We start from the raw sequence: 288,358 nt of genomic DNA, 5'->3' as shown, positions 1-288,358 counted from the left end.
CAACCTCATACTATCCACCAATCCTGCAACCACCAGGGACCCTGGATTGGCACTGAGGAACCAAGCAACGGGTTTAATTATTTTAACAGGTATAGACGATCTTCAGAGTCAGTGGAGGGCCCTGAAAAGCTATCAAACTGGTGATCCAGTGGTACTGGTCAGAGCAACTAGACCTATTCCTGGTGCCAGACCCTTCTCTCACGCTGACCAAAGTCTCCTGGAACTGGCTATAGGTTTTGCAGCCTGTGTTCAACAGGTGAGGATTAGATGAGGACTCCTGTGTGCGCGATGTCCCTGATCTGGGAAGTGTTATGACACATAAAAGGACATGGTATTTCCCAAGTTGCAACTCCCCACCCACAAATAACCACTTGAGAAGGGCCCGAATTCCTGCTCTGGAGGTAAAGTAACTACTAGACTCCCAAACAGCTGCAGAGCAGTGGGCCTTGGAGTCTAACATATGGCACATCATCACTCTGGCTCAGCCACAGACTCTCCTTCAGGAGCCACCTTTCACCGTTCCACAGGCAATAGCAGGCTGGGTTATATGGTGTTCATGGAGTGCTTGTGCAAGGGCTGTGCAACAGGGAACTAACTTTGCACAGTTGTGTTGCCTAGCTGCAAGAAGTGGCAAGTACACCAGCAGCTGCCAGACAAGAAATACAAAGAAATTGTGTTTATCCCTGTGAAGGATCAAAACCTAAATGAACAAAATTATCCTTAAATGTGAAATTTGTCACCTCATTCTCCAAATGACACATTCAAAGTAGCAAATGAGCCTATAGGCTCCATTATCTTGTAGCAAATTTGGCACGGGCTTTTCTTTCCCCCCCTGAAATAAGTGCACTGTCTGTGTACCAGCTGTACCATCCCAAGAAATAAAAATCTAAATATGCATCCGCATGGGATTCTGTGAGCCCTAATTTCAATATGGCCAGAGGGACTCTCCTTCTTTGGATATGCATGGCAACTGTGTGAGCCTGCACTTGGCTAGCAAATACAGAATCGGCCTTAAATCACTTCCCATAACAGGAACTATTGCGCATACGGCCACTATGGCACAGTAGATGCACTCTGATGCCAACCCGAAGAACTTCTGGGACTAAACTCTACCCTTTGTTGGACCTGGCAATTTATGGTAGGCTGCACCGATGAAATATTTATGGACCAGTTAGTCTGTGAATGAAGGAATGAGTAGTCAAACAGCAACTGATATGACAAATCTGCTCTTAGCTAATGTTACCTTAAATTAATGTTTCCATATATACTTTTAATAGAAAAAGAGAGACCACTGACAATGCTCAAAGACTGACCATCATGCCTTTGAGATGTTCTAAAGCTGCTCTCTTTTCTGTACCTGTCACAGAGTAATGGTATTTGTTATTTCCACTGTATGCATGGAAAAAAACGAGGGCCCATGCTAGGTTTCAATCAGGAATGTTTCTACCCTGACAGTTATGAGATGAGGATTGAAATAATAGTAACAATAGGTGGCCAGGAAATGGAACTTCCACTCTGCTGGCATTTCCCACATTTCAAATTTTCCTTTCACCCCGAATTGGAATGAAAAGTCAAACTTTAGAAATTAACTACAAAATAAAAAGTCAGAAATATTTCATTTTGGAAACATCAGAACAACCCTATTGAAATGTTTAATTTCAGGAAGGTCAAAACATATCATTTGGGCTTTACTGTTATTTATAAGACAAGTCAAAATGAAACACTAATTCTCATTTCTCCATCTGTAAAACAGAGAAAATATTTCCAGGCTTCCACTCTTAACCTGTTCTGTCCATTTAAACTCTCAACTCTCTGGAACAGGGAGTTAGGACTGTCTGATGCTAGAGGGTTCCTTAATCTAGCAGGCAAAAACACAGCAAGATCTAACAGCTGGAAGCTGAAATTATACACATTCAAACAGGAAATAAGATGATTTTTTTTTTAACAGAGTGGGCAACTAACCATTGGAAGAGCTTAGCAAGGGCTATGGCAGATTCTCCATCACTTAAAGTCTTTAAATCAAGACTGGATAACTTTTTGATATGTGCTTTAGCCCACCAGGAATTACTGGGTGAAATGCTCTGGCCTGGGTTATGCGGGAGGTCAGACTAGATGACAAGAATGGTACCTTTTTGGATTTAAAACTTCTGAACCTATGGCCACTAGCAAAGTGGGGTCCCAAACTTGATTGGGGCTTCAATGTGTGACTAATACAAAGAATATAATAATCATTAATAAATAGCGGCCAGTAACAAGTCTCCAGAATGAACCATTACTGATAGTAGGAGATGTGGATGGTACAACTCTTCATACTGATACACCCTGCTTCACACTCAGCAACTCCATTAGCAAATGGATTTAAAAATAAAAAGACAAATTTCCTTTCTGAGAGCCTATGAACACTCCTCTCCCATCAGTACCTTGATGTTACAAGTTTCCTCAGTAATTCATTTTGCGTGGTTAACTTGACACTTTGTAACCTCCATTCTTGTGACTCCACAGACTCAGGCAGTAAGCATCAAATGACTTGAGAGTCATCTGATTTACAGCAGCTTCAATTATAGGAGCTTTCTAACCTGCCAGCAAAATATCTCTGAGCTGGCCAAAGGAGGGCAAATTTGAGAGTCAGAAATATACTTATGAAAGCAGACTTTAGTAAAGACGCCTCCATTAAAACCTGTGTGAAAGGAACTGCTAACGTCTGATAAGTAAAACTATTCCATTTTATTTTTTGTTTTTTTCTTTTGCATTTGATTATCCAACTCTGAGCCAGGCTGTTCAGGAACCTGTGCTGCAGCAATTAAGAACAGCACTGTATGGTTTAAAAATTAGAGAGAGAGGAGAAGAAAATTGGCTGGTAGTTAGGAATTAGGAGTAACATTTTCCACAAAAACAGTGTAAGAACAGAGAAACATCCCATGTCTTATGGCTCTGTTAAAGGCAGAATTTTTATGCAGTATCTCTTTTCCTTTTTTTTTTTTTTTTTTTTTTCCGCTTTGCATGTAATACAAACAATTGCCACTCACCCTTGCAATGAAACAATACCATTTACTGAAATAATTGGACAGATTCAGATTCTTGCATCAAGTTTGTGGTATATTGTGTACTTGCAGGATTTATTTATTCATTTTATTTTGTAATGACAGATAGGGACCTTAACGTTTTCTGCTAACAACCCAACATATTTTAGATTTCACTGTCTTAAAGGAAACATATTCAGTTTCAAGCTAAGGATTCTGGGTACGTAAATCCAGCAGGCATTTCCTGTAACTTACTGAGAAGAATTATAATTAGAATGCCCATTGGGGGATATTCAAAGCACTAAGTGCTCATATTACTAGATTACAAAGCATTTATTAGCTAGCATCCATCTTTTGGATGAGACTCAGAAACAAGGCTTTTGCTACCTGTGGTCATAAGGAGATTTATCTTTCAAGGCACTGAGCACCCAGAACCCATCCAGCAAAGCATTTCAGTACAATGCTTTACTTTAAGCACATGAATAGGTGCTCAGATATCACAGTGGTGGACATGGTCTAAGAACCCAAAGGGAAGAATCCCATTTATTTAAAGTTAAGAGTGTGCTGAAGTGTTTTGCTAGATCAGGGCTAGAGAGCTTACAGGATCAAGCCCTAAAGATCTAGACAACTTTTCACAAATGAAATGGCGTTAGCTCTGCTGGCTTGGGTAAATCCCAGTTATTACAACTACATTCTGCCTGCTGACATCCCTCACTTCCTATATGAAAGTCATGTGGAGTGGCCATGTGATGTTAAAGAGTTGCCAGTTTTCATTCAGATGTGGAAAGTGATTCCTATAAATATGGGGCCCAGACCTGTAAGCCTGACTCACAGGATTCATTCCACTGCATTAAATGGGACGACTCATGTGCTTCATTTCTTTAAGAACAGGCATTATAAGGCACCATGAGACCTTTTGGGATCAAAGAAGCTACTTAAATGTTAGATATTATTTCTTCAGCTGGTTTATTTTTCCTGTGGGAGGTGAAATATTCTGAATACAGTTTATGTCTGGAGGCAGTACATATGCTATAGCAATGCCATTTATTATTGTATTTAATTTCATCTGCAGAGGGAAAAATGGTGTGAAAATGCCTGGAGAAAATGAAATGTGGCAATATGACTCCCGAAGTGCATAGAAGAGTCTCACACAGATAGCAGCTTGATCAAAGAAAGTTGGCACTGAATTAAAATTCCTTAATGGGGCGGTATCAAAAGCAATACTTATGTAGAGAAATTAACTGACTATCACCCCTCCTCACAGAAGCCTGTACCAGTGTGAACTTGTTTTTGTTATCATGCTCTCTATCTCCTTCTGTCCTGGAGTAATGGAGTTCTTTCCAGCCACCTGTATATGGCTACCAACAGTTTGAAATCCAAAATCAGGGTCTGGATCTTGCATCTGGAGTACATTAATGCAACTGCAGCATAGTTCTGAAGTGTTAGATCATGGTAAAGGCGAGCTGCAAATTAAAGACACTCTATTTACATCAGCAATATGCCCAGAATATCCCCATGACCAAGTCAAGAGGGGTTTCCAACACACACACAGACAAGGCCAGTGTTTTCAGTATGGTAGCCTAAATTTAGGCACACAAATCCCATTGACTCAGATACCCAGCAATGATGAAAAACAGCACTTATTTAGGATATGGATTCATCAGCACCAAAGTTTGCGAGTGACCTAAGGAGGGCTAAAGTGACCAGACAGCAAGTGTGAAAAATTGGGATGAGGGTGGGGGGTAATAGGTGCCTATATAAGAAAAAATCTGAAATATCAGGACTGTTCCTATAAAATCGGGACATCTGGTCACCCTAAGGAGGGTATTAAAGGCACGCTGCATCTCCCAGGGGTCAATTAGCATCTGGATCAGAGACTCCTTTTTTTTCTTTTGAAGGCCTGCAAAGTCAGAGGTTACTAGTTCTTATTCTGCTGTGATGTCCCCACGTTTCTCTGATGTCTCGGCTACCATAGAGTGCTAACAAATAAAGGCGATGGGTAACTGTTGATAGTTTGGGGTGGGAAGGAGGGCGCATATATTGAATCCATTTCCCGCAAAAAAAGAAATAAAAATAAAAATATAAACCCTGGCAGAAATTGTGGGAGAGGGGACACACGACCCCACATGCCTCCCCTCCCCTGTCAAGGCTTCGCTTCCCCTAACAGAGCATGGTTCTCTGACTTATAAAGGTTGAGATAAGATCATCTGCTGAATATATTTGGCGTTTCAGATATGAGACTTTGGGGCTGATCCCAGCAGCATTTGTGCTGTGATGTCACAGCATGCTGGGTCATCACATGAGGGCAGAAACCAATGACCTGAAAATGTGTAGGATACAAAAAAATTAAATTATGGGTCATTTTTTTTAGTAGCCTGTGCCGTGGAAACCCTGCTTAGCCCAGTTACTGGAACCGTTCAACCTGCTGCAGTACATGGAGTGTTGCTTTTTATTTGCAGTTCATTTCTGACATTTGCCCATTTTCATACTTGAGTGTTTATTTTATGCTGGGCTAACCCTCCTGGGGCCAGTGATGTTGGCTATTGGGTCATTTGCATTGGTGCAAGGCAGCTGCAGAGCAAGGATTGGGCCACTATCTTCAAATACAGACCAGAGGCTGCAGGTCTTTCTTGCAGTTGTCTCGCTTGTAGAAATCCTCTGTATATGAGACACAGCAATGCTTGGTCTGTCCCTGCATTTGGGTTTTATTTAAATAAAAGGAGTGTCTGTCTTCCTCTCTCTTACTAAGTCATCAGCATAACACCTACAACTCTTCAGTACCAAAGTGAAGCCCTTAAACCATTGCAACTACATGTGTAAGCAAGGTCTGAGTGGCACTCTCCCTGCTCAGCAGCTGAAAGGGAGGTACGTTATTTGCATGGGCTTTGTATTTGCATGAGTACAATTAAGTACTCAGCATATTGCATAAGCACACTACGTGTTGAGCATGATGGTCCATGTGTCTGGTATTGTGTTACAAGTCACTTTTGTGTTAACTGCAGGGGTAATGAAATGTTGTCCTTTGACTGTATGAACAAATGGCAGCAGATCTGTGTTTAGCCTGGTCTGATAAAAAATTCACTCTCACCCAGAGCCCAAAAAGGGTGGCAGACGGATGTTTCAGCATTGCAAGGAGAGAGAGAGAGTGAGAAATCTCCTGCGGAGACTGCATAGTCCTGGTAAAAAGCTATGCTCAGGCATGGATTGACAATCTTCTCCCACTCTTAAAAGGTAGAATTAATGGTTCTTCTTGGAGCCTTTTGTTTGTTACAAGCAGGGACGTTGCTTCTGTGTCAGCAGAAGGTTTTCCCATGAGCTGAAATTCACTAAGAGCTGAATCACTAGAGAGACTGGGAAACCTTGACTGGCAACCACATGAGAGGTGCCAGCAGTGGGCAGCACCTGCAGATGGCAGGAGCTGTCAGTGGCAGGAGCAACAGCGGTCAATGCCAGCAGCTGGTGGGAGCCAGGAGCGGTCAGCGCCTGCAGATGCCAGGATCGGTTAGCATCTGTAGACAGAGGGGCGCCAGCAGATGGCGGGAGCCAGGAGTGGTTGGCGCCAGTAGATGGCGGGAGCCAGCAGCGGGGATTCAGTGAGGCCGGGGGTGGCAGGAGGCAGCAGCAGAGGAGGCCTGGTCAAGCCTGCATCCGGCAGAAGCCTGCAGAGGGAGACTGGCTGAGCCCCAACTGAGAGGTGGACACTGTAACTATGATGGTCAGTACAGGGGAAAGCAAGATGGGAGAGGCGAAGGACACGCCCCAGTGCTGTAGGATGGGTTTGGCTCATTGAGTTCATGAATTGTGTTTGCACTGTTTCCCAAACCAGTGCTGTGTTACTTCCCTTCTGTTATTAAAAGGTTTACTTTCTACACTCAGACTCTGTGCTTGTGGGAGGGGAAGTATTGCCCTTTGGGGTGCTCAGGGGATAGTGTGTGATTTCTCAGGTGACTGGGTGGGGGCTTGAGCCAGTTTGGTGTGGTATCATTGACAGGGACCCCTAGGTATAGAACCCGGCCCTTGCTGCTGCCGACTCTGTCTGGCAGAAGGGTTACACATGCATGAATCAACAGGGAGGGAATCCCTCCTTTCAATCTCCTGCAGAGCTGCCTGTCTGCAGAACTAATCTCCAAGCACAGCAAAATACAATAGAAAAAGTCACGTTTTTATAGGGCCTGGTGGTGCAACCCTTCTTCATGGAAGCAGTCCCACATTCTGGACCTGTGTAATTAGTATTTATTTAACTGGAATCCATCTCCATTGTTGCCTTTTTGCTATATTTAGGTCTGTGGAGATGGGGGGGGGGTCCTTCATTCATAGCAGAGGCCATATTTTCACTTTTCAACCTCCTTACTCTTGAATTCATTCTTGCAGCACACACTGGCTAGCTGTTTTCCTATTCGCTCTGGTTTTTCCCTGCTGTTCGATTTTCATGAGTTAAAGCACAAAAGCCTTTTGGCATACACTGCTCTCCTCCACCGCTTGTGCAGGACACGTTGTGAGCCACAACAGGCTGTGGTTTCGTATTGTCTGCCCTGCCCCCAGAACCCAGCCCCAGCTTTCTTTGTGCAGCAAATATTTTCATGGCCAAAGAACTGTGAGCAGCCGGACAGTCTGGAATTTTTGCTTACCAATAAATTCCTGGGGCCAGAGTCAGTGAAGCTGATTCAGGGAGGGAATCCCCCCAGGACCTGAAAGGCCAGTTCTGGTTCCAGTGGGTTTCATGCTGATAACATGGCCACTTGCCCTTGACTTTGCCACCAACCTGAAGCAGCTTTAACTAGTTCTAGAGCAACTCAGTTGGCAGGAACCTGGGATTGGAAGGGCTGAATCAACACACTCCTTGCTTGTTCCAGCCACACCCGATCCCACCTGCCAGCCGTTTAGGCTGGTGCCCAGTCCTAAGCCAACAGTCTGTGTTGCTGATACGTGCACACACACCCCTCTCCTCCTCCCGTGGACTTTCTGCTGCCAGCAACCCAAAGCAGGGATTTCACCATAGCATAAACCCTACTTGAATCTAGCTCAGGAGGTGTGGAGCAGCTGAAAACATAACTAGCAAACTGGTTCAGCACAACATGTGTTTGGGCTTGTGTGTGGTAGAAGTTTTGGAAGGCTTTTCTGTTGAGTTGCTTGAGCTGTTCAACTGCAAAAACCCAAGCTATTACACAGCTGGCTCAGACATTGGATCGGATAAAAGATCTCTTTTGTTGCTGCAGGATTCTGAATCCTTTTTCACCAGCTGACGTTCGAGCTAATCATTTTTACATATCAGAGGAGAGAAAGCTTCAAAGCCTGTCTTTGCAAAGGCGTGCTCAGAACCCAGTATTGGCTGAAGAGATTTTGTATGGTATATGCAGCTACTGTCCACCACTGGAAAAGGTGACCATGGCTATATCAGTGTCTTAACATGTAAATGTCAGGGATAATTGAGGTTAGGTTTATAAATTAGGCTAATGGTTCCAAGAAGTTAAGGGTGGGGGGGAGAGAGAATTACAGCTATGCCTTTTCACACTACAAAATCCATTATTGTTGACCTTCATTTTCCCACTGGAAGGTCAGGAATAATTTCTGAATACATACAAATAAAATTAGCTTTTTATATTTCAAACATAGGAGACAATGGGCGTGATCTGGAGTTTTGCCATTGATTTCAAAGAGAGCAGGACTGAGCCCTAGGAAAGAAAGAGACAGGTTGGACAAGTTTATTATTTATCTGTATTCCAGTAGTTCTTAAAGACTCCATCTGAGACAGGGGGTCCCACTATGCTAGGGCCTGTCCAAACACAGATAAAGAGACACTCCCTATCCCAAAGGATGTGCAGTCTACATAGACAAGGGTAAAAACAGAAGCACAAAGGGGACATGATTTGCCCAAGATCACAGAGCAGGTCAGAACCAGGAATAGAAGTCAAGTCTTCTGATGCCCCATGCAGTGCCCTAGCCACTAGACAACACTGCCTCCCTAGTGTAAAATGAGCATAAGGTGTGGTGCACTCGGCAGAAGTAAATGCTCTAAGACCCCAGGACTTGAAATGAAGATACAAATACCATGGTGGCTGTATTTTCCCAGGGTTATAATGTAGCACAGAATGATTCAGCACACGCAGCTGGGAGAATTTAGAGCCTGCACCTTAAGCAAACAGAGTATTACATCCTGTCAGTGTTAAGGTACACATGCAAATACAACAATAAGGCAGGACCAAGAATGAAGTGTTGTACAGTAATGACACTCGTTGTTTTCAAATGCTTCTACGAACCCAACCCAGTTAGCTTTTTGTGTGCTCACAGAATGTATTGCTCCTATTTCTCCCTTCTCTTATACACCTTTCTCACCAGTGTAACTCCATTGACTCTGACTGAACTACTTCTGACTTACCCCCAGCATAAGACAGAGAAGAATCTGATCCCAGGGTCTTAGGTTTTTTGATCATTGCTTATTGACCTAGCCTGAATGGTTACATATATTCTAGTGCCACAGTTTCTATTCATGAGCTATTAAATGTGTTTGTTTAGAAATCACACATTCACTAATGGGAAAAAAAATTATATTTTCCCTTTCCCTTGGATTCTATCACCTGGTTTGCTCCCCTTCGTAACTGTAAGGTGATAAGGACTAATATAAACCACAAGTTTTTCTAGCAACATCCCTGAGTTCTTTGATTTGCATATCAACTCACATGCTCATTTCAGTTTACCATTCTCATTAAATGCATACTTTGCACTTCCACAGAGCCTTCCATCCAAAGATCTTAAAGCACGTTACACGTAAAGTAAGTAAAACCATTTATTCATGTCTGAATAGCAGAATTTTGAAAAGCCTTTACGATCCATTGCTAACATCGAGCACTCAGCAGCTGACCTTCCTGTGATCTGGTGCAGACCCTCCATCCATCTCATCGCAGGTCATCCCCTACTATAATGACCCTCCACCATTCCAGCCATAATAACTTTCTCAAGATAGTTCCTTCTGTACACTTAATGTAACTAAAGTACAAGAGTTTGCATCTGTTGATTTCTGAAATCAGGGTTAACTTCTCTCCAATAATATTTCTAATATATGCATTCATCTTTTTTCCCATCTAGGACAAATGCAAATGCTTCGCTAGTATCACATTTCAAAAGCTTCAATTTTCTTCTCATCAGCAGCATTAACATTCCATAATTCACTTCCATAAATCACTATGGAAAAATTAGGCTTTTCACCTGTCACACCTTTGTACATTTCAAAATGCCACAGGTTTTCCACACTTTCTTAAAGGAGGCCATGGATAAGCGAGCTATCCCAAGTCTTCTTCCAATTTCTTTGGAACAGTCTCCTTCATTACAGATATATGACCCCAGATAATTAAGTTCATCTACTACCTCTATAGCTCCTCCATTAATCATGATATCCGCCTGCATCCAGTTTTTGTTAGTCATGTCAACGTACATACATTTTATTTTCATAGAAGATTCATTCATTTCATAGAAGATTAGGGTTGGAAAGGACCACAGGATGTCATCTAGTCCAATCCCCTGCTCAAAGCAGGACCAACCCCAACGAAATCATCCCAGCCAGGGATTTTGTCAGGACTTTGTCAAACCGGGCCTTAAAAACCTCTGAGGATGGAGATTCAACCACCTCCCTAGGTAACCCATTCCAGTGCTTTGCCACCCTCCTAGTGAAAAATATTTTTCTAATATCCAATCTACACCTCCCCCACTGCAACTTGAGACCATTGCTCCTAGTTCTGTTATCTACTACCACTGTAAACAGCCTAGTTCCATCCTCCCTGGAACTGCCTTTCAGGTAGTTAAAGGCTGCTATCAAATCTCTCCTCATTCTTCTCTTCCAAGACTAAACAAGCCTAGTTCCCCCACCCTCTCCTCATAAGCCCCAGCCCCCTAATCATATTTGAAGCCCTCCACTGGACTCTCCAATTTGTCCACATCCTTTCTGTAGTGCGAGGCCAAACTGGACACAGTCCTCCAAATGAGCCCTCATCCGTACCAAATAGAGGGGAATAACCACTTCCCTTGATAGAATCATAGAATATTAGAGTTGGAAGGGACCTCAAGAGGTCATCTAGTCCAACCCCCTGCTCAAAGCAGGACTAACCTCAGCTAAATCATCCTAGCCAGGGCTTTGTCAAGCAGCAGCATAAAAACCACTAAAGATGGAGATTCCACCACCTCCCTAGGTAACCCTTTCCAGTGCTTCACACCCTCCTAGTGTAAAACTTTTTCCTAATATCCAACCTAGACCTCCCCCACTGCAACTTGAGACCATTGCTCCTTGTTCTGTCATCTGCCACCACTGAGAACAGCCTAGCTCCATCCTCCCTGAAACCCCCTTTCAGGTAGCTAAAGGCTGCTATCAAATCCCCCCTTTTTCTTCTTTTTTGCAGAGTAAACAAGCCTAGTTTCTTGTGCTCCAGCCCCCTAATCATTTTTGTTGCCTTCCACTGGACTCTCTCCAACTTGTCCACATCCTTTTGTAGTGGGGGGCCCCAAACTGGCACAATACTCCAAATGCGGCCTCACCAATGCCAAATAGAGGGGAATAATCATTTCCCTCGATCTGCTGGCAATGCTCCTACTAATGCAGCCCAATATGCTATTAGCCTTCTTGGCAACCAGGACACACTGCTGACTCATATCCAGCTTCTTATCCACTGTAACCCACAGGTCCTTTTCTGCAGAACTGCTGCCTATCCCATCGGTCCCCAGTCTGTAGCTGTGCATGGGATTCTTCTGTCCTAAGTGCAGGACTCTGCATTTCTCCTTTTTGAACCTCACCAGATTTCTTTTGGCCCAATCCTCCAATTTGTCTAGGTCACTCTGTATGCCATCCCTACCTTCCAGGGTATCTACCATTCCCCCTAGCTTAGTGTCATCTGCAAATTTGCTGAGGGTGCAATCTACCCCATCCTCCAGATCATTAATGAAGATGTTGAACAAAACCAGCCCCAGGACCGACCCCAGGGGCACTCTGCTTGTGAACAGCTGCCAGCTAGACATCGAGCCACTGATCACATTGAGCCTGATGATCTAGCCAGCTCTCTATCCATTTTATAGTCCATTCATCCAACCCATACTTCTTTAACTTGCTGATAAGAATACTGTGGGAGACGGTATCAAACGTTTTGCTAAAGTCAAGGTATATCACGTCCACCACTTTCCCCACATCCACAGAGTCAGTCACCTCTTCATAGAAGGCAATCAGGTTGGTCAGGCATAACTTGCCCTTGGTGAATCCATGCTGACTGCTCCTGATCACCTTCCTCTCTTCCAAGTGCTTCAAAATGGATTCCTTGAGGACCTGCTTCATGATTTTTCTGGGGTCTGAGGCAAGGCTGACTGCTCTGTAGTTTCCCAGATCCTTCTTCTTCCCTTTTTTGAACATGGGCACTATATTTGCCTTTTTCCAATTATCCGGGACCTCCCCCAATTGCCACAAGCTTTCAAAGATAATGGTCAATAGCTCTGAAATCACATCAGCCAACTCCCTCAGCACCCTCGGATGCATTGCATCTGGCCCCATGGACTTGTGTATGTCCAATCTTTCTAAATAGTTCTGAACCTGTTTCTTCAGCAATGAGGGATGTTCACCTCCTCCCCATTCTGTGCTGCCCAGTGCAGTAGTCTGGGAGCTGATCTTGTCTGTGAAGACAGAGGCAAAAAAGGCATTGAATACCTCAGCTTTCTCCACATCCTCTGTCACTAGGTTGCCTCCCCCATTCTGTAAGGGGTCCACACTTTCCCTAATCTTCCTCTTGTTGGTAACATACCTGTAGAAACCATTGTTCCCTTTCACGTCCCTTGCTAGCTGCAACTCCAATTGCACTTTGGCCTTCCTGATTTCATTCCTGCATGTTTGAACAGTATGTTTATACTCCTAGTCATCTGACCAAGCTTCCACTTCTTGTAAGCTTCTTTTTTGTGTTTAAGCTCACCAAAGACTTCTTTGTTAAGCCAAGCTGAGTGCCTACAATATTTGCTATTCTTTCTGCACATCGGGATGGTTTATTCGTACACCCTCAATAAGGTTTCTTTAAAATACAGCCAGCTGTCTTGGATTTCTTTCCCCCTCATATTAGCCTCCCAGGGGATCCTGCCCATCAGCTCCCTGAGGGAGTCAAAGTCTGCTTTTCTGAAGTCCAGGGTCCATATCCTGCTGTTCTCCTTTCTTCCTTTTGTCAGGATCCTGAACTTGACCATCTCATGGTCACTGCTGCCTAGGTTGCCACGTCTACTTCCCCTACCAAATCTTCCCTGTTTGTGAGCAGCAGCTCAAGAGGGGCACAGCCCCTAGTTGGTTGCTCCAGCACTTGCACCAAGAAGTTGTCCGCAATATTCTCCAAAAACTTCCTGGATTGTCTGTGCTTTGCTGTAGTGCTCTTCCAGAAGATGTCAGGGTGATTGAAGTCCCCCATGAGAACCAGGTTCTGTGAACTGCTGGCAATGCTCCTACTAATGCAGCCCAGTATCCCATTAGCCTTCTTGGCAATAAGGGCACACTGTTGACTCATTTTCATCCCATTCACGAATATTTCATATTCCTCACTAACAGTTTTTACAAACTCCAACATTTGTTGCATTGGCTCGGTGGTTGTAGCAAAGAGCATTTGTATCATCAGCATATCGTAGAATCGTAGGACTGAAAGGGACCTCATGAGGTCATTTAGACCAAGTCCCCTGTACATATGGTAGAACCAAGTATTATCTAAACCATTCCTGACAGGTGTGTGTCTAACCTGCTCTTAAAAATCTCCAATGATGGAGATTCCACAACCTCTCTATGCAATTTATTCCAGTGCTTAACTACCCTGGCAGTTAGGAAGGTTTTCCTGATGTCCAACCTAAACCTCCCTTCTTGCAATTTAAGCCCATTACCTCTTGTCCTATCCTCAGAAGCTCAGAGGTTAAGCAGGACAATTTTTCTCCCTCCTCTTTGTAACAACCTTTTATGTCCTTCAAAGCAGTTATCATGTCCCCCCTTATTCTTCTCTTCTCCAGACTAAACAAACCCAGTTTTTTCAATCTTCCCTCATAGGTCATGTTTTTTAGACCTTTAATTATTTTTGTTGCTCTCCTCTGGATTGTCTCCAATTTGTCCACATCTTTCTTGCAATATGGTGCCCAGAACTGGACTCAGTACTCCAGCTGAGGCCTAATCAATGCAGAGTACAGCAGAATAATTACTTCTTGTGTCTTGCTTACAACACTCCTATTAATACATCGCAGAATGATGTTTGCTATTTTTGCAATGGTGTTACACTGTTCACTCATATTAAGCTTGTGATCCACTATGATCCCCAGATCCCTTTCCTCAGAACTTTTTCCTAGGGAGTCATTTCTCATTTTGTAAGTGTGCAACTGATTGTTCCTTCCTAAATGGAATATTTTGCATTTATCCTTATTAAATTTCATCCTATTTACTTCAGACAATTTCTCCAGTTAGTCCAGATAATTTTGAATTTTAATCCTATCCTCCGAAGCACTGTCCCAGCTTGGTATTGTCCGCAAACTTTATAAGTGTACTCTCTATGCCATTATCTAAATCATTGATGAAGATATTGAACAAAACTGGACCTAGAATTGATCCTTGCAGGACCCCACTCGATATGCCCTTCCAACCTGACTGTGAATCACTGATAACTATTCTCTGGGAATGGTTTTCCAACCAGTTATGCACCCATCTTATATTAGCTCCATCTAGATAGTATTTCCCTAGTTTATTTATGAGAAGGTCATGCGAGACAGTATCAAAAGCCTTACTAAAGTCGAGATATACCACATCTACCACTTCTCCATTATCCACAGGCTTGTTACCCTGTTAAAGAAAGCTATCAGGTTGGTTTGACATGATTTGTTCTTGACAAATCCATGCTGACTGTTACTTATCATCTTATTATCTTATAGGTGTTTGCAAATTGATTGCTTAATTATTTGCTCCATTATCTTTCTGGGTATTGAAGTTAACCTGACTGGTCTGTAATTCCCTGGGTTGTCCTTATTTCCCCTTTTATAGATTGGCTCTATATTTGCCTTTTTCCAGTCCTCTGGAATCTCTCCCATCTTCCATGACTTTTTTAACATAATCGCTAATACCACGGATATCTCCTCAGTCAGCTTCTTGAGTATTTTAGTTTGTATTTCATCAGGCACTGGTGACTTGAAGACATCTAATTTGTCTAAGTAATTTTTAACTTGTTCTTTCCCTATTTTACCTCATTTTTACTGGCATTCTCTATGTTAGACATCCAATCATACTAACCTTTACGGTGAAAACTGAAACAAAAAAGTCATTTAGCACTTCTGCCATTTCCACATTATTGTTTTTCCCCCTCATTGAATAACAGGCCTACTCTGTCCTTGGTCTTCCTCTTGCTTCTAATATATTTGTAGACGGTCTTCTTGTTACCCCTTATTTGTCCCTAGCTAGTTTAATCTTGTTTTGTGCCTTGGCCTTTCTAATTTTTTCTCTACATACTGGTATTATTTGTTTATATTAATCCTTTGTAATTTGGCCTAGTTTTTACTTTTTGTAGGACTCTTTTTTGAGTTTCAGATCATTGAAGAGTTCCTGGTTAAGCCAGGGTGATCTCTTGCCATACTTCCTATCTTTCCGATGCAGTGAGATAATTTGCTCTTGTGCCCTTAATAATGTATCTTTGAAAAACTGCTAATTCTCTTGAACTGTTTCTCCCCTTAGATTAGTGAGATTAACTACACAACCATCTTTTCTCTCAGGCTTGGGCTACACTGCCGGTGAAATTTGAAATTGCGTATCTCCTATTGCCTTCCTAACTCCTACGTGGCATGGTGTTCCCACTACTCTATGCTGACAGCAAATGCCCTCCCGCCAATGCAGCATTAATCTTTTTGCAGGAATGGATTAACACCGTCAGTTTCCGGATCAATTGAGCGAGTCTCCACTGCCCCTCAATCAATCCCGCAGAATCGATCCAGCCGCACCAACCCTCATTTTAGTTAGAAACATTTCTCTGCCTTCTTTGGGATGATTTCCTTTTTAATATCACAGCCCTGGCACCAATTTCCTACAGAAATGTCGGACAATTCCAGGTTTTGAACATGCTGGTCATGTCCCTTCTCTCATACACACATGCAATGCTGGTTGAAATGCTACAACCTGTTCTTTGTTTTCATTCGTTTTTCTAAGTCAGCTCAACAGCGTCTGTATCCCTCGGGGAAGTTACAAAGGCTGACTGCTGCACCATAATGATACTGTTGGCCAGGAAAATGTGCAAAGCAAATCAGCAAGGGCTCTGGCAACCATTTGAAGACCTTTGAAATAGGTCTTGGCATGCTCATGCAGCCAGCGCATGGCATGTTTTCTAGCTGTGATACGTATATATGCTTACGAGTTGGCTTTCTGTAACACAGAGTGCCTCTGCACTAAACTGAATTCCCTATCCTTACTCCGTAGTATGATAAAGCGGTTTGCAACACTCCATTGTGTTTCCTATCAGACTTTAATTTCTATGGCAACTTAACGATTTACAATATAGACATAATTTGTACTTTCTGAAATAAAGAGGGTGACGATCTGCGTTTTGTCACCCTTCTTGTACAGATTCTTTATAACATGACTGTTTGGTTTTTTTTGTAAATAAAGGCCTTGAAGTGGCCCTGTCAAAGGTACAGGATATAATCACAGTGAAAACCAACCCCAGGACTTTCAAATATGGGAGTCTGATTTTATGTTAATTTGTAAGTCAGGTGGATATTTTGGAATGGGTGCCATAACTCAGGGCACTAATAATATCTATTACAGTATTTATCCTCATTGACCTCAGACAAATCACTCAACTTCTGTATGTCTTCGTTTCCCCCTCTAAGATAGTGATAGCAAGATTTATTTACATCACAGGTATGCTTAGCTAATGTATGACTAATGCTTCTAAGCTGCAAAGTGTATATGCTGTAAGTAAATGATTAATATTATTAATGTGTGACAGTGTTTCCCAGACTGTGATCTATGGACCACCAGTGGTCTACAGAGTGCTTTCTGAGACACTGTATAGTGGAATATGTTGACAATCACTGGGTAAATTGGGGGCTGGGCAGCAGGTTTGTTCATGGTGGGAGCAAAGGAGGGAAATCTCTCTCAGGTGGAGATGCACTGTCACACCTTTTAAAAAGAGGAACAGTAGTAATGATACAGGGTTAAAGAATGACAGTATTTTCAGCTTGATCATTCTCTATTTATTCCACAAATTAGAGTTAATCTATGATCTTAACTGCATATTTTCCAAATTAATGATGTTGGTATATTAGTCCATCTATGCCGCTTCAGTTATCTTAGAGGCTTATTTATAGCTGAATAGCTACCCATGATATTCAGATAGATAGCACCAATCCTAGTATCTCAGTGCTGATTGCCAGATTTCATTTACAGCTGAGAAACTTTGTAGTCTAACAATGTACCCAGTAAAATACATGCGGAACTAAAATGAAAAAAACGTCCCCCTAAAAACCAGCTAACTTGAGCAGTCATTTCTATAAAAACTGAAACCTGGTTTAAAAAACCCAGACATGAATATTTCAATGTCTGACTCAAATGGCGTTTTTTTCTACTGTGATTTTAAAATGGATGATTTTTGCTTTAAGCATCCTGTAATAAATGCATTTTGTCCTTGGGATTATGTTATCAGGTCAGAGGCCATCATGGCTGTAATTGAATAACAGCACAGGCCTTTACCACAGACATTTACTATGGAAACTGAGAAATTAAGGGCAGCTATGATACTTTTCAGACAACATTCTACAGGGAAATAAAGGTCTGATACATTTATAAAAGTAGATTATAGAAAAAAATAGATGCCCAGATGAAACGCAGATTGGTGACTCACTTCAGAATACTGTAGAAGTTAAAGGCGAATAATCCCCTGGGCAGGAATGCAGTGACAATGTAAATGCTTTTTTTCATTCTTTTGCATTAGAGAGAGGCTGGGTAATATATTTTCAGTTCACAAGGATTATGTGGGGAGCCCATGGTTTTTCTGTATTAATCAGTGTAATATGTCTTCATTTTAATGATATTTGGGATCTTAAAAAGGCTGTACAAATATAAGTCATAAGGAATTTGCACGTAGAGTTTTAGATGATGGTGAACAGAATGGTTATTATTTATATTATAGTAGTCCCTAGCAACTCTGCTGCAATTGAGGCACTATCATGCTAGATGCTGTACACAAATTATGTAGGAGACAGTCCTCGCCATCTAAATTGATAAGGCAGGGAAGAAGCATTACTATTCTTATTTTACAGACGGGGAACTGAAGCAAAGAGAAGTTAAGTGACTTGTCCAAGGCCACACAGGACATCTCTAGCAGACGCAGGAGTTGAAGCCAGGTCTCTCAAGCTCCACTACAATGCCCTGCCCACAATGCCATCCTTCCACTCTATAAGATGCAAACTCATTCAGGGATGAGTAAAAATTAACCAGAAGCAATCAGCTACCATATGGTAGTGGTTCTCTGATTCATTCATTTGCATTCCACCTCTTGGATTTTTGCATGAAAGCGTGCTCCTCTCATGGATCATTCCCCACTCCCATCACCCAGATAGATTAGCTCCAATGTTCTTCACTTTGTGGTCCACCAGTAGATGTTCTGCAGAGCATCAGTGGTCCATGGACACAGGCTGAGCACTACCAAGCAGAGCTATGGCAATACAGCCATACATAAGGCCTGACCCAAATCCTCTGGCTGTGTCACAGCTGTCACTACAGCACAAAAGGCCAACAACTAAGTCAGCTGGCCTCAGCTGATACTGTTAAAAAGAATTATAGAGTTCAGTTGCAGAGTTTGACCATTAACAGTCATGCAACTGCTAAGTAGATGTTATAAAAAGCCAGTGTTCAAGACTCAATCCTTGATGGAATACTTCCTTAATGTTTATGCATCTTCATTAAAGCTACAAAAAGTTAGAATCGTAGAATTCATGGTTTACAATATTAGGTATATATGATCCATTTAGAAGCTGGCACAGTAGAAAGCCAATGCTTAAGACAAGTCTATCACTCTTTAATAGGGTTAGATGGGGGTGGATTGTTAAATTCTCCATTACTGGATTGTCTTTAATGTCTCCTCTCTGTAATGTGCATATAATCCATAAGTACAGTAGTTTCCCCCTTTGTCTCAATTGTTAAATCGTCTGGTCCTTGTTTCAAAGCCAATCTCTCTGAAGTCATATTCAAATCACTTCTACTTTAAGTTTAATCAATAACACACAATTGTTTGTCTCAATTAACCTAGGAGAACTATCGAAGGAGGATTTAGAACTAGTCAAAGGAACAAACTGATGCCAACTTCTGGGGAGGTGGTTAGTTGTACTGGGGTGTCAAGTAGCTTTCAGTACTTTCCATTTCTATTGAGCATTGCCTAATGCTTGTTACTGTAGTGTGACTTGATTCAAACAGTAAGAAAAAGCAGCACGTGCAACCAAACTCCAAATTACTAATGAGAGGCTGTAGATAGGAGAGGCCACTGGATGAGAGACTTATATCTCCATCTCTCTCTCTTTCACTAAGCAAGGTGAAATCAGCTGCTCCGAAATCAGTTTCCTTTGACTGATGTTTCCTAGCTTCTCTTTAAAATTCTATAAAACACAGTGAATGGTCTCTCAGGCCCCCTCTAGTCTCTCCCTTCTCCTGGCCAGACTATCTGATAGCTCCCACTACCTTTGAGGCTGTTCACCCCTAAACCCAAAGTTATCCAATGACCACCACTGCCGCACTTTTAAAGCTGCCTCACACTAGCCTGAAGCTCCTTGACAGACCTGACTATCTCCATGAGCCTAGTGAGACCATCACCCCAAGCTCGTTACCATCACCTCTGTCAGCTCATTACCTCCCCACAATCTCTGAGGCCGTTTCTCCCTGGTTTGGTGTATCTGAATGGCTCCTGCTAGCCCTCCATCCCATGGAGAACATCCTCTCTGCTTTCTCTTCAACAGTTCCATTTTATACCCTTCCAGATCTGGTGTGAACTCTGACAGTTCTCCTGTTCCAAAGTGGCCAAAACCTCACTGACAGCTCTCATTACTGGCCTACTCCACCACGACCATCCTCCCTTGGCCTGAACCCCCTCCACAGCACTTGCTGCTTCCAGACAACTGACACTAATGACCAAAAAATAATAATTACCTATCGTTATATAAATGGCACCGTAAATGCCCTGCCTCGGCCTTATTAGCTGCCAAGATGCCCATAGCAGTTAGAAGAAGAAGCAGCTTTACAAGGCTCAAAAGGCAAGACCTGACAGAGCCAAACTGACATACAGGAAAACAGGACCATGTTAGGTCGATCTATCTACTGATGTGATCTCGGTACCGCTGTAGTAATTAAAAAACATAAAATTATTGATGTCTGGAAGAGTTGCTTGTGGTTAAGACACTGAGCATGACTTGGGAGATCTGTCTCCAACTCCTGACTCTGCCACAGACTCCCTATGTGATCATGGGCAAATCACTTGATCACCTTTTCTCAGATTCCCATCTATAAAATGGGGATAGTTTTTCCTTTTTCACCCTGTTTTTCTCCTCTATTGAGACTGTAATTTTTCAGCGGCCAGGACTGCCTCTAAAACAGTACCACCTAGGTTTGAGCCTGTGACCTGTCCCGTGCCCAGGGTAGTCAACTGATAATGCCAAGGTCAGGGCAGGCTGCAAACAGAAAGCAGATTCTCCCAGCACTGGTGCGTGGCATTGAAGCCAGACTTCCCAACTAGCCACAAACTGCACTTCTGAATCTCCACAGAAGCCAGTATACAAATGCACACAGCCCCCTTTACTCCATTTCAGCCTCTGGCTCCCAGTCAGCCACAAGGTTCAGTAAAGAGGGGGGGAGGGGCATTTAGTATATTGTTTGACATCAGTATGTCAAAATCATCATAGTTCATGTAAGATATGCCATGTCTGGTACTAGCAGAAAGTACCATGTCTGGTACTACTAAGTAAGATGATAATACTTTTGTTCATGTGTTATATATGTAATGGAAGTTATGGATATATTTAATATATCTGTATTTCAAATTGTGCTGTATGAGACACACCCTAGACAGGGTGGCGGCAGAACAATAGCCTGCTTAATGGCTCATCAAGACATCCACAGATGCAAGGGGCCCAGAGGGAAAAGCCGGAGTTATACCTAATGAGTCACCAGGACTTCCTCACGTGACTCTGAACTCTGTTTTAGTTCCTATAAAATTCCACAAGCAGCGTGGCAAGGACAGAGGGTATATAAGGCAGAAGCCTTGGGAATCCATTTTGTTCTTTCAGTCGGGATTCAGCTTCAGCTACCAACCTACCTCTAGATCAGCTTATCTACAACTGAACTGAAGCTGTGAAACAAAGGGCTGAAACCCATCCAAGTAGCGGATGTACACCAGAGGGACTATATAAGCCTGCAAACTTCACAATTCTTCTAGAAACCTGATATATATGGACTTTTTAATCATTTGTATGTATCTGATTACTTTAATCCTTTAACATTTCTCTTATGGTTTGTTTCTTTCCTTTTATAATAAAACTTTAGTTTTAGTTACTAAAGGATTGGCTGGTAGCGTGGTATTTTGGGTAGGATCCAAACTTATATTGATCTGATACTGTGGCTGACCCTTTGGAGTCAGAGGGAACCTTTTTAGTAAAGAGCATAGAGTTTAAATAACTGGTCTCTTTACTAGACCTAGTGGCGGATTGGGAGCCGGAGACTGGAATGCAGTAAAGGGGGCTGTGTGTATTTGTATACTGGCTTCTTGATAACCAGTGTGGGGAATCAAAAGCACAGTTTGTGGCTGGTTGAGAAGTCTGGCTTCAGTGCCACCCACCAGTGCTGGGAGAATCTGCTCTCCATTTACAGCCTGCCCTGACCTTGGCATTCTCAGTTAGCTGCCCTAGGCACGGAAGGGTCACACCCCCCACTACAGAAAGGATGTGGACAAATTGGAAAGAGTCCAGAGGAGGGCAACAAAAATTATTAGGGGGCTGGAGCACATGACTTATGAGTGAAGGCTGAGGGAACCAGGCTTGTTTGGTCTTCGGAAGAGAAGAATGAGGTGGGATTTGATAGCAGCCTTTAACTACCTGAAGGGGGGTTCCAGAGAGGATGGACCTAAGCTGTTCTCAGTGGTAATAGATGACAGAACTAGGAGCAATGGTCTCCAAGTTGCAGTGGGGGAGGTGTAGGTTGGATATTAGGAAAACCTTTTTCACTAGGTGGGTGATGAAGCACTGGAATGGCTTACTGAGGGAGGTGGTGGAATCTCCATCCTTAGAGTTTTGAAGGTTCAGCTTGACAAAGCCCTATCTGGGATGATTTAGTTGGGGTTGGTCCTGCTTTGAGCAGGGGGTTGGACTAGATGACCTCCTCAGGTCCCTTCCTTCTAATATTCTATGATTCTATGCAGGAGCCATAAATTAAAAATGATAAAAATCTCATGACTGAAGCAATAAGGGCATATCTTTACAGTTAATAATCTAAGTTAAACAGTTACTATGCAGATTTTCCTTTGATTTTGAACTAGAAGACTGCACCATTGTGACAGAGGCCCATTTGTGATTCAGTGCTAGGCATGACATACTTACTGCACCTCACAGACTGGTGCCATGATGTTTCTTTAAACATTGGTTGTTAGAGTCACTGTGAAATGTTTGTAACACGGTAGCTGAAATTATGAATGCTCTGATATTACGTCCTGGAGACTATAAACAGACAAAGGTGACCAAACAGGTTTCTTCTGTATGAAGGGGAAAGAAAATATGGTGGCAGATGCCCTATACAGGAGAGATGGCTCTGACCTGCTGCCTCTGGGTCAGCCAGTGGCTAACCCTCCTGAAACTTTGTAAGGGGGAGCTGTGACCCTAAGAGCATCCCAGTGCCAGAGGGCAAAGAGCTCACGAGATCAGGTAGTGAGCTTCCGCTGGCCTGACCAACTCAGTGTACCCCAACTCACTATGGTTATCATGTGTATCTAAAAGGTGTCATGTAACATAATTGGAAAACCAATCACTCACTAATCATTAATATTCTTGTGTGGTGTATGTATGTGGTGTGTATTAAGAGCTCTGGATATATGCTGGAATGATGACTAACGTATGTTTAAGCCAGGCACGTCAGGGGGAGTTGATAAATGGGGTCTGCCCTAGACAAAGGAATGTGTATTTTCTTCTGAGACCAGCCCGATCATCAGGGAGAGATACCAAAGACCCATTTACATATTAGGGAAACAAAACTATCAAGCAAAAACAAGGAGAATCCTGTAGCACTTTAAAGACTAACAAATTTAATTTCTGCAGGCTTAAGCTTTCGTGGGCTGTAACCCACTTCATCAGATGTAAGGAATAGAAATCAGAGAGGAGGTATATATACATATCTAAGGGTAAGTAACAACAATGGGGAAGTTAGGTATGAGACAAGTCCATTCAGTTAGAGTAGTTGAGGCCTATTCACAACCATTGATTAGGAGGGGAGAATGTGTGAACAGTGACAATTACTTCTTGTAATGAGATAACCATTCCAAGTCCCAATTCAGACCCAGTCTGATTGTTTCAAGTTTGCATATGAGTTCCAGCTCTGCAGTTTCTCTTTCAAGTCTGTTTTAGAAGTTTTTTTGTAGAAGTATAGCAACTTTCAAGTCAGCTATAGAGTGTCCTGGGAGATTGAAGTGCTCTCCGACTGGTTTATGGATGTTAGCATTTTTTATGTCTGCTTTGTGTCCATTTATTCTTTTGCGTAATGACAGTCTGATTTGGCCAATATACATGACAGAGGAGCATTGCTGGCACATGATGGCATATATTACATTAGTAGATGTGCAGGTGAATGAGCTCCTTATGGTGTGGCTGATGTGGTTAGGACCTATGATGGTGTCACTAGAGTCGATGTGTGGAAAAGAAACTTTATCTGGGCTATAAAGACAGCAAGACTGAACCTCAAGTGAAAGCAATTGAATCAACTGATTGTCTACAATATTACTGTATTCTAAAAGGATATAGAGTGAGGTTTTTTTTCTGAAAGCCTACACTACACTGGTGATTAATATCAATAAAATGTATGTATTAACACTATATAAGGAATTATGGATATTCATTGATATTAGCCTCTACCGTCCATGTCCAAACAAAGGGAGAACAGGTCCCTCCCTGAAAGAAGGGAATGTAACAGCTACTTACCTGTCTCCTATGTAAATTAAGAATGGTGGAATCAAAACAACGGAAGCCTCATTTACATCCAGGGGGATGGAAGGGAAGAACAGATTGAGGTCATCCTGCCTCATGAAACAAGGTCACTGAACTTTGGAAGACATAAACAAGGGCAGAAGCCATCTTTGGCATCCATCACTAGACAGACACCAGAGGGGCCGAGTTCTTGCAAACTGAGAAAGATAGGTCCTTCAACCAAGGGGACTGGAGGGAGGGCTGGGGGGTTGAAGACTCTGGAAAATGAATATAGGTCAGGAACCTGCTTAGGCAAACATTTTTCACCTAGGAAGGCAAGAGAAGCCAGCCCCTTGTGCTTCTGTGGAAGGTCCTGACTGAGGGAAAGTCAGCCATGGCTGGGAAGAAGAAAGACTGGTGAGGAAAAGCATCTTGAACAAAGCCTGCATCTTGCTAGATTAAGTTTTAGACTCGTGTTTTCACTTGTGTTTGCTTGTAACCATCTCTACTTTTAGTTCTTTTACTTGGTATTACTTACCCTATGTCCTGTTATTAATACATTTGTTTTATTTTTACTATAAACCAACTCAGTGCTGTGTTTAAAGGGAAGAGTGTATTTCCCCCCCAGATAAGTTAATAAGCTGTGCTGTGTTTTTGTCTCTTTAAAGGGGCAATAAAAATTATTTCTTTGAGAGATTCAGGTGGGGGCTGGACACTTCAGGGCATATGTTTTGGGGAAATTTGGGACTGGGAATGTGCTGGGGTCACCTTGCTGGTTGTAACCATGGCTGGTAGAAGCCAGAGTGGGGCTGTAGACAGGCTGCTGGGATCAAAGTTGTTGACCCAGGGCTGTCTAGCACACAGACACTCAGGGTATGACCTGCATGCTTGTAGGTTGGCTGTGATGGTCCCAGGCTGGGAACTACAGCAGCAAAGCATTGTAAGGCATCCAGAGTTGCAGGGCAAGTGGTGACACAACCCCTCATTGGTCTGGATTGCACCCCACGATGTGACAACCATGCATAGTTCTGATAAAACAGGATAATTTATCAGCTCCCGGAACTGTACAGTGAGCCCATCCTGATAACTGGCTCAGCTACAAAGAGACAGACATGTCGAGAGTCTCTGTTGAAGTATGAATGATTGGCATTGGTATGGGTGAATTATAAAAACCATATTCCCATCATCAAGAATTCAGAACGACCCGTGTGGTTTGATAGTATTTATGTATGCTCTGTCAGAAGGCAGACAACCTGAAGGCATGAATCTAACCATGCTGCAACTACCTTCCAAGGGCTGGAGTGAACGCTTGTTGAAGTATTTCCATTGACTGTAATGGGAACTGCATTGGGCCATAACTCACTTCTTTTTCCATACAGCTCTATTGGTGACTGGACAACAGAGAGGACAAAATTCAGCTCTCATTTCTGATGGGTGGACCCCAGTTCCTGTCTTCCTTTCTCCCTGTGGCATGTACCCCAAGATTTCACCAATGTCAATGGCACATCTGCATGTGTGTAGGAAATAATGAGTCAGATACTCTGCTGGATGCAGTAGGACTGACAGGAAGCCAGTTACAGACTGTGATTCTCTGCCCGGACACAGCCCTAGATGCAGGATAGAACAGCCTGGAGGTGGCTTTAAATTGTGCCTGCTGCCTATGCTTCGCAAAGGATCATCTGCCAACTGGTGATTCCCAACGTTCATTGCACTCTTCAGTCACTCTGTCCCTGCCCTGCTGTGCAGAGGGAAGCATAGGAGCCAGCACTATGCCTGCTGGGTATATGCACATTCTGAGGCAAGATATTACAGGCAATCTCTGCTCCAGTACCTTTCTACCTGCATATTATGAGAAGTAAAACTAGATCAAGATGTTCATAGTCTCAAGATGCAAAATTTGGATAAATCTACAATGCCTCTAGTCCAGTGGTTCTTAACCTTTCCAAACTACTGTACCCCTGAAGCCTCAGTCCCACCCCCATGGGGCTGAGGCATGTAACTTAGTTTCATGGCGCCCCTGTGGCTCCAGGCAATTACCTTTCTTGCCACCCCCAATACCAGCTCTGCACTTGCGACCCCTCTAAAACTGTCACAACCCCCAGGTTGAGAAACACTGCTCTAGTCCCTCATTAAAGAGAAACCTTCATTAGATTAAACAAAACCTCCCAGATTAACACGACTGATATACTAGTAAATTGGAAACACATTTCATTCTATCTTAGGTACACAATCCTGTTCTTCTACTGATCATTGGCTAGATTATATTAACATGTTCTATTTTTGTAGACCTTGCACAGAACTACTTCGGAATTTGAGCAATGTATAAATCATGTTGATTCACATTTTACATTTATATTAAATTGAACATCTACTGGAAATCAGTTTTTTTAGACAAAAGCTTTCACACTAATGAGAAGGTTGAGTTACCCTTTTACTGCACACCAAAGGACAGGAATAAATTATTATTGAATCGCAGCCAACAACCACTTAAATTAAGGAAGAATCTAACCATTAGTCAACTTCCAAAAAGTCAGCACATCTGTCTGGATTATGAATTAGAATCTTCTGCCATAAATCTGATCTCAACGAAGAGAAAACAGACTTGAATCTTGACTTCTGGGGCAGACGACTGGGGTTGGATTGACTTTTTTCTATATGTATTGGGGCAATGGCAGAAAGCTTTGCTGCTTAAGGATTAACAATAGCTTTAATGTTCATTGTAACAATAACATTTCTGGAATTCTAAAATGCCTTTTAAAAAAAAAAGGCTATCAGAAGTCATGTTTATGTTAAGGGCCTGATCCCGTCCCACTGAAGTTAATGGCAGTTTTGCCACCAACTTAAAGTAGCTTGAAAGACATTGTTATTTTCTATAATCTTTTGAATTGTTGTTCATGTCTCAATTCATGCAAAACCCTAACAGTTTAACTGGCATTTTTAAGTAATAATAATACTTAGCTCTTATACGGAGCTTTTCATCCATAGATCTCAAAGTACTTTTCAAAGGAGGTCAGCAGTATTATCTCTGGGGAAACTGAGGCACCGACTTGCTCAAGGGCACACAGCTGGCCAGTGGCAGAGCCAGGAATAGAAGCCAGGTCTCCTGAGTCTCTGTACAGTGCTTTTTCCATTAGGCCACGCTGCCTTGAAGTTATTAGACTGGAGTATTCATGACCTTTTTAGACGGTTTAGCATCTTTCTGTAATAAGTAAACAAAGCTGTATATTTGGGAACTACAGTTTTGTCTTGTTTGTTTTCCACACAGTAAGCCCAGTGCAGATCTCTTCCCTGGATTCCCTACTTTTTCCTCCTTTGCAAAGTGCTAAAATGTCATCCAACCTAGGGATGAATTTGTAACACATTCTAATTGTTATTTTGATTAAGTTTGTCCACCCACCTCTACTTTTGGCAGTCAGTCACGGGACACACCCTATTCCCCAGGCTTACTAGCCACTTTGGGCTAGATCCTCAGCTGCAAATTGGTCCATTGACTTCAACTGAACTACAATTTCCATCAGTAGAGAACCCGGCTCCTTCACGTGTACAGAGCAAAGCACACACTTGTACATCATGTCAGTGCTGTGCTCGCTCATGTCAACCTTCACACTCATTCCTGATACGGCACAGCCTGCTCATTAGTATCAATGCAGCTGAGAAAAAACATCTTTCTGGCCGAGCCTCCATGGTTCAGCTTCCAGAACTGTACTAGCTCTAACACAGCACTGCTGCTCTGAGTATGTAGGTGAAGAGCATTTACTTGCTTAATTTACTAATAACATCCCACTAAATGTGACATCATCCCTTCAGTGGGACAATATAATACATTAGATTGTTACAATTATGCCAGATGATTATGAAAAGGGCAACCATGCAATTAAAATGTGACAGATTATAAAATGATTTTTAAAAAGCATTTCCACAGAGACAATCCAACAATAGAGGACGTGGCCTATAGCAAAAAGCTGACCTGTTTGACTATTATTATTATTATTTATAGAGCTGGTTAAAATTTTACAGAAGTTCAAAGTTTTGCAGAAGTTTTTTTCCACAAGAAAATTGAGACTCTTCAACCAGCTCTAATTCTTTATCCCACACTGGTGGGATGATTGGTGCATTCCTGACAACTAAAACAAGGTCCTAACCTGGCGATCTTATACTCTAAGGGACTGAAAAGCAGTGAAAAAAAGCACCAACTAGCGATACATTTGAATGAGTCTCACACATGTTGCAGAGGGATGGATTTGAACAGAAAAATGTGACGTTTTCAAAACTACCTGTCCAAACTGTGCCAGCAAAATATGCACATACCTGTTGCACATATAAAAACCTTAATCTGCATGTGCAAATAGGCCCGTGTGCAATGTACATGTACAAATGTTCATCAACATGCATATGTTTTAGAGGGGAATGTGGGAGGAAGGAAGAGGGCAGTTATAATGGCCAATTTTTAAAATTTGACCCAAGACTTTTAAGTCAAGTTATATATGTGTAGAATAGAGATTTTTGTCCTTGTGATTTGGTTATATAGCACTATATGTATATGGAAATATGCAATAAGTGGCCAAAGAGACAACAGGGTCCCAGCTAAGGGGACTACAGATGTAGGCATGAGTGCGTGCAATATAATACAATACACAATGGGGAAAAAAATCCAAAACTAAATAATGGGGTTAATGTTCTGAAAAGAAGTGAGGTGGTTGCAGATGAGTTATGGGGGATGGGACATGGAGTCTTTGAAAGGTGTTGTTCCAAGTGGATGGCACAAAGGAAGGTGTGGGTGAAGCAGACAAAGGGAGCAGCCAGAAGAGCACAGAGCTTTGGCGGGTGGGGCTGAGTATAGGAAGGGCTGATGCAAAGACATAGGCAGGATTCGAACTGTGGATTGCTTTGTAAGTAAGAAGACGTTTGAGCTTTAGACAAAAGAGGGGGAGCCACAGAGCGATTGAGGGCCCCATGAGACTGCCTTTGAAGCCAAAGGGCTAGATTCTCAGCGGGTGTAAATCAGCAAAGTGCCATTCAAGTCAATAGAGCTATACTGATTTACCCCTCCTCAGGGTCTGGCCCAGAGTGAGGCATGATTTTCACCTGGTTTTAAGCCACACAGTCCTGTTTGTTCAAGGTTTGGCCCCTGGCCAGTACAGGTATAAAACTGGATTTCGTTTTTGTCCAGTATCACGCTGCATGGGATGGAGCAGCCCATTTTGAAGATCATCCCAGAATCGCATGCACAGTGCATGCGGGGTCACAATGGAGGTGGCAGGGTGCCATGGTCCTCAAAATGGCGTCTTCTGTGGCGCATGGCCTCACATGCACTGTGCGTGTAAGGTCAAAACCTATCTTATGAGAGGAGACTCAAAGAGCTTGGCTTGGTTAGCCTAACAAAAGAAGGGCTGAGGGGAGATATGATTGCTCTCTATAAATACATCAGAGGGATAAATACCAGAGAGGGAGAGGAGTTATTTAAATTCAGCACCAATGCGGATACAAGAACAAATGGATATAAACTGGCCATCAGGGGACTTGAAATTAGATGAAGGTTTCTAACCATCTAAGGAATGAAGTTCTGGAACAACCTTCCAAGGGAAGCAGTGGGGGCAAGAAACCTAATTGGCTTCAAGACTGAGCTTGATAAGTTTATGGAGGGGATGGTATGATGGGACAGCCTAATTTGACAATTGACTAAACTTTGACTCCAGGTGGTAAATACGCCCAATGGCCTGTGATGGGACGTTAGATGGGGTGGGTTCTGAGTTACTACAGATAATTCTTTCTTGGTGTCTGGCCAGTGAGTCTTGCCCACATGCTCAGGGTTTAGCTGATCGCCATATTTGGGGTTGGAAAGGAATTTTCCCCCAGGGCAGATTGGCAGAGGCCTGTGGGTTTTTCACCTCCCTCTGCAGCATGGGGCACGAGTCACTGGCTGGTGAATTCTCTGTACCTTGAAGTCTTGAAACCATGATTTGAGGACTTCAATAACTCAGTCATAGGTTAGAGGTCTATTACAGGAGTGGATGGGTGAGGTTCTGTGGCCTATGTTATGCAGGAAGTCAGACCAGGTGATCAGAACGGTCCCTTCTGACCTTATAGTCTATGAATTTATGAGTCACCCTGGCTTGAGCAGGGCCATGCAGGTGGGCCCACGCCATTCCTGGAAGTATTAGAATGTCCAGCATTCTGGAGATATGTCAATGGCCATCCTGCCCAGAGTCCTTCCATTGACTTTAATAGGAGATGGGTTGTGCCCTTAAGATGGGGATGGACTTAGTCAGCACTAAAGGTCTGAGACTCAGCCCACTGATCTAAAATATTGTAACTGAAGCAACACTTTGCAACTTCTTTGCCTTCCATGAGTTATTCAGGATTTGGGACCAAACACATCACTGGTCCTTTCAGACGGTCTGATCCAAAGCCCAGAGCAGTCAATGGAAAGATTCCCTTGGGTTTCACTGGGCTTTGGACCAGGCTCATACCCACTATGGGTCCCAATTTAAAATACGGGAAGCTGAAAATCCTATTAGATTCTGAAGTGACATTCATCTTTCTTTGTAAAAAATCACTGTCTCCAACTTAGCCAAAGCTTTCAGAGGGGATTAAACCCTTTCCCACAGCTCATCTCTTGCCTCTGACCTTTGGAAGGGTGATGGTCTAGCAGGATTTTCCTTGCTGACTGCAGTTTTTCCACCGATTAGCAAAATTTCGTTTCACTCATTTTTGCACCTCATCCTCACATCCCCAAATTCCATAGGTCAGATCCATTGATATTGTTTTCACTCCTCAACTGGAATAAATCAGTGTAACTCCATTGACTAGATATTGTACTTTGTTGTAATATTGGATATTCCATTTCTAGCTAGTAACCTCTGAGATGTCTCCATGCTGTTCTTTGCTAAAGGGAAAGCTCTCTCTCTCACTCAGAGGGTATTAATTCCAACTAAATATACATATTAGTTTCCACTACTTTTTCACCTACTGTTCTCATATAAAAATGATTCAATGTACTGAAAAAAATCCCTGAAGTGTCTATTTCCTGGAACAATTATTGACATTACATTTACCATCTTAAATTGATCATCCATCAGAGACTTTCTCCACTGCAACCACTCAATATTTCACAGCTAGGTCAAGAACTCATACTAAATCTAGATGCTTGGCATACGGCAACTCTGTTGGGGTCTGCTTTGTATCTCTTCAACACAGGCTGGGTTTTTTGGGTAAAAATGGAAAGCGCAGTTCTGTAGTTGCTTACTGCAGGCCAGTCTGTTTCACTATTCTGGAACTGTGCAACTCACAGCTAGAACTTGTCACAAATAGCAAGAATTTTCTGTGGAAATTTTTTAAGGATGCTAAATAATTTTTGTTTCATTCAATTTTTTTTTCATTGAAATTTCAGAATTTTTGTCAAGATGAAAAAATTCATTTTCAGTTTATTGTTTTGGGGTTCCCCCCCTTCTTCTCCCTTTCCTCTTCCCTCCCCACCCCCACTGGAAAAGGGGTATAATAAGGGGGAGAAGGAATGGAAAAAGATTAAGGAGAAAAAACAACAAAAATTGAGTCAAACGCTGACATTTTTCATTCTGACTAAAAAATCAGGAGATTGTGAATAAAAAAAGTCGTGCAAGTTTTGGGATTGTCCAACAAAATTTCAACCTGCTCTGCTCTGCCTATTATCATCATCACTGATATTGCAGTGGCAACCAGTCATGGACAAGGTTCCCATACAACTTTATGAGGGTCCCAAAGTCAGAGAGGCCCTGGGGTGCCTGGATGTCTTTTCGAATGTTACTATATTTGAAAACCCCAAATGTTCACTTACTAGGGATTGATGAAGGAATGGAGAGTGGGGGGTACAGGCCTGGTCAAAGTGGGTGACTCCTTGTTGCCATCCGTACCTGACGGTCTACCTCATGTTGCATACAGAGTTGTTGTAGCTGTGTCAGTTCCAGGATATTAGAGAGACAAGGTGGGTCAGGTAATACCTTGGTTTACCTCACCCACCTTGTCAGTCTGCAACATGGCATGCTTAGGAATATAAATCAAAAGAAACAACAAATCCTTTTGACTTGTGTATATAGAAGATGAAATTGCATTCAGAAGGTATGGCATTCAGCTGCTAAGATTTGAATTCAGAGAGCCAGGAAGGTCTCCATGAAGCAGGCTATCCTCAGCAACACAGGTTAGTTAAAGCAACAGGAACTGTGTCGAGTCAATCTGAAGTAGAAACATGACAACCAGCAGCAAATTAGCTTTACAGTCACATTGGAAAGATGTTGGTAAGCAACAGGACGTCTAGAATTGTCAGATTTTGGATTTGTCTGGAAAGTTCTTTGTTTCCAGCTTAAATAGTAACAAGGTTAGCTACAGGGTGGTATCTTGTAAAAGCAAAGTTCTTGATTTTCTATCACTCAGAGAAGGAGAGTTTTATTAAGTCACTTTTGAAAATGGACAACCATCTAAGTTCCTTAGATCATCCAAAACTGAACAGAGCAACATCTAACTACGACAGCTAGTCAGGAATTTCACATTGGAATGATTTTCTGATAGAAAATGCACATTTCCTAAAATCAGAATTTTCTGTGGGAAATGGTTTTCTATTTTGACAAGATGACAGCTCCCGGCCTGGAAAGCTTTATCCCTGTGGGCTGAAAGTGAAATTGAAAAGAAGCTTCCAGGAAGGTTGCCAGAAGCAGAGCGCCCATTCCTCCCCATTGCCTGACTGCCTCTCCAGCTACTAGGTGCCAGGAGGCAGAGAGCTGGGGTACTCACCCTCCAGCAGCCTGCCTGGAAGACTCATATCAATTTCACTTTCCACCTGACAGGAGACAGTGAAATTGACAAGAGCTGGGCAGCCATGAAATTGACAAAAGCCTTCCTGATGAACATCCAGCAAGAGGAAAAATTCCATTTTGGTTCTCCCAAAACGGAATATTGGGGGAAATCCCATCCCCAAGAAAATGTTTGCATTTTTGATTTTTTGCCCCGATTTGAGACTTCTTCAAAAACATCAATTTTCTGTGAGAGGGTCCCTCAGCTTTAGGTACCTTTAAAAATCAAGGCCTCTAAAAATCTGTTTCAGTTCCCCACCTAGGGCTAAGAGCACTTCCTTACCTCACAGGGGTGTTGTGATGAAAAGTACATTAAAAGATTATGTTGTGCTCAGATACTACAGAGGTGGAGGTCATACAATTTTTTTAAAGGGGGCCGAAATCAGTTTGGGTCTTGTCCTACAGCTGAGCTGTTTTCAGCAGACACCTTTTGTCAACACAAGGTACAATCCCTTGTGTGGATAAGGCCCATGTCTAACATTCACTATACACAATGGTGCAGTTAAGATGTGTTCAGCACTCATTTAGCATGACCCATCGATCATCAGCAATGGGTCAATCTGTAAGAGTGTAGGTGGAACTCAAGTACTACTTTTCTGAGACAGGTCCATAAAAATCTCACTCCCCCTCCTTCGTGCTCACTGTTTGTGAGCTGCACTGTGGTACAATACATCCTGCTGCAAAATGTGGACCTTTGACCGCCAACATCTCATTTCCTTCCTCTCATAACAGTGAAATAAAATGGCAGAATAGCCCATCTTAATCTCATGGGCATTTCTGGTCAGAGCATCACATGGGATCCTCATCTCTGCCCCCCACTACTGGGCTCTCCCCCTCAGCCCTGCAATGGCCTTTCCCAGCCTTCATCTCCTCCCAACTCACCCTGTGGGTGTTCTGTGGCTTGGCCCGCCAGCCAAGCCACATGAAAGTTTATATCCCTTCTAGGGTAACACAAACAAGCCCAAAGAAAGTCCAAAACAAATCTTCAGACTAATATCCTTTCCACCCCACTCAAGTTCCCCTGTAGTTCCCTTCCTGGCCCTACCGCAGGGCTTCGCTTAACCTGACTCTGTAGCTTTCTGCCTCCATTGTTTCCTGTTTGTTAATCCCATGGCTTCTCTCCACCAGAAAGACCTGTATCCTCTACTGTCTCCCACAACTGAGTTCCCTCAGTCTACTTATAAAGCCTCGCTTGCTCCTCTAGCCAAGAGCCGATTAGCTCCACACCTGGGTGGTGAGTAACATGACCAATTGGGGTTAGTTTTGCCACTGACTTCAAGTGGAGCAGAATCAGGCCATTCTTCTCCCAATCTATCAGATTATCTCAGCCTTTTTAATCATCACACAGCAAAGCACTTTAATGTAAACCTCCCCTTCCCTCCCCGAGCTTCTGATCATCTGATTTTAGCATAATGCAGTCTTCAAAATAAAAGCAGACAGCGCATGGTTTACTGGAAGAAGTCCGTTGTGCTGATTTATAATTTATAGCACAATGTTATGATTAAACCTGAAGCAGTGAGAATGGTAACGGCAATGACTTGGACAATGTCAAACTGCTTAGAAACGTATGTGCATGGCTTGTCCAGAATAAACACATACCTGCTATATATTATATGCACAGAGGCTTAATAGAGGCTAGGCAAAAGAATACCACAGTGCAAGACTGAGAGTCTGATTTTGATCTCCATGTAAAAGGAATAAACAATTGGAAAGCAGATGTACCTCTGCCCACTGGAAGGCAGCACAGTTTATATTGTAAACTGCTCAGTCTGTCGCAGCAGATCTGTCTGCATGGATCTGGCTGTAGATGGTCTTTTGTTTTTTTTCATGCGTCAGCCAAATTGTACTCAGCTGCTCTGTGGGTGCAGCGGGCAAAGGAGGTACAAGGACCACTCCTTTCTGTCATTTCAAGGCACAGTTGCAGTTCCTACAGTCCCAAAACCCACACGGGGAAGTTTCATAAATCCACATAACCTTGACATCCCTGCGAGCCAGAAGCTATGCAGAATCCTAATGATTTATCATTCTGTTGACGATGCGGCTGGCAAAAAGCTCCTTATCTAATGCACGTCTGAGAAGCCACACACGCACTGTTTGTGCCAGCCAGTACATGGAGCACACTTCCCTAATGGAAGGTCAGTTGTGCAGCCGCTGACTCCACAAGAACCCCAAACTTGTTTCCGATAGGTTAATTTCCCATAGGAGTACGCGAATGGCTGTTGCACAGACCTGAAATCTCCCTCCTGCAGGGAGATCATGCCACCTTCTTAGGAACTTTGAGTGCAGCATACGCAATGTGGGTCCGAGATCTGAACTGAACCCTGTACTGTAGTCTTTACTGATCATTTAGGGCCAGATGGTTAGACTCATTCTCCCACTGGTGAGCAGTGAGTTGCACCTGTAGTCCCTTTGCAGTCAATGGGATTACTCATGGGAGATGCTGCTCCCCTCCAGCAGACAGAGATTCTCAGCCTGGCCTTGTGGGAATTCTACCTCCCCACCTAATGTAGGGTTTCAGATCCCAGGTGAGCGTGACCCTGAGTCAGCATCAGCTGTATTTAGATTAAATAAGTGACACTGTCAGAGAAGATTTAAAAATAAATGCCTCAGCTGAACATGAGCTCCCAGTGCGATGCGGTGGCCAAGAGCTAATGTGATCCTAGGCTGCGTAAGCAGGGGAATCTCGAGTAGGAGTAGAGAGTTTATTGTACCTCCATGCTTGGCACTGGGGCAACCGCTGCTGGCATACTGTGTCCAGTTACATTGCCCACAATTCAAGGAGGATGTTGGTAAATTAGAGAGGGTTCAGAGAAGAGCTGTGAGAATGCCTTATAGTGATAGACTCCAGGAGCTCGGTCTATTAAACTGAACAAAGGAAAGTTAAGGGGGGATTTAATTACAGTCTGGAAGTATCTACATGGGGAACAAATATTCCATAAAGGGCTCTTCAGTCTAACAGAGAAAGGTATAATATGATCCAATAGCTGGAAGTTGAAGCTAGACAAACTCGCACTGGAAATAAGGCATAATTACTCTCACTGTTAAAAAAAAATAACCATTGGAGCAGCTTACCAAGGCTCATGGTGCATTCACCATCACTGACAATCTTTAAATCAGGATTGGATGTTTTTCCGGCAGATCTGCTTTAGGAATTATTCTGGGGAAGTTCTCTGGCTTGTGCTGTGCAGAAAGTCAGACTAGATGATCACAATGGTCCCTCTAGCCTTGGGATCTATGAACTATTCCACTGCCGCAGCTGAGCTCTGAGACAGCAATGCACCTTCTCCTTTAGCCCTCAGACAATTGAAGAAGGGCCCTTTACAGAGCAGTGAGTTAGATGCAGGGTAACCTTCAGCATGATTTGTGAGAGGGGTTAGGGTAGGGAGGGGTTGGGTGTGTGAGGATGCATCCCCCCCTCTCCCTCGCAAGATACTGCTGCTTAGTGGATGCGATGGGGCTGCCAAAGAGAGCAAAAAGAAGGGGGAAAGCTCTTGTTTTGTGTGAAAACTCCAGGCCTTGTGAACTATGCTGGCTGCATCTTGTTCTAGCCTCTAGCCCAGCCCAGCAGAGTTAGCTGATCCCTCTCTGCGGTCTGCCTGTGCTCTGAGCAGGGAGAGAGGTTTCATTTATAGCTGTTGTGATGGCGACACACAAGCAGCAGCAGCAATTTTTCTGCCTCTGCGGAAATCCAGGCAGGAGCATTGCTCCATAGCATCCCTCCCAAGCCTCACTTCCCTTCCACATCCATCATCTCACGGACCTCTTCCGTGTCACTATCTAACATTGAAAAGTCAGCAGAAAAGAGATCAGTTTTATCACAGATACTGTAGAAAACCAAAAATCAGAAGACTGCCAGAATAGCTGAAATAAAGCACCTCCCACCTCTTGCAAGCTAGTTATCATGACAGCAAACTGCAGGTGCCAGTCTAAGCTACTGGTCAGCGTGTATGTGTCCCTCCCTCACACATGCCATGCACAATCCATGGAGGGTGTGAGTCTGCTACAGCTCTCAGCTGGTGAAGCTGGCTCTTTAGCTCTCTTTAGCTCCGGAGGTCTGGGTTTCAATCTCTGGTGTCAGCCAGGCTGGCAGCCTTTACACACGCTTCTCATTTCACTTGTTCACACTTTCTCTGGCTGTGTTTTGTTTGAATGTGGCCTGGTTCTGCTCCAGCTACAGTCGGAGGCAAAACTCTAATTGACTTCAATGGGAGTAAGGTCAGAGCCAGCTGTGCTTGATTCTCAGCACCGGATAGAGACTAGTCTCACTGCTGGGGTGAGCTACAAAAGTCCTCTCTCCTCTATCCATTGCCACAGGCTAATAGTCTGTAACAACACTCACAAAGAAAGACAACTGGAGGGACTAAAGTCCACCAATAATTGAAAGGAATATTCCCACCATGATGTGAGCTATGTCCACCTGAGACCTGACCCCAGCAAATTAGTCCCCGGGTGGTACTTCAGAAGCAGGAGGCAACCACTGTGGCCCTGGCCCTCAAAAATCAATGAAGTCAGTGGGCCCGTGTTCTATTCTGTTATGTTCTTTTTTATTCAGATGCATATACAGCCCTTATCATTGCAGTCAGTTATGGAACAGGATTGTTGTGTGTGACTAGTGCTTGCCAATACGGACAACTCTCTGGATGAGAGAAGTGAAGATAAATTCATGCCCGCCCCCGTTCAATCTCTTATTGAACTTGGCTATCTGTTAGACAGTAGATACCATCCTAAAAAGCATGGGAGCACCTTATGCGTACAGCTGTATCTGTGAGCCTAGTACCACTCATCAGTGGTTTGAGCTACAGCCAGGAACTCAGGGGACCTGAATTCTATTCTCAGGTTGGCCACTGCCCTGATGGATGACTTTGGGCAAGTCACCTCACCTGTCTGCGGCTTGGTTTCCCCATCTGTGAAATGGGGATAATGATGCTGACCTTCTTTGGGAAGTGCTTTGAGATTGACCCATGAAAAGTGCTCTGTAACAGTTAGGTGTCGTTACTGAGTGTTGCACAGATCTTGTGCTATCCTCTGAGCAGGGCCAATTTCACCTCTATGTAATTAAACCAAAGTAAGCTGAATGCTCTGTGAGCCGACCATTAGAACCAAAAGAAAATCAGCCCATAAGAAGGTCTGGTGCAAAACACTATACTATCCCGTCATCGTATATCAGAATGGAGAGGACTGCACTAACTCTTGTACATTAGCCACATTTTAATGTCAGTCTTGACTTTGACACTCCTGATCATTCAGCCATAGGTAAATTCCACTCCAATCGCTTGGAGCTACTTTAGAGGGATGATACATTGGGTTCCACTGACTTATCCGAGCACTAATGTGTGCAATTCATCCCTGTGCAAAGGATCAACAGGAGTATGTCTACACTGCCCGGGTCAGCGAGCCTCCCAGCCTGGGTCGATAGCCTTGGGCTAGTGGGGCTTGCGCTAGTGCTCTAAAAATAGCTGTGAGAAAGTACTTGGAAATGGCAACTCAGGCTGAATTTGGGCTCTGAAGCCAGGGGGGAGGTGAGCCGCAGCTTAAGTGCCATCTATGCAGCTGTTTTTAGAGTGCTAGTGCGAGCCCACTAGCCCGCATCTGTTGACCCAGGTGGGAGGCTCATTCCTGTGAGCTGTGTAGACATAGCTCAAAAGGCCTATTCCCCACTCAAATCTCTTTAAACCTTAAAATAAGGACTTAAGTAGAACCGAAGAGGTGGCGAAACCTTGTGCCCCACCCTAGTGGGATGGAAGCTTCCCTGGGTATGAAATGGTGTTACACACAGAGCTCTCTGTCCTGTTAATGGGAGCACAGATAATTTTCTCTGTTGCACTTGGCTCAGATCCCTTCAGTATAACCCCATCTCCTAATCACAAAACATTCCAGAACGGCCAGTCCCATGACTCTCGCTTATTAGCAGTTGTCTTGTCAAACTGAAAAATTAGTGTCATCGCTCAGAAAGCCAGTCATGAGATCACGGCATGTATTTACTTGTTCTTGTGAGGAAGTTCTCTTTTTGGGTAAGATAATTAGCTAATTCCATTTAGCACTAAACAACTTCTGGCTCTGTTTGAGCGTTACTCTTATTTCAATGTAAACATCCAGTTGCAGGATACTTCTATAATATCCTGGGACTAACACGCCTACAACAACACAGAAAATACCCACTTGTTGCTCACTGCAGTTAATAAACAGATATCGCGCCTCATTCCAATCAAACTTCTACTAGTCTTACACTAGTGTAACCCAAAGGAGTGGTTCCTGGCTATATGTGTCAATTGGATCAGGATCCTTTGACTTCTGGGATCTTTTGAATTCTGTTAAACTGGACATCAAGAGTAACTGATGCAAAAGGTCAATACTGAACAAAGCAAAGCCAAGGCAGCTGTTGTTTTTAACTTGGAAACTTACACGGATTGTAAGTTTTCTGGGTGTGGAAGCTGTCTTTTTGTTCTGTGTCTGTACAGTGCCTAACACAGTGGGGTGCTGGCCCATCACTGAGGCTCCTATGTAAACAGGATATTTCCCCCGAGTATGAAATATCTTGGACAGATCCCCAGCTACGTCAGGCCACCTCTTCTCTGCTCCAGACAGTGGCACAAAGCTGCCATACCAGGCCTAGATGATCTCCCCTATCTAACGGGATCCTCAACTGACATAGACCTGCCATGTCGAGTGTACCTCAGCTCCCTCACTAGGTGGGTGGTGAAGCGCTAGAGTGGGTTACCTAAGGAGGTGGTGGAATCTCCATCCTTAGAGGTTTTTAAGCTGCGGCTTGACAAAGCCCTGGCTGGGATGATTTAGTTGGGGTTGGTCCTACTTTGAGCAGGGGGTTGGACTAGATGATCTTCTATGATTCTATGTCTTGGGGAACACACGTCTCTCATCGATTTACTTCTGATACCATGCCACGAGACTGCAAGTGGACATATCATTTCCTCTCCCCGTAAATGGCCAGGAGCCAAAGATGGCTTCATAAAGTGGAGAGAGGGGAATCTAATTGAGGTTGTGAGTTTTAGCATGGAGGAGCCCTCAGTGGAAACCATGCCGCACACATCCCTCAGCCATGCTTGGGCACTCTCTCTGAACAACCGGCATATCTTGGCTAGCCACGTCCCAAAACACATAGGACTGGTTTTTTCAGCACCCGCAGTTGTCATTGACATCAGCTGGAATTTCAGGTGCTCGGCCCATCTGCAAATCAGGCCCATAGTACTTTATAGGTTAAACGCAGTTCCTCAAACCCCACCCAGAAATTAACATGCAGCCAGTGCAAGTCACTGAGCAGATCAAACCTTGCCTGTTTTTGCAGAAAAAGTGGGTGCGGCCCTCTAAATTAGAGGCATGACCAGAGCCAAATAAATCCCTTATTCAACATGCTTCCCCCAAAAAGCCAGCACTAAAAGGGAGAGAGATTTAATTTGTACTTCTTGCACTAGTTATCTAACCTAGCTACCCAGATACCAGCACCTTGGTAAGTGCTGATGCAAGACCAGGCTATCCAGGTGAGACCACAACAGATATTGGTGCCAGGCTGAGGTCACTGGTCTTGGGGGATTCTAAGCACATGGTGACATGTAACGTGAGGACTTTTTACAGATATTGATCTCAAGTTGTGGTCACACTGATGGTGTGCGTATAACCAACTGTTTCTGGGGAGGGGTGGGTCATTTGTGCAGGAGTGCACTGTGTTGCTGAATAAATAAATACCTCAGCTGTATGTCACTGAGGTGCACTATGTCCATTTATTTGTTTGTTTTATTATTATGCCATCTAAGAGGTCAAATGTCTTTATGGATATAAGAATAGCAACACTGGATCAGACCAATGGTCCAGCTAACCCAGTATCCAATCAGCAGTGCTACATGCTTCAGAAGGAATGAAGAGAACAGGGCAATTATTGAGTGATCCATCCCCTGTTGTCCAGTCCCAGCTTCTGGCAGTCAGAGGTTTAGGGGCACCCAGAGAGTGTGGGTTTGCATCCCTGACCATCTTGGCTAATAGCTATTGATGGACCCATGCTCCAGGAATTTACTTAACCCACTTTTTTTAACCCACTTATACTTTTGGCCTTCACAATGTCCCCTAGCAATGAGTTCCACGGGTTGCATGTGCTTTGTGTGAAGTACTTCCTTGTGTTTGTTTGCTGCTTATTCATTTCTTTCGGTGACCCCTAGTTATTGTGTTATGTGAAGGGACAAATAACAGTTCCTCCAGACCATACATAATTTTATAGACCTCAATCATATTGCCCCCTTAGTCATCTTTCCTAGGCTGAAAAGTCCAAGTCTTTTCAATCTTGCTGCATATGGAAACTGTTCCATACCCTTAAAAATTTTTGCTGCCCTTCTCTGTACCTTTCTCAATTCTAATGTCTTTTTTTTTCTTTTTTTTCGGGGGGGGGGGGGGGGGGGAAGGGGACTGTAAAAGATCAGACAACCAGAACTCCATTCGAGGTGTGGGCGTACCATGGATTTATATAGTGATATTATGTTATTTTCTGTCTTATTATCTATCCCTTTCCTAACATACTTTTAGCTTTTGACTACCACAGCACTTTGAGCAGATGTTTTCAGAGAACTATCCATGATGACTCCAAGATCTTTCTTGAGTGGTGTAGTATGGCCGTCTTATCCGGCCGGCTTGCTGCGGCCCTTCCTTGGGTCCAGACTCTGGGGGAGGCCGCAGCGCCTACCTAAATGGGGAATAATTAGCTCTGGTGCACGGGTCTTAGCCCTGGCCCTCAGGCAGGGTGGGCAAACCCATGGTCTCTAGCCTTCCAAGCCCCTGGCGGGGTGAGGCACGTTGGCAATCTATTGCCTCGGGCCCAGAGGCCGGTTGAGGCCAGCAAGCAGTTTAGTGCCCTGACCCTTTGGCAGGGTGGGCAAACAAGTAGTCTGTGGCCCCGCCTTTAGGCAGGGCAGGCCAGCAAGTAGTCTATCGCCTTGGCCCTTAGGCAGGGCAAGCAAACCAGCAGTCTAGTGTCCCAGCCCTTAGACAGGGCAGGCGAGAAAACAGTCTAATGCCCCAGCCCTTAGGCAGGGCGAGGCAGGCAGTGGATTTGTTACCGGTAGTGGCTGGGAAAGGTATGCTCTCCCAGGGAAGGGGGGAGGGGGACGCAGGCCCACCCATCTCCACTGCTTCCCAGCCCAGGACCCTAGCAGTGGCAAAGGCGTTGCCACTGAGTCGGCAGGGCACCCGCCACAACACACTGATGGGGTCTGGCCCCTGTCTCAGCCACTGACTCTGGCTGTCCCTGGGCCACTTCCTCCCCATATCCCCAGGTACCTGTAACCTCCAGGTCCTCGGAGTCACAGGGGTCCTCAGCCCACAGCAGGCCCATCAGTCCCTCCTCGTCCACTGGTGGCAAGGCAGGGAGCTCCTCAGCAGGGGGCAGCTCCTCTAGGTCACAGGGGTCCTGGGGTGCTTCAGCTTCAGGCAGCTCTTCCAGGTCCTGTCTGGCCTCCGGGGGCTGGGCATCAGGCAGCTCCTCCAGGTCCCATCTGGCCTCAGAAGGTATTTCCCATCCAGGTTGCTCAGGGCACTCGGTCCAGTCACTGGGATCAGGTAGCCTGGTCCAGCCACCGGGCCCCAGAAGCCCTATCCAGTCTCTGGGCCCTGAGGTAGGATCGGGGGATGGTTAGAATCTCTGCTCTGGGAGGCAAGCTTCCCTAGTATTGACTCGGCTCCAAACTAGCCTAGGCCTCAGCCAGCAGAGCAGCACATCTGCCTCCAACAGCAGTCTCCTCTCTACTGAGCTCCAGGGCCTGTCTTTTATATTGCCACTTCCTGTAGAGACTCCGCCCCACTGTTGCTGATTGGACTGGCCTGCCGGCCCTATCACTGCCTGGCCTTTCGGTTGCCGGGCAGACTGGCCTGCCGGCCCTATCACAGCCCGGCCCTTCTGTTGTTGGGCGGACTTGCCTGCTGGGTCTGTTTTGGTCCAGCCGAGTCGCTGCGGCCCTTCCTTGGGTCCAGACTCTGGGGAAGGCCACAGCGCCTTCCTACATGTGGTAACAGCTAATTTACACCCCATCATTTTGTATGTATAGTTGGGATTATATTTTCCCATGTGCATTACATTGTACATATAAACATTGAATTTCATCTGCTATTTTGATGCCCAGTCACCTAATTTTTTGAGATTCCTTGGTAACTTTGCAGTCTGCTTTGGATTCAGCTATTTTGAGTTGCTTTGTATCATCTGCAAACTTTGCCACCTACTGTTTACCCCTTTTTCCACATAATTTATGAATATGTTGAACAGCACTAGTCCCAGTACAGATCCTATTTACCTCTCTCCACTGTGAAAACTGATTCCTACCTTTTGTTTCCTATCTTCTAACCAGTGACTGACCCATGAGGGGACTTTCCCTCTTATCCCGTGACTGCTTACTTTGCTTAAGAGCCTTTGGTGAGGGAACCTGTCAAAGGTTTTCTGAAAGTCCAAGTACACTATCTTCACTGGATCACCCTTGTCCACATGATTGTTGACCACTCCCAGAATTCTAGTAGATTGATGAGACATGATTTCCCTTTACAAAAGCCATATTGAGTCATATCATATTCATCTATGTGTCTGGTAATTCTGTTCTTTACTATAGTTTCAACCAGTTTGTCTGGTACTGATGTTAGGTTTACCAGCCTGTAATTGCCAGGATCACCTCTTGAGCCTTTTTAAAAAAATAGCATTACATTAGCTGACTTCCAGACATCTGGCACAGAAGCTGATTTAAGCAATAGGATACACAGTTAGTAGTTCTGCAATTTCATATTTGAGTTCCTTCAGAACTCTTGGGTGAATACCATATGGTTCTGGTAACTAACTACTGTTTAATTTACCAATTTGTTCCAAAACCTCCTCTACTGACACTTCAACCTCAGATTTGTCCCCTAAAAAGAATGGCTCAGATGTAGGGATCTCCTGCGCAGTGAAGACTGATGCAAAGAATTAATTTAGCTTCTCTGCAACAGCCTTGTCTTTCTTGAGTGCTTCTTTAGCACTTCTCTTGTCCAGTGGCCCCCCTAATAGTTTGTGAGGTTTCCTGCTTCTGATGTGGTTAAAAAAACATTTGCTGTTAGTTTTTGTGTCTTTTACTAGTTGCTCTTCAAATTATTTTTTGGCCTGCCTAATTACACTTTTATACTTGATGTGCCAGAGTTTATGTTTCAAATCCAGTAGGATTTGACTTCCAATTTTTAAAGGATACCTTTTTGCTTCTATCCGCCTCTTTTACTCTGCTGTTTAGCCATGGTGTCACCTTTTGGCCCTCTTTAGTTTTTTTTATCTGAAGTATATTTTTAGTTTAAGCCTCTATTATGGTTCTTTTAAATACTTTTCACATAATCCAGCCTCATCCAAATCAAACCTGATGAGTGCTGCTCTTATCACACATGAGAACAATATTATCTACAGGTCCTCCATTTGGAAAGTTATTATCTAGAAGACCTTGTCTGCTCCAGTTGGATAATCTATGTGTGGCCGGCTGGGAGTGGGGTGGGGTGAGATGGCGTGGGGTGGAGTGGGTGGGGGTCAGGATGAATGGGAGAGAGTACAAGGAATATGTCTATTGTAGGGAAGATAGGCAAATATTCTGTACACCCATAGGGAGATAGGTATATTCATGCTCAGGAGCACTCAGAATTACATGGCCATTGTTCAGACATTTGGTAATCCATAATACAGCTCTTTCTCACTTATCTTTTGCTTTGCCTAGGGGATTAACAGCCTCCCCTTCCATCTTTGTCCTTACAGACATGGAGGGTCCTTGTTTTCTCCCATAAGCCTCCCCCTTCCAGCCCTGTTTCTAGCAGCAGGGTGCTGTACACATAACAAATGGTCAGACTGTGCTGCTGGTGCTGTTTATGATGCCCTGATCTGATGACCTAAAAAAACACACACACACAAAAACAAAACCTGAGAAAGTTCTATCACTCAGCCTCAAGCATTAATAGCTATCCGCTGCTAGATACTTGACATGCTGGCCCATAACATTACCAATCACACTGAACAATTCAGTCATTTCCTCTCTACAAGGCTAATAGAAAAAGTGAACATTGATCAAATAAAAGAATTGCCAGAAGTTATCTTCTTCCTGCACAGACTGTGCTTTCCTCAGGATGGCACGTGTAACTCGTGACTGTTTACACGTGCAGTTCTATGGAACGATAGCTCATCCTCCTGCTACCTCTGAGAAAGTAATTAATTTCACGGTATTTTTCTGGATGGGAGAAGCGTCTGGGGCCTAGCTACAGAGGCAACATTCAGTCTTGTTGGGCTGTGTTTCTGATCAGAAACCCAAAGTTAAACTAAGTGACCTGTTCAGTTCTAATGCAATTCCTCAGCCTTGAACAACATGGATTTTGCCATGAGAAGAGAAAGGGGAAAAGAGTGCAAAAGGCCATCAATGTTGTACTTTTTCGATCCAGTAAGAGCTCAACTCCGCTTTGCCTAGCAGGAGTTGCACCACGCTTTGCCTAGCAGGCGTTGCAGGCACTCAGGTTTTCTGGGAACTGATCAGTGGCTTGGAGGATTAGGTCCTGCATTTTGTCTTTGTGGATGCACAAATCATTCAAAGAGAAACTAAGTCAACAAAAATAAGAGGTATTCTATAAACTTGCCCATCGGCCAAATCCATCCAAAAGAGAGCGGAGGCTAGATCTACAAAGAGATGTAGGCATCTAACTGCTTAATCTCAGCACTTCCTATTGGCCAGTTTAGGCGGCTCCATGCTCAGCATGCTGGCTTTTTGAATTCCATTCTGAGGCAGACTAACTCACCCCAGGAACTGTACCGGGAGCCTGGGCACCTAATTCAGGACTGAGGATTCCACAAGACAGCAGGGGTCCTGAAGTGGGGTGTTACAACTCTGAGCTATAATCCTCTTTGTGGATCTAGCATCTAGCCCCAGGTGACTTTGGGGTTGGCTGCCGTTCTGGGTTTTCTTCAGTTTTTAAGGCCAGATGGGACTGTTATCATCTAATCTGACCTCCTGCATAACACAGATATAAAGGTAAGAGAATATTACCTGTGTAACCTGAATGTCACTTCTTAGCTGCCTTCCCCATTTGCAGAGATTGGTAATTTAGAGCCCTACTTCTTCACCCTAGCGTCTGTCAAACACTCACCCAGTCTGGCAGGGTTTCCGGTTAGCCATCCAAGGGGATGAGATTGGGAAAACCAGAGTTAGTGAAAACACAAATCTCTTCCAACTTTACCCCCATCTCCTATCCAAGAGGAAAAATCATTCTAAAACACCAGTCTTATGAGCTTTCTTTTCATCCTGGTCCAATCGGGGGAATGGAAATCCCCAAAAAGACCATGGTAATGACATGCCTTAAATGCAGGGGAACGAACTAGATGACCTATTGAGGTCCCTTCCAGTCCTACACTTCTATGATTTTCACACTCCCTAGCAGTTATGTTTAAACAGGTGTTAGCTTGGCAGAGATTTCATTAGAGGTTTAATTCTTTATCCCATGACCACCTGGATGAATCGTTTTGGGGAGTACAACTATGACCAGTTGAAATACATGGGTGATGAAAATCTCTGTTCACCAGAATACCCATTCATGTTGCTGTCTTGGTTAAGCTCCCATCTCCTTTAGATTTAATGGTAGTTTCCTTCACAAAGAAAATAGATGTCCTACTGTTTTGTGGCATTGGCTGCCACGCTGACTGAAACTATAGTACCAGGAGGCATGAACCTCCTCCATCCCCCCATACAGCTTGCTAACTTCAAAGCATGTTCACTTACATGCTGTTAACACTAATGAGCAGGTAGTCAAAGCACAAACACCCAATTTAAATTATTGGACTGTTATGAGTTTGAATCTGAGGACTAGACAAAAATTCAAAACACACATCTACAAGCAAGCCCTACCTTGGGCCCAACTGTCTTGTCGTGACAGTTTAGTGGTTTTCTGTTTTCTGAATGTCTACTTTATAAAGATATTTCTACACTGACGGCGGCAAAGATCGACTTATCTGGATCAATTGAGTGGTCTGTGTAGATCCGCTCAATCGATCAGGAAGCCAACGTACTAAAACCACCTTCTCAAGTGGCGTAGCGCTGCGTCGATGGGAACACAGTTCCCATCGGCACAGTGCAGTGAAGATGGCATGCAGAACAGAAGCACAGCAGTCAACAGGAGTTACCCAAGCTACACAGAGTACTGTTGACTGCTGTCGAATCGCCGGCTAAGTGTAGACTAAGCCTAAGTGCTGTCACTTGTGGTACATGTAGTTACTGTAAGAGACTCAGATGCTTTTTTTTCTGAGTAATGCACCTTTAAATTTCTAAGAACTCTTTTTATATGCAGAGACAGAAGCCATTTTGTTTTCTGAATCACTGCAGCCTATACAGAGTGTATCAAACACACTATGCTCTCCCATGAAAACTTTATATTCGTTCTTTCTTTGGTTGCTGTTTCCTTTCATTTAAAATAGCAACAACAATCCAGACTGAAAGTACGTCTACTCTTTCTTTACAGAAGAAAATAACACTTTTATTAACCTTTTCTCTAAGTTCATATGATGTATTATTGAACTGATATACCACAGAAGTTTCACCATCCTGATGTTGATGGATTATTTCTCCGATTGATCACTGTTTCATTCACGGAAAAATACATTTTACACAGATCTGGAGCACAAGAACTAAACTGAACCTTTTTTTTTTTTAAATAATCTCATTGTTTTGGAAGGTATTAACTGACTTCTAACTGCAATTAACTGTAATATTAAACACATGCTATCATAAAGCAGGAAAAATAGAGACACTTATACCGATTCATTTTAAAGTGTCTTTGGCTATTTTCCATATGCATAACTTTATACATAAAATAAGGTTTATTTCCTCCTTACCTAACCCATATATATATAATATCTTCTCTATAAAGAGCTTCCCAAAATACTTTCAAGAAGCTTCTTCCTTTCTTGAGAACTTTTCCCTCCTCCTCCATTATACTAAGAAGAGTTTGTGCAGCTTCTCATCAGATAAGGCATGTGTTGGTGAGAACAGTAATCCCTATGACTTTCAATCTTTCAGCTCTCTACCTGGACATCTGCCTAGCCCACACCCACTCATGTGGTATCTGAAACAGAAAGTTTCCAGCCGAAAATTGTAAAGCTAGTACGGTTCCTCCTTTAGTAACAATCATACAATTGCAAAGAATAGAAATTTAGAAATACTATTCACAGGAACTGAAGCTCGACCACTTCTGTTCCAAATCCAAGTGTCCTGGTGTACTTAAAATTACTGTTTTAAAACACATTGGACCAAATGGAGCCTCATTGCAAGCAGGCACAATTCATCGCCGTTACCCACAGTTATGGTAAGACAAGATAGAAGCCAGTAAGTCACAATGTCCTCGAGTTCCCATATAATCCCACTCATGTCTATGGCATTATGTGGGAGAAAAAGAGGATAGGATTGAATCTGCTGCTTAGATTTCTTATTTGTTCATTCTTTATGGGCTGGCTGCTAGGCATGATAATTGCTGTTCATTTTCTCTGAAACCTGCATTAGACAGAGGAATGTTGGCAGGTGCAAATTTGGGGCACTAAGCAATAAACATTTTGGTTCTTGATTGTTCCTTGAGGGATGGTTATTCTTTCACCTTCACAGGTATGCCTCCTCATTTATGAGTTAAGGGGACCTTGTCTCATTGGCCTTCCAGTCTTCTGTGAGACTTACTGAATGGTGCATATCAGACACATAGATGAATATGATAGCATATTAAGGTTGGAAGGGACCTCAGGAGGTCATCTAGTCCAACCCCCTGCTCAAAGCAGGGCCAACCCCTACTAAATCATCCCAACCAGGGCTTTGTCAAGCTGCACTTTAAAAACCTCTAAGGATGGAGATTCTGCCACTTCCCTAGGTAACCCATTCCAGTGCTTCACCACCCTCCAGCTCTGTGGTCAGCTCTGTGGTGTTCCATCTCCCTTCTTCTCCCCTTGGGAAAATCTACATGCAGGTTGTCTAATTTTGAATATTTACACCTGTAATTAAAAAAATATAGGCACAGTCATTTGACAGCACAAAATGTCACCCCCAAAAATGAAGGCCATTTATATCAGACTAAGAAGGTCTTTGAAGTCCAATTAATAGCACGTATTAAAATAGTTGAGGGTAGGAAGGTACCCTATATTCAGGCCAGTCTAAGCCATCTCCAGCCAGGTGTTTTATCTCATACCCCGCCTCTTAAATTAAGTATTGCTTAGGAATTCCTTCACGTTTATCTCAGTCTTGGTTCTGCTTGTGTTGCCAAAATGTGGGTGGTTTCCACAAATCCTAGTTATTTGAAATCCTGCTGGAACATGTCTGGCAAAAAAGCAGACTAAGCCAATACAGCTGCTAGTAAAGACAGTTAATAGCAATTCTTCTATAGAACTTTGGGTAGGAAATACACCTTTAAAACAACTCTGTGTTATTAAGGGGATGAGTGTCTCTGAGAAAGACATTTAAGTTTAATGCCCAGAGCTAGCTCAGATATTTCACTGTCTATATTGGAATATTGTATGTTATCAGTTTACATCTAAGCATTTCATTCATGAAATCAATTGTACTATTTCTCTCCCAATTTTACAGTGGCATATTTTGAGAAATAACAGTCCACCTCTTTACCCTGTGTCCTTCTCCCTCCCCTCCTCCCCCTGTCCCCCCACTTCAGTCATGCAAGATTTCGACACTGAAATTTTGGGCTTTGATTCTGCAATGAGTGCTGGGGGGGGGATCCTTCTGACTCTCCCCTGCTTTTAATGGGGTGACATCTGGGCACAAGAGCATAGGCGTGTGCAGCACATTTCTTTAGGGTGTGCACCCAGGATCTTTGTCAAACCGAATTCCACCAGCGGGCCAGATTTGAATTTCCCACCGTGTCCTAGTCTCCGCAAATGAACGGGATTTCGGCGGCAGATCGCAACTTGCTCCTATGCACAAGAGTCTGCCCGTGCTTTGTTCACTGCAAGATCAGGGCCTAGATCAGTATATTTTTGAAGGATAAATTGTGACTGGGAATTGATAATGCCTAGAAATCCTGCAATGGTTTTATAAACATTATGGAGAATAACTAATGGATCAGATGTAAGGACTTAGCTATAGAAACACTTTCCAAGTTGATTAGGGTTGGCCCTGCTTTGAGCAGGGGATTGGACTAGATGACCTCCTGAGGTTCCTTTGAGCCCTAATGTTCTATGATTTTGTCAAAAGGAAATGTTCAGCCTATTTTAGCAGAATAAAGCCAAGATGGCAGGGAGGTATATTTTCATGGAGTATGTTCCTGTATTCCACATACGATCCATATTTCCCAGTAGTTTCAATGGAAGTTTTGGGGATGCTGAGAATGCAGGATCAGGTCTAAGGATCTGCAAAGACAGCCACCAGACTTGGAACCATCCTGCTTTTTACTGCTTTCCCCAAGGGGCTAAGCTTTTTAAAGCCCCGGACAATAGGTGAGTCACGAAAATGCACACACCATCCCTGCAAGCAAAACCTCACACACTAGCATGTGCACATGCACAAATGAAGAGTTTTGCCTAAGCAACGGGTATATTTGTACTGATCACATGGAGCTTTGAACCTCTGGCACAATAAGAGAGCAGGTTAAACGTGGTAGATATTTTTCATTAACATTTTCAGACTAGGTTGAGAAAAGGAACATTGATTTGTTCATTCCAATTTTTTCCTGAAAATTTGTATCAAACGTGTTTCATTTTGAGGGGCTTGGTTTTCTCCCCCTTTCTCTCTTTTTCCCCTACTTACCCTTTTTTCATGCCCTGCCACCTTCTGTAAATGCTTCTGTATCTTTTTATACACCACTCCAGTTTGTGTCCATGGGAAATGCCTTTCAGAATTACTTCAGATCATTAGGAAATAACTGTTAAAGGTTATTCAGGCAAGCATTTCCCAGCGGACAAATATTTTGCAACTTTGTGCATGCATGATGAATCATTACATCCTAGTATTAAGGCTGCTTTTCAAACACCTAATCTCCAGGAACTATAGAGCAACCAAAGAAATGAAATGAGCATTTAAAGCATTGATAAATTAGTTCAAAAGTTCAGTTTGTAGGTCTGCAAAAACTACCCAGAAACTGTATTAACAGAGGAGTGTCCTATCTATCTATCTATACAGTTTATACAGTATATATATCCTATATATATATATATATATATATATATATATATATAGATATATATAGTATATAAACGGGATAGATAGATAGATTAGATTAGATTAGATTAGATAGGATCCTAATTTCAGGCGCTCATTTTTTTAACTCTTAGCCAATGCGTTGAGCTCCTGTCAGTATATATGCAACAATTCAGAGGGTAAGAAATAGAATACAGTGCTGTAATTTACCCCAATATTCATATTAAAAAATGTCTGCAGTGGCCAGGGAATGACTGAGTGAGGCAGTTGCTGGCCACACTTGCCTTCAAGCACGTGCTTTATCAGCCCAGCTGCTGTTCCTCATGCAAAGTCCCAAACAATTAGCTCAAGCTGCATGGAATATTTAACAATACAGTCAGAGAGAGGCTGTGAGATACAGGTCAGACCGCAGAGTCCATGGGCAATACAAAGAGGATGCCTGGGACAGACGAAGAGCAGCTAGTCGTGAGGTAGTGAAGATGTGACCCCCGGATCTTATCCATGTGAATGTACTGCATTTTACCACACTCGGTTGTACCGAGGCTCTAACACAGGTCCTCTGGTGTGTGGCTGAGGCTGCCTCTGTCTTTATAAATGGGGTTAGCTGGTCCTACCTGCAGACTTCTGTGCATGGAGACCTCTCAATGTGCATCGCACTATACAAAGTGCACACACAGATTCTGCCCCAACCATCAGCAGCTGAGGCACTATGGGACAGAGCACCCGATACGAACACAGTGTGACTGGTATACACAGACCAATGGAGTTAACACACAGTTGTTCCAAGGAATACACTGCATTGCGAGCATGCTGAAGCATTAGGTGTAACCATTTTCAGTGAGCTGGTCTCTTTGTAGTGGGTCTTTGGCAAATGGAAGCTACCTGGCCACAATAAATCCTGCCTGGAAATAGTCAGATGTGACAATCTGTTGCGAGGTTGTTAACTAAAGAGAAATGCATATTCGTATAACTTGTTATATACCATTGTGTGTTCCAGTACAAGACACTATTTAATACAGGGTCACAACCCCAAAGATCAGCTAGCTGGTTTAATAAACCAGCAATTTTTGAATGTAGAAACAACCTGATTTCTGAAATAGTGCAAGGATTGTATCGTCATTCAATCACACACCCTGCATGTTACTGAGAGAGTCTTTTAAGTTACTGGGAAATACACAGAAGGAGATATTACTTCGGTGTCAACCAGCTCATCTGCACACAAAGCAGTGCTGCTAACCATAAGCATCTGATTCTTGGTTTCATCCATGCTATAGATCTAACTTTTAAAATAAGTCGTTTAATCTGGGTGACTTGTAGGGTTGTATTTTTGCAATAAATTATGCCAAGCTTATTAACTAGAGCTGGGCAGACTTTTTGGGGGAGGGCAAAGGGGAGAAAAGGAGCAAGCTCACTTATGTGAAGCCCAAATTGAGAAGCAGCTGGCATGGCTGAACCATGGAATACAGGAGCATAAGACAGACTACCCACACCATGGGTAGCTGTGCAGGGGGTGAAAAGAGCAGCCCCTGAATGGCTACTGTACTCTCCCCTTCTCACATGTGAGTTGGAAGGGACAGAAATTTGACTCTACACCCTCCCTCACCACCACCACCCCTACCTGGCCAGAGAAGACAAAAGCCAGGCACGTGCAAAGCTGAAAGGGCCCTGGCTAGACGCATGGGTGGGCTAGGAACATTTTCACACCGGGGCTTGGGAACGATTGACAAGTTGTCCCCCAATATGCTGCATACCCACCCTTCCTTTAATACTCTGTACAGTACTGCTAACTTGTTTTTCCCAGTAGTATCAGAAGCTTAGTCCAGCTGTGAGTAGAGGTGTGCAGCTAACCCCTTTCTGGTTTTTACCATAAATAGAAGTGAGCTGAAATGAACATCCTGAATCCAAATACCCTGGCATTTTGGGAAAGTTGGGATCTAGAGCCAAACTCTGAGGCTGTGCGCCAGCTCCAGTCGTAGCTATTGGTTCGCTGATCTTTCTGACTGATGTTTTCCTCTCAGAAACATAACATCAGCAACGCAGCAAATAGACTTTTGATCAGGTACATGCTGCCCTCTTTTGGCTGTAGATGTGAGAGTTCTTAGCCCAGGAGTAGTTGCTTTTGTTCTCTACTGCCCTCTTCTGATCTCCATTGTCAGTGATACTTTATAGCTCTGAAAATGAAGATGCTAGGGATTATGAAACGGCAGATGAGTGCACTGATGTTTCTTGTCCACCGGCCTACTAGCTCTTGTTTTGCTGCCATTTAGGTTTAAAGATTTACATTTAAAATGGGATGGTGTATTTAACTTCCGTAACTATGCCATTTGCGAGAGAGCCTCTGTGGAACAGCCAATATTAACTGGAGACACAAGGAGGGTGAGGTAATATCTTTTGTTGGACCAGCTTGTGTTGGTGAGAGAGACAAGCTTTCAAGCTATACGGAGCTCTTTTTCAGGTCTGGGAAAGGTACTCAAGAGTGTCACAGCTAAACACAAGGTGGAATAAATTGTTCAGCATAAGCACGTAACACATTCTAAGAGATAATTCAAGGTGAAGTGGCCCATTAACACCTCTGCAGTCATGGGACAAAAAAAGGGGGAGTTATCACTACCTGGAGCTCCAAATATGCTGAACAGCTCTGCAGAAAGACTTCAAGAAAATGTGAGGAACCATCTTCTGCACCTAACATACTCCAGAAGGGACCACTTAGAACAGGAACACACGGGAAGGAAAAAATAAGGAAACCTACCTGGAGATCATGCAAGAAACCCAAAACAGCTAACAAAAAACCTGATGACAGCTATCCAACACAAAAACAAAAAGTGGAAACAACTGCAACAACTCCACAACCCACAGGACATCACAACAACCCACCACAAGGATACTACGCAACACTCCAACATCATCAATTTATCAAGACTATCCCCAACCAGAGCTGAATTATCTGTACTCTCCAAGAAACTGAATTTCTTCCACACTGCAGAATCTGAAACCATACTCATGTGGAGAACTAGAAGAAGAGCTGTGTGTAGCTCAAAAGCATATCTTTTTTACCAACAGAAATTGGTCCAATAAAAACTATCACCTCATCCACCTTGTCTCGCTAATATCCTGGAACCAACACAGCTACAACAACCCTGCAAACACCATATTAATTGTTATGCTGCAAAGAATGTATGGAAATACAGACTGATGAGATAGTTGAATTACTATGTTTACCCTAAGGGAGAGTCATTTATACATATCATGTGTTTGCAGCTCTGGGAAAAGTTCTCTGTCTCTCCTTTCTGAATGCAGAATATACTGCATCTTTGTCTTTGCTGGAAAAGGGGAGGACAGAGAGCTCATCCAAGAAACTATTTACTTTTCCTTAGCATGGACTAGAACACAGGTACAATATAGAGTTTGGTAGGGAAGGGCCTAGTCCTCCATGTCCTAGCAAACACTCCACGTTTGATTCTGGGTGGTAGTCTTTTCTACACTAGAAAGTTGTATGGCATCACCTACACTAGTGCAGTTAAAGCAGTACAACTCCCCTAGTGTGGATGCAGTTATATCAGCATGTAAAGGTGCTTTCAGCTGATAGAGATATTCCCGTGAGGAAAGGGGAGTAAGCTATGCACCGTGGCATCTTTACACCAGTATAACTGCATCCACTGATTGTACCAGTATAACTATATCACTTTTTAACCCCTAACCAAAATGGTTATACTGGTACAGCTTTCAAGTGTAGATCAGGTTTCAGAGATGGAGCAAAAGAAACTCACAAACCTGGGGGAGAAAGGAGCTAAGTAGGTGTGAAGTCACCTTTGTGCCCTTCCAGTCTTCAGATGCTTCAGGGGATGACAGGCCAGTGGCCCTACTTATACATAACTGGGAGCTTGCCTAAGTTGCAGCAGCTTCCCTGAGCTGTCCTATGGGCCAGAGCACTGTCTGAAATCTTTCCAATACTGTGTGCTGTGGCCCTGCCCCTGGCACATCCCCTATGCTAGGGCTTTCAAGGGGATCCTCAGAAGGTAGCCTTATATCTGTAATCCACAGCGCCTGTGCCAAGGGAATCCTCCCACAGTCAAAAACAAAACTGTGAGAGCTCTTTTGTGCCACTCTGGCCCCTCTCCCTGGCATAACAGGGCTGGAGCAGGAGGGATCATGTCAGCCTGCACGCACAGAACCCCTTTGGCTGTAGCGGCAATGCTGCATATGCTGGACTTGCAGGATCAGTCCAAAGTAGTGCAAGTGATCATGTGTGGAAGCCCTTTTTGGGTTTGGCCCTGTACCCGCCAGGTCTGACTGTAGCTGTGTGAACAGCTGAAACACAAAAGTATGATGAAGTCTCTTTGCCAACTAATTCCACACTCTCTTTTTAAGAGCTGGCAAATACTTTTCATTCATGCCAGGCTACTACAGGGTAAATAATCTGATCATTTTTACTGCTGATTGGTTGAGTTTACTTTGGGGACACAGCATGGTCTTCATGTTAGAACAAAAGACTGGGAAGCATGAGACGCGGGTTCCGATAATGACTCGCTGTCTTCCTTTGGGCAAGTAACTTAACCTCTCTGTGCTCCACTTGTAAAACAGAGATCATGATCATTACCGCACCTATCTCAGAGACGTTGTGAAGCTTAATTAATGAATATTTGAAATCTTTGAAAGGCTACAAAAGCGCTAATTATTACTATACGCTTTTTCTGTCAAACACTCCTTGGAATGTGGACAAGGGATAGCTGGTAGCATAGCAGTTAATTATCACCTCATGACTTTCTTTATATAGTGTTACTACTTCAGTACAGCCATTTACTGAGTTTCATAAGTAGCAAGTGCCGAGGCTTAACATGGTGGTGTATAACCAGTACTAATCAAGGCTCAAACCCTTCTACAACAGTATTGAACAATGCTGGTCAAATTTCAGGGCAAGTTATTTAATACTCAGTGTATCACACCAAGCTCAGCACAGATCACGAAGCTTAGCTCCAAGTCCTTGTGAAGAAATCTCCTCTTCCATTCCCTGCCCCCACAGTCTCATTAGCAATAATAGATTTTGGCCTAATCAAGCGGTAAAACAGAGGATTAGCAAATTGCAAACAGCAGATATCTCAACTCATTTCACTGTGCATGCCTGGAATTCCTTGAAGCTACAAGGTTAAATGTTTCAACAAGTAAATGCCCACAGGTCAGAAAAAATCCATGTGGCAGCCAGTGTCTTTGGACTCCCAGACCTACTACATATGTTGGCCCAATCCTGTTTTCATGAAATACATGAAAGAACAGAGCCAAACACGCTCCTCTCTCTTCCTACCAAGAGGCACTTCAGCCTGACACATTGTAACTTTAATCAAAAGTTAAAACCTCAATTGACTCTTATTGTTCTACACTTTTAAATGTTCACTTCAGCCTTTTTAAAATATCCATTTACTGCATAATAATTCAAGTCTGTCTGTACTTTGTATAAGTCTATTTGCTTTAAGATTGTTTGTAAAACCACTCCACTGACCATTTTATCTGTTAATTTTACCCACTTTCAATATATTTGTAAAAACCCTATTTTAAGTATAAAAAGCCACACTGTGAAATGTAATATACCTACCTAATTGTGAAAGACACTGGCAAAAATGAAATAATGTTTGCTTTAAAAGACATGTGAATTCTTCAGCTAGGAGTTGGCACTGAGTGATTGAAGTGTGAATGGCTGAGCAATTGAGGTGGGTGTAGACAGGGAGAGTGATTGAACAATTGGTCTGAGTAAGGGATGTTGAAACAGATGAGGAAAACACCAGTCTCACCTAAAACATTTGAGGGAGGAAGAAAGGAGCGAAGATAATAACTTTTACCATTCAACTGGCCAAAGAGGAGCCCACCCTGATAACTTTGGAGTCAGCCCATTTCAAAGAACAAAATCTGATCAGGCTTGCAACAATGTGGGTGATTAAGGATCACACCAAATGCAGATGCAGCATGACAGAGCAAAAACCCATAGACTTTCATGGGTCTTTTCCCTATAAAATGGGACAGAAAGATGAAGGTTGGAGGTTCGGATCTACATCACCACACCAGCCAGGAGTACCGGTGCGAATCGGTAGAACTTTGCTCCTCACCCTCGTGCTACAGTCACCTGGACAGTGACTACCAAGAGGCTGGTAACTATAACATCTGTGAGACCCCTATGTATGGTTGTCTGTCTCCCTGTCTGCATATGCCTTTGAGTGTGAATGAAAGTACCAATTGAAATGTGTCAACGAAGTATATTTTATTAACAAGAATCTCTGTAATTGTAGTATTGATACAATGTTGATACTGTTTTCCTAATATTTACATTATTGATTCTATTTCACTAAGTAAAGAACAATATTGATTTTGTTAGTGTTGATTTTTTTTTATTGATACTATTTACCAAATTTCTGTATTCACAATAAACGTGGCTTGTTGCCTTATCCCCTGAAAAAGATCCTGTGATATTTGTTATTTGAATAACACATGCAATATGCAAAGTATTGACAAATACCGATGAAGGAGAGGGAATGCACTCTAATCTATGCTGGAAGGCCCATTTTAGTGGACTCTAGGAGACTAAATACCTTTGAGGATAGGGGCTGATGTTCTTTGGGGCAGGGAGTATTTCTATTCAAGTGCTTCTACAACAGCTGTCGCAATCCTGATTGGAGTATAATTAATAATTCTATGGACATTAAAAAGTCAAGGCTGAGCTTCCACCTGCTGTTTAAAAGATTCTTGTCACTGACACATTGAAACCTAATACACTTGCTGAAGCATTTGCCTGTATCTCAGATAAACACAGATTGTAATACTTTGGCTAAAGTTTTAGCACAGAGACTAAAAACCGCTCTGCCTAATGTAATTTACTCTGACGAAATCAGTTTTATAAGTCTGACATATAGGATCAATAACTTACATCAGCTGCTGGACATAAAGGCAGGTCATCAAGACTGCATCCTCCACCAGCCATACTCTCACTCAGAATGAATAATCCTTCTCATATCCTACACTGACTCAACATTATACCCTTATCAGTATCCAATGCATGTTTCACGCAGAGATAAAATGCTTACAGCTTTTCTCTGAGGAGGAGGGGTATGAGCAAGAATGCCATGAGACAAAGTTTACCTCCCTCTAATGCCAGGTAGGGTCAGATTTCCCAGCCCCAGTATGTAAGATTGCTCATTTCTGCTGAAACTCTGTGGTCTGAGTACCTGGCATTTATACAACTCCTTTCAAGGACTTCAGAGTTACATGTTATCCCCATTCTACAGATTGGGAACAGAAGTACAGAGTGGTGAAATGTCATGAGTGTAAACTCTTGGGAGCAGAGAGCATCTGTGCATGTATCGGACTTACCATAAGGGGCCCCTGAGCCACAACTGAGGCATCTAGGTGCTACCACAACATAAATAACAACAACTTTCCTAAAGTGCATGGCAGAAATAGCAACAGAATCCAAGTCTTCCTGCTCCTAGTCCCCTGTTCCAGACAGCAGAGAACACTGACTCAGCACTGCTATATTCGCTGTTATTCCAGAGAGGTGAAAGAAGCTGTTCTTAACTGTGAGCCTGTCTGTGGTCAATTAGACTTGTCTTGCACAGCGGATGCCATTAAAACTTTGACATTTCCCCCTTAAGTTTCCCTTTATTCTCCAAGCTACAGACAGAGAGGAGGACAAATTCTGGGGCACAATGTCAAAATTTTAATGGCATCCACTCTGTATATTACAGTCCTAATTTTCAAACTGGGAAGCCTAAAGTTGGGCACCTAAAGTCCATATTTAGGTCCCTAAATATGTGGCCTGGTTTTCAAAAGTGCCAAGCACACACTGCACCCATTGAAATGAATGGATGGCGGGTGCTCTGCACTGCTGGAAATCAGGCTGTTTATTTAGTGGTCTAAATCTGGATTTATGAGTCTACATTTAGGGACCCAGGTTTGCAACTTTTGGCTATTAAGCCTTTAAATGAAGACTGGCTATCTTTCTAAAAGATACGGTGCAGCTCAAACACAAGTTATGGGCTTGGTTCAGGAATTACTGGAGGAGGGTCTATAGCCTGTATCACCCATTGTCTTCCCTGCAGAGTGTTATAACTTGAAGGTTGCCTCTAACTTGAATCCTGGATCAGTGGCGTCCTGAGGGGGCCATGCCTCCTGGCCCCTCCGACCCCACACTGGGCACAAGGAGAGAGCTATAGGGATCCCCATGGTGCAGAGGCCAGGTAGGTCCTGCACCGCCACTGGGCAGCCCGGAGAAATCTGCCCAGCCCCTGGCACTCCCGCTCCCCACCAGAGGGGCCGGGTCGGCGTGGTCGCCGAGGATGTCAGCCAGGGGTGGTTCCTCCTCCAAGGGCCTGGTTGGCGCTCCCCCAAGGCCAGTGCACAGGGGCATGGCCCCCTAGGTACACCACTGCCATCACACCCGCCACCCCTATAGCGGAGGGAGATTGGGGGAGAGCAGGAAACGCACATGGAGACACTCCACAGGGGCACTGCCGCTGCCATTGATTTGGGGGAGGGGGGGGCGGCGCAAATGCCAGTATTGTCCCCCAGGCACCAGAGACCCAAGTTACGCCATTGTCCTGGCTACACACAAAATTTGAGTGTAGTGGGGCTTTTAATTTGAGCTGGCAGGTCTTGGAGGAAGGGGTACAGCCTAAAGCTCAAGTTAGCACAACTCATCAAATGCGACCACCGTGCTCTGCGCTGCATTACGCTCCGCGCAGCTCGTGTTACTCACAAGAGTAGCTGCTCTCACTTGAACTAGGCTAACTCAGGAGGAGTTAACGGGAGTGTAGGTGACTCAGCAGTGAAGACACAGCCCAGAACGGTCCTAAAATTTGCCCAAGCAGCAATTATTACACAGATAATTCTTTCAGTGGTTTGTTCAGGGCTTTGAGACACGTTACGTTGTCTGAGAGGTTTTATTAGTTACTTCCACTAGATGGCACAGTTTGTTAGGCCTCTTTGCTTCTGCGGGTCAGAATATGGGGCGCCTGTGTGAATCTGCTGCCTCTCTTGTGACTCAGGAGCCCAGAGCCAGCAGCTGCTGTTCTCACAGTGGGCTATTATATGCTCTGAAGAGATAAATAAAGAACATTGTTACCTCTCCGTTCTGGAGTCTTCTTAGTGAAGCTGCTAATGTTACAGTAAGAGGACAGACAATATGACTTCCAAGGGTTTGGGCCAAATTCTGGCATTCCTCAGTTCTCCCACCCCCAGTCTTAATCATGCAGCAGATTCCAGCTGACCACCGCCAGGTCTTTGAGCACTGCAAAGGCCATGGCTGGAGTGTGGGGCCCCTCTGACTCAGGGGGGCTGGAATGTAAAGGTGACGATGCTCAGCCTTCAGTTAGTAAGCTCCTCGCCCTTTGACTTGGGAAGGCAGCCTTGAAAATGTAAAGCAGTGCAAAACAATCTCAACAGCTAGAAGCTGAGCTCCATTGTGGGAAGGGGGTTGGAAACAAGCATGTGTGTGATGGCTGCTGCACCATAAAAGGAGTCAGCTACATTTGGGGTGTATCTCAAAGAATGATCTGATTGACCTTCCCCCAAATCCTCAGGCTGGCATAATGGGATGATGCTGGACAGAAAATGGTTTGGTGTGTTGGTTTACAGACCCTCCTATAAAATGCTATTCGGGTTATGCAGTCAAGCATTTCCCCACATTAGGCCTGTCACCTCAAGTATAGCATCCCTGCTTGGAACAGGAGTAAGATGTGTGGGATACATACTTGTGAAATGGATGGATGGTTCTCCGTAGTCCCCTGCTCCAGAAAACCTCTCTCCTCCCATTTACAACTGTCCCAGGTTGGCTGGGACTGCCAGAGAATTTTAAACCAAGCCCAGTGGGCAGTGAGTTACACCCAGAGGCCTAAGGAAAGGGTAACTGAGCAGGGATTTGTTTGTGTGCTTGTTTTAAATCTGTGTTCCTGCCAATAGAGTGTGAGAGCAGAGCCAGCCAGCAGCAGCCTTAGGCTGAGTGCCTCTGTCCAGCCCCCTGCTTCAGCTGTTGTGCATTCAAATGTTAATGCCACTATGCCAGAGAGAAAGTAAGTAAGAGATGGGATTTTCAGTCCCAAGCGGCTCCAGCTCCGCCCAGCAGCAGCTCCCAGCCCAGACTAGCACAGTGGGAGACTTAGCTCTCCAGACCCAACAATACAATAAGAAATGGAGGAGACAAAGAGAGTGGGATAAACAAAAAAGGGGGAATGGGGACAAAACTGGGGGGCTAATGGGAAGCCACACAGTAAGGGCCAGCAGCATTGCAAACTATTTGGATTTTATCATTAGACTCACAATGTTGATGTTTTTCTTAAAACTCCAGCTCCTGGAATCTTGTGATTATGTGAGAAGCTCATCTGTCTTTTAAAAAAAAAAATCTCTAGCCCTCTTGGTTGTGGAGAAAAGCTGGAAAAACTTGAATAAGAAGAACCCAACATTTACTATTTTTTGAAATGATGTTATTTTTAAGTCAATCTCATGATATTTGTGGCCTGACTCATGATTGTGGTTCACGATTATGTGCCTTTATCTTTCTGGCTCACTAAGGCCCAGGGGATCAAAATGGAGGGGATCCAGGAAGGGAGAGAGAGAGAATAATATTTTAAAAGCAAGAGAAAATGGGTGCTGTCAGTTGGAGAAACCCAAATCTCTTCCTGAGAAAAGCCAGAAGAGGGAGATACTAGGATCTATGATCATCCTCAAAAAGTGGGAGAGGAAACACACCTGTCATCTTCCTATTAAGATAATTCCCACTCCAAGACATTCAGAAGTAGGGAGAAGCCAGTTGGAAGAAGGGTTTGTGCAGCTGGATGGTTGTTGGGACCTTTATGGGGATTAGCTATGGATGCCCTATCCACCCCCAAACCTGCCAAATTGAGATATTCATATGAAAACCATCCTAAAATTCATCAGCATGCCCACAACCATCTAGTAGTCTAGCATCCCCCAGGCCTCCAACTTGTCAGAATTGTCCCTGGCAACATTTTGACAATATTGACTATGCCTGCTAGACCTCCACTTGTGTGGGCAGTTGGTGTGGGCATGAGAAGCAACTTCTGTGCTCTTTGTGGTGGGGAGTCACAATCAGGACAGGTGACATTGACGTGGCAACATTTGCTGCAGTTCAACGGGCCTGATGGCGTGTGAAATCAGGCAAGACTTTCAGATGGCTTCAGTGTAGAAATGATACCAGTTCACACCAATCCAGCAGTGATTTCTCCTGGGGTTTGACCCCTGCCTATGCACCAGGAAAGCCATGGCTGGAGAAGAGAGGAGGGTGCTGGCACCTGTCCCAGTAGATCAACGGTCCCCAAACCTTTTACATCACGCACCCTTTACCTCAGCCTGTGTCCCCCTCCCAGCTCCCAGGCCCTGCCACATCCTCCAAATGTTCCTCCACGCCGCCTAGGGGCGTGCGCCCCACCATTTGGGGATCTCTGCAGTAGATGGTGCAAGCTGGCTACCTGGGAGAGCTATGGCTGCCCCCCCATGTCCCTACCAGCCTTTCCCTGTTAGGAGCAGGTTGAGGCTGCAGTGCTGGCAAAGCCTGTCCCCTGCCTGGGCAGTAAAGGGGTGCCGGGGTGGTCCCAAAGCAGGGGGATGGGGACACTCCACCCTTGCTGAGCAGGGCCAGCCCGCACAGCCTGTGGGAGTTGGACACCCTCTCCCTCACCCCCAAGCGTTTCCATAGCGAGGCTGAGCGCTAGTGTGCGCACAGCACAGCGAGGCAGCCAAGTTGGCCCCGCCCCCGCCATGTAGCCCCGCCCCTAGATCCCCCGGTCCCGCCCCTGGCGTGTGGCCTCGCCCCTAGAGACGGTAGGTGCCACCCCCTGACGGTGACCTCACTGGTACCGGGCTGTGCTGCTCCCCTGCCCCCCTCGGCCCCGCCCCCAGGCCGGCCGGTGCTGGCTGCAGCCGGGAGGGATTCTCTCTCTGTCTCTCTCTCGCCTCAGCCGCGGTGCTTGTGGCCGAGGCGGCGGGGGCGGCGGTCGCTGCCAGGGCTCGGCCGTGCGCGGCGATGCGGGTAAGGCTGCCCCTCCCCCGCGGCGATGACAGGCGGGGCCCGGCCCGTTCCCCCCCCTCCGACCCCTGCGTTCCCTCCGGGGCGGGGCCAGCGACCGGCTTCGCCCCGGCCTCTCCTGGGGGGTCTGTCCCCCTCCCCCATCCCTGTCCAGCGCTCTCGGGCGGGGGGCAGAGACCCGGCCGCCCATGGGAGGGGGGCCTGGCCCGACCTAGGGGAGTCCCTGAGCTGCCCCCATCCAGCCCCTGCGGCGGTAACTGCGGCTGCCCGGAGCGCGCCGGGCCCGGGGACAGCTGGGGAAACTGAGGCACGGGCAGGCGTGTAGCCGTTCCCGGTGACACGGTTCTGGTTTCCTGCTCTTGAACACACGGGGAATAGAGGAGGACGCTGGCCTGCCCTTTTACAGGGCACCTTCTGCCGGCGTGGGAGAGGCTGGCCGGAGCAGAGGATTATTCCTGCTGCCGGTAATAAAGAGCAGGTGAGCAGCACTGGGATGCAGTGGGCCGAGTGCTGATACTGTGCTGTTACACACACGACGACTGACAGGCACGGGGGGCGGGGGGAGGACTACAGTCCTGAATGTCACCAGGTAACTTATTTCTCTGCATTTTGATTATCACTTTAAATATACCTGACTTGCCCTAGTGCCATGCAGCTTGCAAGACAACTTACCTTTCTCGTGGATCACCGCTATCTAGTCTCACTGTCAGGTCCTCGGTAAGCTTTAATATCAAGACTAGTTGTATAGGCTGAGCACCAACAAACTCTTCACTTGGAAACAATCTTGCAATTATTTCACTTTAAAGTTCATCATTTGAATTTGCAGGTTTTAAGCATTTGAAGATTAAATCACAGCTTACCAACATTAATACCCAAGATGAGAAATTCAACCTTACACTTACAAGTGCTCTTTTAGAAGAGAAAGTGACCGCTAATCAATTAAAAATAGTAATTACAAGTACTATACCTCCAGAGAGACCCACTGCCAATTTTTGTGGTTTAAAAACATATCACCTCCCCCACTCTTTAAAAAAATTATCTTTCAAACTGTTCCTATATGAAAGACTCATACAAATGGCGAAACAGACTCCAAGTGACATGGTAAAACTGACTAGGCACAAAGTGCTGTCAAATGTGAACAAACAAACCTTGGATGGATCATTTTTAAGTTAGTGTTCCTTTAAGTTGCTGTTTTCAACAATATAATATTGGAATGTATTTTTTTAAACGTGAACATTTTTTCTTGCTTTATCAGTTCTCTCTTCTTAGCTTTACATAGCCATTATCACAGATGTCTTTATTTACAATCCTTCCTTTGCAGACTGAAATCCTGGGTGGAAGGAAAGTCAGACAAAATAACACACACAATGTTGAAGACTTGGGGAGAGAGTGAAGGACATACCGTTCTTGATTAGCATAATTATTACAGACTATTTAAGACAAAATGAAGATCTTTACTGTTCTTTGGAAACATTAAAATTTAAGCATCTAAACTACATTTTCTGATTTCTATATTGTAAGTTTTACTAGTGATCCCATATTATTGCAGTAACATGGAAATGCAGAACCAGCAATTGGGGAAAAGTCCCAGCAACATGGAAGCATTAAACTGGACATCTTTGATAGATCTTACAGCCAACGTTAGTGGTATGTGTCTCAGTCAAAATAATGAAGGAACTAATGAAGGTAATATAAATGAAAGCAGAAAGAAGGAAGATATAATGGAAGTTGAAGTGATGCAGCAGAGCCTCCCCCGAGGGAATGGTACAGGAAGAAATTATGAAGAGTTTTCTGAGAGCATTCATTATACATCAGAACCCAACAGTTGCTGGGGTGATTTTGAAAGTTTCAGTGAATCCTTAGTCAAATCTGAGTGTTTCAATCGCACTATTGAAGTTTCGGTGCATTCAGCAGAAACAAAAACTTCTAAAACTGACCGGGAGCTAAATGAACATCGCAATGGTTCTCACTGCTCCAAACCATCTGTACACAATGCGAGGGAAGCTAGTGCCAGTTCTCTGGATGAGGTATGTATTGCTAGTACATCAGAGACTTTGCTGAATGTTTAATGTTTAGTACCTTTGGGGTACTAGACAGCACTTTTTGCAAACTGTACATTAGGAGGATACAGTTTTAGGAGGAGGAAATAGAATTAAATGCAAAGTTGAAGACTCTGAAATGTGATTCTTTTTCCTGAAATATTGTAGATTAATAGTTAAGATTTTTAATTGCTGTAATTCTTAGAGGCCTTAATCAGTTGTGCTGTGCACACACAAAGTAAGCTGCTGTATATGCTTTGGGACAGGGATTTATAAAAAAGACATGACAACTGGTGGTATATGTGGGAGAGGAGGACAAATATTTTAAATATTTAAAAGCAGAGATTAGCAATATGCACAGTTCTTAGCCAATCCTAGCTGTAATTACAACTCACCACCTACCTGCCTGTTTTCAGATGGCAGTTTTCTGTATGTGCTATGCCAGAAGTGAGTTTTGAGAGGGTACTGAGGGGTGGTGACTCTATGGATATTGACTGAGCGCTTTATCCATGAGCAAGGGGTAGCTTGGGAAAAAGCACAAAGGTGCTTGTGGGAGAAGTGGTGTTCGAAGCTGGAATTGTTGGCAGAGAAAGATAGGAGTTGCCTTGTGATAAGATACTGTGGGTATGTCTACACTGCTGGTGGGATTGTTGGCAGTGCAGGATCGATTCTGCGGGATTGACTAAGTGGCAGTGAAGACCCGCTCAATCGATCCCGGAAGTGCCCTCCGATTGATGCTGTTAATCCACCCCCGCAAGAAGAGTAACACTGCATCGACAGGAGGGCATTTCCCTTCAGCGCAACACAGTGGTGTAAGTGTGGTAAGTAGAAGTTAGTAAATTGACGGGAGATACGCAAACTACTCTATGTAGCTTGCGTATCTCCTGTTGACTGTCGCCGAAATCCTCTGGCAGTGTAGACCAGGCCTGGGATGTATAAAGAGGGAGGCTCTAAATTGGGGAGGGTTTTGAAGATTAGGCTGTGGTGGGACATAAGATGGGGGAGCATATGGAGTAATAAAGACACATTAATAGTTACTCCTGACCATAACAGACCATACCAAGTAATTGGATTTCTCTTTAAAAGCATAATTTTTAATCTCTTTTCTGATACCAACATCCTACTTTAATCTATATGGTTAACCAATTCAGAGAGAGATTTCTGATACCTCGTGGTTCAGTGGCACACCACACTTTGAGTTGTGTGTTTAGTTTCAGGGCAGAGAGACAGTGATGGGCTTTTGGGAATTTCCCTTGTATATATAATGTACACCTAAACAGTATAATTTATCCCTCAGTCCCCTCCCCCCTTTGTATATTGCTTGCCTTCAACTGTAAGCTCTTTGGGGCAGTCACTATGTCTTGTATGTGGAGAATACCTAGCACATTGTCACTGCTACCAATAATAAATAGTAATAGTTTGAGACAGAGCCCTCAGGCTTCAGGATAAGTCAAACACCAGATTCCTGGGGCTGGGAAGACACTTCCTACCTACCCTTCCCCCATGTTACTACATAATTGTCAGTTATGACTTTTTTTTATATCTTCTTCTGAAACATTTCCTATTAGCCACTGTCAGACAGGATACTGGTGTAAAAGACCATTGGGCTAGTCTGATATGGTAATTCCTCTGTACCTAGCCCTAACAAAGTAACTGATCTGAACTCTGACGTGCATTAAGGCGTTTGTTAGAATTATGACAAAACCACAAGATGAGAGAAAATAGGCTGGAGTTAAGTGTTGGAAATAATCTAACTAAGCAGATAAGAAGACTTCACATACTTATTGTATAAAGAGCTTCACGTTCCAGGAAAAAACACAATTACACTTTTTGTCAAACTTACCTCTAATTATACCAGTGGTTCTCAACTTATTTACCACTGTGGGCCACATATGCAGCTCTCTGTGTGTTATGTGGGCTGCATCCACCCAATATATATACTACCTGTATGCCCTGAAGATGTCACATGGGTTGCAGCTGTGTGCTGACTGGGCCACAAGTGGGCTACAGGTTGAGAACCACTGGACTATACTGTAAACTGGTAGGCCAACTCACCAGCCAGTATGTTGAATAAAGCTCCCAACAGTGGCAAAATGTCAGCATTTTCTTTAACAAAATAGTTCAATATGAAAGTACCTTTCATAGACTATCATTTCTTTGTGAAAGTCAGGACCTGCTACCTGGCCTTTCCTAAAGCCTCTCCCCAGCAAAGCCTCTAATCCCTGCTCCCACCAGCCCATCCATTTGATTGATACAGGGTCCTTCCCCAGTCTTTCCTGGCACTCTGCCTCTCCCTCTCTGACTGAGCAGGTTCCCTCTTATAGGAGGTGCTGCTTCTGGCCTATCAAATGGCTCTTGGTAAGCCATAGCCTTGAAATAGCATTCTGGGACCAGTAAGATTTACACATGCACAACGGCATGAACACACAATTTCTCCAGTCACATGTGTCTATATAAATGGCTTGGACACCCCAACAATCACCCTTCAGGAAGGTTAGCTCATCTGGGTCTGTACTTTAGGAATAAATCTCCCTTTTGACTATCAGAGGAGTGTTTGGGCAACCTAGGACTCAACACCATTCCTTGAGACTTTCTAGGAAGTCCAGGCTCATCCCCTAAAGAAACCTTCCATCTTCCCCACTGAAAGGGATTGAGCATGTCCTTTCTGACCAAAACCAATCTCTTCCTCTATAGCTGTAAAATAATGTAGAAAAAAGCCTACAGAGCTTACGTTCTTGGTTTTGAAGTATCCTACAATCCGTGGTTAAGATGCCAACTCTGCCACACCCCATCACGGAATGCAATGTATATAAGGTACTCCTCTGTCCTATCTTCTGCAAACAGAGGTAGTTTAAGAGGACACAACTAAATAGTTTAGTCTCAAAATTAGACCAGTTGGAGATTGTTATAATTGGTAGCGAACCAGCTGTAGGTTAAGCAATTTGAATTAAAAAATAACATATTAAATGGACAGTGTCAAGTAAAATTCATATTTTTAAAAGTCCCTGGACTAGCATTTACTTACACTTAAAACTGAAAAGAATTTCCAAAGTGTACTTTTCTCCATGTTTGCTGCATTTTTAAAAATGTTTTCTTTTTTATACTTTACTTATCTTAGACAATGAAAACAGAATAAAGAGTATCACTTTCTGGTTCTCATACAAATGCAGGGTTTGGGTTGCAAACCCTAAAGGAATATTGCAATCCAAACAAACATTGTATTTTTTAAAAAATCATTAAAATAATTCTATCATTCTGGGCAAAAATGGAATCAAAAGGTCAAAATCGAAATTTTGGAGCAGATGGACTGAGCATTTCTAGAGCAGGGCTTGATTCTGCATATCCTTACTCACGTGAACAATCTGTATCCCTGCAAGTAATCTTATTAATTACACTGGAACTAATTGCATGAGGAAGAGTCGTTCATGTGAATGACCTGATCCTCCAAATCCTCAGTCATCTTTGTCATAGGAGGAACAAATGTTCCTTCTGGTTCTACACCAGCAATTAAAGGAAAGCACTATTGTATGGTGCACACAAGGAAGTGAACAGAGACGTTCATTCAGCTTTATTGGACATCCTGTAAACTGTGTTCATAGTTAACTGTTGACTACTTATATAGTGTGAATATACATAGTTTAATAGAATGTATAAATGTGACATAGGCATATCTATATCCTTCACATACTCTGGGCCTGATCCTTCATTCAGGCAAAACACTCACTGATTTCAGTGTGTGTTGTACCACTGTTTATGGGTTTTGCATCAAACCTAAAGTCAATGGATGAAACTTCCACTGACTTCAGTAAGTTTTGAATCAGGTTCTGTATGAACTGCAGGATTGGCTTTATGAGGTATGTAATAAAACTCTGCTTTTTCTAGGCCAACCTCAGCTATGAGGATATTTTTAAGTTGGGTTTTCCAGAAGTCACTGTACCACAGTCCACAGAGAGCGTAAGAAGCTTAGATCAAGTTCTTGACACAAATAATGAAGACATTGGGATTCCTGAATTTATGAAGAGGCAGGTTTGGTAATGAGTTTAAGTAAACATTCAAACATCTGGCAATAATACTGTTAATTTTTCTGAAAGAGAAAATTGGTGGGATATGTGTGAATTTACTTGTTTCAAATTAAAATAACCTACTTCAGATCTTTGGTTGTTTAATCAGTACATTAATTTTATCAACTTATTATTGGGTTCAAAAAGAAAATGGGTTGCTTTTCTAGTCCCTGAAAAGCATAAAGGTCCATCTATCAAAGGTATTCATTCTTTTTGAGGAGTTCTTACTTCTTACTGCTTTTGGTAGCACTTCTGATGACAAAGGCTATGGCTACACTGACGGCGGCAAAGTCACCGCCGTCAGATCGACTTCTCTGGATCGATTGAGCGGTCAGTGAAGACCCATTCAGTCGATCCAGAAATTGGTGTATTAAGACCACCTTCTCAAGTGGCACAGTGCAGTGAAGACGGCGCGCAGAACAGAAGTAGAGAAGTCGACGGGAGTTACACAAGTTTTTTGTGTAGCTTGCGTAACTCCGGTCAACTGCTGCCGAATCTCGGAGGTAAGTGTAGACAAGCCCTACGTGCCTAGAATCCTGGCCACCAACAGGCGGTGTGTTCTTTTTGTTGTCTGCATTACTTCCCTTTCCTGCATGTCTGTTTCTCTTTCATCAGGAGAGGTCCTTCTTTCCCAATCACTGGTACTTCTCTCATCATCCTCCCAATTCCCCCATTAATTATTTCTCCTCATGTTAGGCTACATTCTCTCCCTAATCAGTGGTGCATCTGCTTTCCTTCCTGGGAATTATAAAGTTGACAGCAGTTGAAATGGGTGACTTGGCTGTTTGTTAAGTCTACTGGAATGCTGATTGACTTGTTACCTGGTTTTGAAGGAGTAGTAGCTTCCGCAATAGTAGCTGTGCTTGTTTCTCATACATCTGGAACATTGTAACTAAAAAGTAGGCTTGGTTATTTGTAGTATATATTAGTGAAGCTCCAAGAATTATAACATGCAATAAAATAAATGTTTCTACTTAGTTTTCCCTCAGTAAGTCCTCACACACACACCAATCTGATCAGGTAACTTACTTTTGGGAAAGAAGAGAGAGAGATTATTATTTTTAATTTTTGGAAGGCACACCAAGAATTTAGATATTCTAGGTGACAGCCCATCTGTGACAGATATTAGTCACATCACTTAATGCACTACTGGAAAGCACACAGGTACTGTGGTGACGAACATGGTATAAGAACCTGAATAGAATAGGTATTTAGGCATCTGCAATTGTACATCCAGATTTAGATGCCTAATTCTTTTCCTCTTTGTTTCTTTGGAGCTGTGCCTTTGCTTTAAATACTGTTTGAGCATCACAGAGCAGGAAATTACACCTACCCAGATGAGACCAAATATGAAAGGTAACCCATGCAGCCTGAAAGCTGAAGTAAGACTAACCAAACTGTAGGGTTAACTGCCTTTGAAGAGAAATAAAGCTCTGCTTTGTACTTGCTTGCTCTCCACAACATGAATTGGACATTACCACTTCTGTTACTAATGCATATTTCATATCTATTTGTGCTTCATTCTGAAGATACAGGGGCATATAAAAATCTATTTATTTGATGAGCAAAGCATGCACAAAATTTTTGCCATTGCTTATGTCAATGAGCATCATATATCCTTGTTAGCAAGTTGGATTGTTGGCTTGGCCAAATCTGCAAATAATTCTAAAATAGTCCAATTCCATAATAGGTGGTTCACAGTGTACCCCTGGGAGGTTGCATTTGAATTGAAAATTAGATAATGGCTTTATATGAGGTATTTGTTCAAGGTCATTGGATTTTGTTTGGAAACTTGCTATGAACTACAATATCAAGTTGCATTTCTTTTCTAGCATTGACTCTGGAAACCTGTGGAGAAATCTTAGAGACTCTGATAGCACCACTGGTTTAAGATGTCCCTGGAATAAATCCCATTGCCAGGAAAACTTCTTATCTGTTCTTGGAATAGATGTAAACCAAAAGGTAATTTTAAAAAATATGTTTAGCTAGAACACTAGTGTAAATATTTTATTTAAACTTGTATTCAAGTCATCTAGGCAGAAAACAATCATGTCTCAGTCACACAGCTAAACTAGGAACAGTATTTTGGTGGGTTGCAAATGCAAGTGTCTTCATCTAGAGCCTTTTTGATGTTGTAAGGGCTTGTCTACACAAGGATTTATTCCTGATTAATTCCTTGTGTGGACACTGTTTTTCCAGACTAATGGAATAAATCAGGAATAGTTAATCCACTTTAAATTCACACACTACTTTATTCCAGATGAATTGCAACGTGAATATAAGCTCTTAGTTTAAAACATTCTCTGCTAAGGTGTTATAACTATTATAAGGGTGCAAAGACCAAATTCTGGCTGTCTTTGCCGATTCATAATAGAAAATGTTTTGAAGCCTTCATTGTAATGAGAGTATGTCACATTGTTTGGATTATAGAGTCAATTTCAGATTTAGTTGGCAGAGTTCCACAAATGTACAGTAGGTAGGTTTTTTTTTTTTTTTTGCCTAGTTTGAAGTGGAGGAGCTAATCGGAATTTATACAAGATATCATGGGTTCAGTCCTGTGCTCACTGAAGTCAGTTGACTTAAGTGGAAATTGGACTGGCCCTTGTGAAAAGTGGAATCAGTTGGTACGATTAAGTACTGTACGCTTGAATATCTGGCTTAACTGTACAGGTTGGAACACACTATTCAGTTTGCCTTCACTCTAATCATTTTACCCATTTCAGGGGGAAAATTAGAGAAAACATATTCTAAATAAATTCAAAGATCAAAAAAATCAAGCCAGCAAAGTTTTAAACTCTCAGAGCGGAATTGTTACTATTCAGTCTTTTTATGTTGGAAGGATTAATTGGAGATAGCTGTTTTATTATAATCATTTGTTTAGTTAGCACAAATTTAATCTTCTTGCTCTGTTTTTCAGAGGTAACAATGTCTTAATTGATAGTTGCTGTTAGCTTTTCTGATGGTTGCCTATTTTACTCCTGCTGGAATTCTGCACCACTGCGCAATGCAGAATTTGCAGAGAATTAATGTTACCCACAGCATTTTTTTCCATGCAGAATTTGTGACTTCACCCAGCACTCCCGCCTGTGCCTAGCACAGGCAGCTGGGGCTTCCACTGTCAGCCCTGGGCGGCTCGGATTGACAGCAGGAGCCCCACCGCTGTCAGCCTCAGGCAGCTGGTAGTTTGATTAATTTGAAGAGCTGGATAACAGAGGCTTAGTTAAACAGGGTTTCTACTGTACTTTTGTATAATTAACTTTTGTGCCATTACTTTGGTTAAATGCAATATTTAATTTAACTGAAACAGAACTTGACGTATTTTGTTGAGTTAAGTTCTGTGTTAATGTGCCTAGTAAGGAATCTATTTGTCAAAAAAACATTTCCTGAATCTTGTTTGAATCTGTATTGTTACAAACATACTTGCCAACAGGTATTTTGAAACAAATTGCCAAAATAATTGAAACTGGCTTGATTATATTATGTTATTTTGACAAATAAAATATGCAATCCAGGACCGGGCAAGCCATGGATGACTGCCTCCTGGCGCCCAGCTGCAAGTCTGAGACTCGGGCAGCTGCCGCCTGTCTGCGAACTGGGACGCGGGCAGCTGCTGCCCATTCCAAGCCTGGGACGTGGGCAAGCCGTGGGCAGCTGCCTCCCGGCACCCATCTGCAAGCCCAGGATGTGGGCGGCTGCCACCTGGCTGCAAACCAGGGCATAGATGGCTGCTGTCTGGCTCCCAGCTGCAGGACCGGGCAGGATATGAGGGGCTGCAGCTGGCTCCCGGCTGGGACCGGGCGTGGCAGGGGCAACCCACAGGGAGGCTGTGGCTCCTGGGCAAGGAACTGAGAGAGAGGTCTCTCGGCTCCCCCCACACTGCCTCTTAGGTCAGTGGAAGTGTTCCTAGTGAGGATGCATTCCACCAACCCAAGTAGAGCAGTGTGGACATCAGCCACCACAATAAACACGTTGACTTATTTTTCTAGTGTAGACACAGCCTTAGTGTGAATTCAATTATATCAGTTTAATGGCACATTAAGCTGGTAGTTAGCCCTATTTCTGTGCAGGAATAGCTATACTGATATAAGATGTATTTATGCTGATATTAAAGCTAGTCTACACTACAGTTTTGATGACAAAACAGTGGAGGTGTACACACTGAAATGCTCCTCCCACCGATGTAACTCCCCTGCTATACAGACATAATAAAGCCACCTCAACAAGAGGTGTACGTCTTATTTCGGTGTAGTTAGGATGACACAGCATCAGTGTAGACACTGCGTTCCTTACATAGGCTGTTGCCTGTCATTCTCCTCAATTTCAGGGCTCAGCTGGAGCCGTGAAATTGACAAGAAACTAAGCCAGGTAGCTAGAGCCCAGCTGCTCCCCTGGAGAGCTGAGTGGCTGGACCTCACTCTCAGATGAGAAGCCCCAGGCGACTGGACCTTGCTCCCAGCTGGGGTCCTCAAGAGAAGTCCTGGGCCACTTCTCCCAGCAGGGAATGGGGAGGGGAGTGGGGAAAGGACAGCCCTCAGGAGCCTGGGATCCTGTGGGGAAGCAGGGCTCCAGCCAAGGAGCTACCAGCGGAGCTGAGAAGACTGGGCTCTCAGCTCCCCACACTTCCTCTCTCAGGTCGGTGGAAGTGCTCCTGGTGAGGACGCACAGCACTGATCCAAAGAGGGTAGTGTGGATATCAGCCACTGCTGTAATTAATGCAATGACTTAAGTCGACTTATCTTTGTAGTGTAGACAAGGCCTTAGAGAGACAAGGTGGGTGAGGTAATATCTTTTATTGGACTGACTTCTGTCAGTAAGAGAGACCAGCTTTCTAGCTACACAGAGCTCTTCCTCAGGTCTGGGAAAGGTACTAGTGTCACACTTAAATACAAGGTGGAACAGATTGTTTAGCATAAGCAGTTAATGTATGTTCTAAGGCAGTGGTTCTCAACATGTACCCCTTAGGATACTCAGAGGTCTTTCAGGGGGTACATCAACTCATCTAGATCAGTATTTTTCAACCTTGGGGTTGCAGCCCCCAGTGGGGTCACGGGACTGATTTTGGGGGGGGGGAGTGGGGAGTCGCAAGTGCAGAGCCAGCATTAGGGGATGGTAAGCAGGGCAACTGCCCAGGGCCCCATACCACAGGGGACCCCCCGAAACTAAGGTAAGTGCTTCAGCCCCACTGCCAGGGGCTCAGGCTTCAGATACGGCTCACAAGTAAAAAACAGGCTCAAGTATCACACTGAAATGTAAATACAATATTTATATTCCAATCGATGTATTTTATAATTATATGGTAAAAATGAGAAAGTAAGCAATTTCTCAGTACTAGTCTGCTGTGACACTTTTGTATTTTTATGTCTGATTTTGTCAGCAAGTAGTTTTTAAGTGAGGTGAAACTTGAGGTACACAAGACAAATCAGACTCCTCCTGACAGGGTACAGTAGTCTAAGAAGGTTGAGAACCACTGTTCTAAGGGACCATTCAAGGTGAAGTGGCCCGTTAACACCTATGCAGTCACAGGACAGAAAAGGGGGGTTAGTGGGTTGCAGGATGTTGTAAGAAGCCATAAATCTCTTGTCTTTTTAAAACCATGATTTATAGCAAAGTTATGAATTTAAGCTGCAAGGCTCATCTGTTGAAGGTGGTGTTGTGCAGGTTTCCTTTGAGGACGAGGATTGAGAGATGGAGCGATCATTTTATGAAAAGTGGTCGGTCCCAGGTGATATAGTGGTTTTCTCTTATTTTTCTGTGGGAGTTCACTCAAGAGTGCAATGATTGTCTCATTTCACCCACACAGTTGTTATTGGAGCATTTAGTGTACTGCGTGAGGTATACCACATGTTGTGATAGGCATAAGTAGGACCCGTGGATCTTGAAAGGTGTGTCGTGGGGGGTATTGATCGCTGTACAGTGAAGCTATCTGCAGGTTTTGCATCTGTTGTTCTGGCAGGGTCAGGTGTGCTGTGAGTCCTGGTCTGTAAGAAAGCTTGCTTCTGATGATGAGTTTGGCAAAGTTGGGGTTTGATTGAAGACCATAAGAGGGGGATGTGGTCTCCATTCAGTATGGTTTTCATTGTTTAATAATACCATGTGGGATGGTAGGTGACAATTAAGGATGTGTGGTTGGAGGGTTTTTTCCCTGTATTCAAGCAGGTTCCCTCACATTATAACTGCATCCACAGTAGGGGCTTGTACTGCTTTAATGATACTGGTACAGGTAAAATGAACAACTTTCTCATATACACAGGCCTAACAACCAAACAAAAAATCCAGTAAGAGTATTTTCCAAGTGATCTTTTAGGCAACAATCCAGCCCTGTGATCCACACAGGCACAATTTTTCCCTAGCACAGACCTACACTGAAGTCAATGGGAAGTATGTGGAGGAGAGGCTCCACATTAAAGATCTGATTACAGGACAGAGGTTCAGATTCCAAAAATAAATTTAAATGTGTATTTGTTAGTTCTGAGAGGGGGACCTGTTTGTTTCGTAGGGCAAAACCAAATTCCTGAATAAAGCATTTCTGACATTGATGGACACTTATTATAAAAAGTATTTTAAATTATGCTCTCTGTTTATTAGGACTTTTCAGGAAACAGCCAGGATGGTTTGGAGAAGACAAATGTTAAAGTAAATGAAGATGGAGAAGTTGATGGATTCAATATTAGTCGTTGTAAAGCACTAATTCAAACCAAGGTAGGAGTTGTTCTGAGGCAAGTACATTAAAAGTGATACAGGTCTCATATTTTACATGGCTGTGTGTGTACAGCACAGAGTAGTCATGATTTCTCTGCCCCAACTGGTGTTTTCTAGTGGGACCTGACAGTTTTTCGGCCAAATTTTGCTTTTTCAAATGTTCCTGGAAATGTACCAACTGCAAAGCAATGTAAGACTGGGAGAGTTAGAACTTCATGTAATTTGTTATTTAAGGAACTTGAGTTGCAGAATTAGTATGGACTCTACATTAAGATAGCTGCACACGTGTAAGATTGATTGATTACACTTTGATGACTGTGGAGATCCAGTCACCATAACACAGGATTAATGTGATGAAGGCACAAATAAAAAGATAGCAATACTGACTCACTCTTACAAAACACAGTGAGGGAGGAAGTGAAGGCAGTTGTGTCCAACTGGTATTTCAGGTGATCCGAGTGACTCAGAGGTTAGGCTTCTTCAGATGAGGGAAAGAATAGAAAAGATGTGAAACAAACAAAAACTACTCAAAATAGAAGACTCAGTATCACACTGTTTGAAATAAAGAAAAATGGAACTGCCATAAAAGTTGGGGGTTTCAGGAGCAAAGGATAAAAGATATTACTGGGATTTAGCTCATTTGTGTTGTGTGCTGAGAGAGATGTAACTGGAAATACTTTCATCTGAAGTGTTAAAGCTAGTTTAATCAGATCATTATTTACCAGTTGAAAATAACGTTTTCTGGCGTCTGTGTTTGCCCTTGAATTTAGTCTCTATTTCAAGTCCACATTTCCACACACGAGGGGGCAATTGTTAGTGAGTCTTGCTAATTTCATCAGTTTCTTGCTATAGAAATTTAATTCATTTTGAAGAAAAACTTCTCATAGAGAAATAAATGTTGCAAAACTGCATTCTTGTTCACTACTCTAAAAAAAAAAGGCCTCATTTTGTTTTTTTCATAAAACATAGTAACGTTTTAGATGAGTACCTCAAAAGTTCCCTTCTCTTTAGCAGAGAATGAACTGTCTTGTTGCTATGGTAATGCAGCGTGCACACACACACATGCATGCTAGGTTTTAGTCCACTTACAACAGGAGTGGGCAAACTATGGCCCATCCAAGCTTTTCCTCAGGCCGTCCAGCTCAACCAGTGGTCTGCAAGATCCATTCAGGTGGTCCACGGAAAGGTTGCGGAACAAGCTGTGCGGCATGGCAGCAGCCACTTCCCTTCCCAGCCCCACATCTTTCTCCCGCCCTTTTCCCACCACGTGGGCCCAGGGGTGCCCTGACTGGCGCTGCTCCTGAGCATTAAGGGCCTGCCATACAATTTCTATACCCAGATGTGACCCTCAGGCCAAAACGTTTGCCCACCCCTGACTTACAAGCTGAACATTGAACTGTGTTCAGATTTGGGCACCTCAGTACCTGAAAGATACAGATAAACAGGATGGAATTCAGAGAAGAAAAACAGGTGGGATAGAGACTGGTAGGATTCATTTATGAAAGAATAAACTGCAGAAATTTTGTTATTTGATAAGGGTGGGGAGATCTTTGCTGGCTATGCACTTTGAACATTTGTAAGAGGCAGATTTTTTTTGTGGGAGGAGTGAATCAAGAGGAAAAATCAATGTGATGGGATGAAATTAAAGAGGAAAATTTAGCCTGAACAGAAAAATCTTATTTTTAACAGGATCTAATGGACTCTGGAATAGCTTCTCATGAGAAACAGGAAGTCTCATAGCTAGATATTGCAAACTAAAATATATGTTAGGTAGTGTCATGTAGTGAACAATCCTGTACTCATTTAGGCTTGGGCTAAATCGACTAATAGGATCTTTTTTCCACTTATGTTCCTGATTGTAAACATTTCAATTTGGTAACCCTATTTTTGTCAGTAAGACTCATAATTTCATAATCTGTGTGAAACTTTAATTGTTTTAATTGCAAAAAAACCCAAAAACTGTTCAACCTCTTTTTCCTCCTTTGACTCAGCTGTCTGTGTCACCTGATTCCAGACATGGTCATCTCTTTAGTTATAACCTGTTTTTGAAGAGGACACCCTCAAATGGAAATATGCAATTTAAAACAGTCCCAAGAAAGAAGAAGATTTTCACTACACACAATCTAAAAATGAAAATTTTCAATAGTGATGTTTGCTAAAGCAAAAAACACTTTCCTTCACTTAAAGTGCGGTTTACCTTCATTTTGTTACTGGGTTGATACCGAAGACTAGAGATGCTGCTATTATAAATGTCGCACCTAAAGCAATTCTCTTACTAAAAAAGGAACTTATTCTATTTCGTTTTAGAGTCAAGGATGTTTACTAGTTTTGTCCTAGTAAATTTTGGTGGCACTCATGGTAAATTATGAATTCATGTCTTTTATGGTAATCCAACTAGAACCAACCGTTATATGTAAAGGCATTTGGTCGTCGCTGTGTGACCTTTTTACTACTACCCCTTTTGGGTCTAAATGGATATTTTTAATTCAAACTCCCTCCTCCGCCCAAAAAATCTAAACACCTCTTAGGTGTGTTGTCAGGTGTGCCTTGGTGTCACCCTCTCTTTTCCTTTACTTGGTTTGTTTTGGACCAATCTTGGGTCTGGTACTTTATGTTGCTGCTGATCCCCTACTCTAAGAAGCCCCTCTCCACCTCCGCCATCACCCACACTACCTTTCAAATAATTTTCTGTTAAAACTGTACATAGCCAGGCATATAACCTCTGTTGCTGACTGGCATTTTTACTGAGTGCTGTTCTAACACAGCTTAACTGGCTAGCCTGGATGGAGTCAGTGTTATAATCCGGTTCAGAAACTGTTCTAGGAGGAGTCTCTGCTTGCAATAGAATCACAGCTTTTGAAAGGGGGTGTAACATGACTTTAGAAACATTCAGCCCCCAACCATTTTAAACTGTGCTTAGGCATGGTTATAAAGCTGTTAGAAGTCAGTTGTGCAGTCAAGGCCCTATACTGTGAAGTGCTATAGGCTGCTATTTTAAGACTTTAAAATGCATAATAATGACTAACTCGTCTGTCCACTCTCCTACATGTACAAGTCCTAAAGTACCAAGTCAGGGTACCCTTCATATGAAGTTATCAGCCACAGAATCTATAGCTCACTCATGACAAACATTCATCTTCACTTTGTGTATAAGATACATTGCTCATTAGCAAGAACTTTATATGCAGGTTATATCAATCTTTGTAACTTTCTCCCTTATGAATGTGAAAACTTTGTATGATTGTTTTTAGTCTAACAAGCCAGATAAGCCACTACTGTGACTTTACAGCATTATAACAAGGTTTTGTACATGTTAATGTATATTGTACATAGTAGAATTGTAAAGGCATGTGGCAGAGAAACTGGAAAATCTGAAATTAAATGTTTTAAATGTTAATTTAAGTACTAAAAAAAATTCACTCTTACTGTTTTAGGATCTGTTTTGAAATGGGATTCTCACTAAGACCTTGCCAATACCTATGCACATGCTTAAGGACATGAGTAGTCTGTGCTTAAAATGAAACACATGCATAAGTATTGGCAGAGTTGAGGCCTCAATCTGTATAAACTCTGTTCAGCAGTAAAATCAGAGCTGAGTGGTACACTGACTAGCAATAGTAACTTTCAGGATACCTCAGTGCTATTAATTTAGGAAAAAGTGTTTGCATAATGCCTACTCAGTTAATGGTGACACAACTGTCTAACCTAACCATTAGTCTTTTATTTGAATACGTGCCATTTAAAGTGGCCTAGCCGTCTACGTGTCAGATCCTACAATGAGCTCTGCATGGCTAGCCCCAAAGCTCTATGTGGGTGTAAGGTCTTATAACTTCAAAGAAACACTGAGTTTCCTAGCTTCAGAAACTTTCTCATAGTCAAAAGTTGGCAAGAGCTAACAAGTTTGCACTGATTTTTGTAATGTTGTATTTAATAAAATGTTCCAGATACAGGTTTCTGCTGTTTGTATTTTTTCACCTACTTTGAAATGGGACTGCAATCATTGCATTAAAATGCTGATTCTATAAGGGCATCTTTAACTATTGGCTTCACATACTCAAATACCTTGCCAAATTGGGGGCCACATCTGTGTCTTATTTTGCTAGTCTAATCAGTTTTAGTTTAAAACATACTAGACACAATTTCAAGATTAGCTTGTAAAGAAGATGAGCTGTATAAGAACAGGGGGTGCAAAGCCTATTTAAGCTACCTGAATGTCCTCTCCCACCCCAAAAATAGCTCTTTTATAGCACCTCTTATCTGACAGCATCACTCTTTACAAGCATCAGCAAATAGGAATCTATTCAGATTGAGTTAAATCAATTCATACCCTACACTTGACTCAGTCTCTGTGCCAATGTTGTGGTTTTACAACTACATTTTGATCTGCCCTCTTGCCATATGAAAAAATATAACAGGATAAAATGAATCTATACAATACTGTCCAATGCACAAAGACTGAGAAAAAAATATCTTAACACCTATTAGTTTTTTGAGGTTTTTTTAAACCTATTATTATTGATGGCAAGCAGAAATACGGTTAGGTAGGAAGTGTTCCTCTAATACTCTTTAATGTGGTAAAGAATTTCCATCTTACAGATGGGGAAAGCTTTCACAAAGGTTGAATGACTTGCTCATGGGTACACAGTAAATCTGTGGAGCTGAGTATACAAATCTGAAATCATAACTTCCTGGCTGTTGCTCTAAACACTAGATAATGTGTGTAACTGCTTAGGGCATGTGATCATGATTCCCTCAAGTGGTTAGCCCCAACCAGTGCACATCAGCATACAGAAGACACTTCTGTTGACAACTAGATTAGAATTTTTTATCTGTAAATGCATCTCCAATGTACAACTGAAACAATGAATTTATATTGCCGTGAGAGACGAAAGTTAAAAATTTCACCCCCTGTGTGATGTAGTTAAGCTGGCCAAACCCCTGGCTTAAACAACAATAGGTTGATTGACAGAAGAAATCTTCTGTCAATCTAACTAGTGCCTCTCGCAATGGTGGTTTATTACAGTGATAGAAGAACCCTTTCCATCACTGTAGTGTCTACGCTACAGCTGCACTTCTGTAGCAGTAGACATCCCTAAACACCTGCCTCAGTGATAGAGGACTTGCAGTGCAACTACTTATTAAATTTCCCAGATGGATCTCCCATAGCCTTGAGGAATAAGAGGAATGCTTTAAGGCAGGGACTTAAGTAGTAAATATACAAACAAACAAAAATTAGTGAAAGACTCCTGTTGCTTGTTATGTGACAAAGTTTAAACAAAGTCAAAAAGTTGTCAGACTGGAATTCCACTAGTGATTTTAGCTCAGAAATATCAGACAGGCAAGGGTAAATTCCAAGATGATGGTTTAGAAATGCTGATACTCCATTTCTAAAATTTCTTAAAAGCAGATAAGGAATAATTCTTACATACATAAGTGTGAACCTGTTCTGAACACGTCATCAGAGCATTTGAAAGAAAAATACGTGGGAAAAGTTTGATAGGGAGAGTAAAGGAGGGAAGAAGTCTTGTTTACACAATTTCTAATACCAGTCTGCAATCTTGGGGCTAGGAAGAGATGTGGAGGGTCTATTTTTATCCAGCACATCAAGAGCAGGAGTTGGGGAGTGGAGTGTACTGAGGAATGTCTGAGTTTGGCACTCTGTGAGCTGGAAGGATGGTCCAGTGGTTAGGGCACTGGCCTCGGACGCATGAGACCTGCATCTAGTTCCCTGTTCTGCCCCAGACTTCTAGTGTGACCCTTGGGCAAGTCGCATTGTCTCTCTATGCCAGTTCCCTTTCTGTACAATAGGGATAACACTTCCCTACCTCACAGGGTTGGTGTGAGGATAAATACAGTAAAGCGTATCAGATGCTTAAAGGAAACAATTTAAAAATGCATCTGCTCAGAGGCACCTATTTACACAGTAATACTTGGTGGGAAAAGATCATGCCAGATTTGCATGAAACTTAGTGAGGTTACTTCTACTCTTTCCGCTCAGCAAGGGGCTACAGACCAAGCAGCAAGCCCTAATAGCCAGAGGACGAGTCCCTTCTGACAAACAGATCTCCTGAAAACAAGTTTAAAACCAGTGAGTAAAGTAACTTTACAACTGTTGGCTCCCCTTCCTGGGCCCTTCTCATAAGAATCAGTTGCAATAACAAAATTCCTAAGCAGACTTTCAAGGCTTTTCTAACTGCAAGAGGCACTGTTAGACTGTGAAGGGTAAAAGCTACCTAAAAAATATCTTGGTTAAATAAGAGATGGCAGGAACTGTTAAAGACACGGGTCTGGCACCAGCTGGGGAGCGGACATGTTGGCCAGAGCCCTTGGCTCTTAACCCTCCCCCTGCAGAAACTATGGCAGCAAGAAAGAGGCTGTTGTCTGGGGCTCCGAACCCTGGAGTTTGGAGGACTTAGAAAGGGCTCCAAGAAGAAGGCTGAAGTGCCATCTTCCTCACGTGTTTCAGCCCCAGGCCTTATCTTAAAACTCAGATTAGATGTAAATGGAGACAGAGAATTTCTTCTTCTGTGTCTGTGCAGCACCTAGCACACTGGGAGCCCCAACCTGGCTGGGACCCCTGTATTACAAATCACTGGACAAAGAGTAACAGCAGCAGAAGAGCCAGCAATTATACACCTGACCCCTACAGAATACAAGCCTAGAAACACTCCACCTAATCACACTGAGTGGGAACAGGATCCAATGTGATGGCTAGATCTGTATCAACTGGAAGATGAGACTGTAAGAAGGGAGAAGGTGGCTCTAGTTCCTTTGATTTACCACCAACAGAAACAATTTAGCTGCCTAGGATTATAAACCATAGACTTCTGCAGGCATCGGTAAATAGCCATATTCCTATATGGTTTGGGTGTGGCTTCCACCCCACAGGGGAGAAGTGAGGATGCAGGGTCTCAGTCCCAGTGGTGATAGGCTTTTACTGACCCTGCTCAGGATATGGCAGAAGAGGAGAGAAACAATTTCAACCTATGTTTCCTGCCTTAGGCCTTGTCTTCACTAGGAAATGAGGTCAGAATAATCCACACCACTGAGCGACAGTTAAACTAACCTAACCCTCTGGTGTAAATGGAACAATTCTCCCATCAACCTCATTACCGCCTCTCAGGAAGGTGGAGTACCTATGCCAGCAGGAGAACTCCTGTTGGTGTAGCATCTTCACTGAAGCACTACAGCAATGTTGCTGCAGCATTTTAAATGTAGACAGGCGCTTAGTGGGCAGCCTGCACCTCAGCTAACAATAGACAACCTGCTGCTGCTAGCTGCTGGGGCTGATTTCTGCTGTCTAACCATTTGGGGCCACCTGAACTCTCCATACTTGGCTGAATACAAGATCATCACCACTTGAGGACATTGAGCAAAGACGGCTAGGAGCCAGCTGGAAGAAAAAGGTTGCCTTTCTTGAAAATATTTTAGGAATACTAAAGTTAGAAGTTATTTTCAGTTTAGAATTTCCGAAGTCTTAGCAAAAAAAATGGTTTGGTTTATGCAGCATATAAACTGAAAATGTATACAAGCATAGCCAAAATCCAAACCCCTGCACTAGAACCAAATACTACTCAGGTAGGGCAACAGTATGGCTAGAAATTAAGCAGCTATGGGCCAGTTCTCTGAAGCTTAGAGTCCTGGAGAGGATTGGGAGAGGGAAGAGGCTGATATATTTCCTGTGAATATTTGCTGTTCATTTCCTTTTGTTTTTCGCGTGTTGCTTCCATTCCTTGGGATTGAGTCATTGCTGAATCAGTGACTTCCCAGCACCTGACACACAACCTTGCATTAAGATAGATAATGTTTAGTACCCATTCTGTGAAGGAGAGGGGGAGTGATAAGGAACTGAATACACAAGTATAGTTTTAGAAGGTGGATTTCAGGAGGTACAGCATATATCTAATGCCATTCACAGATCTTTCAATTTGATTATGACTTTAGATTCTACCATTATAATACAAAAACTTCAAAAACAAGAAGTTGATCTGAAAGGAAAACATTTCATTCAAAAAAAATGTCAAAACAGGACATTTCAACATTGTTGGAGCTCCCCTCCCCCACCTTTGCTCTTCCCCAAAACAAGATTTTGGCAAGAGACAATTTTGCAACGTGTTTAGATTTAGTTGGAAATGCATTCTGACGGAAAACTGTTCCATTAAAGTTTTCCTGACCATCTCTAACTATATTATATACAAAATATAATTTTAGTACAAGTCAAAATGAATATTTTTACATCAAAATAAAATCAGAAAGTCAAAATGTTTAGAATTTTGCCCTAAAAATCTCATCAAAATATTTTGATTTGGACAATATTGCTTTTTCCAACAAAAAAATTGTCAAAAATTTTCAACCAGTTCTAATCGCCATGTTCTGTGGCGTGTATCATAAAGGAGATCAACCTAGGCCCTAGAGGATCATATGGGTCCCTATTGATCTTATTATCTATGAATAAATAACAACTTATTTGCACTTTTGTTTCAATAAAGCATTACCTGATATCTACATGCTCCTGAATATACGTTAACTATTAAAAGCCTTAGGAAGAACAAATATGCTGTCAGACATACATACATAAAGCCTTAGTTTAAATAGACAAGATGGGTAAAACAAGGTTACTTACCAGTAACTTCAAGATGTGTTGCTCATGTCCATTCCACTATAGGTGTGTGCATGCCTCAGTGCATGGTTACCCGGAACTTTTTTCCCCTTAGCAGATCCTGTAGGGCCAGCTATGGTGCTCTCTGGAGTCCCGCACGCATGCCGCGGTATATGAGGCACTGCCGGCTCTACGCCCCCTCAGTCCCTTCTTTCTTTCAACTCCAGCAGTGGGGTGGGGGGGTGGGTTGTGGAATGGACATGAGCAACACATATGAAAGAACAAGTTCCTGGTAAGTAACCTTGTTTTCTTCTTCGAGTGCTTGCTCACGTCCATTCCACATAGGTGACAACCAAGCAATACCTTTGGAGGTGGGTCAGAGTTACTGGTGAGCTGCCCACAGCACCGCGCTGCAGAATCCCACATCCTCTCTCTCGCCTGCTGGACGATGGCGTAGTGGGACGTGAAGGTATGCACTGATGACCAGGTGGCGGCTTTGCAGATGTCCTGCACGGGCACTCTCTCCAGGAAGGCTGTAGATGAGGCTTGAGCTCTGGTTGAGTGTGCTGTGATGGTTCCCGGAAGCGGCACCCTCACCTGCTCATAGTAGAACCTGACGATGTAATCCACGAGGAAATGCGCTGGGTGGAGACAGGTGAGCCTTTCATCCGGTCAGCCACAGCGACAAAGAGCTGCGTTGATTTCCAGAATGCTCGATGTAGAAGGCCAGGGCTCATCTCACGTCCAGCGAGTGCCATCTCCTCTCCTCCGAACTGTACGGTTTGGGAAAAAACACAGGGAGAAAAATATCTGGATTACAATGAAATTGGGAAACTACCTTAGGCAGGAAGGCCAGATGCAGCCTCAACTGAACCTTGTCCTTATAGAATACTGTATGAGAAGGCTCCGAGGTTAAGGCCCTAATCTCAGAGACCCTCCTAGCTGAGGTAATGGCCACCAGGAAGGCTACCTTCCCTGAAAGCATGAGCAGGTGGCATGAAGCCATGGGTTCAAAGGGGGGGCCCCGTGAGTCTCGAGAGGACCAGGTTGAGATCCCAGGGAGGCACCGGGTCACGGACCTGCGGATAAAGCCTCTCCACCCTCTTGAGGAACCTGACCAACCTGGGATGGGAGAACAGTGATCTCCCCTCCAGCAGTTGATGGAAGGCTGAAATGGCCGCCAGGTGAACCTTCAACAAGGCCAGCACCAGATTCTGGAGCTTTAGCCGGAACAGCTACTCCAGGATCGCCTGTATAGGTGAGAGGCTGGACAGGATACTCCGGGACTCCGCCCAATAGGTAAACCGCCTCCACTTAGCCTGATACACGACCTGTGTGGAAGGCTTCCTGCTGTGAAGCAGGACTTGTTGGACCTGCACTGAGCAGGCTCTCTCTCCCTCCGTTAGCCACAGAGCCTCCAGGCTGTGAGGTGCAGGGAGCCAGGTCCGGGTGCAACAGGCGACCATGGTCCTGGGATAGAAGATCGTGCCACCTCGGGAGCTCCAGGGGTGGGGCGGCCGAAAGGTCCAGCAGCATGCTGAACCAGTGCTGTCTTGGCCAGGCTGGAGCGATCAGTATAATGTCCACTCTGTCCCTCTGTTTTCAGCAGGACCTTGAGCAGGAGCGGAATGGGCGGGAACGCATACATGAGGGTCCCCGTCCAGTCAATGAGGAACACGTCAGAAATCGACCCGGTCTCGCGACCCCCAGGGAGAGCAGAACCTTGGACACGTCTTGTTCCAGGCCGATGCAAATAGGTCCAGTTGGAGAACACCCCACTTCCGGAAGATCGTAGACCTCCAGGTGCAGCAACCAGTCGTGGCAGGGTAGAAACGACCTGCTGAGGCAATCCACCTCGTCGTTCCTGACTCCCGGAAGGTGAGAGGCCATCAAGTGGAAATTGTGCTGCATGGCAAAGTCCCACAGACGGGTAGCTTCCTTGCGGAGGGCTGAGGAGCGCGCTCCCCCCTGCCTGTTTATATAAAACATGGCTGCAGTGTTGTCCATCAGCACCTGCACTACTCTGCCTGTCAGAAATCGGAGGAACACCTTGCATGCTAGGTGAATGGCCCTCAACTCCTTCACGTTGATGTGCAGGTGCCTCTCCTCCCTCGACCAGAGCCCCTGAGTGCTTAGGTTGGCGCTGATGTGGGCCCCTCCCACTATACGTCCCAAGTGTCGGAAATTAGGGTGACCGACGGGACCAGTTACTCGAATGGAACACCCTTCAGCACTGCCCGGGGAGTCCACCACCAGTCTAGGGAGACTAGGACGGTGGGGGGACTGTGACCACCTGGTCCAGTGGGTGTCTGCTCAGCACATATACCGAGGCTAACCATGCCTGAAGCGGCCTGAGCCTCAGGCGAGCTAGTCTTACTACGTACGTGCAGGCTGCCATGTGGCCTAACAGCTGTAGGCAGTGCCTGGCTGTTGTCGTGGGGCATGGGTGTAACAGAGATGATAGGGACCATCGCCTCGAAACGTGGCTGAGGCAGGGAGGCTCTGGCCTGGGCAGCGTCCAGGGTGGCCCCAATGAATTCTATGCATTGCACTGGGGTTAGTGTGGACGTTTCTGAGCAGTCCCAGCCTGCTGCACATGGAGCAAGTGAGGGTCATGCTGTCCTGCACTCGGGACCTGGACCTGCTCCTGGTCAACCAATCATTCAGGTAAGGAAAAATCTGCACACCCCTTCGTCTCAGGTGGGCAGCCACTACCGCCCTGCATTTGGTGAACACCCTTGGAGCTGAAGATAGGCCAAAAGGCAGGGCTGTAAATTGGTAGTGGGAGCCAGCCACCATGAAGTGAAGAACGCATCTGTGGCTGGGAGGATAGATACATGAAAGTATGTGTCCTTGAGCTCGAGGGCGGCATACCAGTCTCCTGGAGCCAGGGAAGGGATTATGGAGGCTAGGGAAACCATGCAGAACGTGAGTCGTTTGAAATATTTGTTTAGACGATGCAGGTCTAATATGGGTCTCAGACCCACCTTTGCCTTGGGGTGAGGATATACCTCGAATAGAACCTCTTCCCACTTCTGCCTTGAGGGACCAATTCCACCGCTCTCAGGTTGAGGAGGGTGTTCACCTCCTGCAAGAGGAGTTCTCATGAGGGGGATCCCTGAAGAGGGACGGAGGGGGAGGGTTGTTGGGGGAGCAGACGTAAACTGCAAGGCTTAGTCCCCAGAGACTATCCCAAGGATCCAACGGTCGTAAGTGATTTTGGCCCATTCGGGGTAGAAGGGTCTTAGCCTGTTTAGGAAAGGGCAGGATGGATCCAGGAAAGCAGTTGGGGCATCATCCTCGGGTGCACCATCAAAATTGTCTCCTTTAGTTGCCCGACCTCCTAGGGGGCCCTTGCTGGGGAGCTGAGGATGAGCTAGGGGGCTGATTCCTTCTTCTAAACCCCTTATTTCTGTCCCGTTATCTATAGGGCTGGAAAGATCTGGACTGAGACCTTGGCTGCTGCTGCGCCTGGGGGCGTGACTGACACCTAGAAAACTGAGGCGTGTAAAGGGCCAGGGAGTGAAGCGTGGCCCTGGAGTCCTTCAGACCGTGCAACTTCGCATCAGTCTGGTCTGAAAATAAGGCTAACCCATCAAAGGGGAGGTCCTGGATGGACTGCTGCACCTCTTGGGACAGCCCCGAGGACTGCAGCCACGAGCACCTTCACATACAATGCAAGGTGGAACAGATTGTTTAACATAAGTAGTTTGCACATATTGTAAGGGATCATTCAAGATAGAATGGCCTGTTAACACCTCTGCAGTCATAGGACAAGAAGAGATGATTACAGATTGTTGTAATAAGTCATAAATTTGGCAGAGCCATGCTACAATGGCCATCTAATATCAATATTTTTGCCCAAACTTTTTTTAAAGCACTATTAATATTGAGTTTCCAGATTTTGCAATGATTTGGTCCCCATAATTAAAAAAATCAAGACACCCTCCCTCCCCCCCTCAATCAGAGCCATTATGATTTAGTGGGATGAAGGCAGTTTAACCAATATGTAGAGGGGACCTTGCAGTGCACCAGTTCCTGGAAGGCCACTAGAGTGGGGAAATGTGGCCAGTATGTTGGCAGACTCTGCCCAAACTCTTAGATACATACGGATCTCAGGCTCTATTCCAGCTCGAGGCTGCCTTGCTCCTGGGAGAGAGTTGATTCTTTACCAACAAGTCCTTTGGGAGCTCCTCACCTGAAAAGCTTGTTTATACAGGCTGTATGCAGTAGTGTGTAAATTTCACCCTTTGGGATGAAAGTTTGCTCAACTGTTTCATATTGAAGGCAAGTTTTATTTGTAGATTCCAATGCCAGAAGAAACCATTTTGGCCATCTAGTTTGGCCTCCTGTATAGAACACAGGACATAGAACTCCCACCCCCCAAAATAATTCCTAGAGCAAATCTTTTAGAAAAACATTCAATCTTGATTTACAAATTGTCAGTGATGAAGAAATTCACCATGACCCTTTGTAAATTGTTCCAATGGTTAATTACACTCACCATTAAAATTTTACACCATATTTCCAGTCTGAATTTGTCTAGCTTCAGCTTCCAGGCACTGGATTGTGTTACATCTCTCTCTCCTAGATTGAAAAACCCATTATTAAAAAGTGGCTCCCATGTAGGTACTTCTAGACTGCAATCAAGTCACGGCACTGAAGAGGTTATTGTCCTTAAAACAAAATAAAAACCCAGTACATTTAAAGCTCCGTTTTATGCATCCAGAACTGCAATAGGTCAATGAGAGTGAAAAGCTACCTAAGTGACGTATGTATCACTACCATCTGTTTAGATATGTTGCCAGCTAAAAAACCAAATTGCATTTACCTGTTTTCCCAAGTTTTTATAAAGTCATTGGGGTACCTCAGCTCCTTTTAAGAGTTACCACACATTGATTTTTGAGATCCTGTATACATAGACCAGGAAGTAACTGCAGTAACTATAAGGTAAGGTATCTGCAGACAGTTACTGACCTTTTAAAAAGAGTAAACACTAAGATCTTGTCTACACTAAAAAGTTGTCATATTTATGTTGACTTCCAGCCTCCATGGTGGCTCATGTCCACACTGCTCTCCTTGGGTCGGTGGAGTGCGTCCTCATCAGGAGCACTTTCACCATCTACAGGGCAGTGTGGGGGGAGCAGAGACACCCATCTCTCAGCTCCTGGGCACCCCATGGGCTGCCCTCTCCACCCCCACTCCCGGTCCTAGCTGGGAATCGAGGCAGCCACATGGGGATTTCTCCCCACGTCCTGCCCGGTCCCGGCTCTGAGCTGGGAGTGGCGGGGTTGGAGCTGCAGCTCCTATGCCCTGGCTGGGAGCCAAGCAGCAGCCTCCTGCGAAAGCGGCAGCTGCCTGCGTGTCGCCTGGTCCCAGCTGGGAGCCAGGAGGGGGCAGCAGCCCACGGCTTGTCTGAGTCCTGGGAACTCGCAGCAGCAGCTGCCCACACCCTGGCTCCTAGCCCAGAGCCCAGCAGCTTGTGGAGCCGGGCTCCAGGCCCCACCCCCTAATTTGTCAATGTCACTGCTCTAGCACTGTGACTTGCCTTAGCTCTGCTGCCAAAAGCCTTATGCCTCTCCTAGCCGTGGTTTTATTTTGTTGGAAAAACAGGGCAGTTTTGTCGGCAGGGAGGGACTATGGTGTGTACACCAGCGCTCTTTTGGGGACAAACACTGACTTTTGTCGACAACATTTTCTAGTGTAAACCAGGCCTCAGTATTCCAGGTTAAACTAGCTAGAGACGTAAAGGGTAACAATACATTAGAAGCAAAAAGACCAAAGACAGGATAGGCCTAGTGCTCAATGAGCTGGGAAAAACAGTAACAAAATGTGGAAATGGTAGAAGTGCTGAAGACTTTTTTGTTTCGGTTTTCACCGCAAAGTTTAGTAGCAATTGGACATCTCACTTAATGAATACCAGTGAAAATGAGGTAGGATCAGAGGCTAAAATAGGGAAAGAACAAGTTAAAAATTACTGAAACAGGTTAGACAAGTCTTCAAGTCACCAGGGCCTGATGAAATACATCCTCGACTACTCAAGATGATGACTGAGGAGATCTGAGCTATTAGTGATTATCTTCAAAAAGTCATGGAAGACGGGAGAGATTGAGAAGACTGGAAAAAGCCAAATATGGTGCCAATCTATAAAAAGGGGAATAAGAACAACCGAAGGAATTATGAACCAGTCATCATAACTTCAGTACTCAGAAAGAGAATGGAGCAAATAATAAGCAATCAATTTGAAACCTCTAAAAGATAAGGTGATAAGTAACAGTCAGCATGGATTTGTCAAGAACTAATCATGTCAAACAAACCTAATAGCTTTCTGACAGAGTAATAAGCCTTGTGGATAGGGGGCAAGCAAAAGATGTGGTATATCTTGCCTTTAGTAAGGCTTTTGATACAGTTCACATGACCTTCTCAGAAGCAAGCTAGGGAAATACAACTATAAAGTGGATGCATAAACTGTTGGAAACCGTTCCCAGAGAGTATTTATCAGTGGTTCACAGTCAAGTTGGAAGGGCATATCGAGTGGGGTCCCACATGGATGGGTTCTGGATCCAGTTCTGTTCAGTATTTTCATCAATGATTTAGATAATGGCATACAGATAATACACTGATATGGTTTGCGGATACCAAGCTGGGAGGGGTTGCAAGTGCTTTGGAAGATTAAAATTCAGAATTATCTGGACAAACTGGAGAAGTGGTATAAAGTAAACAGAATGAAATTTAATAAGGACAAATACAAAGTACTACACGTAGGAAGGAATAATCAGTTGTACACACACAAAATGGGAAATGACTGTCTAGGAAGGAGTACTGGGAAAGGGATCTGGGGATCATAGTGGATCACAAGCTAAAGATGAGTCAACAGTCAACATTGTTGCAAAAAACCAAAAAAAAAAAAACAAAAAACCATCATTCTGGGATGGATTAAGAGAAATACTCATCACGGAGGACCCAATTTGGCTTGCAGAATTCATTGATGATGGCAATTCATGAGAAGAACCCATACTTGACACTTAGGGCTTGATCCAACTCCCACTGAAATCAATGCAAGATATCCATCAACTTCAATGAGAGAGGGACCAGGCCCTTACACAGTCCAGAATGTGTTTGTGATAGTGGCAATTAAGATATTTTTACCTATAATTAACTGCACTTTTTAAGCAAACAGGTGCTTTAGAAATCTGTTTAATAAACTGAATTCCACAGCATGTGTAAAAGCAACTATTTCTTTTGTAGTAAGAATACAAGATCTAGTGTCCAGCCTCACGTGAAAGCACTTTTATCCATATTTCTTATCCTGAAATTAAATGTTCTGTCCCAGCAAGACAGCTTACATAGTCAACACTTCAAAGGTACAACATATCCCAACTCACCAGTAAGAACAGTTTCTCTGAAGATGTTATTTTTAAACTAATAAGTTCATTCAAAGATATATTCCCCATCAATGAAGACTATTCTCTTACTGAATGACAGCTACCTTGCATTAATGCTGAGTCAAGAGCACTATTAGTCCCCATCCAGATAGGAGCATAGGTTCCCAGTTGTATTTTCACTAAAAAATAAAAACAGTGCATCTGACACTGGGTGTCATGCACCGCAGTCCCCCATCCTTGTTTCCTGTAAGGTAAGTTGAAAATTGCTGTCCATTTGTGTAGACATTTAATACTTGTAGGAAAGTGGTGTTAACTGTCAACGTCAGTGAGAACTTTTCCCAACACACTGGCTTGAGAAGTTGCCATGACAACCACCACTGTTCTGTAGAGATGTGGCTTTAGAGAGATGGGGTCTGGGTGTGAAAAGATATGCACGTTTGCTTATTAACTGTAATTCCCAAAAGCAAACTGAAGGCAACATTTTCCATCTTCATTAGTTCAATGAAGAAATACCGGCAAAGTAGGTAAATTTGTTACGCTCATACTTGAAACTTCATGAAATTATGGCTAAATTGAAAAGTGACAGCATTTATTCCTAAACTAGTTTTCCTAATTTCCTAAATTAGTCTCTAATTTTATAGTGAACTATATTAATGTTAATTTGTGCATAATTAAAATGAAAAACTTTCCTTTTACACAAAACACCATATCATCTCCCAAACTGCATTACTATCGGTTTATGGTTTTGGCACTGGGATGCTAAGCAACCAGTTAAGAATCAGAGTTCTGTGGCAAGAGCTCTATGACCAACAGAAATAGAGAGTGAAATGCCAGCCACTGTATTCAACAATATGTATCAGTAACCAAAGTGTATAAAAGATTAGTTTACAGCAATTGCATGTAAGGTTAACTCCCCAATGTCTTATATTTCTGTAGAACTAGGTGGTGAATATGGGTGTGAACGTATTAACACAATTTGCTACATGGCATTAATTTAATACTAACCAAAAAGGTGATATTTACTGCACTATCAAATTCCACAATTGCAAATGCAAACAAGAAATTCACCACAGTATATTTTATTCCTGTGACCAAAATTAAAAATATATTTAACCACAATTCTGCTTTATCACAGTGCGGAAGGACATTAATATTTCAAGGATTTATTCAGGCATATCTTTACATACAAAAGTAGAGACAGAGGAAAGGAGTAGTCTATACACAATGCAGTCTGTGTACATTCTGAAGCTGTACCTTCTCGATAACTATTTATACATTTTTCAAACTAATCCCTATCCAATGATTTAGAATATTTTATACCATCAGACGTTCTAGATTATTAGAACCATTAACATTGAGCATAAAATATATTTATGCCCTTTAATTGCCAAACAATCCAGATGGCTGAAAGAACGTGACCTAAACTGGTTTTGCACAGTTTTGAGGGACAACAGATTATTAACTGATGAATTCACATGGTCTGAAATGAAAATCTTAGCACAGGATAATTGATGCTGCAGAATATTTAAGACTAAGGACCTCAGGTAAAATCCTGGCCCAACTGAAGTAAACGGAAAAACTCCCATTCATTTCTACAAGACCAGGAATTCACCCCTTGTTTTTGAGGAGCAGCACTTAAGGTACATTTTCTTGCTCTTCAGCTTCTTTTCAAATGCTGTATCCACAAAAAAAAAAAAAAAAAAGAACAAATGGAACAAAAGCAAGCACTTTGAGGGGTGTTAGGAAGGATCTGAGCAGTGCTCTGTGTAAAAGACATGCAAGTGAACATGAGTGAATTCATGCTAAAAAAATGAGCAAAACTTATGTTTATCCAAAATGAAGACATTATTGCTGCTAAACTTCTGCTACTGGCAGAAAGAGGGAATGACCCTGGAAATGGCGACCCTGCGGAGATAAACTATAGAAGCTTTTAAAGCTGACTACAAACTTTTTTGTCCTAAATGTACTGCAGCTTTAACGCATATATTAAAACAGTTTTACAGTTTTAAAGGGAAAACTAGTATAGCATAGTTCAGAAAACAACTCCAGAAGTTAAAAAGACCCCCGTCTGAAAAATTATATTCCCATTATCACATGGAGCAATAGTTCTCACTACAAGCATCATCTTCAATTAATGAACATATAATAAATTAAAGAAAAACCCACCAAACCCTTATGTACCATATTTGAAACAAATGATTTCAGCACACTTAGGCCTCAGTCCTGCAACTGCATCTGAGTGAGGAGACCCCGGAGATTTCACAAGATGCAGTTGCAAGATGGTACTTGGTCATCTGCAATGTCCCACCACATTTAAAAGAACATTTCAGAAGTATTGAAAACAGTAAACGTTGGTATTATAAGAAATGCTCAACTCACTTCCTAAAAAGATAAATAGACTCTGGTTCTTCAGGTACCTTCCCAAGATGCTATTTTACAAGTTAAATTTAAAACATTTGTTTCTACAATGCCATCTGTGCAAATGTGTATCTGTAAGTAATATTGCACATAAAAAAATAAATCAAGCTCTGTAGTGAAAACAGGACTGAAAAGACAGTTCTTCAAACAGAACAAAAAGCTACCTATACAGTAAATGCTAATTTAAAGAATGCCAAGATGATTTAAAATCTAATCACATAATACTGAGAAAATGTTAAATTGGACAATATATGTATAAATTACATTTGCAAATACTTGGAGAAATTTTAAACATTTAATACCCTTAATTTCACAAATCAGCTAGGTCACTGTCATACAAAGGATCTGCTTAATCAATTAAAAGTATTGACAAAAACACAAAAGGAAAAAATCTGCAGTTTTAGACATAGCACTGGAAAGAGTTAAAGCATTTCAGCTTATAGAGGTAGTGCTAGACACATCCAGCTAGGAATACATTATATTTGAACTATGATGCAATAATGTAGTAAAATGTAGAAAGACTATAAAATTTACAAAAATAAATAGTTTCTAATGCTTTAGAAAATGCAAGATACTTCACTGACAAGTGTCTTGAGTCTGCTTTTCCAATCAAAGGGAAGTGAAATTTGTCTTAATATTTTTAAAATATATCTATATCTCTAGTAATGCTGATGGATTTGCACAATCCAAATATGCAACTCCAATGTATGCCAACTTGGCATGTATTTTAATATTAAAAATAAAATCTAGGCTTCATAAGAGACTCTCATGAAATTCACTTTGTATTTAAATTCTTCTGATAAACTAAAAATTGCACATAAACATTTATTCAAAGGGAGGATGGGGTGCTGGGAAGGGTACGTGCATATGTTTTTATGTCCATACACACACCTGCACCCCCCTGGAAGGAAAAAGATGATTGCACAATTTGTTAAATAAATAATTTCATTTAAAAAACTTGCCTTTTTTAAATTTATAACAGACATATTTTAAGAACTACTAATGGACAATTTTGTTTTGTTTTAAAAGAAATTCTTTGCAGCTTTCTCAGTGGCTTTATCCTCAAATCAATGTTAAGTGGCAGTACAGAAAGTATCTTTGGTTAAAAAATAAATATCAGGATCCAACAAGAATTTCCATGATATGGTCCAGCTCACTCAGATCTGTTCTACATATCTGAATATTGTTTGCTGAGGAAGAATTGCAAAATGGGAAGGTTTTCAACGTTTCTTCTGTAGCAGCAGAAGGTGGTCTAGGTGCCATTAGTGAGCAGAAGTCTGAATCATACATTGAAGTGTCAATATCTTCAAAGATGTCATCTATAGCCAAATCTTTCAAGTAACTGGTTGAATTTGAAATTTCAAAGGAACCAAATACACATTCAGCTCCCTTCAGATCTTGTCTATCGTCTTCTAGTTTTAGACATGTGTTTTCTGGAGACTTTGGCTCATCATCTCCAGTAGGAACCAAACAAGTAGGTGGGCTTATATCTTCCATGAAGTCCAAATCCTTCAGAATAGATGAAATGGCAGATGACATATCATCATCTGAAACCATGAGAAGGCTATTTTCAATTGGGTTTTCACCAGACCATGAGTTGCAACAGTTAGACTCTTGCTGGTTACTACCTGAAGGCATATGTAAAGAAATTCCAGATGAATCAATTCCTGGATAGCTGAGAGGACTGGGGGCAATGCCACTGCATACATTAATTGGCTGCTGGCTAGTCTCTTGTCTCATTTCCTCCTGAATTTGCCTTACTGTGTTGGCTATGAGCACAGAACGGTGTAAATTTGGTTCCACCAGCATTTTGTAAGTTTGTAACTTGGTGAGGCACATGTTCAGCACTAACTGCCTCTTAAGTGGATATGGCAGATTTCGACTGGAATCAAAGGCACTTGAGAGACCAGCCATGTTCTCCTCATAGTCACTCAGTTTGCGTTTTAGGCCTCTCCCCAACATGAACCTGGAAAAGAAAAATTCTAGTCAATCTTTTATACTTTTAATTAAGCCTCACTGGAAAACACAACACTTTTGTAAAACCTATATTTTTAAACAGTGGGCAATGGGGATAGAGGAGACAGTTTGGCTGAGTTAATCAGTGCTAATGGGAGCTCATAGCTATTAAAAAGAGAGAATACCCCTTCTTCCCCCCAGAAGTTAATTCTATTGAGAAAGATGTATTTTCCAACTAGATTCCCTCATAATGCTTACAATTTTAGATTAAGTAGCTGAAGTATTTTTTCCCTAATCATGAGATGTGAATTGTATTTAACAATAGTGAGAACCACAAAAAATTGCAGCAAAAGGATGACATTGAGGCTCTTTATAGCTGGAGAATTTTTTAACTGAACATTCTGCAGGTTTGCTAGGCCCAGTATTTCGGAATCAAGCTCACAACTCTTATACATTAGAAAGACAGAATTACATACAGAGGAATTCAATACAGATAGGAAAAAGGTTCACAGGTATCCTGCTAAGTAAACAGGTTTATGATTACAATTGTCCTAGCTATATGGAATATTTCATAATTTATAGTATTCACCTGTTACTGGATATTATAATTAAGATTGCAAAACAGGTTTCATTAACCTTATTTTCACATATTCAGAACTCCCTAAAAATACACATTGTAGGCTGAAATTTCCTTTTCTGAATTCTCATCGCCTCCCCATTTGAACACAAAGCTGTCTGAGTTGAGTTCACCACAGTCCCTCCCCATCCAATAAAACTGATATGGATTTTGAGACATGGCATGTCAAGGTAGTAGCTGTCACTAAGTATGTCAGCCACTAGGTTTGAAAACATGGTTATATAATAAGGTTGTGAGCAATAGAAAATTGGCTACTACACTCCCACAACAGAAAACTGCATTCAATCAGTGTTCAACACACAAGGTGGGTGAGGTAATATCTTTTATTGGACCGGCTTCTGTGGGTGAGAGAAGCTTTCGCGCTTACACAGAGCTCTTCTTCAGTGCAGACCTGAAGAAGAGCTCTGTATAAGCTCAAAAGCTCATCTCTCTCATCAACAGAAACTGGTCCAATAAAAGATATTACCTCACCCATTTTGTCTCTCTAATATCCTCTGATCAACATGGGTACAGCAGCACTTCAGTCAGTGTTCCACACATACATACCTGTGAAGCGCACACCATTTAATGCGTGCCAATAGGCACTAGCCAGGGTTTAGAGTCGTTTAAGTTCCTTCCTAAATGCATATTTCTCCATGTACATTACTAGCACTTATTCTGTGTTAAAACAGTACATGGGGGATTTCAAGCCATGTATGTGCTTCTGCTACTAAATATTCAGACTGTTTAAAAGTACAGGCAGTGAAAAGGAAGTAATGAAGAGGTCCAGATATGCCAAGCAAGGTAATTTGGCTGCAAGACAGCCCCTCAATTGCTGATCAAGATTGCTGCCAGTCATTGCACCAAATAAACTGTGAGGGATTTTAATATAGGGATAATTATTTTCTTCTAGGAACTAAACACTACAAACCACTCCCCAGCTCCAAGAGCAAACAAATGTGAAGTCCACAGCCTCACTTAAGGAATTAAGTGGGGAGAAGAACACATCACGCCCTTTCATTACCAAATGGAAGTAGTGCAGGGAGAAACCTATTGAAGACTCACTCTTAAGGGGAAAGAGCAAACCTGCTGTTCTCAGTGACACTTCTGGAGGAGGTATGTAAGTGGAACTGCAAGACACCAGGCTCTTGTGGGCTCTCACTTTTAGATGATCCCACAAATGTTAAGGCCTTAAAAACAGAGGTATTAATCTAAGATTCCCCAGCATAGGTATGCGGCTCTCCTTACCCCCACCCCACCCACTCACACAGTAGCCAGAATGCAGTCTTCCTTTCAGAACTGTTTCAGGAATTTGGGGGTGAGGGGTGTATAAATGTGGCAATTATTGATCTGTTCTTATCAAAATTGATTTTTCACAGATTTATAGATTCAAAAGCCAGAAGGGACCATTGTGATATACAGGAGCTCAAAAGTACATTAACACAGGCCAGAGTACTTCCCATAAATTATAGCTAGAGCATATCTTTCAGAAAAAACATCCAATCTTGATCTGAAAATTGACAGTGATGTAGAATCCACCACGACCCTTTGTAAATTGTTCCAATGATTAGTTAAATTTAAACCTTTTTTCCTTATTACTTTTCATTTACAGGAGAAAGTAAACTTTGTATGTTTGACTATTCCAGTTCCATAGCTCTAAACATAACAAGAAATTTGTATTGCATGTGCAAAAGTGATCTATCTATCTGGGGGGGCGAGAGTGGCAGGGTATATGCACTAGTCCTTGGTAAGAACTAGTTGCCAAGTTTCAGCTTGAGAAATTCAGCAGCAAGTAACATTCATTATAACACCTTAAAACCTTATCCCATGAAAGTTTTCCTTCCAACCTTTTAATCTCAAAAAGAAGTGAATAGATTTTGCTCCATATTCTCTCCTCCAACTTCACCCCAAATTCACCTACAGGCTGAGAACACACTCAGAAAATTATATCTGAAAAAAGATTTTCAGAAAGCTAAAAAGGATGCAAAAAAGTGTTATAATGAAAGTCTCAACCATAACACTAACTTATAAAATTAGAATACTCTTGGCAATTTGGCGCTCACTCTTTGTTAAAAAAAAAGTCTATTTTCGGAATAATATCACTAACCCATCCCACAAGAGTGTTGTGAAAATAATTTAATTAGTGCTTGCAAAACAGCCATCTGCTATGGTGATGAGCATCATAGAAAAGCCATGAGAAAATATAAAATTCTGTAATCAGTGCAGGGTTTGATAGTGTGCAGCAAATATGGCCTGGAGCCACTCACTGAACAAGGATAAAAAATATTGAATAGTTTAACCATTCATCCTGCGCACTGAATAAAAAAACAGTATGTGATAGTCTTTAATTAAGTTATCATAATATATAAGGACAAGAGGGCTAAATTAAGGTTTTATGGGCTACCGAAATCTAGTATTTCCTAAATTTTGAGTGTTTGACTTCACAACCTTGAAGTTATTTTAAATGTAGTTTTTCTGCAATACATATTTAGGCTTCATTGTCAATCCAGAACCTTTACCCCTATTAATCAAATTGATTAGAATTAAAAATGCTAATCCCTACATTCTTTCCAAAGAGGTGCATGGTGTTTTAGTTACTGCAAACCCGTAAGTTTTAGTAGGTGACATGCAGCTAAATTCCAGCTCACCACACTGAAATTTTCAGAGACATGGGCATTCAAAATCCTCAAAATTACATGAAAGTTTCATATAGTTTGTTTTAATTTTTCATTTCACAGTGTGCCTATCACACTAAACACTCCAATACACACATGAATTAATGCCCTCCCCTTCCTCTCCCCACAATAGCTAAACAAAATAAGTTCCACTTCTTAATAGTAGCTGTCCTAGACTGTTTACGAATAGTAGTTATGAGATTTACTGTAGCTTTCTGAACATTACACTTAAAACTCTTCTAGTACATAAAGAAGTCTGAGAGCAAAGCAAATGTGCTTTTAACCAACTAGATTTCTAAATCCATAAAGGAGGTGAGACTTTTAGAATATCTAGTCTTATGTACAGCAGCCTTAACGATGACTGTTTAATGTGGCTGTCTGCCTGCCTAATTGCAAGAATGATGCAAGTCTGTTTTTAGAAGCTAGATAATTTTAGATGTATAGAAACTGTAAAGAGGATAATAAAACAAATCAGCATTGCTATAACTCTGCAGCAGACTAATATTTCCATGTAGTAACCATGTGATACTACTGATGTTTTACACTTCAATTCTATGTTACATACACTCAACTATTGACCTACAAAAGACATGAAGCCTCTGTTACCAAATAAACTACATTTTATCCGGCCTTTTGCTTTACTTTCCAGTATAAAATAATTTGTCACAAAAGTATATTTTTAACAAGCTGCTCCAGGTTTCTATGTGTAGCTTACCTTTTAATAGCACTGTAATTTTTTCCAGATACTTTTGTTGTTGTTAGTACCACTCAATTGCACAGCATGGAACTATGATCAAGTTGTTTAATTTTGTAATCTACTTCCCACTATAATTTTTGGTACAGACAAAGAACCAATCTCTGTCAATTCCATACCCGGATAATCCTGTGTTACTGAGTGACTCCGGTCCAGCAGTCAGTCCTTTCAAATGGCTGACAGAACTGTACAACCTGGTCAACAGAGAAGCACAATCTGGACATGCTAGAATTGTAAGAGGAGCTTCTGGAAACTGCTGTGAGGTGTGTATCCTTTTGCTCTATTCTAATTCCAGGAAATTACTCAGCACACAAAAATAGGGCCCCAGAAAAATGATCTTACGTGCTGATTTCAAAATTCCGCTGTAAATATATAAAGTTAGCACAGACTAAATCCTATGACAACATAAACCTGAGATTTCTACTTGTCATCCTTTGATTTCTAACTGGATAAATTATAGATTGCACTTTCCTTAAACTTAGATTAAAACTGGAACATGTTTTAAAAAATAATTTAGGTCCTCCATTGGAGGCTCGTGTCATAATACACTGAGAACAATTAAAGATAGGGAATTCCATACTTTATTTTGGATACTGTCCTCTCGTCTACTTAACTAAGTTAACATACAGTGTGAATCAGCATTGTGTTATAGGTCATTTATGATGGGAAACTTACACTAAATTTTGAAAGCCTAATTATTTCTCGCACATGAATAAAACAAGTCAAAACCAGTTTACTTTTCATTGTTAAGAAGGCCAAACACTCCCATCCACACCAGTAAGCAGAGAGAAGCCTGCATCCATAGATCCAGTCTGGAGCAGGTGCTGGCTGAGCAGCATGCTCCACGCTTAAGACCCCCAGTGGCTCCACAGAATTTTGCCCCTCTGAGCTGGGAGGAAGCAACCATGCGTCACAATTCTAAACTGTACTCAAGTATGAAGGCAGTGGCAGGAGATGGAGAGGCATGCCACTGATCAACAATCAGCACAGAATGCCAAGTGGGAAGCCTGATTAGAGCAGGCAGCTATGCAAAAGAAACACTCCAGGTGCCCCAAAATATTAACCTTTAGAAGCCTGTGGCAGATAATACAAGCGCTACCATTTTAGAGGAATATACCAGCTCCATCTGTCACAGGGACTGATGCTGCAGCACAGCTGCTGCTAACATATGGTGAGGATGTGCAGCTGGAAACAGTCTCAGGGAAGAAAGCAGTGAATGACTGAGTTAGAATTTCCCAGTATTTCTGCTTGGGCAAGTCACTTCCTTGTTTCCCTTTTCCACCTTTCTCAAAACATCCTACTAGAAGTATGCAACATTGTTAAACTTAGAACTGCAGGTGGCTCAAGTTTCAACAAGAGGAAGTTTCCAATAGAGTAAATATATAGACACTATGATGGTCTCAGAAGTTATGACTGTATACAGTGCACACACTTTTCCTTCTCATGAACAATACCTAGCTCTGGGGCTAACTGGTGTTCATTTAATGTTACAGTACATGTTGCTGGACATGATCTCTAAGGAAGTATTTGGCGTGCATTATGCAGGAGGTCAGACTGGCTGATCACAATGGTTTCTTCTGACCTTAGAAAAGAGCCAACGGTGCGCGCCGCCGAAAAGGGGAAGATGTCCTGGATTTTTCAGCGAAGGGTATCACATGGCCCCGCAGAAGTTAAAAAGGGTTCCACGGCCAAATTTAATTGAGAAACACTGGGTCAGTGTAACAGGCAAATTAAATCGGTGAGAGGAACTTTGCATTGTTGACGCTCACACAGTTAGGTCAACATAAATTGCCTTACATCTACCTAACTCTTTAGTGTAAACCAGGCCTAAATCAGATATACTGCTTTGAGGGAATAGCCACAGTAATAGAATCCTATTTCCAAGTATTAGTAACTAGAATAACTATACCAAGAAAATCAAAATCATATAAACATAGAGATGGCAGGGAACCTTGAGAAATCATCAAGTCCAGCCTCCTTCACTGAGGCAGGACCAAGTAAATCTAGACCCTCCCTCACAGGTGTTCATTCAACCTGTTCTTAAAAAACTTCCAGTGATGGTTTCACAACCTCTCTTGGAAGCCTATTCCAGAGTTTAACTACTCTTATAGTTGGAAAGTTCTTCCTAATATCTAATCTAAGGACTGGTCTACACGAGAGAGTTTTGTCGACAAAAGTCAGCTTTTGTCGATAAAACGGTGCTGGTGTACAAACTACAATCACACCTCGCTGACAAAACTGCCCTCTTTTTCCGACAAAATAAAACCTTGATGAGAGGTATAGGGCTTTTATTGGCAGAGCTAGGGTGATGCAGTGTCAGTAAAGACATTGCATCCCCTTGCAGCAGTGGAGGGGCTGTTATTCTTGTCAATTTCACTGCTAAAGAAAGCCAGGGAGGCTGGTTCCTGCTCCCTGCTGCTGAAAGCCTGGGGCAGCTGGTTGCTGGCTCCCAGCTACAAGCTGGGACTGAGCAAGTTGCAGACAGCTGGAGCCTGGCTCTAGCTGGGATCGGATGGGATGCTGCAGCAGGCAGCTGCTGCCCACTGTCAGCTGGGATGGGGGTGGCTGCTGCCTGGCTCCTGCTGCTAGCCAGAACCGAGGTGGGAGGCAGGTGGCTGGAGCCAGCTCCCAGCTGCTCCCCGGGAGCCCAGCTGGGACTGTGAAGTGGGAGGGGAGAGGCAGCCCACAGGGAGCCCAGGAGCCTGTGGGCTCCCTGTGAGCTGAGAGATGGGTCTCTCAGCTCCCCACACTGCCTCTTCCGTCGGTGGAAGTGCTCCTAGTGAGGACGCTGCTCTCCTTGGGTCAGTGGAGTGCGTGTACATCAGCTACCATTGTAATTATAGTGGTGGCTGAAAGTCAACATATTTTATGTCCACTTATTTCTCTAGTGTAGACTAGGCCTTAATCTCCCTTCCTGCAGATTAAACCCCATACTACTTAGTCTACCTTCAGTAGACATGGAGAACACCTGATCACAGTCCTCTTTATAACAGCCCCTAACATATTTGAATACTTATCAGGTCCTCCCCTCAGTCTTCTTTTCTCAGGACTAAACATGCCAAGTTTTTTTTAATCTTTCCTCATAGGTAAGGTTTTCTAAACCTTTTATCACCCTCTCTGGATTCTTTTCAATTTGTACACATCTTTTCTAGTGCGTGGTGCCCAAATTGGACACAGTGCTCCAACTGAGATTGCACCAATGCCAGATATAGCAGGATAATTACTTCCAGTGTCTTACATACAAACTCCTGCTAATACACTGCAAAATGATATTACAGTTGTGAAAACAGCTATTATATTGCTGACTCATTTAGACATGGGATAGAGTATAGGTTAGCTGACGTGCTTTCAAAATTTCACATTTTAGAGTGCCCATGACTGTACAAGTCACTTAAGACAAAACACCTAAAAGATAAGTCCCACTGCCACAAACTTATATTGTAAGTGATGGACTTGATAGACAAAAGGATGGGACAAGAAAGGACACAGGTTATGGCGATTTTACATGATTACTCAGTTTAAGTTCTCAGACATCTTGGTGGTAACCTTTCTTTTTTGTAAAACACACATTTAATGTAGACAATACTAGAGAACTGAGATTTTAGCAATAATTTGAATTAGGTGAGGGGAAAGGTTGGGGACTTGAATAGATTCTGAAAGGGTGGTATTCCAAGTACAAGGAGAAACATAAGAGGAGGTAGGGAAATAGAGAGATGGGGGTTCTTACAGTAAGTCAGCAAACTAACAGTGGCCATCTAGAAAGGAAGTTAGTTGTAGGTGTCTATTAAAAATAGTTCTAATTCAGAACCATCAAGTTGTGCACACAGCTAGTGTATGTGACTGTGAACTTGTTATCTTCCCTCTCTCCTACTATTTGCTACTTACCTATCTATCCGTGATACTTATCTGGCTCCTATCACTTTAGTATCAGAGCATCACCATCTTTAATGTATTTACTAATGTACTTCTTGCATCCTGTTTTAGGCCTGGTCTACACTAGAGAGTTTTGTCGACCAAAGTCAGTTTTAGTTGACAAAACAGAGATGGTGTATACAGTGCAATACTCGCCAACAAAACTGCCCTGTTTTTGCAACAAAATAAAATCACCTCAACGAGAGGTATAAGGCTTTTGTCGGCATAGTTAGGGCAATGCAGTGTCCCAGCTGGAAGCAGGGTGAGAAGCCCGAACTGCTGGTCTCCACTCAGCTGGGAGCCAGAGCCAGAAGTCCCGGTGCTTCTCCACCTGCTCCTCACCAGGGTAGCCTTCTCAATTACATGTCTGAGCCATGAAATTGACATGGCTGCCCCTTCTGGAGGAGAGCCTGGGAACAGAGAAGCCCTGGGCAGCTTCCCCCGGCTCCCAGCAGGGAAAGGGTTTGGGAGAAGCCTCGGGCAGCTTCCCCCCCCCCAGGGTTCTCTGCTCCCCACACTGCCTCTTAGGTCGGTGGAAGTGCTCCTAGTGAGGATGCACTCCACCAACCCAAGATGAGTAATGTAGACATCAGCCACCGCTGTAATTACAACAGTAACTGTAAGTCGACTTATATTAGGTCAACTTATTTTTTAAATGTAGACAAGGAATTAGATTGTAAACATCTGAGGGTAAACAAGCATATGTACCTACATTTTTGCTCAGCACCTAGCACAGTAATATCTCAACAACTGGATGTTGAGTTCTTCTGCAATGGCTCTTCCCTCTCCTCCCCTCAGAAGAGAGACAAGAGCAGCAATGGGGTAGAGAAGCCAATGTTAACGGAGCAGAGATCAAGGAACATGCAGAAATTACCAGATTGGACATTAGGAATGGATTTACACTGACAACCCAAAATAGCTTTCATAACACAGCAAGGTGTGATTAGATAATCAGAACTGATGCCCTGCTAGCCAATGCCTCTGAGGATTTTACAGGTCAGCTTAGGTTTCTACTAACACAAGACTGGGTCATTTTAGGAGGTGAGACAAGAAGAGTTAAGTATATTTTACCAAATGATAAGATACGACTCTAGCCTTGAGGACAGAACGAGACTTAGAGAAATGCATTTTGCTTTTTCATTCTAGCCAAACTGTGAGAGAGAGTAAATAGACTGTTTCAGACACGCATGCTTCCTAAAGAGGAATATTGGCACATGCTGCCTCAAATCTTTGTTACTTCCAACAATCTAAGATCTTGTGCAGTGAAGTTATTTACTGGAGTTCGAATCCAATAGGAAATAATATTATCTGTTCCCCTTTTGAGGAGCTAAGTGATTTTAGAGTAGGACATATTTTTGGTCACCAAATACTGACAGATGCTTCACATAAGTCCTTCTATTACTATTAAAAGTTATCTGAACACAATGACAAGAGATATTACTTTCATAAAACTACAAATGAGGAAAATCCTTCTGCCAAACAAAGTCTACAGAGCACTAAATTAAGTAAATTGAGAAACAAAAGCCTTGGGTTAAAGCACAGGACTGGGAGTTAAGAATCCTCAGTTCTATTTCATAACTTCTCTGCATTAGTTTCACTATCTGTAGACACAGGATAATTCACACCTTACAGGAATGTTACAAGGTTAAAATAATGTTTGTAAAGCACTAAGATCATTGGACAGAAGGGGCTACTGAAGTGAAAAGTTTTATCTTCCTCTAAAAATAAGAGGTGAAGGGAGGGAAAGTTTAGTAATAAAAATATTACTTAATTATGCTAGGAGACTTTCTACACTAAAAAGAACCTCTTTCACATGTCATTCTTTGTAAAGCAATGATAATCATTTTCTGTACACAGAAAACTGAACAGCTGTTCACCTACTGCTGTTTGTTAGTTTCAGTATTTCATTCTGGGAAAGAAGCAACTCTGTCAGAATTTGTATTTTCCACCTGCTAAAACAGCATGGTGTGATGTCTCTGGGACAGCCTACAGCAATAGATGCTAAGAGTACTTCTTGTTTAACATCTATCACTAGAGTCACTTGCAAGTGTGTAAAGAGGTAGCATAGCTCTAAGATATAGGAAAAAAAGGGACATGACCTTATCTTTAGAAATTTTTGTCCCCCACTTGTGTCATTTTCATATGGTTCCACTTTCAGAAGTGAACCCTGCAGTATGTACACCTAGCACATGAAGTGTTGCAGCAGCAAAAGAGTTTCAGTAGGAAGAAGGGGAAGGTTATCATTTAAACTAAGGAATAACAGAATAGTTCAGTTGAATCAAACATGATTAAAAGTTACTAAATGTAGGAACTCCTGTAGCAAAAGTTGAACTGTAAATAAGTTTGAACTTTAAAAAACTGTTTCCACCACAGCAAAACCACACTGGATTGACACACACTTTAAAAGATCATCAAATTCAATGTAATGCCTCTTATCAGCTTTCCCCAACTGATAAAGAAAAAAGGAATAGGTTTTTTTCCAACTGTGTTCTAAGTCATCCATCTACTGTAGATGCAAAACTACTGCATGTGATCACATATGTAACACCATAAACAGAAACTGCGTGTAAGTAGCAATGATCCAAATGAAAATCTATCACCAACAGAATTTAGATTATTCAGAATGATGAACTGCCAGTATGTGGATTTGTCAGAGAATCAGAGAAGTTTCCACTGCCAAAATAAATAAACGTAACTGACAGAAAAAAAGTGTTTCTCCTCACACAGAAGAAATATATCTAAATATTTCACATAATTCATTAAAGTACATTAGCACATTTAACTGGGCCAAACTGGGATTCATTCTTTTAATCACACTCAAGATCTTATGGTAGAGCAAAAGTACTCCAATATCAGAAATACTCCCTCATAAGACAGCGTAATAATAACATAACAGATATGTCTACACTACAAAAAAAAAAAAAAAAAACCCCATAGCAACAAACCTCAGAACCTGGATCTACAGATTGGGCTCACACTATGGTACTAAAAACAGCAGTGTAGACATTTCCAGTGAGGCTGGAGCTTGGGCTCTGAACTCAAGCAAGAAGGATGGGTCTCTGAGCCTGAGGGGGAACATCTACATTGATATTTTTACTGCTCTAGCCTGAGTCCAGTCTGTAGCCTCAGGCGGTCTCCTCCTCCCCCCACACGCACCCTCCAATGTAGACATAAACCATTAGGCCCCCACTTCCTGCAATTGAAGAGATTGCCAATAAGCATGAGTGCAAGGGCCTTCCTGTACAGAGCTTACTGCAGAATTGGGGACTGGTTAATAAAACCCTGAAAAATGGGGTCTATGATGTTTAAATGAACAGAATCTCACATAAACCATGCAACTCAAAGCAAATAATCTGAAGATTTTACCCTAACCGCTAAGCATAAAGAAGCCCACTGTCATTTTGGACTGTTCATTTTACCACAAAAATGATTCAGAACCTGGATATTGAGTCTAGCCTACAAGAACAGACAAAGCATAATAGAAAGTGTGCAGGTAAAAATATGATTTCACAAAAAAAAAATGTTACCTTTATAAATTAGAAAGGAGTTCCAGGTAGGAAGATTCCAGATTTTGTATAAAGTACATTCATCTGAAATGATGTTGAACTATACAACTGGGATAACAGCCCAAGTCATCCGCTTCACGAGAATGATGCAACTTTAGGACAAAAATTAGACAAATGTTCTATTAATATGACATTGCTTTACAAAAGAAGTCTGAATATACTAAGAGACAAATCATTAGCATGCAATTTAAGACAACTTTCTTAAACTGCTATTTTAGAGATTCAGTGCTAATAGGACAACTATAAAACAACGGAAAAACCTGAACTGATATGTGTGTCAAAATTAAGTTCATCTGATGCATTGGGATCATATTTTAAAATTCTAATTTATATTTTGTCAGCAGATCATGTGAAATGGGAATTATCTTCCATAATTAAATGTGATACATAAAGAAAACTGACAACCAAGTATCAATTTCAGCAATATTAATTTTGCATCATTTCATCCACATGCTGCAAGTAGAAAGGGCTCTCTTTCAGAGGATTTTTAACATGACCATAAAGACAACAGGTAGACCAGGTAAATCTTTCTGGATAACATTCATGTTTCAAAACGCATTGATATCTATTGAGAAAGGGCATTAGGAATCCAGATTTGGATTTTATTAGATTTTAGTTTAACGAAAATATTTTTCACAATAATTACCCAAGTTTCCGCACCTTCAGTATATATGAAGCCACTAGAGAATATGATCAGAGCCGTAAATTTGCAGATAACACACAACTTCATCTCATTTTTACCCCCATAGCTCAGTATGTGTGGTTTGTCAGTGCACAACAGAAACTGCAACTTGGATTAGAACAAGGTGGTTGAAGTTCAAGCAAAGAAAAACAAGACTAAAGTGATACTAGTGGGCTAGGGGAAGGTTTGAAGGTATAATAAAAAAGATTTGTTCAGCCTCCACTGAGGTTCACAAATTAGGGGTGTTCTGATAGTCTCATTTATTCCTGGGGACAGAACCTCAACTGGTGTAAACTGTCATAGCTCCACTGACTTCACCAGCTTTCTGCCTCCTGGAATCTTATGTGCTGTTGGTAGCAGATTGCTTTTTCACTCTGTGCCTGGACTTTTTTTTTCAAACTTAGACTTAGCCATAGTAGTCTATCCATTTAGAAAATTCAGCATCAGCACCAGACTAAACATCAATACTATATCTAGCTGGAAACATATTCCTTTGTAACTGTGAACTACCTTTTCAGTTCAAAATCTTCATTTCAACAATCAAGTATTCATAAACCAATATTTTTCGTTATCTGGAAATACACTTAACATAGCAATTAGTTCTAATAGTCTATAAACAGAGAGCACCTTATAACATCCGGCCACAGAAAATTCTGTAAAAATGCATGTATTTGTTCGCTTTTCCACCTCAAAATTTCACTGTACAGGACCAGCTGGAAAAAAGAAGTAATAATCCAGCAGTAGAATGCCCATGGCTTGAGACTGCCAATTTGACCCAAGACAACTACACAGATATATCTCTCTGCTCCTCACAGAAATTGGCTTCTTGAAGGTCTGTGCCATTCTGGATAAGAAATTACAAGTAGGTTGCTTAAAAACAATTATAGTTGTTTTTAATATCAAGTAAAAGTTTAACATATTAAAAAGGCATGACTATTTTTTTTGTTTTGTTTTTAAAAAAAGCACTAACAAGCTTGATAGGCCTGAAAGGTGATCTACTTTTTAAAATCGATTTCTGAAGCACATGGGAAATATAGTCTTAAAAAGAGTTTTAATGAGATTTTACATTTTAAATTCTCAAACCAGCACCCAATAACAACTCTGGAAAAACAAGTCAGCATGCACACTCATGTAAGAAAAGGATTTTACTTTCAAACTTCAGATTAATGAAGCTTTCATAATACAAAAATGGTTTAGTAAAAGTGAAAAATATGTACTGTCCTTTAAAATTTGATCTCTGGTTGGAAAGACTTGGAATCCAAGGATATATCGATCTTAATTTTGTTACATATATGCCTTAAAGAACTATGAAGAGGGTCTTTTCCCTAACTACAACTCATTTTCATGTTCCAAACCACCAGTTCACCATTCTTAGATAATCTCACACTGGGTATGCAATGAGTGACAGTACAAAATATGAAAGACTATCAAACACAAGTGGCATATATACTTGAAAGCATTCATTTTTAGCATATGCTGGAAAACTGCTTATTCTGTAAACAGTCACCAATTATATATATTATAAAACTATATTCTTCTTTCTGTCCACCTCCAACTCTGTCTTCATCCTTGCAGCTTTCAGTAACTATTTGTTAGTGCCCACTTTTAACTTAAAAAACCCTGCAGCATCTATTTTTTTATATTATTTCAATTCAGTGTAGTGCCCATAGAACTGAGAGATCTAACACACTTTGCTGAGCCATATATAAAAAGGAAAGCCACCATGGCAAGCTTCCCTTTTAGCTCTATGAATGCACCTCAATCCTAAACTGCTGCAACTCATCTCCAATTCCAGCCTTATCTTGAGCAGAATTTATTAATCACGTCTATTAGTGCAGTCAATTTGCATCCTAGGATGAGAGGTAAGTATGGAAATTCAGGCAAACTTGGGAGCTTATAAAAGACATGAGGAGACACAATAAAGATACAAAGCAGTTACGCATCATCTGCAATGAGCATTTTTCAAAAGGCAGCAGGATGAAAAGCTAAAGCATTGCGAACGACAGAGCACACCCAGCTAGGGACCAAGACAGAGTCTTCTTCCTTGCCGCCATCCCTACAGCTACTCTTGCACACGCACCATTTATAATACAGCCCAGGGGAGCCTGCCACCATCTGGCCTGCACGACAGGAGACGAGACTAGTTGGGCACTTCCTGAAAACGGCAGCCTGGGCCGCCTGCAGCCGCGGTAGCCAGAGATAACCTTGGGCTTCCTGAGCTGTGAAAAGTTACACTCCTCCCCTTCCTCCTGCCCAGTTTGCCAGGGATCCCGGCCAGGCTAATTATAACTGACCGGCGAACTCCAGCCGCTGCCGAATACCGCCAGCCAGTTGTCGTCCGTGACCCCCCCCCCGCCGCCGCCAACCCTCCCGCCACAGATCCTCTCCTCAGCCAGGCGGCCCCCCCCGACAAGTCGTCCCCCTCCGCCAGACAGGTGCCCCGCGCGGCCAGCCTGGTCCCCCCTCACTTGATCCCATTCCCCCCCAGCACCACCTTCGCTCAGTCGCACCCCTCCAGCCCCAGCCGGTGCCTCACCTGGAGGAGGAGGAGCGGGCCGCCCGCTCCTTCGCAGGCTGCTCTCGCGCTGCCTCCCCAGCCAGCCAGCCGGGCTCCCTCCGCGGGGCTGGGTCCTGCCGGGACTGCTCGGAGTCCGAGTCCGGGGGAGGTGAGCGCCGCCTCCCCCTCCCCCCACTCCGCCCCGGGCCTGCCCCTGGCCAACTCAGCTCCGCCCCTCCGCACGCAGCACCCACGGGTGGGCTGGGGACGGGGAGCAGCTGCGCGCGCCGCGCCCGCCGCCAACTGGCCCTGCCCCCATTGGCCAGCGGCTCTTCAGCCAGCCCAGCAACCATTTTCCCACTGGCCGCCCGGTTCGAGGGGGAGGGGGAATCGGCTCAGCCGCCTCAACAGCAGCGACCAATCACAAAGCCGTCGGGGCCAGAGGGGGTGGGGCGGCGGCCCAGCTCGTCCAATTGGAACGGGCGCAGCCGCAGTTGCGCCGGAGAGCGAGCCCCCCCCCCCAGTTTAGGTTTGGAACACTGGGGAGCCCGGGGGTAGGGGGATCGCGGGCGGGCGGGCCCGTGCACCCCCACCAGGCACCGTGATGCTGCGGCCCGAGTACATGGCTCAGCGGTGCTGCAGCTGGGAGTCCCCCCGCTGGGCGTAGCAACCAGCAGTGATAGGGGTGTTACCTACACTTCTACCCTCCCCAGCCACTCAGCTGTGCTGCCACTCAGTGCCAGCAGCGCCCGGCTGCAGTGCCTCTGATGTAAGGGGCGGGCGGTGCAAGGCATCCCCCATCCTTTGGGAGGCCCCTGGCCCCTTTCCCTTAAGGATCTGTTCCTAAATGACGCAACCCATTTGTTGCTGAGTTTTTAAGATCCGCCCCCTTCTTGTAACACTGAAACAAACAGGCAGAAGTAAGGACCCAGCACCCACCCACCCCCTCACGTTAACATAAGTTACAGGCAGGGACAGCCCCTTAATGGTCTTTTTTGGACCCCACGCTGGTAAAGGACGGGCACACACACAGGCCCTCCTTTTGCAGGCTCAGACCTTTAAACCTACAGCTTCTCACTCTCTTTTACAGACCAAGCACCTTTTAAACACCTAATAGCACCATATTCATATAACTAACTGTAAGATCTGTTCCAGTGCGCATTCCTTCCAATTATTTTTGGTGCACATTCGTCACACTAAAAAAGCCTTTTGCCACCAAAAAGAGCTCCTCAATTTTATAAATGCTTTCCCATGTTAAAGGCAAACTCAGAACACTAAAAAAATCAACATAAAAAATTACTGCTACTACAAACCTAGGGTAGAGTCAGACCATGACAAATACGGGGCTAGCAAGACCATATGTTTGAAAAGTTATTATTCATATACTAGATAGGAGGTAGCCAGTTAGGACTTTATTTGCATAAGCTAATGGGCAGTACAAAAGAGTGCAAGGATATTCCGCATGACCACCACAACTGCTGTACCCAAATCTGTTTACGGGTGCTACAACTACTGCACCACATTTGCCAACTTCTGGCCTTACCTAAAACACAGCCTTTGATTGATATTCCCTCCCCATTCCCCCCAACAACCCACCTCTTCCCAAATCAGAAAAGAACAGAATTAGGGGGAGCTAGCCATAGCTAAGCATGATCACTGATTAAATAAATGGCATGGGAGTGTGACAGTAAACAGCCATTAGCACTGCCTTCTCTTTTCTGCTGCTGCAGAGGCGTAAAACACCTATAATCTTCTCCTATGATGAAGCTAGAGTTGGGCAAATATTGCAAAAGTTGTCCACAAATATTCACTTGATTTTTTAAAATGAGTTTTCTTTGGACATGCTTACACCTCTTTTGTATTTGCTTTGCATGAACATTTGCGTAATCAAGGTATATTGGCACAAATGTTTGTGCAAAGCAAATAGAAGTACTTGCATGTGCAGTTTTGAAAGATCGATTTGGAGTTCTTTTAAACAATATTATGACTTACCTGATGAATCAGTTAAGCAACACTGCTCACATTTAAGATATAAGCCTGGGGAACTGATTTAGATCTGACTACAAAGCTAAAGAAATCTTTAAAAAAACACACACACCTTAAACTTTTAAAATAAATAAGTGTAAGCAAACGGATTTCTCAAAAACACTCCAGGACAGACAGCAGTGAGGTGGGGCATAGGGGCCAGAGAGGCAAAGGAAACCATTGACAAACCAGGCAAAATCCCTGGCTAGAGGCAGAAGAAGAACTGTCCCTCCTGGTTCCTCCCTCCCCACAACATGCTGCCACTGGCTCCTGGGCCACAGCTGTGCTCTGACCTCACTGCTGGGGGTCACAGAGCACAGAAGGGGAGCACATGCTGCTGCAGGCAGCATTAATTAATCTTTTTTGACACACTACTTGGGCAGTATTGGAGAGGAACATGCTACTTAGAATGGCTGCTCAGTTACTCCCCCTCCCCCACAGTCCATCTGCTACATTGAGTTTATGCAGAGGGACTGGTGGCAGCTTTGAGGAGGGGAAGTAACTGCATTTCCCATCCATACAGCTTCCCCCCTCACCATACTCGTGGACATAAATAGAAGAAACTAGCTCTAAGATGAATGGATGGCAGTCTGAACAAAACAGTTGTCACCTACCACCCCACACTGGTACCCACAGGGTACCATCAAACAGCTACAACCCATACTTGATGGGGGCACCATCCTGAAAGAAATCTTTCCTGATCCCCATCTTCTGGCCTTCAAAACAACCTCTCCAAGCTCATCAGAAGCAAGCTCCCCACAGACCAGGACATACCATCTCAAAGTGGCACCAGACCCTGCCAGAACAACAGATGCAAAGATCTTCACTGCTACAATGGTCAATAACACCCCCCTCCATGGGTCCTACATATGTCTATCACAACATGTGGTGTACCTCATCCAGTGCACTAAATGTCCCAACAACAACTGTGGGTGAACCCGGCCAATCACTATTATCTCGAATGAACTCACACATGCAAATGATAAAAGAAAAACACCATCTCACCTGTGTGTGAACACGTCACAAAGCAATCACGCTACACCTGGCCTATCAGTTCTCATCCTCAAAGGAAACTTGCACAACACTTTCAAAAGATGAGCCTGGGAGCTTAAATTCATAACTTTGCTAGACACTAAAAATCATGGACTGAATAGACACACCAGATTTATGACTTATTACAACAATCTGTAATGCACTAACAACTCCCCCTTAGAATAGTTCCAGAGGGGTAGCCATGTTAGTCTGTATACAGCAAAAACAACAAGAGATCTGTGGTACTTTAAAGACTAACACATTTAATATTTGCAGACATAAGCTTTTGAGAGACTTCAGCTCTCTTCTTCAGATGCAGTAATACAGAAAATAGGTAACACAGAGGCATCTTATATATATCCAGGTGCATTGAGAACAATGGGGGAGGTGGAGTCCGGTATTTAAGACCTAATGACGACCATTGAGTAGGAGGTGAGAATGGGTGAGCAAAGTAATTTACCTTCGGTAGTGAGATAGCCACTCCAAGTCTCTGTTTAAACCCATTTTGAATGTGTCAAGTTTGCAGATCATTTCTAACTCAGCAGTTTCTCTTTGAAGTCTGTTTTTGGAGTTTTTTTGGAGAAGTACTCCCCCTTAGCTGTTCCTCCCCGCCCCCTTTCCTTTCCTCTCCATGACTGGAGGAGTGTTAACAGGCCACTTCACCCTGAATGGTCCCTTGAAATATGTGTTAACTACTTATGCTACAATCTGTTCAAATCTTGTATTTAGCAGTGATCCTTTGAGTTAGTTTCCCAGACCTGAAGAAGAGCTCTGTGTAAGCTCGAAAGCTTGTCTCTCTCACCACCAGAAATTGGTCCAATAAAAGATACTACCTCACCCATGTTGTCTCAAGGATAACTAGAAGCTTTACCAGGTTAGATCTCTACCACATGCTAGGGACTATCCCTGAAAAAAAACAGGTCTGGAGCCCTGCCGTTAGGTAGGCTTGAAAGGTTAAATTGTCATTAGTAAATGCCTGTAAACGTCAATTTCACCATACACACAAACCAACAGAAAAATGCCATTGATATTAATCCATTAGCATAGGTAAGGTTATATGTGAAGCATTTTTTCTAGTAGATGTGGAAGTGATTTTTTTTATTATTATTATTATTATGAGGTAGTGAAGGGTGTATGGTAGTCTAGCCCCTGGTCTATGCTACACAAGTCATCATAAGGCAGATTATGTCTCTCTAAGTTTCTGTGTACACACTACAGCCTTGTTCCCACCAATGTAAGTGCTCTACTATACTAACAACTCCACCTCCACCAGAGGTGTAGGGCTTATGTCAGTGTAGTTAGGGTGATGCAGTGTCCATGTAGATGCTGCAGCTCTTGGCTGTCATTCTTGTCAATTTCTTGGTTCCATGCTCCATCCCAGCTCCCTGCTCAGGGAGGCAAGAAGCCTGAGTGGCTGCTCCCCACTCCTGGTGGAGAGTGGGTTGGCAAGAAGCCAGGGGCTGGGGGGGAAGGCAGCTGGGCTCTTGGAGGGGAGCTATGTGGAACTGAGAGCCCTGGTTCCCAACCACTCACACTGCCTCTCTTCAGTGGAAACGCTCCTGGTGAGGATGTGCACCACCGACAGAAGGAGGGTAACAAGGACCACCACAGAGTTAAGTCGACTTGGCATAGGTCAAGTTCAGGTTCGTAGTGTAGCCATGCCCTCACTGAGACTAAGGTTTGTACACACTACCACTTACGTCGCTCAGGTGTGAATAGGTCTCCCCCTGAGCAACGTAAATTATGCTGACCTAATGCTTCTCCCACCGACACAGCTTCTGCCTCTTGCGGAGATGGTTTTATTATGCCGAAGGGAGAGCTGTCTCCCATCGGCATAGAGTATCTTCACCAGACACACTACAACTGCACCACTGTTGCCCTTCTAGTGTAGGCTAGCCCTAAAGCAACTGCATCACAAAAATATTTCAATGATAGTGGTGTGATAGCACCACTATAGTTAAGGTTGTGTCATGACCTCTGTTTAAATGTCAAACTCTTTAAGTCCTTTAAAATTGACATACTTAGTTCGATTCCTTTGAAATTTGGTGTGCCTCAGAAGGGTGCAGGGTAGGGTAAGTGACCCAAATTTGGGGTCATTTGAGCGAGGTGTTGCAGAGATATAAGCCCCAACCCCAAATAGCCATTTTCCAAAAAGTTTCTAATGTTTTTTTTTGTTTAGAGCTACAACTCAAACTTTTGATGTGATATGAGTTAAAATGGTCTCAATTTGTCGAGTTTTACCCAAGGTAGTGCATGGCACCCACTAAAACTTTGAGGGACCCAAATTAAGAATGACATTTAAGAACATGTTCATTTCTTCGCTTATGTAAATGTGCATTCTGGAGTGATTACATCACACACGCATCAATTAAGAAAAAATATGAGTGTGTTTCTTTTTAGCCACTTTATGCTTTCCTGGGTAGGTTGAGGGAACTTGCCGATGCCATTGCCCCCATGGACACCCCTCCACTGTTGTTTCTAGCCTGAACCTGCCCAATAATTTATTAATGCGTTGCTAGAAATTCTCTTACAATACATGTTTTATTTTATAGGGAGATTTATTGTGAACATAGCAGAATAGTCAGCAGCCAGTCAAACCAACATTTTTGTTATAGCAGATGCAGAGCAGTCAGGGACAGGGGACTGGGTGGAGGGAATGTGGGGACAGAGGAGACATACTGGGTCCTTCATCAAGGAGGCAAACTGACACTGAGGAGGGTCATAGCCAGCCTGGCTGTAAAGTGCTGCAAGGATTTTGGGTGATCAATACTCAACAAGAAACTCTCATATCTTGTAAAGTCTTAGCTCCAGAATGCGTGTTATGATTTTATTTTATATGTAGCCATTTGTTTCCAATAATTCTACTAGCTACTACTTGAATCTCTAGGCTTCTCTTATCTGCACACCCCACCTTTATCCTTCCATGGGCTCAAGGCATAACTCAGTTAATTTGGGCACTCTCACCCTTTCCCATTTCCTAGGCCTCTGGGCTATCCATATCCAGTTCCTAGGGCTCAAATCTTGTAAATCTGATCTCTCACACACCCCAAATTTTCATTGACCACACATTAAACATTTCAATGGTTTTCCATTGTTGATATTCTTTTATGCCCAGGAATGATGATCAGTGGAATATATAACCAAATTCTTTTGTTAGCTGGATTTCCACAGGTACTACCAGATTTATATCAATAGTTAGACTGGGGTATACAGTTACTACATATGCTCGTGGAATCAATTGGTTTTTCGTCAGTATAAAGTTTACCAATTTGCAGCATGCTGTTAATTGTCTCTCTCTTTCTGTAACATTTTCCCCACAACAATTTTTTTATTTCCAAAGGCAAATTTCATTACAAGCCTTCCTGGATTATTTGAATGACCAATTGTTGACTTATTTCCTGGGCCTATGTACATGCTAGTGCTAAGGTCATATTTTCTTGTATTGTTTCCATAGCCCCTGCTAAAAGTAATCAATCTTTTTCACCTTGCTGTTGCCAGTACCATCCGTATTTTAGAAAATAATTGTTGCTCCATTCCTAATTTTGACAAGGATGCACTGATGGGCTTTCCCAATTCTTGTACTTCAGCTATAACATAATTTAGTTTGGTTGCCAATACCTCTATGTTAGTAGCTTCCAGTATTCCAATTCCTAATCCAGTTCTACCCAAACAGTTTCCAATACACTCCTTGGGAGCCTTTTCTTTAGGCTACCCATCACTCCTGGCTGCCAAGCAAATCCAATAACCTTCAGTATTTCACACTGAGATAGTGTTAGGACAGCTATACCTTCACTGGACCTTTACTGTACTGTCCCTTACCAGGGAAGATGTTGTAATGGCCTTCCTTTTCTTACATCCAATTTTATGCAATACCGAGGTGCATTCAGCAGGGCTTACAAGCTTGAGGTTGATTAAGACTCGCTAATTATTACTGATTACTTTTTTATCAGCAACCACATACCCTTTTTTCGCCCCTGATTATTTCACCTTGTGCTTAAAATTCTTATGTTCATCCTTCCATTCCCATCAACAGATAAACCTTGTGTCCCATGCATATTTTGCCTTTAAGTGTGCCTTCACTACCTGTGGATGTTTTCTTGTTAACAGAAGTCCTTGATCTCTACCCTTCTGTAACATTTGTCTCTGTAAATACAGTAAAAGTGCTCATTCTTTTCTGCCTAACACTGTATCCCCTTTTTTAACGCAATACACAACACAAGCAACCAGAAAAACAACACAAAACACAACCTTTGGCACGACAGTAGATCCATGGTATTCTGGGCTGCTCTTCAGCTGGCGCCATCTTTTCCTAAAGTTCTGAAAGACAAAAAGAACCTTTTTCTATCCTCTTTGGAGGGTGGCAAATTATTGCTTAAAATACTCCTTCCTTTTACAAATCTCCTTGCTGACTGCAGGCAAAACAGAGGAATTACCCCCATACTTTCCTGTGATTTTGTTCTATAGGCAGGCCAAGTTTTATTGGCTTCTACCTTTTAAGGGCTTATGGTGAATTATCCCACAGTTCGTTCATGAAATGGTGTACTTTATTTTCCCTTTTAATACAGCAGACCAGGTTGGTAATATTTTCTCTGCTGTGCCAAGTTTTAAGCTTATTTACAGGTAATAGCTGAGAAGCATTATTACCGTAAAGCTTTTTAACATGAAGTGTGTTTCCAGTTGCCATGTCTAGCACGTGTGAAGATTTTTCCCCCAAATCATACTCATAATAAGTAACTGTATAACAATGTATAAACATTAAATTTATTCCAAGGTTTAATATTAACAATAACCTTAGCATCAAATTGATTACAAAGTGGGCATTTATAGGTATTTTGTTATACCAAACCTTTTATTTAGACAACTTATATCTGAGGCCAGTGTGTCAATACTCTCTTGGAATCTTTGCATAGGCTTTTAATTTAATTAGGGTTTTGATGAATTAAAGAGGTAAGGGGGTCATTCATATAAGCAGACCCTCACCAGATTTTAAGCACTGTGTGTACACACCCACCCCCACCCCCACCAATACACACCCCCACACACACTTAGGGTTAATCTGTCTCTTATTTTCAGGCTTGACTCCTTTTCCCATCTCCCTCCTTCTGGAGGGTTGAAATCTGAGCCTTTTGGTTGCAAGTAGTTTTTTTGTTGACCAGGTATGTCCATTATCTGCAGCTCCTTTGAGCTATGGGCAGTTCTCTCCTTCCCCTATCAGCTAGGTAATTTGCATTAACACAGACACAACTGGTTGTTAATTTTTCCTCTTTGAGATTTTGAAAAATAAAATTATTTTCTAGCCCCCTCCATGCATTCCATTTTGAGGAATGGAACCATTTTAACCATGGCTTGTTTTGTTTCTTTGACTTTTTTTTTTTTAACCTGGTATACTGTTGGGTTGGCCTTTCCCCACAAAGTGCACTGGGCTCATTTAAAAATTCAAAGTACAGTTTTTACCTTGTTTTCTTTTTATTTGTCTGTTTTGTTTATTTTTAAAGCACACAGCCATCTGAAAAAGAAAACACAACCTATTGTGGCTCCGTTTTGGAGCTCTAATAGGATTTTAATTAAGTAGAATGTTTTGTTTGCATTTCTTTTACCCCTTCTATAATATACACTGCATGTGTCATGGGAAAATGCACATTTCTTCCGTAGTTTAACTTCTATAACATTATATTTAGCAAAGCTTTTGATATGGTCTCTCACAGTATTCTTATCAGCAAGTTAAAGAAGTATAGGTTGGATGAATGGACTATAAAATAGATAGAAAACTGGCTAGAGCATAGGGCTCAACGAGTAGTGATCAATGGCTCCATGTCTAGCTGGCAGCCGGTCACAAGCAGAGTGCCCCAGGGGTCAGTCCTGGGGCTGGTTTTGTTCAACATCTTCATTAATGATCTGGAGGATGGGGTAGATTGCACCCTCAGCAAGTTTGCAGATGACACTAAGCTAGGGGGAGTGGTAGATACCCTGGAAGGTAGGGATAGGATACAGAAGGACCTAAACAAACTGGAGGATTGGGCCAAAAGAAATCTGATGAGGTTCAAAAAGGACAAGTGTAGAGTCCTGCACTTAGGACGGAAGAATCCCATGCACAATTACAGACTGGGGACCGATGAGCTAGGCAGCAGTTCTGCAGAAAAGGACTGGGGGGGTAACAGTGGATAAGAAGCTGGATATGAGTCAGCAGTGTGCCCTGGTTGCCAAGAAGGCTAATAGTATATTGGGCTGCATTAGTAGGAGCATTGCCAGCAGATTGTGGGAAGTGATTATTCCCCTCTATTCGGCATTGGTGAGGCCGCATTTGGAGTATTGTGTCCAGTTTTGGGCCCCCCACTACAAAAAGGATGTGGAGAAGTTGGAGAGAGTCCAGCGGAGGGCAACAAAAATGAGTAGGGGGCTGGAGCACGAGACTTATGAGGAAAGGCTGAGGGAACTAGGCTTGTTTAGTCTGCAGAAGAGAAGAATGAAGGGGGATTTAATAGCAGCCTTTAACTATCTGAAAGGGGGTTCCAGGGAGGATGGAGCTAGGCTGTTCTCGGTGGTGGCAGATGACAGAACAAGGAGCAACGGTCTCAAGTTGCAGTGGGGGAGGTCTAGGTTGGACATTAGGAAAAAGTTTTTCACTAGGAGGATGGTGAAGCACTGGAATGGGTTACTTAGGGAGGTGGTGGAATTTCCATCTTTGGAGGTTTTTAAGATGTGGCTTGACAAAGCTCTGGCTGGGATTATTTAGCTGAGGTTAGTCCTGGTTAGTCCTGCTTTGAGCAGGGGGTTGGATTAGATGACCTCCTGAGGTCCCTTCCAACTCTATGATTCTATGATATTAGCTGTATCAATTTTTACATAAAGTGCAACTGTTTATTTGTGCTTACAGAGTTTTCATGTACCTTTATCAAAGTGACAGTATGATTACTCAGCACCACCTTAAGGTTTAGTGTTTCTAACCTTGCTTCTCTTGTGCACCTCTCCCCTGCTCTTGCTTCAGAGGGGCACAGTCTTTTACATTCTTCATTCTTTTACTGCAGCTCTTATCTGCTATTTTGTTACCAAAAAAAGGACCAGAGTCTTTCCCCATTTTCCTGGTTCTGGCTGCCCCTGCCACAGCCACAGCCACATCCTCTGATCTTTATTTAGAAAGATATTAAACTTTATCAAGCATTGAGATACCTCAAGGCTTATATGCTAAATAACAAAGCCAAACAGCCGTAGTTTCCTGTGTCTGGCAAAAAGCATTGCCAGTTTTGCAACTTTGAATGAAAGATTCAAATGGATTTTTAGTAGCATTACTTAAAAAAACAAAACAAAACCAATTCATCTTAAACCAACAAAACGGGATTTTACAAACTAGGAGTGTTGGTTTAGGTCCTTAAAAACCTTACATATTTACACAATATATTTACACTCATGCTTTTTCTAAACATCCCTAGCACTGCTTTTATTTTTACACAGCTGTACACAGATTACATTCCCTTTTATACATTTGGAAGCAATGGAAACCCTTTATGTTCTTTTAGTAATTTTGATTACATCATCCCTATTCAAATGATTTAAATTAATTAGATTGCTACAGGCCGAGAGAAAGCTATTTACAATTGATTATTTACAGATCATTCATAGAATCATCTAGTCCAACCCCCTGATCAAAGCAGGACCAACCCCAACTAAATCATCCCAGCCAGGGTTTTGTCAAGCTGAGCCTTAACAACCTCTACAGATGCAGATTCCACCACCTCCCTCAGTAACCCATTCCAGTGCTTCACCACCCTCCTACTGAAAAATTTGTTCCTAATGTTCAACCTAGACCTTCCTCACTGCAACTTGAGATCATTGCTCCTAGTTCTGTCATCTGCCACCACTGAGAACAGCCTAGCTCCATCTTCCCTGGAACCCCCTTTTCAGGATGTTGAAGGCGGCTTTCAAATCCCCCCTCATTCTTTTCTTCTGCAGACTAAACAAGCCTAGTTCCCTCAGCCTCTCATGTCATGTGCTCCAGCTCCCTAACCATTTTCATTGCCCTCTGGTGGACTCTCTTCAATTTGTCCACATCCTTCCTGTAGAGCAGTGTTTCTCAATTAAATTTGGCCACGGAACCCTTTTGAACTCGATAAATAATTGCGGAACCCCCCAAACTCTTAACAGTATTTTTACATATGGGGCCAAAAAAACTGTTGAAATAAGCTAATTATATACAAACAACTAGGTCAGCATTTCTCAATTAAATTTCCCCACGGAACACTTTAGGCTCCATGGGGAAATTACACTCATACTCGATACCCTCCGTCGAAAAATCCGGGACATCTTCCCTTTTTCGGCGGCGTGGAGAACAGCTGCTCTCAGCGGCGCAATGTCACTTTCTCGTGGAACCCTAACAGTGTTCCCGCGGAACCCCAATTGAGAAACACTGCTGTAGTGGGAAGCCCAAAACTGGAACAATACTCCAAACGAGGCTTCAGCAATGCCGAATAGAGGGGAATAATATCTTCCCTTGATCTGCTGGCAATGCTTCTACTAATGCAGCCCAATATGCTGTTAGCCTTCTTGGCAACCAGGGCACACTGCTGACTCATATACAGCTTCTTATCCACTGTAACCCCCAGGTCTTTTTCTGCAGAACTGCTGCCTACCTCATCGGTCCCCAGTCTGTAGCTTTACATTTCTTCTGTCCTAAGTGCAGGACTCTGTCCTGTCCTTGTTGAACTTCATCAGATTTCTTTTGGCCCAATCCTCTAATTTGTCTAGGTCACTATGTATCCTATCACTACCCCCCAGTGTATCTACCACTCCCCCCACCTTAGTGTCATTGCTGAGAGTGCAATCCACCCCATCCTCCACATCATTAATGAAAATACTAAACCAAACCAGCCCCAGGACCGACCCCTGGGGCACTCAGCTTGAACCCGATGATCTAGCCAGCTTTCTATCCACCTTATAATCCATTCATCCAACCCATACTTCCTTAACTTGCTGGTAAGAGTACTGTGGTAGACGGTATCAAAAGCTTTGCTAAAGTCGAGGTATATCATGTCCACCGCTCTCCCCAATCCAAAGAGCCAGTCACCTCTTCATATAAGGCAATCAGGTTGGTCAGGCATGACTTGCCCTTGGTGAATCCATGCTGACTGTTCCCGATCACCTTCCTCTCTTCCAAGTGCTTCAAAATGGATTCCTTGAGGACCTGCTCCATGATTTTTCTGGGGACTGAGGCAAGGCTGACAGATTGGTGTTCTGCTACTAGTCACTGTGTTAGACTCCATCAGTGAAGTCCAAACGACCTTAGGTTGCCCACATTCTTCACCAAATCTGTTACCCGCACACTTTAGGGCACTCCATCTTTACTCTTCCATGGGCTCAAGGCATACCCTGGTTAATTTAGGCACCCCCACCCTTTCCCAGTTCCTAGGGCTCTGAGCAAAAGGCACCTACCCTTACCGAGTTCCTACTGTTCAGGGCATAATCTTCTGTGGGTTTGCAGAGCCTTTTGCCAGTAAAAGAACCTTACACAGTAATATCCTTAACCTCTATTTATTAACAGTCACCAAAACAGAATGCACATGCTAAGCATACAATGCTCACCACTCCCAGTAAAGCAGAGAAACTTTTCCTGGTGGCCAGTCAAGACCAGATTATCCTCCAGCTCCAGCTTCTGCACTGATGGTTGGCAGGATGTTGAGGTCCTGCAGCTTCTCATCTTGGGCTGTGTCCTGGAGTTAGGGTCCAAAGAACTTCCTTTGGACCCCAGTTTATATGGTTAAAACTTGAGTCCTGCTTAGCTATACCTCAAACAATCACTTTACTAAAGTATTACGAAAAACAAGGTTACTTACCAGTAACTGATGTTCTTCAAGATGTGTTGCTCATGTCCATTCCTCTATAGGTGAGTGTACACCACAGTGCATGGTTCCTGGAACCATGCAGAGTGACAGTGGTGCCTGCAACGCCTAGAGAGGAGTGTTTGTCTTGGTCGTGGCTGATGGAGTTGGGGAGCTGACCCCTGGCTGGCACAAAGTCTCCTCAGGCTAGGGGCAGGTGGTAAAGCAAGCTGCCTCACAACCCTGCGTACCCCCAGAGAGCACCACTTATTCCTGGTGTACATCTCCTACAATATATAGAAGCAGATTTGGACCACATTAGAGATTCGTGTCCAGGGTATGTGATAGTTTTCTTGGATTTGGTTGAGCATCTGAATAATTGATACAGCAACACTTTGGAAGCTATTAATAAACATCAGATGAACAGTCAGAATAGTGGATGGTTAATGGTTGACCAGAAGATGTGTACTCTACAGTCATAGGCGTGCGCAGCACATTTCCTTAGGATGTACATCCAGGGAATTTTCATTAGGGTGTGCACCCTGGGAATCTTTATCAGGGGTGTCAAACGCAATTTAAACATTTAAATTACCTAGGAGTGAAGACTTCAGGGAGTTGCATTCCTTTTTTTCAGCAGAGTGGTGGGTACAATAGTGGAGAGAGAGCCACGTTGGAGGCCCGGTGAATAGGTCAGGGCCACGGCTGGGGAGACGTGCCAAAGCAGGGCTGGTGCTGTGGATGCTGTGGGGGGACTGGAGGAGGCTGGCTGGCTGTGTATGCTAAGTGCAGAACATGATATGCAGAACTGCGTAAATAACTAGTACCTCCTACCAACACCACATCTTTTCCTATTCCAAAACACTAGGAAAGTCAATGGCAATAAACATACATTAATACAGAGTTAAGGTTCCTTGGTGATGTGTTGACCTGATCCCCTGGCAGAACACTAGGTTGAGCAACTCAAACTTCTGAAAACCGGTAGATGCACCTAGGTGAGCAACCTGAACTCTGCCTTCTTTCATCAATGCCCCACTATGCCCCATTAACACACACCTTTACTCTGCCAACCCTGCAGTCGCTGAAATGTACAACCTCTTCACCGCCTTTTTGCAGCCTATTCACTCTCACCCACGGGCCTGCATCAAACACTATTGCAGGACAAAAAGGAAAAAGGTTGCCCACGTCACTTTCCCTCTACCCTATTTGAGCAATGCCTCAATGTGCACACACTCACCTTAGCCCTTGGCCTTGGCAGTACAAGATTCAGGAGGTTCCAGATCCTGGCATACACTCACATACTTAGCAGCTCTCCAGAAATAATACCACATCACACGTGTACAATTTAGGAATGACTTCACAGCCTTTTACAACTCTTACATGGAAGATACCATCTCAACCTATTCTTTCACTTAACCATCATTAAAGCATTAGAATCCTTTCATATTCCACCTCACTGCTGACAATATCCTTTGTAATAAAAGCCTATGCCTCGCTATTGACATAACCTACACAATTCTGCACAGAAATGATGCAGACTGCATTCCGAAGGGACACATGCAACTCTTCCCTTTTCTCACACACTGGGCTGGAGAAAACAGATCTCCTCAGATCACAATCACACCTCTTTCCAGCTCCTCAAAGTAATCCCCGGCTCTCACAAATAGCTCAGTTCAGTAGAGTGGTAACTATTGCCTCTACCAGTCACTGACCCCACTGAAGTACATGAAGATAAATGCTTAGAGACGCTCTCACATCCCAGTTTGCTACTGGCACACCCTTTGTAATAAAACCCTGTGCCCTGCTACTTATATAACGTACACAATTCTGCATTGACATGCATACTGGATTCTAAATGCAGCGCTTCCCTTTGCTCACATACATTGGAGGGTGCAAAACAGATTCTCATAATCACAGCTCTTTTACATCTCCAAGTAATCCACACATGTCCTCATATCCCAAATAACCCGCCCAACTACTGCCTCCACCACTTAGGTATTCCCTAACTAATACTCTGATTGTACCTGGAGCATATGCATGTAATTCCCATTCGCTAGTGCCAGCTTCAAGGGAACAAGAGGAAAGGTGGTGTGGGCAAAATTCTCCCTTCCACCTCCTTTTTTTCCCCCCTTTAATAGTGTTTGGTGGAAACATGGTTGAAAGTGAATGGGTTGTAAAGGAAGTTAAAGAGGTTGTATATTTCAGTGACTGCAGAGTAAGGATGGGTGTTAACAGGGCATACTGGGGCATTACTGAAAGATGGCAGAGTTAAGGTTGTATGGGTAACCTTAACTGTGTATTTCCTGGTTTTCAGACATTTGAGTTTTGCTCGATTCAACATTCTGCAAGGGGATGACCTACCACCAAGCACCCTTAACTCTGCGTTAATGGAGCTTTTTCCCATTGGATAATTTGCAAATGTTAAACCATTGTTAAAGTGCCAGTCTCCTAGGTCGTCTCTCAGCATGGAGACTGTAGGCAGTTTTACTCATAAACCTTAAAAGGGGTAGGACATGACTTCAAATAAATTATTACCTGGTGTCTGCTACCAACAATAACTTCCTCAGTAAGAACAGCAATAGCAGGCCTATAATTTGAGGTACGTAGGATAAGTACTCTAATGTAGCTGACTGGCTGACAGGGTGGAAACGTTTTTACTAAGGATATGTCTATTCTATAGCTGGAGTAAATGAGTTCTGATGTTTCAGCAAAAGTTGAGGCAAGGCTATGCATGCTCTGACAAAGATCTATGAAAACTTAACACACTATTGCCTAATGGATACATTAAAATCAAGCAAAGCTCTAATGAATGTAATTTATAATATGATGACTGCTAAAACAGCAACTCTAATAGTGAAAGGCAGATTTCACAGATAGTTGTATAACTATTTGCTACAAGTCAGAAAATGACAAAGTTGTGACGGTAATGAGGTATATAAAAGAAGCTGGGGGCCAAACTTTATCAGCCTTGAAAATGAGTTACAAACAGCTGTCCATATACCTCTCACGTATCTGAAGCCAGATCAGCAATATTCAATGCATCTCAAAATAGTAGATAATTGTATAAGCTTTGTAAAAGCTCACATTTCTGACTTTATGTTTAAAGTTGATTTTTCTTGATAAAGTGCCCTTACAGCTTTATACTTTCTCAAAGAAGAGAGGTCATGTTCTGAGAGTTTGTCACGTTCCCTGCAATATCTAAGATCCCATAGCATGAAATGTTCAACAATTTCCGTTTGACTACACCCAGTGCAATTTGAACAGAATACCATCTTAACTGCACTTCTGCCCTTGCAATAAATGTTATAGGAACCTTAATGACCAAGGATCCTGGATGTCCATGATAAAAACCCCATAATTCTCTGATAAACCATAAAAATCCATGTTTTCCATGATTAAAATAAAATGCTGAACTTTAGTTTCCCTAGCCATAATATATAGGTATCAGTTGAACACAATGTTTTATTGATAGATTTACAATTTTTAAGCAAGTTCGAAGCCTACCAGCACCATCAATCATTATAATAAAATAAAATTTATAGAATTGCAATTTGTATTTCTTACATATACCAAATACTTCTGTCTGTATTCTATATTTTCAGATTTTTTTTTTTAAATGCACAAAACATAAAGCTCCTGCTGTCATCCCCAAGCGGCGGGGCGCCCACTGTTAACTGAAATCTTATTAAAATATGTAGAATCTGTTTGGCCCACACAATGTTATGGTTAGGTTTATGTGGCCCTCCTGTGCTGGGCACCACTGGAATAAGTGACACTGGTACTTTCAGTAAAATTTAGTTAATATGCATTTTTATTTTTCTACAAAATGTAAAAACTAAAAACTCTGTAAAAATGCAAATTTCATGTTTTTCTGTGGCAAATAGATTTCTAGGATCCGTGTTAATGACCAAAAGTGATCAGGACCTCAATTTAACATCGCAGCGCAAAGACACTACCTCCAACAGCCTATTGACCTTTGCTTTAGGATAGCATTGATTAAAAAATAAGTAGGAAAAATGCCTTCTACTGGAGCAATACCTCTTCCTGTGATACCTAGGTTCTCCCTGGAGATCTTCCATACCAAGTACCAACTAGACATAAAACCACCCAAGGTGGTAGAGCTACAGTATTAAACAGAACTTTGATCTATTTTGTTATAAGATTCATGGCTGTGTAAAAAGGGCGTTTTTCCTTTCAGATGTAAGATGGACAGAGAAAAAAGGCATGTAAATTACATAACATTTAAATAAGTGTAGCTTTTTTCTGCAATTTGGCTTTTTCTTTTTTTAAAATCCAGCTCACTATAGAAAATAATCAATAGTTTGCACTTCTATAGATTCTTTCATTTGAGAATCTCAAAGAACAATCTAAGAAAAGTAATTTGCCCTCAACACCTGTGGGAGGTAAGAATCCTCATTCCACAGATGATAAAAACAAAAGCCTCACAACTAAGCCAGAGGAAGGTTAAGTGACTTGTCCGGAGTTACAAAAGTAGTCGCTGGCAGAGATAAGACCAGAACCCAGGTCTCTTGCCACAGTCCTCTGCCTCAAGAACAAGATCTTCCCCTACATCCACAAATTAAGTTGAATTATGATTATTGATTTAAGTGTTCCAAGGACATACAGTACATTGTATAAATATTTCATACAGTATTTTAATAGGAACATAATCCCTACTAATTCTTAGACTAAAACATCTGGGTTCTCACCTACATCTTCCACATAAGTTCACATATGGCAATGGAAATACTATTTTAGATGCCAACATCTTTGCTATACTGAACTGCTCAGTTTGACACCAGCATCAAAGTATCCAGAGCTGTGTGAATTCATGCCTGAATTCTCTCTTTTTAAAAAAGCAATAAAGGCAATTCTATCTTCCTGTCTTTTGGGTGTCTAACACTTGTCCTTTTTCTAACCAACAAGTTTAAAGGCTCCATTCTGCAACAGCACAACCCGCCACTCCTTTAAAAAAGGCTGATGCTTTTGGAGGCTTCCACAGAAGCCCCAAGATTTATTAAATGGAACTTCCTTCAAAACTTGATCAGTGACCAACGAGTGCAAAGTGAATTTAGAATTAAAATATTCCATTGATTGTAAAGTGTGACAGTTTACTACTTAAATGCATGCACACGGCCATTACCCGTGTTCTCAAATGGGATATTCAACTACAGCCATCATAAGGGATACAATTTCTTCCTAATTACATTTTTCTGCAAACTCTCCTATAACCATTCATGCATTTGGTTATTCTTCCCTTTGAAGGTGGTGGTTGAAATTTCTGGAAATTTTTCCTACTATGAGGAGCCATCACTGGCTTTATGTTTTCCATTTGGCAAATTAGTCAAATGTCAACATTTACAGGGACTGCATGCCAACATCTGGAATTCTCCTGGACCAGTACACAAGTACTTAGAGAAACCAGGGACACTATTCAGTATGTCTTTCTTGAACACAGCTGCTGCTGAAGTCAATAGAAGTGTTGTCCACATAAGAAGTTCTTAGTAGGGCCTTACATTAGTCAGGTAGCACTAGCCTGCAAGCCACAGGCATTCTAGGAAAGGGCATCAGAGTTGGTGGAGTACGAACAAGATTGTGTGCAACTGATTTCTTCCTGCAGGTGTTGTGCAAAATGAAGCACTCGGGACTGTTTCAAGGGGAAAAGGCAGCATGCCGCATTTATTATCAGAAACTAAATTAATAATTATCTTAAGCCTATGCACGCGCGCCCACACACACCAGGAAACATTCTGTAGTTATATAGCTACCAGTCCTGATCGTGGCTTGAGGTCGTAGCTTGGGTCCGTTGCTGGAGTTCGTGGCTCATGGCAGCTACCTGGCCATGGAAGCTGGGCACGAGGAGAGTGGGGTCTTTGTCGGGTGCACACCGACGCTCTTCTTTGATGGTGTGCAGAACGTTACTCTCCCCCAAATCTCACCCAGTCTTTTTATAGGTTTTTTACTTCGGCTGTGTCACGTCGCTTCTCTGTGACCGTTGATTGCCGGACAATAGCAGACGTGACTTTCAGCTCGTTCTTGGTGTCTTGATTAAGTTTTTCTTTTGTTTTCTGGGGTGGATTCTTCTTTTGCTTTTTAGAGATGTGTTCACACTCTTTCAGCCGTTAGGGTGGACTCCACACTTCATCAGGACAAGCTGGCAGTTTGGGTCTGGTTCACACATACATACACCCTCCATTCACACCTTGTTCAAATAAAGTTACCTATTCATCTAAAGGTTTAGAAAGAGTTTTGTACAAGATGGAATACATCTGATCAAAATGGGGTTTTACATTTACATTATGGAGTACGGCTGAGAGGAGTTCAAATATCACAGACAGAATTGTGAGATGGTGATTATACATTCTGGGTATGAATGGTTGGAAACAACTTTAGTAATACCATATAGAGGTTGACACAAATAAGGGTATGAATAAACAAAGCTATGAATGAATCTACGAACAAAGCTATGAATGAATCTACTGGGTTACAAGTTTATTCATGGAAAAGCCAACAAGAGACACCAGAACCTAAGAAGTAAGAGGTTCAGCATCTGTCAGTCCTATAGGCAACACCGAAAAAGGATATCTTCTTTAAAGAAGAATCAAAGGGAAGGTCTGTGAGAAGGGCTAGAGCTGCATGAACCAGATTACCCTAGTTTTGTTTGTATGGAAGTAGTAAAAGAATGAGTTTATTTCTTCTCTTACAGAGATGGCCTAAAACACAAATTTAAGATTATGTCTATACAAGAGAGCTTACAGAGGTGCAGCTGTTCTGCTGCAGGGCTGTAAGATCTCTCGTGTAGCTGCTGTCAGCGGACAGGAGAGAGCTCTCCTGTCGACTAGGATTAATTAGGTTAATAAGCAATCTGTTTAAACATTCTAATATACATTCTAAAAACATTCTAAACGGTTAAACGCTGTGAGCTCCTTCCACTGTGACATGGGGAGTTAAAGAGTTGATGGGGGGGGGGGGGGGGAGGACAGTTATTGACTGGGGGGAGTTAATGATTTGTGTGTTAGACTGAGTTTCTCCGTTAATGAATGAGTAACTCCTCCCCCCAGCACACAATCTCTGAGCCCGAGCAGCTCAAGCTTTCTCGTCTAAACAATTCACTAAACCGTCAGAATGCTGCTCACCAATTAAACATTTATCCTGTTACATCCCTAATGTTGACATAATTAATCCACCCATGGCGATGGCTATGTTGGCGGGAGAAGCTCTCCTGCCGACATAAGCACCTGTGAGGACAGCACTATGTGGGTTTGATTTACGTTGAACAGAGGGGTCGTTTATTCATACCCCTGAGCGACATAAATTATGTCGACATAAGTGGTGGAGTAGACATAGTCTAAGTAACTTTAATGTCATGTTTTCATATATTGTATCAGCCTTCTGAAATTCTACTTTGAGTTTTTTGATGAAAAAATTTTAACTACCCATTATCAAGCGTGATAAAGTAGTTTTTGCACATGGGCCACTACATTTTTGTTTACATTTTGGATGGATGTTTCTAGTGTAAAAAAGGCTGCTTTTTAAAAACATTTTTATTTGTGCCTTACACTTGGGGTATGAATAAAACTGGATCTTTTTTTCAACCGGGCTTTGCCACCCATTACGTTTTATCATCAGGGAATATAGAGTGATTAAGTCATCTAATTTCAAAATTAAAATTATGGTTAAATCAAAATATGAGAAGTGGTGTTACCACTGTGCCCTGAACAACTACAAAACCTAAGTCTGTGGTACCAGCACGAACTTTGAGAACAATCTGTTTGTAATATGGAGAACATGTCACAATAAGTCTACCTTGACCTACATTTGCTAAAGCTAAACCATTCCAGACACTTGTGACTTTGGAACAGCATAGAGATCAGCTTGAGGAGAGAAAACTCCCATTGAAAACTACCATATGAAAGACTAACCTGCTGAAGGATGAAGACTATAGCCGAATTACCCTGTCACTGCATCTGAGGTATCTGGAAAGTGCTTTTTAGCCCAGACCAACAACTGTTTTTAACTTGCCTCCTGATTTCCCTCTTCTTGATCCAAGTTGCTGTTAGTCTCATCAGTCTGAATTCTTATGCCTTTACCCTTGCTGAATGCCTGAAATTTCAAAGAGCTCCAAATATTCTGGATTCCTAAGTGGCAGAGAGGAAGGAGGATGAAGGACAAAAGCATGGACAGAAGGGGTTAGAAATTTAAATTTATCTGAAAAGGAAGAATAGATTTAGTGTTAGCTATTTGCTTTAAAATGTTAATGTCCTCTGTGAAACAGAGTGGTGAGCTGAGCCTTAGCATTTGGACCAGTGGCAGGTGTTTTAGCTATGGTGCCAAATTGCCACATTTCAATTTCTAGAGAAGAGATAGTCATATGATGCATCGAAAGAAACAAGCCTGCTAAAGGCACCAGTGGATCTTACAGAAACCTTCAATGATGTAAAGAAGCTTCTTTCTTATCTTGTAGATTAGATTAAAATCTCATCAGAATGCCGGGAATGCAGTCAACTCTGTGCAAGTACCGCTTACCACAGTCAAACATGTTAGGCTAGGTCTACACTCGCACTTTTGTAAACAAAACTTTTGTTGGTCAGAAGTGTGGAAAAAACTCCCCCTTGACTGACATAAGTTTCATCGAGAAAAGTGCTGGTTTGGACAACGCAATGTTGGTAGGAGACACTCTCCCCCTGACATAGCTACTGCTGCTTGTTGGGGGTGGTTTAATTATGCCAATGGGAGAACTCTCTCCCGTCAGCATAGAGCAGCTACATGGGAGACCTTACAGCAGCACGGTTGCAGTGGTACACCTGTGCCATTGTAAGGTCTTTAGCATCGAGATGGCTTTAGTCCTCAGACACTCTTGATGACACTGTTGTTGTAGCTGTTTCGGTACCAGGATATTAAACAGAAGGTGGGTGAGCTAGTATCTTTTATTGGACCAACTATTGTTGGTGAGAGAGACACGCTTTTGAGCTTATACAGAGCTCTTTTTCAGGCCTAGGAAAGGTATTCAGTGTGTCATAGCTGAATACAAGAGCCAACAAATAGTTTAGAATACGTGCTAATTACTTTGGCTAAGGAATCATTCAAGGTGAAGTGGCCCGTTACTCTTCCCTTCCCCCCCCCCCCCCCCGGTCATGGGACAAAAAGTGGGGTTAGTGGGTTACAGAGTGTTGTAATAAGACATAAATCCAGTCTCTTAATAAAAACCATGTTTTTTAGTGCCTAGCAGAATTATGAAGTTAAGCTCCCAGGCTCGTCTTTTGAGTGTTGTGCAGATTTCCTTTGAGGATGAGGATGGATAGGTCGGATACAGAGTGATTGCTTTGTGAAAAGCGTTCAGCCACAGATGAGATAGTGTTTTTGTCTTATTTTCCTGTATAAGTTCATTTGAGAGCATAGCGATTAGTCTGGTTTCGCACACATGGTTACTGGGGATGAGGTCCACTACATGGTGTGATGAGCATATGTAGGACTCATGGATCTCTAAAGGTGTGTTGTGATGTGATGTTGATCACTGTAGTAGTGGAGATCTGTTTGCAGATCTTTACATCTTTTGTTCTGGCAGGATCTGGTGCATCCTAGCCTGCGGGAAGCTTGCTTCTGATAATGAAAGGAAAGATTTATTTCAAGCCAGGTATGGGTGGTGGCAGTTTGATGATACCCCATATGGGTCCCAGTGTGGGGTGGTAGGTGACAACTAGGGGTGTGTGGTCAGAGAGGGGTTTATTTCTGCATTGAAAAAGGATCTCTTGGGGTATTAGGGTGGCCTTTTCTATGATGTGATCTACTTATTTTGAACGTGTTAAGGTTTGCAGAGCATATTCTGCAGTATCCGAGTGCCTGGCTGTAGATGCTAGTGTAGGAGTGTTCCAGAGAGAGTTTAATGGACGAATGGTGGTGGTTGAAGTGAAGTAAGGGAGTCTGTCATCTGTCCAGAGGATGAAAATACCATCAGTGTATCTCAAGTATATCATTTGCAAATGAACTACAAAACCAATTCTCTTGGAACTAGCACAGAATTGACTAAATGGAGTAGAGAATAAATAGTGTTACAACAGAAAAAGTAAAACAAGTTAGAATATGGAGGCATGGGGAAACTGGACTAATCTGAACTGCAGACACAATACCAACAACATAGCAATGAAACAATTGTGTGTTAACATTGCCTGGAAACTTCTGGGGAAGTCTAGAAATGGACTTCAAGGTGTGACTATAAAATAAGTGACTATAAAATAATTGAGCAAATCTCTTCATAGTATGCGTTCAAGTTTCTGCTAAGCTTTCAGGATCAGATTTTCAAGGTATTTAGGCATTGATGTGCTCAGCATTGCAATGCCTAACTGATTTAGGAGTCAATCTCATTTTCAAAAGGATTAAGCATTTAGGATCCTAAATCCAAGGCACAGCAATGCCTAAATACCTTTAAATATCTGGGCATCAGTTTAAGACTGCAGGCATTAAACATCACATGTTCAAAACCAACATTTTAAAGTTAGTTTTAGGAGTCAAATGAAACAAGATGCATGTATCTTTTGAATGGCCAACTACATAAATGCACACATTAGCCAAAGCAGATACCTGGCTTAGCCAGAAAAACTATTCTCTGCACATTAAACTAAAAACTAGGTATAACTGCATAACAGAAAAATACATTCTTTCAGTTCCTAGAACATGCTTGTCAAGATGGTCAACACAGCCATGATACATTTAATATAACTTGTGCACTTACATATTTGACAAGTCCTATACACAACGGTAGACACATCCTAGTTCAGTCATTGTACAGAATGCTGAACATGTGCGTCTTCCCTGCATCCATAATTTAACATATAAGCAGAATGACAAGTATTCTTAAAAAAGCTAGCCCTTTAAGGAAAGACATCAGCAACTTCCAGCCACTGAAGACAGAAAAATAATTCAATTAAGAGTATTTAAACATCAAAGCGATCTTGGGGGAGATTTTCAAACAAAAGTGCCACTGAAGCTCCCCTTTATGCCTTTTGAACATCTAGAGAGATGCCTTATTTGTTTAACCCTAACTCACTCACTGTTTCGATCCATCCAGAAAACAGACATCTTAAACAAATTTCCATGGGCATCATTAGATTTAAGGAAGTGCCATCACCATCCATGCTCTGGTACACACCAATTGCAACATAAAACCTAGGTTTTATTTCAAGATAATTATTTGACTACAGTAAAAAAAGGTTACAGCACTTGTATCCAGTTTAATAAGGATTACATGCTGTCACCTTCTAATCTATGTTGATGCAAAGATTTTCTAATCTAAAAATTCTTAAATATTCAAGCCTTCTATAGTACCATTTCAATTTAGCTACATCATACCAATTTAGTTTGCAAGTTTCCATGTGCTGCTTCATCCAGCTAGTGCTTTAATACAAACTCACTGTCAGTTAGGAATGATGAAAGCAATGTTTTACTACTAAGGAAATAAAGGGCACCTCATGTCCAAGTTTAATACAAAAAGCATTTTCAAGTTCATTGAAAGCTCAAATACAAAAGGCATGGTTTGACACAAATTTGAGTTAAAAATATGCATCCATCTACCGCGGTGGGAAAACTTATCTATACAATGCTGGTTCTTCAACCAGCCATTGCAAAAGCACTTAAATTATTAAAATTCTAAGTTAAAGACAGGCATTTCAGCTACAGACACTAGAAACATGAGTATTTATATTTAAAAATAACTTTCATGGAAGTGAGGAACAGGAATATATTTAAAATCTGTAGATTTGAGAATCACAAGACAGACATGAAATAGGTCAGATCACCTGTGGGAAGACTAAAAGTTTGCTAAATGCAAAAAATATTTTTTTCATGTTGTACTCAGTCCCTTGATACACTAGTGAAAACAACTGAACTATCTGCAATCTCTTCTGCCCATGCAGCCAATAGCAAAAGGTTCCAGGAACAAAAAGTCTCTTTTCCCCCACCCTCTCCTATCATGTAGTTTGATGTTTTTTCTAGCACCAATTTAGCAAGGTAAAGAGTGCTAATTTTATAGCAAAATTGTATACCACATTTGATCCACCCCCATTCCCTACCCCAAAAGTGTCCTTAAGGACAAGATGAATTACACACGCTCTAAAACGAACGTGGCAAGTCATTAAAGAAAGCAAATACTAACCCACATTACATTACCTTCTGTTAATCAAATGTAAGTTGACAAGAAAGTCTTGGTAGTGGGACATACTATTTAGACATCAGAACACACCATTAAAGATTTAAAGGCCCCTAGTAATACTTTTTGTAGTAATTAGCACAAGACAGTTTTCTTATATAAACAACTATTTGATGGTAGAGGACTTCAGTGACAAACAATTACTTGATGACATTTACATATAAATACACATAAATAAAACCTTATAATTTATGTCTGTTAACAAAAACGTGGTTTGAACTGAATTAAGTGTAATTGCATCTAGCTTTATCAGAGCTTTTGCAGCTTGATCCAAGCTTCTCTAATGATACTCAAGTTGTATAAAAAGCATAACTGTACAATTCTTAGTTTAGTAAAGTACTACTCTATAAAACATAGAATCATGAAAACAGCACTTACATTTTAATGTAAAGTATAAAACTGTATATCTACATTTACACACACTTTACTGAACTACATAAGGTAGCTCAAGGTAAAAAACAAATCCCTTCTTGAAAGTCTTTCAAAAAATACATCAACTGCAAATATTTATGATTAAAAGTTACTAAATTAGCAGCTGACAGGACATTTGTAGTAAAAATATATTTTAGGAAAATAGCTGGAAAAAATCTAAACACTGATAAACACTTTAAAACTATATTTAAAGAGAATTTTTTTTTAGCAAACAGACAGAACTAGCTAAGATAATGGGAACTATTGCATATTCCTCTTCAAGAGCCCTGCAGGCAGAATGGAGGAAGTGGATAGGGAAGGAATTAAGTGGTTGTAGGAATGAAGGGTTGATCCTGAATCAGGAGGTAAAGAAGAGCTCAGCCTCTCTAACTGCCGCCTCATTTACTTGGGGGGGGGGGGAGGAGGGGAGGAGGAGAGAAGAGACACAGAAGACAGAGAAACCGTCTCACTGAACATACACCTCCTTCAAAGCCTAGAAAAGGTGGGCAAAAAAAGCCCAATTTTGAAAGCCTTGGGCTCTAACTTAAAATCATGTACAGTATGTATTTACAGTTCAATGGACAAACCAGAATGACACTACAAATTGCATGTTAACTTCAAAAATTAACATTTTGCAATATGAAGTGCTTTATATATATTTTTATATAAAATACATGTGCAGTTTTGATAGAATAAACTATCTAAAAAATTGTTTCCACAAGTCCTTTGTTTCCTTATAGGATCTCTGTCTTCTGCACATTTAACAGTTTCAAGATTCAACAAGGATCTCCACAATATGATCAAGCTCATTAAGATCAGATTTACAGTTAGAGTTAGAATTTGTGGTTGTCGGAGAAGGAAATGTTTCGAGTACATCACAGTGTGCCATTTTTGTGTTGCTCATCATTCCTGTTAACACTGTATCAAGGTCATAGTAAGAATTATCAACTTCTGAAAACAGATCTTCAACAGAATTAGGACTTTTATTCTCTAATGTCTCAAATATTTGATCTAATGATTTTTGAAAGTTTCCTCTATTTTCTTGTGGGTTCTCCATTTCCCACATGTTACTTTGTAGGTTTCTTGGAGCTTGTGCTGAAGTAACTGTTGACATCATTTCTGAATTATCTTGCGACTGGGTACCCTCAGAGTCTTTAGTGAAGGTACTATAAACTGGAACAAGCTTTCCTTCAGCTTGCTCCTTAGATGAACGGCAAAGGATATCTGTTGAAACCAGACGATCTAGAGAAGTCTGTCCTGCACTGTGTGTATTTATCATCTGCCAAGTCCCATCTTGGGTCATTTCCTCTTGTATTTGCCGTACCGTATTGGCTATAAGTACCGAACGACAAAGATTAGGCTCAACAAGCATGTGGCATAGTTGAAGTTTGACCAAGGACATATCTAAAAGTGACTGTCGCTGAAGATTATATGAAGGGATAGCCTTAAAACCAGCCAGAGTTCCTTCAATATCTTCTTCACCATCAAAACATTTTCTTTTCAATCCTCGCACAAACATTGTGTCCTGTTGAGAAAAAATAAAGCTCTTTAGTACAATCAAGAGGCCTAAAACAAGTTAGACACCACAGAAATGAAACTACTGCAAACACTTTATAATCTTTAATTTAAGAAACTATTAAAATCACTTGAAGACAGAAGAATTGTCATACCAGATTTTAGCAATGATGTATCTGGTACCAGATGCTTGAGGGACGCATAAAGCACAATGGACAATTTTACAACAACATACCTACACGGAAAAGACTTTCAAACTACAGGCAGCCAGCCAGTGACTGATTTATGTTCAGAAACATAAGTGTTAGCTAGCTGGCCTAATTACAGATACTGGTCTGGTAAGCATACAAATGTTTTCTGAATTCTACTAATTTTGAACATATCTTAGAGTAGTGAGTGCCACAAGGTAACTGATTGGGTGTTTAAAAAAAATTAAACTGGCCTTGAATTTCAGTGGGTGCCCCCTTACAGTCAGAATAAGTCAAAGCGCACATGTGACATTCACTACAAAATGTGCTGTTTTGTATCTCTTTATAGTGTCCCTTCTTAATCTCTCCTCATATAGAAAGAAGTCTTTGCATGCCTGGGTTCAAAAAAGAATTAGATAAATTCATGGAGGATAGGTCAATGACTATTAGCCATTGATCATCAGGGATGCAACTCCATCCTCTGGGTGTCCCAAAAACTCTGACTGCCAGAAGCTGGGACTTGGTGACAGGGGATGAATCACTCAGAATTGTCCTGTCTGTTTATATCCTCTGAAATATCTGGCACCGGCCATTGTCAGAGACAGGATACTGAGTTAGATGGACCATTGGTCTGACCCAGTATGGTTTAGGTCTGACATTTTTTTTTTTTTTTTTTTGAGGGGGTAACCAAAACTAAACACTTTATTCAAGATGAAGGTGTATTATCTTCCCCCACATTCCAGAACATTTTCAGTATTATTCCCTACTTCCCTCAATACCTCTCATTTTACTTTTCTGACTGCTATTGTGCACTGAGAAGATGTTTTTCTATGAGCTCTCCTCCATGTCTTTTTCCTGAGTGGTTGGTTAGTCCAACACGACAAGGTAAATAGTTCCTTCCAACAGGTTAGACTGCATTTGTTTACACTGACTTTAATCTGCCACTCTGTAGTTTTATTAGGGGCTTCTGAAATTCCTTACAATGCAATGTTCACTAAAATGGTATGTCACCTGAGTGTTCGCCCCTCTTCCAGATCATTAATATATTACACCACTGATACTATGGTTCTGTGGGCAACTCACTTTAACCTTCCACACAGAAGAAAGTGACTTGCCCTTGCAATAGTGGTTCTCAGAAATCAGTGTCTATATGGACCCACACTCTTGTGGTAAGCATGCCTTGTCTGTGGGATGTTGGAAACTTCTAGAAAGCAGTGCCCATTGGAGCTACTCACCCCAAGCTTGTGTGGTTAATGTCACCTTCACTCTGCACGGTGTTTTTAGCTTTAACTATAATGTTCTTGTAAGAGATATATTGTACCCTAACTGACCATAAACGGTTTTTCAAACATTTGGTATTTGAAAATTAAACTCACTGAATGGAAGGGTATGTGGAGCAAATAACTATATTGGGCACCTACAACCGTAAATCTACCTCACTGCTTTTTATGTGGGAAATAAAATATAGGAACAGCACTAAGCAGTGATTAAATTAAATGAGAAATCCTTCAAGATAAAAAATTCTCCAGATTTTGCCAGAATTTCCCACTAGTTTGTATTGCATTGATTCACTTGCAAATTGATAACCCACATCATAAAAATAGCATCTTGCTGCCCAATTTCTAGGACTGCACAAAATATAGCTAGTTTAAAAGTTTCACTTAAGGGAAAATTACATACCAGTAACTGTGTCTGGCGTAGTCCTTCCTCTTCTCCCATGCTATAGAACAAGATTCCATACAGCAAGTGTTATAGCTCCACCTATCCGGCAGAAGACAGGAAGTCAGTACATGGCAAAACTCCATCCCTTGTTTACCATTTCAGGTACTTATATAGCTCCCATTACTTGATTATCTGAGCACCTCACAATCTTTAATGTATTGATCATCCTAACATACTTCTAAGGCAGGGCAGTGCTATTATTATTCCCACTGTACAGATTTTGAGCAGAGAAGCTAAGTGACTTGCACAAAGTCACACAGAAAGTCTGTGGCAAAGCAGGGACTTAAATCTGGGTTCTCCTAAATCCTAGACTAATGCCTTAACCAGTCCACCATTCTTCTTTCTTTCTTAGCCACTGAAATAGTAAACTGAATATTTAACAGTCACCTGGGGTATTGAAATATGCATAAAATTATATAAAGAGGGAAGAAAAGATCTCTCTGTACAAAAGGAAAAACCACATAGTATACTTCCATTTATCTGAAACCCTATCATGCAAACCTCTGCATTATCTGAATCCCTTCTCTGTCCCTCACATATCTCATGTAGGGGCCTAAGGAAGAGATTTGGATAACCCCTGGCCAGGACTGCAAGGAGGAAGAGGACAACGAGCCCCAAGCTGCAGGAAAGCCAGCCTGCTGCTGAATGGCTCCTGTAGCCCTACTCTAACGGGAGTGAGCAAGTGGGCATGAGTGGGGTTGTGACAACAGAGCTGCAGATGACTCCTTGTGCAGTCACAGTGCTAGTGATACCCGATCCCTGCAAGTGCAAGGAAGGCTGCAGTCTTGGCGGGGCAGAGCAAAGTCCTGTCCAGGGATTTCTGCTCCGCCCTCACACCTTGTGCCTGTAGGGACTGGGTGTCACCAGCCATGGCAGCACAGGCTCCTCTGCAGGATTACTGTCCTGGGAGCGAAAGAGCAGGACAGAGCAGAAACCGCTGGCCAGCACTGCAAGGAGGTAGCCACTGCATGGCTCCTCCTCTCTCTATTAGCTGAGTTCCCAATTATCCGAATAAAATCTGTGTCCCCTCCCCCCACTATTTGAATAATCAGGAGTACACTGTATTGCTGATTTTGTCATTCTCTCTTCTCCCATCCTACATGAAGATTACATAAAGCAAATGTAAGTGATAAGCTGTGAAAATAAGGTGTGCTTTCCTATAACAGCAGCCATGAGAACTTTGTGACTAAAATTTGCCTTGATCTAGCTAGCAAATAGTGTAGGAGAAATGCGTTTTGCCCACAAAAGCAAGTAGACTTTCAAAACAAATTTGGGGCTAGGACACGGACTCAGTGATGAGACTGCATCCAACCCTGACACAGTGCAAGGGCTGGGCCTGCCCCAGAAACACCCCAGGGCCCTGCCCCTCAACACCAGGTGCGGGCAGGCAGGCTCAACTCGACAGGATCCAAGTGTGGATGGGCTTAGCATAGGGCGATCCAGATGTGGGTTGAGAAGGTTCTGTGTGGGGCAAATTTCCATGCAGGCAGCTCAGTGGGGGGTCCAGGTACAGGAAAGATCTGGATGCACAGGGGCTCAGTGGGAGTTCCAGATGCCGGGTCATTGGGACTCTGCAGGGGGATCCAGGTGAAGGTGGCTGGGGCTCGGTGGGATGGAGGTCCAGGAAACAGGGAGCACAGTGGGGGATGGTCTGGGTGCAGGCATGGGTGTCCAGATATGGGGTGGGGTTTGGCCGGGGGGGGGCTCCAGATGCAGAGGGACTCCAGATGCAGGAGGTGAGGCTTTGCAGGGTGTGTGGTTCAAGTGTGTGGAACTCATCAGGGGCTGATCTGGGTGCAGAGGTGGGGGCCGAGCAGGGGTCCAGGTTTGAGGAAGTAGGACTTGGCAGGGTGTGTGTGTGTGGGGGGGAGTTCTGGGTACAGGAGGGCTTGGCTCAGGGATCTGGAATGGGGGGGTCGGGGGCGGTGGATGGGGAAGCAGCTCCCCATACATTGACCCCTTCCCTGTAGCTGAGAAGCAATGGGGGCAGGAAGCGGGGGAGGGGACAGGGCTTCCTGCAGCCGGGGAACGTTTCTGGGAGTGGGTCTGGCCTGGCTCCAACTGCTCCTTGAGGAGGAGCTGAGGCCGGGTCAGACCCACTCCCAGAAACCCACCTCCTCCTTGAAGAGGAGCTGAGCCTGGCACTGGGTAAGAGCCACTGGCTGTAGCGTCCCCAGCTCCACTCACCCCCACAGTGATTTACCTCTCCGCCAGATGCTCTGGCACCCGAAACACCACACTGGGCAACGGCGCGTGATCACTCTTGTGGCTTCCCTTCTTCCCCATCAGAAAACCATTTTTCTGTGGGGGAAGCAAAGAAATCTGCGGGCAACACAATTCCCCCAAGAGTAACATGACCCATTGCATATGATTGTAAATCCTTCCCAGCAGCAAAAATCACTTCTCCCGAGAAAAGTCTACTGGTAGATTCCACCCACTCACACACAGTTGTGCCCCAAAATCTAAATTTTCATTAAGAAACCTGAATTTTTAGCCCTTCTGATTAAAAAAAGCACTTGCCAATAAAAAACAAACATACACATCTTCCTGTTTTTCCTGCACCTTCACCCAGCCCGTAGTAGTTGTGAACAGGCCATTCATTGCAAAAGGGTGTTATTCTGAAGACTAATAAATTTAATTGTAAACACCTGTTTCTTTGCTGATCACTAGATCAGAATGATTTAACAAGGATGATCCACTGCTGTTGGGTAGAATAACAGATTTACAATTTACACAAGTGAAGTTTACAATTTCAAGTAAACTTTAACCTTGCCTAAAAAGGGGAAGAATAGTTGCATCCTCTCTCTAGCACTCTATTCCATGCGTGCCAAAAGCCCAAACTGCTCTGTTTTCTTGTTTGCCAAAAGCCCCAAAAGTCTTTTGATCCTGCAACTAATCTCCAACAGCTCCTACAATGCAGATGTGACAATACAAAAATATGCAGCATACAGCCATCTGAAAACCTGAGGAATAGCATAAAATATATTGGATTAAATATAAAAATAAGTCGTATTTTATTAATTTATTTAATTCATTAAAAATTTAAATTTTAAATTTACTTGAATCTGGAACAGAGCGTTCAGTTTGCTATAGAAACACGGTGACCTTACCACAGAATTTAGGTCCAGGTTTTGCCAAATTGTAAGTGACCGTACAGACAAACCATTTCCGAGATACAATACCGGAGCAGAGCGTGTGGGTGCAGGGAAAGGCAATCCCTAGGACCACCGTGGTGACAGTGCCAGGAGTCACCCCCGAGCAAGAGAGTGTTATGGGAATACAGAGCAGTGCCTAATGGTGGGAGGATGGGACAGGAGGATAGTTTCCCCCCCTAACAGATGATACAGGGGAGAGAATCAAAAGGTGTACGTGGTGGTGATGGGGCAGGAAAGAGCAGGGGTGGGTCTGGCTGTGGGGAGGAGTCATCTCCCCATCCACGGTCCCAGGGCAGTGACCCTCCCCTAAGAGCGGAGGCCGTAGGTACTGGCCGAAATCACCCCCAGCAGTGCAGGGATGTGGGCTGAGGGGGAGACAGACCCCCTGGGAGCAAGGCCGGCGATGGGGGCAGGGAGTGCATGGGCGGAGCGAAGTGCTGCGGCGGGGGGTTCAGAACCGGGGGCTGGGAGCTGCTGGCCGGGGTGAGGATGGACGTGGGGGCAGGGAGCGGGGGAGAGGCCGGGAGAATGGGGGGCGAGGGGGCAGGGAGAAGGGGGCCATGGGAGGGGGGGGGCAGGGAGCGGGAGCACGGAATAGGCGGCGGGGCAGGCACCTCCCGAGCCGCGGCCTAACCCGCTCCGAGGAGAGCCGGCGCGGCCGCAGCTGCTGCCCGTCGCCCCTCTCTGCCCCGAGACCCCGGGGAGAGGGACCCGCCGCCATTTTGAATCTGCTCCCCACCGCGGGCTCTTCCCCACCCACCCGCCTCCGGCCCCGGCTCCCCGTTCCGCTGCCCGCGGGGGACACGACAGACCCCGGGAGAGGCTAACCCCGGCCCTGCAGAGCGCCCGGCCCTACTCACCTGCTCGCCGCCTCCCCGAGCCGAGCCCGGCTCCCGCCTCACCGTCGACCGCTGCGCGCCTGAGAGAAGGGGCGGGGCCAAGCACACTGGCCAGCCCCGCCTCCCCTACCCGCCATCTTATTGTCAAAGCCCACAAAGAAACGGCCGGCCGGCCGCCCCCTCCCTACCCGGCCTGCCATTGGGGAATGCCTGAACCGTGAAGTCCCGCCCACAGCCGAGCGCTGGCCGTCATTGGTTACCTCCTGGCCGGCTAGAACGTCCCCTTGGCACCCAGCCTTCCGTTGGCTGACGGGTTACCAAGGCGCTTAGCTCCACCCGCCTCTTAACGAGCGACTGGCTGAGGGGTTACCATGGAGCCCAGACCCGCCCCTCAGCTGTAACTGGCTGAAGGAAGGGTTGAGGCGGAGTCTAGAGTTCAAATGGCTGCCAATGGGCTAGGCCGGCCGGGCCTGCGCCTTCCCTTATTGACGTGAGTGACTGGGAGGGACCCGAGCCATTGACTCCAATGGGAGCAGGAGGGGGCCTGGCTGAGACTGAGAGCAGCTCCCGCGCCCGCCCTCCCTCCCTGCACGTGCCGAGGAGGAGGCGGTGGCTGCAGTGGCAGAACCCCGGGCGGGGGGAAGGGCAGCACTCTCACCCACCCACGTGCCCGCTGCTTGCCCCCTTGCTGGGGGCTCCTCCGCTCTCAGTAGGAGACCCAGCACCCCTGGCCCCTGCCATCAATGCCTTGCCTGGCCCTCCCGTGTCACAGCCCCGCCTCCAGCCCCCACGTGCCCAACCGCCAGACGCGGGGCCCTGCTGCGGCAGGCGATGGTCCCGCTAGCGCAGTGCCCTGTTCTTCCGGCAGGGGCCAGCGCTAGATGCTTCAGAGGAAATGGACAGAGCAGGGCCATGCCTGACCCCATCCCTAGCGTCCAGTCCCAGCCTCTGGCCCTTGGGGGTTTAGGGACAGCCAGAGGTGCCTCCCCGAGGATCCTGGCTAGGAGCCGTTGCCGGACCTATCCTCCAGGAACTTCCCGCGCTCCTTTTGGCCATCACAACATCCCCAGGCAATGAGTGCCACGGGCTGACTGTGTTTTAAACCTGCTGCCTGTTAAAATTAACAGGTGACATGTTGTTCTAGTGGTACATGAAGGGGCAAATAACACTTCCCTGTTCAATTTCTCCATACCTTTCATGATTTTATAGACCTTTCTCATATTCCCCTTTAGTCGTCCCTTTTCTAAACTGAACGTGTCTCAAATCCTTATCTCCACCACACATGGTCTCCATTCTTGTCTTGCTGTTATTCTCAAGACTCAAGCATTTTCACACACCTAATTATTTTTCTCTATCCGCTCTATCTAATCTCACCGTTCCACCAAGTCTCACAATTTGAGCAGAAAGCCTTGTGGTATCTGGTGTTTTTCTTAAAGCCCCAGCTTCTAGAGTCAGATGATTATGTGAAAATCTCAGCTTTAATTTTTTAAAATTAAGTTTGCAGCCCTCATAATTGTGGAGAAAGTCTTGAAAATGCAAAAACCTCAAAATAAAAATCTCCAAAATATTATTTTTAAAATCTTACTTTTGAACACTTAGAGTTGGAAATACTTATTCGGTCTTGATGCTGTTGTCCTTCTGCAAACACTTCGACTGTTCCTAACACGTAGCTGCTGTAAGCTTTTCCCAGCACCCTACCTATTGGTTGGCTCTCAACTGATCAGAAAGGAAGAGCAAGTCAGGTCTAGCTCCTGATTTTATAGGGACAGTCCCAATATTTGGAGCTTTTTCTTATATAGGCTCCTAATACCCCCACCCCTCTTCTGATTTTTCACACTTGCTGTTTGGTCACCCTACTCAGCTGGAAGTTTCTGCTTTCTCCCCCCTGCCTTAGCTGCAGGAGGGACAGTCTGGCTCCCTTCCCTCCTTTATGCAGTGTAGTCATAGAGGTGTGTCCCAAGAGATTAGCGAGACAAGGGGGTGGTGAGGTAATAGTTTTTACTGGCCCAATTATGTTGGTGAGAGGGACAAGCTTTCCAGCCCCACAGAGGTCTTCTGTGAGCTTCTGGGTGGGGAGTAGCAGAGCCAGGAGCTGTTACCAACCCTCCCTGGCTTGAATGGACAACAGGCTCAGCTGAGAGCTACTTCTCCAACCCCCAGGCCGCAGTGGTAGTGACTCATGCTGCGGCTGCAGCACCTCCACCCACAGTGTTAGCCTGTGCTCTCCCCACCACGTTAGCTGACTCTACTGGGAGCTGCAGCCCCACCTTCTTGCTCTGTGTTAGCCTGTGCTGTGTTGCTAAACACAGATGCTAACTAGCTCTGCTGAAAGCTGTAGCCTGCCTGCTACCTTCCCAACCCCATTGTATAAGCCCGTGCTGGGCTGTGTTTGGGGCATTAGGAGCTAGCCCGTCTGGGCGGTGTTGAACTGCGTTTACTGTGTAGTCATGCATTCAGTCCGGTGTGGGTGGGACTGTCACAGAAAAAAACAGTTTCAAAATAGGAAACTGTTTGCAAAACCACAAAAATCACCGGGAAACTCAGTGCGTGGGCTAGGGCCTGAAGTAGTTCATCTCTTTTTTAAACTGACTGGATTTCACATTTGTTTGTACAGTGCCTAGCGCAAGGGGGTCCTGGTCTGGGATTGGAACTCCTCCGTGCTACTGCAATACAAATAATAATAAACTAGAAATTAAAGTCCCTTCAACCTGGCATAAGGTCTGCTCCTGCTCATGCTTACACACGGGAACAATAATGAACATACTCCTGTGAGTTAAGGTACTCCCACACATATGTGTTTGCAGGTTGAGACCCTTAGACATTTTCAGGACAGCAAACGCCTTAAAGTGTTTCCTGTGGGCACTGTCTTCTCCTAGGTATTTGAACATCTCTTAGCAGTGCTGCTCAACCAGTGGGTTATGATCATGGGAGAGGGGTCACAAAAGTCACTGAAAGGGGTTGAGCTGTGTGAAAATTTTATTACACTGTAAAGCAAAAAAAAATCTTTCTCCCCCTCGCCCTGCACACCCTCACTTTTCAAGGTCAAGTATTCTTTGTCAAACTGGGAACACACTCACCAAGAAATTGTATAGCTCAGTAGATATAAAGGGATTGTGAAGATTTTGGACTTTAAATAAGGCGTTGGCAACCTGAAAAGGTTGAGAAATATTACCCTACGCCAATGGGGTCCTGATCCTAACTGGAATCTCTGGCTGCTACTGCAATACAAATAATAATGAATATAAACAAAAATGTGTAAGCTTAAGTTCCCACTGTGGCAATTTCCTGCAATACCTTTGGGCGATTTCACTGTATTAAGTTTATGTATAATTGTGGTCCAGGGATTGTATGCAATGGCATGGGGGAGGGTGACAACAGCCCTCCAGGAACTAAGAACAGTAGGGGGTAATTAGGCAAATTCACTCGGCTTGTACCTCCGGAGAGGTACCACCACCTGGAAAGGCTGGCATATACTGGTTCAAACTGGATTCTCCAGACAAAGAAAGGACAGTAACATGAGTTTAAAGTGACTCCAATGGTCAGGACCTTCTGGCCAAGGGGGACCCCAATTGTTCCTGGGAGGGTTTGGAAGGACTTTGCCCTACTGAGGCCCCATAACACTGATAGGTGAGCTCTGGTATGCTTGTACCATGGTGTGGGAACTGTGATTGTTTTTATAGGTTTTCTTTGTAATGATTTCACCTTAAGAATAAACGTGCTTGCTTAGAAAGAGCTGTGTGGTAACTTGGAACTGTAGGCATTTGCACTGTTTATAGCTTCTAGAGAGAGCAAAGCTCAGACACTGGCTTGTTAAGTTACAGAGCCTGACTAATGAATTCACGGTTTGTTTTGTAGCTAGGGAAGCTGATCGTGCCGTCTTTGTTTAACTTGGCGCAGCAGCAGACCAGGAGAGTGTCTAGTAGCTGGCATGTTGTGTTCTTGAAACCTCATATAGCGAGGATGGATTGCCTTAAAAAAGCTAGTAGTCTTTGTCAATGTTATAAAACAATTCAGAAGAACTTCTGCAGATTCTCACTTTCCTAGGGCAGGGCTCAGGCTAAAGAATCCAGAACCAGATGGAAAAAAGACTAGCGAGGACAGCTAAATGTTGTTATTTAAATAACAAATATCACAGGATCTTTTCCAGGGGATAAGGCAACAAGCCACGTTTATTGTGAATACAAAATTTGGTAAATAGTATCAATAGTGCAAACACCAGGAAAACAGTATCAACATTGTAACAATATCAATATTGTGCTTTACTTAATGATTGCAAATACAGAGACTCTTGTTAATAAAGTATACTTCATTTACACATTTCACCTGGTACTTTCATTCACACTCATACACACAGACAGAGAGACAAATAAATACACATAAGGGTCTCACAGATGTTATGTTTACCAGCCTCTTGATGCTCTACCACTGGCCAGGTGACTGTAGCACGAGGGTGAGGAGCAAGGTTCTGCCGATGCGCACCGGTACTCCCGGACGGAGCGAACCTCCAGCCTTCATCTTTCTGTCCCATTTTATAGGAAAAAGATCTCATGTGAGTCTATGGGTTTTTGCTCTGTGGTGCTGCAGCTGCATTTGGTGTGATCCTTAATCACCCACATAGTTGCAAGTCTGATCAGATTTTGTCCTTTGAAGTGGGCTGACTCCGAAGTTATCGGGGTGGACTCCTCTTCGGCCAGTTGAGTGGTAAAAGTTATTATCTTTGCTTCTTTCTTCCTCCCTCAAACATTTGAGATGAGGCTGGTGTTTTCATCATGTTTCGACATCCCTTACTTAGACCAGTTGTTCAATCACTTTCACTGTCTACAGCCACCTCAATTGCTCAGCCATTCACACTTCAATCACTCAGTGCCAACTCCTAGCTGAAGAACTCACGTGTCTTTTAAAGCAAACATTATTTCATTTTTGCAAGTGTCTTTCACAATTAGGTAGGTATATTACATTTCACAGTGTGGCTTCTCATACTTAAGCACATATAAAATAGGATTTTTACAAATATTCTGAAAGTGGGTAAAATCAACAGATAAAATTGTCAGTGGAGTAGTTTTACAAATAATCTTAAAACAGATAGAAGTATTCAAAGTAAAGACAAACTTGAATTATTACTAACCCATGTCAGACTGGAATGTAGGACTTACAGGGAATAGCTTAGACAAAAATCTGGGACCTCTTGTTCCTAAAGAGTAAATTAATATTTTAAAAAGACTGAAGTGAACATTTTCAAAGGGTAGAACAATAAGAGTCAGTTGAGGTTTTAGCTTTTGATTAAAGTGTATCAGGCTGAAGTGCCTCTTGGTAGGAAGAGTGGGGAGTGGTGTTTGTGGCTTTGTTCTTTCATGTATTTCATAAAAACAGGATTGGGCCAACAATATGACCATTCCCTAGGAAGTAGGCACTGTTACTGCAGCAACTCAGCTGGGCATATGACAGCTCTAAACTTTTGGGATGGCTGCCTGCTCCACCTATTAAAGGGGTTCGAAAGAGGTGGAGCTGGCAAAAGGCTCCAGCTATGTTCTGGCCAATGGTGAGACAAGAGAAAAGGGCCATGGCTGGATGAAAGTGGGCCAGATGGACATTTCAACAAGGGGCTCCAGCAGAAATGTTCTGTCTCACACACAAGCTATATTCCCTGGGGAAAACATTGTTCCTTCTTTCCCCCGCAATCCCAAGACTATTAGCTCCATATTCTCCCTCCTTTTAAACCCTAGTCCTTCTAACCCCATTTTCAGGTCTAGGGTCTCAGTACTCCCCTCTCCTTGAGATGGTTCCACTTCAACACTGATCTTTTTTATGCTTTATTTACTGAAAGTATTGATCCCTGGCTGGATATCATCAGTCTGCCTTCAGAGAAACTGCTTGCCCTACCAAGAAGAGATCAAGAAGTCTATTTCCTGTCAGGATGTTCACCCAGAAGCAGCACACTGTGAGTTTTGAGAAATTTAGCTACAATGTCACATGCTGGCTACGTGTGTCATGTGCCCCTCTAGCTGCTAGGCTACATGGAAAATCAGAAGCTCTTACTGCTGTCAGGTAACAGAGTTCCTCCTTTCACTCCAGTGGGTAAGTCGTGTGCTTTTGGTTCAGAAGATCTAGCCCAGGGGTTCTCAAACTAGGGGTGGTGAACCCTCAAGGGGTCATGAGGTTATTGTGGGGAGGAGGGGAAATCACGAGCTGTCAGCCCCCATGCATGCTGGTAAGGGTAGCATGGAGTGGGGGAGATCATCACTTTTTTGGGGGAAGAGGTCATCATAGCCTGAAATATTTTCAAAGGGGGGTTCCCAGCAAAAAAGCTTTGAGAACCCCTGTCTAGCCTCTGCTAACAATCCCTGATGAGGTCATTACATACACCTGAAGGCTGTGTGATGAAACTGTAATCCAGAAGGTAGCTGCTGGTGATGGTGTATAGTGTGAAGATCTGTGCATTTCACAGTACTAGTCAGCAAGGAAACTGTACAAAAATGCTGCAGATTGTTTAGGGCTTTCCTTTAATGTCCCAAAGCACTTTCCTGGATAATCATTGTAGTTTGGTTTATTACTGTAAGGGGAGGACTTGCTCTGTTGTTGCAAAGCATCAAATTAGAAAGAACTAACAACATACCTACTCACTTCATAACAGGTTTTTCTTTAAACATGTGTTTTTAAATACTTGACACTTGCATGTCATGCACCCCTGTGTTCCATATCACAGCATAAATACCTTAGGATATGACAGTTGCTATAGCAACTAAGAATCTACTAATTAAATAGCACTGACGAGCTTACAAAATACGTGGAGTCTGTCAGTGCATAAAATATTCCCGACTTTGCAGTAACATAGGTATCGTATTGTCTTCAAAAGAGTTTGTCTGTTTAGAAATAATGTGAATGTGATTGTGTTATATGATTGTTATGCATTTTTGTCAGCCAATGCTGTTGTTGTTTGGGAATGGCAAACCCCATAAGAACAAAATAGCCTGAAGCAAATATGGGCTGGAGAGGAGAGGTTAACAAATTAACTCTCCTACCATATAGTCATTTTGAGATCCTGGCTTTTAGATTCTTGGTTTGATACTGCACCTTTGCTGTTCTCCCCTTCTGGGTTCAAATATTTTAGTAAGACATTGATTCCAGAGCACTGTTTTGCTTTCAGAAATCCGTATTTCCAATGGTGTAATATCATATGCAGAAATATTTTCCTTGAAAGGCACAATACAAATGAGAGATGTGGTGGGTCACATAGTGCACACCAACCCCCAGAGTTAAAAATCAGGAACCAGGACCCCCCCAGATCTTCAGAGTGGCTAAAAATTGTGACTTTTTCAGGTTCTTTTTCTTTGCCTTGTGGTTTCTGAGCCTGTAGAGTGCACCTGGCTCATGTTTCTAAGGTTTCTCTGCAACCACAAGGGCTAGAAATGTACTTTTAACTCCTCCACCCCAACCCCTGCTCCCTGAAAGATGAGATTCTTATGCAATCCTTTTATTTCAGTAGCTGGGGGTTTAAGAAAAATGCCAAATATCACAAGACTCGTGATAAAATAGCAAGAGTTGGCAACGTTAAGTTTTAAATAGTTGTTTTGTGTTGAGATACCCAGGTGATTAGCTCCACACAAATGCCTTGGACCATGGGTTTGCAACCTAGCAAGTAATAAACAGATCCAGGCAGTAGTAGCCACCCTCCGTTTCTTTATTGCTGGATAAAAGAGAGGTCTCAAAATTATTTCTTGTACAATAGAGCCATCTTCTGGAACAGATTGAGAATCATTGCCTTAGATTGATAAATATCATAACCCCACCTTGTGCATGGCTCTGCAAATACCTACATATTCAGAGCATCATTAGTGTTTTCAGTCCCAGTCAGTTGGAGGTGCTGAAATTGTCTCCTTTCTTGAACCCAGATCTCCAGCCTTTAGAGAGTATTCTTAGAAAAAAATACAGATCCCTGTTTTTCATTTTTAAAATTCGTGATTTATTTTTCCCCAGAGACCACACCTGTGACTTAAAATCTTTGTCATAACATAGATCAGATTTGCCTTTTATATTTTCTCGCGCTCATTTTTTAAAATCTTAGCATCATGCAGCCTGAGAATTTGTGATGACAGACAAAAGAGATTCAGAGGGGGTAGCCATGTTAGTCTGTATACAGCAAAAACAACGAGAGTCCTGTAGCACTTTAAAGACTAACAAATTTAATTTCTGCAGGCATAAGCTTTCGTGGGCTGTAACAGGGCCGTATTATCCATTAGGCACAATAGGCACAGTGCCTAGGGCCTACGAAACTTTCAGGGCCTACGAAAAATTTTGTGAACTAAAATAAAATGTATCTGAAAATTTGAAAAGCAAATGATAAAATCAAAATTCATATCTTCTTAAATTAAATATATTTATCTAAGGTACAAATTACTATTATATTATTACATATATCCATTGTAAATTTAATTCTGACAAGATTTAAAATTTTCTAAGCTTTTAAGAAATATGGTTACAATATTAGCAAAAGGGAATGCATTAAATGCAGGTTTCAATTTTGAACAATTTTTATTTGACATTTTGCTCAGAGTGGCATAATTAGGGGTCACAAAACCTCGCAATTAATGTGCTTAAATTAATAGCTTAAAATCAAATTAGTTATTTTGGTCGGGGGGCCTATGAAGGCAAGTGTGCCTAGGGTCTACAAAGGTCTTAAAATGGCCTTGGGCTGTAACCCACTTCATCAGATGCAAGAAATAGAAATCAGATAGGGGGTATATATATACATCTAAGGGTAAGGAACAACAATGGGGAAGTTAGGTATAAGCAAAGTCCATTCAATTGGAGTAGTTGAGGCCTATTCACAGCTATTGATTAGGAGGTGAGAATGTGTGAACAGTGACAATTACTTCTTGTAATGAGATAACCATTCCAAGTCCCTATTTAGACCCACTCTGATTGTGTCAAGTTTGCATATGACTTCCAACTCTGCAGTTTCTCTTTGAAAGCTCAAGCTGTGGGAGGCAGACCTATCCTTGCTTACAGACAGCCCCCCAACCTGAAGCACATACTCACTAGCAACCGTACACCATACAACAAGAACACTAACCCAGGAACCTATCCCTGCAACAAACCCCGTTGCCAGCTCTGCCCACACATCGACTCTAGTGACACCATCACAGGTCCTAACCACATCAGCCACACCATCAGGAGCTCATTCACCTGCACATCTACTAATGTAATATATGCCATCATGTGCCAGCAATGCCCCTCTGCCATGTACATTGGCCAAACTGGACTGTGACTATGCAAAAGAATAAATGGACACAAATCAGACATAAAAAATGGTAACATCCATAAACCAGTCGGAGAGCACTTCAATCCCCCAGGATACTCTGTAGCTGACTTGAAAGTTGCTATACTTCTACAAAAAAACTTCAAAAACAGACTTGAAAGAGAAACTGCAGAGCTGGAACTCATATGCAAACTTGAAACAATCAGACTGGGTCTGAATTGGGACTTGGAATGGTTATCTCATTACAAGAAGTAATTGTTACTGTTCACACATTCTCACCTCCTAATCAATGGTTGTGAATAGGCCTCAACTACTCTAACTGAATGGACTTTGCTTATACCTAACTTCCCCATTGTTGTTCCTTACCCTTAGATGTATATATATACACCCCCTATCTGATTTCTATTTCTTGCATCTGACAAAGTGGGTTACAGCCCACGAAAGCTTATGCCTGCAGAAATTAAATTTGTTAGTCTTTAAAGTGCAACAGGACTCTCGTTGTTTAGACAAAAGAGAGATGCTCATTTTCTTTCCTCTGCTGAGAGGTCCAGGATGGCCTATGTGTGAAATGAAATAGATTAGGGTTTGGTGCCCTCTTGTGGCCATGTGCTCTATTATTGAAACATGACATCCCATGCATTAACATGCAGTATGAATCAGATCTTTTTGTTTTTGTTTCTTTCCCTTTTTCTGCATATGGGCACCAAATTGGCAATAAAGCTGACAGCTAGACAATTTGAAAACGCTTTAAGGCGAGGCCTTTAATAACTTTGTATCTCAAAACAGGTACATGGAACTGAGATTGGGCATATAATAGAGATAAACTGGCAACTCCCTGAGGACATATTTCCACATCAGTCCTGGGATTTCATGGGCTATCTTTGTAGGCATGCCACAGTATTGAGGGTATAGATGGAGGCAGCAGCATCACTCTCCACAGCATCTACTGTGTCCATAGTCCGTTTGACACAGACCATAATATTATGTCATAATAATTTAAAAAACAGCAACAATGAAAATGATATGAACGATGCATTTCTTGTATAAAATAATATATCTGTGTTACTGAATGGGATGCCTAATGCTAGTGCATAGACAAGTTATCTGTTACAACTACCAATCATTTTACATCTTTGTCAAGTACAACAGAGAGGTGGATCTGACTCACACTATTTGAATCCAGACAGGAATTCCCCACCCAGATCTGGAGGTTTGTGGGGGTGGGAATCATTGTAGGGCAAGGATTCTTTTCTTTCATTCCACGGACAAAAAATATGTTCTTTCATTTTCATGGCAGGATTTTCCACCTCTGCTAGACCAAGGCAGTCTTCCAGGCATTTTTGGGTTAGGACCCTGAATCAGCATAAGAAAAGGAAAAGACCCTGGGATGACCCACTACATTAATGGTCTAGGTATACTTGGTCTTGCCTCAGCACAGGGGGCAGGACTAGATGACCTCTTGAAGTCCCTTCCAGCCCTACATTTCTATGATTCTGATTCTAGAAGCCAGCCACAAAGTTCAGATTCAGATTCAACCTTCCACCAACTTCAGGGGTGTCTGGATCCAGAGTTTTGGTTCAGTTTCATGTCAAATAGTCTATAATTGCTTTATCTGTCCCCATATATGAGATGGATGTAGTAGGATTTGGTCCCTTTTATGTTGTTATGCCTCATGTGGCTATTTGATTAAAAAAAAAAAAAAAAAGCAGGTCATCTTGAAAAAAAATAAATGACAGGCCATTCTTTAAAGGAGGGAATCCAGCTCTAGTATCTGACACTGAATAACATGGCAGCACAAAGCCTAAAGCCTTACTACAATTACTGACTTCCTTGTGAGAGAGGGAAATTTCTAGTCAGAAGAGGTTGTTCTTTGAATAGAGAAACCCTGATGTAATTCTGTTAACTCTTGGGAAGACTTCTGGGTGAGTCATAAGAGAAACTCCATTTACAAATTCCCATGCTGTAATCTGGTTTTGTGGAGTTCCCAGAAATACTCGAAATTTCTACTTTTTGGTCTCCCAATGTCTTTTCTTCTGGTGCAATAGGGTTTTGTAAATTTCCCTTTCTAACTGATCAGCAGGAGTCTCTCCCCAGCCCTGGCAGAGACTTCCTCTTCTCTGCCCCCCCTGAGGATGCTGTGGCTTTCACGTCTCCTTTTATTCTGGGTTATTCCCCACCTCCACATATGTATATCATGACGTCCATATTTAAAAGTCAGGTAAGCAGGGAGTTAAGCGGCTATGTTCCGAGTACTGATGAGCAATTCTGTTTCGTCTTGTCTGAGATTTGTGCAGTAGTCAGATTAGTGCTAGCTTATATGTATAGATTGTTTAGGTGTCAGTCTTCTTTGAAGATATTTCTGTTAACTCTCTGCGAACACGTCTCCTAAATTGCAGTAAATGTACTACTCCATGCGGGGCTATGGACCGACAATTACCAAAACTCTTATTGTAACCAAGGAAAGACTCGAGCTGAATGGAAGGATTAAATAAACAGCCAGGATTTTATGCATCACTAATGGGAAATGACATGGTGTATTTCAATAGTTTATGGAGCACCTAGCAGCATGACATCCTGGAATTACTAGTAAATGTTCGAATCATGCATAAAATAAAGCTACCTGCAGTGGGTAGTATTAGCCTAAACTGCTGCTGTCACCAGAAATATTCACGAAGCAAAACGATCAACCTGAAGTTAAACCAAATGAATGCATGGTGGATGATGTCCTTAACATTGCTAGGCCTGGGATTCGACTGTCTGTCATAGCCATCCAGGCCATGGTCTTCTGCTGAAAAAGTCCAGTACTGGCAGAAGGTGCTTCCCCCGTACCTGGACTACTGCAGTGGGGGAAGAGGTTGTGCCAGATAATCAGATCTCAGATCACTCAAGATTGTAAAGATTCTTGCAACACCCTGAACTGCCCCGACAAATAAACAAGAGTTATAACAGCAGGTGCTATGAGCATTACTGGTTATTATCCATATTGTAGCCAATGGTGTCCTATATGCCTTATTGAACACAGGCACTTCTTCCAGACGGCTTATGCTCTAGATGCAGCCACAACATACATACTGCTATTATTAACTTACTCTTTGGATTGTGGGAGCACGGAAGGGCCAAGAACTGCCTTAAATGTCTCCACGAAAGGTCCAGAAAGAGTTTATAAAGTGGCTAAACAGCATCTCAGAAAATTCCCCAAAGGTCCAGAAACAGGCCCAAAAATAACTCTGGAAGGTGCAAAAATCTCCCAATGTCCCAGAAAAGTTAAAAGGTTCCAAAACCGTCCCAAAAAAATTGATGTAAACAATGTGCTCTGGCCCTGACCCTGCAAACACTGAAACATTATTATTTGTATTTCAGTAGCTTATGGAGGCCTCAACTAAGAGCAGAGCCCTATTGTGCTAGGTGCTGTACAAACGCACAGTAAGTGACACTCCTTGCCCCAAAGAGCTTGCAGTCTAAATAGACAAGACAGACGAAGGAAGGTTTATTGGGAACCGAAGCACAGACTGATTACGTTTGTGAGCAACTTTATGTATGTGTGTAACGGTAAGCACGTGCCTCAGTGGTTGCCCAGTTATGTACCAAAGCCTCCAAAAGAGATGCACTTCTTTCCGCTCCTAAAAAGGCAGCTGCTTCTGACCACCTGTTTGCAGCATTTGAGTTTCACAAGATGTTCTATGACACATTTTACCACATTTCATATCTTAGACCTTCATCGCTCAGCAAACATTTAGTCGCTCTGCAAAACTGGCGGTTTTTTTTGTTTTTTGTGTTGCTTCGTATCTGTGAAAATTTTTGTAAGGACCAAAAGTCTGAATACAATCGCCAGCCATTATCAATGATCGGAATGAGCTGGATGATTAGTTTAAAGTCCTAGTTAAATGTTCTTGTCCTTGCTGGTGATGAGAGTAGCTGCTCCAGTGAAAGTGTCCACAGTATTTCAGCCAAGCTTTTCTTTTTACAGCGCATGTGGGTCTCTTTTTAAATCTGTGTGTTTATAGGATCAGATTGTGTCCGGCCCTTGTGGAAATACAGGGCAAGGTGGTCCCCTCTCTTGTAAAAGGGTTAATTGCACAGGGGGACCAGAGATGCTGCTACGTTTGTTAGTTTCAGGGTGCACATCACGCCAGCAGGGATAGGGAGGGGGCAGGGCCCTGTCCTCACCAGCCCTAAACCCTGACCACAGAACCATCTGGGCACACTTGGAAGTGCAACATAGAGGACCCTGCCGTCTACACACTCCCCATGCACACCAGGAGGTCTGAAGGGCAAATGCATGTCACTGAGACACAACCCCCTCTTTGAGCAGTCTCTGGCACGAGGACGTTCTGCATTGATCTCCACTCCAGGCTGCATCTAAAAGGCACAATCTAGCTCAGGCTCCATAGGAAGACAAAGTGGTTAAGAAGAAGAGCTATCGAATTGCTGCCTGTAAGAACTACTGAAATTGCCTGAAAAAAGAACACGTGTCAGCATGTGTAGGATAATTGAAGGCGAGAGCTTAGAGGTTGTTGTTGAAAACTTGGCCCTGAGTTAATTTTCACAGACTTCTTATTGCACTAACATGAGTTTTGCCACGCATAAATGTTCTTAGACACTGAATCAGGACAGCCACAAGAACAGCAACCACTGTCTGCAAGCTATCCTATCTTGCCCTCAAGGAGTTTGAGCTCACGCTCATCATGGTGTGTCTGTTTCCTGCCTGTTAAATGACTACAGGTATCAACTACACAAATACTGCATGGAATAATAGCTTTTAATGCAGAGTTCGAAAGTATTGCTCATAATGCAATTCAGCTGTTTTCAAACGTCTTAGCAGTAAAAGAAAGTAACACACTGAAGCTCAAAACATGACGTTTCAAATAGCCTCCTACGTTTCATGTTGCAGGGTGTGTTCCCACTAAAGGTGGCTAAAAAATAAACTGATTATTTGAAAATAATCTGTTGAGTCACTGAAAAAATCCCAGTCAGATAAATTGGGTTGCAGTGAATTATTTGAGCAGCTCTAATACCAGTAAAAATTATTCATGTTAATAAACATTCAACAGAGATGCTTACCATCATCACCAAGATACTCAGCGTCCAGTCCTGTTATGAATGTCTGGACAACAACACAGAGAAAGTGATGTTTTATTTTTCCTGGCCAAATCAAGTCATGGGAATTATGCTTGAGAAAAGATTGAATTAAAAACCAAGGAGGACTTCAGACTTTGGGCCCTGTTGCACACCAATAACTCTCCCACTCTTTAGTGGGAAGCGTGGATGTGCAGGGATTGGAGGACTGGACCCCTGAAGACCATTACAGAGAAATCCAAGTTTCTTCAGGAACAGAGCCAAACCGGATGTTATAGCCCCACCAATTTGTCTCCAATCTCAGGCTTAATCCAGGAATCTGGAGGTTCACATGTGGGGCAAGTCCAATCGCTGTGCTGAGCACTGGGGGGGGATGGAGGTGGGAGTAGAATCTTCCTCCCCAAGATGAAGTGGCACCTGCAGGCTTTTAGGCAATGCCCGTTACAGGAAATGCTAGAAAAATGCACATCGCTGCAAATCTCCAGTCCTACTCTCTCCTGAGTGTTGCCATGCAGAGAACTTTCATGGAACAGAGCCCTCTGCCTTTTTTGTCTAGGTCATGGTGTCCATAAGGCATGGGTAGAAACTTGTGATAAATAGTGAGGTCACATCCTTGACTTTGTATTACAAGAATCAATAATTCATCTGACTTCATATTTTTAGTACTTTGGAGATAAAATGTCTTGGTGCTGAAGCATACATCACCCCTTTTGTGCCTATAAAGAGAAGTGGAGGTTTGGATTATCCATGCAGGGCCTTATGCAATGTTCATTGACCTCAGTGGATGTTAGATCAGACCCTGATAACCCCAATACCCATTTGTACCCTGCATTTATGACATTAAGCCAGTTCCAATGTTAGTAACTGTAAACCAGCTTTTAATTTCAGTCCAGTGACGCTTTAACATGAGAAGAAAAAAAGTAGACTGACATTTCCAAAATCACCAGATGATGCAGATGCCCAATTCCCATTTATTTTAATCAGATTTGGGAGGCCAGATCCCTACAGTGCATGAAAATCTCAGCCATAATGTCTTAAATTGTAAACTCTGGGGGGCAGGGGCTGTTTGTACTTCACCTAGCACTCACTTGCACAGAACCTATCTAGACAATGGAAACCCCATCTGATGGGTGCTTCTAAGTATGAAACAGATATAAATAATAATAGTTAAGCAAAATGTTACACGTGTTTTTTAGGCTGAGGAAATATCTCTTCTCAGCAACATCTATATCTATTTGTTAGTAATGGAAGGCCTGGTTTTCAAAGTCTTCATCAGAAATTTTAGATATTCAGCACTTTCCAAAAAATCAAGATGTAAATCTGCAAGAGGTTTAATTTCTTGTGTATATATACAAGAATCAGAAAATAACATTGCTAATAAGAAACACATTCGAATTTGTTCCAGACTTCAAAGATATATTTATCCTCAGAAACAATTCCCAAATTGCATTCAGCCTTCTGCTAAATATTTTTGGGAGACAGACATTTTGAGGCTAGGCACCAGAGGTTAAATTAAATAGATAATAGAAAATATAAACAGTAAAAAAAAAAAAAAATACAAAGTTCAGGTAAAGTCCTTTAGTCTCAAAGATATCTTTTTCAAAATGTAAAAAAGAATGGAGAATGATACATTTAAATAGCAATAAAAGTTACAATAAAATGTAACAATAGATATAATACAGTGATAGCTAATTCTGGTTTAATTCAAGAAATCAACATTATTTAAATAAAAGAAATACTGAATCAATAGCCCAAATAAATTACAATGACACTATTGTATTTTATAAGAACATTGAAAGTCTAATTTCACTAAAGAAATGTCAAGAATGTTCAAGGTAAGATTTCATGTAATCTTTTGCCCACTTTACCTAGGGACTATAGGAGTCTGAACAGCATGAGGTCTTACATAGACTATGTGCTGCAATCTGACAATTATTAATTTTTATTTTTAATTTGTCCTCATGAGAAATGCTGGACCGAAGGCACTGGACACTACATATCTCCATTTATTTGCTGGTACTGTGTAATGAAAGCTTCTCAACACCGTCTCACCCGTATACCACTACTGTGTCCCGGAGAGCTCTTAACTAGTGTCAGAAGGTAGATCAGTCTCTGTATCTCAGTATCTTGCTGTTAATAAGGCAGTCAACTGTGCCATGGATTACTGGATTCTGGATCAAACACCCACAGTGAAGGATCAGCTCACAACTTAGACACCGCAGTTCTATTTGCAAGGGACATGAGGTTCAAATTCAAACAAATTGTGGAGGCATCGTCAAAGATAGTCACCATCTTGTTTACTAGGAAACATCAATGTGCTCCTTGCTACAGTGTCTTGCAAGATTTATTAAGTACAGTACAAGATTTGAACAGACATAAAGCATCAAACGTTTGAAATACACCTTCCATGAATTCCAGACCAATACAGTAGCTTGATGCAGAGGCTTTATCTGCAGAGGTTTAAGCTGGTCAGTCATGGTAGACACTTAATACGAGGAACTCTTCTTGATTACTGCCTTCCCTTAATGATGTCAGGTAAATTAAACCCACTGTCTAAAGCTTATTAGAAATATTTTCAGGGCTTTAATTTGTGTCTACCATTTTCCAATGTTTAACACAAATACTACTGCATACATGCATGCAAATCCGGAAATGTACGTTCTTGATTAGAACCACAGAGTCCCCTCAGAAGCTAAAGTTGGTGCTGAATGTGTATGAGAAAAGGATTGACCCCTGAGAACAAATTTGTCAAGTTTTAGTTTGACTTGAAGGAAGCCAGTCAATTGACTGTACATACTCAATACAAAGCATAGTTTAGACTGGAAATACTGGTGGGCAGTGGTTTAAGTAGGTTGGAATGCCAGACAGCAGACGACTCTTCTCCAGGAACTTAGTGTTTGGGCCACACTTTGCAACAAAGCTACATCAAGCTGTTGTGTAAATATCCCCATATAGCGATGCCCCAAACACGTGACCTCCATCTCCTTTTGAGGACACCTTAATCACTGCCACCAGAAATTTCAGCAAGGCACTTGTGATGGTAGAAACCGCTACAGCTCATTTGAAAGGGGAGAGATCACTGTAAATCGTTTTCTGATGTCTGTGCTGCTTCCTGTGATTCTTTTGAATTTTTCAGTTTGGCACTGTCAGCCTTGGCACTGTTTGAGGATTGAAATCTCCATTCTCTCAGACTGTCGGAGAACTCTTTTCTAACATTTTTGCTAGCCAATACATAGATGACTGGATCAGCAATGCTGTTAGCAGTGGAGAAACACAGAAATACCACAGACGTTGTATATATGTGATATTCAAATGGACATGTGTCATTCTGATTCAAAATAAAGTTTATGGATCTTATTAGGAGCACCAAATGGTAGGGAGCAAAGCAGATCAGAAAAATGGTGATGATGGAAATAGCCAAGTACTTCACTTTGGCTTTTTGGCGGTTGTTCAAGCTAGAGCTTGTTTTAGTACTTTGGAAAATTTTGTAGTTTGTGAAAATGAGGATTGTGCAAGGAATGGCAAATCCAACTACGAACCTGGCAAAGTTGAAATAAACCAATTGTAAGTTGAGTGGCAAAGTCTCAAAGCAGGTTGTACGGTTTGCAGTCTGCATGCCATCGTTTATAAAAAATACCGGGCAGTGGATTATTAAAACGGCAGAAAAAAGAATAAATGTGACGAACATTGCCTTTCTCTGACCTCTCACCCCCTTGGATTCCAAAGCATACACCACTGCCACATAGCGATCAATAGAAATGCAACACAAGAGCAGAATGCTGATATATATGTTGCAGAAAAAGATATATCCTGTTACCCTGCAAGCCTGTGATCCCATCTTCCATTTGTGTTCGTTTTGTACATAGATAGTCCAGAGGGGCAGGGTACCCACGTACATCAGCTCGCACAGCGATAAGCCAAAAAGGTAGATGGCAAGAATGTTCTTCCTTCGGATTTGTACAAATGTTAGGAATATAGTTAAGCAATTCGTTGGCAAGCCTATGGCAAAAACAATACTGTAGATCACAACCAGAAGTGTCCTGCTGTCCTCAAATGGCATTGGCTGGCATTCCGACTTGTTAGCGGATGCATTCATTATGGGGACGCCGTGGTGTGCGGAAACCCCAGGATAGTTTTTCCCAATGTGTGTTTCCTGTGAATCAAAGGACGCGAAGGAAAATTAGCAGTTGTAAAAGACTGTTAAAAATGTGACAGTAAAGGTAATGGTCTGATAACTCAGGGATAGATCACGCGGCCCTTCCTCACCTTGAGTTCACTGGAACTGCTCATGTGAGTGGGTGCTCACCAGTTCACCCATAGTGAATTTATGGATGCTACCATATTGCAAGTGGTTTTAGACCAGCGCTACTCCACTGAAGTCAAAACTGGTGTCAGTAAGTTGAGGGTCAGACACATTGAGTTTATTACTTCTTATTGTTTGTATTGCAGTGGTGCCTGGGAGCCCATGTCATGAACAAAATGATGGCCCCAGTCCCAAAGAGTTTACAATCTAAGTGAGTTTACACTCTCTTTACACAGGACCCACCTGATAGCTACTCTTCTATAACTGTGACCTATTACATAAATCAGAGAACCTGTGACATAAACCGGACCCTGCCTTTCTGCAATTGCCTGGTTTTGCGATCAGGTTTCGTTTCCCATTTCCTACAGATCTACCACAAGCCGTGCAAGTTGTGCCAAATGCTTAACAGATCCCTCCCAGACTCTGCCTACACACCGACTTCTTATTTTAAACTCTAATGGAGCTGTGCTTTGGCAGGGAGATATGACACGAATGCCATTTTTTCCCCTACGGAGGAAGAAGCGTCAGGGAAAGCAGGAGGCTTTGGGGATCCATTGCTAATACAAGGCCACTTTGAGCATTTGTCATTTTCCCAGTTATGTATAACACAGGATTCATTTTCACAGTCTTCCAATTAGCCACATTAGTTTTTTAAAAAAATCCCTGAACCAGGCGGTGCCCTGCACAGACGACAACCTGCACTGTTTTATTTTAATAAGGCATATTAATGCTTCTTGCCAACTGAGGAGCTTCAAATGCTTCACAAACTTTAAGGGCTCCATTGCGCCCTGTAGGCAGAGTTCTACTTTGGGCACGGTGAGGAGGTGCACCACCACATGGGAGACTGTGCTTCAGAGCCCGTGGGCGTGCACAGGTACCCCACCCACTTCTACACCCTGTGATGGGATGCAACCCGCTCCCTCCAGCATGCCAGGCCTGCTCCAGAAGCCAATACATAAGGGAGAAGAGCCATGGCTCCAGCACTTCCCCACCCACCCTTGGTCTCTTTGATGCTCCATGTTCAGAGAGGCAGTAGACCCCAAGTGCTGCAGCCACTAATCTGCTAGGCTTTTATGAGGCCTATGCAAGGGGAAGGGAGGTTCCTTCTGCCCAGTCCTTGCCCTCCCCACAATGCGCAGCCTGGTAGTGCCAAGCAGAATTTGATCCTAACTAATTATGTCTCATAACATCCCACTGAGGCAGGTGAGTATCAGAGATGGGAAAAATAAGGCACAGGGAGCTGAAGTGCCCCAGGTTGCACAGGAAGCCTGTGGCAGAGATGAGTTAGAGCCCATATCTTCTGCCTGCCAGTCCTGTGCACTGTTCTCTGGGAGCCAGATTCTGGTGAGGAAGACCACCATTCTCCACAAGAAACCTCCTTGACTTCAGCACAGCGTGGCACTACTCTCTGGGGCAGGACCCGAGAAGCTGGCCCTAAACCACATTGCATCCTTAATAAAACAAAGCCGCTGCTCAGTCCCAAAGTCACCTCCATGAGGAACACAGAGACCAGACACACGCTGCATCCCCCTTTCCATAGACTGAGAGCATCAAATGCTCCCCATCAAACTGAAGAGCAAAGGTGCCAGCAAAACTTCAGGTCCTAGTGGGGACTGCAGAGGCAGATTCCTGAAAGAAGCCATCATGTAGGGCCAGACATTGGAGTCCATGGGGCTACTCATGAAGTAAGGCGCTACTCACCAGGAGGGGATCAGAATTTGGCCCCTTACAAACACCGCTGCCCTCTAACGCACTGTTGTTGCTCTCGCTTGGGGCTTTATTCTGCTCCCCTGTCCCAGCTACTCACGCGGAGAGACCAATAATTTCAGTGAAGTGAGGTAACACTGCAGGCTATTCAGGCTCATACGTGGGCAGCACCTGTCTGATACTTCTTGGAAACAACAGGAAGTCACAGCGCGAAGGGTCCTCGCTCTTACACACACGTTAGACGAACAAGAGCAAAGAGACAAGCACAAACAAAGGTAGGAAGTGGAGGCAAAGTAAAGGAAGAAAAGCAAAGCGCTCTGAACAGGAGGTCTAACCACCCTTGTGGGCAGGGCCTACTGCGGCCCGGAGGAGCCTAACCCAGGCTGCAACCCCCATTACCACGAGAAAATTTTTTTTCATGGCTCATGCGATTGTATGTACGGGATGAGGGATTGTGGTGTGTGTGGGGGAGGGGGCCCGTGTTACAAGTTTGTACTGGGCCCGAAAAAATGATGCTTGGGCCCTGCTTGTGGGGCCACCGATTACAAGGACCAGACAGTGTTAGCCGTCCTGGCCTAGGGGCATGAGGGAGAAGCTGGCCTATAGGATTCCATTAGGCCAGCTAGACACAGCCCAGCATAAGGGATGTGGAGAGCAGCCAAGGTGAAGTCAGATGTGCCCACCTGGAGCTCGTGGGCATGCACAGGTAGCGTACTTACTGCTCTGGGTTAGCGTCTGTGCTACATCTCTTGAGAGCTGCACACAGAAAGCCCAGCCCAGCCCAGGAGAGCAAAGGTGGCTGAAGCATCCCTCAGTGTAAGTTAGAGCAGCCTCGGGGCTACTCTAATTTGTGGCAGCCTTACCCAGGTTGCCTAATGACTCATTCTGTGGCAGCCCAAAATCCCCATAAAGTCACTACAAGTCTGACCCCACCAGCTATCCCAGCATGCCTACTATACTGGCGCTTGAGAAGGGAGGCGGCACACACCTGCTCACAGCAGTTCTGCACTACTTATGTGCTGGGGAAATTCCATGCTGGTCTCTTTGTGGCCCCTATATGCCACTGGCATGATGTATAAGAGGGCAGAATCCATCCCACTTTTGCAACATTTTCATATGGCAAAATTAAAAAAGATATGCTAAAATCAAATGAGCATTTTTTTAAAAAAGGCGTACGGCCAAGTTGCAGAGGTAACCACAAGCATCCCTAATGAGCTGACATTGTTATGACGCTTCCTATCTACTGTGTTGCACCTGGCTGCCTGATCCTATAAACACTTGCACACCCAAGGAAGTTTACTTCACTGGGACTATGTGAATAAGTGCTGCCATAGAACATGGGTCGTCCAGGGGTTAGGGAGCCACTCTGGGACTTGAGAGACCAAGATGCAATTCCTTGCTCTGCCACAGATGTCCTGTGTGATCATGGGCAAGTCATTTAGTCTCTCTGTGCCATATCAGTAAAAGGGGCATAACAGCACTGCCCTGCCTTATGAGGTGTTGTGAGGATAAATATATTATAGGTACTAAGATACAATGGTAATGGGAGCCACAGAAGCACTCTAGATAAATTAGGTATTGAGATTGTAAAGTACTTGGGGTAGCAACGACCTATGTGTATTCATAGTACTATGTAAATAGTAATAAAGGTTTCGCAGGAAGATTGTGGTGAGCTATCCAGTGCTATATATATATATATATATATATACACACACACACATACACAGTCAGAGGTTTGCGCGATGTCAGTAGTGTCTGAGTGAAGACAAATTGCCAGACGTGACAAATGAGCAGGCAAAGGGCAGAAAGAAACTTGTGCAGATTCCGATACCCTCACTCCTCGCTATCTTACTCTAGAGTAGTCCTGGCACTGCTGGAGGCGTAAGGTGATACCTGGTGTGAGCGAGGCGATCAGAATCAGGCTGTGTGTTTGTAGGGGAATTAAAGAATCAGCTGTCTGCAAAAGAAACAAGCTAACTGATCTGGCTGAGTTCCCTGAGCTCGCTGCATCTCCCTTTGTGGCACACGATGCCCCACAGACTAGGCAGTAGTAGCCAGTGGTCACTACATTAATCAAGGTGCTTAACCCCTGCTCCTAGCTGGGGCCACAATGCCTCATGTTTCTTCTTTTGGAGAATGGGACCTTCCTGTTCCTAGCGTGCTGGCCCAGATTCTCTAAAGGGGGATTTGAAGGTTCCTTTGTTTTTGAACATGAAGCATCAGAATGATTCGATAGTAAAGCAATAGTGATTTTGGGAGGGAAACTCCAGACTCCTAAGCAATTGTTTTGAGGCTGTTCTTCTATATAGGTTCCTAGACCATGCTGATCACCACAGGATCTGAGAACCTTTCAGCAGAGCGTTGAGCGATGTGATTGCATAACTGTCATGTATTATTTGTTCTCTCCCCCGCTCCCCAGGGAGAGATGTGTGTGCAGTGGAGTGTGTCATTTTGGTCGTGTTTTAGGGTATATTTAAAAAAAAACAGTTGCTGTATGTTTACGTTAGAGGAGGCAGGTCAAAGAAATGTGCCTTGTGCTTGGAGCGAACGGTGGTGAGGTTTGTGAAGTGCCTTAGTTCCTGGAGGAGTACATTGCACAGACCAGGAAAAGCCTGGTCTCCCGCTCAGATGAGCTTCACTCTGATTCCAGGGAGTTCCACTGGGCCAGAGGAGAAGAGTTGTCGACCAGGGTCTTTATCCCAGAGCTTTACATGGTCTTTTAGATACCCGGTCCCAGGCCTTGGAGCACCGTGAAGATAAAGACCAAGACTGTGACCTAGATTCAAAATTCTCTGGGAAGCCGGTGCAGAGAGCGGCGGCGAGGTGTCATGTGCCTGTGGCAGCCCCTATTGCTACGGCGATGTGTTGCAGCATTCCGTACTTGCTGGAGTTTCCTAGGTGCTGAAAGCTTCATGCCCAGGTCTAATTTATGGTTTATTATTTAGGTTTAATTTATGACTGTAGCCTAGCTAGTGATTTATAACCAAGTCCCAAACATACACTTGCCTGAAACTTGACATACAAGGCCTCAACCTCAGAGCAAATATTGCATGATAAACCTATAAAAAAGCAAACAAACCGTCCATTATTGTTAGCATGGCAGCACCCAGTAAGCCAAATCAAGTCTCAGGTCCCAGTGCACTAGGCACTGTACAAACACCACAAAGCCAGTTCTGTCCTAGAGAGCTCACAATCCAAGACAACGTGCAACGGGTGAACAAACTAGCAAGCTCAGGACAAGGTAACAGTAGAGACCACAGCATCTGCATATTCACAGTGGTCACTCATCTGGTCAGTGGCCGTTTGACCATTTAAAGTTATAACAGTGCAAAAAGCTTTAGCTGTGCATTTTTTTTTTTGGCACATTTTTGTTGAAGTAACTGTTGTTTATTGAATGTCACCTTTCTGCACTGCCTGCGCCAATCTGCTGCTAGTCACTGAAAGGACACGTTTCCTCCCAAGAATACCTGCAATGTAGCATAGGAATCAGCAGCAAGGTAGAAGCTGGAAGGAAGCAGTAGACAGGCTATTGTGTAGACGATGCCTTCTTGACCTGACGGACAAGGTAATGCTGGAAATAAGCCATAAAGCAACAGCAAGGGCTAGGTAAGCCTTGAGTAGAGGTCAATGCCGAGTCACCCATCCTCTATGGGAGCATCAGGAATCTTTGTTCCTCAGTGGCACCTGGACCAGCCTGACATTCCTCAGAAGGGGTGGGCTGCTCTTCCCGTTCTTGGTCAGCCAATGAGGGAGAACCACTGTCCTGGCTCCTCCCCATACCTCCCAGCTGTTTTGAGGATGTTGTGGCTGGGCCCTGGAAGGAGATGTGTACTATTTCTTTGAGTCTATTTAGGTCTATGCAGATATCAGTGTGCTTATTTTTTGGCCTTGGGCTTACTGATGAACGTAAAAAGCAGATGCAAATAAACTTCCTCCTTAAATAACTGTCAAATGTCAGTGAGAAAAATCTAAGGTGGTAAGAAAGAACGGTTGTTGGCATGTGTTTGCGTGCACTGTCATAGAGCAGGCAAAGAAAAACGAGCCATTAAAAGCCTCTTTTAGAGACACAGGCCCAAATCCTCAAAGGCATTGGTTTCAATGGAAGTCAGACACCTAAATACCTTTGTGGTTCTGGGCCATGATCTTTGATGTAGTTTTGCAGGTTGGGTCCACACTGGACATCCTTTTCACAAACAGTGCACCTTTAGAAATAATCCTTTCAAAGCACTAGTGTTGTGCTAGCAAATGGTTCTAAGGTAGCAGTGTTTCAGAGCCTTATGGTCATGTTTGAAGAGGAAATTGTTTTCCACAAACAACCTTCTCCTCTGTCACTGTATAAACGAGATTATTATTCTGCACTTGTGCCATATCCAGCACTCACGTTTATATCACTGCACAGAGCAGGGGCAAATATTGCCCAAAATGTTCCTAGAATAGTCTTTCAAATAAAATAAATGATCTATTTCAATTGTGTTTGCACCTTTTTCATATTTACTTTCTGTGAATATTCTAATGAGCAAGTTTGCCAGCAGCAGTGTTAACGGAAATGGTTGAATTTTCAGGAAATGGTAGAGATTTTTCATAGGCAGCAAGCTTTAAACGTGTAAACATGAGTATTTGCATCAGAATCATGTTCCTAAATTATGCCCATCCAATCAGGGACCAGAAACATACCATGTGACCAATCAAAATGAACTAGACAGCTCAAATTTCAAAATACTCACACAAAGGTCTTGTAAACAAGCAGGAGAATAAGAGTTATTTATAGAAGTGTTTGGCAAATAATTCTGAATAATGAATACATTAAAGAAAGTCAGAAGCGGCTCCTGCAGCTAAGAAAAGGCTACGTTTGTTGAGTAAATGATTGACCATGAATTTTTTCACTCGGTTCTCTCAGTGAACATTTTACATAAGGAATAAGTGCAAAATAGCCAGTGGTGACCCACACTGTAGTGCAGACCAGAGAGGAGAGAGTAACCTGCAGTTTGACTGCCTGTCAACATTGTGATGCATTTATAAGGGTTACAGGTCAGCCGTGATGCTAAGATGTTACAGGTGGGAGCTCCAAGGTTAAGAGCTAGAAAAATGCGCTGTTAAGCAAGATCAGTTGTTGACATGAAATCTATCAGCTTCTTCCGGTCTTTCATTTGAAATTTCTGGCAGTGATGCGTGAACCTCAGAAGCATTGGTGGTCTGGCTAAGCATCTAAAGTCATCTTTGGTGAGGACACCATTACCCTTCTGGAGGAGATCCCTTTCAGCCAAAGATGGGCCTCTACAGTAGTAGCCTGTCTGCTTTACTCTGCTTTAGCAGTTCTGTTTAAATTTAGCTGAACTCTGGGGCTTCTCTATTCCCTTGGGTCTACTGAATACAACTCAAACCAGTCAGCATGTGAAAGTTCCTTCCCTTCTCGTGAGACGTGCCAAGATGAGTATCTTAGCCATAATTCAACAGAGCATTTAAGAATGTGCTTAACTTTAGGCAGATCCTATTCCATGTGCTTGAAATAAAGTGTGTGCATGCTCTGGGGCGTCAGTCCTTCTGGGGAGTCCTCGGAACTATGCAGAGCATTCTGGATTTAATTCATAAATTAGTTTAATTAATCTACATTTACAGCTTTGGGAGGGCGTAAGGTGAGGGGCAGGGCATGATACCTCAGATATGAGACCCCGAGTACTTCAGATTTGATTTCACTAGAGTTCATAAACTGCAACTGAGAATCTCATTTTAAAATGTTGCGTTTAGCAAAGAACAGAAAAGAGAACAGTTCAGAGCAACCCCAGCTTTGATTGACTTAATCAAGGGCGGCTATTGCTCAATTGGGCCATGGGTGAATTTGCCACCAGTCTTTGACGACTTATTTACTGCCTGAAGCATTTTGCGTCAGCTCACATCTGATTAAGAAAGAGAACTAAAACCCAGAGAGAAATGATTGAAAAAGATGATCTCTTTTGTTTGTATCTATCATCCATTAGATTTGCAAACCTCTATCATGTAAAACAACGATCTTGATCTGCAGAGGAAAAAGGAGTGGGTTACAAAAATAGCTCCTATTAGAAAAGTAAAGGACACATGAGTACTGTAAGAGTTAGAGGGGGCACTACAGTGGAACCGAAAAGCTTTTCACTGAGCTGAAAGTCTTTGGATGGACTCACTTGGAGACGAGGAGGAAGAGAAAAGAAAAAAAGACACTCCAAAGATACAGCTACACTGGGAGCTAGAGGTGGGATTCCCAGCTTGTGCAGACATACCTGCGTTAGTTCTCATTGAACTAGCACACTAAAAATAGGAGTGTAGTTCAGGTAGCACAGGGAACAGTGAGCAGCCACGCAGGGTAAGCCCCTGACTGAGTACAAACCTGCCTGAAGCCTGTGTGCACACACTTGGAGCAGAGAGTCTGCACCACCACTTGCCACGTTACCATGGCTAGCTTATTCCTTTTAGCACGCTAGCTTGATGAGGACTACTGCAAGTATGTCTTCATGAGCTGGGAGTCACACCCCCAGCTCCAAGTGGAGACACAGCCTGAAATCCATAATGTGAGCGGAATCAAAGCCGTATAACCGGTAAGGGGAGAGGCCTGGTGGGTGAAGTAATATCTTTTACTGGACCAACTTCTGTTTTAGTAGACGTCACTATTCAATTTTGCTTCCTTTTTCTTCATGTTGTGGAATGTACATTTTAGATGACAAAAGTCAGTATCTTCCATTTTTGCAGGCAGTGTTGCTGTAGCCATGTCTGTCCCAGGATACTAAAAAGACAAGATGGGGTGAGGTGATACCTTTTATTGGACCGACTTCTGTTAACAGAGATGGCAACCGTAGGGGATAACTGACTGGGACCACAAAAGGAATCTCACCCCCCTTGTCTCTCTAATGTCCTGGGACCAACATGGCTACAACAACACTGCATACGGGTAAGATGAATATATTGTATTTATTCCTTGCTTCCTAATCATCCCTGCCTGTGAAAGTCTATCATTAGGAACCGAGAATGCAGGATATTTATTTGGATAATAAAACATCCACCGCTATTGTGGTTAGGATAAAAACCCACCTCCAACATTTGGAAAAGATTTAAATCCTCATGCTTCAAGACATAAGCCAAACTAGCTAAAGGGGAGAGGGGGAGTTTCCCATTTGAGGTTTCTTGCACCTTCTTCTAAAGCAGCTGGTATCAACCTAAGTAGATAGATGAATGTCTGATCCAGTCTAGCGATTCCTGAATTCCTGTGTTCTGTCTGGAATAATGACAGTGATGCTAGCATACATATTGGGCACCAGCAGCGTCATTTTTCATTCTGAGCCTCTTCTGAATCCTGGCTCTAGCCCTCTAGTGGATTTCAGCCCTGCCTGGGGGAAGCCCCCTCCGCCTGGCTGCCTTTCCCACTTGCCCCCCTCCTGGGGCAGAACAGCCAATCTGGGTTGCTGCAGAAAGCAGGCAGCTCTCTCTTCCCCCACAACCTCCCAGGAGCCAACACTGTTCCCATGGGATGGGGGGAAGAAAGGGGTCAGCATCTGAGGGTGTCTCTGCTCCCCCTCACCCTTCCCCTCCCATAGAGCAAGGGGACAGCTCCTCAGCTTTCCTCCCACCTAGCACTGCCTGGCCTGGGACAGGGTGTGAAGAACTCCTGGAGTGGCAGGAGGAGCAGAAGTGAGGCTGGGGGGACAGAACAGATATGGACGACAGAACTGACGTGGGACCAGGAGACAGGATTGATGTCCTGGTAGTAGCTGGGGCAGAATTAGTTGCTGGGCAGAGGGACAAGCAAATGTAGAGGTGAGAGCTCTGGGGACCAAAATCACCTTAATGAATCTGGGAGAGTTGATGACACTAATTGTTACAAACACACTGGGGGCGGGTAGGAGGTGGGCGGTTCAAAAATCAAGAGAGAGAAAAACCCCACAATGATTTTTTAAAAATCATGCTTTGTAGGGGGCTGGGAGGTCTGACTCATAGTTTAGTACTAATGTGGTTGGCAGTACTGTTTCCTTCTTTGATTGCACATCAGAGGACTTGTCCATTTCTGCTGCAGGACTGGCTGTGGGAAAGCAGGCGGCTGATCTGATTGTGTGCACCTAAAAGGCTGTCTAGAGAGAGAGAATGTGCTGCAAAATGAGGAGAGCTACTTTGCAGTCAGGAAAACAACCAGGAGTCCCTGCAATGTCATCCCTCAGTTGCAGCCTGAAGTTTGGCACCAGGCAAGTTGACAGCTTAAGGAAAGTAAAGCATCTGGATGGGTCAAAGTAGCTAACATCCCCCACTGTGCCAAAGGTAGGCAGACTCCTGAGGTCTGACAACCCCACCCTCCTCAGCCGCAAAGAAACTGTCAGGCTTTCATGCTTAAATGCCTTCTTAAAGTTCTCAGACACCTCTAATGAGAGTCTTTGATAGTAGGGAGTATACTAATAATTTCCAGCAGATAAGGCTTCTGTAACTTTACCCAGCAGGACTTGATTTCAAAATTCTGCCTGAGCTCACTCTTGGACCACAAAATCTGCAAAAGAAGTCAGTACGTGGTGTTCCATCAGACAAACGCCTAGCAGCTCAGAAAGACCTATTGCTTGTCAGCAGGTCCAACACTGAGGCCCTGATCCCGCAAAGCACTCGTGACAGATGTGGGGGTGCTAGGTAATGAAAATTGTTCTGAACGTGGGTTTTACCTATAGGGCTCCTGAGATGGAGGCTAGGAATGTCAAGGGGGCAGGCAGTTTCGGCTAGGGCTGCTCCCTGTCCAGGCTTTCCTAGGATTGTCCCTTTGAGGTAGGTGTCGTGGAAAGTCTGTACACACTGCCAGCTGTTTTATGGGTTCAGGGACATCCCACATATCCCTGTTCTTTGCACCTCAGAGGTGGCAACCTTCTGACTGCGACAAACCAGTCTCAGGCAAAAGGAAGACTTCACACCTATGCCTTTTAATAAAAGCCATTGCGATAAGTGGCAATTTGGTTCTGACTCACACACAGGGACGGCAGGACTTTGAGAAACAGGAGTCTCCCCGAGAGTATGTCTACACAGCAGTCAGGAGATGGGACTGCAGCCCGTGCAGATGGAGCACCGGCTCGCTCGAGTCAGAGTAGCAGTGAATCCGCAGAAGCACGAGCAGCTGCATGGAATCACCCAGGCCCCAGGTGCAGGCTTGAGTGGTCACCGTCCCCAAGCAGCCCCCCCTTCACTGCTAGAGGAAAGCTAGCTGGGCTATGTCTAAACATGCTGCAATCGCACCTTCTGACTGCAGTGTAGGCAGACATGGAGAGGGAAAAAAACAGACTCCGGGGCAGATGCTTTCTGGAAGGCCAACTGAGACCAGGCTGGTTCCCAGAAGCTCCTGGGCTTGTCAGAAGAATGTCAAGTTGGGCCCATTCTGTTCCTGTATCTCAAGAGCAACGTCCATCTAACTGAGCTCATGGTGAAGGAGAGTAAGGTTAGCTGACTCAAAACATGGGTGTAGGCTGCTTTAAAATCATCTTTTCTCATGCTTTGTTCTGTTTGCTAAATGAACCCACTTGTTGTAAGAAGGCTGTTTGTCACTGTGTATCACTGGTCACAGACTCCCAGAGGGAAGAGACACAGGTGTCCAGTCCACCCTGCCTGGGAAAAAGCAATTGGCTTAGATGGGGAGTGGTACCGAGATCCAGGTCGAAGAGTGGGAGAATGGTGGAGTTCCATTCCGGGATAGGTAAAGCCATGAGACCTGACGCTTGGGAGGAGAGGCATTCTGGGACAAGAGATGCAGGCTGCCCCCTAACCGTGACAGCACTTAAGCACGTGTGTCATTTTTCTCAAGTGCATAATCCCACTGATTCTACGACATGTTCAGTTCCATTGCACACATGCTAAAATGCTTTGCAGGAACAAGGAACGAAATCATTTTTGAACCAGATTTGTCAGCCTCTGCTGTGTAATAAATATGCAGGTTACCATTAGCTTAAAAGGACTCTTTGAGTGATAGGAACAGTAAGCCTCCATTTTATCAAGAGCCTGATCCTGGGAAGTGCTGAGACGTCTCTTCTCCCACTACAGTGAGCAGGAGTCCAGTATTTCGAACCGTAGAGGATCAGAAACCCAGAGATCAACTCTGCTCCCCCTGCAGCTAACCATGCAGGGGTTCTCAAGCTCTCTTATATTAGGGATCACACACAAATGATTTCACCTCCCAATGGCCATCGAGAGACCTTCTCAGAGCATGTGCAGCACTTGCTTCCGTGGAAAAGTAACAGCAGAAAAGCACTTAAGGTAGTTATGTTTTCTCTGAACTTAGCAGATGGGCACAGTGAAACTCAAACTGCAGTCAATCTGTCCATGAATCAGTCCTAATTTAACATCAGTATTGCAAATCTTTTGGTTAACAACCATGCATGCTGTCTTTGAACAGATGCCAAGAAACAGGCATAGTTCACCTGTTGTGTGCTGTTTCCCCAACTGCATTGCTTTGGCAGACAGACTTCCTATGCACTCTGCTCTGATATTCCCCCCGTGCTTCGACTGGCTGGGCAGACCTCATTCGGCCTCTGTTCTCCCTTGCACACTCTACCACATTTCTGCTCAGGGAATCTATTGCTTTTAAGAGGCCCCCTTTCACTTTTCCCCATGAGATTTGGGTTTTTTTTTTTTTTTTTTTTACTAATTCTTGCCCCATCAACCACTACTTCCTAGCTGAGTGACTATGCAGTGCTGTTGTAGACACGTTTGCCCCAGAATATTGCAGAGACAAGATGAGTGAGGTCATATCTTTTACTGGACCAACTTCTGTTGGTGAAAGAGACAAACTTTCGCTCTTACACAGAGCTCTTCTGGTCTGGGAAAGGAACTGAGAGTGGCACAGCTAAATACGAGGTAGAACAGATTGTTTAGCATAAGTAGTTAACATGTATTTCAAGAGACCATTCAAGGTTAAGTGGCCGATTAACGCCCCTCCAATAACGGGAGAAGAAAGCTGGAGGAAGGGCAACTGCGGGGGCATTGTTAGTGGGTTATAGATTGTTGGAATATGCCATAAATCCAGTGACTGTCTCTGTTCAGTCCACTAAAAATCATAACGAAGTTATGAATTCAAACTCCCAGGCTCGTCTTTTGAAAGTGTTGTGCGGGTTTCCTTTGAGGATGAGGACTGACAGGTCAGATATAGAGTGATCGCTTTGTGAACTGAATCCACATGGCCTGAACAGAGGCACGGGATTTATGGTTTATTACAGCAATCTATAACCACTAACAACGCCCCCGCCCCCGCCCCTGCAGCTCCCCTTCTCCCTCCCCTGCTTTCTTTCCCCCCCATGACTGGATGCATTAACGCAAGGATTCTCAATCTTTTTCTTTCTGAGGCTCCTGCCTCTCCTCCCTCCCCCACGCAAACATGCTATTCAAACTCCAGGGCCCACCTGTGCCACAATAATTGTTTTTCTGAACATCCAGTAGACTAAAATCCAGGGCTGGCCTTTAGGGGTGGCAAGCCGGGCAATTGCTTCAGGCCCCACACCACAGGAAGCCCCACAAAACTAAGTTGCTCGAGCTTCAGCACGGCGGAGCTTGGATTTTGGCTTCAGTGACTCTAACGCCGGCCTTGTTCTCTGGTTTAATTTGGCAGACCCCCTGAAACCTGCTCGCAGCCCCTAGGGGGTCTCGGGCCCCTGGTTTAGAACTGCTGGGTTAACTGGCCATTTTACCTTGCACGGTCCCTTGAAATACATCGCAACTACTCATGCTAAATAATCTGTTCCACCTTGTATTTCACCATGATGCCCTGAGTACATTTCTCAGACCTGAAAGAGAACCCTGCGTAAGCTTGGAAGCTTGTCTCTCTAACTAAGAGAAGTTGGTCCTATACAAGATATTATCCTATCCACTTTGTGGCTGAGTGACTGGCATTTGCACTGTCTCACACTGACCTGCCTTTTGCATCACCTAGGTCAGATGCTAACTGTAGTTTTCCTTATCTGGCATTATTTAACATTTGGCATATATATAATTTGTGCCTAAAAAGACATTCATGCAAACACACCAGTCTCTGCTTCATCCTGTCCTCCTCCTTGCCCCTTCTTTGTGCAGTCACTTGTCACCTGTTGTCTAAATCCTAGACGCAAGCTCACTGGGGCCAGGGCACTCTTTGTGTTATTTGTTTGTACAGCGCTGAGTACAATGGGGTCCTGATTCTTGACTAGAGCTCTCAGGCACTACAATAAAGCTAGTAATTTAAAATCCCAGCTACCAGTGATTTCCAGTGTGTCTTCCCTTGCCGATACCAAAATCATGATGTTCTTCTTCTCCATACAGGGACATTATATAAAGGCTACCAGACTCTTTTCAGACGTCCACCCTTTGGTAATATCATGCCTTTTCATGGAATGAAATATCCTGATATTTGGACAGTTTCCTTGCTTTTGTGAGTGTATAATTCATCCTTTAAGTTTGCTGAAATCTAGGTCTGGATTGGCTCCTAGGGACCACATCCCGTTGGCATAGTTTTGAGAAGTGGTTCTCAACTAGGGGTACGCGTATCTAGGTATCAACGTATCTAGGTATTGCCTAGTTTTACAACAGGCTACATAAAACGCATCAGTGAAGTCAGCACAACTAAAGTGTCATACAGACAAAATGAGAAAGTAAGCAATTTTTCAGCAATAGTGTGCTGTGACACTTTTGTATTTTTATGTCTGATTTTGCAAGCAAGTAGTTTTTAAGTGAGGTGAAACTTGGAGTACGCAAGACAAATCAGACTCCTAAAAGGGATACAATAGTCTGGAAAGGTTGAGACCCACTGGTTTAGCGCAGCCTGAGGATGCTATAAACCACATCAGGGCAGGGGCAGTAGAAAACGAGCCCCAGAATTGTGGAGGTACAACCTGGTCTTTTATGGGCCACTTTAAGCTGCGCCCAGGGTATATTGGGCACACCAGCAAATCTAGGTCTAAGTCTTAAGGGGAGGGTTAACTAGCTACCACACATAGTGGCTGCAGTAGCAGGCTATAAACACAGCTGGGAAAGGAAACAGCAGGGAGCTGGATGACAAAGCAAAGAAACAACAGCCAAGCCTGCAAAGGAAAAAAGTATGAGAAGTGAAATTCAGAGAGGAGCACTCAGTTTGAGCTGTTGTTATGGGGAAAATGGGGTTGCATTCCACTGAATTTTGATGGGCAAAGAAGAGACCCTCTCTGATATCAGATTCCCTTGCCACCAAAATCAGGACTTTTAAAAGAAAAAACAAAAGAGGAGAGAAGCATAAACTGATTAATTCTGCCCATTTACTGACATGGCATGAATAATGTTTCTAACTCACACTTTAATCACAAGACTTGCAATATTTGGTGTTATTCTTTAAGTCCCAGCTGCTAAATTAAGCAATTACACAAGAATCTCAGCTTTCATTTAAAAGGAAAAATAAATTCATAATCCTCCTGGTTTCAGGGAAAAACTTTAAAATAGGACCAGTGCTCTAAATATTTAGAGACCAGAAGGCAAATAAAATAACTCAAAATACATTTTTTAAAAACAAAAAAACAAAAACAATCAAACAAAAAAAAATCCTTCATGATTCTTAAGTCAATCTCATGTTTTTCTGGGGCTGCCTCCTGATTTTTGAATGTTTAAGCGGGAAGAGAGGAGAAAATATAGGTGCCAAGGCAATAGCTACTGTGCTGCCAGTGAAATGTCATTTTAGTAATAAACTACTTCTCCAGCACATTGAAAAGGGAGAAGATTTGGCATTATAATCTGTTCTCAGTACAATTCATGCAACTCCACACACTTCAATTGACAGAATTTGCCTTCTTGTGTTCAATAAGAGTTTTGTGATTTCAAAATCTCTGCACTGAAGGTTAAACCAAATCCCACAGCCAACCCAGACCCAGGCAGCATTTTTTATCCTATGTACCATTAATTTAATCAGCCACCACTGGCTGGAATTACTGATGCTTTAATTCTCACATGGATGTGTTCTTATTAATGAAGAAATAAGTTTCCTATAGAAAAGGCATATTATTCTTAAGGCGAGAGATAATAAGCACCCCCCCCCCCCCCCATCAATTGCAATGATCTCTAATTAATATAGTACTGACCATTTTTTTGTGGTCTCAGTACCAATCAAACTAGATTTTACAGAGGAGTTCTACTTTGCAGTCTTATATCAAAAGAGTCTGTATTTCATTAGCAGACGTGGGCTGATGCTTAGCTGACCACATTTAAATATAAAGTGTGGCAAATCAGTAATAGAAACAAAACACAAATCACTTTAAATAGAATTAATCACTTGCCTTGTTGTCAGAAGTCAATCTTATTTCTGTCCTTCTTTGACTTTCTTTCTTGGAGGAACGTTAAGGTGCCGTGAAGCCGGCTGCACTGGTACTAATGACTGCATCGTGTGTAAGGAACCAACTTCAGGAAGTAACTACCAACAGAAAGTATGCAGTTAGCAGCCTCTCTGTGGAGTGAAAAAACATTGCATTTGCATGCTCAACAAGAAAATGGGTTAATTTATGGATATGACAAATAATTTGATTCTGCTGCCTTTACTCATGCTAAGCAGCACCTTGCTTCTCATTAGATGCATTGACTATATCAGGTGTGGTTCGGTGCTCAGCACTTTTGAAGAACGAATTCCTTATTTAGATGCCTAAGTATGGATTTAGGAGCCTAATCTGGGTGTCTGTATTTTGAAAATCTCAGGCTTTATTATTACTAAAATAGAGGACACTAATTAAAACCTCTGCACAGGAAATACCTACATTACGTACACCAGGAAGGACTGCACCTGAAAGTATGTCAGTTTTCAAATATGCTTGTAATAGAGTTAGAATAAGTGAGAACAGCCAACATTAACCTATTCAGCAGTAGAAGAAAGGAGAAAGATTATTAATATTGCAATAGGAAAATGGGGTATCAACAGAAAAGGTGCAGGAGGCTCTGACTATTTTGGGGGTTACAGAATCTTGTACCGCTATGTCAATGTTCTGAATCTAGCCTAGGGCAGTAATGACTGATGATCCTAGTGCGCTTGGTATAGAAATAACATGCCTAGGGGAAAGGAAAAATCTGAGTTTCCGCATCAGTATCCTCAAACCCATGGATTTCAGGTGCCTGGATTATCTTCATGGATTACTGAACTATGCATTGCTTCCAGAGATTAAACTGCCTTTTACAGTGGGCCATGAGCCTAAAATCATGGTCACCTTGTGGGGAGGAAGAGAGGTATGTGAGAATGACAATCTTCCACCAGCACAAACAAACACTGGCTGGTGCTTCTGGACTGTGCCAGGCCACATCATTTATCTCTGGGGAAGCATTCCTCTCATTCATGTATCAGACCATATGGAAAGTCCTACGTTTTCAGGGTTTTTTTAAACCAAAAAAATGTCCCAGGTTTTACAAAAGCCACTGTTCAATTTTTTTTTAAACCACTTTCTACCCAAATTTTGGAAGTGCAATAACTTCCCAGACCTGGATCCCTGCTTCAGAAGTAGAGATGGCAGCTAATCCAGGTGACCAACCTGCTTTTTTTTCTTCTGGTGTGGGGAGCCAGGTCAGAAGCGCTGGAACGCCCTGAGCACTGGTGTACGTGCTATTGTCAATCCCAGGGCTACCATGTGTACATTACCAGCATTACAGATAACTATCTGTGCTACCAGCATTTACAGCAAATACAAGATAGCAAACTACTTTTTGTGACAAAAATTAATCAAACACGAAAAACCATATTCAGCTGTTTCAGAATACCCAGGGATTTTTAAATTTAACCCCCCCCCCCCCCCAGAAGAGTGATATTTACCAAACAAACCACAAAGTTAATAATTTTTGCACCTATTTTTACCCATTTAAAAACTTTTTGTAATAAACCCTCATTGCAATTTCCCAGGAAATTTTGAACAAAATAAAGACTGAAAACAAAGGGCCTTACCCACATGCTATGCTCTGGTGTCGCCTGTAAGGATGTTCCCAGCCATTCCTTCACATCACAACTGGGAAATACCGCTGGCGCAGAAGGAAACTTTGGTCCTAGCTGGTTCCCCTAGCCATGTGACTGTGGTGTGGGACAGTCAGCGCTATCTGAGGACCCGAGCTGATACCAGCCTCCATTTAGCCTACCGTACCTGCAGTGGCAGGGGCCCAATGAGGGTTACAGCAGTGGGTCTGCACTCTTTATTGGGCCTTGAGAACATGAGGCAGGACTGGCTTCTAGAGCTGGCTGGGCGGTTAGTGGGAGGCAGAGGAGATTGTCCTACCTGCCCTTTGGCCTGAAATGGTCAGTTGTGGAACTTGGTAGCCTACATGGGAAAAGGCGGATGAATGGCCTTATGGGAGGAAGGATGGTTTTGGGGTTAATACACTGAACTGGATCTCAGGAGCGCTGGGCTCAATTCTTTGCTGTGCCACAGAGTCAGTGTGGGACCATGCACATATCACTCAATCTCTCTGTGCCTTTGTCCCCCTCCCCCATCTGTAGAATAGGGATAATTCCTCCCAGCTCATGGGGTATTGTAAGGTTCAATTCATTAATGTTTGTGAGGCACTCGCTCAGGTACTACAATGATGGAGTCATAGAAGCCGACCAAGCCAGATAGAAGAGGGTTAAGCAGCAGCAGGAGGGAAAGGCGCCTATGAAGCAAAAACGGTGGTAGTATCAGGAGCTGTACAAGAGTGTTAAATGTTGGAATTGAAAGCCGGAGGGAATTCTTCAAGGAGAAATAGCAGAGTTGCAGCAGCTGCCTAGGGGACTGCATGTTGGGAGGAGGATGGCTGCAAAGCCGTAGCTATTTACGTGTAGGAACAAAATAACATCTGGGGCGATTCAGAGGCATGATATTGAGTTTGCGTGCCATAGAGCACTTAGTATTTTACCAGACCACTGATTCAGGCTGATGTGGCTTTTTAACAATGTAAAAAAGGAAGAACAGAGTATTTAAAAAGCAATGAGAATGATGAAAGGATTAGAAAACCTGCCTTATAGTGATGGGACTCAAGAAGCTCAATTTATTTAGTTTAAGAAAGAGAAAGTTAAGAAGTGACTTGATTACGGTCCTTAAGTACCTAAATGGGAAACAAATATTTAATAATGGGCTCTGCAATCTAGCAGAAAAAGGTGTAACAGGATCCAATGGCTGGATGTTAAAGCTAGACAAATTCAGACTGGAAATAAGGTGTACATTTTTAATGGCGAGAGTAATTAACCATGGGACCATTTATCAAGGTTCGTGGTGGATTTTCCATCATTGACCATTTTTAAGTCAAGATTGGATGTTTTTTTTAACAGATCTGCTCTAGGAATTATTCTGGGGGAGTTCTCTGGCCTGTGTTATACAGGAGCTCAGACTCAGAATGGTCCTTCTGGCCTCAGACTCTAGGAAAGTCACTTAGCATCGCCGCTCTCTGTTCCTGCTCTGTAAATTGGGGATAACAGCACTGCCCGACCTCACAGTCGTGTTCCCTGCCATTATGGGGGCCTTGAGCACTAGGGCACCCGAGTCCCTCCTATTAGAATCATAGAATATTAGAGTTGGAAGGGACCTCAGGAGGTCACCTAGTCCAACCCCCTGCTCAAAGCAGGACTAACCTCAGCTAAATCATCCCAGCCAGGGCTTTGCCAAACCTCAGCTTAAACACCTCTAAAGATGGAGATTCCACCACCTCCCTAGATAACTCATTCCAGTGCTTCACCACCCTCCTACTGAAAAACATTTTCCTAATATCCAACCTAGACCTCCCCAACTGAAACTTGAGACCGTTGCTCCTTGTTCTGTCATCTGCCACCACCGAGAACAGCCTAGCTCCATCCTCCCTGGAACCCCCGTTCAGGTAGTTAATGGCTGCTACCAAATCCCCACTCATTCTTCTCTTTTGCAGATTAAACAAACCTAGTTCCCTTAGCCTCTCCTCATAAGTCTTGTGCTCCAGCCCCCTAATCATTTTTGTTGTCCTCCGCTGGACTCTCTCCAATTTGTCCACATCCTTTTTGTAGTGGGGGGCCCAAAACTGGACACAAGACTCCAAATGCAGCCTCACCAATGCTGAATAGAGGGGAATGATCACTTCCCGTGATCTGCTGGCAATGCTCCTACTAATGCAACCTAATATGCTATTAGCCTTCTTGACAACCAGGGTACACTGCTGGCTCATATCCAGCTTCTTATCCACTGTAACCCCCAGGTCCTTTACTGCAGAACTGCTGCCTAGCTCGTCGGTCCCCAGTCTGTAGCTGTGCATGGGATTCTTCCATCCTAAGTGCAGGACTCTGCACTTGTTGTTGTTGAACCTCATCAGATTTCTTTTGGCCCAATCCTCCAATTTGTCTAGGTCACTTTGTATCCTATCCCTACCTTCCAGGGTATTTACCACTCCCGCTAGCTTAGTGTCATCTGCAAACTTGCTGAGGGTGCAATCTACCCCATCCTCCAGATCATTAATGAGGATTCTGTGCTGCAATACTGGGCTGTAATTCTTCGGTCTCATTTTGGTTGTTGGGTTTAGTGTGCAGCAGTGTTGGTGTCCTGTGATCTATAATGCAGGTTAGACGAGATGATATAGTGGTCCCTTCTGACCTTAAACTCTGTGGGTATGTTGCAAGGATAAACACATTAATGATGGTGAGATGCTCAGCTACTAGCGTGGCAGGAGGGCTGTATGGGTATCCAAGCTAGCTAGCTAATTGTGTTTCCAGGTATATTTTTTATTGTTGTGATGAAAATGAAATGTTCCCTTTTAAAATTAAAAGTAGTGTTTGCCAGATGCTTTCAGGGTGAGGTAAAGGCAGCAGTGCTTTGGGTTCAGCTCAGCTGCAGTGAAAGCAGCAGAAGTTTTTGGGAAAGGATCTCTCTACAGAGATCACTGCCCCCTCTCCGATTCCCCCCTGTTGTTCCATTGGGGACAGGATGGAGGAGTAGGAGGTGATGGGAACCGTGGAATAGGATGCTGGGGCCAGCCCCCAAACCTGGCAGATTCCAGGAGATTTGTAGAAGGCCAGGGCTATTCATATAAGGCCTTGTGTCTCTGCATCAGCTCTGGCTCCTGGCTGTGGACACCGGTAGGGGCAGAGAAGAGACATCCTGCATCTTCGCTGTCCCAGTCTGTGCACTGCTCCACCTGCCCTTGCTAGTCTCCATACTATCCTAGCCTAGACACCAGACCTACAGAGAACACTGCAGTGCAGAGGCAGGATGGCACAGTAGAGGTGGCTGAGCCCCATTTCCATGCAAGCTATTCATGGGCAGTGGGTCCCCTCTGTATACAGCTCTGGAGATTCGGGGGGTGGGGGGGGAGTGAGAAATGATCCCTATTACCCAGGACAACATTTTCCATGAACTTTGATAGTCTCACCTGCAGGATGTATAGGGGCATCAAGTCACTGCCTAATAACAATAAGTAAATAAAAAGATTTTGGGTCCCATTAAAAGCATCTGGTGGTCAGGATTTGACTCGCAGTCCACCTATTGACTACCTCTGCCCTAGTGAAAAGGTCACATTATACCAGTGATCAACAGCCCCCGCTTCTGAACACTTCTCCTGCTGACGAATCCCAGACTGACACCACAAACAGTTATTGTTCTTGACGTCACAGACCCAAACGCCAAGAGTCAAACTTGTCAGACGCATTCAGAGGATATTGACAGGGCTCTGTTGCAATTGGCAACTCTTCCAGAGCTGCAGGAAAAAACAGGGCTAAACATAGTTGTTCTTTAATTACGAGCATTTCCATTGTGGGCTAAACTGAACAAAGCAGTTTAATCAGAGCTTTCATACCTTCCCTGGATATGGTATCCAGGCAGAACAGATCAATTAGGGAGACATTCAGATCAGGAACCAGGGAGATTCTGTTCTTAGTCCAAAGCCCATTCAATAAGGGGCCAAAATAATAGTAGAAAGGAGCCAGGGACCCTAGAATCTATTTTTCTTCTGCTGTATAGTGAAATACATTCAACAAATTCACATGATTTTCACAGCACACAAAGGGAAAATCCTTGGGTGCTACTGAGAGGAAGTCAGAGATAACTGTTAGAGGTCAGCAGTTGGTGAAACCCCTAGAAGGCTTCCGAGTGGTGTTAGTCTCTGTGCCTTTCTGGTCTAGAAATTCTGCAGGAGTTTTGGTACTTACTAATTCTGGTCAGACTGGAAATGTCACAAGAACCGTTTTTCTTGTGGATTTTTAGGTGCTTCTACTTCCAGTTGTGGCCAAAACTAAGAAGTTCAGAGGCACGCAAAAATAAACATAAATCGGTGTTGGGGGGAGTGTTTTTTACTTTAGTTTTTATTTTAGTTAAGCCTCAGAAGAGGCTCAGGTTTGGTGCATGTTTTGCGATTGGTTCTTGTTTTAGTTTATTATTTTAGATGGCACAGTGCAGGGTAACATTCTTCCCCAGTGTTAATCTTTGGTGGATTTAGAGACCTTTTGCACTTATATCTGCAGAAGAGCATCAGAATGGCTCCACTTCTTCATTTTTCTGTCTGGCAGATACCCACATACCACAGCAGTTCTCCCTTCAAAGGACATCATTAAATCCTTTGTACGTCTCTGCAGACTGCAGTCAGTCATTTTGAAAACAATTTGTGGCTCATGCAAATTTTTCTTAGAAAACAAAAGATTTGGCGAAGAGGGGGCAATGAAGAGGTATTAACTATTAAATAATTAATAAATAATATTTTCCCAGCAAAGATATGCTGAAGGACAAATCTTAGGCCAGATTCTGCATTGGGTTTACCCTGGTGCGAAGGAGTGAGGCCTTTAACTCCTTTGTTAGCATGCCCTGCATACCGCACACCAAGATACAATCCCTACACAAACATGGCTGATAACTTTAGAGTGAGGAAACTGAGGGATCTGTAGAGTCAGTAAAAAGCTTCGCTGCTCTTAAGAGATGGGGATGACTCATTCCACAAATACGGTCTCGATAGGAAAGCGCTGCTTGCCTAGTTTCCTTTCCATAGTTTGGCAGCAGTGAAATAGGTCAGCAGCAGACCAATCTGGAGAAGGCAGCATGAGCTAACATATGTCACGGAGACACTGATGAGATAGCCTGCCATCCCAGATGAGAACGTCTTACATAAAGGCAAGACAGGAAAGAGGCGTAACCATGTCCTCACCAGCATCTTATCTTCTCCTGGACCATGCAGAGAGCTCTCCACCAGGGCAATGACCACAGCAGGGCTAGGGATGCTCAGACCACATCCACTGTTCACTCACCTGCCCTACAGCAGGTGAAGAGAGGAAAGCTGTTTCTGGGTGAATGTCCATGGGCGCGATCCAGAGCCCACTGACATCAATGGGAGCAGTTCCATTAACTTCTCTTGGTCTTGGACCAAGGTGTGGATAGAAGTGCTGTTAATGCAGCTTCATTAGAGCTGCCAAAAAAGCCAGTGGCTTCTCTGCAGATGGCGATGGCATCCTCCAGGATCTGCTGCATCAGAGCAGCCCTAAGGTCGGTCAGGTGGAGGGAGGAGAAGGAGGCAAGCGTTGCACCGTGATGGATTGGGTCGAAATCTCTAGGAAGAAATACTTGTGGAGTGCTCCTTCTGTCAGCTCCGGTTGGATCTAGTGCCATTACTACTGTGCTCCTGCTGCTTGTGGCCGTGAAACCGAATGAGATGAGCAAATGCATAGATTTTAAAGGCACTGGTATTTTAATGCCTATTACGTTACCATTGAATTATAGGACAGGTGGAGCATGTCCAAGGTCTGCTTTTAAAATTATGCACAAACATTTGTCAGATTAAACAATATCATCCACCTGTGCTTTATAACTCATTTTGCCTTTGAGCTTTTTAACAACATGTAGAACTTCAATCATTCTCAATCTTCTCCCTGGGAATACCATTGATTCTGTCTCCAGGGATGAGGAACCCCTTAAAACATAGCACTGAGACTGGGTAGTTAATCATGTCTGCACTGCATGAATTTCTTCCTTCTGCATAAAGAAGAATTTCATATTCAGTTCAATTTCCTCAATCCTATCCCAACATGCATTGGGATTAATCTATAATCTTGGAAGGATTTTCCTGGGATAGAGTATTCTTTGGTTGTTACATAGTCCTTGTCAGGCATAAGGAATCTTATTTAGACTGTAACCTATTTGGGGTGGGGACCTTCTTCTTCCATTGTTTGTACAGCACCTAGCACAATGGGATTTCAGCCCATATCTGAGGCTCATAGGTGCTACTACCATACAAATAATAATAAACTAATAATAAGGCTGTGACAGTACTGTGAAAAATATTACATCTGAGATAAAAACGTGAGTCACAAAAAGCCTAGGTCAAATTAACTAACAGTATTGTAGTTGCACCAGGAATTAGTTGAGCTCCCTATTTCCCATTCATGAAAGGACAGGTCCCCAAGTGTGTATATCAATTTGTACTGTTATTTCCACAGAATGAACTGCTGTCAGAAGGGAAGTTGCTCCACTTGAAAAATAAGCATAGTGTCAGATAGAACTTGTGGATCACATGCCACCAGCCAAGGATGTCTCGGATGTGAAGAATTCTGAGTATTAGAAACACATTGGTTCTTTAAAAAAACAAACAAACAAACGAAAAACCCCCACAAAACATCTCTCCCCCTGCCCGTAGCAGGGCAAAAGAAGCACCCAAGGTCAAAAGGTTACAGTTTCAAAAGATTGCATGTGTGTAGTATAGGGCAGGAAATGTGGTAGATGACAGAAACTTTAATTTTTGTAAAAAAAGAATCTAGACACGAAAGTGTTGCATGAAGTCCTTCCTGTCAAGCCAAACTCCTACTAGAGAGCTGATCCTTATGAGTTCAGGCCCCCCAAGACATGCAAGAAGCGCATTCATCCCTGTTTGTAAACAGACTGAAGTCAGCTGCCTTTTTTTTTTCTTTACATTATAAACCGAAGTTTAACCTACTGGTTTTTCCTGGAAGACTCTGTGAAGAGCTAGAGAACTAGTCAGACAATAATATTGCAAAGTGAAACTTGATCAGTTGAGAGGGAAAATGACTTTTATTTTGACTAGAGAAAACTCTTTGTTTTTGAGACATGCCAATTTAATTCAAGCCCCCTATAAACCATTGAAAGAAAAGATATGTCTATTAAGGATTCAAAATGTCCCTCCTGCTTTTAATCCAAGGCTGAGGAATCTCATACGGAGATCCCATTTTCTAGATGGTGCGCTGACGCACAAACAGGTTAAATGCTTTATGGGAAGTCTATGGAAGAACCAAATCCCGAGTGCCTGTAGCGTAGCCTGCTGCTTTAATCACAAGACCATACTTCCTTTCTACCATGGAGTGCATCTGCATCATTTTGAAATTGTAGCCCTGTACTGTCTTCCCCATGGCCACAAGATATGTTGTGTAGGTGCAAAGGGCCACTACTGTTTGTGTTGCATCAGTTTTCCTGAGCATGGTCAGGGAGCCTTCTGCTGTGATTACGTAACAGTGTGACTCTCCAGAGCTGATTGTCAATAAGCCAGTATTAAGTCCAGGCCTTAGAGAGAAACACAGTTACACACTGTCCTTGTTCAAAAGCCAGCAGAATTTTTATGATTATTATTTTAAGGGTAAGTCTGTACTTTACAAAAAGTGTGTGTAGCTTTCAAAATCCGGTGCCGTGTTGGGGAGATCAATGGTAACCGAATGAGTAGTCTGCATCTTAGATTACCAGACCTGGGTTCTTATGATTGTAACGCATTCGGGAGAATGTTTTCTGTCGGAAAGCAGGAAATGTTCTGCAAAACCCAGATAAAGTGGAAAATAATGGTGTATAAATGGTTTGATCCACTTACTCATATGCACAGGACCAGTTATTCAACAGTCTCAGGAAAAGGGAACAGGAAGCAAGGGGAGTGGGAGGAAATTAGGAGTTCAGAGCAGCAAAACAGATTTAAACAGGTTTAATCAGGGGCTTAAATCCTGGGATCTTCTCTCCAAAGCATTCTATGACACTTGACTTTGCAATGCATTATCTGTGATCATTCAGGTGTCTCCAGCGAGGAAGGGTTTGGGGATCCACTCTCATTTGCTCTGCAATTTAACTCACTCAGAGTCCAGATAATCTCCATCATGACCTCATCTTTAAAAGCCAAGGTGAACAGGCAGGACTAGCTCTCCTTATAAGTCATAGCAGAAGCAGACAAGGGTTAAAAGGGCTGGACTAACCCTCTCCCCCTAGAGACAGCTCCTCTAGCTCAAAATATATGAAGTAGATCAGCAGGGCAGTGTGGAAATATGCATTTCTGTAGCCCATGATATTTCACTTATACAAAGGAAACTGGCTCCAGCCCTGTCAGTCTGTCACTTTTCATGACTGTGACATTCACTTAAAAACAAACAAACAAAAAACAACATAGGAAACATATATAAGGACTCCTGAACACTGAAGAGCAAGAGATTTCCTGTGCTTTAGTAGAAATCATACTAGTAAATCCCATATTTTAAGTGTAGCATTTGTCTTGATTCATGATCTTTAATGGACTTCGGAAAAAATACCTGAGTAGATCTAGATCAAGTGGAGCAATAGAGAGTGGAAAGGATATACTGTCAAACTGCTGAAAACTCTGCTTTTTTTGTTACTATTTACTTAACATTAATAGCTATTTAACATCTTGGAGAAAGCATGTCTTTCTTAAAGATTTTAACATCCTTGTTAAAAGTTAAAACATCAGTTAAAGTGAGAAAGTTAACAGTATGCTTTCTCTTGAGACCATTCACTGTCCCTCCAAACTAATCCTTCAAAGCAGCCAAGGAAAACCAATGTTATTTTTTTTGATATTTCTAAGGAAAAAACAAGCAGAAAAAATATTTTAAAATAATCCCACAGTCATGCAGGCCTTCTTTATCCATCATAAACAATCAGGACACAAGTCTGATTTTTCAAAAATATCCTTTGCAAATCATCTTTAAAAATGCTGTGATTTGAAGCCCAGGAATAATTTTCTCACAATGTGATTAGCAATGCTGGCTTTCTTATCAGAAATTTGGAATTATGGATTACTTCCATGTATTCACCACAATTCTTTTAAACAATGCTAAAAATGCAATTTACATTCTCAGTTTCAAAATAGTGCTGTTATTACCAGCTAAAGATATATTTTTGAGGACATTTGGGAAAGAACTATTTTAAGCAGAAAGATTCTTTGTTCTTGTATTAAAAATAGCTATTTCATTCCATGTTCTACTGACACTGCAACGATTCGATTAGTTCTGTAAACAACAATCCACAATAGGTTATAAAGAGTAGCTTTACATGGGGCATTTCAAAACACAAAAGTGGAGACTAGCACTTCTGAAGATGTTGAAGGCAGTAAGTATCTGATAGTGTCACATATCTCGTAGAAAGTGGGGCCTAGTGGACAGGACCCTAACTGGGGCAAAGAGAGACATGGGTTCAGTTCCTAGCTCTGCCAGTGGCCTGCTAGGTGACCTTGGGCAAATCACTTCCCTCCCTGTGCCTCAGTTTGTCCATCTGTTAAATGGGAATAATGATACTGGCCTCCCTATGTAAAGTGTTTTCAGATGAGCAGGCTCCATTGAAGTCAATGGCAAGATTCCCACAAACTTCAATAGGGCTAAGGTATCATAGTGTCTGTCTCAGGTAGCCACACAATCAGAACCTCCGCTAGCCAATCCAGTCCAGTCTATACAATGCCCATTTTACAAATGTACAATACAACATGAGCAGAAAATTGTGACCCAAGCTGATTGTTCCCTATGGTTTCAACCTGTGTTGATGCATACAACAGACAAGTCAAAATTGTGTTTGTTTCTTCCCTTGTGCCTATGGCCCTTGGGAGCCTAATGAAAAAAGGATTAGGATTTTTCCCTTGCTAAGAGGGACTCCTGCCTGCCCTTTATTGGGAGGGGGACACTGCAGACCCTTGTTACTGGTTTGGTGAAGTCTAATTATAGAACACACTACCCATTTGGCATGTCCGTGCTGCTTTTGACAGCCTGACCTGAGGTAGGCACTCATGGTCGTGAGCCACTCCCCACAATGTGACATGCTGCTTTATCAATTCCTTTCCTTCTATGTTTATCTGGCATCACAAATGATGCGTGTATCAGAATGGCATACAAATTGTGCAGGTATTACTGATAAAGATGATCTAGCAAGATACAGTCTTTGATTTCTCACGGGAGCGCTCATACCACAGGCAGACAAGGAAACACGTCTCACTTCTGGTTCCAAAAGCCTTTTGAAAAGCACTGGCCCTGTTTAGGTATCTATTCTTCGCAGTCTGAGCCATTATTTAGGAGTAAAGAGAAGTAACCTTTCATATGTACAAGCCCATTCCAACTGGCGGCAATGTAAAATTAAAAGCTAAGTACAAACAGTCTTCTTTGCAAGGCCATTAAGACTTTAACCATTACTGTACGAACAAATCAGCCAGAACTAGAGCCCAGGAATCTTCTTGCTCTTGGACTTTTGTTGTAGAGGCAACTTAGCTCATCATTTTATTGTGCTGTTATTTGAAGCTGGCAAAGAATTGGATAATCCTTATAATACAGGTTCCTAAGTTCAGCCCTTTTCTGTTTGCTGCCATAATAAGCACATTCCTATCTTGCGTCTGCCCATATACTATGTTCCTGTATACTAAATGAGTCCTAAAAGTTTAGCAGGCCTTTCTACTTCAGGTAAACTTAGTACAGTATCTCCAGCACCCAAGTAATATCTGTCACTCACCAAATCCTTTACACCACTTAACACAGCAACCTGAATGACTAAACTGAATGATGTTCAAGTCACTTACTGAAATTCAGTTCACTTTACGTTGGAGTTTTTTTTAAACTTTATTCATGACATAATTAAGTGGGATTTCCAGATGAGCAAGAACAAGACTGAACGCACTCATAAAACTGAGATTTCTTGAAGAAAAAAATGACAGTTCCCTTTCAGAGCTGCTTTTTTCAACTGTCTGGGCGAAGGGGTGAACTGTAGTACGATGGTGTGATGATGAAGTTTAAAGGAAGTGAGAGTGCTGTTGAGTTTAGAGTAATAGGGGGAATCCCACCGTGTTTAAGAACGTATATTCACAATATACCAGACACTGCTATCATGATGACAGGTCAAAAGAAAATCTCACTTCAGGTTTCCAGCATACAATCAGACCATATCCGCAGCTGAGGGTCTGTCACAGTAGTTCCATTGACTCCAGTGGAACTAGTGTACCAATTTAAATCCGTTAAGAACAGGGACAAATGTAATTATTTTACATAGGGATTTGGGATATTTACAAATTACATCATATCAAGACAAGGGATGGTTGAGCTATTCAGATTAAATAACCACCTCCCTGCATTTAACTGACCAAATAACTTTTGACCAAAATGCAAACCAATCTTTATCTGTGGTTCAAAACATTGTAATTAACTCCCACCCCTGCTCCCATTAATTTATATTACTGCTGGTGGTAGGCCTGAACGCAACCCGCTAATCCTAACTCCCTCAAACTTTGATAAAGTTCTGATCCAGATCAGAACTTTATGGCTCAGAAGTTAGATGGTCTTGCCATTAAGGCATTAGACTAGAGAGAAGAACAACCAAGATTAATTTCCAGCTCTGCTGCAAACGTCCTCTATAATTTTGGATAAGTCTCAGGGCATGTGTACATTGCTCCACACTTCACACTTCAGAATGGCAATGCACACCAAAGTGCTACACTGTAACTGTGGGCGTGAACTAAAAAGTTCTTAGCTCGCGTTAATGTAAAACAGGCCTAGAACCAATACTTGTGGAACACCCTTACTAAAAATACACCACTCGATAATAAACCCCCTTTGACAACTACTTTTTGAAATCTATCAGTTAGCTAGTTCTTAATTCATTTAACATGTGCTTTATCGATATTGCACGGTGCTAATTTTTAGCAGACTGTTGCACAGTAGTATGTCAAATGTCTTACAAGTCTATTATCGCTCCACAGTTACGTTTATCAACCAAATTTGTAATCTCAAAGAATGAAATCAGGTTTGTTAGACAAGACCAATTTTCCATAAAACCATGATGATGGGCATTGATTATATTGCTGTCCTTTAATTCTTTATCAGTTGAATCCCATATCAGCTTTCACATTATTTTGCCTGTGTCTGATATCAGGCTAGCCATCTTATAGTTACACAGGTTATCCCACTTGTCCCTTTTAATCTGGCACAACATTAGCACTCTTTCAGTCTTCTAGAATTTCCTTGGTGTTCCAAGATTTATTAAAAATGAGCATCAGCAGGTCAGATATCTCCTTATCCAGCTCTTTTAGGACTCCTGGGTGCAAGTTACCCAGGCCTGCTGATTTAAAAGTGTTTATCCTTAGTAGATACTGTTTAATGTCTTCCTTAGTTATTAACGGACTGGAAAGTACTTCATCATCCTCATGTGATGTGAGTTTATCATCCTGCTTCTTTCCAGATACAGAACAGAAATATTTATTCAACACTTCTGACTTTTCTGCATCATTATTAACAGTGTTAGCCTCTCTTGTTATAAACCTATACCATTGCTAGGATTTCTTTTGTTCGTACTTAAATTCCTTTTTGTCCTTAACCCTGTGAGCAATGCATTTTTCCCAGATGTCTTTAGCTTCCCTTATCAAATTTCTACAGTTCATAACTTCTAATTATATTGACTGCATCTGCCCTTTTTTCTGTTTCTTGTTGTTGCCCTTTTATTTCTAATTGCTGCCTTCACTTCACTACTGAACTATGATGGGCTTTTAATCAAACTTGTCCTCTTTTTTATTGTTGAATTGTGGCTTTTTGGCCATCTAATAAACTCACCAAAAAAACTTCCAATTTTTTTTCACATTTTTCTCTCTAGATTTTTACTCCCAATCAATTTTGCTCATAATTTTCCTCAGCTTTGGGAAGTTAGCCCTTTTGAAGAACCAAGTATATATATTTTTGATTGGGACTGTCCAATATGTTTGCCCATATTAAATGTAATCAGGTCATGATCACTGGTTCCTAGGCAACCACCACCTTCCAGACCAGTGATGAATTCATCTTCATCCATCATAATGAAGTCCAAAACAGAGTTACCTCGGGTTGCATGCAATACTTTTTGTGTTAGAAAATAGAATATCATCATCTATAATTTTTAGAAACTAATGGTGTTTTACTACTGGCTGCATGAGACCTTTGGCATATGTCCCCCAAATTGACGTCCCCCATAACACCATGTTTTTTCTTTCCACATATTATAGACAAGTGATTAAGGTGTAACTTATCCTGTTCTCTTTGGTTCAGTGGTCTGAAACAGATCCCCACCAGCATCTCTTCCTGTACTTCGTTATTTAGCACACTGATCCACATTTTTGCAAGATCTTATACAATAATGATGTCATTAACTTAGAGTGCCGCATTCCCACCCCCATGCACACACCTCTTTTAACCACATTATCTTTCCTGAACTGGTTATAAACCAGTGATTTTAACATTCTAGTCATGCGATTCATCCCACCAGCAATGCCAATAATATCAAATTTCTTCACATCAGTGACAATTTTCTGTTTCTTTTGCATGTTACCCAGACTCCTAGCATTAGTATATAAGCAAATGAAACATTTCTTCTCTTCACTTTCTTTGTCACATTAGTTCAATTTGCTCATGACACACAAAATTTGTACCATATTTGCCTTTTTAGCATCCTTCCTCTTGTGTTGTTCATTTAACATCCTCCTGGCTGCTCCAGCTAGTCTCCAACCAAGACATTAGCCCCTTTACCTGTAAGACTCAGGTTGTCCCATTCATACAGCTCCCCCTTCCTCTGGATTATAACCCAGTATTCCACAAAACCAACGCCTTCATTTCATGCCAGTCGAGCAGCGAACTCTTCTTCTCCAATATATTCTGCCTACTTTCAGTTGGGGGATGTAGGCAATGCCATAATACAACTAATTAGTGATAATAATTGTTATGCTGTCCTGTAGTGGCTCAAATGCATGGGTACCAACCTCAGGGCAGACTGTTAGAAAACAGGGCACAAAACCTCCAAATTGGCTGTGAATTCAATACTTAGATTTCACCAGCCAATTATCAAGTGTAAGCTCCTCATGCACTTTAACAGCCTACACATGGAGTCACAGATTGTGTACTCCAATCTATTCTGTCATCCAGGTGAGTGTACCTTTGTGACAGATGGTCCCTTACACCAAAGATCACAGCAATTTTCAGGTTACTTCTAGTCCCAGAGGACCAGTCACTTACCCCAGGTCAGTTGCACCTTAGATCTCACACCAAAGACAACACTTGTAGCCAATCTTAAAATAAACTATCTAAAATATTTATTATATAGGAAAAGGAAAGAAGAGAGTTATTAACAAGGTTAAAGCAGGTTAACATACATACATGTGAGTTATATGATATATGGTAATAATGTGATAAGTAACAGTAAGCATAGATTTGTCAAGACCAAGTCATGTCAAACCAACCTAGCAGTTTTCTTTGACAGAGTAACAAACCTTGTGGATGGGGGGAAGTGATAGATGTGGTATATCTTGACTTTAGTAAGGCTTTTGATGCCCGTCTCGCATGACCTGCTCATGAACAAACTAGAGAAATACAGCCTAGGTGGAGCTACTATAAGGTGGGTGCATAACTGGTTGGAAAACTGTTCCCAGAGAGTAGTTATCAGTGGTTCACAATGAAGCTGGAAGGGCATATTGAGTGGGGTCCCACAGGGATCGGTCCTAGGCCCAGTTCTGTTCAATATCTTCATAAATGATTTAGATAATGGCATAGAGAGTACATATATGAAATTTGCGGATGATACCAAGCCAGGAGGAGTTGCAAGTGGTTTGGAGGATAGAATTAAAATGCAAAATGATCTGGACAAATTGGAGAAATGGTCTGAAGTAAATAGGATGAAATTCAATATGGACAAATGCAAAGTACTCCACTTAGGAATCAATTGCACACATACAAAATGGGAAATGACTCCCTAGGAAGGAGTACTGTGGAAAGAGATCTGGGGATTATAGTGGAACACAGACCAAATATGAGTCAACACTGTAACCCTACTGCAAAAAAAGCAACATCATTTTGGGATGCATTAGCAGGAGTGTTGGTGAAAAATTGTTCTCTTTAATCTCTGAGGATAGTACAAGAAGCAATGGGCTTAAATTGCAGCAAGGGAGGCTTAGGTTGGACATCAGGAAAAACTTCCTAACTGTCAAGGTAGTTAAGCAGTGGAATAAATTGCTAGAGAGGTTGTGGAATCTCTGTCATTGTTTAACATGATCTTAAAAACCTCCAAACACCTGTCAGGAATGGTCTAGTTATTACTTAGTCCTGCCTTGAGTGCAGGGAACTGGACTATATGACCTATTGAGGTCCCTTCCAGTCCTACACTTCTATGATTAATGCATGCAGCAATTTATAAGCATTCAATAAACCCTGAACACTAAGCAAATTTGTATAACTCTAATATCAATTTTACCAGTGCTAATACACAGGTAAACCAGACTGATTCCAGTTGTGTGTTTGTCACTATTCAAGTGAGGCATGGGGACCATGGCATAAGCTGGCACCTGGTTTGCCAGCATCACAGTTGTAAGTATTACTCTAATATGTGCGCTTCTAGAGTCTGGCTGGGAGCCAGAAGTGAAAGCACCAAAATACAACAAGAGCAACTTGTTACATCTGGCATGATCAGAAGCTGGAAGGACCAGAAGCCTCATAGGAAGGTTTGTTCTCCTGAGCTGTCAAGCCAAATTTTGCAAACCCACGTAGTTCAGATAAGCATCCAAAGGTTGCATCGAAGCTGAACCATTTGCGGTTTGCCCATCACTTTTACTTTTTGTCACAATGAAACCTGAAATATACGTGCCGCTTTGCAATTATTGAATAATACTGACTTCCTTCCTCAAAGGGCTTGCCTTGCATTTTGGGAGACACATGGCAAACTCGGTCAGAGACATGGACAAGCTGCTCAGGGAAGGGGGAACGACTACTGATGTGGGGAAGCAAACAGAAGTGTGCCTCAAGCAGGGATTTAAAGAGCGGGAGGGGGAGAGAGAACATGTGCGTTCATGTGCTTGGGAAAGGGAGATCCTTATTCTCAGTTTCTCCATTCCTATGACCACATCAGGGGCTGGAGCAGAGCTTTTGTCATCCCTACACAGGCTGGGAGAGCCTGCAGTGCTGAGGACCACTCTTGTCCTCTTTTTAAAACCTTTTACACTGCCAGAGCAGTGTACAGGGGCCTGGGGTGAATTGAGAATTGGACCCAAGAAGCAGGAGATCATTCGAAGCACAGAGAGCCCCGGACAGGAAGTGCCAAACCCAGAGAAGAAAACTGGGAGAAACCGAGGGAGCGAAGGAGGAAGCAAGAAGAGAGGACGACAGCAGAGCGGTGTCGGGACAAGGAGCCAAAAGACACGGCAGTAGGAGAAAGGCAGTCAGCTAAGGGATTGGAAGGATAGGGTGATGGGAATGGGAGATTCCTACAGTGGTGGCATTTTGGATAGGCAAACCGGGAGGTGAGGAGAGGAGATGAGAGGGAGGGCAGGGAAGGAAGCTGTTATAGGAATCAAGGGGAGAGATGGGCCTGGCATGGGAGAGGGATTGCACAGTGAGCAGAGTAAGCAAATGACTACGCTTTGGTGCTATTGAACAGGCTGAAGAGACAGGAGTTAACCAGACGGAAGGTGGAGGGAGACCGAGAGGCTGGGAGAAGAAAAGGACAGCAGCTTCCTCACTAGCGATGGAGAAGGAAGTAGCGGGAAAGGATCAGGTGTGGTTTGTGAAAAATCACATTTGAGGAGGGGGTGGGTCATGCAAGAGGACACAGCTGGAGAAGAAAGGAGAAGTCAGGCCCGTCAGGTAATTTCAGAATCACCCTCACAGAAGTGATAGTTGAAAGCAGGAACACAGATACATTTGTCAGTCAGGACACAAAAGGGACATGATTGGCACAGCTGCAAGAGATGCCAAAGAAGCAACTGTGAGAGGAAAAACAAGAGACCAGAGAACTGCAGAAGCCACTAGAGCAGAAAGAGCTGAGGAGAAAAGGCTCAAGTGGGCTGGAAGCAGCAGAAGGCTCAAGAAGAAAACTAAGATGAACACTTTGGACTGAATTAGGTCATTCTGGCCCTTAATGAGTCAGGACAATTTTGGTGGGGTGGAGAGGGCAGAACCTGAGGGGAGGAGGAGGTTATGCACCATGGGTAACTAATCAATCCAAAGAGTTTGGAGACCATGGAGAGAGGACAGCTGTAGGACAGGCAGGCGACCCCTGTCAAAATCTTGACAAAAGTTAATTGTTCTACTTCATGTCTGCCGCCTCACTGGGAAGTGTATTAAGTGGGACAGAAATTCTGATAGTTTTACAATTGCAAAGTCAGGAATAAATGGATTCTTTTGGAGAAAAGGTGAAAACAAGCCTTTAACCATTCATTCAAAGGGTCAGTTGTGAAGTAGTAATTAATAGCATACTAGAAATTACACGTCTCTCCCCAACCCAGTATCTTCATGTGTGTTAGCGCAGTGACACTCAGACCGCAAGCTCGCGAACCACAAGTGGCTCTTTAATGTGTCTCTTGCGGCTCTTTACAGCACATGATCTTAAAACACTGGGTGTGATTTAATTATTAACCAATCAGGACGCTTTTACTATGTTATTAACCAATTAAGTTATCAACGTGCACTAATCTATTAACTTATTTGCTGTGAGAATGATATATTTATATATCAAAATTAAATATTTCCCATCATGTTGTTTAAAAATGAATAGTGCTATAGTAAATGAAACAATGAATTCACACTACTGTGACTCTTTCGGGTAATGTTGATCGCTAATTTGGCTCCTGAACCCCTGAGATCTAAGTATCACTGTGTTAAAAATACATTAAAATTCTATGTGACGAAGTGGGTTTCTGCCCATGAAAGCTTATGCCCAAATAAATTTGTTAGTCTTTAAGGTGCCACAGAACTCTCGCTGTTTTATTAAAATTATAACAAATAATGTATATTTCCTAGCAGGACATCTAGTGTTCGTTCAGGGTATTACAATGTTGTTAATCAATATTGTTGGGTGCCTCAGACAAGATCACTCCCCACTACAGAGGAGCAACTTTTTCAGACCAACTTTTTTTGCTGCAAAAAATGCAGATTCAGCAACACCAAAGCATTTAACAAATTCATGTTGATTTTGCCAACTTGTTCAAGATAATCTCTCCTCCTCCCAAAAAATTCAGAATATGTAAAAAATTAATCATTTTGATTTGTCATTCCTGAATTTCCTTCAATTTTATTTTAAAAAAATGGTCCAATGCTGAAATAAAAGCAAAACATTGAGTTGCACGCAAAACATTTTTTTGTGTTTTCATAATAGCCAGTGAGCCAATAAAACCCATTATTCGCACAGCTCTCCTCCTCACAGTACAATTATTTCCTTTACATTCAGCTGAGCCTTTCCAAAACCCAAATTAAAATCAACTTATTGCACGATGCAAAAAGGAAGATTTTTGACAGTCATAACATAGGGAACTAATGCAGAGTGTAGTCAAGAAAAAAAAAACGACCTCTTTCAGTTCCCGGTTGATTCTGCTGTTTTCATTATTGCGAAACTGAAATGCCAATAGAAGTAGTTTTTGCCACATCCCATTCTATCATTTCTTCAGTCTCTGGAGGTTCTGAATATTTGAAACAGGAAAGTCATATTACTCAAACACTCAGGTCCCAGGCCTTCCTTTAGTGCATATAGTTCAATAGGAGTTAGGCTTGTGAGATCTGCAGCAGGTGGCCCACAAATTTTAGGTGATTCAGCATAGATGGAAGAAAAAATGTAACAATTCTCACTAGAGATGTTGTGGCATCAAAATTCCCCCCTGCTCATAATATCAGACTACCTGGTTTAGGGATTATTGTTAAAAACGACATGAAAAATTCTTACCACCAATCATCCATTTACAAGTTTTGAAGATTTCATAAGAAACAAAATATTTGGTCCAAAGTTTTGACAGAAGTGGCCAGTGATTCTGGATGCCTGACTTGAGACATCTGGGGTCTGATCTTCAGAAAGCAAAAGACTCCACAATCTCAGCTGACATCAGTTTGAGCAGTCAGTGCTCAGCACACTGAAAAAACCTGGCTCATGGTATCTCAAGCTAGGCTGTCACGAAAATGGACACTCACTGACCACAGCATCCGAAACTCACTGACCACATCTACACTATTTGGCCTCAATGGTTTCTCCTCCAGAATAATGTAGACAAGCGAACAACTGTGTTTCTCCCTGACAGAGAGATGCATCTTTTCCAACACAAGAAGACACAAGACATCACTAAGATGCCAAAACAAAACCCTACAAAAACAAAATACTACACTGCACACACAGTTCTCCCCCTCGGAGAGAGGGTGAGAGAAAGAACAAACTGCATGTAAACAGATATTGGCCACGTCATTTTGAGCAGAACTGAAAGGTGTTCGGCTGTTACAGTGATGACGGCAGCATAAGAAACTTAATAGAACAAACAACTGTGTTTGTTGGTGAAACTCTTCCAAATTTTGGCCTGGTTAATTCATGAATTTGTCCCAAAGTGGAATGTTGCCATTAAATCTATATTTGCTATGGGGACACGGCTACCTTTTGCCCTTTACCAGATGAATAAGTTGTCTCCAAAATAGCAGTTTCTCTCTGTGAAAGCTCACCCATCAACAATACATGGTTCCATAGTTGGTGGGCCTCGTGATGCGATAAGCAGCGAACAAACTAATTTGCACCTAGCTAATATAGAGAACACCAAATAACAAAAATACACCAAAATCTGAATACATCTACCAGCCCAGGAATGGAATGCAGTGCCACATCATTTAAAGAGCCAGAAGCCTCCTATGGCAATCATAGTGATTAGATTAGCAAGGACTAGAAATAACATTTTGTATTATACTCGTGTCGCTAACGTAATTCGTCTCTCACCATAGTCAAGGCAGGAGATCGATCTTAGTCAGCGTGGGCCTGTCATGAGAAACTTCAGCCGAAGAGAAACAAGAACACGTAGTGATTGCTAAATACAGCTTGGTTTATTAGCTGCTCTGCTCTCCTTTAAGATTCACGGGAGCCTTACATTTGACTTAAGCGTGCAAGTTGCTGGCAAACTAGCGGTAGACGTGTTCTGTGCTGAGCAGAAGCAAGTAGTAGCAATAGGAGTTTATCACCTACAGCCCTGTGCATAGAAAGGAGACTATAACCCCAGTGTGGAATGCAGCTGCCGGCCTACTGAGAGGCACATAACTGGTGCTGCAGCTTCTGGAGTAGCTTCTGCCTGCAATTCAAGGTGTAGGTGCCCTGGCTGGTAACTGTAGAGATCACTTCTCCTTTGTTATCTCAGATAAGATCAGCTGGGAAGTCCTGGCTATTGGAAGTTAGCAAAGTACGTGCCAAGCTAGACTGTGGTTTTTAAGGCCTGCACAGCAGGTGGGTGCAGAAGTGCCCTTTCCCAGGCGGTGCCCCGGGAACAGGGACCCAATAGCTCCTGACATGACTATTTATAAATGGGAGAAAAGGGAAGCACAGGGACACAAGTGGGGCGTGTTTCTTGTTTGCCAACCTGGGCCTCACAGGCTGCTCGCACTCAGGATATTCCTGATCTGACTCCCAGCTCTCGCGCTCCTCAGGACACAACACAGGACCCATTCGTTTGGTTTAGCTCACGTCCAGCTGGTTTGGTCTGAAGCTCATTTTGCCATTTCATTTTCCATAATGCTGCACGAGTGCAGCCGGCACTAGAGCAAAGGGTTAATAAATGGAACTATTAATCACTGGAAGGTCCTCAGCTTGTCAAAATAATTCTCTTAGGGAAATACTTGTTGCAATCTCTTGCCCCAGTTTTTACAGCCCTACAGGTTAACTGGATGGCTTGCTCCTCTCTGCAGTATTTTGCTTTCTTGTCCGTTTATACATCCTATGAGAGGAAATCTGTATAGCATCATTCTTTATTTGTTTGTTTTGCAGTCACTTACAAGGAAAAACACCTTCAGCCCTTATGTTGCTATTAGCAAAACCTGTGTGCACTAAGGCAATAAATTCCTGACTGAATCATGTGTACCTTGTTTACCTGGCTGGTTGTCCCCATATAGGCACTCTCTCTCACTTTGCGACCAAGTGGGGAGGAAAGGCTCCCTCACTCTGTCAACTCAAGACTCATTGAGTGGATCTGCACTCCTGTCTCTCTCAGGCTTAGGAGGTTTTTCCCCTCATTAACAGAAATTTGCTTTTATTGTCATAGTTATGGGATATGGAACCTGAAAGCTAAAGAAGCTTAATTCTGCCTAGAAAGGCCCTGGGGAAAAGCTGCGGTGGAAGCAGCATACCATAGGTATTCATTGCTGAATCAAAGTCGGCTTGTAATTTTCACTTGGTTATTTATTAAAGAGACCCTGCAGCTGAAGTGAGAAGACATGCACACTCTCTCTCTCTCTCCTTGAGCATTTGAGCAGCTCTCATTTACATTTTGTGTGTGTTATGCCAGGCTGGCTTCCTTGATAAATATCTTCAAATGAATGTTGCCTGTGCAGAGCTCTTCTTGTTCTTACATGATTGAAAGCATCCCGCACCTTTCTACACAGAGGAACCGGAGGTGATACGGAAAGGCAATTTACTGATTTGAAAGGGATGGGCGGTGGGGGAAAGGGAAAAAAAAAACCAACCCCTTGAACCTTATGCAATCAGGAATAGTTTTTCTGAATCACTCGTCATCAGAACTATTCAGAAGTTACTCAGGGGTACAGCGAGTGATCCAAGAGTTTCCAACAGAGGCGGATTGAGGCATGGCTAGCCAGGGGCAGCTGAGTGGCCTGCCCCACTGTTGTTCAAAGCTACTTAGAGGTTCTCATCTTAAAAAACATGATTCAGACTGAGAATGTTTGCACAAACATAGAGCCAAGCCCTGTTCCCAGTAAAGCCAGTGATTTCCTGTCATGTGTGTTTTTTAAGGCCAGGGAACCCTTATATTCTCAGCTTTAGCCAAGTTCCCCCTGTTCTGAGCCCCATCATCTACGGAATGTCCCTGTCTGACACTACACACTTCTGGCCCTGCAGAAAGGATGGCTTCCTGCCCCACATGTCTCCTGAGCCATGTGTCAGGGGTAGGAGCAGAGCTTCCACTGGGGCTGGGAGCTCAGTCAAGTCCCCCAGTGCACACTTACTCCTCCCCCCCCCCCGGTCTCCCCCCTGCTCAGGAACCAGGAGCAAAGGTGTTTCTCTCACCCACCGCTGGCCCAGGTAGGTAAGAAGCGAGTTCCAACCTCCCATTCAGATCCCTATAGAACATGAATTCTCAACCTAGGCGTCGCAAACATCCTGTACATCTTTATGGCTACATGGTTGAGGGTGTAAGGGGTGGAAAGTCCAAAGCCTTTTTGTTATTATTATTGCTGGTGCTGTTGTAAAATGAGGTCATGGTACGGAAAGGACCGAGACTCACCAATCCAGGCTATCACATCATGCTACCATTGAGCCTGGCCAGGAATTAAAGAGGGGCTGGTAAGGATTGTTAACAGGTTTTAGATTTAGGAAGCATCTATTTTTTTCCCTGGTTACATTGAAAACACTGGGCATCTCTCAGATTCACTGCCTGGACCATTGATTTGCTTTCATTTTTTTTCATTAGCAATTTGGAGAACTACTAATGTTTTGCAAAGAACGGCGGCCAATATTTTCAAAAACGTGACTAGTGATTTTGGTTGCCCAAATGGAGATGCTGGAGATAAAGGCCTGTGTGGATGGCTCACTCCTTTCTGAATATCAGGGCCTTTTAAGGGGTCTCCAGCTAGGCACTCAACTTCACTAATAACTTTGGAAAATATTGGCCAGAGTCTACAGACTCCAACATCAGTGCTGGGGTTTGTTCTTCATCCTCACGCACAGACCGTCTGCCGCAGAGAGGTAATGGGGGCTTCTGTCATGTTTCTATGATCGGGCTGAGGAATCGCTCCAGAAAGTTGCCTTCTGCTCCATTAGCCCCCCTTACCACTTCCATCCCAGACAAGTACAACTTTTTAGGGACCTGTGGGTTGTTTAATTGCTCCTGCTGCACCTATAAATCATCTCAGAATCCCCCCAGAGAATCCCCAGCAATCCCCAGCATTCCGCAGGGCAAGTCATTATTTAAGGTGTTCCTTGCGCACGAAACCTTCAGCACAGTGACATTTGGATACGGTTATTTTTCAGCATCATGACATTTCCACGCTCACTTGGATAAGGAACTAAGTGAGTCAGGCAAATGAGCTATTTTACTCTCTCCCTGATCTCAGTGCAAATGTGTGGCGGCCTGGACTCTTCCTAGGATAACTAGCAATTAGATATTGAGCAGTGCGTTTCATAGGCTTTTTAAAAGGGAATTTAGGCTAATGGACTTGAACACTTACCTCCCTTAGGCACTTTTGAAAATTGCAGTCTCGAGGCTTGTACAAAATGCCAGCTCTGAGACTGAACTCCTGAATTTACCCACGCATCGGGTAGAAACTCTCCCACACTGCTCCATCATTGTGCTCCGTACCCAGACACCGGGTACATGCTCATGCACACTGCATCAGCTTTGTCTCAGGGTTAAACTTTAGGGGCAAAATGGTAGCGCATTTCTCTCCATGGCCATTTGCTCCCCAGCCAATAGGTACCAGCAGAGATTGCAGTGTTTGTGATGTCCACTAGAAAATGGGCTGAGGCAACCAACCAGCTGTAAGAAGGTAACAGGCTTCAGTGCCTATAACCTGAACTGGCCAGATCTTGGATGAGTCAGATCTTGGAAGATGAGTGAATGGGAGAAAGAAAGAGAGCGAGACAGAGACAGCTAGCTGCCAGAAAGGGTTAAGATATAGAAAAGAGCTGAGGGTAGAACCAGTAAAAGGAAAGGAGGAAAAAGTCAATGGACACAGAGTAAGGCAGCTACTCTGCTGGGCTAAGATCTGTGCCAATTTGCACCAGCTGAGGATCCAGTCCATAAAGTTATTTCAGATTGTCACAGAAAGTTTGTTTTACATGAAATAGACGGTTATTTGGTTTCATGCAGACACTGCTCCAGCTCCCCCAGTGCCCTTTGTTACCCCCATGCCCATGATGGGCCCTTCTGCAGTGAATCTATACAGTTCATTGGCCCACTAGACCTTTATACTTAATGAATCCATTCCTGCCACTCCAGGGATGTGTACAGCAAGCCCTGACCTTATGGAGGTGAAATGAAGGCCTTATACCAGGCATCACCAGTGGGTGGCATGCAAACTCCGTGCTTTTCCTTTTAGCATTTCTCTGGTCTGCAAACACTGCAACTCAGGCTCCCTGTCACCCTGCTAGGCTTCATGCTGTTGCCTCTCTCTGTTGAATGACCTTGATTTTGTACCATTAAAAAGTTAAAATTTAACACGCTACAGACGGTATAAAGCCCTCCCTGCGGTACCCATTCTAAGCACAGGAGATGCCGCCGTGGAGTCAAGTCCACAGTACAGAGTTGACTTGACTTCAATTCAGTCTCTTTTGGCACAATGTTTAAAAAAATAGAACTCTGAAAAATCTATGGACTTGAGGCCAAAGGCATTTGACCTCCTTGTGTCTCAATCAACCCATCCAGAAAATGAGAGTGAAAAATCAACAGCACCTCATTAAAAAAGAAACAGATACCGTGACTGATCCGAGCATTCCTTGGTAAATAAATTACCAAGTTAAGTGGCTCTCAAAGAGCTGTTATGTCTATTGGGAACTTCAAAAACTGTCTAACATATATCTAGGCAACACATGGTAATATATCTAGGCAATATATATAGGCAACACATGGTAATACCTGGAAATGAGCAACTATCATTTTCTATCATAAGCAACATACGTGTACCATGTTTTCCATATCGTGTTCATATTTGCATGATAATCTAAAGGCAGGAACTGTGGCTAATATATACACTAGCGTGGAGAGGCCCAGGTACATAGCAAAAGGTTTGGTTTCACATTAAGACTTTCCATCCAGCTGCCTGTCCCACTTGTTCCCTCTTCCTCCAACAGAACTGGCCCTGGCCTAGTTTCACTTCCTTACTTACCCAGAGGGATTGTCTTGTTAATTCGGGTGTCCCGAGGCTTGCAAACATGGCTCCCTCCAATGCCACTTCCTAGGATGCCTGACACATACACAGCCTCATGGGGCTTGTCCTGTACCTGGGAAATACAAGGAACAAGGAGAGAGCACTTGGAACCTTTAACATTAAACACAGCCACTAACAGCAATTTTTGGTTTTTAATCCAAACCGACTCCATGCAGGGATGATAGAACCAATTCCAGAAAAAAGTCAGAAGTGGCTTAATCCCAACCAATTGTCCAAACCAAAGCTGAACCCAAGGTTTGGCGTTTTCATTCCTATGAAAAAATCCTCTAGAATTTAGTAGAAAAGGATAAATTTTGTGCACCATCCTATAGCTTATTTTCTATCAAATTCCAAAGGATCTGTTTCTCTCTCCTTAATAAATACCATGGGTGACATTCTGGCCCCACTAAAGTGATTGGAAAACTTTCTATTGACTTCAACAGGGCTAGGATTTCACCAGACAAGTTTTTTGAATACCTTCTATAGCACCCCATTGGTTTCATCGCTGTTAAGGTCTACAGGATACTTCCAGGAAGGGAAATAAGAGCTCACCCATCTCTTCTCATTTTAGAATCACAGAATCGTAGAATCATAGGGTTAGCAGGGACAGCATGGGTCATCGAGTCTAACCCTTTTCCAAGATGCAGGATTTGTTGTGTCTAAACCATCCCAGGCAGATGGCTATCAAGCCTCTTTTTGAAAACCTCCAGTGAAGGATGCTTTCCAACTCCTTCCCTTATCATAACCTTCCAATGAGAGTGCCATTGTGATGAGGACAAATGAGAGTTTAAAATGGGGTTGAAATCATTGTACATAGAGCATTGTACAGTTGTTAGCTGGTAATGACTTTGCGTCACTGCTCTCAACAACAGTCTGACTATGATTCAAGCAATTGCCATTGAAGAATAGATGAAGCAGTTTTAACAAATATAAATCAGCCCTTACTCAGAACCAGCCCAAAACCTTGTCAAGATGCAGTCAAATGTAGAGAAAGATATATCCCCATTCCCAATCCTAACAGATTGTCCTTCTCCTCCTGAGACCTGAAGGGCTTCTAACTCTTGTCCAGCCTATCTCCCTAACCCTCCATAAATTCCTCTACCTTTGGGAATTCCGTCAATAAATGATTAACCTAGTCATGGGTCATATGAATGACCGTTTAATGGTTTCAACATTGTAAACTGTATTAACGTGGCACAGAGAGCACACTTAATGCGATGTAAGCATAAGCCTACCAGACAGATCTAGATGCCCAGTGGAAGAGGATGCCAACCCTGCAATATGTATTTATGGACTGGGTGCTGAACTAACATAGTGCTCAATGATTAGAGATGCAGCCTCCCTGCATGGTGTTTCTTCACCAATTTATTTTAAATTAAAAAACCTGTCCCAGAACGAAAACAACAAACATCACATTTGTCTGTCATTTCCCTTAAGAAACAATCCTAAAGAATTTAATAGGGATGAAACTGGAAGGGTTTTATTGAAATAATTCTCCAAAAATTCAGCACCAGAAAGTAAGACTGTCTCAGATAGGGGTTGTGCAATTTGTTCTGGTACCATCAGGCTGGTACAGGTCAGTCCCCAGTGCACTGGTCTTTGGAGAAAGTCTTGTGACTGACAGATGATTTTAAGGTCCAGGAAGCAGTTCAGATCTTGGCTTTAAACCTGCAAAGCTGCTATATTGAGCCTTAGAAGTGGGCGCATTTCAGTGGTGGATGAAGTGAATATCCTTGTTACAAGGGATCCATTGGTTGACTCCAATTTATGGGACTATTGTTTGAAGTTGATTGTATTGACACAGATCAATAGGGAGGTTTGCAGATTGATAGGGAAGTGCTAGGCAATTATAGATAATATATTTGTTTAAAAGCTGAATTACCTAAAATTCTAGCACTTATGATGACATCAATATTACCCTGCACACACAATAGTGAAATGAACTATTTACTTGTACTTGTCCGGGATGAGCGAGAACATTTTGTGGGCTTGCTCTCAGCTAACCTGGGAAATTCACATCCCCAGCCGCCATTGGTATCCCTGATCTTGTTCGGTGGCATTTCCACAGTCCATCACTAGAGGCACTATACCTGCAAACACACTAAAGACACAATAGGGCTCTGTGGTCCAGACATCTATGAAGCTATCCAGATTAGCCGGAAAATGTCTGGGCACTGGAGTCCTGTGAGCCAATTTAACAACTGTATGGCTAGATTCTTATCTTGTCACTTGTGCTGAATTACACTTTATGAGTAGCCCTTTTGACATCAATGGTGGGGTCTTGTGGAGTAAGATGCTTCTTGGCATGAGCAGGGGTATCGGAATCTGGCTCTTAATTTGGAAATGCTGTGCACAAGGCAGAGGTACAGTATTACAGTGATATAGGTAAGTCAGTGGAGCTGTGCCAGTTTACACCAGCCAAGGATCTAGCCCTTCCCAGCCACACCTTGCTTGGCTATTCAGCTGCGTTTGTTCTAAATTCCAATTGCAAAGAAAAAAACCCAAACAAACAAACCAATTCAATGTATCAATGGAAGGAAAATCAACATTGAAAGGTCAAGAGTATAACCTTTCTTTATCCTTACTTATCAAGTTCAGATCCGTTAACCAGCTATTTGCATATGTTAAAATCTAATTTCAGTTATTCATCATGTAGAACTAGTTTTAATTTTTTTAAATGAAATTCATGACCTCAGGGCACTATTAAAGTCTAATTAAAAATCAGTCAAAAGCCCCTCTTCCAGTGTGTGCGCCTGCAGCAGCATTTCCACTGTGGCATCGAAAGCGTAGCTCATTACTACTTGATTAAATGTTGTCTCTCAAAGCTGCAAGTTCTCAGAGGATCTGCTGGAGTTTCAGAACCTTGCCTATATAACGTTGGCTTGGCCGTCCTTTGTTTGCAACAGTCACAACAACGTGCAGAGTTCTGCCGGCTCCATGCTTCTATCAATGGAAGGCTAGTTGAGGCAGGAATTCTTACTCCAGTAACCCGTTTTGTTGTTATGGCTGCAGCCAACGAAGTCTGAGTATCAAGACCTTTGCAACTCATGACATTGTGGAGGTCCTGCCTGGATTCAATGATCTAGTAGGTCCTAATCAGTCTGCCTCTTACCAATTTGCAATTTTTAGACAGCTAAAAGTTGAAGTTTGTAATGAATAGAGGTGCCGGACTGGATCCCTCCTGCCCACCCCCAGAATATCTTGCCATTGGGTTGGCAGAGATTTCCAACACGTCCAGGCATGGGAACCAATGGTGATGGTTAGTTTTCAGGACATTCCTAATCTCCCCCCACATGTGATTCATTTCCTCTTCTGGTTTGTATGTGGGTGGACGTGTGTGTGTGTGTGTGTTGGGAAAGGGGTGAGCTGGAGGTGTGATTATGATGGTGAACAAAGAGAAAGATATGAAAAAGGCGAGGGAATTGACTCAGCTCCAAGAAAGAACTTTTTAATGCTTTGGGATGTTTTTATTTTAAAACTTTCTGAGATGAACAGAGGGCGAGAGGGAGCTTGAACATCAACACACGCCATTGAAGAGCTTCTTTTTATTTGTCATGCGAGAAGTGTACTTCAAAAGAAGTGTGAGTCAAGCTTCCAAAGGTCACTTTGAGCAGGGCTGAGGGAAATTTTCATGGCAGGCATTAAAGCCAGGAGACTCCTGTCTGGCTTCAACTTTCATTAATGGGTCCTGTTTTTTCCAAGCAGACCCTAAAGATAATGGTCAAATCCTGTCCTGATTTACACCCATGCAACCTTACTGAAGGCAATGGAGTTACATGGGTAGCTGAGGGGACCATGAGTGGAAGAAAAAACTGCATTGATAGAAGTCTTAAAATTAGGTTTGCCCAGTCCAGGCAAAGCTCACTTTTCAATGCTTTTGTCTTGGAGAAAAAGAGGTGGGGTGCGTGAACTAATGACAAAAGGAAGAGAAATCTGGGTTTTTTAAAACAGAATCGGGCCCCAGACTAAACTGCTGTCACTTCCTGGGGGCTAAATTCAGAGGTGTTGCGTAGCAGGGTGCAAAAGCTGGACATACACAAATCCATGTGGCTGGATGCAATGCATTGGAGGGTGCTGAAAGAGTTGGCTGATGTGATTGCAGTCATTTGGCCATTATCTTTGAAAACTCATGGCAATTGGGGATGTCCCGGACAATTGGAAAAAGGCAAATACAGTGTTCATCTTCAAAAATGGAAAGGAGGAGGATCCGGGGAAATACAGACCAGTCAGCCCCACCTCAATCCCTGGAAAAATCATGGAGCAGGTCCTCAAGGAAACCATTTGAGGCACTTGGAAGAGAGGAAGGTGATCAGGAACAGTCAGCATGTATTCACCAAGGGCAAATCATGCCTGGCGAACCTGATTGCGTTCCATGATGAGATGACTGGCTTTATGGATGTGGGGAAAGTGGTGGACATGATATACCTTGACTTTAGCAAAGCTTTTGATATGGTTTCCCATAGTATTCTTACCAGCAAGTTAATGAAGTATGGATTGGATGAACAGACTATAAAGTGGATAGAAAGCTGGCTAGATCATTGGGCTCAATGGGTAGTGATCAACAGCTCGATGTCTAGTTGGCAGCTGGTAACAAGCAGAGTGCTCCAGGGGGTCGCTTCTGGGGCTGGTTTTGTTCAACATCTTCATTAGTGATCTCGAGGATGGGGTAGATTGCACCCTCAGCAAGTTTGCAGAAAACACTAAACTGGGGGGGAGTGGTAGATACCCTGGAGGGTAGGGATAGGAAACAGAGTGACCTAGACAAATTAGAGGATTGGGCCAAAAGAAATCTGATGAGGTTCAACAAGGACAAGTGCAGAGTCCTACACTTAGGACGGAAGAACACCATGCACTGCTACAGACTGGGGATCGACTGGCTAGGCAGCAGTTCTGCAGAAAAGGACCTGGGGGTTACAGAGGACAAGAAGCTGGATATGAGTCAACAGTGTGCCCTTATTGCCAAGAAGGCTAATGGCATATTGGGCTGCATTAGTGGGAGCATTGCTGGCAGATCGAGGGAAGTGATTATTCCCCTCAATTCAGCATTGGTGAAGCCTTGTTTGGAGTACTGTGTCCAGTTTTGGGCCCCCCACTGCAGGAAGGATGTGGACTAATTGGAGAGTCCAGCGGAGGGCAACAAAAATGATTAGGGGGCTGGAGGAGGAGAGACTGAGGGAACTAGGTTTATTTAGTTTGCAGTAGAGAAGGGTGAGGGGGGGTTTGATAGCAGCCTTCACCTACCTAAAGGGGGATTCCAGGGAGGATGGAGCTAGGCTGTTCTCAGTGGTGGCAGATGACAGAATTAGGACCAATGGTCTCAAGTTGCAGTGAGGGAGGTCTAGGCTGGATATTAGGAAAAGCTTTTTCACTAGGAGGGTGGTGAAGCACTGGAATGGGTTACCGAGAGAGGTGGTGGAATCTCCATCCTTAGAGGTTTTTAAGGTGTGGCTTCACAAAGCCCTGGCTGGGACGATTTAGTTGGGGTTGGTCCTGCTTTGAGCAGGGGTATGGACTAGATGACCTCCTGAGGTCCATTCCAAACTTAATCATCTATGATTCTATTAAATTATAATTCGGCAAGTGGGTGGATGTCGAAGGAAGGCTAAATTGGTGTCATTTCCATGCTGAGGAGGCTGGAAGAAGGTGCAAGTTACTATTGCTGAAATTGGCCCATTCACACTAAAACTTGACATATCTATGTCACGCAGCTGCCGCACTGACCCCACGCATGACAACCCTGTCAGTTGGCTGCACTACCAGAGCCAGGCCAGCCAGAGCCCACAGGGGTGGGGTCACATTCTTCCTGTGGTCAACAGGCAAGAGTGCCGATGCCCCAGCCAAGGGCGTACTGCAATCACACGTGTGCGCCCATGTGCTTTGCAACAGTGCTCCTATTCTAAAAAACCCACCTCCCTAGATCCTCGACAGGCGAGTGGCTGCTTCCCGCCCCAGCTCAGCTCCAAAGCCCACTCTAGAGGGATTCTCCAGACACAGATCTGGTGTTTTGATTCCTATCGAGGTGGCTCTTTAGCTCTAATCACTGGCGTATTTGAGCACCTCACCAGTATTAGTGAATTTTTGTCCTTGCAACAGCTTTATGAGGCAGGGTATTTTCCTAGTTTACCAAAGAGGAGTGGAGCCGCAAAGTGGAATACATGATTTACCTAACATTACATCGGCTGCGTGTGGCTGAGCCCGGAAATGAACTCAGGTCATCTGCCGATCCACTAGCACTGCTTCCTACCCATCACCACTTTCCCTTCCTGGTGCTGGTGTGGCTGGGGCAGGTAGAACGGCAGGATCTCCCTTGTCCCTCGTTCCAGTATTAACATGGAGGGTATTGGCAGACAAAGCTATGTCCACACTGGAGCTGGAGTTGCAATTTCCAGTCTGAGTAGGTATGCACACTAGCTGTGATTGCGCTAGCATGGTAAAAATCAGCATAGCCATGGTAGCGCAGGCAGTGGCCCAAGTATGTACATATGGTCTCCGCTGGCATTGCACTCTGAGTGGCTAGGCTGTCCCCCTGCCGGCACCACTGCCGCTACACTGCTATTGTTAGCACTCTAGCTCAGTCAAAGCTAGTGCAGCTTTGTATACCTGAGCTGGAAATTAAACCTCTAGCTCTACTACAGGCATGCCCTCAGCGTAGCCCCAAAGATGCTCTAAATTGTGCCTGGGGAGCATACCATCAACTAGTCAACTCCGGGTAAGACCTATATACCTATAGACATCTTGTTTGAGCAAAAACGAAGCAGAGCTAAGTCTCCACATACTCGGAGAATAAAGCAAAGAGGGATTATTTAGGGTGACCCTTAGGTGTGATGGGATGAAAGTTAGGAAGGGAAATTGAGGTTGCCTACTATGTAAAACTGACTGGCAGAGAGATCTACTCACTTGCTGAACAACTTCCCAAGGGAAACCCCCACCTTTTAGGTCAAAGCGCTGGAAAATGTACGAGGAAAAATCTTGCACTGGCAGGAGAATGGACAGGATAAGATAAGAAGTCTCGTCCAGCTCTAAATTAGGATTCTATATTTTTATTTCAGGTTGTTTTTGGTGGGGAGGGAAGGTTACTCCATGACAGGGCAACTTTGGGCAATTGCACATGCTATTCCTACAATTGGATCTGTGCAGAACCCGATCAGAGGGAACCGGCACACACAGCTCCAGTTGCAGGATCAGTTCTTATAGCTCATCCTTTTCATCTACTTCTGCCTCCCTTTCCTTCTTTCCACCTCTGGCTTGGAATGGAACGTGACCCCTTCAGTATGTGCCTGATGCAGCCCCACCTTCACCCGTTTTTGATGGCGTGCACTCTGGGCTTTGGGACTCTCAGCAATAAGGTTCCAAGGAATTATTTTGTCATTTCATGCAAAATAAATGAACTCCGATAAGGATCTGAATTCTGCTTCCATAAAAACCTATAGCTGCCATATCTTGTGTCTAAATATTTTCTCACACGAACACACAAGTAACTCATTCTTCTCCATAAAAGCCGGAAAAGGCTGACGCGATCAGCTGTTCCAGTTAATGTCTGGGAGGGAGGCCTTTGCTCTTTCATTATCAGCAGTCACCATGAAGTGTTGGACAGGGAGAGCTCAGAGTCGCAGCAGGAAAAGGGTTTCATATCTAGAAATAATCTCGCAGGAGTCTCTCCTCAGGCTGGAATTCTTGGCAGCAGCCTTTCATCAGGCTCCCTGAAAGAGTTATGCAATGTGTTCTCATCCTTTTGCTAACCCCTGCAATGTTACCCACTTTATTGGAATGTTTCGAAAACTACCACACTCCAGCTGAAAGGGATTCCAGAAAGAAAATGTCTGTCAGTCATTTAATAGTATATAACTGATATAAACCATTAAACCTATTGCACAATAGGCATCTCGGACATTTTCTTTAAGTACCTCCATGGCTCATGTCACTACGATATCTAAAGCTTCCCAGACTAGTTACATTTCTCCTCACAGAGCCCTCGTGAAGTAGGGATGTATGATCCTGATTTTATGGATAGAGAATTGAGGCACAAAGATTTTAAGGGCCATATTTTCAAGATTGCTCAGCATGAACTGGGGGCACTGAGCATTTGAAAACCTGCCTCCCCCCCATTTGTCCAAACAGGACTAGAACCCACATCTCCAGAATCACAGTTAACTACCTTAACCATTCAGGCCATTCAGGTACCAGTGCTGGAAAGATGGTGCCAGCAAACCAACCCCCTTTTATTTATCTCTTGGGATTTACAGTGGATGCATGACAGACAGAGAAGAGCAATAGTTCCAGGCCTAAGAAAGGATTCTTACAGACCACAAGTTAAATCTGTAGGTGACTTCTTTTTTTGTTCTTGAATCTTAGCTTTTGTGTAGAAATGGGCCCAAATTCCAACCCCTGGTCCAAACATTGCCCCTTGGGGAACTTAAAATCTGAATCCAGCTCTGCATTGTGCAGTTGCGGTTCATCTCTGCTTCTAGAAGTGCATTTAGCCCAATTATAGGGAGGCAAACAGCTTGTCAAAATATTAGTGATATTGTTCTAGAAAAACTGAATTTGTTAGTGGAAAGTAGTGGCCATCTCACTTTCAGATATATACAAAATACAGAAGAAACTTGCTAAATGGAACTACACAAAACTCCAGGAGAAGGGATGGGGAAAAGAGCTGCAAAAGGAGGGTCTGACCAAAAAAAGCTAGAGAGTCCTTAGGTCACCATAAGATAAGTTTGCATTGTCCTTTTTAATATTAGTAACATGACAAAAAAGAAAAGTGTTCTTGCCTTGAAATTCTCCGGTTGCTGTTTTGTTTGTTCTTTATTAAGGAGTTAACAAACAAAACTGTTTGGGTTAATTTTATCATGTGTATTGCAAGTTGCTAAGTAACATGGCTCCACTCTGCCTGAAGTCTGCATTGTGAGACAACTGAGGAAGGCATTAAAGTGCTATAAAATAAATGGAATGGATCACATTATACTGCACCAAGCCAGAGCTCAATGTTCGAGAGTTTTTTTTTAGTTGGGGGGAAAAAAATAAGGTGCAGAACTGGCAACTCCTGTTACTGTTTAAAAAGGTGTCAGTTTGTGATTTAGGGCAGAGAGTGGCCAGTAGTCTTGGCTTTTCTGAGGTCACAGGCGGTGGAAGCTAGCAAAAATGTACAGATCTCACTGGGATGAATCATAATATGATTTCTGCCCAGGGAGAGTAGTCAGTACTTCTACAGGAAGTCCTGGATCATTTCGAAAGGCGCAGATGCAACTTTGATGACATTCAACAAGGAGATTAAAATCACTTCTCCCACTGGGGATTGCCTGTGGGGGGAAGGAATGCGGGGGAAGGAGGTGGAAGAGAGCCCAATGAATTGCACTGGTGTCATGTCGCAAGCAAGAAACAGAGAATTCACGATTAGAAATAGCTTGAGCCTGGTCAGATATGCCTGGGAGCCACTCATGGAGACCCATGGGGTAGAAGGGAAGCCTGGAGGTAATGTGGTCAGGTATTATTACTGTCTATCCTGCAGAAGTCTGGACTGGAAAGGAGCAGGGGTGAGGGGAGCAGGGGAAAGCAGAAAGGCCAGAGGGGAGGTGGTTGTAGTCAGGATGGGAGCAAAGCCAAGATGGGACAAAGGTTTCAGCAGTAGGGATGATGAGAAAAGGATGGATATCAAGTGGTGAAAATGCATTGCAATCAAACAAGGAGACACTGTCTAGCTTACAAGACCTTGGAACCAAATCAGAGAGTTTGGCACAGAATTAAAATAGCCAAAAAGCCCAACTCATTTAAAAAATGATAATATCCTTTGTATATGAATGTAAACTGAGGATTATTTTTGCAGTCTGATGGGAGGGCAGATGCTGTGTGTAAAGTCTAATTTCATACCACAAATACTCAGATAGGAGCTAGTTTTGATGTGCATGAGTGTGTGTGTGAGAGAGAAATTATGGTGGGCGTCACAAGATGGCGCAGTTACACATTTTATAAGATATTTTACTTGGCATGCAAGCAGGATTCCATCTTTGAAGAAACACTGTGTTGTTGTTAGTTTTGTTACCTAGTTGCTCTTTGGAGGGAGCTGTTGCAAAGGGGAGAGTTTGTGCCCTGTCTTAATATCTCTAACTAAAATAAATTCTTGGGACAGAGCTACTCCCTGGGAACCAGGCATTGGTTTTAGGCCGCAACCCCTCACAGAAGGGATTGCCGGCACATTGTTGATGACTACCTCTATTCAAGGACTGGTGTGCATAGTATAAATAAACAAGTTACACTAGGAAAATACCCAGATTCTATGTCGCCAATTTCTCCTCCAGTGGGAAACTGACGCAAGGTTTCAAAATCTGCTTCTGCTCAACAGCAAGAAAATCATTTATTTGTTGTGAGTGCTCCTTAGCAACTCTCCAATATGAAAATTCCCTTTAGATTCAGTGGTTTTAAATCAGGGCTATAGTGTATGAAATCAGGGCAGCCTGGGGAGAAACAAAGTCCAAGCGTCATATTCAATCAGGAGATTATTCAGAGGTGAACATCGGGGAAAATGGAGTTTTTGCAACTGCACTTGTAAACTTTTTTTTTTTTTTTTTTTTTTTTGAGGCTTCCCAAACTACTTTAATTTCACAATTTTTTTCTGTTATAGCTTCAAATGCTTTTTCCTCCTCAGGAGTGATTTAGCTATTAACAAGCCTCTACAACAACCCCGCTTGGAGTAAGTCACAGGCAGGATCAGCCTCCTAGAGTTATGTGATTTCATCAGTATTTCAGCTTTCATTAAGAATAAAGCCCTTGTGGTTAAAAGAGAAGCTTGAAACCCTGAGCTGAGTGTAACTGACTCAGTGACGTCTGCTTGAATCTGCAGAGAGCCAGAGCTCTGAGAGGTATGAACTGTGCCATGCCTCCCTATGGGGTGTTAACACCAAGATTTGCTGCTTGGTGGGACCCACTACCACCCCTGCAATAGAGGCCAGTGGGTGTAGCAGGAGGAGAGGGCAGTGGGCTCAGAACCCCATCCACTCAGTGAAATAGAGCCATATTGATGGCTGAGTACTAAGAGTCCTGGTCCTCACCACTCCACTACTACCCTTCCTTCTCCAGAGGGAAGAGGGGAACTCCTGCTGTTCCTGATGAGATGGGACCCCTGCTTCCACATCTGGGGTCAAAAGGAGGCCCCATACCACAGCCTCTGCCAGAGAAGGCAGAAGCCCCAGCACTGGCACTCAGTGGGGTCAGGGCTACGTTCCAGGGGTGAAGCCACAGGAATGCCCTTTGTTGTTATGGGCCTAGGGCACAGAATCGCTTTAACCCAGCCCTGACGACGTCTTTTCAAGAAGAAAAGAAACCTGTGCTGTGCATTAGGGTGACCAGAGGAGTGCTCTCAGACACCGAGTGCACCCTGCATATTGCAGAAGGGAGTCATTTCTCCAGTGGATGTTTCCCCTCTCTGCTACTGTTCCCCAGACCTTCTCCATATTTGTTTTTCACTCTGTCCCAACTCTGCTCTCCCCTACCATGCCCCACTAACTCCCCATCCCGTCTCAAACACAAACCCAATAACTTTTGCCTTAAGTCAAACCTTGGAAGCCAGGATGTTTCAAAACAAGTTTTCCCATTGCCGCCCTTCACGGAAACAGACTCAGTAAAGCCCAGATCCCCAAAGGGTTTTAGGCTCCTCACTTCCATCGTTTCAACTAACTCTCTTTGATGGGTCAACCCTCCAGAGAGAGGTAAATAATCTGATGAAGTTTTCACTTCCTTTGGTCCAATGTATTTTAACCATTGTTTCCCATATTCCAGGAATTTCAGAGAAGCTTCACAAGGCCAACGTACCGCTTAATGCCCACTCAAAGCAGGGCTTGCATGGGATTTAAGTGACATGTGGGCCCCATGCCAGCCCCCTGTTCAGGGGCAAATTTCATTAATCGAGACAAAAATTAGTTTTGGAGAAATCAAGGAACCTGAATGGTGGAAAACTGTGCTCTGTTCAGGAGGGTTTAGGTTGATATGGCAACCAAAAGTTCTAAAAAGGGAGAAAAGCAAATAATATTCTATAACTATATAAATAGCTGCATCAAGTTGTTATGGAAACCCAGTAAACTGGGTTAAGTTGGACTACTTTTTCTCTTGCCACGGCTTTCTGAAACAGCTTGCAGTATAACAACCCTCATTACAAACAGATAAAGAAAAAGGGGGCATGGCAACAGGGTAACATGGCAACATTTCTGCTAAGAAATGAAATTGGATTATATACGGATAGTGTATTCTATAGAAACCATGCCAGGGTAAAGATAAGCATTGCCGTCACTATCAACTGAGGGCGAGACCCACACCCTCCACCCCCAGTATGCCAAGTAAAAATAGCCAGAGCCACTAAAAGCGTGTTATCTGCCTGGGGGAGGGTTGCCCCAGTGCAGGCACTGTAGAAGACAGCTGTAAAGCAGCCTCCCAGGAGGGAATACAGGGACAGGATGGTCATGTTGCAGAGGTTCTGGGCAATGCTATAGCCACAGGGGAGTCCAGGGCTGTGTGAGTTACACTGCGGGTCTCTCCAGCCCACAGAATAGCCCAGGAGAGAGAGGGCACAAAAGGTGGCTAGATGAGGCAGAGCACAGAAACTCATCCTGAGGCCACATCTTCAACTCAAACTTTGGTCAATGCAATTTATGTTAGCATAAAGCCGCTGCAGTGAGTGCAGGGGCTCTTGCGCGTGCCTACCTGGCTCCTTGTGTCGGTGCTGCACGTATTCACCAGGAATGCAATGCACCATGAGTAGGTATCTCAAAGTGCAACTCGCCCTCATCTGACACACTGTCTTTTGGGACATTTTAGCAATATGCGGTGGGGCAGTGTGACATACAGGGTGAACTCACACCAGGGGAGGACTTTGTCACCCCTGCCCTGCAGCCTTTGCTGAAGTAGCTCCCACTTGAACCTCTCATAAGTCGCCTTCCAGCATGCAAGACACACAACTGCAGCCTGCCAGTTACACCCTGGCTCTCACCAGCCTTGGTTATACTGCAGGGTGATCCCTACACACCCCCGCTCCTGGATTTTCCTCCAGAAAAGTATATTTTGTACTGCTCAGCCCTCTTCTAGAGGGTACAAATATATTAAGTCCATCATTGCTTTAAGGGAATAATATGCCATCTTATTATCTTAAATAGAGTTACTCAGACATTTCAGTTTAAACACATTGGATTACATAAAACAGTCAAACAAGTTTATTAACTACAAAGCTAGATTTTAAGTGAGTACAAACTCTGAGGCATAAAAGTCAGAAATGGTTACAAGAAAAATAAAAAGATAAAACACTTACTAGTGCCTAACACACTATATTAGATTCAAGCAAAATTTCTCACCCTATTCTTCCACCAAGATTACTAACCAAACTCTTGAGGTCAGAACTGCCCCCCAAGTCCAACAGCTGTTTTCCTTTGTCTTCTTAGGTGTAATGCCAGAGACAAACCGGAAGAAAGAGGGGGAGTCTTGGGTATTTGCTTCCCTGCTCCCTTTTTATATAGTTTCAATAGGTGACAGAGTCTGTGTGGAAGGATATTCCTTGCTGGCTTTTTTCCACCCATTTGAGCTTCCTTTGTTTTCTCTTTCTGGTTGATGACTCTGTTTACTTCTTAAATGCAAATTAAGACAAGCACACATTCCTTCCTTTGTTTAGGACAGACCTGACTTCTGCCTGAGCAGGGCAGTGGGGTTTGGAATGTGTGCTAATAACATCATACAGGGGAATCTTATAACTTCAGTGTTGCCATACATTTTACCAGGACAATGCTGACCAGTAAATTCCGAGATTTCCAATCGTACCTTACAAGGCATACTGTGCACAAAGATTAATAGTATGTAGGTTTTGAATACAGGGGTGTATTCAGTCATAGGCAGAAACGAATTGTGCAGTGGTGACTGGGAATGAAGGGTGAAGTTCCCATCATGCAACTTTCTCCATTCCAAAAAGTCCCACAAAACCACTCTCTCTCGCTTCTCGCTGTCTGCTGCTTCTGACAGAAGAATGGTATCTGCAAAACCCTGCACCATTGTCATGAGTGTTGCAAGCACAGGATGAATAGCCCTCCAGTATTTGCAGAGCTGCAAGAACCACAGAAGCGGGAGACATGACGATTTTGTGGAGGACAGTTTGCTGTGGGACTGCGAAAATCAGTTCAAGCTTGTTGGTGGGATTCTCAGTGCAGCTGCAGAAGGTGGAGCACTGCTTCTGGGCCCAAGACACAAGCACTGACTGATGGGATTCCATGGTAATGCAGGTTTGAGATGACGAGCAGCGGTTGCAGAACTTTTGGATGCAAAATTCCATATTCCTGCATCTGTGCGCCACGCTCACCCCTGAAGCGCAGGGACACCAGAATGAGAGCTGCACTGACAGTTGAGAAGTGAGTGGCAATCATACTGTGGAAGCTTGCAATGTGGGATTGCTACTGGTCAGTGAGAAATCATTTCAGAGTTGGAAAATCCACAATGGGGGCTGTTGTCATGCTAATGTTCAGGGCCATTAATTGTCTCTAGCTACACAGGCCTGTAATACTCGGCAATGTGCAAGACATAATGAATGGATTGGCAGCAATGGTGTTGCCAAACTTGCAGTGTGGTGATAGATGACATGCTTATCCGTATTCTGGCATTCACCCGTTTGTCACAGAGTACATCAACAGAAAGAGATACTTTTCTATGGCTATGCAAGCATTGGTGGATCACTGGTGATGCTTCACTGACATCAGGGTTGGCAGGACAGGGAAGGCACATGACACTTGTATCTTTAAGAACACAGGCCTGTTCAGAAAGCTGCAAGCAGGGACTTTCTTTCCTGACCAGCGGGATACCATTGACAATGTTGAAATGCCAACAGTGATCCTGGGGGACCAAACCTACCCCTTGCTCCCATGGCTCATGAAGCCATACACCAGCCACCTCGACCCCACCAAAGAAAGATTCAACTACAGGTTCGGCAGTTGTAGAAGGAAGGTTGAATGTGCTTTTGGTAGATGAAGGGACACTGGCGTTGTTTACTCACCAGATTGGATCTCAGTGAGAAAAATATCCTGATGGCTATCACCGCCTGCTGTGTCCTGCACAAGATCTGTGAGGCAAATGGGGAAAAGTGGGGCCAGGTGGAGTGTGGCAGTGGAGCAGCTGTCTAGTGCGCTTGAACTGCCAGACACAATGGCTCTGAAAAGAGCTCAAAGCGGTGCTATGCAGCTGAGGGAGGCCTTGAAAGAGCATTTTAACAATCAGCCACAGTAAAGTGGTGCAAAGGACTGTGCTGTGCCTGGCCCTGCAGTTCTGGGGGCTGTTAGGAACTGTGTGGTGCTTGGCGTACGTATATGACTAGAACACTGTCTGATAAAGAGCCTGTTAATTTTGCGGTGCTTGCTGTACCTTTCTAACTACACTGTGTTTGCCTCTGATCCTATCATTTCTGTCATCCTGTACAACGACCAGTAGTTGGCGCTGTCAGTTGTGTTAAGCATTCTGCAGCACAGGTTGTGAAGTAATAAAGAGGAATTAATTTTCCAAAAAGAGAGATTTTCACTGCACACCAAAGCCAGTGCATAAAAACTCATTGCATTTGTTTTGAAACTGCACAAGCTTCTGACAGAGATGGATAGGAATGAACAGAGCAGAACTTAACAAGAGGAAAGAGCATTCGTGTCTCTTTCAGTGTATGTGGAGCTGTGGTTGTCCTTACTGTTCCCCGGCATGGAGTGGTAGAGAATGTGGCCAACGATGCCCCATGGAATGTTGAGGGGAGGGGCGTAGGAGGTGCTACAAGGCAGTTCTCCAGGGACTGCAAAGGGAGGCAAACCCTTTATTGTTGAACCTGTAAGTCCACAAGAGTCTGCAGCATCTGTATTTGCTGACAGAGAAACCCCACTATATTCTGGTGCAGCTCCCCCCTCCTTTTCCTGCTGGGACTGTCTCCTGGCCACTCTTTCTTCTCCATACTTCTGAAATATTCACCCTCCAGGCCCTCTGCTCATGGTATGAGGAAGAACCAGCTTGCAGGATTTCAGAGAACATGTGCTTCCAAGTCTTTTTCTTTCTCCTCCTTACCTGGGTCAGGTGTCCTATGGGTGTGGAGGGGGAACCCTCAAGGCCACAACAGCAGCAGCTCCAGATAACATGCACAGAGGTACCATTGTCAGTATAGTCACAACAGAAAGCAAGAGTTGAGTCAGGACTCCCTTTCCTTGCTCCCCTAAAGTTTTTAATAAGACATGCTCATTTACACCTCAGCTTCGGAGCACCTGTTCGCAGCACTGTTCTCCAGTCCCCGCCATAGGGAGTATGGCCCAGAAGGGACCTTGGGGGGAAATAAGGAGGGAATTGTTCAGTTGCATGAAACGAGATTTCAGCCCCTATTTCCATGGGCCTGGGTGCAGGGTAATGGCACTGAGTGATGGTGCTTTTTTCCACAGGCGGGGGTGATTTTAGCGGATCTCTCGCTCCTGAGGATAACAAAGGCACAAGGAGCACAGCTGCTCCTGGAGTCCCAAAGCCATGGAGGTCCATATTCACTAGTCTGTTTACTGCAACGGTGCGTGCCAAAGTCATCGTGCAGTGGCGTGGGAAAGGGTCCTACCGCGGAGGAAGAAATAAGGTGGACATCCCTAGAAGCCTTTGAGAGAGGACTGCAGAGTACCTCTGTGAACGTTTCATTGAGATCTCTCATGAGGATTCCTGTGTAGCTAAACAAACTGCCCTGCTGCTTCTCCCCTCCGCCCCCCACCCTCTGCCTTACCCTATAGGGGAAATGAGAAGCAGCTAACTCTCCTTATGTTTGTTGTATCGCTAGAACTAGTAAATTATTGAAAAGTGGACACCTGTGTCCTGCTATGTTGGGGGCGGGCACCATCAGTACATTGAAACATTGTAATGGAAAATGCATTCACACACTTACCCAAGGTTCCTTCCCTTGCATCACGCTCACCTGTGCTCGATTGCTAGGACTGACTAGACTGTGGTAGAGCCTCAAACAAGTCCTGGCTGGCAATATAGCTGGACCCTCAGTTGCATGTCCACTTTTTCCTCTTCCTTTTCCTCCTCCTCTTCACCAGCAGGGGTCTGTGCCTCAGGTTCTTCTGAGGTACTCACAGTGCTCTGCAGATTGCTGGAAGGTACTTGTTCCACCAAGAACGGCATGCAACTCTTTGTAAACGCAACAGGTCTGCGGCTCGGCATCAGATTGAGTGATGGCCTCTTTGGCCTTCTGGTATGCCTGCCACAGTTCCTTTGCTTTCACAGAGCACTGCTGCTGATCCCTGCCATTCCTCTTCACCTGCATCCCATCAGCAATTTGCTCATAGATGTCCACGTTTCTAGGACTGTTCCATGGCTGTGCCTGCACAGTCTCTTCTCCACACACTCCCAGGAGATCCAATATCTCCTGTCTACTCCAGGCAAGAGAAAGTCTGGAATATGTAGCCAGCATGGTCAGCTGGGCCATTGCACACAACAAAGGAGAGCTGCCCTGCTAGGTGTGCTCGCCAAGGAGGGCAATGAGGAAAAGGCTTTTAAAAAATACACAGGGTTGCTAAGGGTGGTGGTGGCGACAGCTTCTGGGCACTGTGAGCCCTGGGCAGTGGAATTCACGATTGTGACCAGAGCGGTTAGTATTGGGCATTGTGGGACAGCTACTGGAGGACTCTTAGGATTGAGATCAATCTCGCAGTGTCTACACCTGCACTGTGTCGACCTCAGTACATCAACCATGGCCCAACTTTGTTTGAGGAGGGAGTGATACTGTGTTGTAATGGGGTGCTTACATCACCAGGAGACAAATTTGAGTGTGGACACATGCACAACTAGGTCGACGCAAGGCACATTACATCAACCTAACCTTGTAATGTAGACTAGACCTGAATGTCTAACTATAGACTTGTGCTAAGTTACAATATCTGAGAAAGTAGCAGACTGTTCATGGTTTTAATTTCATTCCTCATTATAGCCCCTTGTGTCTCCCTAAAGAATTCCACTCTCCTTAGTGTTCACACCCGACCAATATTAGTAGCCTGTCTGCTTGTTCCCTGAGCTATCATTTATCCTAGCTACATATGGAAGATGCATTACTCTCCACAAATAATTATTGCTTTGCAATATTATGTGGCTTTGCACTGAGACATCCGGTCTTGTCAAGTCTATAAAACACTATGGGTCACCATATACCCCAGTGCAAGGTGTCCTTTGACAGGGGCAGATTGCCTACTTATTTGGAAAGCAAACACTCTAGTAGCAGAGTAGTAGATTGAGTTGCAGTTGCAGACTAGCTGTGCATACAGCAAATGGTTTTTACAGTGCAGCCCAATGAAGGAGCTGCTGTCAAGATTAAAAGTGTAGTTCGCTTAGTTTTGAAACTGACATGTCAAATATGAATCAAAGGGGCCCATCATTTTATCCTTTGATGGGGACAGAAAAAGGCTGCTGGGAGAATATCAAAGCAAAGTGGTGAATTACACTTTGGGCACCAATCTTTTGTCCTAATGATTTTCCAAGAGAAGATATACCTGGAACATTCAAGTCAGATCTATAGGATACTTTTATTCTTTGGTTTAGAGAGAATGCTTTGACATCCAATTTTCAACCACAGCCCATTTGCAAGACACACAAAAGCATCACTTGAGTTAGCCTCTTCCTTGTGGAATGCACACTGTATTGTATTGTCAGATGGATGATTTTTAGATCAGTGGGATTGTTCTCAATTCCAGTTCACATCCTTAGGAATTTTCTCTCTGTGGTTTTCTGTAATGAAATGCAACTTGATCTTTTTGGAAGGATACCAGGCAGGTAAATTAGCTAGTCAACTCTGCTATTGCTACCCTGTTACTGTCGCTACATCTGCCCATGAAAATCATTCCGGCGATATAATTGTTTATGGTATGCACGGCTTTCTTATCTTTAGTTCCACTGATATAGCTCTCTGGCACCCTATCATTCTCAACACAATCAAGATTAGACTCAGCTGGAATGAGGTTGTTGAAAGCTTTTCCTTTCATATTTCCAAAGGCGTGATAGCAAAGAGAATTTTAAAAGGGTATTGCTAAGCTGATGTACAGTGGGTATTCAATCCCTATAAAAAGCCCTCTGTTACATATTTGATTCACCTTTCTATGGCTTAACAGTCAGCATGCAGTGTTATGCCACAAGGGGTTACTGGAATGTGCTTTGTTCCCATGTATAAATAGACAGCTTTTAATAACGAGCATTCAAAAGTATGCAGAAGCGGACAGGATGTTAAAACTGAGAGCTCCTTTTCCTCTGGAGCCATGCAAGAAAAGTTTCACACATCAAATCACAAATCAGCAGAGTTTGGCTTTTTGCCTGTTTTGCAAGAATTTTTTTTTTTTGGGGGGGGGGGGGGGAGAGTCTTCTTTCACCTTGGGAGCAAGTTTTTGCCTTCATAGCTTCTGCCACTAAAAATTGCCATTTGCTTTATGAAAGAATAAAATGTCTGCACGGTGGTGGAGGGCGGAACCTGAAGGTCAAGGGGTAAACTCTGCTCCCTTGCAAAACATTTCTGAAAACTTAATCAGCTATTCTATGATCATGTCAGGGCAGAGCTTCCCTGGCTACGGAGAGCCGGTTCTGTACAAAAGTGACAATGCTAGGGTGGAAGTCAGTCAGTTTTTTTGGAGTTTGTTTAGGGAATGCAATGGAAAATGAACATGTCATTTTTCACTTTTATGTTGCAGGTGGAGAAGAGAAAGAAAAAGGTAAAAGAAGGGTGATTTTGTGGCAGGGATCGTGATGCTGGGCATGTCATTTAGCCTCTGCCTCAGCTCTGTCACTACTTAGACTGTAAACTCTTCAGGGGAAGGAATCTCTCTCCCCTACTGTTTTTGTACAGTGCTTAACACAAGGAAAGCCAATTCAGGTATATAAATAATCAAAGGGAGACATCTCAGAGAATCCATGAAGTCTGCTAGGGACCGCACTACTGCTATTGATGTTATGTGGGAGGCACTCAGATACTCCAGTGACAGAGGGCAGTATAAAACCTTAAGATAGACCAAATAAATGAATAATAGTAATAATAATAGTTGGGTAGGGGAGTTGCCATTGCCTCAAAAGCAAACAAAAAGAGAACAAAGGAGGATAAAAGAAAAACACACACAAACAATTAGGGAGAAGAAACGGCCCTGGTAAAGCCACTCCTCAGTTAAGAAAAAGGAAGGGCAAAAGGAAAGAGAATGGTGGTGCAACTATGATGAGACCAACAGCAGGAACATTAGAGCTGTAACTGGGGAAATACTGTGCTGGCTTCCATTAGCCAGAATCAATGGCTTATGACCTGTCTCCCATGGTAAAATTCACAGGAGAGGGAAGTCTTGTGCAGAGAATGTAACAGTTCTCCCCTTCGCGGGGAGGGGCCAGCAACCATGTGGAGCGAGCAGGAGGGATGGCTTTTCACTGCATGAAATCCAAAGGTCCATGTGGATTTCAGAACATCTACACAGAATACATGCCCTCCATTCTGTTTGGGCTTCCCCTTCTCTGGACAGCATGGCTTACCGAAGAGCAGTGCTGACACTGGGTCCATTCCCCCTGCAGTGCCTGGATGTTATCTACCTCTGGGGTGGGGAAAGGAGGACAGGATCAAAGGAGCAGAGCTGACGTTAAGGGCCCACACCATGCCTCCTACTGGTTTTTTGACCACACCATGCATTCTACTGCTAATTTTGGAACAGGCCCAGGAGAGAAAGGTATTGACAGGATTAGTAATGGGGATGTCTGAACTGGTTTGGACAGACTGACCTCAGCTATGGCCCCAAACTCAATCTGAACCTGAGCCAACTGTTTGAGATATGAATAAGTTTGATTAGGTTTCTTTGTATGACTTTTCACATTCACATGCCTTGCTTTTCTGGGCAGGGCTCCAGCTAGGACCGGAAGCACAAGTGACAAAATACTGAGAAAAACTGATCTCCTGGGTATTTCTGGTCTGATTTTAGAGCAGGAAGTAGAAGAAATGAGCAGGGAGACTATATGCTCGTGAGAACGAATGCCCAAGGGCCTGACAATGCAAATGCTAACTACTGGGTACAGTGCTTACTACTATGGATCTATTTCTGGTAGAAAACACTATAACCAGTACCAACTGTGGAGACTGACGAGGTCCATATATAATTGGTAGCCCTTAACTTCCGTCCATTTTGAAAGATTCTAACAGCTGTTGCTTATTTTTAAAATGAGGAATAAATCATTAGAATCCATCACACATCTTAAAATGGGAAAACAATTTTAAGTATATCCATAGGCTGAACTAGTGGGTGCTGACCCAAACTGAACTGTGAGGTTGTGCAACATTATTTGCTCTTGTTTTGAGGGATACCCCAACTGAAGAACAATTATATGACAATTCTTCAGATATCATTTAGCTAAAGAAATCTTACATAATCACCTTAAAAATGTCCCCCTGAATCTGAATGCACCATGCAGTGGTTCATCTTCAGTCCTTTCCAATCTCTTCATAATGAGTGGTCTGTGTGGTGATTGGGAAATCTTGGTGTTTTAAAACCAAGTTCCAGACCATTCCCTGCGTCTACATGTCCCATAGTTCCTCTTTTCACTGTGGTTTGAGTCTGCTCAGGCATATTAACCAAATGAAAGTGGATGGGTGAATTCACAGGACTTTGCACTTAAATAGTTTCAGACATTTTCAGTAATGGAACCTACTGGATATAATTGTAATATTTGTTGCCTGTCTTTCTTTTTGTGTATGCATGCGTGTGTGTTTATCACACACACACACACACACACTCTCTCTCTCTCTCTCTCTCTCTCTCTCATATTGTCAAATAGAGTAACAACCAGCATTAAATAAGCAGCATGTTCATTCAATAAATATTCTTACAAGTGAAGTAAGAGAAAAGTGTAGCCTCAAGCTCTGCTTCCTGGGGCAGTACAGTTCGCCAGCCTTAACATGTCTCTTCTGTTCCCAGTGTTCCCTCCACCTCTTAACTTCATGTTCTTTCTGGTACCTTGTTTTTCAGGATGCTCTCCCAGTTTTCTGCTGTTTTTATGGCTCATTTTAGGATTTCATTTTTGCACCGAACGGTCTCAGCATAGCACCTTGTCTTTACAGGATAGCTGATTGTGAGCTGTGATAGAAATTGGGAGAATCCTTTCCTGGAGATCAGCTCCATGAGCCTGACTATTATTTTTGCACTGTGGGGGCTAAAAGGTCACCATAAGCTCCTGGCATATAGGGGACCTTTTACACATTTTGCCATTTCTTTCAATACTGGAAATGTTTTGCATAGTTTGCAGATGTTTGAGATGATTACGTAAAGCAATGCACGAGGGCAAATAATAAAACTGCAGACTAGTTGAAACGGGTCTCCTTTTTCACTTTGCTCAACAATATTTAAATATACACCCACACCAACTATGTTCACTTTGAGCAAACCAGTGTTTCCTGCATACTACAGGAGGGAGGGAACTATCCTTTTAGGAGGGCACTAGTCATTCCAGGATAGGCGAGCATCAATTAGGGCAGCTGTAACTTGCAATCCGGTTGCCACGGCACCACGGGCCTTGCAACAGCTGGGCTGTAGAATGCTTGGCCTCACTCTCCTCCCCCAACATGCCTCCCTTCTGACCTCTGTGCTAGTGCTGCCAGTTCGATGTGTGTTATGGGAGGCCCCCGGGCCAGGTTGAAATAAGACAGAGTGAAGAAGAAATTGACTAGAAGTAAATCATAGCGATCAGGGATAGGTAGACCCAGTGGCCATCTCAAAATGGTCATGTCACAATAAGAGGACATCTTTCAGTCTCAGACCTATGAGAGGAGACGCAAAGAGCTTGGCTTGTTTAGCCTAACCAAAGGAGGGCCGAGGGGAGATATGATTGCTCTGTATAAATACATCTCAGGGTTACATACCAGGGAGGGAGTTGATTTAAGTTTTTAAGTTCAGCACCAATGTGGACACAAGAACAAATGGATATAAACTGGCCATCAGGAAGGTTAGAGTTGAAATTAGATGCAGGTTTCTGACGACCAGGGGAGTGAAGTTCTGGAACAGCCTTCCAAGGGAAGCAGTGGGAGCAAGAAACCTAGCTGGCTTCAAAACTGAGCTTGATAAGTTTATGGAGGGGATGGTATGATGGGGCAGCCTAGTTTGGCAATTGACTGATCTTTGATTACTGGTGGTAAATAGGCCCAATGGCCTGTGATAGGATGTTAGATTGGGGAGCGGGGGGGTTCTGAGTTACTACAAAGAATTCTTTCTGGGTGTCTGGCTGGTGAGTCTTGCGCACATGCTCATGGTTTAACTGATCACCATATTTGGGGTCAGGAAGGAATTTCCCCCCAGGGCAGATTGACATAAGCCCTGTGGGTTTTTGCCTTCCTCTGTAGCGTGAGGCACAGCTCACTTGCTGGTGGATTCTCTGTACCTTGAAGTCTTTAAATCATTATTCAGTAACTCAATCTTAGGTTAGGAGTCTATTACAGGAGTGGGTGGGTGAAGTTCTGTTGCCTGCACTGTGCAGGAGCTCAGACTAGATGATCATATACAGACCTTATAGTCTATGAGTCTAAGGCATTAATAACCAGTTAACACTACCAATTGTGTTGAAATTAACGGTCTATCATGCAATTAATAATAAGAAAGCAAGGAGACAAAATCTTACATTTCTTCCAGTCATCAGCCTCTTTAATATGCAACACAATGGTGCTGATGAGTTCTCATCACATAAATTAGGGCTTTATTCTCAAGCAACTTGCTGAAGTCATCATCAAGGGATGGAGAAACCCACAGTCCATTGACACAAGAGCGAAGGAGCTGACTTTCAGATGAGACAAGAGAATTCACTTTTGCTATTAAACCACCTTGTCTGGAGAGGAGGAATAAGATTTGCAGAAGGATAAACGTGTCCAGTTTCTCTACTGTAACAATTTCCCTGTTCTCAAGCATTTCAAATGAAAACTCCTCCTCCTCCTCCCCTCAAAGATGACCTGCTTTATGTGCACTGCTTTCATAATTAAATGGTCAGAACCAGCAATAGCAATCTGAAAAACTAAACACATTTGTGAAGAAATTTGTTTCTATAGATGATCTCACCAAGCATGTGGGGGTCCAATAGTTGCAAGTTGTAGGATTTGTATGCTCACCATTTTTTGGTACCACTTCCACAGACTGGACAGAGTCCAAAGCCCATTGAGATTTATGGGAACCTTCCACTGACTGCAAGTTGCATTGACTCAGGCCCACTGTCTAAGATAACTTTGGTGTCAGAGACATGAAAACAGATCCTTGATTCCAGCTGAATTGTGTTTAGTGTAGGATTGGGGGAGGAAAGAAAATGGCTCTAAGCCATTCTGCCTCCCTGATCCTCAGACTGTGGGCATAATTTATAGCAGTCTCCACTAGAGACCCTGAACCATCTCTAGCCATGCCCAGCTCCCTTACACGGTGAGAGAACTTGATGTATGAGCATTCCTAAAACACCCAAAAGGGAAACAGACAGTGAATTTTTAGTTCAATCTGACAAGTGTAAAGACTCCACAAGCTTACTGTGAGTTGATGAACTTGGACCAATATGCTGTGGGAGATGGCCACCATATTTCATCCATTTACTATACTATTGCAATACATAAATACAAATGACAAAGGGCCAGTTTTTCCAAAGGAGCCTCACACTGACCTCCATTTATGCATGAGCAACCATTAGCGCACACGAACAACCCCAGCCCCATCCCACTTGCATTTACATAATGTATTTGCGCTTAGTTTACATGTGAAAGTGAGGTTTGTGCATATAAATCTTATCATACCCATGTACCGTGATGGTACACAAGATTTGATTTGTGCAAAATCAGAAGCCATTGGTCTAAAATTTGACCTTCTACCATTAAAGATGCTCAAAAGAAGTTGCCTTTGCCACAGGACCAATGGATTCTAATTTTCTGTGTCCTGACAGCCACACCACAGCCTGTGTGAGTATTTGTGATCTTCTCCTTCCTTCAATAGCCTTCTATGATATTACTAGTCAGCTTCGGATTATGTTACAAGTGCTCAAAAGAACCCAGTGTAAGACGTTTGCACGTCAGCCGAAATGCAATACTAAACCAATTAGGATAAGAGATGGCAAACTGTTCGTGCACAATAGCTAAAAAGAGCTTTGTATAATATTTCAGAAGTTATTGAAAATGCCTGTTGGATGCTATAATAAGTCATAGGTAAAATCACCCACACGAGATGGTAACTCACATCAGGGGTGGATTCTCCAATCTGCTAAGTACGCTTTGGACATGAAATGGTTGGAGATGGCCAGTGGAGCAGTCCCCCTTCACCGGGGACTTTTCCATTGGTGGAAAGCTGGCAGAGCTGGTTCGCTCACCTCCTACACCAGCATTCCCTTTAGCATAAGGAAATGGAGGTGGTGTGACAGGGACGGGCATGGGAGGGGCATGGCAGAGTGGAGCTTACAGTACTGGCAGAATGTTAGATCTGCTCCTTTGCTGTTGCAACTTGTGCCAGGGTCGGGCAGCACAGGGCCAGGAAGCACAACCAACCCCTGACGGTCCCCTCCATACTCCCCCTACTTCCCCCCACCCCCGCATCTGAGCGGGGCCCAGCATGTTTCTCTCCTTTTGCAGAAAGGCAGTCCACTGCTTGGCTTTTAATGCTGAAGTGTGCACCATCAGGAGCTGACACCAGGGGTAACATTTTAAAGTGGCTCATGGAAAATATGTTCACAAATAGTAGAGCTGTACAAACACACGCTATTTATGCACATTGCTAAAAATGATCCCCTTACCGACGACGAGGAGAGTTCGGGATACTCAGGTTTATTTATTTAATACTTACACAATAGGGCTGATTGGTGATTTTTTGAAATAATAAACTCCTTTTGTTGGAATCAAACTGGAGGGAATGTGCCAGGTTTGACACTTAGATTTAATTAAAAAAGGTCTCAGGTCCAGGATGAACTTTTTGATGAAATCATACACACACAAGACAGTGCACAACCCAGAACAGCCTCTAGCCAAGTTGTTAGGGCACTCTCCTGGGATGTGGAGGATGAGGCTGTGAGTCCCAAATCAAGAAGAGCAGGGCATCCTACATCCCAGGCAAGTGCCCTAACCACTAGGCTGCAGAGCCTCTTTGTCTCTAGCCCAATGAATATTTATTTATGCAACAGTGGAACAGCTCTAGTGGGATAAACAGAAAGAGAGACAGCCCTAATTTGGAGCAGGCATTTGAACTCAGGCCGCTTACATCCTAGATGAGTGCCCCAATCACCAAACGTGCACGCTCTTTTGCTTTGGTTTTTTCACCAAAAGAACTTGGAAAGGCCTTTGGTTCACCACGATGTGGAACAGGAAACATTTCCAAGGTCTCAAATGTTCACAAGATGGGAAAACCTTTTGCTAGCCACTTTTATTACTCAAGGCATTTGTCAACAGCCATCTATGGCCTGCACAATATCATTAAAAGAAGACACAAAAGACCAGATTTTCAAACATCTGTGTGAACACCTAGAAGTGTGTTCCCATCAGGGTTTTCACTCAGACTGGGGTTTGCATGTACGCAACTCCAGCAAAGGCAAGATGGAACATGTCCTATCATTGGGATGTCATAAGAAGAGAGTGGAGCTAACCTGCCTGGAAGTGATCCTAATTCAGCAGCATACTTGTTCCAGGCAAGGGGCCCCAACTGTCTAAAAAGGCTACCTTCCCTCAGCAAGAGCCCACCACCTTCCCCAAAGAATAAATCCCATCTCTACCACAGCTTATGAATTGATCCCTCTTGCACCTTGGGGGTAAGTCTGTCCCAATGTAACTGATTTAGCGGGGAAGGGAACAGAATTATTTTGTTGCCCTAGCCTCAGAAAAAGTTCTGGAGATAGGAGAGTGCCCAGTTTCACCTGAATCCAGAGCCAGCATTTTGGCATTGAAGTGCTGAACAAATAAACAGAATGTAACTTGACATCCCATTAGGAAACTTGCTAATTGGCCAAAGAGCAATCGAAGTGAAAAATAGTGTCTGCATTTCAGATTAAAGATACGATCTCTGAAGCCAATTAATGTGCAGGTACAGAGTGTCTCAGCCTTGGTTGATTAGCCAAAGATTCAGGTTTTATAGCAGCTGGTGTTAACCAGGGCAAGTCTGGACTTGCAGTCTGACCTTCCTGAGGTGTTTAATTGTGTGCCTGAGAGCAAGGCGTAAACAAGTCACTGAAGGCTGATAGATCACAGGTCTATTGCAGAACTCAGGATTCTGGAGGAAGGTGATTGTTGTAAGAAGAGATTTGAGGCTTTTGAATTGTATGAGAGTTGGCAGCAATGTCAACCATGAACACCTGAGTACAAAGCAGCCTCAGTTATCTGAAATTCCCTCCTATCCAAAACCACCACCGCCTACTATGTATCATATATACATGCTGTGCCTATAAAATGATGGGGTCTAAATTAGCTCCTACTACTCAAGAAAGATCTTGGAGGTATTGTGGATAGTTCTCTGAAAACATCTGCTCGATGTGCAGCAGCAGTCAAAAAAGCGAACAGAATGTTAAGAACCATTAGGAAAGGGATAGATAATCAGACAGAAAATATCATAATGCTATATAAATCCATGGTACGCCCACATCTTGACTGCTGTGCGCAGTTCTAATTGCCCCATCTCATAAAAGATACATTAGAATTGGAAAGTGCGCAGAGAAAGGCAAGAAAAATGATTAGGAGTAGGGAACAGCTTCTATGTGAGGAGAAATTAAGAAGATTAGGACTGTTCAGTTTAGAAAAGAGACAGCAAAGTTGGGAAACGATAGATGTCTATAAAATAATGTATGGTGGGGAGAAAGTGTTACCTACCCCTTCACATAACACAAGAACCAGGGGTCACTCCAATGAAATTAATAGGCAGCAGGTTTGAAAGAAACACAAGGAAGTACTTCTTCACACAACGCACAATCAGCCCATGAAACTTGTTTTTGGGGATGTTGTGAAGGCCAAAAGTATAACCGTCTTTAAAAAAAAAAAAAAAAAAAAAAAGTTAGGTTAGTTGATGGAGGATAGGTCCATCAATGGCTAATCGCTAAGATGGTCCAGGACACAACCCCAAGCTCTGGGTGTCCCTAAACCTCTGACTACCAGAAGCTGGGAGTGGACAACAGGTGACGGATCACTCAATGATTACCCTGGTCTGTTCATTCCCTCTGAAGCGTCTGGTGCTGGCCACTGTCAGAAGACAGGACACTGGGCCAGATGGGCCATTGGTCTGACCCAGTATAGCCATTCTTATATTTATGTCACCACTGACCATATCTTCCAATCTCATCTGTATGCAGGTGCAAACAAGTGTCTGGTTCTGTAACTAACGCCGCACAGAAAGTATTCCCTAATGCCCAAATCTCCCAGTTGTAAGTGAGGGTTGGTATAAAACTGGTGTAAAGTGAAGAGCTGTAGATCTTTAGCCTTGAACTGGAGATGTTATTGGAGATGCTTCAGAACCAGCATCCAAACTTCATGCCTGATGGGAAAGTAGAGTTATGTCTGGCTCCCAGCTCTACCATGGGCCGAATCAAAGCCCTGGCTCCAAATACCCTGACACTTTAGAGCAGAGTCAGATCTAGACTGTGTGATTAAGGTCATTTCTATGTATTTTCCAATTTAGTGTGACTGAATATGCAACTCTAACAGCCATCTAACTAATGCATCTTTTGTCCAACGACGTATCATTCTGCCCATCTTTTCTACATTATGCTATATATTGGTTCCAAAGTACAGCAGATGAGCTAAGTGCTCTTTGCAAATACCTTCCAACTTTTATCAGTACATCTGAAACAAAATTATCCACTGGACATGACTTAACTAATCTTACCATCAGCAGAAGTGCAATCTCCTGGTCTGCCACTAGGAAATACACACTACTAAGAGTACAATATAATCTGCTACATTCAAGCCAATAAATCAAGATGCTGCACATTATAATACAATTTCCATATCCAAATGTAAACTTCTTCATTCTATAGTTAGTTACAATGTTTGACAGTATCTGCAACACAGAATATTTCACTTCCTAACTAAAACACTGATACTTATCTGGCTTTCACCATGATAGATAACAAATGCACAGGAATTCAGCATCTCCAAAAGTCTCCAACACACAAGATAGGAATGCAGTTCCGTAATTCAATAGATGAATTTAGTATACAACACATTTTTTCTTATCTACAAAGTTCCTGAAACTTTCATTTCTTTAAATAATTAAAATTCTAGTGACCTATCCACTTTTCCCCCAGCACAGCAACCCTGCTGCAGAGTAGAGATGGATGTGAAGTATAGCACTGGCTTAGACCTAAGATTCAACTTGTCTCAGTCACACCTACCAGAGTTCAGACACTGTGCTAACTTTATTGTTCCTAAGGCACAGTTGTGTCCCATGTTATGTACCCACACAGGGAATAAAAGGGTGTAAATTACCCTCATACTTGCCTACTATTCAGAGTCTGCAATACAGGAAGCCCATGAAGGGAGAACAGCTTTCAAGGGGTCTGGGCATGAGACCATGCAGGTGGGCGGGGAGTAGATAGGGAATTGGCGGAGCCTTGATTTTGCCCCCTCCAGCTATATGCCTGCTAGAACAGCTGGACGTTGTCAGGGAGAGGGAAATAACCTGTACCAAGTATAGAGCTAGCACAGACTGGCTTCCCTTTTCTCTAATTGTGCTTCTGAAGCAGTACAGCTATGAGTGGCCCCTTATTCAGGTCTGATCGTAAAGCCATAAAAACCACAATCAAGCCCATGTAAACGCTTCTTTCTCTGAAATGGTTTTGTTTTCGTGTCATCTTTTAAAAAACAAAAACATTCGCCATGTGTCCAAAAGACTGGCCCAAAACTCCCTTGACACAAGGTAGCATGTTTATTATGGCTGCCCATCAAACACTTCCCTTCTTTCCCTACTCATTATATTGGAGCTCCCATTTGCTAGCTGATCTTACTCAGACTTGGCAGGCGAATATAAGCAGCTTTCTGTCACTAGTCAGTAGAGCCAAGGCAATATTCCCGGACAATGATATATTAGTCAAATTTTGGGTGTTTTTTCCTGTTTGCAACGAGTCCTTGCATAAGTATTTTCCCCCATAAAAGTGAAATTGACCCCAAAGGTGGGGATCTAGAACAAGGCCTGGATGACATTTAAGTCTGAGTTAAGCCTTGTCTTTGTTCTGTAGATGAATAAAAGGCTTCAGTCTCTAGGGCTGTCAATACAGCACCTTTCACTAATACCACATTCACTTTGGTTCATTTCAGGGCAACAAACCATTACAAGCGATGAGTAGCTGTTAAATGTATCACCTTTATCTTAATGAAATGCCGTTACCTCTTTGAATGCTACATAACTTGTCAATAGGAATGCAGGACAATGTGAAACATGTTTGCTTTAGTCAGGAGCAGAAACCCAAGACAAACTTTGCAGTAATTAGACTTTGGAGGCTGGGACACTCTGGCAATTCTTCAGTTAAACAGCCTGTGAAAATCTCACTGGTCACAGCAACTTTGCAGGAAATGGATGTACACCCTGATATCTGGCTTGATTAGTTTTGTGTATCAGCAGAGGGCAGCAGCTTAACAGGCATGCTTCCTCTGCTGCGGGGATTGGCAACTTCTCTTGGTCTGAAAGCAGTTTTTCCTACCGGCCTCTGTAGTCATAGGAAGTCACAGAGGGTTGTGGGCAACATTAACATCACATCCATCACATGTTCTTAAAACAGATCCAATCAACACTTTCTAACAGGTGGGCAGTGTTTGGCTGAAACCCCCACCCTGTTGGCAGGTGACCATACTACTAGGGAATGATAAGTGCAGTTTGCTAACTCACTGCAGCAGGTTGCTTATTACCTCACCCTGATATAAGGAAAGTGGGAATGGTTGCCTATAGAGAGAAAGAGGACAGAGGATGTGGGCTGAGCAGTCATCAAGGAGGAACTCTGGGAGCAGCCAAACCTGGGGAGAAGATTCAGGCTCAAAACTGTTTCATTAGGAGTGCCTTCTGAATGAAATTAACTCTGTGCAGAGGGCCAGCACAAAATAGAACTTCAATAGACTTAAGTGGTCCATAGATCCTGAATTGGCCTTTCACAGGGGTGAGTTTCACTTTTTGGAAATAAAAGCAAACCCAAGGACAGTGTTAAGTTTTGATCCACTACAATGTGTGTGGACTTCTTCTGGATCAGCCTGGGGAACCACCTGCTCACACCTCATGGATAGCAAACATGTTCCTGAAGACTTAAAAAACTCTTCCTAAAAGGTTGGAAAATAGCCTTGACCCTGTGCAGAAAAAACTAAGATGATCCTTCTCTACCAACATCAGCTGTCTCTTCAAAGACAACTTGCAAAGACCTCAGGAAAATAAATTAAGGAAACCCACTATGTACCATACCCTGAAAATATGTACAATCTGGGGGAAGAGAGCTAAAACCAAAGCACATCAAACTACATGGCAGTGAAATGGTTGGAACCACATTTACATTACCATATCCAGGTATGTGGAGTATCATCCTCCTTAAATAAATACATTTAAGAAAAGCTTTCAATGAGCCACAGTAACATGTTGAGAGAACTGTGAGTTACTGTGACCCATCCTGTGCCCAGGGTAGCTACCTGAAAATGCCAAGATCAGGGCAGGCTGTAAAAAGAAAGCAGTGTCTCCCAGCACTGGTGGGTGACACTGAAGTCAGGCTTCCCAACCAACCACAAACTGTGCTTCTGAACCCCCACAGAAGCCGGTATACAAATACACACAGCCCCCTTTACTGCATTTCAGCTTCTGGCTCCCAAATCAGCACTAGGTCCAGTAAAGAGACCAGTTATTTAAACTCTATGCTCTTTACTAAAAATGTTCCCTCTGACCCAAGGGGTCAGCCACGGTACCAGTTCAATATAAGTTTGGATCTTACCTAAAATACCACACTGCCAGCCAATCCTTTAGTAACTAAAACTAAAGGTTTATTGTAAAAGAAAGAACTAAACCATAAGAGAAATGTTAAAGGGTCAAAGCAAATCAGATATATACAAATGATTGAAAGTCCATATACATCAGGTTTCTAGAAGAATTGTGGAGTTGCAGGCTTGCATAGTTCCTCTGATATACATCCAGTACCTGGATGGGTCTTAGTGCTTCGGTTCAGTTGCAAGTGAATTGATCCAGAGGCAGGTATATGTCTGTAGCTGAATGGGAACAAAGACAAAATGGTTTCTGTGGCTTGGCCTTATATACCCTCTGGCCTTGGCCATGCTGTCTTGTGGGATGTTACAAGAACTAAAATGGAGTCCAGAGTCACATGGGCCAATCCTGGTAACTCTTCAGGTATGCCTTTAGTTTCTTCCTGGGCCCCTTGCATCCGTGAGTGTCTTAATGGGCCATTAAGCAGGCTATTGTGGGGCCGCCATCCTATCTGGGGTGTTGCCGAGGCAGCACAATTTGAAATACAGATATCTCAAATACATCTATAACTTCCATTTCACATATTACACATATAAACATAAGTATTACCATCTTGCCTAATACATTTTAACCTTTCTAACAGTACCTGGCATGGCATATCCCACATGGATTAATATTGATGTCAAACAATATAACAAATGCTCTCCCCCGCATCTACCCAACATGACAGTTACTTCCTTACCATACCTATTTTGGCAGGCTTAAGTCTGCCATTAGTTGTATGAAAACTACTACACAGCTGATCCCAGGATCTAGAGCTGAGGCAGGGCGTGGTTTTTATTAAAAATAAAGTGTGACTCAGTTATATAAACATTAGTAACTCATAGCCATCCCCTGCCTCATACTAGGTCAAAACTATGCCACAATGGGAAGCCAAAGGCTGCCACTTTATTCAGCAGAGAGTCATGCAGATGTACAGACATCACCTGTGCTGAACTCCACCCCCTTGGCCGAAAGGGTGCATCTTTCATGGGAGACTAGTCTGCTCCACCTGTGAGTTTTACAGTTCTTGTTTCCTGCTCGTTGCAAAGGCCCCGCAATAGCACTCTGACCTGGTACTGAGCTCGTAGCTTTGTTAACCACAGGGTGGAAGAACTCTGATTTAGAGTCACAGTTGCTTGGCACAATCTCCCCCACAACTATTTTCTCTCCTCTTTCTGATAGTGTTTTTAATGTGGTGCCCGAACAGCAATCTGCATACTTGAGCTGTCGCTGCTCGCCTCTGCTCAGCCCATGATGCCAGGCTCCACTGCCCTCTTGTTAGATTTTCAAACAAACACCTTTGTGCTTTCTCCTATGCTGCTACATATGCTGGGGAGGCGATCCCCATAAACACCCACCTTAAAATTCTCCTTTGCTGTTGCCTACAAAGACCTTGACAACAGCTAGGTTGCCGGAGTGCTGAGCCCACTGCATATCATGCTGACCAACATCGTCTCATTGTTTCCTTATATTCCTTTGCCTGTCTGCATCCATCTGTTGTCCCTTGCCTTATTCTCAGATTGTAAGCTCTTTGGGGCAGGAAACATCTTGCTGTCGTCTCTGTGCAGTACCTAGCACAATGGGTCCTAGGCATTTTGGTCATACAAATAATAAATAGTAATAGTGACCAATAACATTCTACAAGTCCTTGGCCCTTGTTCCGTGCTATCCTAAGTGAACAAACAACATGGGAAGCGGAAAGTGATCACGCTAAAGCATTTCCAGTCTCATTCCCTAAGGGAAAGCCCCTTCAACAGCTTTAACCAAACTTCCAAGTAACGCACAGCAACCCTAGCATTTCTGCACTACTTTCCCTCTCCAGTCCTGTTCATGAGATTTGTACCCAGATTTTCAATCTTCAGTCATTTGGGACACATAGAGATATACAGCATTATTTTTAACCTCAAGGGAGTCACCCAGATAGAGTTTCATATAGAGACCCAAGTAGCATTTAGGCCAGATCAGATTTTTTGACGTGTTAGCACATTATAAATTAATATATCCCAGTCTGCTTTCTTCACTTCTGTCAGAGAATCTCTCTCTCTCTCCTTGAGGCACCAGACCCAGTTTAAATTGCATTCAGAATTTGTTAAATCAAAGCTTCTGCAGCATCTGACAACAAGAAGTATTTTCAATCTGATTATTTGCAGGACCAGGCCTAAAAATCTGTGGAAACAAACACCATGGAAAAATCACCTTAACACACTTATGCATGTGCTCACTGAAACTGTTCACATGTGTAATTTATAGTACTTAGCTTTTATAGTTCTGGGCCAAAGCCTGTTGAAGTCAATGGAGAGATTTTGGATTAGCCCCTGTTAAGCTTTTCATCCATAGACCTCAAAGCACTGTAAAAAGTGAAAGGGTATCATTTGCCCCATATTACAGAGGCAAAGTGGTTTGTCTGAAGTCATACAACAGGTCAGTAGCAAAACTGGAAATGGGAGATCTCCCAAGTTCCAGTCCTGGACTACTACAACAACATCACCTCCCCACATTAGCGTTTGGGGGTTTGGTCCCCAAAAGGCTACAAGATGTCCAAGGGCAGGGACAGTATCTTTATGTTTCTGTGCAGCATTTGGGCATATGGTTGTTACTGTAGAAATAAACAACGTTAGAGACCATCTGATTAGGCACTCTCCTGGTTTTCTCTGCTCTGTGGAAAATATCCTGATGTATTTCCTAGCTATGATTTATGCTCTCATTTGTAGGCATTTCCATGGCAATCACTATTGCAACATTTTGTTACACCCAACTGTTGTGAGTTTCATGCTCCTATCAGATCAGATCCTCAGTCCCCATCCGACCCCCAACTACTGAACTCCTGTAGAGGGAATGATTGTTCTACGCAGTGGCAAAGGACATAGGAAACTCATCCATAGAACAGACAGACATTAATTTGACCCTAGATCTTTTTTTCCTGAATTTGGACTAAGAGCCACACTCAGTATTTCTAAAAGAGTTACAGAAAGAAATGCAATGTCTGTGTTGACACTAGTTTGTCTTGGGATATCTCCCATTTCACTTCCATCTCACCCCACAAATGGGGATATCCCATCTCACCAAATGGGATATCTCCCATTTTATCTCCCATCTCACCATTTCATTGTGGCCTGTATGTCCCCACTAGCAGCAGTGATGGCGGTAGCCCTGGTGTAGACAGGACACTGACGTTTTCACAATGATAATATAACCCTCCTCAGGGTCATAGAAGCATCAGAGAACCTCAGTCTCCTGTGTACACTATTGCTCCCACTAAGGGAACTGATTTGGTAGTAGCGAAAGGTGGGAAAATTTCCCAAAAATATCTAGTGTAGGCAAGTTTTATGAAGAGAGTCAGTGTCCAGTAGAGTAACCAGATAGCAAGTGTGAAAAATTGGGACGGGGAGGTGGTTGGGGGTTAATAGGTACCTATATAAGACACAGCTCCAAATATCGGGACTGTCCTTATAAAAATCGGGACATCTGGTCACCCTAGTGTTCAGGGATGAAGAATTGCAAACCTGCTTTCTAAAGACAAAGCTGTCGTGGAGTAGAGAGAAATTCCTCACTAGTTGGCCCAGAAATCTTTAGCTTTTAGACATGGTTCTTGAGCCTAAAGGTTGGAGGTGTGAATCTTTATTTCCTTACATTTGTACTGATGCAATCCTTGATAACGTCCTGTGTCTGGCTAAGCCAAGTGGCTGTGTCACCAGCTCCTACAGTAAGCAGCTCAAGAACATTCTGGGAACAGGCAGCAAACATAGCTGTCCCAGCCACAGGGATTTCTTGTCTGTTGAGCTGGAGACACCATTGCAGGTAAGAATTTAAACCCATGAAGTGGAGGGTTTTTGAAGCACTGGATCCCAGCTGTTAATAATCCTAATGCAGTACCCTTTGCCTGCGCTATAGGTGGCAGCAGAGGGAAATTAACAGCGGTAGCGAACACAGTACAAAATGTTTGTGCAGACATACCAGTGTTTACCAGGTGGTTGGAGAGGGTGTTATTCCTCCTGAGACATCAATCACTTTTACTTTTTACAAGTATTTTTTATGAACAAAATCAAGAGCTCAGGATTAAAAGAACCAAATAGTAGAATAATCAAAAGACATAGAAACTATGACCCTTATCCCCATACATTCGCAGTTCTGACCTTTCTTAAAATAGGATCAATAACTAAGAGGCTACAACTCAAGATAAGAATGCGACTGAATAGATAATACTTTAATTGCAAGCTCTTTGGGGCAGATACCATCTTTTTGTTGCGTGCATGTACAGCACCTGAAGTAACGGGGCTCTGGACCCTCACTGGAGACCCTATACATTACTTAAGTACAAATAACAAATAGCTTTGACTTATAGAGCTGTAATTTTGGCTAACGCCAACATAATTTGCTAAGGTTTTACAACCCGTTCTATAACATCTGGACTTTTGATTTCAAGTATGGGGCCCTTAATACTGATACATGAAACACACAGTCTGCCCACATACAGGGTTGGCCCTAGACCAAATGGCTCCCCAGGCAAGGAGTGTCTTTGGCACCCCCCTCCACTTGTTAAACTTTTGAATACCTTATTTTTTATTGCATTTGTAGCCCATTTCACGGCTTTGATGCACGATTTGCAGGCATGATTTATCCTTGTCATATAAAACAATAAATGTGCCCACTAGAATCTGTAAATCTGTGTTCATTCATGCCACATATAACCACAAGATTCTACAAAGGTCCAGAACACTCTAGGAGGTTAGCGAAAAATGAATCCACATACAGAACACCTGAAACATTTTACTTCAAACGTTGTATTTTCCCTTTTGTCGCTAACAATAAAAACAACACCCTGAGCCTGGCACCTCCCTAAGCCCGGAGCAGTCACCTGCTTCTAAATCCAGCGCTGCCCTCAAATATATGCTGAAACTCTTTGATTGTATGACCATATGCATATCTACCCAGCCCTCAGAAGTGAGCCTCCTTGCAGTTGTGGGACTGGGTTAGTGCTGTAAAAATAGCTATGTGAACAGCACTTTGAAGCTGCAGGTCAGTCTGTAGCCTGGGCTCTGAAGCCCACCCCCTTCCCTAGGCTTCAGGGTTCAAACTCTAGCCCTAACCGTAACTTCAAAGTACTGTCCACACAGATATTTTTAGAGCACAATCACGAGCCCTGCTAGCCAAAATCTGTAGAACTCAGACTGGGAAGCTTGCTTCCACGGGCGAGGTAGACATAACCCACCAGGGCTGGATTGTCATTGTAAAAGCATCAATATGCCTACAGTAAAAATGTAATTTTTTCTGTTTTCCTTCTATAGGGAGTGTTTGAGATGGAACATAGAGGAACTTTCATCTGTTGAACTCACAGTGCTGCTATTTACAAGCATTTATTTCCTACTTTGAATGTTGATCTTGACCCTTCTGTCCCCAGCTAGCATTTTGCATAAACAAAAGAACGTTGCAAAGAAGTCAAAGCCGGATGTACCTACAGCAAATAAATCTCTTCCTTGCTGACAACACAGAATGAATTGACCTCTTGCGCGTCACGTCTGGTCGTCTGACCAAAACTGCCAGTCACAGCTTTACCTCTAGACTCCTACTTGAGGCACAGGATATGAGGGACATAAAAGTTACATCACTTACACCAAAACAGCGAAGGACAGGATTTCCTCTACCACCTTCATTACTTGCATCACATTGCTATGAAATTTGTAATTACAGCTGGCCAAATACCTGAAGATAAGTCATGCGAATATTTGCTGGAATTTAAAATAGCAGGTCAATAAAATTATTCTAATTTTGCTTCAGTTGTGCTCAAGCCCCTTTCTGGGTGTTCCCTTTTTGCAAATATTGTAGTGACTGAGTTCACCAGCAGGCATGTTTGTGGAAACAGTGCATTTTAAGTAGATGCTAGGGAATATTTGCAGACAGTGAATGCCACTGAACACATGAATGAGAGCATTTGCAGCTGAAAACCTAATTCTAGTTATTATACTCATCCATTTGGAAGACAGGAACAATACCACGTGACCTACACATTCAGTCAAAACTAGCCAACTCTCCTCAAGTGTCAGAGGCTGAATACCAGAAGCAAACTGCTTGTGAACAAGCACCACACCAGAAATTAAGGGCCAAATCACAGGAAATAATCAGTGAAAAATAGACGTGGCTGATAGACAGATTGTGAGCAGAATAGTGGCTGTGTTCATGAGGTAGAATATTAATTATGAATTATTTACTCAGCTTTATCTATAAACATGGCACAATACCATGAACAGTTCCTTCCTAGCGTGATCTTTGTCATTAGACACACTGGCCCATATCGTTATATTGACACCAGCTGATTTCAGTGGAGTTGCACACATTTATGCCAGCAGAGGTTCTGGCCCACTGAGATTCTATTTTACAAAAAAAAAAAAAAAAAAAAAAACCCAAGCAGATTTTCAGATCCTAATGTCACCACATGGGACACAAAACAGTGGGATGAATTCTCTTCTAGTGCTATGGAATCCTTGTGCGACAGTAGTTAGGAAGCGGCAATGCCTCTAAACCAGGGGTCCCCGAACTTTCACCTGCGAGGGCCACATCCCTCAGTCTTTCTCTTATGGTGGGCTGGAGCGGCTGGGCCCATGTCACATGGGAGAGGGCAGGGGGAAGGGGTGGGACCGGGAGGGGGGAGTGGCTGCCGCGTGGTGCTGCTTGGGGCCAGGAGCACAGCTAGGCCCATGGGGGAGAGGGGCGGGGGCCAGGAGGGGGGAGCGGGCCGGTCAAAATGTGTCGGTCGGCCAGATGCGGCCCACGGGCCACAGTTTGGGGGCCCCTGGTCTAAACACATTCCTTTTGAAGACAGTTGCTGTGGATGTAGGTCAGTGTAGGTGGTGGGACCCAGTTATAATAGGACTTCTATTTCCATTGTTTCCACTTTACCAATGTCCGGGTCATTCTGCATTGGTGCCTTTGGAATATCCAAGTCGTGATTGTGACTAGGAAACACCTGTGGTGAAAGTTGTGCAAAAAGCAGTGTCAGATGCGGCAAGTGTAAAGGTAGGAGCTGTGGGCCAAGCTTACTGCCCGAGGTCTGCCAGCAGAACCCAGCCTCAGAGAACTTTTTGCCTCCGTTGTCCTGCGGAGTGGGACACGGCAAAGAAAGGTACTTGTAACCCCTATTTTGCCGCGGAGCTCAGAGCCAGCCAGAGCAGACTACAGAATGCTTGATAATGGCCCAGCCCCACACAAGACCCTAGGGGCTCTGCTGATTCAACAGGCATGCCCTATGGGGCCATAGCCAGTGTCTAAAGATAGCCCCTCCAGCTGGTGGTACTGCCACCTGGCATCCCCCGGGGTGAATCTCCATTCGGGCACAGCCACCCCTGTGGGCTCAGGGTACTAAGCAACACCTATATTTAAAGCTAACGTTGCTAGACTCCCTAACAAGGTCTAAGCTGGCAGGTTGACCGGGGTGAGAAAGAAAACTGTCCGGCTCATGATGCCATTCTCATCTGCAACCTCTGATCCCAGTTGCTACACGTCAGTTGCCCCATTGAAATCAGTGGAATCACACAGGGCGTCAGCTAGTGCTGAATTTGGCCCTGGGAATGATGCACTGGAATAGGCATCACCACATCTTTACCTCAGCAACATCCAGGCTGCCAGAGAAATGGCTCCTTGGAAAGAACTGAGGCTGACTGACAAAAGTGACTAGTGATTCCAGGTGCCTACTTGAGACACCGTAAAGGGGCCTGATTTTCAGAGGGGGGCTGCTCAGTGCTGTCTGATGAAAGAGGCCCCTTTATGAGGTCTCAGATTAGGCACTTGACAGTTAAAGCCCCTCAAGTCACTGGTTACTTGAAAAAAATCTTAGTTGTATTGTTCTGACTGTTAAAGGATTCTTATTATTCAGATAAGAAACCTCAGAAGACAATGGGTCAAGTTGATTCCTGGTGAGCTCAGTGCATTTCTGAATTTGGCCCATGCATTTTTCCTCCTGGGCTGGTCATCTCTCTACACTCAAGGTTATTCCATGTGAAATAACTGTGTGAGAGGCAGAACAAGGCTGCAGCATGGTAGTCCCAAATGGGATAACTATCTGAAGAATGAATGTAGAAAAAAGTCACCGTCAGAGTTTCATGGGAGCCATCAGTGCTTCTACATTACAGATCTGGAAGCATGGCACTCACCTCTTTTAAGTGCAGAAGAGGATTGTAATATGGAGCAGAAACGGGTACCACATAGTCACTGATTGCAATTCTAATGGAATATACTGTGAAACATTTGTAAGGATGCATGCTTTTAACTTAGTCACTCAAATGCTAATTGGCCTCACTCCTTATGTCCTCCGGCCTCCGCTTGTACTTGTCTAAATGGGCAAAATGTAAAGGAATAACAAATACCTCCACCCTAATTCCAGTTCAGTTATGTCATGTACCATTCTGTTTTTATGGATCTTAAAAAAATTCCTTCCGCCATAGAGTAAGTTTGGCAAGTAATATAGATACAGTCCAATTGAAGGGCCAGGAAGCACATTCACCGTTTAGCTCAGTCAGTCTAAAGTTCACATGGAATCTCTCTGACAATCATTTACACTGGGTAATGGTTAGGAATATTTCATGCGATCTATGGGAAAGTTGCTTTTTGTTTTTAAAGGGCGGCAGTTCTTTTTTGGGGGTGAGTGGGTGTTTTGTTTAAGAAAAGTAAGGGGAGCATGATTCTCTGCTCTGTTACACCAGTACAGAACCCGTGGAAAGGCCTTAGATTCATGCAATAGGAATTTCTTGTGTGGATGAATCCATAATGACTGTGAAGCATTTGCACAACATCATCCTCATGCAGTAGGGAAGTGCTATTATTCCATTTTTACAGGCAAGGAACCGAGACATGGAGAAAATAAGTAGTTCAGCTTCCAGCTAGTGGCGCTTGTTAAACTGAAGCCACACAAATTCAGACTGGAAAAAACTGCAAATTTTTTGACAGTGAGCATCACCAACCATTGGAGCAATTTACCAAGAGACATGGTGGATTCTCTATCACTGGCAATTTTAAAATCAAGAATGAAGGTAAATTTTCTAAAAGGTTATGCTCTACTTCAAACTACTTCAAATTATTTCAGGGAAGTTCTACGGCCTGTGTTATACAGGAGGTCAGACGAGATGATCACAGAGGGTTCTTCTGGCCTAATCTATGAAAAAACTTGTCCAAGGTCATAGAGGAAATCTGGTAGGACAGGGAGCTGAACCCAGACATTTTGAGTCTCAACTCAGTGCATTAGCCACTAAGCCAGCCTTCCTCTGGGCTACGGTGAACATTCTGGAACAGATATGAGTAAGGGTGAAAGGCCGTCACCTGTGTCATGTCAGCAACTCTCTCTTATTAGCAGGTTTCATCTTAACATGTATCAGAACATGCTGGGCTAAGAATCACATTCACTAATAAGATTCCTATGAAGCTAAATTCTTTTGGCTTGCTGAAGAGTTTACAGTGTGTACAGTGTGCTGTGGATTGTGTGTTTGGGGACCATGTGGGAGTGAGAACCAGAAGCCTACTAGCTGAGTGAGCACAACCTTTGTGATCACCCTTCCCCTCTGTGTTAACGAGGGGGCAGGGATGACCTAGGAGAAAAGGGCTCAAAAAGCCATACACTAAGCGACCAAGGGGGGCTAGGAAGCAAGGGGCAACAAACAGGGGACGTTTGCTAGAGGGAGAAAGAATAAAATCAGCATGATTTGGAAAGGCCGCATTGCCAGTGTCCGCACTGCTCCTGGCTTCTCCTCTTGCACCTGTGACCAGACAGAGAACCCGACCACAGATGCCTCTACCTAAGTCCTGGTGTGTATTTGCAGAGATTGTGGCCTGCATTTCCCTCGTCATAGAAAGCCAGACTGGAGAGAGTATCCAGCGTGAGGTGCCTATTGGTAGAATCTCTCAGGAAGCAGGTGGGAGAGCTACCGGAGGTGGTGGCTAGGCTGAGGAGCATCTGTGCATATGAAGACTTAATTGAAAATAAGCATGTGGAGACTGTCAAGGTTGAGGAAGCAATCCAGCTGGAGAGGACTGCAGAGGCACCCCCAGGGGAGAAGGAAATGGCTCCTTCTCAGGGAAGAAGCTGGTTGCAGGTTTCTTCTGGCAACAGTCAGTGCTCCAGCCATGCTCCCAATCTATCATACATAGAGATAAAAACCTGGTATGTTGCCCTGGCAAGAAGGGATGAAGGAGCTTCCCCAAAGATGGAGGAGAAGAAGCTCTGTACTCCTAAGGCTAAGAGGATCTCAGTTACCACTACCAAAAAGGGAAACAAAGTGGGGGGTGGTCGGTGACTTTGTTCTTATTGGGACAGAAGCATCCATCTGCCGACCTGACCTGACAAGGTGTGATGCCTGCCAAGGCATTATGGAAGGATTGCCAAGGATCATCCGGTCCTCTGACTACTACCCCATGCTGCTTGTCCATGGGGGCACTAATGATACTGGAATATATGACCCTGGGCAGATCAGAAGTGACTACAGGGCTCTGGGAGTGAGGATGAAGGAACTGGGGGTGCAGAGGGTGTGCTCATGAATCTTTCCAGTCAAAGGTAAGGCCCAGTCAGAGACAGACACATCCTGCAGGTGAATGCATGACTGCACCGATGGTTTCACCAGGAGGGCTTCATTATGATTTGAAGGTGGAAGGCAGGTTGGGTAAAAGTGATCATGTAATGATGGAGTTCATGATACTAAGCAATAGTAGGAGGGAAAAAAGCAGAATAAAGATAATGGACTTCAAGAAGGCAGACTTTAGCAAGCTCAGAGAATTGGTAAGTAAGATCTCATGGGAAGCAAGTTTAAGGGAAAAAATAAAGAGTTCGGAGAGTTGGCAGTTTTTAAAAAAGAGACATTATTAAGGGCACAAGACAAAACTATCCTGATGTATAGGAAAGATAAGATGTACAGCAAGACACTACCCTGCTTAAATGGAAGATTTTCAATGACCTGAAACTCAAAAAAGAGTCGTACAAAAAGTGAAAACAGTGAAATTACAAAGGAAGAATATAAAAAAAACCCTGCACAAGCATGTAGGGACAAAATTAGAAAGGCCAAGGCACAAAATGAGATTAAACTAAACTAAAAATAAAGGGCAACAAGAAAACAATATACAAATACATTAGAAGCAAGAGGAAGACCAAGGACAGGGTAGGTCCATTACTCAATGAGAAGGGAAAGACATAATAGAAAACGCAACAATGGCTGAAGTGTTAAATGTGTTTTTTGTTTCAGTTTTCACCAAAAACGTTAGCAGCTATTGGATAACTAACATAGTGAACATCATCATAAATGGGGTAGGATCTGAGACTAAGTAATTCTTGTTCTTTCCCTATTTTAGACAAGTTAGATGTCTGCAAGTCAACAGGACCTCAGAAATATATCTTTAAAAACTTAAGGAACAGACTGAAGAGATCTCTGAGCCATTAGCGATGATCTTTGAGAACTTGTGGAGGACAGGAAAAGGGCAAGTGTAGTACATAGCTATAAAACGGGGAATAAGGACAGCACAGGGAATTATAGACCAGTCAGCTTAACTTTGATACCAGGAAAAATAATGGAGCAAATAATCAAAATCAATTTGTAAGCACCTAGAAGATAAGGTGATCAGTAAAAGTCAACAATGATTTGTCAAGAAATCATGTCAAACCAATCTAATATCCTTCTTTGACAGGATAACAAGTCTTGTGGATAGGTGAAGAACTGTAGATGTGACATACCTCTACTTTAGGGAGGCTTTTGATACAGTCTCTCATGACTATCTCATAAACAAACCAGGGAAATATAGCTTAGAGGAACTTACTATAAGGTGCGTGCACAACTGGTTAGAAAAGCGTACTCAGACAGTAGCTATCAATGGTTCAGTGAAGCTGCAAGGACATATTGAATGGAGTCCTGCAGGGATCTGTCCTGCATCTGGTTCTATTCAATATCTTCATAAATGATTTGGAAAATGGTAGGGTATGCATATAAAGTGTGCGGACGATACCAAAATGCGAGGGGTCGCAAGCACTTTGAAGGACAGGATTAGAATTCAAAATGATCTTGATAACTGGTCTTATATAAATAGGATGAAATTCAGTGAGGACAAATGCAAATTACTCCACTTAGGAAGGAATAATCAATTACAGAACTTTAAAATGGGAAATGACTGCCTAGAAAGGAGTACTGCAGAAAAAGTCCTGGGGGTTATAGTGGATCATAAACTAAATATGAATCAACAGTTCAACACTGTAGTAAAAAAAGCAAACATCATTCTGGATTAGTAGGAGCGTTGTACGCAACGCAAGAAAAATAATTAGTCTACTCTACTCAGCACTGATAAGGTCTCAGCTGGAGTACTATGTCCAGTTCTGGTCATCAGTTTTCAGGAAAAATATGGAAAAAATTGGAGAAAGTCAAGAGAGAGCAACAAAAACGATTCAAGTTCTAGAAAACACGACCTACGAGGAAAGATTGAAAAAAATTGGGTTTGTTTAGGCTGGAGAAGAGAAAACTGAAGGAGGACATAACAGTATTCAAGTATACAAAAGGTTGTTATAAAGAGGAGGGTGATAAATTGTTCTCCTTATCTATTAAGGACAGGACAAGAAATAATGGTCTTAAATTGCAGCAAGGGATATTTAGGGGATATTTAGGTTGGACATTAGGAAAAAATCCTAACTGTAATGGGAATTAAGCACTGGAATAAGTGACCTAGTGAGGTTGTGGAATTTCCATCACCGGAGGTTTTTTAGAGCAGGTTAGACAAACACAGGTCAGGGATGGTCTAGGTAATGCTTAGTCCTGCCTCAGTGCAGGAGATTGGAGTAGATGACCTATCAAGGTCCCTTCCGGTCCTGCATTTCTATGATGAGACAATGTATAATGTGTTTGTAGTTTTCCATCCCACCATTACAGCCTCATGCACTCAGAGCTTACTATCAATTTTACTGTCTTTTCCAATGCAAACAACCTCACAGCACAGACATTATCTACATTTCCTTATCAACAGGCTTCCAGTCTAAGAAAGGTCTGTGGAAAAATGAGATTTTTTCCCCCCAAAAAGAAACATTTCGCATAGTTCTATTTAAATAAGACATAAAAGCCCTTCACTCTGTAGTGAGGAGGCAGGTAGAAAAGCAGCAATAAATAATATTTTAGTTTATTTAGTTGGAACAGTTAAACAATGGGGAAAAATTTGCTACTGAACTTATGGAAGATTCAAATGACTCCAGAAACAGTGGAGATCAACAGAGCTATTAAAACCTTGATGGAATGGTCAGTTCTCTGCATCATCAAGAACCTACTCTGAATGGGATTTTTTTTTTTTTGGGGGGGGGGGGGTGTCTGTGTGCTGACCGTATCCTACTCTCCTGATTACCCGGGGTAGATTCTGCCCATCAGGGGCACAGAAGAACACTGTGGTATCTGTGTCATTAAGACAGTCTCAAACACAGTAGATAATGAAGTTTGAAAATATTGCAGATATACAGAGAGAGAATGAAAAATAGCAAAAGACTTCTAGGGGCAATTAATGGGCACCAATAAACGTTCTAAGGAATAGCTGCAGTTCAAATTCAAATCGAGGCCGACTTCGAGTAATGTTGTGGTTTGAATCAAAGGGTTTACATGACCCTGCAAGCTGGAAACCTCACTGACTTCACACAGTTCCTTTTTATTTATTTTTTAAACGAATTAGAAAGCATTCAAAATACTGAAGGAGGCAGTGTCAAGAGAAAGGAAGTGTGGATTGAAACCCCAAATACTTTCAATTAGTTAAGTTCATATTTGAAGCATGATTTAAACTCAGATATGTATTGCCTAATTCAAATGCTTGTAGTGACAATTATATTAACCCTTTTGGCACCAGAGGCTAGGATTTCCCAATACCAGCTCTAAGTACTTGCCAGTTGAAATGCAAACACGCAGTGGGGATTATCCATGTTTTTCTCTGAACTGTGCCAAGAAACTCTTCTCTTGTGAACAGTTGATCCAGCTGAATTTAGAAAAACACGGCAATCCTCAGAGGTCAAATTCTAGCACTTGACAAACAGTACATTGGGGAGTAAACTTTTTAAGCAGGACATGTCTTGTTAGTTGGAAAAGCTTAAAAATCCACACCAATGTTCACCAAGGAAGCACAAAGGATTCCTGAAATCATGTTGCATAGGGAGGTAAGAGCGCTAGAAACAGTGGCATTTTCTTATTTTCTTAAATCCTAAGCTAGGGTGGTACCTTCATTAGGATAAATGATTACTTAGTAACATCTACTATTTACACAGCACCTCTCTCTTTTAAGTATTTTATAGGCATGTAACATATGCAGCACATATTCAGCCACCTGCGTGGGGAGACCACCAACACAACTAGTGCACAGCAGACCCACATGCTGCAGAGGACACTTTGAAATCCCATGAAACTTCAAGGACTTAACTTCAAGGACAGACTTAAGTGCTTTGCTGAATCAGGGCCAGAGTGCAACAAGATCTATAGGACCCGATTCCATAGAGACTGTACGGCCTTGATTCAGCAGGAACAAGCGCTATGAATACAAAATCCTAGCGATTTGCCCTTCTGTCTTCTCAGTGCATCTTGTCTGCTCCATGGTTGTCTTGTTTAGATTATAAGCACTTTGAGGTTGGGACTGTCTAGTTTGCCAAGGACGTGTCTGTGATTAACAAAAATAAAGAACATTTGCTCCCACTCTGGTAGCTTCAGAGCACGCTATAGAGAGTTTTGGGTATAAGACATTTCCTCACACTGCACAGATAACTCAGTATGTGTAATTGTCTATTGTTCTCACTTCCCCTAACCTGTCTACTTATTATTATTAACTCATATTGCCTGGAGGCCTCAAGTGAGGTGATAATGTCATTGTGCTGGGTGCTGTACAAACACACAGATTGTGAGCTCCCTCAAACCAGGGATTAGGCTAATAAAAAAGTGTAAGTGATCGATCTCTCTCTCTCTCTCTCGCGCGCGCACACACACACACACACACACACACACACACACACACACACACACACACACACACACACACACACACACAGTTTTGGGAAAATTTCTGTCCCCCACCACCCCAAAACATAATGATTTAAATTACCTGAATGTAAAACTTTGAATGAAGCTGTTGCTTTGAACATGTGCAGACAAAGTGATTACCATAGCAACAGAAGCTATGTGTGAAAAGCCCTGGGAACAGTTCCTCCTCCCCCCATTCACATTTCTTTTCAGTGGGTTTTTGTTTTTTGTTTGTTTTTGTTTTTAATAGGTGCCCATATCAATTCACTCCATGAACCAAACACCTAGGGAAACACTTTGAAAGCAGCAAGCCAGATTAGCACAGCATGACACCAATTACCACATTGTGGGCACCCCACACTGGAAAAAATATATTCTCCAGAATCTAAGGCAAGTCTAATAAGGCAAATTGAAAGAAAGTGAATTGTGGGAGGGTTTGCTACCTTCATTTAGGACCTTAAAAGAATATCCCAAATTCATCCTGATCAAATCTGTACAGCACTATTTACTTGCCTGGTAGTTAAGTCAACATAAGTGCAACAAAACAAATTAAATCCATTTAACATCAGGTTGCTAATAGCTAGAACAGCACAAAATCATTTAGATTAAGCAAGCCCATAACGAGCAGTTCATTAAAATGAGTAACAATTAGTTTACTTAGAAAGCTGGTACGGTTTTTAAAAAAACCCACACACACCGCCTGAAAATGGGGCCCCCTTATTGTGCGTGAAACATTAAGATGGAGCAATTTTACATTCTTGTAAACATAAATGGGCACATTCCCAACTAGAGTAAATTGGCATAGCACTCCATTGGCTTTATTGGAACTATGCCAGTTTCAACCAGTGAGGATCTGCCTCAAAATTCTTTCATTGTCTTGACTTGGAGCCAAAGGACAACAGTAAAGGGAAAACATTTTAGAGAGCGATGGCTGGTTTTTTCCTTCTTAGAGTTTAGGGTTACAAGCATAACCAGTTCTAACCCAAATCTGAGTTCATCTTGTTGCTTGTTTTCAAGGATCCAGATGTCTGCTGGTTTATTCATGAAAACATTTATGAATTTGAAAAGTTTCACCATTTTTAATGACAATAAACATTTGTTTGAAAATTTGTACTAGAAATTAGAGCTGGTCCAAAAAAAAAAAAAAAAAAAGTAAGAGTTCTCCCCACCTCCCATTGAAAAATTGAATTTTGTCAGAAATTCTAAATTTGGAAAATTTAGATCAGATCTACCATTAAGTTGTTTATCCATTAGTCACTATTTTTCTGTTTAATAGGTTACAGGCATGCAACTAGGAAGCAGAAACGCCAGGTGACCAATTGCACACCATGAACAGCGAATGGCAGATAATAGGCTAAGTGAACAGTTGCCAATCAATAGGCAGAGATGTAATCACGCGGTCTGAAGACTTATACAGATACGTTTGCAGAAGTCAGGATCAGCTCCCAAACAAACCAAAAAAAGGATTCAATTAATTGGATCATTTCTTTACAGTGAAAAATTCCATCAAATCCAATGCCCAAGCAAATCTCTTGCTCACAAGTTTTGGAAGATGTAGCCCTCTCTTTAAATATTAAACCATAACATTGTACTCTACTAGCGTTAGAGGAACTCCCTCCCTGCCTCTCAGTGTGACTTTGTAAAGAATATTCACTTTAAAGATGCCTCAGAGGAGCCATATAGATGTAGGTGAGTAGAATTAACAGCTATAATCTCAGGATAACATGAACCTCAGGACAGAACATGATATATACAAGGCAAATTTCTAGTCTTTGGGCAAGCGTGAAGGTTATCATCTTTTTAAGTAAATATAGGCTAGATTCTCAGCTAATATACATTGACATAGCTCCAATGAAGTTAATAGAGCTACACCAATTTACACCATTTTTGCTGCTTTTTGCATTCCTTATATTTTTTGCCGTAGAACCTAGGATCCCCAACAGAGATCAAGGCCTTATTGTAGTGGTGCATGTGCACATAGTAAGAGAGCCTTTGTCCTGAAGATATTACAGTTTAATAAATCAAACAAAGGGTTGGAGAGAGGAAAATTTTTATTATCCTTATTTTACAGATGGGGACCTAGAGCAGAGAAAGATTGAGTAACACGCACAGGGTCACACGGTCTGTAGCAGAGCCAGGAGTTGAAGCAGATCCCTAGAGTCCCAGTTTGGTGCCTTAATCACGAGACCATCCTCTCAAGAAATTGATTTAAAGTTGGCTGACAGTTACTCACTACCATAAAAGGCTTTTAGCTAGGATGATACAGAATGAAAACATGCATGTTATAATTTACTGTTTTCTGGAAAGAAGCAGAGATGTGTCAGTAAATCTATAGGAGTGTTTCTCACACCATCATCTTTACAAATGTGCTTTGCAGCTTCTGCGCCTCATGGCATTTTTATACAAGATCACTAGGGTCCTGTGGTGAAGTATTTTACAGAGATTAAAAATGGTTAAGAAAACTCATCAGGTGCAAAAATATAACAGCAGGCTGCCAGAGGTATTACACAACACACGAGCAGGCAAACAATGAAAAGCGAGGTGCCAATATTCACATCAAATTGCCTTGGCTGTGAAAATAGCTTAAAGAAGTGAATATTAATTAAATAACGGGGTAAATTTTTTTTAAACTAATGAATACTGCTTTTTTCTGTGCTTCACTGTGTGACACGATATGGGCTAATGCTCAGTCCTGCTATCTCATTCATCACCCCAGGTTCTAATTAATCCTCATTCTGCTTCCTGAGAAAGTCATGTTTCCTGTTAGCCCCCTCATTAGCCCCTCGGCCCTCAAATTCCCTCTGGCCCATCCTCTCTCTGGCTCACTTTTACCTTTCCCATTCACCCTTATCACAGCTTGAGAACTTTTTCAGACACCCTCACAAACAAGCAAGCAAAATCTTCAGATCTCTCTCCTGCCAGCTGATTTTATTTTAAACCAGAATTTTTTTTCTAAAAGATTCATAGTTACAACCCATTTGCTGTAAATTGCCCAAATTATTATAAACCAGTAATAATAAATAATTCAAACCAAAGCTCTTTGGAGAAAGGACTGTCTTTTTGTACCATGTTTGCGCAGCACCTGGCACAATGGAGGTCTTAGTCCATGACTAGGTCTTCTAGGCACCACAGTATTACAAATTAAAATAAAAAATTGGATCTAATTAACATTACTTTTGCATTGAAGCAAAGTCTAGTTTATTTATTTTTAATGTAACTAAATCAATTTGCTGTTTCTTAACCTGACTATGGGTATATCTACACTAGAAATGCTATAGCAGCACAGCTGCGCTTCCATAGCACTGACACTTACTACGGTGACAGAAAGGGTTCTTCTATCACTGCAATAAATCCATTTCTCTGAGAGCTGGTAGCTAGGTTGGTGGAAAAATTCTTCCATCGGCCTAGCTGTGGCTAATCTGGGGTTTAGGTTGGCTTAACGACGTTCCTCAGAAAAGAAACTAAATTTGTCAAATTCATTGCAAAATTATCCACTTTGCTTGTAATAAGAGTAGTACTTGTGAAGAGCACTTTCAAGAAATCACATCCCTATTAAATCCATCCCTATTCAGCAAAGTACGTGTTTAAATCCCTCTGAAGTCAACAGGACATAAGCATGCACTTGACTTTAAGCAAAGTACTTATGTTCATGTTTAATTGGGACCTAAGTAAGGCTTCCATGTGTTTTAAGAACAAGAAGAGATTATACGAGAGACCAGAAATCTCAAAAATGATCAGCTGTACAATAACGCCACAGTGTGTGGTACGCTTTTAAGTGAAGACATAGACAACCATGGGGAAAACACTTGTGTCATCCATTGCTGTAGCAAGTTTCACAACATACCGGACATTGTGCTGTGTCTCAGCACCTTCTCAGGTTCCAAGTACGCTACTTACAGTAACATTTCATAAGGCCGATCGTTCACTATTGCATTCCCAACTCGCTTTGCCCAAACCCATTTTAATTCCTTTAATGAGAGTGACTGAAAGCATAGAGGCAGTGAGCAGGGTCTTCTACTGAGGTTAAATAAAATAGTGATTATTTTCTTCATTTCATAAATGCCTGAGCATTTACAGTGTTGTCGGCTGCTGTGTTTATTTTGGCTGAGATTTCCAAAGCAGCCTGTGGGTGCAGGGTGCCCTATGCCCATTAAAATTCACTGCCATAAGGCTCCTTTGAAAATCTCAGTCCTTGTCAGTGCATCCTAGCAAATTCTCTCTATGGGCCTAATCTAAAATCCATGGACTTCAGTGGGTTCTGGATCAGACCCTCTATGAACATCAATAGAAGTAGAAAGCCACCTAGAGCAGGGGTTCTCAAACTGGGGATTGTGACCCCGCAGGGGGTTCCGAGGTTATTATGAGGGGCAGGGTCGTGAAGTCTCAGCGCCCACGCATACCAGTAAGGGTGTCATGGCATGGAGGGGGTCATCACTTTTTTGTGGAGGGGCCGTCACAGCCTAAAATATTTTCAAAGAGGGTCCCAGCAAAAAAGGTTTTGAGAACCCCTGACCTAGAGCAATCATAAATCTAAACTGAGATGTCATCAGTACCACCGAGAAAGACTCCCTAGGGTACAAAAGACCGAGACTTTCCCTATCACCCCGCCCTATTAGAAAAATCCCCTTCCGTATTTAATGGGGGAGAGGATGAGGGTGAAGAGTTAACATCCAGGGATGTTTAGGGCTCAGTTCTACAAGATGCTAACCACAAGAGCCCTGATCCAGAAAAACATTTTTGTATGTGATTTTGGCCTTCCTTCTGGCCTTAAAAGCTATGACTAATCGCCTGGATTTGCTCTGCATGGAAGGACCTGAGTGATTTCAGGGCATTTTCATTCAGTTTGTAGGCTCTTAGAGAATCTGGGGATCAACAGCATCAAAAGCCTTGGAGAAGGAGTGTGGATGCCATTCCCTCGCTCATGGATGGGAGACGGTTGCTCATCCACCAGAGCAGCAAGTGTTGTGAAGCGTTGAACTCTCTGGGCCTTGGCCTGACGCTTGATTGAGGGATGCGGGAGACCGGAATCGAAGAAGCAGTGCTTAATTTGTAATGAAAGAAGTGTCGGGCCTCAAGCAATTTTTTTTTACATTCATAACTGATGCAACAAGCCCAGAAGTGCCAGAGCTATGAACTGCCAAGCCTAGAGCTGCTGGGGCTCAGCCAGTTTAAGCACTGCTTAAAGGCAGTGGTGGAGGCTGGTGTTTTGCTTACTTCACAGCTGGCTCACTTCTGAGAGGTAAAAGCGGGTGGCAATTTGACCAGTACTGCAGAAACCATTGCTCAGCTGCTGAGACCTTGCAGACTGTTGCATCATGAAAGGTTCCCATTATTAAAGAGAAAATTTTATTACCCATGCTGATAGGGGTGCCAGGAGTTCTTTACACTCCCTTAATATCTAGGACGGACAGGGGGCAGAGACAGTGGGGTGGCACTGGGGACCGTCAATATTTCCAGGACTGCTCTGGAGAATGAACAGAAGAAACCCAACCAAGACAATGGAGTCTGATTATCAGCGCTGCCATGGCAAGGTACAGTGAGGAACGTGATTCCGCGCTGCCAGCGTAAGGCAGATTAAAAGGTTAAAACTAAAGAGGCAAATCGCATGCATTATATACAATGGAATTGCTACTGTATACCATTGTGGTTTGATTTCCTCAGGAGAAACAAACAATGAGCCAGGAAGGGAGATCATAAATCTGAAATTCAACAAGGGAGTTTGACTGATTGCAATTTGGAAAATAACCCACCCTAACCCTGCACATTAAATGCTCAACATTTACTGCACTATGAATGAAAGTGGATTTTTAATAGGAATTTGCTTACAAACATATGATCAGATACCTAACCCCTCACACACACTCATATCTATAGTGAGCAATAGCTAGTGCCAGTTATATTGGATCCTGCAAGCTTAAGAGTCTTTTCTCATGAAGGTGAAGACTTGGTCCATAACCCCCTTCAACTCCAAAATCTGTCCATCAGTGAACCCCTCCTTTCCCCATTATGTGTAGGGAGACAGAAGCCAGGCTAGACACTCGAGTCCTACAGAGATCCCTGCCGAGATCAGGGCCCTGTTGTGCTATACATACATCTAATAAGAGAAACTCCCGGCCTCACAGAGCTTCTAAATGGACACGGCAGACAAAGGGTGAAGAAATTAACTGTATTTTATGGATAGGGAACTGATGTAGAGAGATTAGATAATTTGACCAAGGTCACAGACAGTCTGTGGCAGAATCAGGAGTTAAACTCAGCTCTCCAGAGTCCCAATCCGGTGCCTTAACCAGGCCATTCTTCCCTTTGATTTAGCAAATCTATATCGGAGTGTAGTTTGGCAATTAGACATTTTAGCATTTCCATTTAAAAATGAAATAGTTAATTTGGAACCCAGATAATTACTCGTAAACCCAAAAATGATTCAAATAAAATTTGAAAGTATTTAGGAAAACAGACAAGCAATTACATAAGTGCCAGTTTGTATAGTAAGTGTGCTACCCCGTCTCTTTAGAATCACTCCTAAAAAGCTATTTTCAACATGTCTGCATTCCTGTTACCATGGCATTTCCCTTTAGCAACATTGAAATGCAGCCATTGGTGTTAATTGGTTGCCAATGTCTTGGGAGTGTGATGCACTGCTTTGGCTTCAACGTGGCCGACAGACACATCTGAAGCTGGGCTGCTAAGCAGAGATGAGTGGGTCCCAAATATTTTGATAGGCACAGCGCGCTACAACATCAAAATAGGAAGCCCAGCAACCCACAGATATCCGTGCCTCCAGCTATAATCTTGATCTGTGTCCAACCAGCAGCCTACAGGAGTGAAATGCTGGATATAAAATTTCTCCTTCACTTCCTCTTTTTTCTACCCCAACCATAGCTTCCATTACCACATCAATCAGCACCCATCACCGCAACATTATTATAATGCACCCATGTATCGCAAGCATGTAGGTGTATTTTACATAGCTCAGGTTAAAATTAACACACACACAGATGAAGAAAACCTTGCCAGTAAATGAACATCCAGAGACTACAGTTCACAAGACAGCCTGGACAAAGAGATATATGGAAAGCCATTTTCTGAATGTGACCAGACTCAGGATTGGATGCATTTTTGTTGGGTGTAAATTCAAGAGCAGAAGGCCTCCTACAAAAATATCCTGTCTCTGGCTCCCGAAAGCCCTCCCACTTGGGGACAATTAGTTCACATGCTCCTATTGAAGACAAGTCAGAAAGGGGGAGGCAGGCTGATTAGGTGGGCTCTAAGTCATTTAGGGCTCTGCCATTCTGCTCCAAAGTTGGCAGGCAGACAGCCCAGGCGCTGGGAAAACTGGCGCAATATGCTGTTACTGGTCCAGCTCATTCAGAAGATGGGAACTAACTGAAACTTTCAAGAGCCATTCCCATCTTATCCCAGGTAAAGTGCCTAGGGGCAGAGGTAACAGAGGCAAAGATAGAGGACTGTGATGAAATTAGCCTCTGAGAGTAAAGGGTTAATATCACATAGGTGCCCTATTACTGTGTGTCTATAGATGATGCAAGGACCAGTCTGAATTCCAGTCCTTGCATTTTGGGAGTACAGAGGCTTCTCCTTCCCTATTCCCTTGATGCGGGAGCATGGTATCCCTGAAGGCTGCAACCAGGAGAAGGTGGAGACTGATGCGACTCTCCTGCATACTGGCCAATCACATGGGGGAGAAAATTAATCTGTCACAAAGGTCCCCGGCCTTTAACAGTCCAAAGGGATTCCTACCTCCCCAAGTGAGAATGCTTCTCGGTCCTTTTCCTGGGGAAGAGCAGCTCTGCACATTCCCCAGCTCAGGGCTGGGTCTAAATGATGCAATCTCACTTCATGCAGTTGCGATTTCAATGCCTTTATGAAGCTGGTTCCATTTTCATACAATCTTACCAGCAAATGCTTTCTTGATATTCAAACCCAGTTGATCTTGCTTCCATTTTCCTCTCCGCTGGCCACAGAACCATGCTGAAAAACTGTGTGCAAACATAGTCCAAGCCCAGTTGCAGCCAGTTGAACACAAGAACGGCCATATCAATGATCCATCCAGCCAGTTATCCTGTCTTTTGGCAGTGGCCAGGACCAGATGCTTCAGAGGGAATGAACAGAACAGGGCAATTATCAAGTGATCCATTCCCTGTTATCCAGTCCCAGCATCTGGCAGTCAGAGGCTTAGGGACACCCGGAGCATGGAGTTGGGTCCCTGACCATTTTGGCTAATAGCCATTGATGGACCTATCCTCCATCAACTTATCTCATTCCTTTTTCAAACCCAGCTATTCTCTTGGCCTTCACAACATCCCTCAGCAAGGACTTCCACTGGTTAACTGTGTGTTGTGCGAAATATTTCCTTATGATTGTTTTAAACCTGCTGCCTATTAATTAGCCACATCATGTGGTCAGGGAACCAACCAAGTTATCAACTGGCTCAGTGATAGGTTTTAAACACAGTTCTTTTGGACATGTGAAGACCGCTAAAGTCCTCTCAGCCATTCCAAGTGTAATCCCATTCAAATCAATGGATTTGCATCCTCTTGCATATAGGGCCAAATCTAGTCACTGGGTACCGGTCTTTCATTGCTAACTAATGGGACCAGATTCTCTCCTGTTAAGCAGCATTGCTTTATGGACTGGTCCATCTATACGTCACCTGACTATCCCTTGCACCCTCCAATTTTCCAGGCAGTGCCTATTTACCTCCTTTGATCTTTTCTCACTGAATAGGTCATTCCCTCCACTTTCCTGTTTATCCCAGTTAATCTATAATATTACCCGTTTCCCTGCACCCTTCTTACTGTACGCTGCTGAAAACGATAAATCAAAAGATTATATGGGGGATTTGTAGCAATTGTTTTTGCATGAATACTCATCTTTAATTTTCCAACTTTTGCACTCAAGGCCCCTCTCTGCATTACTGCTGTCCATGGCCTCCAGCTTCCCATTTTGCTCTCTCATTTGTAAGCGTTATTACCCATGAGGGCTACTCCTCACTTGTTTTTGTTCAATTTCATGTTACTCCCCTCTGCCCATCATCATCTCATTTATCCAGATTCCTTTGGATTGCCGCCTCTTCTAAATGGTTAGCTAGCCCCACCCCAAATGAGTAATAGATTTGAATTTCATTGATGCATTTTTTACCTTTCTCCTACACTACTGCAGATGAATAGATGTCTGACTTAGCATGAGATCCCCAAGGAGGCGCTGAACATGGCAATATCTACAGTCAACCTCTGCTTTCTATCGTAGGGGCAGATTTTAATCTATTCATTGGTGTCCTATTGTGCCCACCCTGCACCTTTCTTGTTTCTGTTTGGGCCCAATCTAGCTCCTCAGAGTCAATGGAAAAACTCACATTGAATCAATAGAGGAGGATAAGACTCCATGAGAATATCATCTTTTAGGAAATGGAATTCAATTTCGTCTAAAAATCAAGCTATTTAACATCCATTACATGACCCTTGGTGCAGCTAGAACGAGAGTCTATTACTTAGACGCAACTTTTTAAAAAATGCACTCTGACTTCTACATATCATAATTCTTCCTCCCCCGCACCCCTCCACACAGAATGCTCACTAATAGTCTCTCTGATTGCTAGATACAAAATTTCACCTGAAACTGATGTTCAGCTAATTGGTCTATAATTTCCCTTTTGGAAAAAATCAGTATGTTTTTCCTATACCAGTCACCAGGGGCCTCCCCTGTTCTCCAGGAGCAGTTGAACATAATGGATAATGGTTTTAAGAGTTTTGCAGCTAATTCCTTTAATGCCCTTGGGTATATACCATCTGGCCCTGTGTGCTGATTTAAATGCATTCACCTCCTGTTATTTCTTTGATGGTTCTTTAATGACTTTGCTTCTTCTCTCATCTGACTTGTTCAGCTGCTTCACTTATATTTGATTGTTCATTAAACAAAGTCCTTTTAAGGGAAACAGTAGTGAAGTAGGTGTTGAGTTCTTCAGCCGTTTCCTTCTCCTCAGTAAGCTGCTATAGGCCTTACAGGAAGAATATATTTTAAAATTCCCTTTTATACCATAGAGTCACTGACTAAGTCAGAGATAGAAAGAAGAGACCAGTTATTGCCTTACCAAAGCAGGACAGTGCATTCAAAACAATTTCTACTCTAAGTGTCCCAAGCAATAGGGCTTCCTCTACCTCCTTCTTTACTTGCACAATTATTGTTCTAACAGTTCACCGGCAGGACATTTTCCCCTTTCTCAATCCCATCCCATTTTATAGCTCTCTAAATACAATGTCTTTGTTCCTGTTTACACCCTTCAGACACCTGTAGACTCTTGGCCCCCCACTTTCTCATCCCCTTACCCAAGGTCTATTTAAACATTAGTTTTCATAAATCACCCTCCCACTTAGCATCCGAATCACATCTTCTGCTCTTCTTTTAGTGTTTCAATTCATCAATATATTATTTGGTAATGTGTTAACTTCTGGGTACTACAGTATTCCAGCTGTTGTTCAGCCATGCTTCTTAAGGTGATGCCACTGTATAATGAAGCTGAGAACTGCACTGGCCCTTTTTCCAACCAAACTGCATTGTAAAATCATGTCTAATTAGCTGGCAAGTATCTGCCCTTATTCTTTTTAAGCATTATGCCATCAGATATATTTTGGATTATTTTTCTTCCGCTGTATTAGCCTGCATTATTCCAGTTACGTTATTTCCTGGCCATATTACTATTTACTGTAGGTGCCATTGTGTTATTTCTCTGTGGCATCTGCAACTCTTCCCAATTTAGGATCATTAACGAGCTATTTACTACCTCTCATACTGTGAACTTCCTCTGCACTATTTACAATTCATCGCCTGCCTTTGCTTTCCTCCTACCTTTTCTTCCTCTTCCCCACACTCATCTCAAAATGTCTTTTCCTTTCTTATCTTCTGTATGATTTCCTTTTTTATATCATGACACATACTCTCCCTGCTAAAAACACAAAATACAGCAGCGTATGTCCTTCAGGTAGTTCTAGCCAATGATCTATTTACCAATAGGCCAAATGGCTATGTGCAGCGCAATGATAAAATAGGGTAAAACCCACTGGTTAAAGCAGAGAGAAAAGAATATTCAGCATACTTTCATGAGTTTCTATTTTGGTTTCCATTTGCATTGGTTGGTTCTCTGTAACCCAGTGAATGGCTCCCTGTTCGCTTTGGCACTGTAGTCTGTGCACTGTGGTGTATATGTACAACATACAGAAAATGGGAGCCCCCCCCCTTTTTTTTTTAAACTCTCTCACCTTTACCAAGATGGGAAAACTACATCTATTGTCTCAAGCCAGGCAAACTGAAAGGGCTAATCTAGAACTGGTTTTTCACTCCTCAGTCTCTTAGGTCCTCTGCCCATTGAAAGCACACAGCAAGTCACTCCCAATCTGAAATCTGACTTTTTAAGACAATTACTTGTATTTTCCTTCTCCCTACCCTCAGTATTTCATTGTTAATTTTGTGAAATTCTCACGTCATGGTCTCTAGCGTCCTGCTTGCCTTGTACTTCTAGATTTCTAGCGAAGCACTGTCTGGATTCAGGCTAATATCAGAATGTTAGGGGAGATGCAGGAGATGTGGTAACATTTATGTGGGTGCAGGGAGATGCTGATGGCTCTGTTCTCCTAGCCAGTCACGGAAGTATAGAGAAAACACAGAAATCTATGTTTAAAACTATTGGTTTTGGAGTAGAGAAGTTGTAATGTATTTTCTTCCCTGTGGTAAGGGATTACTGGTTTGCAAGCTCCTTCTGCACCACCACTTACAGATTGAGGATCCACAGAAAGTCCTTGCTAAAACCCACAAAGGTGGGAGACACTCTGTGTACCTTCCTGGCTTCTACCATCCCTTCCAGCACAGTCAGCTCCCTGGCCATCCTGCTAGCAACTTTCCAGCCCATAGTTATGCATGGCTTCCCTCTCTCAGAGAAAAAGCAGCCCAAGATTGCTTTAGTGTTGCTCTGAGAGCAACTGACCTTAATGGTGTTGTCTCCTGGAAATACAATACAGGAACTCAAACTCATTGCTCAAAGGAAGGCATACTGCTGGCATTGGAAGGTAGCACATGACACAGTCATAGCTCCCCTCCTCCTATTCACCTTGGCCACACTGTGCTGAGAGATATTTGGGCATTCACTCACTCCCATTCAATGGTGCAGAGAGTCACATAGAAATAATAAATATTAGCCCTATTGCAGTAGCGTCTACGGACCCCAAACAAGGCCCAGAGAACCACTGTACGAGGGATGGTATCCTTTCCCAGAGAACTTAAACCTTACATTGTGGACAATAGGTGACAGGTGAACAGACGAAGGGGGATGAGGAGCTGGAGTAAAGGGTAATAGCAGAAACTGGGGCATTAGCATCAGAGGTCTCAGGTGTCACAGGTGGCCAGCCAAACCCATGTCAGGCAGGAGTGAGTTGCAGGCTTATCCCCTATGCTACAGCTTCCCACACAGGTTAGTGGATAGAAAACAAGACCACTCATTTTAAATGCTCTCACTTTTTTTTCCCCTTTTAAATCATGGACCCATCAAGCAACATAAAAGGGCTGGGTAGAGCACTTATAAATAAAAATAGCTCTACAGCCAATATATTCCAGGTCCTTGAATGGTATCTCTGAAATAATTCATCCTAAGCCCTTGTGAGGGGGCCAAGTGTTGTTTGTTAAAGGAATGTGTGTTGTGCTGATAGTGAGTAGTGCTGACATGCTAGAGAGCGATGAGTGATATTACAAAACGAAAGCAAGGATCAGGTGTGAGAAAAGGAGTCTGAAGGGAGGCGTTATGTTATCCTGGAGAAGAGGCGTGAAATAGCTTCGGGAGAAGTGTGATTACAATGGGGCATTCCCAGCTTTTCTTCTCTTTTTCAGTATCTGAAGTTGAGTAATAAAAAACTCCTACATCTATCTATCTTCCACTCTCTGAAGTTTGATTTTTCAAATCTCTTTATTGTTAGCGTAACATATGGAATAGAGGCACCTGGAGCAGTAATGGAGCCAGAGTGTATTTTGTGACTGGAATAGGTACCATTGGCAGGGATTCTGGGAGTTTTTCGCCTTCCTCTGCAGCAGGGGGCATGGGTCACTTACAGGTCTGAACTAGGGTAAATGGTGGATTCTTTGTAACTTGAAGTCTTTAAAGCATGATTTGAGGACTTCAGTAACTCAGCCAGAGGTGAGAGGTCTATTACAAGAGTCGGTGGGTGATGTTTTGTGGCCTGCAATGTGCAGGATGTCAGACTAGATGATCGCGATGGTCCCTTCTGACTTTAAAATCTGTGAATCAACCTGTCCATCTAAAGTTATTCCAGGAGAGGTTTGCCCCTCTTGGCAGCAGTGCAAAATGAAAATATGGAGTAGGAGGTCACATGGCCCATAAAAGAAGAGCTGATGTTCATTCCTTCTGGGACTCAGAAATGTCAGTCAGACATTACAATATGTGCCTTGTACAATGTAGATTAATTCCCCCATCTCTACAAACTTCTGGATTTGATTTCACCTGCCTGCCAATTTAAGCACTACTAGAAGATGGAGACAGAAAGTAACAAGATAAATGCAGCAGTGCATTTGTGATTCCTTGGTTCAGTGATGACTTTTCCTCCCTTTTGATTTCCAGTGCCAGTTATTCAATTACAATACTTTACTTGGGGTGGTGTGGTTGGGGAGGAGGGTCAAAATGCATTCAAAAACTCTACTCCCTTCCTCCGAAAATCCCAGCGTCAACTGTCATAACAATGTTTTAGAAAATCTGTTTACAATTTTTACAGTCAACATTTCTAGTTTGTACTTCTCAGATATGGTCTGTTAGTTACCCGTGGTCTGCAGTGCCCTATTTGGAATGAAGTCTTGAAGAATTAAGCCATGAAGCCTTGGGGGCCATGAAAGGCTCTCTTATCGGGTGGTCCTCTGAATGAAAAGGTTGGAGACACTTGTTTCTTTCATACGCCCATGCACACACACAACCAACCTTCCTCCAAATGCTGGTGTGAAGAGAAACCCATTCACATGAATGTTGGCCAACAGCAATCAACAAGGGAGTACGAACGTGTCTGAATCAAACAGCAACTCAACTCACACCAGAGCTCATTAACTCTGCTTTGCATTGTTCAAACAGCTCTACTTTTGAGCCAGAATGCACAGAAAAAAATGGATAGAAATGCTGAGAAGTACAGCCGTGATCTTCCTCACTGGCCCCTAGAGCTGTTATGCTAACATGATAGCCTGCTGCATTTATTAGTCGTATGAACAAGATAAAAAGGTCTGATTGGAGTTGGAGGCTAAGGCAGGCTATAAAACATCTTTGACTTGCAACTCGCAAGCTGGGACTCGTTTTGCAAGTTCAGCCTGTGTTCAGATAGGATCAGGGAATGTCTCTGGACTGGATTGCTTCCTTCACAAAGTCCTGCCAAATGCGCTCTTCCCACAGTGCAGTCCAGACCCGTCTGATGATATTTCTTCTGGTTTTACTAAGGTATGCTTGGCCCTGATTTCACAGTACCTGGGGCTATGTTTATACTAAAAGTGCTGCACACAGACTGTGGGTGGGTGTGCATAGCGGTTGGGAGTTCAGGCATGTGAAAAAGACAGAACTTCCTAATTACAGTATATAAATCAAGAAAAAAAATCACTCTGATTCTCCGATTGTTCTCCCTAGCTCTGCTTCTGGGGCACACCCACATCCTTGCCCCACTGGCTGCCAGAGAAGAAAATGATAGGTTTTCCCCACATCGTTTCATCTTCTCATCTGACGCCCTGAGTGATGCACATGGAAATTAGGCACAGAGTTTGTGGTTTCAGCCTATAGAAAGTTCTGGCTGCTCTGAACGCACAATCCACTGCAACATCTTCCTTGCTTTACCTTTGAAAAGAAGTGAGAACAGAGGCATCCATGTTTGCCATACATGACCATAAATTTGTGGGAGCTCCATTCTTTTGGTGCCCAATTTGGGATACCTAGGGATAGAATTAATAGTAATCATTAGTGGTGGGAGGCTGGATCCTACTGGTTTTAAAGAAACTAAAAACTGTGTTGATGCTAGCAATTGGCTCTAAACGTGCCTTCAAGAGCTGGAAAAAAGTCGGCCTTGGTCAATGATGGTGGGGTTTGTTTGTTTTTGCACAAATATCATACCATAATCCTGAGAAAGGAGAGAAGCCACAAAGGAGCATCTTGACATAGCAGACGTTACTATTCACACAAGTTACGCACATGCATTAAAGGAGAATACAAACTATCAGAACAGATTGACACTTGCAAATGTCATCCTCATTGTTGAAAGCAGATGCCTATCCCCATCCCCGTTAGCCTTGACCTCCCTTCTGCATTATCGCACTAGCACGTTCCCAACACACCACAATCACTCCGTGGAAGCCTGCATTGTTCCCTAACGGACTTCCCCCACTGGGGTCCTAAAATAATGCAGCCTTGATGCATTCTGCAAACAAGACACCATGAGGACTGCATAGGCAGTTGTTGTCCTGGGAAAATGAGAATTTCCCCAGAGCTGAAAAAGTTTCAGACTTTTTGACAGTGACTTGAGAGACTGAATGATTTGACCTAGAAAGACAAGAGAAGATTGCTCAGTGTGGAGTGGATATCACAAGTTTACCTGCCCTTTTCTGGAGTCCACACAACCTTTAACTCCATTATGGATAGGACATCTATCACTGTTGTCTACACTGGAAGGCTTTTTTTTTTTTTTTAATTTAAAGTGTATTTGCATCTTTTCCCCATACATAGTACAGCTCACCACTCAAATCTGGTAGGAATGTTATTGCCCAAGCTCTGTAATTAACCCTTTTGTAAAAAAGAGCCATATTCAGGCCATAATTATAGTAAGATCCTGAGTTGTACCAAAAGATTTTAAGAGTTCCATGTGCTAGTGATCAGCATTTCAGAGTAATACATCAGCTCAGATGACAGTGATATAATACAAAATGGCCAGCATGTATAGCCTATTTCCCTATTCAGTTTTTTCTTTCATCTACTTTTCATTGCAATTGTAAACTTTGCCTCATTTAAAATCAATCATATTTTTAGGAAGACCTCATTCATGCTCTGAGGCAAGTCAGACAATATTTGTCAAAGTGATGCATAGTCATGGAAAGCTCTTCAAAGAGATTTATTCCCATCTCCCTTCAAATAACACTCCCCCGGCTTCACTGCCCCAAGGTTGGATACAGCTGTTTCAGTGCTTTAGATACTCCAGACTTTTTGAAAGGTAATTTAAACACCTAGGACCACCTACCAGCCTCAAGAGAACTGTTGCCTAGACTAGGTTAGAGAGTCACCTTACCCCTTACGTAGAGGAAAATTCTAGAGAAAATCTGTGTGCACAAATAGTGGACACAAAAGCAGCAATGCAACTGGGTGCAGGTCTGTAGATATTAACTATATGATCATTGATGTAAAATAGAAAGGAGCCCTGGAGAATATTTGAGAGGCTTCCCTTGTGATTTGTGCCATGGGAGTGATAGAAGCCTGTAGAAGGTCAGAGAAGATCAAACATGGGAAAATCACTGAGGACCCAGCATCTCCCTGGATTCTCAGTGACTTTTCCCCACGGGCTTTCTACTACTCACTGTCACATGCTAGGCTTCGAGCATCTCATAGGCCTCCAAAGTTTCTATGTAACTGTGATGATTTGGGGGACCTGTGTACAACTTATGATATTATGAAGTAACTATGACATTGCTGTACCATGGAAGGCCAGCTGCCTGTAGAATCCACCGTTGCTAGCAAAACTGTGTCACATCTCTGCCAAACCAGGGCCATAGTGGGTCACTGGAACTCAGTGTGTGTCTGTTCAGGATGAAACGCTTTGGGAGAATGGGTTCTCAAGATGGGAGAAGATACTTCCTCCTCTTGTCTGAAGGGAAGGGGGAAGTGAAGAGAGTAAAAATTCCCCACAAAGGATGAAGAGACAAGTGACTAAGCAGGAGGCTATAAAAGGACTCACAGGAGGAAGACAGTGAGGCTACAAACAGGAAGTTTGGGCAGGAGAGGGGAAGGGGATGGGGGATGGATTGGCCAAGGTCAGGGTGGGTAAAGTAGGAGAGAAGGGTCTATGTTTCAGAACACAAGCCATGCACTGCAGCAGAAGGATGCTGGACAGCCCCAAAGGACTCTTACTCCAGTCCAGAGAATGCTCCAGAGTGGTGAGAAAACTGAGGCAGGGAAGCATATGTAGGGTTTTATTATTTTTGTATAGATCTATGTAGGTCTTGTGCTGTTAAAGAAAGAGAAATAATGTGTTATGTGCTACCCCTTTTGTGTCCCTCTAAAAGATAACCCAGAGGGCTCACAGCTTTGGATGGAGTTCTGGGACAGGGTGTTTAAAGTTATGGGCCAGCACTGGAGCCATGGGTCGGGCAGTGGGATGAAATTTTCAGGAGTGGGTGCCAGGTGGAAGATCTGCACCTTGAAAGCATGGCCGGACAACCCAAGCCAGGAGTAGTGCTAGATTCCCTTCAGATTCTAGAGGCTAAAACATATGGGATTTGGTGGCTGGGTTCCCTCATAGCAATCTGGGGCATGGGGGCCAACAGGGGGTATTTGACTGGACCTGTCACAGTAACAAACCCTCCTTTAGAATCAACACATTCCCTCCCAATGCACTAAGGTGAAATTTCAGGGCTAGACAGACAGAAAAATCCTACCAGCACAAAAGGATGTTGTCATTCTGGAGACACCAGAATTGCTTTTCTGCACAACACTGTTTTATGGCCAAGTTGCGAGAACATGAAATGACAGAGTCGCTGACTCAGTCCAAGGGCCTCGCAGGCTACCAAATGCTCATAACAGCTCACAAGTGCTGCAAGTCCACTTTAGCTAGATAAAATAGAATCCAAGTTATAAGGACGAGACTTCCAGGTGACACGAGAGCAATAAAGTTAAGAGAAATGAAATTTACACCAATGAGGATTTTTTAAAAGCAGGAGGGGGAGGGGGATCTAATCTAAGAGCTTGACATGAATAGGGAAACTGAGGCAGAACTACTTCACACACAGGTGACTACACATAAGGGACAGAGTATTGACAACCCTAAGCATTCAAAAATCTTGAGTCAGGTGTTTCCCCCTACAAATCATGACATTTTAAAAAAATAATAAATTTGGGGGGCTGTTTGTTTACCTTCTCATTGTAGGGATGGGATTTGTGTTTGTGCAGGTTGTGTTTTAGTATTTTTTTTGTTTTTAGGAGTTTATGTTCCTTCACAACCATGTAGCCTGGAAACTTTTTTTTTTTTTAAATGAGAAAAAAAAGTAATAATAAAAGGAGCAAATTGAGGCTTTTGTGTAATAACATGACTCCGGGAGCTAGTGTTCTAACAAAAAACCCCACCAGATATCACAAGACTTGGCAACACTGGCAAATGTTGTGTTGGGGATAGTAATTAAAGTGACGGTTACAAGTTCAGACATACACAGATGGGAATGCAGATGTAGTGCTGAGCAGTAATAGTGCACAGCTTAGTGCAAGGAGAGCCTATTTTTAGTGTAAGTGCCTGTTTTACACAGCAATGGATGGAATGCCAGTTGTGGCTCCACCACTCTAAGACTTGGGACTCTGCCAAGTCAGTCATGTAAGATCTGAGGCCTTGTTCTTTGGCTAAGCAGCAGCAGCCACCATATCAGGAGTGACATATCAGGAGTAAACCCGCAGCAGATTATGCCTGGAGCTCTACGAATTGGGAAAGGATGGATAATTAAATTAACCAGGTTATGCCCGGAGGCCTATGGACTGGGAATGGGTGACCCTGAGCCCTAGAGTGTGAATTGTGTATGGGTAGGTAGCCTTACGGATTGGGAAAAGTACAGATTGGGGCGAAGGTGGGGTGCCCTAGTGTGTGTGGGTAACAGTAGCACACAGAGGTCTGGGCTTCTGGCAAACACTGATGCAGGGGCTTGGATTTGGACAGGAGGATCAATAAATGTAACAGCTTGTCATGCTCCTAGCAGTGGCACCAGAGAGCAAGTACCAGCCTCAGGGCAGCCTGTTAAAAACCAGAACACAAACCTCAAGTTGGTTGTCAGTTCTGAATTTAGATTTCATCAACCAACTTCACCACGTGCAAACTGGTCAGGCACTTTCACAGCCTTCACAGGGAGCCACAGAGCGTTCCCTTGGTACTCTGCTCGGTCTTGCCACACGGGTGACAGATGGCCCCTTATACCAAGAATCACCGCAGCATCCAGATTACTCCTAATCCCAAAGGACCAGTCACTTACCCCAAGTCAATTGTGCTTTAAGTCTCATACCAAAGACGACGCTTATAGTCAGTTCTTTAGTAAACGATACAAAGATTTATTAAATAGGGAAAGGAAATGAGAGATTTATTTACAAGGTTAAAGTAGGCAAACTGACACACAAATGAGTTACAGTCTAAGGTTTCAAAAGGTGATACAGGTTTCTATATCAGCAAGCTCTTTGACCTTTAGGGCTAACCCAGGCTAAGCATCTGAGGATCTCTTGCTTATGTCTAGAAACACCCACTTCCTCCCGGAATCCAAGCAGCATAGACATCCTTAGTTCCTTTGGTCTGTGGTTTTCATCTGCCTCCTGCCATGTGCTCTGAGCTGCAAACTCATCTGATGGGAGGAGTCAGGAGGAAAGCAGAACAATAAGAGTCTTTAGTCGACAATTCCTCAATCCAGAAGTGGGGAGTTTCTAGTTGTAAAATCTAGCCATAGCCTGTCTGTTATCGATGGGTCCCCTCTTTTGGGAGGGGCATACCAACTTCTGTAGAAGAGCAGCTCTTCACATGAATTAACGTCCCTCTCCTGTATGGCAATCGTGCCGTCCCAGAGGCTCCCAGTACAACCACTCAAATATTACATTACAAGAGAGAGCACAGACACTGCAAGCAAGATTAATGCAGGCAGCAACTCACAAGCATTCAACGGAGTTGAACCACTGTCTTATAATTCTAATGCATATTTTATCAATATTAACCCATAAGTGAGCAGTGTATCGGTTAGTGTCCAGCTGAGGCCTGGGGACCTTGGCATGCACTGGCACCTGTCCTGCCAGTGTCATACAGCTATTACCTATCCCCCCGGCCCGGGAGAACAATCCAGAGAAGTGAGAGAAAGCAGGAAGGTGGGGTATTGAGATGAAGTCTCAGAGAGCAAGTCAGGCTAAGGCATAGCCTCCCCTTCTCCCCATTTCTGATGCAGGTATCTTTCATTGCTTACCGTGTCCTTTAGCCTCTCCCAAGCTTTAGGATTCAAAATAAAGAGCTTCCAACAGCCACAGCTCGTGAAATTTTAAGTGCACTTCTCACAGGAAAGGTTCCCCTAAATGGAATCACAAGAGCACTTCCCTGGCATATTCACTCCCTCGTCCCAGAGCAGGCCGAGCAATTAGATCAATCCAATGCAGCGGGGGAGAGACGCCCAAAAGCTCATTTTTCTTGTAGTTGTTGGGATGCAGCAAGTCACTCCAGCTGAGCCCAGCCACATTCCCCTGGTGGTTGGGCTTCCTGGCAATTCCTGTAATGAGGACTCACATCCATGGTAGCTGCTCTGCTCTGAGAGCGAGTGTTAACCCTCGCCCTACTGACCATTGGTTGACAGCTGCACACTCCATCGTGTCCCTGAGAAGAGGAGGAGACTGTATTGCTAACCCAGTGCTCAGTGCTGGTGAGCAAGCTGCTCTGAAGAACCCTAGACTGCAGTGAATCCATAATGGAAGCTGCAGAGCAAGATGTCTATGAAAGTGGGCCCAGAGTTGCACTCAGTGATGGAGAATTTGCCATGGGGCTGTGTTTTTCACACTGCATTCACCTGATCACCTATGATTTCTTAAGCAAACAAGAATGTGGAGAATGTACCGGCTATCAGTACCTGTCAGTAGCCAAATTCTGCAAAGTACGCTGTCAAATTTCCATAGGGTGTCAATGCATTTGAGTCAGCTTCATATAGTTCCTTCCATTCTGAAGGATCCCCAAGCTTTTTACAAACTGTCCATGTGAAGAACATGGGTCACTAACCCAACACTGAAATACAGCTGCTTCAGAGATGAAACAAAGCAATTGTTCTGAGCCAGCAGAATTACACAACCATTATTGAGAAGGGGAAATTAAAAAAGCAAAGCAAAAGAAAAGGATCCAGTTGAAGCTATAGAAGAAAATTAAATTAGCTAAATTTTACCTAAGTCACCAGTTTTCATATTCCTATTCTTGGGAAGAGTGCCATGGCATTTTTAGTGACCACGGGGAATTAATTTTAGTGTCTTATTTGATAGGGGGCACTCTGCTGCTGGAATCTAACACCATGCTGCCGAGTTTGTTCTGAATTGACTCTGACAGCATTTCCTGCAACATCTGGATTTTCTTTGGCTTTCCCTCATTCGAGTACCAGCTAGTTCCAACCCTGCTTAGCTCAGGAGATCTGATAAGATCTGGCTTGCTGTGAAGTGGCTGCTGTCAAAGGCCTTGCCTATACCAAGAATATTAGTACCCATTTGTCAGCTATCGTGCAGGCACTAGGGTAGCACAGGTCTTCAGGACACTGTGAAGAAAGCCTGGTCTGCGCTAGCGCTTACGCTGTAGGTGGCAATGGCACAGCTGCCCAATTCCTGGAAAAAAGGGTCCTAGTTTTCCCAGTACCCCACCTGGAGCATGCAGTCACTTAAGCCTTTCCCTTGCACGCAAAAGATGCCAGACAGCCCACCTTCAAGCAAGCTGGAACAGGCGCTGCTAACTGAGAGGAATTCCACCCTCCATTACACAAACAAACAACTTGTGAGGCTGAGTCACAGCCACTGGGAAGATGAATAAGTGGGAAGTGAATGAACAGGATTCTGGTCATTGACAGAAGGATCAATAAGACATTCTCTAACTTCCAGAAGAAAGCCTGCCTCTGATCATTTTTCATACCCCAGGGCACTTCTTGCAAGTGCCAATGAGTACATACTCCCCCCACAAAAAAATCCTCAGCTGGGTAGAGTATTCTCCACTTAACTCTTTAATATTGGTGTGTCCTGTTAAACTACTTCTGCCTTCTACCCCAGAAGTGGTTGCATTTCAACAGGGGGTGAGGTGTATACACCAAAGTGTAAATACAGTTTGCAAATCAGTTTAAAGAGAACATTGGGGTATTTGGATTTTTTTTTTAAAAAAAGAGTGATCTGATAAGTGCCGGTCATAATTGGCTTACATAAAAGGGACAGTCACACAGAAGCACGGGGAAAATGAATAATTGAATCTCTTATAGCAACAAAGCCAGTCTGGGTGTCCATGCTATCAATAATGGAATGGACCACAGACCGTACAGGTGTTTCCTTAATACCACCACTGCTACAGTTGAACCGAGTTCTTGAAGAAAAAAGCAAAGCCCTGTGGAGTGTGTTTTTGTGCACGTGGAGGGCGTGCCTTGGAGCCAGAGTGTCTGGGACAGCAGCGGTCACAGGAAGCTGTTGCTACTGCTCTTTAGAGAGGAAGTCAGCATTCCAAGGTTGGAGGCAGAGTTAGGACTGATTTTTCCTGCAGGGAGGTGTGGGGGGGAAGGGGAGTGGAGAAGGGAGAGCGGCCTTAGAAAAGAGCAAGGAAGGAAAAGGCTTAGAAAATATGCTGCTGATGTAATCACAGCAGAGATAGCCAAGAAAGGACTTTGTAAAAGAAAAACTGTGTACACTCACACAGGATTCAAGTTCTGGTGAGACGGGAGAAAGGGTGGAGAGAGTATAAGAAAATGTTCAAAGACACTTAAATAGAAGTTGTCTCACGGGAGTGGAGAAGCACTTCTGGGAAAGGAATCAGACTAGAGGAGTGAACTGAGGGAGTGCACCGAGGGAGAACAGTGAGGACTGGGAAAACGGCACCAGGGACCAAGAACCAACATTCCTGTTCTTAATATATAGACGCGTGAATGATGCTAACATTACAGCCCGGGCAGGAACACAGCCATGTGTAAGTTGAGAGCCACTTCTGAAGCAGCCAGCCTGGGTAAAAATGTAACTCCCATCCTCAGAAATATTTCCATGGGGAAGCAAGTAGTGTTCCCATGTGGAGGAGCAATTTTAATTCCCTAAGCTTGTGGTTTCATTATATGACAAAGTTTTAGCAAATGTAGCTCACATGCTTTATACTGCAGCTGTTGATATTTAAGCCCAAAGAAAGGGAGAGAAGCTGTGGGGAGAAGAGGTGGATTTTAGTTGGAGCAGATTGTCTCTGCACATGTGCAGAGGGCAGGACAACCCTGCTGGAAGAGCCCAGAAACATGCAGAACTAGGGTGTGGCAGTTCCTGGACATGCAGAATAGCTGTGCAGGGAGTTTCATTAAGGGCGAGGAGTTGTGAAAGTTCTACAGCCCGGAGGACTCAATGCGGGGCCAAGAGATAGGTTTGTTGTGAGGGCTGGGGCTCAGTATCTGCACCACTACAGATACAGGCAAGTGGCGTGCTAGTCCAGTTTTACTTACTAGGGAAGCCCTCTATTAGGATGATGGCTGGTCCACTGCAATGTGTTATATGGTCCTACCGGGAGAGCATGGAGGGGAGGCTGCAGAGGCTACAGCAGCCTAAGTACTTAGTTAAAGACAGAACAGGGCAGAACCTAGAGAGCTGAAGGTTTGTAAATTCTTACCTGGGTCTATGGGAAAGGCTAGTGGCCTATAGAGTGAAACCTTAGAAATCCAGGGAATGGTTATTTTCTATGCTACACCCAATACCTGTACCACTTTGGACACAGGCTGCACCTTTCCTACCTTACCAGCCACCGAGGACGCCAGTCAGCTATTCATCCAAGGACAGAATGCAGCTAGCCATAAGGAGCCCCAGACTTCTGTTAGCTGACAAGGCTGAAATGTTTGGCTGCATCTCAGTCTCGGAGAAGGCTTGTCCACTCTTCTCAGTCTGACAAATCCCGATGACACAAACTGCATGTTACGGCTACCCTATGGAGACCGAGGCCCTATCTAGGCACTAGGCAGGAGCCCTTTGCTGGTATAGCTATACCACAATACTACATCAGCAAAGCGCTCCCAGTGTGGATCAGGGATAGCTCTTTCCAGCCCGCTCCCCAATAGTATAGTGTTTGTGTATTGTCTTTTTTTAAGAAGTTGTGTGGTGCACCCCGCAGCTGCTAACAACATCTACCAATCAGGTTTTTACACAGAGTAGCCCTGAGCTGTAACTCAGTGTGATCCTTTCTGAAGGGATGGAACGCTGGCCTGCGGTTCAGCAAAGAGTGGAGCTGAGGTGCAAGAGAAGAGCCACGTAATAGAGTTATACGTAGTGGGAGAGGGGGGGACGCTTTGTAGCTGCTGTCAGCTGAGCTCACTGCACACCCCAGGGGCTCCATTTCACCTCTATTTCTACCCTCCCTTCATATCATGGGCTCTGCTTCCATTGCCCGGCAGGTCCTTTGTCTCCCCATTCTCCCTCTGCCATGTGCCAATGTCCCCTCACCTCCCCACATGCCAAGGGTTGTGTGTGCCCTATTTCCCCATTGGAGGGCCTCTGCATGGCCCTGATACTAGGGTCCCCCAATCTCCCCCCAATGTGTTCACGTCACCCCATGCTAGGGCTCCGGGTTCACCCCCAATACCAGGATCCCCTGGTCTCCCCCCCATTTCTCCCACCCCCCAATCCAGGATCTCTTATGCCCTCCATGCCCCACTCTCCACCACTTTTAATTGCCCAGCCAGAAGGCAAAAAGTCATTCAGGGCATCAGCATGTTACATTCTACTGGGAGGACAAGTAGAGATGAGGTAGGGAATTGTTATCTCCACTGTAAAGCATTAATGGGAACCATCAACTTGTCCTTTGAGCTATGGACAACTGCAGAGGGGCTTGAACCTGTGGGTCTGTGAAACAGATGACAGGGGTTGCATGTGTCCCCCTTTTAATGTTCTCATTTTCCCCTCAAGAAACACTAGGCTTCTGTGCCTTGATTTCTAGAACATTTCCTGCAATGTTTGAGTTGACTGGATGCAGTATTCAGAAAGGTCTCTGGTACATGCAGATGGACAAATGCTGTCGAGATGAACAGAAGACCTCGTAAGCTCAGCCGGTTACACCAGCATTCCCCCACTCCATTACTCAAAGGCACCAGAAATTTCACCCACGAAGTTAGAAATTCACCAGAGTTGTTTCAGGTGATATTTGTTTTCCATGCCTTGCTAGAAAAAAACAAAGTTTTTCAGGGAATTTCAAGAAAACGCATTTTTGACACCAAGCCACTTGCTGATATGTGCCGAGATGCTCTAGTGAAAGATAGTCAAGTGGTTTGGAGCTGTTTGCAATAGCATGACACCATTGATTAGGTGGGTCAAAAGAGTGACGCTGTACAAATGGCATCTATTAACTCGATGTCTGCTCCCTCTGGACTTCCTCCTGGATTGTGGGGAGTACCTTCTTAATTTCTATATCCCAATTAGCGTATACCAATATGAATAGCGAGCACCCAGCACCTTGCAAGTTCAGGCTGTGTGTGGGGCTCTGGATCATATGTGCTAACTTAACGCTGTCCCTTTTATGTTCACGGCAGATGCACCAAAAAGTTAGATTGAAACATAAATACTCTTGCTGGAAGGTTGCAACGTAACACTACTTTGTTTCTTCGAATTCAGAACAACAACAGCAAGAGCCCAGGAACAGAGACAGAAAGCAGGCTGCTCCCTAAAACAGAGGCACAACTCACCTCATCTTACTACAGGCTGTCTGTCTAGACCCACATCACACACTTCCCTACAGAGGGCCCTAGCCTGGAAGCAAGACCAGGAAAAGCCTCTGGGAATGTAAAGTGACAACTTGCAATTTTAACAGTTTTCAGTACACTACAAAAAGCAAACAGGATTCGATCCTGCTTCAGCAACAAAACTGGTGCTCAAGTTCTGACTGTAGAATCAGGATACTGGCAGAGGTGTGGAAATAACAGCTGGATTTTCAGATCCCAGGCTGAGCTTGTCAGAGACAGTTCTATGGGCAGGCAAGCAGAGCAATTATCCTGCACAACTTCTAAAGGGGAACCAGACCACTTTGCTGCTCAGCCTTTTTTTTTGGAGGGGAGCTGAGGAGAGAGGAGGAAGCTTTGCAGTGATTGGCCAGCCTTCCCCTGCTGCTCTAGTGATTGGGCAGCTGTGATGGATTTTGTTGTTGGTTTTTTGTTTTTTTTTTTTGCTCCACCACTCAGGTGAAATGGGACTGAAAATGGTTTTTTTTTTCTTTTTCCAAGAAAAACCAGAGCAAAGCAGCTAGGACCACTCCTGCTTGTCATGCTGGCTTTCCATTTGTAAACTGGACACTTAAAAAACATTGTAACATTTTCATTGACGATTAGTGCAGACTTTATCGCCTACAACATATAACCACTGAGTGGATTGTTAGAGTTAAAACAGTGTAAGGTATTTCAGTACAAACTTCCATTAAGTCCTGATTATAACATTTAATCTTTTCCCAGTAGAGTAGACTGGCATATACGGTAACGTAAGTTATCCATTTCTCATTTCCGGAGAGTTCCGATAACAAGTGGGCAGTTACATTCTGCACTAAGTAGTATAACTACTGAGAACACAACACCAGAGCTCCACTGCCTTTCCTGCCTGTCACTTGCTAATCTTATATAGCAGGTCAAGTTAAAGACTAACTCATATGAAAACTGAACTCACTAGTGGTAAAGGCCTAGTAAAGAGAACTCAGGTTACTCACGTTGGCTAACTTGAGTTCATACACCTTTGTGTCACTCCTAGTGAAGAGAAGGACTTAATTCCAATCACACTAATTAGTTGGAATATATCAGTACTTGCTCATCTTTGAAATTTGGCTCTGAGATTTCCCCCCCATAGACAAAGCTACCTAAATGCAAAGTATCATACCAACTATAACAGCTTTGACCCTGTAGGTTAAGAGAAATAATGAGATGGGGTGGAGGTGGGGGGTAAGGTGACAAGAGATAGCATTGGTTTGCCAAATTAAAATTAACCAGTTCTGTAACCAGCTTACAGTAAAATACAGAACAAAGGTCCAGAGAGAGTCCCAGTAAGGGTCGGTAGCTGAAGACAAAGAGATTTGAGAGAGGGGAGAAAAAAAAAAAAAAAAAAAGCATTCCGTTTGAATTTCCTCTTTTTACTGCACCAACAAACTGAAAGATTAGAGCAACAAACATTTTCTGGCCACAAAATACTTCAAACAAGAGGCAGAAATCAAGATTGAAACCATGTTTTCTCCTTCATCAGCAAACCAAACCAATGCCATACAAAGAAGAAGCCAAACCAATGCCATATGAAGAAGCAGCTCGAGTTCAAAGAATTAAACAGTAAATGAGCTTCATAGCAAACTGAACTCAAGCTAATTGCTCCAGAAATTCATTCAGAGGGCACGGCTAAGAATCACACGACTGATGACTGCTTTGCAGTATGTGATACACAGATTTCTCCTGGTGGCATGCATTTCAGTATGTGATTTAATAGAACAAAGTTTCACAAGAGAGATATGAATTGCAATATATTATATGTGCATTTCATTAGAGGATATATGCACTTCTGGATCCCTAGTTTATGTTTATCATTAAAATTAGAGTTTTTGGAATATGTTACTGAACATGTTGAGCTTCCAGATATAGTTGTAGAACAGTCGGTCAACCATTGCAAAGTAGAAACATGCCTACAGATTGGGGGACTGTATCCTGGAAAGCAGTGACTGAAAAGAATTTAGGGTCACAGTGGACAAGCAACTGAACACAAGCTTCTAGTGTGATGCTTTGGCAAAAGGGGCAAATGTGATCCTTGAATCTATACATGGAAATAGTGAGAAGAAGTAGGGAGGTGATTTACCTCTGGAGAAGGCATCGATGAGACAATACCGGAATACTACATACAGTTCTGGTGTCCACATTTTAAAAAGGATGCTGCAAAATTAGAGCGGGTCCAGAAAAGAGCCACAGAAGTGATTTGATGGCTGGAGAAAGTGCCTTACAGGGAGAAACTTAAAGAGCTGAGTCTGTTTATTTTAGCAAAAAGATGGAGAGGTGACTGGATTACAGTGTACAACTACCTTCATGTGGTATGTGGGAAACAGGGCTCAAGTTACAAGTTATCACTATAAGCATGAAGGGTTTCCTGGGACTGCTTGCAAATCAAGCCCGGATGCTCTCCTGGAAACAATGTTTTAGCTAAAACACAAGTATTTGGGCTCAGTATAGGTGTAACAATGAAATTTTGTGACCTGTGATATACAGGAGATCAGACTCACTAGAGCATAGTTTCTCAACCTGTGGTACGCATACCCCTGGGGGTACGTGAGATACAGGCAGGGGGTACCCAGGGAAAAATAGAGTGAAGGAGAGGCAGGCGGCAGCTGCTGACTTCTCGGGAAGCCAGGAAGCAGCTTCCAGCTAGAGCAGTAAAACTGACAACTATGACAACCCCAGATTTCACCAGTTACCCTCTTTTCCTGTCTCTCTCTCTCACACCCTTTCTTCCTCTCAAATCTATGGCAAAAAATTTGGTGCGGCGCTTTATATTCTCTAGCATTGGCATGCTGCTCAAAGCCGCCTAGCTTTGGCCAACATCACCTCTAGCCCAGGTACATACTTGAGTTGCGCACCCCTGGTGTAAAGGTGGTAACCCTACCCCACACTAGATCTGACATCTGTTATATTATGGCCTTATATACTCGGCCCTTCTTCCAACATATGGCTCGCGTTAGTCTGTAAATATAAAATCCCATGGAAAATTGAGTGTTGGGGTACTTAGTTAGGGCGTACTTGCTACTTAAAAGGTTGAGAAACACTGCACTAGAGCATCTAATGGTCCTTTCTGACCTTAAACTCTCTGAATGCTGCAACAAGATCAAGTATTAAGCAGCTCATGTTCACTCAGCAGGCCAGATGCATAGGCTATGTTCAGACTGACGGCGGCAAAATCGCCACCGCCAGATCGATCTTTCTTGATCGATTGAGCGGTCAGTGAGACCTGCTCAATCGATCAGGAGGTCGACTGAGTAAGTCCACCCCCTCAAGTAGCGTAGCGCTGAGCCGACGGGAACTCTGTCATTCACCGTCGGCTCAGCGCAGTGAGAACAGCGCGCAGAAGGGAAGCAAAGCAGTCGACGTCAGTTACGCAAACTACTCTGCATAGTTTGCATAACTCCTGTCGACTGCCGCTGAATCGCACGGTAAGTGTGAACCAGCCCATAATTTGCATTTGCCTACTGCTTCAGTGTTAATAATCCTACCAGGTGCATTCACATTTGACTGCAGGAAATTCACCCAATATGTGGCATTACTTTGCAAGAGTGCATCATGTAAGAGATGCTGGAAGTTCTGGGGAAATATGTACTAGAAGTGTGGAAATAACTGATTTTTTGATTCGCTGGCACTTCTGAAGCATCCAAAAAATTCATTTCAGGTTGAACAAAATGCTTTGTTTTTATTTTGATCTCAATTTTTTTTTTAAAAGAAGTTTAAAAAAATAAGTCCTTTTGAACCAAAACATATTGTTCTGAAAATGTCAAAAGAAAAATGTTTAGATTATTTTCTGAAGTATTTTTTTTTGGTGAAGACAATTCAGCATATTTTCAAAACGTTTCAGTGGATCTGAAAACTACATTTTTCACCAAAACTTTTTTTTGGTCAAAACATTTAATTCAGCTCTAGTTCATAGTATTTAATTCTAACATGTCATTTATTTCATAACTAGGAGAGACAAGATGCAAAGGTGAATTCTGTCATTTTCAGACTTTTTCTTGCCACCTTCATCAGACTTTTTTAACCAGATTTTCCTCCTTCCCTTCCCAGCCCAGCCTGTCCTTGGTCACTGAAGTTTTCAGGCTGAACATCTGAACCTACACGTTTCCATAGCAACAGCGATGCCACAAACACAGGATTATGTGACTTCGCTGCAGAATCAAGCAGAATATTAACAAGGACACTGATAACTAACAGTGAGATTCACAAAGGCACTTAGGTGCTTAACTCCCATTGAAATCAATGGTAGTTGTGAGCTTTAATACCTTTGTGAGTCCTATCTTAATTCTTTACATTTGTGGGGCACCTCCCCAGCAGAAGATTTCCAAATTCTGTACAAAGATCATTCCCATTTTGCAGATGGAGAAATGGAGGCACAGAAGGATTAAAGGCTAAACCTCTGCCCTGCGCAATAAAAAGAATGGTCTTGGTATCAGTTGGGAAGCAAAAATCCTTCCCACCTTCACTGTGAAGTGATAATAGACCTGCTCTTTCTACAGAGGTCAGGGCTGCAGCACTGCCTGCTGCCCCTGTGCTCCTCCATCAACTGCATGCTCCCCTCAGAGATTAGGTAGCACATCCACCGGCCTGGCTCCCTTTCCCCCCTCCACTCTGCAGATGTACCCAGGGAGCTCCCATTGAACTGTGCTTTGTGGCACCCTAGCGGTACATGCTCTCAGCCCACCATGGAATGGCTATAGTTCTATCTTGATATCAATACACTGCTAAGCACATAGAGGTCAGGACCCATAGGGAGAGAAGCAGGGTTTGGTCCCAAATAACTTACCTACACTGACGCCACAAGTAGAACCTGACTCTCCTGACCTCAGTCCTGCGCTAATTAAGACACAAATATACTAGATCGGTTTGGGCAGAGGAACACAGAGTGACTGGTCAAGCATATTGCTGTTTGCAGAAGTGTAATTGGAACTACATGACACTACTTCTGAGCCCTGGGCTGTCCCAGTCAGCATGGGAGTCCCAGAGTCTCTAAAGTCACATGACACAGCATGGAATACAGCCAGCATCAACTAAGTTGCAGATTTGAACAAATCTATTACTATTTTTTCCTTAAGAAATTCATGAAGTCTTTGAATTCTGGAAGCAATTTATTGGAAAGTGATAAAAGCATGAAATCCCCATCCCTTCCCCCCCAAAAATAATTGGATGTAAATACTAGTTTCTTTTCATGCTCTTCACCTCTTACCTGTAATTAGAATTGGATTCATCGACAGATACTGGTATCTCACACAAAAGGAGTTTAGCTCATGTTATAAAATACCAGGAGATTTTAATCATTTATTTGTTAGAATACATGTCCAAACGACTTCCAGAGGGCTGCTTGGGTTTGGAGAGGAAGATCTGAAAGACAGCTTGGCAACTGAAGCCCAGGCACAAACCCTTTGTATTTTGTCAGTTGCGTGTCTTTGCAATAACAACATGCCAAGATAGAATGAACAACTCTCCACACTCTTAAGACCCTGATTCAGTGAACCACCTAAGCATGGGCTTAGAGTTAAGCATGTGCCTAAGAACCATTAAAATCAATTGGATTTTATCACATGTTTCAGTGCTTTGCTGAATAGGGACGGCCTTAGGTATATGCTTAAAATTAGGATGTGAGAAATGCTGTGGGAATTAACAAAGGGGCAGCTGGGGATGGAGCGGTGGCTGAGGTTGACTGCCTCACCCCACAGCAGGTCATCGGCAGGGTGGACTCACCAGAAGGAAGGACTTTCTCTACTCCAGGCCACTCAAGAGGAACGGTATCTGCCTAACACACAGTTACCTGGGAAGTCCCCCAGGGTAGGGTGGCTGCATCTCACACCCCACATGGATCAGTGGCTCGGACCCACAGTCCTGATTCTAAGACCATTGCAGTGAGTTGGACTCTTTCCACGGACTGCCAAGGGCTTTGGATCAGGTCCCACGTGATTAAGCGATGACCACAGCAAGGTTACAGACACTATTCCGGATTACCTGCAGAAGCAAAGCTTGGCTCAAAATACTTAAGAGGAGCCGTGGGGAAGGGACACAACCTAGTCAAAGCTGGAAGTCTATCACACATCCCAGAAGCGTGTGAGAAAGGCATCCCGTGTTTGGTGTGCCTCTCTCAGCACTGATTGCTTGTCCTTGCCAGAGCTAACCCTCACCATCTCGTCCGGGGTTTTTTGTACTTACTCAATTGTTATGACCATTTGGAAAGAACCCGTAAAAATAATTCTACAACAAAATTGCTGATTGGAGGTGGGGTGGAGTTGCTGAGCAGCAGATCTTTGTGGGGGTTGGCAGCAATTCAGTAGCCAGTTGCTACCCTGGCTCAGGAAGTGCTGCCCATGTGTAACAGAACCGTACAGCATAAAACAACTGAACATGAATATTGTAAGCAGACTCAAATTAAATAAGAACCACTATGAAAGAAAATCCACGTGCATTATAGCACACACTTATTGCACAACCCTGCTAGATAACAGCTGCAATCCACGTTCAGCTCCTGAAGTGTCAGCCTCAGTGATTTTACCCAGAGAGATTTTAGCTACAGCTCTATAGAGAGACAAAAAGGGGTTGTAGAACTCCATGAACTGTTTGCATTTGACTTAAACCACCGTTGTGTCAAACTAGAATTACTTGGGATTCCAATTCCAAGTTATTTTTTCTGTGGCTTAATGCGAAGAAGACACATCTGTTATTTTTGTAAGACAGAACTTGCAGTACATGCTGATAGAGATGAAATAACAAGCCTCATATTTATGCATGTGCCTGAGACACTGTAGGCAAACAATCCTGCTTCCAATATAGCTCACATATCATCTGGGCATGGTTACTAAGCGTTTCCAAGCCTAGTGTGAATTCAGCTACAGAGACATTTTGCGACGAGTAACTAGTTCCCTGCAGAAGAAACCATCAGCTTCACAACATCCAGTGTTGGAGTCAGAATGAGGAGATTGGAAGTAGCGAACAATTAGTTAGTAGCAGTTAATAGAAATTTAACAACTTAAATGCTTTGGATCCAGACTGAACAGCGGAATAATACCTTCTAACAAACAAATCCAAACCTGCAGGGAATAGCGGCTTTGAAGCCATTTGGCCTGGGGAAGTTACAGGCAAGGTTTAGAAGGAAATGTATGCTAATGGAGTCATTTTGAGCTGTTCTGGCCCCAAACCACTGCAAAGTCAATGCAAGCCTCCCCCCCCCCCCCGGAATAACTACCACAGGAAGCTTCTCCAGTGTGCCCTGACCGAGGGGGATTCCAGCAATACGTCCCATGGTTAAGTGTGTGAGCCCTCACTGCTATCCCAAACATCACCAAAGACCAAAGCAGTCCTCCCGCTGACACCCCACCTCCATCCTGGGATAAGGGAAGTGTAAACCACATCCCCTGTGCAGGTCTCAGTGTTAGCCCAGGGATGAATTAGGTCTCAAGTCACTCTGTGGACCACTAATCAGCTATTGTTGTCCCTAGCTGAATGCAGGACATGCCAGACCAACGTCTGCCCTGAATTCTGGTCACACGGTGACTCAGATTGGGGTAACTTGTTTAGCAGTTTTAGTTGCTGGGGTAAGGAAGATCTTTGCAATGAAGAAGTGAATGCAGTCAGTTCTTGCTGTGAGGGTGACCTCATAGGGTGACTGACCTGTGTTTGGAATGGTGTCAGGACCCCGATCCTCAGCCTCTTAGCCAAATAATCCCTGAGGTCTCTCAAATGAAAAAAATACCAGGGATGTATTTGGTCCTTAGTGGGGGTAAACATACATGAGTCGGACAGAGATGATCCCTTTTTACATCCCTTATTCTACTTGCTTATGTGCATCACCAGTTCAGTTAGATTCCTGTGCTACATTTAGAAGTGACCTGGCCCTAATACAATAGACCTGCACATAATAGCGGAGGAGCTAAATCCTAGGATGACTATTGCCATCGGATGGTATCATGCATGTATCCAGTTCTATGATTTGCTAATACTGTACCCCCTAAAGAGAATGTATTTCTAGTCTGGTTACCATGCCCAAGTTTCATATGCTCAGTACCATTAGAAGATGCCAATGTAGGTAGTAGATTTTGACTGTAGATATTTTTTCTTGCTAAAGTGCATCTTGAGGCCAATCATGAGGCTTTTCTTATCAGCATCTCTTTGGAGTAAAACTTAATAAAAAGCTTGAATGCAGAGTAAGTTATAACATTACTATTGTTCAGAAAGGAGGTGTGTAGTCAAGGAAATGGACACCAGGAGAGTTTGTTTGCTGCAAAAATAAACATCGCTATAGTAACCTGAACTCTGCTGCCCAGGAGCCTAGTCTAGGTTTCTGAGAACAGACCGCAGGGCAGCAAATCGAAGATGGGTGTGCAGTGAAGACACTAAACCTGCAAATTCTTACCAATGAGCCCATCTGAGCACAGACTGTCCATTTGCTGCTATTCACTCTGCAAGAGAGAGCGTCCATTAAGGTCACTTTGAAGAGCAAGCAAACAGAAGGGAAAAAACTCACACACCCCTCAGTTTGTCTCAGCTGACAGCATTGTCCTGTGTGGCCAGTGCCCCCTACATTAACCATTTGTCTTGATAATCTGAAAATAAATTCTCTGATGTTGGGACGGCGATGCTGGCTGGGGACAGAATGGAGCAAGGAGACGACAATGTATGTTGTGCACAGAAAAAGAGGCAGAGGGAAGAGAGGCATAAGGCAATCCCCCAAACATAGCTAGAACCCTCAGCATCAAACAGCAAGGAAAGCAGGAAGAGGGGGAGCGTGGCTAGAGACACACAATGATGATAAAACAAATCTGAACCATGAAGGATAGAGTCTGTCTGGTTGATGTTTTAAGAGCCCCCAAAGAGGTCTTAGTCACAACCTTAGCCTTATTTCAAGCCACTTGTCATGGCATGTCTCCAGGGGCCTTTGAACAAAAGAGCGAGGCAGGCATGAACACTAGTGTCTTGGGCACATTTTTATGCTCTGCCAACATAAAGTCCCCCTGAAGTTGTTCTCGCTAGTTCAGTCACTGGGTAGAGCAGTAGCATCCAACCTTCGCAGTCTGAGGGCCAGACATAACTCAACAAAGTCAAGAAGCCGTAGAACATCTTACCTTTTCTATGTGAAGCTGCTTCCGCTTCCACTGCCTCAGTTTCCCCTTCCAGACAGCCCCCGGGGTGTGGTAAGGTGATTTAGGCACTCTATAGCAAACAAGGGTCCAGACAAAAGCAACCAGTCCTTCAACCTTTTCTAGGCTCTACAGTCCCTCTCACAGGACCTGGCCTGATCTTCCTCCTTATTACAAGGGATTGAAAAGTGTTTTCCTCATGCTCCCAGGAAACTCCAGTCTGAAAACCCAAATCAAAAGGCAGGGCGTTTTAACACTACCTTTTCACAGGCCTTTCCCCAACTCTCCTTATGAAGCACCCCCACACGGAGCATGGGCTCTCCAGAGGGGAGACTGCTTCTTATATTGGCTTTCCTAACACGCCTTGGCAGCAACCTACAGTAACATGACTACAATTCCCAGGATGCCCTGGTCTGTTCCCTTTCCACCACTCAGGGAGCACAAAGAGAACTGAAACCACCCAACAGGCTCCCTTGATGAAGAATCCCCTAGCATCAGGGAAATCTCTAAGAGATCTAGCAACAACTATGCTGGTTCCCATGCCTTCCTTTCTTCACCCCTGGGGGAAAGGGAGTGGTTGGAATAGGCTGCACTCTGGCTCTCCCCAGTTGGTACATGATCCTCTGGGGTCCATCGCCAGCTGGCACCATTTTATCTAACTTGGGCTGAGGCAGAGAATCAGGGGGGTTATAACTGGCTGTTGCCCTCAAATTCTCCTCAGCTTCCCTTCTTTTGGGCTGAGTCTGAGAGGGGAGATACCCTTTGCTAGGTGCTGCCCCAGGCTGGAGTGGAAGCACTCAGGGGACGGCTACACAGCAATTAAACACCTGTTGTTGGTCAGAGTCAGTTGACTTGGGCTTGGCTGCAAAATTCAGGCTCGTGGAACCTTAATTCACCCCTCTTGTGCATTTGCATTTGCATTATGAGACAGTCTTTAATTACATGATCACCTACTACTTTTTCCACTGGGGGCCATGCCTTTTTCAGTGCACATGATGGAGGGTGCTCATTTAATGAGCAGCTGTTCAATATGTTGTTTTCTCTTCCCTGTTCAATGGGTGGCCCCAGGCCTTATTGACTGCTCACAATATGAACTCTGATCTGAAGACAGAATAATTAACTTATTCATGGGCTGTTCAGTGGAGCTTATTGCTGTAGTATCTGAGTGCTTCGTGAGCATTAATGAATTTATTTTCATCACACGCATGTGAGGTCAGGGAATGGTATTGTCCCCATTTTACAGAGCGGGGGCAGAGGCACAGAGAAATTAAGGTCTAATTTTGCTTGCCCACTTTGAGTGGGACTTCAGTGACAGCTGTGAGTCCTCAGCACTTCCGCAAATCAGGCGCCAAGATCTCACTTCAGGCA

At 43.3% G+C, this 288,358-nt stretch overlaps 4 protein-coding genes and 1 long non-coding RNA gene across 8 annotated transcripts; 1 reads left to right on the top strand and 4 right to left on the bottom strand.

Moving 5' to 3' along the window:
• Positions 1-63,042: 63,042 nt before the first annotated feature.
• Positions 63,043-79,927, top strand: CLBA1 (clathrin binding box of aftiphilin containing 1). 3 transcript variants are annotated; one of them, XM_067554953.1, is made up of 6 exons: positions 63,043-63,181; positions 64,500-65,205; positions 69,100-69,239; positions 71,111-71,240; positions 75,864-75,977; positions 77,969-79,927. In XM_067554953.1, the coding sequence occupies exons 2-6, from the start codon at positions 64,732-64,734 to the stop codon at positions 78,134-78,136; spliced, it is 1,026 nt and encodes a 341-aa protein (XP_067411054.1). In that variant the 5' UTR covers positions 63,043-63,181; positions 64,500-64,731; the 3' UTR covers positions 78,137-79,927. The 3 variants fall into 3 exon arrangements, with proteins under 3 accessions (XP_067411054.1, XP_067411052.1, XP_067411053.1); XM_067554951.1 differs by having other exon boundaries at positions 69,100-69,248; XM_067554952.1 differs by lacking the exon at positions 63,043-63,181 and adding an exon at positions 63,524-63,656 and having other exon boundaries at positions 69,100-69,248.
• An 11,394-nt stretch (positions 79,928-91,321) lies between these two features.
• On the bottom strand, positions 91,322-111,125 carry LOC137157592 (SERTA domain-containing protein 2-like). Its single transcript, XM_067554950.1, has 3 exons — positions 111,077-111,125; positions 107,820-107,950; positions 91,322-96,345 (listed from the first exon to the last, which is right to left on the bottom strand). Exon 3 carries the CDS (start codon positions 96,339-96,341, stop codon positions 95,496-95,498), a length of 846 nt encoding a protein of 281 aa, XP_067411051.1. The 5' UTR covers positions 96,342-96,345; positions 107,820-107,950; positions 111,077-111,125; the 3' UTR covers positions 91,322-95,495.
• Positions 111,126-134,602: 23,477 nt separating this feature from the next.
• On the bottom strand, positions 134,603-144,054 carry CDCA4 (cell division cycle associated 4). 2 transcript variants are annotated; one of them, XM_067554948.1, is made up of 3 exons: positions 143,954-144,054; positions 139,897-139,977; positions 134,603-138,038 (listed from the first exon to the last, which is right to left on the bottom strand). In XM_067554948.1, the coding sequence occupies exons 2-3, from the start codon at positions 139,933-139,935 to the stop codon at positions 137,283-137,285; spliced, it is 795 nt and encodes a 264-aa protein (XP_067411049.1). In that variant the 5' UTR covers positions 139,936-139,977; positions 143,954-144,054; the 3' UTR covers positions 134,603-137,282. The 2 variants fall into 2 exon arrangements, with proteins under 2 accessions (XP_067411049.1, XP_067411050.1); XM_067554949.1 differs by lacking the exon at positions 143,954-144,054 and having other exon boundaries at positions 139,897-140,340.
• Positions 144,055-159,557: 15,503 nt separating this feature from the next.
• On the bottom strand, positions 159,558-162,397 carry GPR132 (G protein-coupled receptor 132). Its single transcript, XM_067555149.1, has one exon. The coding sequence runs from the start codon at positions 162,358-162,360 to the stop codon at positions 161,341-161,343; it is 1,020 nt and encodes a 339-aa protein (XP_067411250.1). The 5' UTR covers positions 162,361-162,397; the 3' UTR covers positions 159,558-161,340.
• Positions 162,398-170,889: 8,492 nt separating this feature from the next.
• On the bottom strand, positions 170,890-287,626 carry LOC137157723 (uncharacterized). Its single transcript, XR_010921212.1, has 3 exons — positions 286,976-287,626; positions 178,521-178,654; positions 170,890-171,025 (listed from the first exon to the last, which is right to left on the bottom strand). It is a non-coding gene; the product is annotated as an uncharacterized lncRNA (long non-coding RNA).
• Between the last annotated feature and the right edge of the window lie 732 nt (positions 287,627-288,358).

The sequence above is a fragment of the Emydura macquarii genome, unplaced genomic scaffold (genome assembly GCF_026122565.2).
Source record: "Emydura macquarii macquarii isolate MOO-44397 ecotype Brisbane River unplaced genomic scaffold, CSIRO-AGI_Emac_v2 contig_1551, whole genome shotgun sequence".
NCBI classification, from domain to species: domain Eukaryota; kingdom Metazoa; phylum Chordata; order Testudines; family Chelidae; genus Emydura; species Emydura macquarii.
Note: the sequence above shows the minus strand (reverse complement) of the source record. Positions and strands in the feature narration are given on the sequence as shown.

Excerpts from the sequence above, each read along its gene's own strand:
- CLBA1 (XM_067554951.1), top strand. The coding sequence starts at position 64,732 with ATGGAAATGCAGAACCAGCAATTGGGGAAAAGTCCCAGCAACATGGAA. Across the intron at positions 71,241-75,863 it reads GAATAGATGTAAACCAAAAG|GACTTTTCAGGAAACAGCCA; the intron begins GTAATTTTAAAA and ends TCTGTTTATTAG. Across the intron at positions 75,978-77,968 it reads AAGCACTAATTCAAACCAAG|CTGTCTGTGTCACCTGATTC; the intron begins GTAGGAGTTGTT and ends CCTTTGACTCAG.
- LOC137157592 (XM_067554950.1), bottom strand. The coding sequence starts at position 96,341 with ATGTTGGGGAGAGGCCTAAAACGCAAACTGAGTGACTATGAGGAGAAC.
- CDCA4 (XM_067554948.1), bottom strand. The coding sequence starts at position 139,935 with ATGGGAGAAGAGGAAGGACTACGCCAGACACAGTTACTG. Across the intron at positions 138,039-139,896 it reads TACGCCAGACACAGTTACTG|GACACAATGTTTGTGCGAGG; the intron begins GTATGTAATTTT and ends TTTTCTCAACAG.
- GPR132 (XM_067555149.1), bottom strand. The coding sequence starts at position 162,360 with ATGAATGCATCCGCTAACAAGTCGGAATGCCAGCCAATGCCATTTGAG.